We start from the raw sequence: 222,566 nt of genomic DNA on the forward strand, positions 1-222,566 counted from the left end.
CAGATGGTGACTGCAGCCATGAAATTAAAAGACGCTTACTTCTTGGAAGAAAAGTTATGACCAACCTAGATAGCATATTGAAAAGCATAGACATTACTTTTCCAACAAATGTCCGTCTAGTCAAGGCTATGGTTTTTCCAGTGGTCATGTATGGATGTGAGAGTTGAACTGGGAAGAAAGTTGAGCGCCGAAGAATTAATGCTTTTGAACTGTGGTGTTGGAGAAGACTCTTGAGAGTCGCCTGGATTGCAAGGAGATCAACCAGTCCATTCTGAAGGAGATCAGCCCTGGGATTTCTTTGGAAGGAATGATGCTGAAGCTGAAACTCCAGTACTTTTGCCACCTCATGCGAAGAGTTGACTCATTGGAAAAGACTCTGATGCTGGGAGGGATTAGGGGCAGGAGGAGAAGGGGACGACAGAGGATGAGATGGCTGGATGGCATCACTGACTCGATGGACGTGAGTCTGAGTGAACTCCGGGAGATGGTGATAGATAGGAAGGCCTGGTGTGCGGAGATTCATGGGGTCGTAGAGTCGGACACGACTGAGCGACTGGACTGAACTGAACTGAACTGAAGTAGGGTAAAATACTGTATTGGTATGAGAAAAACATCAGTATCAGTATGAGTATCCTATACAGGATAAACAGATTTTTGAACACAGGCTGCTTTGGAAATTTTCTTCAAAGAGAAAATACTTACATAAGCAGAAGACTAGCAACTGCATTTCCAAAGAGCTAACACTAGAGGGCGTGTGGAGTTAGAGTACAGCATGACCCCCATTGGCCAGTACAGGTGCACTAAGAAGAGATGTTATTGCCCAAGGATTTAAGTAGGAGTTTTGGTTTGTGTATTTTTTCATATTTTAAATTTCAAAAATCAAATGATGAAATGAATTGGAGCTTGCTTGTCTGTAATGTTATTTTACTATGAAATTCAGACTTCAAGGGTGTGATACTTGGGTATTTTGGAGTCTCTGTTCTCACAGGCATTTTATTCTTATGCAGAATCCTACCCAAACTTGTTCAGTATTCTACAGATTTTTTTTTTCCACTTCTTCCCTCAAAACCAACAAGTCTGACTCCCTCTTCCTGGGTGAGGCCTGGTAAGTGGAAGGTTTGTTATTCTGACAATTTAATTTGAGATAAAGTGTTGATGGCTGACAATGCCTTACTATTAACCATGCCTGCAGGCTTCCCAGGTGGTGCCAGTGGTAAAGAACCCACCTGCCAGTGCAGGAGACTAAGAGACATGGGTTCAGTACCTGGGTCAGGAAGCTCCCCTGGAGGAGGGCATGGCAACCCGCTCTAGTATTCTTGCCTGGGAAATGCTATGGACTGAGGAGCCTGGTGGGCTACAGTCCATGTGGTCTCAGACACTCAGACATGACTGAAGTGACTTAGCATGCATGCAACCATACCTACCTGTCCAGATAGAATTATGTTTTTATCTAAAAATGTATTTGTTTAATCTAAAGGGGACTACAGAAGTAAGTATGAAAGTTGCTTCATCGTAGAGGGCCTTCCAAGCTTGAGTGTCATATGATCTTCTTGAATGTATCCATGAGCCTAAATTCACAGCAATTCATCCATCACCCAAGACGGTAGTTCTGTCAGTGGAATTGTGACTCATATGGCAAGTTGAATACTATAAATATTTTGTAGAATTTTGTTATTCAGATCCCTAGTTGAGGATAAAGCATCTGGAGTTTTGGTATGTTACATGCTATTTTTGTGCTTGTTTAAATTTTGGAAATAGTGATGGGAATTGATACAGGGTTAAAATGCATTTGATAATCTTCAAACATTCCTCAGTCAACAACCACAACCTTCTCCCTTTCATGAAAAGTATAGGATAAATGAAAGAACTCAGATTTTGGAGTCAAGTAAATCTAGATTTAGACTCAGGCTACCACATTATCCTGAATTTTCAGTTCCTCAACTGTAAAATTAAATTATCATTTTAGTGCAAATTAAAATAGATGTCAATTTCACCGACATTTCAGGGATTTGGGGGAAGCTTTATGTCATATGAAAAGTACCTGGAATACTGTAAGATGATGCTAACTTGATCTTTTTCATCATTTTTTGTCAGATATATCAATTATGAACAAAATTAATTTACTTAAATTGCATTTCTATTATGTAGAATTGAAATGGCATTTTTTATTAATACTGGTAAAGTGAAGCAGCTGATGGAGAGTACTAATGGTGAGATGACCAAGGGTGGCAGAGCAGACTTGGGATTGGTTTTAGCAAACCAGAGAGCAGTCAGTGTTGTGACATCATCAGTCCACCGTGTGAGTTCCTAGCATTCTAGTTCTCAGTGGGGACATTCTGGCTGGCAGTCTCCAGCCTCTCACCTAAACTTTCATCCCCATCACAACTCTCTTTTTATTCACATGATTCTAGATAATCAGGAAATGAAAACCTAGAATAGCATAGACAATATAGTTAAGATCCTTGTGTTGCTTGAACATGATCTAGGGTTTTTTTCTTTCTAAGTCTTAACTGAATTTGTTACAATATTGCTTCTGTTTTCTGTTTTGGTTTTTAGGCCATGGGGCATGTAGGACCCTAGCTCCCCAACCAGTGATGGAACCTGCACCCACTTCTTGGAAGGTGAAGTCTTAACCACTGGACTGCCAAGGAAGTCCCTAGGGTTCATTTGTTGAATTAATCTTTTCAACAGAATGACAAACTAAAGAAATATTCCGTTCTGAGGGTAATTCTCAGCTCATCTATTACTTTAGCTTCTGCCAAAATAATTTTATATACCTGGTGACATTCAATTATTTTAAGCTGTCATTTTCAAAACAACTGTGTAACATATTATTTTTTAATCAATTAGAATGTTTCCAAAATCAATTACAAAGCAATATACATAGGAAGAAAAATTTCTTCTATAAGTGCCTGTTCTAAAATGTGCCTTGTAGAAGGTTCTTTATCTGGGTGATTACTGAACATCAGCAATTCTAATACTGATCTAGACCACTCTTATCTGCAGAGTGAATACAAAGGGAAATGTAAAATTCTATGAAATCCCTGATTATCTATGCCTAATTTCCATTGAGTCAGAGCTTGTTCTTTGACATTCTTTGCTACAGATCTTTCATGTTTTAATTCATTTCCTGGAGTCTGAAATGACTGGACTGGGTGGCATTCTCTCCATAGTTTCCGTCCTGTGTCTCAAAATCATTCTAGGGAAGAAGAATCAGTTTAGTTTCATCACCCTTTCTTTAGAGGGACAAGTAACTCCAGTCAAAGTATTAATTTCCATGATCGTTCTATTGCAACATCTTGTTTGAACCAGGCACAGTGGTCAAAACTGATTAAAATACAATTAATGTGCACTCTCTTGGGTTTCACTGTAAAATATAATTTTGTGCACTTCAAATTTAGTTAATCAAGTTTTTATAGCTAAATTTTCTGATCCTTTTTTTTTTTGTTACTTGTATCATTTTGAATCATGCATATATTATTAAAGTTTAAGAAAGCTATTTCAGACAGGACTCCACCCTATTTTTCTAGTCTGACATTCTTCTCAATTTCACTGAGGAACCAGAAGACTGATGAATCACCTCTACCCTAAGGACAGACTTCTTGGACTTTGTTCTGAGTTGTCATTGCTTTCTCTTCCCTTCCCCATCTCCTCTTACCCACACCTCCTGAGCAGAAGAATTGATGCTTTTGAACTGTGGTATTCAGTCCATCCCAAAGGAAATCAGTTCTGAATATTCTTTGGAAGGGCTGATGCTGAAGCTGAAATTCCAATACTTTGGCCACCTGATGCAAAGAACTGACTCATTTGAAAAGACCATGATGCTGGGAAAGATTGAAGGCTGGAGGAGAAGGGGATGACAGAGGATGAGATGGCTGGATAGCATCACTGACTCAATGGACATGAATTTGAGTAAACTCCGGGAGTTTGGATGGACAGGGAGGGCTGGTGTGCTACAGTCCATGGGGTCACAAAGTCAGACATGACTGAGTGACTGAACTGAACTGAACTGAACTTGTCCTTTTAACCCAGGAAGATCAGCAGAAACTTCATGAGAACCTTAGTTATTCTGAGCATAGGAAATGGATAAGCGGTACCATATGAAGAACAAGGGGGAGAACTTTGGAGAAATAGGATGCAATTGTAAGGATGAGAAAATAGGACAGAACAGTGGTATAGACCAGAAGTAGGGCCAGGACAACAACCAAGGAGAAATAAGTACACTGGGGAAATAGAAGATGAAAAGCAAGCTTCACTCACGACTGAAAGTCACCAGGCACAGACCGAGAACAGGACACAGTGTGGTTGAGACTGAGGTGAGCCAATGGCAGAAAACATTCTTGGGACAGCAGTTGGTTCTGTCATCACTGAAAGATGAGAATAAGATCATTACTGTTGATGGGACTGATTGTGAAATACTTGGACTCTCTCAAGATGGCAGGGTTTATATCTTCCCCCTCATGTAGTCTTCTCAATATCAAAGTCCACTTGGATATATTTTAGTAGGTGGAGTCAGGGCTCTCTGAACCGGGAATTTACTGCTCTGCCTTTGAGCAAGAGATCAGAGGAAGGAGGGGATGGAGAGTGTCAGGTGCTAATTGATGAGACTCAAGGATTGGCTGGAATGCTGGGCATATTGACCTACCAAAGTGAAAACACTAAGCAAATCCCAGAAGTACACTGGGTAGACCCCAGGGGCCAGGTGTAGGAGGATGGGGGGTTAGTATTTAATGGGGACAGAGTTGCCCTTTAGGCAGGTGAGAAATTTGGGAGATGGATGATGGTGGGAGGGGCACAACAATATGAGTGGACTTAGTGCCACTGAGCTGCACAACTCAATATGGTGAAAACAGTGTGTTTCATAGTATGTGACTTTTACCACAATAAAAAAAAATTAAAGAAAAAAAGGTGAAAGCACTAAAGTGAAAGAGAGGAGAAACTTGTCAAGAGGTCAGTGGAGGGAGAAATCCCCATTGATGGCAGGCATCAGTATCTCTTTCCCCATAAAACAAAAAGCAAGGTCATCTATAAGAAAAGGGGGAAGAAGGGGAGAGGGAAGAGCTGGCTTGAGTCCACTAACGACCATTTATAATTATTAATGTTGTCCATCAATTAAAATCTAAAACATATTTTAAATTTATAATGTAAATATCAAGCCTTTAATTTATACTGGCTCTATGAATTAATCGGACTTCCCAGGTGGTGCTAGTGGTAAAGAACCTCCTGCCAATGCCAGGATATATAAGAGGTGTGGGTTCTATCCCTGGTTTGGGAGGATACCCTGGAGGAGGGCATGTCAACCCACTCCAGTATTCTTGCCTGGAAAATCCCATGGACAGAGGAGCATGGGGGGCTGCAGTTGATGGGGTCTCTAAGAGTCGGACACGACTGAGCGACTTCACTTTCACTTTTCACTTTCATGCATTGGAGAAGGAAATGGCAACCCACTCCAGTGTTCTTGCCTGGAGAATCCCAGGGATGGGGGAGCCTGGTGGGCTGCCGTCTATGGGGTTGCACAGAGTCGGAGACGCCTGAAGTGACTTAGCAGCAGCAGCAGCTAGAGGAAATAAAATCAACATATGAATAATTATCACAAAAAAGAGAAAAGAGAGAGAAAAGAAGAAATAAAAGTACTGACATTTCAGGAAAGACAAATGGGGTTAAAATTACAACCAAATGAATTGATTGTATTTTTTTGTTTGTTTGCATTTTTTTGACCATTTAACTCTGCACAGTACGTATCTATGGGGCTTCCCTGGTGGCTCAGCCTTAAAGAGTCTGCCTGCCAATGCAGGAGACTCAGGTTCAATCTCCAGGACAGGAGATCCTCTGGAGATGGAAATGGCAACCTGCTCCAGTATTCTTGCCTGGGAAATCCCATGGACAGAGAAGCCTGGCAGGCTACAGTCCATAGGGTCACAAAGAGTTGGACATGACTTAGCAACTAAGCAAAAGCAACAATATATATCTATATCATATAATCTAGTTATAGTAAGACAAGTGAAACAGTATATCAATATTTACCAAAATCAGACCAAAAAAGAAAAGAAACGTGATACTGAGATGATATATACTTGTAGAAAATGCATATTTGCTATTTTACTTTTTGGGCTTCCCTGGTGGCTCAGAGGTTAAAGCGTCTGCCTCTAATACGGGAGACCTGGGTTTGATCCCTGGGTTGGGAAGATCCCCTGGAGAAGGAAATGCAATCCACTCCAGTACTCTTGTCTAGAGAATCCCATGGACGGAGGAACCTGGTGGGCTACAGTCCATGGGGTCGCAAAGAGTTGGACATGACTGAGTGACTTAACTAACTTAGTTTAAACTTCTTGATTAGGTTAACCCATGTGCAAATTTGCTCTGATTCTGTACCTCCTTGAAATCCACACAAAGCTCATGGTCACTCTGGGTCTGGGTCAGAATCTTTCAGCTCACAGTGGCCAGGATGAAACCGCTGCTGGAAATAAGTGGACTGAGTTTCAGATCTGTCAGTTCAGTCACTCAGTCCTGTCCAACTCTTTGTGACCCCATGGACTGCAGCAAACTAGGCTTCCCTGTCCATCACCAACTCCCAGAGCTTGCCCAAACTCATGTCCATCGAGCTGGTGATGCCATCCAACCATCTTACCCTGTGTTGTCCCCTTCTCCCCCTGCCTTAAATCTTTCCCAGCATCAGGGTCTTTTCCAATGAGTCAGTTTCCCATCAGGTGGCCAAAGTATTGCAGTTTCAGCTTCAGCATCAGCTGTTCAAATGAATATTCAGGACTGATTTTCTTTAGGATGGACTGGTTGGATCTCCTTGCAGTCCAAGGGACTCTCAAGAGTCTTCTCCAACACCACGGTTCAAAAGCATCAATTCTTTGGAGCTCAGCTTTCTTTATAGTCCAACTCTCACATCCATACATGGCCAGTGGAAAAACCATAGCCTTGACTAGATGGATCTTTGTTGACAAAGTAATGTCTCTGCTTTTTAATATGCTGTCTAGGTTGGTCATAACTTTCTTTCCAAGGAGTAAGCATCTTTTAATTTCATGGCGGCAATCACCATCTGCAGTGATTTTGGAGCCCAGTAAAATAAAGTCTGGCACCATTTCTATTGTTTCCCCATCTATTAGCCATGAAGTGATGGGACCAGGTGCCATGATCTTCGTTTTCTGAATGTTGAGCTTTAAGCAAACCTTTTCACTCTCCACTTTCACTTTTATCAAGAGGCTTTTAGTTCTTCTTCACTTTCTGCCATAAGGGTGGTGTTATCTGCATATCTGAGGTTATTGATATTTCTCCTGGCAATCTTGATTCCAGGTTGTGCTTCTTCCAGCCTAGCGTTTCTCATGATGTACTCTGCATAGAAGTTAAATAAGCAGGGTGACAATATACAGCCTTGATGTACTCCTTTTCCTATTTGGAACCAGTCTGTTGTTCCATGCCCAGTTCTAACTGTTGCTTCCTGATCTGCATATAGGTTTCTCAAGAGGCAGGTTAGGTAGTCTGGTATTCCCATCTCTTTCAGAATTTTCCACAGTTGATTGTGATCCACACAGTCAAAGGCTTTGGCATAGTCAATAAAGCAGAAATAGATGTTTTTCTGGAACTCTCTTGCTTTTTCCATGATCCAGCGGATGTTGGCAATTTGATCTCTGGTTCCTCTGCCTTTTCTAAAACCAGCTTGAACATCTGGAAGTTCGTGGTTCATGTATTGCTGAAGCCTGACTTGGAGAATTTAAAGCATCACTTTACAGCTTTTTTTATACTCCAACTTTCATGTCCACACACGACTACTGGAAACACCATAGCTTTGACTAGATGGACCTTTGTCAGCAAAGTAACATCTATGCTTTTTAATATGCTTTCTAGGCTGGTCATAGCTTTTCTTCCAAGGAGCAAGCATTTTTTAATTTCATGGCTTCAGTCATCATCTGCAGTGAGTTTGAAACTCAAGAAAATAAAGTCTCCCACTGTTTCCATTGTTTCCCCATCTATTTGCCATGAAGTGATGCGACCGGATGACATGATCTTCATTTTTTGAATGCTGAGTTTTAAGCCAGCTTTTTCACTGTCCTCTTTCACTTTCATCAAGAGACTCTTTAGTTCTTCACTTTCTGCCATAAGGATGGTGTCATCTGTGTATCTGAGGTTATTGATATTTCTCCCAGCAATCTTGATTCCAGCTTGTGCTTCATTCAGCCCAGAATTTCTCATGATGTAGTCTGCATATAAGTTAAATAAGCAAGATGACAATATACAGCCTTGATGTACTCTTTTCCCAATTTGGAACCAATCTGTTGTTCCATGTCCAGTTCTAACTTCTTGACCTGCATACAGAATTCTCAGTAGGCAGGTAAGGGGTCTGGTATTCCCATCTCTGGAAGAATTTTCCACAGTTTGTTGTGGTCTACACAGTCAAAGGCTTTGGTGTAACCAATGAAGCAAGTGTTTTTCTGGAACTCTCTTGTTCTTTTGATGATCCAATGGATGTTGGTAATTTTATCTCTGGTTCCTCTGCCTTTTCTAAATCCAGCTTGAACATCTGGAAGTTCACAGTTCATGTACTGCTGAAATCTGGTGTGGAGAAATTTGAGCATTACTTTGCTAGCTTGTGAGATGAGTGCAATTGTGTGGTAGTTTGAACATTCTTTGTCCTTGCCTTTCTTTGGGATTGGAATGAAAACTGACCTTTTCCAGTCCCGTGGCCACTGCTGCGTTTTCCCACTTTGCTGGCATATTGAGTATAGCACTTTCACAGCATCATCTTTCAGGATTTGAAATAGCTCAACTGGAATTCCATCACCTCCATTAGCTTTGTTTGTAGTGATGCTTCCTAAGGCCCACTTGACTTCACATTCCAGGATGTCTGGCTCTAGGTGAGTGATCACACCATTGTGGTTATCTGGGTCATGAAGATCTTTTTTGTACAGTTCTTCTGTGTATTCTTGCCACCTCCTCTTAATATCTTCTGCTTCTGTTAGGTCCATACCATTTCTGTCCTTTATTATGCCCATCTTTAGATGAAATGTTTCCTGGGTATCTCTAATTTTCTTGAAGAGATTTCTAGTCTTTCCCATTCTATTGCTTTCCCATTCAATTGTTTCAGATCGAAATGTAGGATATTCTTGTCTAGGATATTCCACAAAGTGAGAACCTTTGATTGCTTTTACTACCCTCCAGAAGTGGAGCTTGTTCTCTGAGAGTGAAAGCTTCCTGTCACTCCCACACATCAGTATCTTTCTGAGGTCCTGTCTGCACCTTTAGCATCACTCACCATGATGCTTTAGGCTGTGGGCAAATGGCTCTGCTGTCTATGGTTTTGTAGAAGGACAATTCCTTTGTCTTAGCGTTCAAGATTCAACTCTCCAATAATAATTCTGAAGACTGCCCTAATTAGCTTCACTGTTCTTTGACTGTTTGTCTCTAGGGCTGGAGTTCCTCTGGGTCTAACTTCCCTGGACAGCATGTTTGATGTGCTAAAATGGCCTCCCATTACATTTTCCTGTAGACAGGATCCTGACTGCTGAATATCAAAGATTCTTCAAATTTTCTCTTGACCAGACTCTTCTTGTTTTCCCATGCTACTGTGGATTTTTTTTTCTTTTTAATATAAGGAGAATGGTTGGGACTGAGGGACTGCATATGTCCGCAGTCTACATTTTTGAGACATTCTCATTTCTCTGTAGCCCCCTTCATATTCTGTGGATGAGTCATACTCATCTAATAACCCTATAGGTACACATTTTTTTGCTTTTCTTCCTTCAAGTCTTTCCTATTCTAGTGCTTTTTTTCGCTACACATCTCTTTGCTCTCCTTGAGAACTTTCTATTCTTTGAACACTTCCTCTCGTCCTCAAGTCCAAATTCAATATTCTCCTCCAGTGAATCGTTACGGCCTTTAATTTGAATCACTGTTGTGACTATGTTATAACCTAAAGCAGAATACATTATCTTTGGACTTATTCCTTCACAACCACACACACTGTCTTTCTTATCTTTGTATTACTGTTACACATCATAGGGCCTTCCACATAGTAGGGACACACATCTGTGACTGCAATTAAATTAATTTGAATTTGTGGCCAATTCCCACCAATAAGAGAAAATTCATCTTTATGCTATGCTTGGGTTGACAGTTTTAATAACTAGGTTTTTAAAAATTAGTTTATTTTATAAAGTTTCTTAGTATGGCATTTGTTGAGAAGCACAATAAAATAAACTATGCTTGTGATTAACTTTTGTCCTCAAAATTGAATTACTGTCTTTTTCACACCTTACATTTTTATATTAAGAATCTCAAAGAGAATATTCAAATATTTCTGGTTTGCTCAGCACTTATAGACATTAGCTGATATAATATGTTCTTAAACAATGCTATCTACACAGCACATACACCCTTAATCTCTTGCAAAGGGTAACCACACTGCCACGTATGATCATTTATTACAACACTCCCCTTAATCATTCATGCTGCTCAACCTCATCAGACATCCTTCCATCAAAGTGTGTCTCCATGGTAACGTAAGCCAGATTTGGCCATTTTGCCTCTGTTTGGAACACAAAGGTCACTTGAGTGTTTATGACATTTGGATTTTGGACTGTATTTCCAAAACTACAAAGTCTGCATGATTTTGACATTTGGATACACTCTTCATTAATAGTATTGTCCCTTGGTGTACACATATGTTTCAATTTGAAATTATATTTGCTTATTGGAAATGAAAGCAGCCAACGTAACCAATTTTAATGACATTCATTTTTGTTTCTTCATTACATTTCTTTCCAGAGAACAATACTTTGTGTTTTAAAAGAGTGCTCTGTAGGAACATCATTGTAAAATGTAAATCACTGAGATTGCTAAATAAAAATCTCAAACTAACAAAACTGGAAAAATGTTTATTGATTATTTTGTAATGTTCTCTTTTTCTCAAAATATAATTACATCTTGAATTTTTGTTGAAATGAGATAATTATTCAAGTTGTCAGCGTATTGTTACCTTTCATTGACAGAAGGTATTGAATTTTAGGATGAAAATAATCAAGTGCATGGTTGTTTCTGGATAATAAGACTCAGTATCACAGGATCAATACTTTCCAAGTATATCTATTTAAAATAATGATAGCTAACACTCACTAAACATTTTCTACATGCCTGATTCTGATCTAAATGATTTAGATGTATTAATCTATTTCATTCTCATAGCAGCCCTAAGAAGCTGATGCTATACTCTCCCCATTTTTACCAATGAGAAACTAATACCCAGATAGAGTAAATAACTTGCCCAAGGTATACAGCTACTAAGTGGCTTAATCAGGATTCAAAGTCAGGCAGTCTGGTTCCACATCCTAAGTCAGACTGCCTCCACCTTTTAAATTATGGAGATTCCAAACAAGATCATTTCTCCAGAATTAAAAAAAAACAACGTATACTTCATCTGAAGGAATAAGCACCTTAAAATAGTTATTAGAAAGTCTTCAACTTATCAGATATTTAAGTATTGAAAAACCCAGAAAGCTAGTCTAAACAGTGGGTGCTGGGAGCCAGCGTGAGGAATTCCACCCGTGACAAGGTCATGCGGCAAGAGCTCTGATGGCAAGGCTAATCAGACCTCAGGTTTTCCCCCTGGAATTTCCTGAGCATCCGCCCCCCAAAAATAAGAATCTGCCGGCTTTGGTGCTCTGCTTTTCCACTTTTCTAATACTCTCTGGAAAAAGTAAACTCAGGGCTTTAGTCTTCTGCATTTGAAAGGGATGTTTCAGTTAACCCCCTCTGATTGTCCTCTAGCTTGCCTAACAGGTTCCCCAGACCTCTTACAGCTTGTGAATTGCTCACAACCTCCCAACCGCGAGAGGCACAAAGCTTAAAAGCATCTTAAAGATAGAGAACCTTTTCTAAAGAGTTAAAAATTATATTGGTAGAGGGTTTTCACTGTTGACTCAATGACTGCTGCCAGACCTCCATATTCTTTCTCTTTTAGGCACCTGGAAGGATGTTACTCAATGTAAGCAGGATGTAGAAAAAGATACATAGTAGTTTTGATGTTAGCAACACTAGACTTTTGAGTTAATTGCTTCTCTTTTGCTGTAAATCACTATATCCCTCTACTTGTTATAAGTTGCTGTATCTTTGCTGTGTAAGAATGTAACTTTATTTAGTGCTTTCTGAGAGTGGCACCAGACCTTGGGAAGATCAACACCAATAAGTCTTCTGGTTGACAAACCCTTATCAGAAAAAAGGCTGTAAAATCTTAATTGGCCCTTTTGGCTGGAAGATGATGTAAATTACCTAAGACTTGTGTATACAATTATGTATGCAGAGAGAAAAGCCTGGTTTTGATAAGAGTCTGGACTGCTAACGCTGCATAACTTTGTGTTACCCATTGATCTCCATGTTTTATCAAAAGTATAAAAGGCCTTCTGAACAATAGAGGACAGAGCCAGTCGCTGGACTGGTTTCCCCGTGTGTGTGTGTGTCTCTCTCTCTCCTTTTCTCACTTTTTCTCACTCTGCTCTTCACTCTAATTTCAGGCTGAATTTCCACCTGGGTCGCAGAGGCTCGCCAAGTCTGCTTACTTGCCCTGGCTGTTAAGACCCGCGGGAAAGGGAGCCTAAGGCGAGGCACCCTTAGATATTCAAGCGAGCGGCCCAACGTAGATGGTGCAAATTCCTTGTCTGGAATTTTATTGGTCTTCCTCGTAATCCAAGCTATTCAGCCCTCTTCCTCCACTTAATTCTCCTACTACACTGTTTCTTCCTAATCTAATCTTATATTTCTTATATCAATCAATAAATAAGTTTTTCTCACGCCAACGCCGTCCACCCTTCGAATTCCCTGGATCCACCGGGGCTGGACCCCGGCAAGTGGGTTTTTTTAAAAACTAATTTTATTTATTTATTTATTGGCTGTGCTGAGTCTTCATTGCGGCACAAGCTTGTCTCTAGTTGCAGTGAGCAGAGGCTTCTCTCGAGTTGCCGGTGCAGGCTTCTCATTATGGTGGCTTCTCTTCTTGTGGAGTATGGGGTCTAGGGCATGCGCGCTTCAGTAGGTCATGGGCATGTGGCTCCCCAGCTTCAGAGCACAGGCTCAGTAGTTGCAGCACATGGGCTTAGCAGCTCCTCAGCATGTGGGACCTTCCTGGAGCAGTGATCAAATCTGTGTCTCCTGCAGAGGATTCTTCACCATTGAGCCACCAGGGAAGCCCTAGGGTGTTTTTTTAATTAATTAATTAAGTTTTTTGACTGCTCTGAGTCTTTATTGCTGCACATGGGTTTTCTCTAGTTGTAGCGAGAGGGGCTACTCTCTAGTTGCAATGCTTGGGCCTCTAATTGTGATGGCTTCTTTTTCTCACTCTGGCTGTTGGGACACAACTGTTTGGAAAGGTTTTCTTTACAGCTTCCTGGTAGAGCTTTGCTCTGCTTCATGGAGTCTCACGCTAAAGAGATTTTTCTGTGTAGCTCCCTCTTCTCTCTGCTATTCATGGAAGTTTAGCAGCTTCAGCCTTCATGAACCCCAGTATCTGACAGCTCAGGTCAGGAGGATACCTGTATCCTGTTTGGGTTCCCCCCTCTCATGACATAGTTGTGAAGGACTTCCTGATGGAAACCTGGGGGAATTGAGTGCTCATATAACTTCTTTCCTGTGTCGGGTATCACAGCCCTGTGCTGTCTGCCAACTGGTAATGGAGTAGGACCCTAGGGGGCCTTCCCGGGACGACCCCATGCCCATGTCCTCTGTTGTGGCTCCTCTCTGAAATACCTGGATAACAGTATCTGATGCTCTTTTCCTGAGTTACTTTACAGATGCTAAAACCACCGCCAAATGGACATTAGCTGGTTGATGAGCATGAGGTCCTAGACCTACAGATACCTGAGGACTGATAATGTTAACAGCCCACCCTGCACTTGGCCTTTAGAAATCCTTTGCTGAAACACCTGGGGCAGTTTGGGGCTTTAGAGTGCAAGCCATCCCTTCTCCTTTCATTGGCGCTTTTAAAATACATGGCTACACTCTCCTTCATCACAACTAATGTCAGTAGATTGGCATTACTGCTCAGGGGCCAGTGGACCCAAGTTTGGTTGGGTAACAAACCAGTACTTAAAAACACTTTGTCCAGTCCCCTAGTGGTTTTCAGTGGGCGGGCAGGTTGAGTACCAGTTACTCCATCGTGGAGAAAGCAGAATTCTTTTATCCTTTTTGTTGTGTAGGTCATGCTATATGACACTAACAATGAAGCCATTTCCCTCCAGTGAGTCATACAGAAAGTGAAAAATGAAAGTGTTAGTCACTCAGTCATGTCCGATTCTTTGTGACCCCGTGGACTGTAGGCTGCCAGGCTCCTTTATCCATGGGATTCCCCAGGCAAGAATGCTGGAGTGGGTAGCCATTCCCTTCTCAAGGTTATCTTCCTGACCCAGGGATTGAACCTGGGTCTTTTGCATTGTAGGCGGAATCTTTACCATCTGAGCCACCAGGGAAGCCTGAGTCATATAGAACTCGTCCTTTATTAATCGGTTGCTGGGAAAATAAAATACTTTTCTCATAGAAACCTCATTATGTATTTTCAAATTTAACAAAGATGTGTGTTCCAGGGCCTAGGATTGTAATCACAAATTATGATAGTGAGTTGGTAGGAAAATGCCTGAAGAAGTTAAAATAACTTCCAAATATAACAGGTGACCTACATGCTATTAATCCTCTGCTATAACAGAGGCCCTGCTTCTAAAAGCAGAGCCCAATCATTCCTCTGGAAATGATAATTACTACTTTAAAGTTATGATTACATAAATCTGTCATGGTTCATGATAAATTTACTCTTGCAAATTTGTTTTTGACATTAAGGAAAGTTTAGGTTGCCATTTTAAAGAGCTTTAGAGATAATTTTACTATAGGCCTTAAGATGGATGCTGTCCAATTAGATCCACAAATCCTGTGCTAAGTAAAACTATTTCATGCCAGCTATACTGCAGAGTCTTTTATAATTATATTGAAGATATAATATATTAATATAATAACATTTAATTATGGAAATTTAAGGTATGTTAGAATTCAACATGGAGTTTTTGTTGGGTTTTGTTTTGTTTACTATTCAAAGTGCTTTTAAACAGCTGTTTATGCCTTACTCAAGGAATGGAAAGTGTTGGCTCTTATGTACAAGAAACAACTGTGTAGAATGTTTAGATAAGTAGCAAAAAGGTTGGCCTTTTGGTCTCTCCTCTACTTTTCTTATCTTGGGATGACAGCTCAGAAAAATCCATTGGGTAAATGTACACTGGACGGTGCTGTTTCTAGACACAATTTCTTGGATTGGCCAAGCCCTATAAAAACAGGCTTGAGAAGAAAAAGGGAGGCCAGCCAGTAGAAAGAGTTGGGCATCCAAAGCCTAAGGGAACAGGCACTCTGTGCCACTGACATGGTGGCGAGGAGGGTGATTCTACACAGGTGAGTAGAAAAGCAGCATAGGCAATTCCAAAGCAGAGGGCACTGAGAACTGGGCGAGCAGGGAGAAGCAGCCTTGAGGGAAATCTCTCAGAGCATCAGGGGAACCCAGCCAGCCAGTCTCTCGGAGCAAGATTAGAAAGAGAAATACAAGCCTTACTTCTGGAAGGACAATGGTACTAGAATGGGAGGGAACTAAGGTATGAGTTGGCCACAAAAGGAAAATTCGGAGTCTCAGAGTTTCAGGCAAGAGCTCTCCAGACCATTCAGTCTCATATGTAGGTATCTTTGCAGCTTTTTATGAAGCTGAGCCCAAAGGAGGCAGTCATGGGGCAGAGCTGTGCGGGTGGGAGCAGACACAGGGAGCAGACACTGGCAGGACCAGACATCCACAGCCTGCCTGCCGTGTGCTTAAATGTCTCATCTTCAGAAACAGTTTCTTTTTAAAAAGGCAGTTTTGAGAGCAGTGGTCCATCCCCAACCTTTTTGACACCAGGGACCAGTTTCATGGAAGATAATTTTTCCATGAATGAAGGGTCGAGGGTGCGGAGGATGATTTCAGGATTATTCAAGTGTACTGCATTTATTGTGCACTTTATTTCTGTTATTATTACATCAGCTCCATTTCAGATCATCAGGCACTAGATTCCAGACATTGGGGACCTCTGTTTAAGAGGATCTCTTAGAATAAAATATATTACTAGAGAGGTAACACTTTAAATCCCTAAGAGACTGGTCCATAGCATGTATTAATTCATTAATTCACTGTTAGCTTCAAACAGAGAGAGTAAGGTCTTGAGAGAAAGAAATTCAGACAAGAGACTTAGAGGATAGCTGAAGGAAATAGAGTTCCAGAGTAGGTAATGTGACACGTATTGCTGATGAGCGGGAAATTTGTGCTTCATGGCTCTCATTTCAGATTTGCCCTGTAACCAATGCACACTGAGAATTCACTATGTGCCCTGCACTTCTAAATCCCTTTATGTATATTATTTCTTTTGATTTTCTACCATATGGGTATGTTTACCATTTTCATTTTAGAAATAGAAAAACTGAGGCTCAAAACATTTCCCACGATCACACAGCTAGTAAATTTCAAAATGGGGATTCACACTCATCTATGTCTGGTGACCCAAACAGTCCTACAGGAGAGTCTTTTAAAGGTTCAGGTGAGAGGTTTTGATGGTTTCACCAGGAAAAGTGTCATTGGAAATGTGGGATAGGAACTGGGTTTCAAAGTGGAAGAAATTTTTCTCTACCCATTAGGATCTTCTAGTTGGTCTAAGAATTAAATGGGCATAGATAAACAGGAGAAATTAAGATAAAAAGTTGAATAATATGTATACACAAGAGAGATGCAGAAAAACTGAGCAACTCACCGAAGTGGCTAAAACCCTTGCCTTAATTATCATCATCAGCTAAGACAAAAGAGGATGTTGAGTGTAGTGACTCGGTTCTTCAAAGGGGAGGAAAAGCAACTGACATGGAGACAGAAAAGCAAAAGTTTGGTAAATAAATGTTTGTTGGGCCAAACAGACAATGGGACACAGAGAGGAATTTTAACCAACATTCTTTGCTGGGCTCTTCACTGTCTCCACACCTTGTTCATACTATAATGCTCCATGGTGACAGCTCCCTACCTGGCATAGGTTTTCTGTTAAAATTTTTTTTGGCAGCTAGTTCAGTTCAGTTCAGTTCAGTCGCTCAGTCGTGTCTGACTCTTTGCGACCCCATGAATCACAGCACGCCAGGCCTCTCTGTCCATCACCAACTCCCGGAGTTCACTCAGACTCACGCCCATTGAGTCAGTGATGCCATCCAGACATCTCATCCTCTGTCGTCCCCTTTTCCTCCTGCCCCCAATCCCTCCCAGCATCAGAGTCTTTTCCAATGAGTCAACTCTTCACATGAGGTGGCCAAAGTACTGGAGTTTCAGCTTTAGCATCATTCCTTCCAAAGAAATCCGAGGGCTGATCTAAGGGGGAGGTAAAAAGAAAGACTTCCTATGTCTTCTGTTTCTTAAAGATAATCAACCTAAATTAATGCTCATGTGGATAAAACACATTTTATGGTGGCAAATTTTACTCCCATACAGGGGTAAAAAATAAACATCAGAGAGAACAAATCAATAGTTAGCCTCTATTTGTGGAATGCCACCATTGTCATAGACGGTACCAGGAATACTGTCATGAGAAACCAGACATGACTCAGACTTCATGGGGCTGATAACCTAGCAGGGAAAAGATGTTCAATCAACAGTGATGAATAACTGTAAATAAGTATCAGCTCCATAAAGGGTTGAAAATAGAGGTACCAGGTGGTGGCTGCCATCAACAAAAATGGACACTCCTGTTTTGGTAACCAGAATTTAAGCAAAAAGAGGGGATGAAAAATGATTCTTAAGGTGAGAGAGGATGGACATAGGAAAATCAGGAAGAAGAATAGTCCAGTTGGAAATTAATGACAAGATGGGTTTGCAACATGATGAGTGTAAGGTGAACTTGAGACACCCAGGAATTGTCCACCAAACAACTGGAGATAAGGTTTGTGCCAGAAGCAAGGGCAAGAGACCTTGTCATGAGCCCCAGGGAAATGCTTTGTACACAACCAAGCTGGACACCATGAAGGAAGAGGTTCAAGCGTCTCTGGGGTGTGATCTTCACTCCATATCCATGCCTAGACCTGCCCTGTGGCAGAGGAGGGGAGGGATCAGTCAGGATGGGTAAACAAAGCTGGTAGCTGCAGGTCTCTGAACTTTGCAAGCATCTCTTTAAAAGCCATAGTCTCTCTTCTAAGTAATGATAGCTAACAGCACTTCCTGCTCATTCTGCGCCTGGATGGCCCTTAATTTAGTCTTGCTAACAGGAAGAAAGGACTGTTATTATTAAACCCCTGTAAACACTGAGAAAATTGAGGCCCAGGGAGGGTAAGTAACTTCCTGAGCTCCACCACTCTGAAGGCTTTATCCTAGATTCAAACTCAGGCTGGGCTTTTAACCACAACAACAGACCCAGTGGACAAGGAACAAAAGAACTTTTGCTTCCTTTAAGTCCTGGTGTAAAGAGGAGAGAACGAAGTTCCTTATTTCCCCTTGCAAAAACAAAATGTATATAATTTTATAGCCCAATGCTATTAGCAGGGAACTGATACTAGCCTATATCTCTAGGTCCTAAGTGTTTTAAATCTATTTCATCAGGTTCTGAATTTTGTCTCCTTGTGTCACAGCTGATGTTTTCACAGGATCAAGATAACAGATGCTCCATCCATTAGTTATACTAACCTCCTCTTTGTGACTGCTCTCATAACAGCTTTGAAGATGGGGAGGAAGGAGATGAGAATGCCAAAGTAAGCATCAGAGGATATCTAATACTGGAAAAATTGTCTTATCAAGAAACTTCCAAAAGAGTCTCTAAAGCCTATGGGAAGTTGAGCCAGGATAACCAAATACAGCAAGAAGAATTGTCTTTCTCCTTAGCTCTTGCTAAAAATGAAAAGCAACCATGGGAAAATTTCCTGAACTCTGTAACCTCTATTCCCTCATCTGTTTAATAAAGCTAATTTGAAGGTCCCTCTGTGTCTCCCTTGTGCAGATTTAATGAGATAACACTTATATGCTCTCTGCACAGTATATGATGCTGAGCAAGGACTCAATAAATGTTTGCCTTAAAAAAAATGAGACACTATATATGAAAGTACTTTATAAGCTCAAGCACTATATGACTGTGATATTTCTTAGATGCAGCAAAAGAGAAAATTGACTCAGTAGTATATTGTGAATACATACGCACCTCAGTTCAGTTCAGTTGCCAAGTCATGTCCAACTCTTTTCGACCCCATGAACTGCAGCACTCCAGGCCTCCCTGTCCATTACCAACACCTGGAGCTTGCTCACACTTATGTCCATCGAGTTGGTGATGCCATCCAACCACCTCATTCTCTATCATCCCCTTCTCTTTCTGCCTTCAATCTTTCCCAGCATCAGGGTTTTTCCAATGAGTCAGTTCTTCATATCAAGTGGCCAAAGTATTGGATCTTCAGCTTCAGCATCAGTCCTACCAATGAATATTCAGGATTGATTTCCTTTAGGATTGACTGGTTTGATCTCCTTGCAATCCAAGGGACTCTCAAGAATTTTCTCCAATACCACAGTTCAAAATCATCAATTGTTTTGATATAGGCATCTATGAAGATCCATTTCAAACTGAAATATTGATTACTGTTTTGCTTTAAGGATCTTATTTGCTATGCTTAACATAACATTATCTAAAAGTTATTAAGTATTTTCTGAGCAACCAAATAATACGAGTTGCACCTTTTCAGAGCTGAATAATAAAAGTTGTACCTTTGAAAACAATATGAAACATTTAAGCACCAATGACCTAGTGTTCTCATCTGGCTTTGTGACTTGTTATCTTCCAACATCAATGTTTCCATTGTCACTCTGCTGTTTCAGGTAACAATGCTTTCTGGACACTTGCCTGATAGCCATTTAAGAGATTAGGGGCTTTTTTTTCTTCTTCTTGGTCTACCACGGTGTTGATTCCCAGCTATACAGTTACCATTTATAAATCAGTGGAGCAAGAAATTAAGGACAAACTGGCAGCCCTGCCGGTGGAATACCAACATCAGTAAAGGTACAGGATGGCTTAGCTTATTGCCAGCTATACATCTGATTAAAACACTCTTCCTCCTCAAAAAAAGCACAATTACCTTAATCATCAGGAATAAACAAGACACAGTAATAACTAGACTAGGAAATGATTAAATAAATTTCTCAGATTTTATAATATAAAAATGAAGACCTGGGACTTCCCTGGTGGTCCACTGATTAAGACTCTGAGTTCTCAATGCAAGGGGCACAAGTTTCACTCCTGACTGGGGAGCTAAGATTCCATACACTGCATAGCATGGCCAAAAATATAAAAGCAAATACATTCTAATAAAAATTAACTTAAAAACAAAGACTTGATTTTAATGCTTTGCATTCATCTTTTTTATTCTTACACAAACATAAAATTTAACTTCCACACTATCCACGGTTGTTCCCTAGGTTTGCTTGGAAGTGCAAATGGTTTTGTGTCAGTCAGTTTAGTTGCTCAATCGTGTCTGACTCTTCGTGACCCCATGGACTGCAGTATGCCAGGCTTCCCTGTCCATCATCAACTCCAGAGCTTGCTCAAATTCATGTCCAGAGTCGGTGATGTCATCCAACCATCTCATCCTATGTCGTTCCCTTCTCAGCCTGCCTTCTATCTTTCCCAGCATCCCAGTCTTTTCCAGTGAGTCAGTTCTTCCCATCAGTTGGCCAAGACAGGTTCAGAACCCTCAAGAGTCTTTAACACCACAGTTCAAAAGCATCAATTCTTCAGTGCTCAGCTTTCTTTATAGTCTCACAACCATACATGACTATGGAAAAACTATAGCTTTGACTAGACAGACTTTGTCAGCAAAGTAATGTCTCTGCTTTTTAATATGCTGTCTAGGTTTGTGCCAATAATACTTCATAAATAGGAAGTAAAAGAAGGAAGTAGACAATTGATGGATATTACTGTAACTGAGTGAGGTGTCTTTGCCTTTGTGTGGAAGGATCAAAACCCACCTTCCCTGTTACATTTCCATTTCCCTGTAGATGCTCTGGTGGATTGTCTGGTTAGGAAGGAGCTGCCAGCGTGCCTGAATTCTGCCACTGTGTTGCAGTCGGTGCCTGTGGTCTCCTCTCAAGAATCTAGGGCAAGCAAAGGAAATCGCACATGTTTAACAAAATCTGGAATATGTCAGAGTCTTCAAACTCCAGATAGTTCCTTCAGTCATTCCACAGTACTTCCTGGAAGCCACAAAATATTAGTCTGCGGGCATGCAAGGCTCCTGGTGTAGAGAAATTTACCTTAACAGACATTAAAATATAATACATCAACATGAATCTGCCACGGGTATACATGTTGATGTATGGCAAAACCAATACAATATTGTAAAGTAATTAGCCTCCAATTAAAATAAATAAATTTATAAAAAATATATATATAATACTATGATACAGTAGCGAAAATTGAATGACTGGGACAAAAGAACCAGCAGAACAGAATGGACATCCCTGAAGCCCTAATATAAAAAGTGTGAAAATTTATATTTGAAAATAGAATAGTACATATGAGGAAAATGAAAGTGAAAGTAGCTCAAGCATGTTCAACTCTTTGTGATCTCATGGGCTATACAGTCTGAATTCTCCAGGCCGGAATATTGAAGTGGGTAGTGTTTCCCTTCTCCAGGGGATCTTCCCAACCCAGGGGTTGAACCCAAGTCCCCTGCATTGCAGGCAGATTCTTTACCAGCTGAGCCACTGTATTATTTCATGAATTAGGCTGGAGATTGATTAATTACTTCAAACCAGAAACAGGCAAGACCTTCAGTTTATATTCCAAATAAATTCCAATTGAGGAGCTAAACATAAGAAAGAAATCCATTAGAAAGCCAGAAGAAGGTGCAAATAAATAATAGTTTGATGGGCAAGGATTTCATGACATAAAAATAATAGAAGACAGTATACATTTTTAAATAATGTTATTAGACTGCATACAAATATAAAAACTCTGATGTCTTCAATATTAAGAAGTATAAAAATAAATGTTGATGTGAATGTATCAATATTTGTATATGTAATTTCCTTCCTCTGGTTTTGTTTACTAGGAGGTCCTGGGAGCAGTGATACCACAAATGCAATGTACACACCTGGTAAGCAGACTTGATTTCTAAGTTCCAAACTTTGATTAAAAAAACCAGGACTCTTTAGAGAAATGGCTGGTTCCAGGGCCGGGGTGGGAAAGTACAAAATGGACCTAGATCAGTTTATTGTGCCAGAAACTAAGGAAATACTCAAAGAATATTGGGATTAAATTTAAAAAAAAAAAGGAGCTCCTTCTAACCAAATCTGCAGTGATTTGAGCATTATAATACATGATAGCAATATTTAGTTTATAACCCAACATATAAAATAGGAACCCATGAGTCTATATTGATTTAAATTAATAGTGAATCAACTGAAAGCCTGAGGTGAAAAATTCTTTTCCTCAAAATTACTTATTACTGACAAAGGGAGAAGGAGTAATTTTACAGAGAAGAATCCTGACTGATACCACCTTAATCAAGTATTTAAAGTGAACATGACCAATATGGGGATAAATGTAAGCAGCATTCCATCTGATAAGATGTAATAAGAACACAGTATCTCCTCTGTGATATTCCTGATAAAGCTGTATAACCGGAATCTAATCATAAGGAAAGATCAGCAATGCCACAAGATGTACAGCATGATAAATATGATTAACACTGCTGTAGGTTATCTATGAAAGTTACTAGGAGTAATTTCTAAGAGTTCTCATCACAAGGAAAATTTTTTCCTATTTCTTTAATTTTGTATCTATATGAGATGAGGGATGTTCAGTAAACTTAAACTGTGGTCATAATTTCATGATGTATATAAATCAGTCATTAGGCTGCACACCTTGAACTTATACAGTGCTATGTGTCAATTATATCTCAATAAAACTGGAAAGAAAAAAATTTAAAAACAAACTCACGAGGGACATTCCACAAAATAATTGACCTGTAATTGGGGCTCAATGATAAAGAATCCATTGCCAATGTAGGAGACACAGGTTCAGTCCCTGGGTCAGGAGGATTCCCTGGTGAAGGAAATGGCAACCTGTTGCAATATTCTTGCCTGGGAAATCCCATGGATGGAAGAGCCTGGCAGGGGTCCATGAAGTCGCAAAGAGTCAGACACGAGTCAGCAACTAAACAACAACGCTGCTGTTCTATATTTAAGGAGACTAAAGTGAAGTCACTCAGTCGTGTCCAACCCTCTGTGACCCCATGGACTGTAGCCTACTAGGCTCCTCTGTCCATGGGATATTCCAGGCAATAGTACTGAAGTGGATTGCCATATCCTTCCCCAGGGGATCTTCCCGACCCAGGGATCGAACCCGGGTCTCCCACATTGTAGACAGACGCTTTACAGGCTGAGCCACCAGTGACCTGGAAACTAATGAATTATGACTCTAGATTAGATCCTTTCATATAAAGACGTTATTGGGACAATTGTTGAAAACTGAAATGGGGTATGAAGATGAGGTGGTAGTCCTGTATCAAGGTAAGTTTCCTGAATTTGATGGTAGTAGGTAATTAAGTAGCAAAATATCCTTGCTTGTAGGAAATTCACCAAAACGTTCAGAGATGATGAGTTATCATGCAAGAAACTTAGTCTCAAATGGTTCATGAATATAGAAAAGATTCTAGCAACTTTTTTTGTAAGTTTGAGATTCTTTCAAAATAACAAGTGTATCTCTTTTAAACTCTGCTTTGTCTTTAGACAATTGGATACATGTAAACATCACGTTGCTGCTGCTGCTGTTGCTAAGTCGCTTCAGTCCAGTCCGACTCTGTGCGACCCCAGAGACGGCAGCCCACCAGGCTCTGCCGTCCCTGGGATTCTCCAGGCAAGAACACTGGAGTGGGTTGCCATTTCCTTCTCCAATGCATGAAAGTGAAAAGTGAAGTTAATCTCATATATTTTTGGTCTATCAGTCACAGCATTTTCTCTTATACAAATTTATTATTGATTTTTTTAAAGACTTTTTTTTTTTTTTTTTGCTGTTCAGTTCAGTTCAGTTCAGTCGCTCAGTCGTGTCCGACTCTTTGCGACCCCATTAATTGCAGCACGCCAGACCTCCGTGTCCATCACCAACTCCCGGAGTTCACTCAGACTCACGTCCATTGAGTCAATGATGCCATCCAGCCATCTCATCCTCTGTCATCCCCTTCTCCTCCTGCCCCAAATCCCTCCCAGCACCAGAGTCTTTTCCAATGAGCCAACTCTTCGCATGAGGTGGCCAAAGTACTGGAGTGTCAGCTTCAGCATCATTCCCTCCTAAGAAATCCCAGGGCTGATCTCCTTCAGAATGGACTGGTTGGATCTCCTTGCAGTCCAAGGGACTCTCAAGAGTCTTCTCCAACACCACAGTTCAAAAGCATCAATTCTTCAGTGCTCAGCTTTCTTCACAGTCCAACTCTCACATCCATACATGACCACAGGAAAAACCATAGCCTTGACTAGACAGACCTTTGTTGGCAAAGTAATGTCTCTGCTTTTGAATATGCTATCTAGGTTGGTCATAACTTTTCTTCCAAGGAGTAAGTGTCTTTTAATTTCATGGCTGCAGTCACCATCTGCAGTGATTTGGGAGCCCCCAAAAATAAAGTCTGACACTGTGTCCACTGTTTCCCCTTCTATTTCCCATGAAGTGATGGGACCAGATGCCGTGATCTTCATTTTCTGAATGTTGAGCTTTAAGCCAACTTTTTCACTCTCCTCTTTCACTTTTATCAAGAGGCTTTTTAGCTCCTCTTCACTTTCTGCCATAAGGGTGGTGTCATCTGCATATCTGAGATTACTGATATTTCTCCCGGCAATCTTGATCCCACCTTGTGTTTCTTCCAGTCCAGCGTTTCTCATGATGTACTCTGCATAGAAGTTAAATAAGCAGGGGTGACAATATACAGCCTTGACGTACTCCTTTTCCTATTTGGAACCAGTCTGTTGTTCCATGTCCAATTCTAACTGTTGCTTCCTGACCTGCATACAGATTTCTCAAGAGGCAGGTCAGGTGGTCTGGTATTACCATCTCTCTCAGAACTGTCCACAGTTTATTGTGATCCACATAGTCAAAGGCTTTGGCATAATCAATAAAGCAGAAGTAGATATCTTTACGGAATTCTCTTGCTTTTTCCATGATCCAGCAGATGTTGGCAATTTGACCTCTGTCTTTTCTAAAACCAGCTTGAACATCAGGAAGTTCACGGCTCACGTATTGCTGAAGCCTGGCTTGGAGAATTTTGAGCATTATTTTAGTAGCATGTGAGATGAGTGCAATTGTGTGGTAGTTTAAGCATTCTTTGGCATTGCCTTTCTTTGGGATTGGAATAAAAACTGACCTTTTCCAGCCCCGTGGGACTATCTTTAATGTTTTATTGAATGTGTTACAGCATTGCTTCTGTTTTATGTTTTGTTTTTTTTGGTCAAGAGGCATATGGGACTTTAGCTCCACAACCAGGGATCGAACCTGCACCCTCTACATTGGAAGGTGAAGTCTTAACCATTGGACCACCAGGGAAGTCCCCCTTATACAAATTTTAAGTGTCAAACATCAGGGGGGTTATTAGGATATAACTGTATCCTTTGTGTGTGTGCTAAGTTGCTTCAGTCATGTTTGACTCTGCGACGCTATGGACTCTAGCCCATCTGGCTCCTCTGTCCATGGGATTCTCCAGGCAAGAATACTGGAGTGGGTTGCCATGCCCTCCTCCAGGGGATCTTCCAGACCCAGAGATCAAACCCACATCTCCATCCCTATAGGCACATTCTTTACCACTGAACCACCAGGGAAGCCCAACTATATCCTAGAACAATATGATTATTTTTAAATGTTTTTATTTTGACAAGTAAATCAAAATACATGAATGTTATGTTGTTTTAAAGTAAGTTTAAAGTACTACATACAAAATTAATATGATTCTGCATATACATTTATGACTTGAAGGAATTATAACATTTCAACCATGGTTATGTCTGGGTAGTCTAAACATGGGCAATTTGTGTTTATTTTTATTTTGGCATAGAGTCTTAATTTCCTACAATGGCCATTCATTTTTAGTAGTAAATACTGGAAGTATAAAAGTAATTAATATGGAGTGATATGAAGGAACAAGAAGTAGTTTGATAAAAGAGGAAATAGATGGGGACATGAAACCCTGTTATATATGTTATAGAAGCTATAGTTCTAAAGAAAGAATTAAGTAAGACAAGAGACCAATCATTTTGCTCAAAGAGCATATTCTTGGTTGTGATTTTGTTCCTATTTCTGTGGCTTTGCTAAAGTATAGCTTAAATTCTTGAGTGCCCTAAAGGTGAGTGCCAGAAGAAAGATGAGGGCTGTTAGGGCAGCTGCTGGCTGTTGGCCTGGGTTTGTTTCTCTGTTGTTTGGTATGGAAGTCAGAGACAGTGTGTATGAAGCCCCCAGTAGGGTGACCGGCACACAGTTTCAGGGGCTCCTGCCAGGGTCACCCCTCTGTTGGTGCAGGGAAACCCGGGCAGCTCCAGGTACTCAGAGCATCTTCTGTAAGAAGCTTGTCACCAACCACCCCTGTTCATGCAAACAATAGACCCCTTTCCTTCCCACCCCGGATGGTCAGGGGTGCACAGCAGAGCTTAGCCTGCAATAAAGAAGGGTTAATAGGCATTGTCAGTAATCCCCAAATCCAAATATTCAGTCTCCTGGCAGGCACAGAATCATTCTTGTTCTCAAATCAAAAGGACTTGTCTGATATCAGAGGAAATGAATGTGTTTAACTACCTTTAACATTAATAGAAACACCCTGCAGAAATTCTCTAGAGAAACATCAGACATCATGGATTTGACAGTTCGTCATGCTCTTTATTCTAGGCTTGCTTTCAGCATATTTGAAATCAGCTAGGAGGCTTCTGTTGATACAAAATATTTGCAGACTTGGATATTCTGATGCTAAATGGATCATATGACAGATGGTGAGGAAGTATTAGCTGAAACTACCACAAAATGAAATGAAGGGAATGTTTCTCTGCAGAGAAGTCCTGGAAAGTGTCATATAAACTCCAAAAATCAACATCTCAAAAGGTTTAAATTCAGGATGATTTTCTAGAAAAAGCTGTGTTAGGGTTGAAGTCAGGCTTCTTGAGTTCAAATACCAATAGGTTGACAATAACCAGATAGGTGACTTTGAGCAGGTGACAAACTCTGTAGACTTTGGTTTCCTCATGTGATAAATGGATAAATGGAATAGTCTTCTGGGATCACAGTGAGGATTAATGAGATGATGGGATATATACAACAATTTTATATGGAAAGCACTATAACAGTTAATGTCATCACTATTATTTTAATATTATTAATGCATCTGTTGTAAGTAAAATAATTAATACCTATGTGCTGAAAAGGCATGTGAAGGCATGCAGGCGGAGAAGGCGAGAAAAAGGATGAAGAGAAAGAAGCAGAAGATAAATAGAAATTTATTCCTTGACCCCTAACATTTAGCTCTTTATTCTGTTTCTAGTCCTCTCTATCTCAGTAAATGGAATCACCATCCACTCAGTTGCTTGAACTAAGTATTTCCCAGTCTCCCTTGATGAGACCCTTTCCCTTATGGATTGGCCCCACCCATTCTCCATGCAATCCCAATTATTCTAATCCCACCATCATCCCTCCCTAGTTTTTGGTAACAGCTTCCTAACTCTTCTTCCTGCTTTTTCTGGAAGCCCCCTCTGGCCCACTCTCCATGAAAAACCAGCACCATCTTACTATAATACAAATCAGATATCTCTTTTGCCAACTAGAAATCCTTTAGTGTTTTCCTATTGTACTTCAAATAAAATCTAAACAATTCCAAGATCTTGCCTGATCTGCACCCTAAAATGTGCCCCCAACTACTTCCTGTTCCTCTGTCTCTCCTGATAAGCCAACCCCCCCACTATTTCATCCTTCCCCACCTCACTGCCTTTGCATATTCTTCTCTCTGTGGGGACACTCTTTTTTGCACAATTGTCTGATTTCTTCCTGCTCTTCAACTCAGAGCTTCAAGGCCACCACTTTAGAGGGACCCTCTCAGTACTCCAACTAAAGCAGCCAACCTCTTTCCCTCAGTTATTCTTTAGATCAGTGCACTGTCTTCTTGATGGCACATGAGACAGTTTGTAATGATTTTATTTAGTTGTTAAAAAATTTTTTTTGTCAGTATCTTCCTGAGACTGCAAATAAATTGAAGGCTGGGGTTGTATCTGTCTTTTTCATTAAAAAAAATTAATTGAAGGATAATTGCTTTACAATATTGTGTTAGTTTCTGCTGTACAACAACATGAACTGGCTCCATAAGTATACATATATCCCCTCCCCAACATTAGAAATCAACTGTACTTCAGAGGGGTGTCTGCAGGAAGGCTCCAGAACATCTCCAGTTGTCTGGACTCTTCATCCCTCTCCCAGATTTCTCTGTCCCATTTTTGTTTCTGTCTTTTTATTTCTACCTGATATGGGCACGTCAAATTAACTAGGAGGTCTTAGGGTATTTCCTCCAGCCCCAAACTTTCACTCCTATAAGCAGGAGTTTTTGTTTGCTTTGAGGTTATTTGCTTATTTGTTCTGATGCTATTGTTTGGCTGATTCCTTATTCTGGACCCTGAACTGAGCTTCCAGGAAGCTATCCTGGCCAGGTTTCCTCTAATCCAATCTTTCTGCAGTGAACAATGGGTTGGACACGACCAGAGTTACACAGAGCTCAGAGATCCCAAGTTACTAACTGCGGATTATTCACAGTGATTTCACCCTGAGTCCCCACCTAGAAACTTAGGCATTAGATCTTGGGCTTCCCTGGTGGCTCAGACGGTAAAGCGTCTGCCTACAATGTGGGAGACCCAGGTTTGATTCCTGGGTCGGGAAGATCCCCTGGAGAAGGAAATGGCAATCCACTCTAGCACTCTTGCCTGGAAAATCCCATGGACTGTAGCCTATCAGGCTCCTCTGTCTATGGGGTCACAAAGAGTCAGACACACATTATAATGATCTTAAGGACAGCCTAATGTTTCCTAGATATCAGGTATTTTATTTTCTTAATTTCATTTATTTGTTTATTTTTGGCTTTGCTGGGTGTTTGTTGCTGCTCAGGTATTAAAATATTTCATTTGAGGAGAAAACGATTAACAAATGTATATCCCAGAAGAGAACATCATTATAAGTGACAATTCTCATCCCAGGGAGTCCTGTATCTGACACTTGAGTGCCTCCTCCAGGCAATCCAATCGATGAAATCCTCCATTTCATCTCAGATGACGGCCTCCCTCCCAGCACTATCATGCTTCTGTCATCTCACACCTGAACCACCACACATGACTAGGAATCCCCGAGAGGCCTGGACTCTGAGGTCTATGGCAGAATGGGCACCTCAGTGTCTTTATAGAAATGATGCCTATTAAGCGCCACATTTGTGCTGCCCACATGGAAACTCTCAGCTTCCAGTGTAACTTGCTTCACTTACAGCTTCCATCCTTGCCCTTGGCCTCAGTCAAGGTCCATGCACGTGGCTGAGTGACAGCTTCTGCTCTGTGCACCCCTCTGATGACTAACGCTGTGTTTCTGGGTCAGGTTTGTCACGACTCCTTTCTCCCTCAGGGTAAGTGCTTTCCTAGTTCACTCCTCCACCCCTTGTACAAGCAGACTTCTGCGAAGCTGTCCTGCTGGCTCTCTCAGGATGCCCGAGGACTAGCATTAGGACACCCCAGGGACTTCTCGTCTCCAGAAAGAAGGCAGCACCCCCGTCCCGCGCCATAAACCCCTTCACTTATGTCTATAGGGAAAGAGCTACAGATGAAAAATAAAGAAAACACAGTTGCTCCTGTAGGGAGAGTTGAAGCATCGGCTGTTTCCTCCTTTGGATATTGTTACTTTTGTTCCTGTTGTCTGGTTTGAGAGAGGATTCCCAGCTTTTAGGTTATTATCCTCACAGATGATTCTATTGCTTCTACTTGTGAGATTGGCTGTGATACAACCTAGTTCTGTCTCCTAAGAGCCCTGGTTCTCTACATTTCCTGTCAGCTGAGTTATACTTGAAGAATCAGCACTGTTCTGTTTTGTTCTGGTTGGTTCCTGAGTTCCCTCAATGCACCTTGATCATGCAAGGAATCTGAGAGCTTTTTGGTGATGATAGTTTTCTTCTGCTTAGAGCCCAGATGAAAACTGAACACTCTAGAGTGTTTTAGTTAAAAACTTCACGTCTGATTTGATGTGGAAATCAACTGAATCAAAATATGTTACATAAGATGACATTACATTTTGGCCTGAAGACAGAGTCATCTACCCAATTTGCCTTTCTTTACTTTTCTGCAGGTGCTGACCCCAGCAGCACTCCCAATATTTTTTTTGGATCTGGCTGCTAAAGCAAACAAAAGCAAAAGTAAACAAATGGGAAGTAATTAAGCTTAAAAGCTTTTGCCCATCAAAGGAAACCATCAACAAAACAAAAAGAGAACCTGCTGAAAGGGAGGAGATATTTACAAATAATATAAGCAGCAAGGGGTGAATATCCAAATACACAAACTGCTCATGCATCTCAACAGCAAAAAGCCAAATAACCTGATTTAAAAAACAAGCATAAGACCTGAATATATTTCCAAAGAAGACATACAAATGGCCGTCAAGCACACGAAAAGATGCTCAACCTTGTTAATCATCAGAAAAATGCAAATCAAAACTGTAATGAGATATCACCTTACATCTGTCAGAATGGCCATCATCAAAACAACCTCAAAATAGCAAATGGGGCAAATAACTCTTGTACACTGTTGGTGGAAGTGTAAATTGGTACGGCCACTGCGGAAAACAGTATGGAGTTTTCTTAAAAAACTAAAGTAGAAATATATGACCCAACAGTTCCACTCCTGGGTATATATTCAGAAAAACCCAAACATTAATTAGAAAAGATACATGTACCTCTCAGTGTTATAGCAGCATTATTTATAATAGCCAGGATATAGAAGCACCCCAAGTGTCCATGAATAGATGAATGGGTAAGGAAGATACGGTACATATATACAATGGAATACTACTCAGTCATAAAAAAGAATGAAATTTGCCATTTGCAAAAACATGGGCAGACTTGGAGGTATGCTAAGTGAAATAAGTCAGACAGAGAAAGATAAAAACTGTATAATATCACTTATATGTGGAATCTAAAAGATACAAACTAGTAAATAAAGCAAAAAGAGAAATGGACTCACAGATGCAGAGAACAAACCAATGGTAAACCGGTGGGGAGAGTGAGAACAGGGGCAAAATAGAGATAGGGGATTAAGAAGTACAAGTCGCTATGTATAAAAGACATAAGCTACAAAGATATGTTGTACAGCTCAGGGAATATCACCAGTATTTTATAATAACTATAAATGGAGTATAACTTTTAAAAGTGTGAATCACTATGTTGTACACCTGAAATACATGTAATATTCTACATTAACTATAACCTCAGTATAAATAAATAAATAGATACCTAAATCAATAAAAGGAAATACTTTGCAAGATTATAGAGTCTTTCAGCCACTCCACAGCATCCTTTTGCTATAGTTTTAAAATCTCTCTCTCTCTCTTTGAGTTTGTTAAGCTTGTGACTTACAAATCTATCACTTATGGAAATTTAGAATTGAGAATACTTTTCTTCCTAAACATTTCTATTATGTGTTGTAGTATGTGTGTGATGTGTATGCATTACACATACAGCGATGTGTATGTTATATGTAATGTGTTTTGTGCCCATGCCGTATTAGCAGAAAGCAATCATACCTAGTGTCAGGCAAGCGTCCTGTTTCTGGCATGAGTCTCAGAGAAGAAAACTTGGTTCATTTCTGTTCCAGGACCGAAGACCAAGAAAACGGTTCAAAAGTCTCCTGGGAGAGTGTTTATCAAGTTTCCATTTAATTCCTTGGTTCTAAAGAAATCTTCAGTTACCTCTGAAGTTTTCTCTTCAGGAAAACCATGGCATATACTAATGTTTCACATTTTGATTGTGACTTTGAGAATGGTTTCATAAATGCTGTTTTATTGGGTCTTCACAAATCTCTTGCAAAAATCCATTATGACTGGCCTTACCATCCTCATTTTATAGATAAAGAAACTGGGTCTGTGTGTCCATGTTTAACAGCCCTTGAGTAATAAATCCAGAGTAGAACAAGAGTCTTGAAATTGCATCAACTTAAAAAATATATATAGCTATATTATGTGTATATATACATATATAAATGTACTATATATACAAACTTATATGTGTATATGTAATATTAATATACTATGTAAAATAAAATATATTTATAAATAAAATAATATGTATATGTATATATATACACACACATGAATACATGCAGACAGGCTGACCAATGGTACATTATTAAGATTAAACAACTGCATTTGAATAATGCTTTCATCAAAGGCTCCCCATAGAATTGTTAGAAGAAAAGAAATGAGACTGTGTGAGAAGCATTTAGGTGTAAATCACCACGAAAGTGAAAGTAAAAGTCACTCAGTCATGTCTGATTTTTTGTGACCCCATAGACTGTATCCATGGAATTCTCCAGGCCAGAATACTGGAGTGGGTAGCCTTTCCCTTCTCCAAGGGATCTTCCCAACCCAGGGATCAAACCCAGGTCTCCCGCATTGCAGGCAGATTCTTTACCAGCTGAGTCACAAGGGAAGCCCAAGAACACTGGAGTGGGTTGCCTATCCCTTCTCCAGTGGATCTTCCTGACCTAGAAATTGAACTGGGGTCTCCTGCATTGCAGGCAGATTCTTTACCAACTGAGCTATGAGGGAAGCCTGTAAATCACCATAAATAGCAGCAATTAAGTTTTTCTCTCCTGCTGTTCAATGTGACAGATAAATATTAACCATTTGAAGATAGGAGCCATTTCATTGACTTTTCTATTCATCAGGGACCCTAACACAGTGTTAAGCCCATATGGGTAATATTGATAGGAGATGAATAAATAACTCCTCATTGATAACACAGCATTAATAAAGTGACAAAACCTCTTAAAAACAGATAAAAATTAAAGGAGAGGAAAAAACAAACGGGACACTGAGGGTTATACAGGATGGATTGCTGATGGAAAATGACCTCCGACAGGCTTCACTTTGCCTTTCTCAGTTGTTCATTTGCTCCCAGTAATGATATCAATCATCTTGGACCCTGGGAAGCTGGAGTAAAATGATTTTGAAAAAAATGGGCAGTGGTAACCTGGATCAAAATGTCAAATATTGTTGTTTGTTTTATTTACTTTCAGAAATACTCAGATGATCAGATGCTAAAAACTCAGTGTGTTTCACAGGCAGGAAGATGGTTCACCATCACAGAGGAAGAAGCGATATGTCCTTGGATAAGCATGTATAACCTATCAGTGTTCATATACGGGAGGCATCATGTTGGACCAGCATGCCCTACAGTGCCTTCTCTGATTGAGTCAGCAAGATAAACGGGCACTTGACATTAGCTAGTGGGAACAGTAATAGATTTAGCTCAGCAGCCTTATGTGAACTTTGTTTGTTATGTTCTTCTGTGTCATGCACCCAAAGCAAAAGCCAGAAATGTCTTCCTTGTAGGGTTTTTGTAATTTCCAAGAAAGGAAACTTGAGGATCCCGGATCAGTCGTGAGAGGGGATGATGATTTGATGACTGAAGTAGAGCTTGGACACACACATTCTGCGAGTCTGCCTCCCTCAAGTCTGTGGTTTGAACTGACTCCTCGGGATGAAACACCTCTGGAAAATTAGCCTAGTATTTGAGGAGGCTCTAGATGCTTCTAGAAAAGGGCCCAACTGGGTGCTTCTAGTCTTGGCTTATCAGGAAAAAAAAAAAAAAGAACCAATCAGAAAAGACAGAAAGTGGAAGGAAATCTGGGGCCTCTCTGATAGATTTTCTTACCTCCAGTCTCCCAAGACTAGACTCTCCAGCCTGGTGTCCACCCTGTATGTTTGTTACCACCCAACAATTGCTTCTTTCCTTGACTATCTGCAGCTTTTTCCTTGCCAATTCCCGTTCTTGAATTTCCAACTATGGTGGGAAAAAAAGATTTCAACTCCAGTGATTGAGGTTACTTCAGCTCCTTCCCGTCACACTTCCTCATGGGTACTCAGCAAGGTCTTTACTCTTCCCTCATAGTTTCTGATGATAAAATCCTTGTCTTCTCCAGGAGACCCAGCCTCCACCTACACACCTGCATACACACACTCTCATTTACTGTCCTGACCAGCTCGGCAATGCACTGCCCACTTTCACTGAGTGTTCATATCGCTATTACAAAAGCTTTCTGTGTTTCCTCTCTAGGTCTTCTTTCACATACATTTCTAAAGACTAACATCACCTTTCTAGGGTTGGGATGCCGATGCGTTCCTTTGCCTTCTCCTGGATTCACTCCATTTCTTCCCACCTCTTTCCCCTATCTTTTCATCCAGTCATTTAGTCAACTGCCAAACACAGCTCCCACTCTGTGAGAAGGCATCAAGGACAAAGAAATGAATAAAAGATGATTTCTGCCTTCGAGGAGATATATAAACAGAAATCCTAATGCAATGTGCTCAGAGTGGTTTTAAAGGTACTATGGGAGAAAATAGGGTTCATGCTTCAGGGTTGTTTGGAGGAAACTTATGGAAAGTCATTTGCACGGGGGAAGACATATGTGCTTAACATCTGCTATATATTTTTTTCCAAGATTGGAACGTGCTCTTCAGTTGCTCTTTTATTGGCTTCTTTCTCTAATCTCAACTAATCTAAAAAAGTCTTTCCGACACTGCCGTCCCTCTTTCTTTTCCTTTAGCACCTGACTTCTTATTAGAGCCTCCACTGGCTAATTTTTCTTCTTTGCTACCCATTTATTCTAAAAATATTTGTGACCTAGAGTGAGATAGGAATCATCCCAGCATATTACATGCACGCACGTGCATGTGTGTGTGCGTGCGCACACACACACACACACACACACACACTGTGCAGTTCATTTTATAAACAAAACCTTTTGGATTACCTATAGTTATGTGTGTGTGTGTATAAATGATTTTAGAAATATTTTCTGAGGACAGTGGTAAAGCATTCCCTAGGACTTCTCTGAGCTGCTTTGCAGAAATACTTTAATTAAACTACTTTCTTTTAGGATCTTTATCAAGTATACTTTTAAAGATGCCAAACTCCCCAGGGTTGCCTTATCCAGTCAGTCCCTTGGAGATCAAAGTTCATATCTTAATTTCCAGATCTGTTCCAGAATTGGATCTCTCGCTGGGAGCCAGCAAATCAAATAACATTTGAGGTAGCACTTGTCTAGGTGAGTATAATGGGCCATGGAAATCATCTTTCATATCATACTCACCTAACTTCAAAGGCTTTTAAGTTAGGCTCCATTCTAGATATTCTATATCACCCCCTTCACAATCTTTTCTGGAGCAAATGTGCATCATCTCATTGGTGATATACTATCCCTGAAGATACAGCACAGCCCTGTGTGTGCTGTTATGTCTGATTCTTTGTGGCCCCATGGACTGTAGCCTGCCAGGTTCCTTTGCCCATGGAGTTTTCCAGGCAAGATTACTGGAAAGTGAAAGTGAAAGTCACTCAGTCATGTCCAACTCTTTGTGACCCCACAGACTATACAGTCCATGGAATTCTCCAGGCCAGGATACTGGAGTGGGTAGCCTTCCCCTTCTCCAGGAGATCTTCCCTACCCAAGGATCAAACCCAGGTCTCCCGCATGCAGGAGGATTCTTTACCAGCTGAGCAAGGGAAGCCCAAGAATACTGGAGCAGGTAGCCTATCCCTTCTCCACTGGGTCTTCCCAACCCAGGAATCAAACTGGGATCTCCTGCATTGCAGGCAGATTCTTTACCAACTGAGCTATGAGGGAAGAATACTGGAGTGGGGGTCCCATTTCCTCCTCCAGAGGATTGAACCCAAGGCTCTTGTGTCTCCTGCATTGGCTGGAGGATTCTTTACCACTAGTGCCACCTGCGAAGCCCCAACCCAAGTAAACTTATACCTAGCAGCCATATTGAACATGTGAATTACAGTCACCACTGGCACACTTTGATGTAAACTGAGAAATATTTTGAAATGGGAAAAGCACTATTAGGACATGATTTTTATTAGGGAAACCTGGTTAATATTAGACTAGTCTCAAGCTTACTTCCGCATCTTTTCTACATTTTTCCTGTTTATTCATATTTCTAATTTTGTCCCATTTATGAATTCAATGTATTACTGTTCCATTCTCCCAAATTATTGAATGAGTAAAGTTGGTGGATTACTAAATGGTTGTCCACATTTTAAAGTTCTTATTGTTAATTGATCAGATAGATAGTGAACAAATGAATAGGGTTGTAATGCGTGAGCTCTTCATTTCTTACTTTCTTGTTTATCTCAAAACACTGGTCTTGCAGTATTTTTTCAGATTGCATTATTAGAATGTCCAACATTATTACAGGTTAATTTTTTAAGTGAGTGGGGTCCATAGTCATTCTAGAACTGTAATACAGCAAATTCTGAAAAAGAGTTTAACACTTTCACATACAGTGTTTCATATTAAAATTCAAGTTCTATGTTGAACAGAGAAAGAATGTTTATCTTTGTCATTTTTCAGAGTTAAATAAAACACAGTAAACATTTTTCTCTGAGAAGCTTAGAAAATTACAGAGTTAAATATTTTGGTTTATCCTATAAAAAAAATTGTGATCTCCATTTTTCCAGTGGAAAATTGAGATGGATAAACGATCTTACTCAGTGAATCTGCATGTGTCAGCAATAAATCCCACTCTTTGCAAAACAATGAGACCGGTTATGACCATATTTAATTTTCCTCATTTTCTGCCTCAATGTTCTTTTCTTTGGAAAGCTTCCCAACTTCCAGATCCTGTGAAACATTATGGTCCTTGCCCACACCCCTCATCTCCTCAGCCTTCCTTCTGTTTGTGGAAAAAACTTTAGCCAAAGAATAACTTTAATCAGAGAAGTAAGAAAATGCAGAAACGAAATCAAAGGAGACCAAAAAATAATAGTTTACTTATTAGGCAAAGACAAGGCCCTTTAGTTCCTTCTCAAGGGTCATAGTTAATTTTCTGAGCCATAGCCTGTGAGCTGCTTTCTAGATACTGAAACCTTCACCAGGTGGAAGAAGTTAATTACAGAATGACGAAACTTCAGCCATGACATCAGTTCAGTTCACTTCAGTTGCTCAGTCGTGTCCAACTCTTTGCGACCCCATGAATCGCAGCACGCCAGGCCTCCCTGTCCATCACCAACTCCCGGAGTTCACTCAGACTCATGTCCATCGAGTCAGTGATGCCATCCAGCCATCTCATCCTTGGTCGTCCCCTTCTCCTTCTGCCCCCAATCCCTGCCAGCATCAAAGTCTTCTCCAATGAGTCAACTCTTTGCATGAGGTGGCCATAGTACTGGAGTTTCAGCCATGACATAAACTACCACAATTCCAAGAGCTGGCCTCAAGAAAATAGGAACAAACTGATCTTGGAACTGAAGAGTAACTGCACTTAAAATAATCTGTTAAACAACCAATGACCAGTTTCAAGATGATTAAACCACTAATGACCAATTTCAAGGTGGTTATCAGAGGTGACTGTGCTGTTTCTGCATGTAGCCCCCCTCCCTCAATATATAAAGCTCTTACCCACTGACTGTCAGTGGTGGGAGCAAGATGGGGGTGGGGGTTGCGGGTGGGGTGGGGTGAGTGGGGAGGATTGTCCTTTGGATAGAAATCTGCTCCCCTCCCCTCCAACCCCCAGTTGCTGGCATCTGAAATAAAGCAAACTTTCCTTTCCACCAACCTGGCCTCTTTAACGGCTTTTGAGTGGCAAGCACCCAGATCCCACTTGCAGTTACACTGGGATCCTTCACTTGAATTTAGTCTCATGACAAGCTCTAGATTTTTCCACCCTTTTTTACTACCAGGCACACCATCAAATATTAGCAGTGCCTTGTCCCACACCCTCTCAGTTTCTGTTCTCTGCTGGTTTAGTTTGCTAAGTTGTGTCTGACTCTTGCGACCCATGGACTGTATAGCCCGCCAGGCTCCTCTGTCCATGGGATTCTTCTGGCAAGAATACTGGAGTGGGTTGCCATTTCCTTCTCCAGGGGATTTTTCCCACTCAGGGATCGAACCTGGGTCTCCCACTTTGGGGCAGATTCTTTACTAATCGATCCAATAAGTTTTAATCAATGATAATATCTTTCTCTTTAACACCCTTCCTGACTCTCCAGCCTCCAGCAACATGGAACTATGCAGGGTTTGGAGTCAGAGGATCTAAGCTGGAATCTCCCGGCTCTTGAATAACCCAGACCTCATGTTACACATAAGGATAATATTGACCTTGTGGAAAGCTTAGAAGAATATGTGAAATGAATTACATAACATTTGTTTACCATTAATAACTAACATGCATTTTATCGACAGCTTTGAATGACTCACACATTGCAAAGAATTTCTGATCCATTTACAAGTCAGTAGGAAAATTATCTGGGGGGTATCTTGGAAGTTTCCTACCTTTCTATGCAAAAGCAAGCCTATGCATTAAAAGGCAAACCACCTCATCTCCTATCCATGAGGATGGCTACTCAAAAACAAAACAAAACAGAATTTAACAAATGCAGGGAAGGATGTGAAGAAACGGGAACTCTTGTGCGCTATTGGTTGGAATGTAAAATGGTATAGCCTCTGTGGAAAGTAGTATGGTTGTTCTTCAAATAATTAATAATAGAATTACCACTTGCTCCAGCAATTCCTCTCTTGGATATATACCCAAAAGAAATGAAAGCAGAGACTTGAGGTGTTTGTATAAATATATTCATGCTCATGGCAGCATTATTTACAACAGCCAAAAGGTGGAAGCAAGGTCCATCAATGGATGAATGAATAAAATGTGGCATACACATACAATAGAATATTATTCAGTCTTAAAGGAAATTATGACTTATGCTACAACACGGATGAACCTTGAGGACATGATGCTAAATAAAATAAGCCAGTCACAAAAGGACAAACGCCATGTGATTCTACTTATCTGAAGTAACTGAAGTATCTGAAGTCAATTCATAGAGACAGAAAGCAGAATGGTGATTGCCATGGGTGGGGTGGGGAGGGGTATGGTAGTCCAGTGGGCACAGTTTCAGTGTTACAGGATGATAAGAGTTCTGTGAATGGATGGTGGCGATGGTAGCATAACAATATGAATGTACTTTAAACAACTGAGCTATGCACTTAAAACTAGTTAAGGCAGGAGTTTTTAATGTATTATGTATTTCACTAACTGTTTTTTTCTTTAAAAAAAGGACAGTTAACCCATCTGATATGTCAGAGTCCCTCATTTCTTATCTGAACAATAGTTTATCAACAAAGTGTCTAAAAACAAATAGATGCCATAAGAATTTTTTAGGCAACTTTTAACAAGGCACATCAGCTACACACCCCATGCTCTCTATACATGGTCAACTACTTATACAGTTGCTTCTCATTACCTGGGTACACCGCTTATAAACAGTGCAACCTTGGGTTACTTAACTTCTTTTGGTCTTAGTTTCCTTTTTTTGTAAAGTGAAAATGCTGATTTATTTATGGTTGGGTTCTTGTGAGGATTCAATGAAATGGTGAATGGGAAGGACCTGGTAGGCATATGGCACAGGGAGTGCTTAGTATGTTCATTTCCTTTTATAGATAAATTCAATGAAGTGAGAATTAATTGTGCCCTAATGTTCACAATTTTTAAAGATCAGGACAGATGTACAAAAAAGGGAGTGAAAAATCACACATTTGGTGGGTTTGGAGAGAGAAATATGTTGGAGGATTTGCAAACATTTTTAAACGTGTTTCCAAAGGTGAATTTCGTTCTTTGTTTATTGTTATTTCTCTTGTTTGACATTTACTTTGCTGGTTTTCCTGCTTCCAAAGCTATCTTGCACAGAATCTACTGCCCCCATTACACTAATTGGCAGTGTAAATATTTTAACAAACTCTGTGGGGTTATTTTACCTTAGCTTTAGGCAAATGTATAATTTAACACTACCAAGACAACCTGCTTCACCTCAGCATTTGAGGCTTCTCAGCCTTGAGTTAATTACATGATGAAGAATTCTGCCATGTTCTGAAATCAGAAATTGGTTTATAACACAAAAGAGAAGGCTATTCTATGTTTCAGCTTCAGGAGCTCTTGGGGGAAAAAAAAGTACATTGGGATTTTTATTAATGTTGCTAAAATGGATGGGAACAAAATTCTTCCATAGATGTTCATGTTCTGAACTCTTGGCCCATTCATTAATTGTTGTAATTATAGGAAAGTGTGATTAGATCACTAATCAGAAAACATTTACCCTGAACCATCTTTGCCTAAAAACTCTGTTGATTTTAAAACTATTCACAATCTAAAAGTAGAGAGTTACGTTTTGTTCAGTGGGAATTTTTAGGACTTCAAGTCTAGGAGACAGCATTTCAAGGAACCTCGAGAGAACTTCTCTGAGGAGGGGAGGGGTGGAGCCAGTTTTGCAACAAAGAGAAGGTAGTCTGAACATCAAAAGATTACTGTTAATTAAAGAACACCAGATATCTGACATTAAGGAATTTAGCACTTTCCTATGTATGGGAAGATGCAAGACTCTGGATTCACTGAAATCATCTTTTTGATATACACCTTACTTATCTGGGGCCAGTTTTCTGTGTTTTCATATCTAGAGTTTCCTCAGGGCTCACTGTAGGGAGTGGCTGCAATCTGATGGCAGGTATTCTTTCTTTTCTGAGTTCCCTCAGGGCTCACCAGCTCACTATCCATGGTGTCTGCAATTGCTGATGACTGTGACATCCTTTGTTTACTGATATAGCAGAAAATGAATTCGTATTTCATCATCATTAAAGAGTTAGTAATCTTAGTAACCCATCCCCCACCCCCTACCCCCGCCTTGGCATTTAAAAGAGAGCTGTTTGCGAAACCTGTGGACCATTTGCTATATGCTCCTGAGAGGGTGACCACACGGGTATGCTGTCAATGTTAGGCGTCATCCTCCAAAGTGAAAGTGAAGGTTGCTCAGTCGTGTTTGACTCTTTGTGACCCCATGAACTATATAGTTCATGAAATTCTCCAGGCCAGAATACTGGAGTGGGTAGCTGTTCCCTTCTCCAGGGAATCTTCCCAACCCAGGAGTCGAACCCAGGTCTCCCTGCATTGCAGGAGGATTTTTTATCAGCTGAGCAACAAGGGAAGCGTGGAGGAATGCAGCCCATGATTTAACTTACTGTAAAGTTGTGATGGCAAAGCCAAGGTGAAAGTCAGGTAAAAGATGGAATACCACGGAGAGTGAAAATCTAAAAGAAGGGAACACCATTGTGATTGAGATAAGGCTTCATTTGAGAACTAGTTTCATTGGGCTGCATTATTTATTTATTTATTTATTGATGTAGATCATTTCTTTTTTAAGTCTTTTTGAATTTGCCACAACATTACCTCTGCCTTATGCTTTGGCTTTTTTATTTGGTTGGAAGGCTTGTGGGATCCAACTCCCTCCCCTCAGGGAATGAAACAGCACCCCCTGGATTGGAAGGCAAAGTTCTAACCACTGGACCACCAGGAAAGTCCCTGGCCTGCAGTTCTTGCACAAATATTTCAGGGAGGAGTTTTTAAGACTCACAGTGTCAGAAGTAACATTGACTGAAACACCCCCCCCCCCCAAAACTGGCCAGGCACCATAGATTTGCATGGTATTTTATTGCAGGAGGTCCTGGTAAGGAACATAGAACTGTTCTAACTGGAAGAATTTGGGAAAGGTCAAAAGGAGATGCCAGGTGTCCTACCACCTCCTAGAATCCTCTCTGGCATCCATCTTGGCTGAGCAGCATGTGCACCACCAGCAAGGACCCTGAGTCAACTGATTGACCAGGGACAACCTGGAAACTAAGCCCATCACCATAAAACCTGAGACCCATGGCAGAGTAGTCCTCCTGGGTTCTCTTACCCTGCTGCTCTCTGCCCAGACTCCTTTTCTCAATAAAATCTCTTGGTTTGTCAATACATGTGTCTCCTTGGACAATTAATTTACAAGTGTTAGATAAGAGCCCACTCTGAGGCCCTGGAAGGGGTCCTCCTTCCTGCAACAAAAGCAAGGATGAACCCTGCTCCTTCTCTAGTTTGCTCTCCTGAATCTCTGTACCAGCTGTGCTGGGTTCACTTACAGGGTGCTGTTGGCTTACAAGGTGGGGTCAGCTTCCTGTAAGTCCATTCAGTTCCTGCTTTCCTTTGCCCAGCACCAGACAGGTGGGTTAAAACTGGAATCAGAGAGAAGAGGTGGTTTCATTTTTTAATCCCCACCTCCTGCTTTTTCCTCTCTAGTTCATGTTTATTAGCCTGCATAGCCTCTTTTGAGAGTAATAAAGACGACAGTATACCCTGAGCCACAGCTCTTTGTATCTTGTTTCTAACTGGTTAGAAATAAACTCTCCTAAACCTCTGGCAGAGAGGATGAGCATCTCCTGGATAAACTGGGGAAAATACAGGTAAAAATAACCGTATAGAAAATATTGTGAGATGGCAGAATATGAAAGCAGTAAAAAGAGCTTTTGAGCAGAACAAAGTAACACAGGAAGCATAGGGCAAGTAAACTCTGCACTTTCTGGAGCTAAAGTGAACATGAACCTATTCTAAAAGGAGAGCTCTGAACATTCTAAAAAAGCTGTAACTTATGCCTAACAATTACTTACACGTTAGACACACTACATGAAATTTAGAATTCATTGTTTCTATCCCAAATCCACACCTCCTTCTGTATTTCTGTTCTGTTTCTGGGACCACAGTTCTCTAGCTAGTAGATGACCAGTACGTGAGTCACCTTGAGGCTAGACTTCATACTTCCTCTTATCTCCATCGCACACCATCCCTCCTGTGGTTTTACTGAAGGCTTCCTAACAGAGACAGAAATGGTTCTATTCTTTCACCCTCTAGCAAAACGTAATCAAATGGCTCCGGGATCTCTTAGTTCTTTCCCTAGAGTCTTTTCCCAAACATTTCAATTCTACTCTGCCAAAACAAAACCCTTAATTGGCCAAATTCAATTTTCCTAGAAAATAATTATGCAACCAGTTCTTATCACAAAAACACACTCATGGAGTTGGGGAGGGGAGGAGTAGTGGTGTGCCTGTCCATGCTGATTGGCTTAGACACACTCTTCTATTCTTGTGTTAGTGCCACATTCTTAATTATAGTTCAATAATATGTTTCTTTCATTGTTATCAGACAGTTCTCAAATTTTTTGTGGCTTTGAACTCTCCTTTACACTCTTGAAAATTATTGAGAATTCCAGAGGTTTTGTGTTATATTCACTGATATATACCATATCAGAAATTAAAACTAAGAAAATAAATATTTGTTTCTAAATAAATTTTAAAACACTAGGAAACTCATTATATGTTAACATAAATAACATTTTTAATGAAAAATAATTATATTTTCCAAACCAAAGGAAATTTAGTAGGAGAAATAACACTGTTTTACCTTCATGTAAATTCCTTTAATGTTTTGCGTGATAGACATTTCTGCTTCTGCATTCAATCTGTTGTGATATCACATATTATGCAACCACTGGAAGATTTCATTGTATATGTATTTAAGAATGGGAGTAAAAAAGAGTTAAAAACAAGTCTCAATATTGTTTTGAAAACAACTTAAATTCTGTGACCCCTTGAAAGGGTTTCTGGGACCCTAGATGCTCTCAGACTATAGTCTGAGGACTACTGGTCTTAGCTATTCTAATAGTAGACTACTGGTCTACTATTCTAGCTTGTAGTTTCTCAGATGTATTTCAGAATATTTTGTCTCAGTTTGGGAGGTATGACTTCCCTGGTGGCTCAGACAGTAAAATGTCTGTCTACAACGCGGGAGACTCAGGTTCGATCCCTGGGTCAGGAAGATCCCCTGGAGAAGGAAATGGCTATCCATTCCAGTACTATTGCTTGGAAAATCCCATGGACAGAGGAATTTGGTAGGCTACAGTCCATGGGGTTGCAGAGTCGGACACGACTGAGCGACTTCACTAATTATGTATTTAAAATACTGTCTTCTCACTTAAGGATATCCTATGTCTCTTCAATTAATAAAATAACTTATACATGATTCCTCCAAGGTGATAGTCCTGCATTTTCCTTTCTCAGATCTCCCCCATTTCTCACTTTTTATCATTCCCAGTTATTTTATGGTCTTTGTTGCTATTGTGAACAAGATTCACTTTTCCATTGTATTTTAATTGGTCATTGTTGGCCTCTTACAATTTTGTACATGGCCATTTGCTTACTCCTTATTAATTCTTAAGTTAAATAATATATTTGGTATAATATATTCTTTTAAAGAAATAACTTGAAAATGTGAATCTTTTTATATAATGTTAGTATTGATATGATATTCTCAATATTCCAAGATACTACATATCAGATGAGATATATGATATTCTGAGAAAAACCCACTGTTTAAGTTTTGGATTTCAAAGATATTTTATGAGGAAGGATCTTGAAAATGCTGAATGCCTTTTTGACATCTACTCAAAAATCATATTTTTTTCTTAACACAAATGCATTGATTTAGGACTAGGTGACCTCTTCTAGATGGCTGGATGGCATCACCGACTCGATGGACATGACTTTGACTGAACTCCTGGAGTTGGTGATGGACAGGGAGGCCTGGCATGCGATTCATGGGGTCGCAAAGAGTCGGACACGACTGAGCAACTGAACTGAACTGAACTGTCCTCTTCAAGAATTCTTATTAGGCATCACAAATGATAGACCAATTTAGATTATTAACACAATTAAATGACATTTTGATTGAGGGTCTCACTTTTTGAAGGGGAGGAAGGCATAACCACGCCCAAAATGTCACCTGAGGCTGTTCAGGGAACCTGGCCATACAGGTGTCAGGGATGACCAGTTAGAGGACTGGTGGTTAACGACTTCACTTTGGCAGGCCGCTAAAGTGAACTGGTATCCGCGGGGATATCTCAGTACCTACTTTTCTTCTCACTTTCCGGATGAGAGCCCGCTGGCCTAGAGATGACATCCTGTGAGCCCCACGGAGTTTGGGGGAAGACACCGCGCATTGAGAGGAGAAATTGCTTCAGGAAAGTGGGCCTGTCCGAGCGGGGTGTTCCAGGGTCTGGCGGGTCCCCTCCGTTGCCCCCGGGCTACAGACCAGGGAGGCGTGACCGAATTCCAGGCTTGACCGCCAGCCTTGGGCCCTGCGAGGTGCGCGGGGCGGACAGAGAGGCCTGTTTCCCGGCGGGCAGCGAGGGCGGCGGCACGCCGGGGTGGGAGGAGGAACAGCACTTGAGAACCTGGAGAGGGGCCGCCCCCTCGAGTGCCCCGCCCCGTGGCCCCGCCCCTCGAATGCCCCGCCCCTCGAGTGCCCCGTCCCGTGGCCCCGCCCCCTTTAGCGCCCCCGCCCCGCCCAGGCGCGCCCCAACCTGAGCCCCCGAGGGGAGGATGGAGACGCTCGCCTCCGTCCTAGGTAGGGGTCCTGGGCTTCAGCTGCGCGGAGCCCCGGGTCAGGCGGCATCACTTCCCTGGCTACAGGTGGCGTGGGGTGCGCGCCGGGGATCGGACCGGGAACGCGAGAGGGACTCGCTGGGACCGCGCGCCTAGTCCCGGCGGTTTCGGGGCACCTGTGGCCCGCGCCGCGCCTGGTCCACTCGAGGGACCCTGCTCAGGAATGATTTATCTGGAGCAGGTCGGTGGAGCTGGGGTCCATTCCCCGCCAGACGCATCTGTAAAGTTTCCTTTTTAAGGAGAAAGGGCAGACAAGAAAGAACACTGGGGTCATTACTAAGAAGTAGAGCAATCCTCCCAGCAACGATGTCGTTTCGATTTGTTCACCAACAGCTCTGTTCTGTAATAGTTTCTATTTGAACCTTGCCAGAATTTTTCTGTGAGAAATTAAAAAAAAATAATATTTTACTATTATTGGGATGATAGTTGGATGTAAGCTTTGAAATAGACGTTGTAATGGCACTAAAAATATTTTTTGTTGTTGGTTTAAACTGGAAAACCCCAAGAATCCTCACGGATTTGAGTTTTCTTGGTGGTTGAATGGGTTTTCTTAAAGCCTGTTACTTTTTTTTTGTTTGGATTTCTCATTGCTCCAATAACTTCAGAGTTATTTTATGCCTGCACAGGATGTGTGGTGTTCCCTCTTAGTCGCTTAAAAAATATTAAACCTGAGTAATAAATTGCTGTCCTATTATACTACCTCGATGTTTCTACCTTTAGCTTCTAAACACTTTTCCCAGAGGCTTGATGCTTAAACCTGTAACACTGAGTTTGTTGTATGTTACAGACCCAGGAACATAGCTGCAGCCTGGACATTTACTCTTTGTCATGATATCTGAACGAGTTATTTTCAAGCTGTGCTAAAGGTAAGTGATAAAGTTGACCAGTCTTCTGGATTTGCACTAGCCTTAGTGCTAAATTTTGACAGATAAATGACAGTGCATGTTATTCATGCCATACTGATTTTTATTACACTTAGTGAAGATAATTGTTTTCAAATGGGAAAATTTAGAGATGAGATTTCAAAGATAAGTTGTTTTTTATGTGTCTATTCATGTGATGTCTAGCGTGTGAAAAATTACTCTCATTTGTCTTAGTCTTTTTTTATTATTGTTGAGAACAAAAAAGTGCACATTAAAAGATTCAATGTGGTGATCTTTATTACCAGACTATATCTGTTTGAAAATATTTTGGTCAGTCATATAAGGAGTACTACTGTCCTAAACTTCCTTTTTAAAATTTTCTCTCTACAGCCTAATATTTTTTGTGCAAATATTCTTTGAAAAATAACTTTTGCCTGTCAAATCCAAACTATTTGAAGGTCCATTAGTTACTACTAATAGGGTGATAAATATTTGAAAGTGCAAATATACTTTAGACTATATAGATACAAATTCTGTAAAGTTTTGCTGTAAAAATGTTTTATCACGTTAATAATTTCTGCAGTGTCAGCGCTCTAAATTATTTACTCCCTCCCCCCCTTGTTTTTTCTTGATTAGTTTTTTCCCTGGAATGATAGTTTGAAAGATTAACTCAATTATCCATTATAGGGACTTCCCTGGTGGTCCAGTGGCTAAGACTGCCTTCCTAGGTTTGATCTCTGGTCAGGGACACGGCTGAAGTGACTTAGCAGCAGCAGCAGCAGCAGAGAACTAGATCCCACCTGCCATAACTGAGTCTATGCCGCAAGTGAAGATCCCATGTGCTGCAACTAAGACCTAGTGCAGCAATATAAATAAATAAAAAAATTTTTAAAAAGTTATCCATTAGAAGGTAAACAGATTTCCATTACACTTTAAAACTAAGTGTAAAGACCCCATACCACTTTAAGGACACATAGGGATTTAGGAACCTCCAATTGGGAAGCATTACTCTTTAGAACTGAAATCATCTACCACTGAACATCAAATTTCTACCATGGACCTTGTCCTGGTTTGTTTGTTTCTTGACTGCCATTTACCAGCATTATGACCTTAAAAAGTCTAACCCTCAGTCTTCTTTTCTGAAAATGGAGACACAGTAATAATGCCTTTCTGAAGGGCTTCTCATAAGTGTTAAAGTTAAATGACGTAATACCTGTAAAAGTAGAATCCCAGTAGGTACTTGGCACTGATAAACAGTCGGAAAAATGCTTGCCACTGTTATAATCTAGTTTTCCTGATGTCTCAGGGTGATTATACCAGGTGGAGAGGTTCTTGTTGGTTGGTCGTTTTTAACAAAGAACACAAAACAAACCTCATGTAGAAGTTATAGGCTGATAGCCTAAAGGCTGAATTTGATATATTTATTTGGATCAGCTTTGTATTTTAAAATAATGAATACTTTACAACTATTACCAAATAGTTTAAATTTTGTAAATTTTAAGTAAATTCCCAGAGTCTTCACTTCTGTTGAAAAACAAGGGGACCAGGCAAGGCAGGGCTTGTGTCTGCCAGCCCTGCAGCTGGGATGTAGCTGTGCAGTTTGGATGGGAAACACTGCCCTCAAGTTTGCCACACTAAACTCCTTGCATTTATTTCATCCAGATGTGCTTCACTCATGCATTTTACCTCCTTTGTCCCTGCAGACACCTCAGTTTGTGATTTCTGACTCAGAAACTATCCCTTACTAATTGGAACAGGCAGTTGTGTGGCCAAAACTATAACCCACCTTGCATCCTTGACAAAGGAGGCGAGTTGTCCTGTATCACAATTTACAAAGCATCATTTCCTCATACAGCTTATTTGATACTTAGGTCAACTCTTAGAGTTAGTTCAGACATGCATGCTGCTAAGTCACTTCAGTTGTGTCCAACTCTGTGCGACCCCATAGACGGCAGCCCACCAGGCTCCCCTGTCCCTGGGATTCTCCAGGCAAGAATACTGGAGTGGATTGCCATTTCCTTCTCCAATGCATGAAAGTGAAAAGTGAAAGTAAAGTCGCTCAGTTGTGTCTGACTCTTAGCGACCCTATGGGCTGCAGCCTACCAGGCTCCTCCGTCCATGAGATTTTCCAGGCAAGAGTACTGGAGTGGAGTGCCATTGCTTTCTCCGCAGACATGCGTGATTATTCCATTTTACAGCTGTGGATGCTGACGTTTATAGGTTTATGCTAAAACTTAAAATAATGTTTTGAGTTTCTAGGAAATGATAGCCTTTTTTTTTTTTTTTTGGTTCCAGCATGTAAGCACATGCTTTTATCACAGTAATTACAGAATGAGAAAATGAGTGGTGGAAAGCAGAATACATAAATAGAAGTACATAAGTAGACCTTTTCCCCCTTCTCTACAAAACATTTTTATGCAAATTGAAGGGAACAAAACACTAATTACGGTTTATTCAAAGCAGACCATACGTATCACTGGACAAGGTCTGTTTTAAACCAAACTTTATTGCCTGCGTTAGTGAAAAGCTGGAGGGACGTGTGACCAGTTCATCTGGTCTGTAGTGAACTGAGACCAGAGGTTTCTGTTCACTTTGTGTTTTAAAGTTCTTTGAGAAAGCAGGTAGTTAGAACTTGTCTAGTGCTTCAGCCTGGTGTCTCTGAAAGGTGGTTTTATGTGGAAGATTCACTTTTCTGTAGGCTACTTTTAACCAGCAAGGCTTTATGACTTTCATAATCATTCCAGGAGAATATTCTCTACGACAAATTCAAATCAGGAACAGTGTTGTTCTAAGACTTGTCAGAAGGCAGCTGAGGCTGTGGTCGGTGTGATAGGTGAAGAAGAAAGTAGATGAGTTTAGAGGGGTCAGAAAGGATCTGGAGGACACAGTAACAATGTGGATTTTGAAGGACTTTTAATGGGAAAATAATGTCGTCTGGCTTATCTGTTGAGATCTCTCTGGGATGCTCCATGGAGACACATATGTTCTGCCCCACTGGCATTCCAGGATTCTCCTTCAATCAAAGGCAGGAGCTACTTTTGAATCTCATGTAAACCATATGCATGCAGTGGAGTTTAAACAGCTTGGCAGAAGGGAGTGTATAAAGGGAAGAATCTTTCCATAACATTCTGCAGAAAATACATGATATGTGTTTTGAAAAGCGAGAATCACAGTATTAAAATATCGCTCAATTTTGAGTAAAACCATCTGCTACTTTCTTAGTGTGTTTTATATCATGGGCAAATGGCATTTTCATTGCATTGAGAAATGGTGTTCTCTGCCTATCTTTTGGAAAAGTTAACAGTTAGGTTGATTATTTTTTGTGTTATATGGGGAAAGGAAACGTGCTTATGTTCACTTATGAAGCACTTATCCTTTAACTGAGTTTCTAGCCCCTTCTGCTGATAAATTTGGTCATTACCTCTGAAGTATTAAAAAATACTTAGAGTGATTTTCTGGTACTTAAGAACTTAACATAGTCCCCTTAGTGATTATATGAGTAAAGAATTGAGTATTAGGAGTTATAGTATGAAAGCACATTAATGCAAACATTCCAAAAAACTAACTTTTATTTTTCTGTTTTTTTTCCCCTCTAATATTAGTCTAATTAGTCTAAATTAGTCCACTTAGTCTAATTTTTAAGTTTCTTGATAAAAAATTTATCATTTTATGATCTTTTTAGTCTCTGCTATAATTTGCTAGTCTTTTCAACCTCAGTATTGCTCATCTGTATCTTCTGTTTTGTGTGTTTGTTTTATTGATCAGTCTTAATAAGGGCTTATCTATTTAAAAAATTCTCTTTGAAGAACTGTTGTATTTATCATTCTCTAATCTGTCTTATTCTTTTTCTGTAATGTCTTTAATTTCAACTCTTCCTTTTTTCTACAATCTTTGCTTTTATTTTGTTTTTTTTTGTTTGTTTTTGTTTTTAAAAAAATTTTTTTTTATTTTTTAAATTTTAAAATCTTTAATTCTTACGTAATTACATAATTTTTAGCCTTTCTTCCATTCTAAGATAAAATTTTAGGCTATATGTTTTCCTCTGTATACTGCTTTAGCTGTATCCAATAAATTTTCATGAGTAGTATTTTCATTATTATTCAGTTTTAAGTCTATTTTTAAAAAGTCATTTCATTTTTTCTTTGGCCCTTGAGCTGTTTAGTAGTTACTTTTAAAGTATTTGATACTATCGGTTTTTAAAAAGTTATCTAGTAGTTGTCTTCTTACTTAATTACATGGCAGTCGTGTATGTTCAGGCTTCCCTGGTGGCTCAGACAGTAAAGAATCTGCCAGCAATGCAGGAGACCTGGATTCGATCCCTGGGTCAGGAAGATCCCCTGGAGAAGGGAATGGCTACCCACTCTAGAATTCTTACCTGAAGAATTCCATGAACAGAGTAGCCTGCTGGACTATAGTCCATAGGGTTACAAAGAGTCAGACATGACTGAGCAACTAGCACTTTGACTTTCCTGTACACTCGGGAAGGTTATTTGTTGTTAGATACAGGATTTCATGTGTATTTCAAGATATCCATTTAGTACAAACAGATGACATAAATGGGAGAATATGATATTTTTGAATTGGAAGAATCAATACTGTGAAATGACTTTACTCCCCAAAGCAATCTATAGATTCAGTGCAATTCTTATCAAATTACCAATGGCATTTTTCACAGAATTAAAAGAGAAAGTTTATAACTTGTATGGAAACACAAAAGACACCAAATGGCCATAGCAATCTTGAGAAAGACAAACAGAGCTGGAGGAATCAGGCGACTTGACTTCAGACTATATTACAGAGCTATAGAAATCAAGATAGTATGCTACTTGCACAAAACTAAAAATATAGAACAATGGATCAGGATAAAAAAGCCCAGAAATAAACCCACACACCTGTGGTCACCTAACCTATGACAAAGGAGGCAAAAATATACAATGGAGAAAAGATAGTCTCTTCAATAAGTGGTGCTGGGAAAACTGGACAGCTACATGTAAAAGAACGAAATTAGAACACTCCCTGACACCATACACAAAAATAAGCTCAAAACGGATTAGAGTTGTTTAAATCTTACTTATTCTTAAGAACTTTTTTCTTTACTTGAACAACAACAACAAATCACTGACAAATTGTGTTAAAATCTCCCACTAAAATTGTGACTTTTCCCCTTTTTCTCTGTATTTCTTTGTTATTTCATAGATTCTAGGCTTCTGTTTTGAACTTTTATATTTTCTTGTTTTTTTCTTTCATCTTTTCTTAATCAAATTAAGGCTTTGATTATTATGTAGTAACCCTCTTTACCTCTAGTAAATAATTTTCCCTTGAGTACTTTGTGCCTGATGTGAATCTTGTCACATCACTGTCTTTTGTTGAATGGTACATGGTACCATTATTTTATTTACAGTCTATCTGTGTCTATAGTTTATGTGAATCTCTTGCAAACAGCTGTGAGCTACCAGTTTCTGTCTTTTCATGGTAAGTTTGGTCCATTTACAATTACTGTGATTATTGGCATATTCATATTTCTTTTCTCAGGGTATTTTATGCTTTCTATTTCTTCTTTTTTAAAGGCTTCCTTTATTCTCCTTTCCAGAGTTTTTTGACTGAGTTTGTTAACATCAGTTTTTCTCTTTTAATATTTTGAAAGTTATGCATGATATTTTTAGGGTCTAATGTTTAAGTGTTTGACATGGATCTCTTAAAGCCTAAATTTATAATTAATATTTTTAACTGCCTCTTTATATGAGGAACTTGAGAACATTTTAAATTCTAGCATTCTACTTTTGATTATTATTATCTATTTTTGTCTATTATTGTGTCTTACAGTCAGTGTTAGTTTAGATTTACACACATGTTTAACTATTTACTGTTTTTGGTAATTTAGACCTTCCTTGTACTTTGCTGACTAAGATCCGTCTAGGCAAGGCTATGGTTTTTCCAGTGGTCATGTACGGATGTGAGAGTTGGACTGTGAAGAAGGCAGAGTGCTGAAGAATTGATGCTTTCAAACTGTGGTGTTGGAGAAGACTCTTGAGAGTCCAAGGAGATCCAACCAGTCCATTCTGAAGGAGATCAGCCCTGGGATTTCTTTGGAGGAATGATGCTAAAGCTGAAACTCCAGGGCTTTGGCCACCTCATGTGAAGAGTTGACTCATTGGACAGACTCTGATACTGGGAGGGATTGGGGGCAGGAGGAGAAGGGGACGATCGAGGATGAGATGGCTGGATGGCATCACCGACTCGATGGATGTGAGTCTGAGTGAACTCTGGGAATTGGTGATGGACAGGGAGGCCTGGCGTGCTGCGATTCATGGAGTCGCAAAGAGTCGGACATGACTGAGTGACTGAACTGAACTGACCTGAACTGTCATTTTTCAAAGACATCCTTTAGAAGTTCTCTTTCTGAGGGGCCATTGTTGTTAAACTGAATTTTTTGAGGTGAAAAATATCTTTAATTTGCCTTTGACCTTGCAGGATCCTTTTGTTTGTTTTAGATGAGCAGTTATTTCAGCATTCTGAATACATCATACTGTTGTTTTCTATTGAAATATCAGTAGTCATTCTAATTGTTTCCCTTTATATGTGATACATCTTTTCTATCTGGTTGGTGTCAAGAGCCTCTCATTGTCTTTGGTGTTCTCTAGATTCACTGCCGTGTATCCAACTGTGAATCTTTTAAAGAAATGTACTGAACTTCCTAAATTTGAGTGTTCATACCTTTTGCCTGTTTGGGAGAACTTTCACCCATTATCTGTTGACTTTTCTCCAATCTCTCCTCCACAGACTGATTAGATGTATGTTAGACTGAATCAGGGAGAAGGCAATGGCAACCCACTCCAGTGCTCTAGCTTGGAAAATCCCATGGATGGAGGAGCCTGGAAGGCTGCAGTCCATGGGGTCGCTGAGGGTCAGACACGACTGAGAGACTACACTTTCACTTTTCACTTTCATGCATTGCATTGGAGAAGGAAATGGCAACCCACTCCAGTGTTCTTGCCTGGAGAATCCCAGGGACGGGGGAGCCTGGTGGGCTGCCATCTATGGGGTCGCACAGAGTCGGATACGACTAAAGTGACTTAGCAGCAGCATCAGCAGACTGAATCAGTCAGGAAAATAGAATTAATACCAAGTAGTTCAACAGAGGGAATTTAATATGGTGCCATGGTCTGAATATTTGTATTCTCCCCAAATTCATATGTTGAAACCCTAACCACCAGGGTACTGGTGTTGGGAGGTGAGGCCTTGGGGGCAGTGATTAGGTCAGGAAGACAGAGCCTCATGAAGGGATTCAGTTCAGTTCAGTTCAGTCACTCAGTCATGTCCTGCTCTTTGAGACCCCATGAATCGCAGCACACCAGGCGTCCCTGTCCATCACCAACTCCTGGAGTTTGCTCAAACTCATGTCCATCGAGTCGGTGATGCCATCCAGCCGTCTCATCCTCTGTTGTCCCCTTCTCGTCCTGCCCCTGATCCCTCCCAGCATCAGAGTCTTTCCAAGTGAGTCAATTCTTCACATGAGGTGGCCAAAGGATTGGAGTTTCAGCTTTAGCATCAGACCTTCCAGTGAACACCCAGGACTGATCTCCTTTAGGATGGACTGGTTGGACCTCCTTGCAGTCCAAGGGACTCTCAAGAGTCTTCTCCAATACCACAGTTCAAAAGTATCAATTCTTTGGAGCTCAGCTTTCTTCACAGTCCAACTCTCACATCCATACATGACCACTGGAAAAACCATAGCCTTGACTAGACAGACCTTTGTTGGCAAAGTAATGTCTCTGCTTTTTAACATGCTGTCTAGGTTGGTCATAACTTTCCTTCCAAGGAGTAAGTGTCTTTAATTTCATGGCTGCAATCACCATCTGCAGTGATTTTGGAGCCCCCCAAAATAAAGTCTGACACTGTTTCCACTGTTTCCCCATCTGTTTCCCATGAAGTGATGGGGACTAGCATCTTATAAAAGAGACCCCAGGGAGGTAGCTTCTCCCTTCCACCGCATGGGGTTACAGCAGAAACACCACGCCGTCTAGGAAGTGGATCCACATCTAATGCCAGATCTATCAGCAACATGATCTTGGACTTCCCAGCCCCTGGAACTGTGAGAAATAAATGCTTCTTGTTTCCAATCCACCCAGTTTATGTTATTTTTGTTCAAGCAGCTTGAACAGACTAAGGCATAAGGGGATTTCGTTATAAATGTTTTAGGATATTCGAAAGCCCAGCAGAAGGTAATGAGGTGATCTCAGAGTTAGAATCATAATCTTAAAAACTATGATTACTCCTTGTACTGTACAGTAACATCAAGGAGATGATCATACCAAAATGCAAATGCTGAGGCCGTCTAGAACCATTTCTACCCTCCAGAAGGTCTACCCTCCAGAAACAGGGACCTTCAGGGAGATGGAGCCACATGGACATACCACAAAGCCAAAGAAAGCAGAGGAGAAAGATCCTCCTCCCATCCAGTCTCCTGCCTGGCCCACCCACTGACGGAATCCAACAGCGGAGGACACCAGTGGGACAGGGAGCTTGGGGAATACAGTTTTGAGATGTCAACCCCTGAGATTCAGGACACGGAAGGTCACGCATGGATCTGAGAGCAAGCAGACAGTTGTGGTCTCCCTTCCATATCTCTCAGTTTGGGTCTCCTGTTTTTCATTACTTTGTTTCCCTATACTGTGTCCAGAGTAGCATTTTTTCTGTGGTAAAATATGCGTTACATACAATTTACCCTTTAACCACTTAAAAACTATATTCACTTCAGTGGCTACATTCACAGCATTGTACAATGCTTACCACCATCCATCGCCATAACTTTTTTTTACCTTCTCAGACTGAAACACTAGCTGTTAAATAATCTTTCCCACTTCCCTTCCCCAAGCTCCTAGAAACCACAATTACAGTTTTTGTCCCTGAATTTGACTGTTCTGGGTACTGTGTCCTAGTCATGGTTTATTATGTTCATTAACATTGCCAGTGAAAAGGCACTCTTCCATAAAATGAATGTTTTTCCTGGTTGAAAACTTCTATTTGAGGCATTTAATAAGATTTAATTTTTTTTTTGTTTGGTTTAACATTTACATTATATAGATGGCATAAAGGCTTATTTGCATGAGTCAAGTAGATAGATGTAGAAAGTAGTTATCTTGTCACTGATTATGAAATCACTGAATTGGATGATTATTACTGATTACCTCCTACTTGTTTTTTTTGCATTTTGGATCAAAGGCACAAATTTCATAAAGATTAAGTTTTCTAAGAACTATTCCTGTTTTTTTTTATGTAGTGATGTAATTTTCAGTAGGCATTCATAGCCATTTACTGAATGATGTCCCCTTAAATATAATGAATATGATCATTATTCTGTTTAGATTTTCGGATTCTCTTTAGCTCTTTCTAATCCTTATTTCTCTCATTCTTTTTTTTTTTTTTTTTGTAAGAATATTGATTCACTCATTCAGCAGCTACATATTTAACATCTACTTTATGCCAGACACAGAGTTAGGCATTATAAGATTTGTAAGTGAACTGAGAGGTAAGATTTCTGTCAAATTAACAGATAAACAAGTAAACATTTGCCCATTTAGCCTGCATTTACTAGTTATCTGCCATGTGTTAGGTGTTGTTCTGGGAACTGTGGATACAGAGGTAAAAATAACAAAGTCTGTACCTCTGTAGCTTACATTCTGAAGAAGGAATAAAATATGCAGGGGAGATCTTTTTTAAAATGTGATATTTGAGCTGAAATATGATGGATGAGGTGGAACAAATGAAAAAGACTGAGGCCAGACAGCAGTTATGGACGATAAATAGAATGAACCCCTTCTGTTTGATGCACATTGGCTTGTGGTTTTTGAGATGGGAAGATTAAGGAGTTTATTGTTGCTTCCATTTTGTCACTTAATTATTAAATGAAGGCATTAGCTGGGAAGTTTGGTGGGAGAGGATGTACAGCAACGAGGGAACAATCTGAGGAGAGAGAAATGTGAGGACGGAGATCACTCACCAGAGAGAAGTGAATACACCAAGCAGGGAAGTGCAGTAGGATTGCGGGGCATCATTGAGGGTCTACTTGTAAGGTTTTGATCCTGAATTTTAAGTGAAATGGTTCAACCCAGTTGTGTGGTCTTCTCTAGCTGCAGACACAGGTGTGAAGAAGATGTAAGGTTTAACTAGGGTTGGTTTTTTTAACCCCAGGGGACTGGTGGTGAAGAAAGAGAGAAACAAGAATGTTTAGGACATTTGCAAGGAAGTTATAATAATTCCAGCTGTAGGATTCATGCTGTTGTGCTGTGTGCTGTGCTTAGTCGCTCAGTCGTGTCCAACTCTGTGACCCCATGGACTGTAGCCCACCAGACTCCTCTGTCCATGGGGAGTCTCCAGGCAAGAATACTGGAGTGGGTTGCCATGCCCTCCTCCATGGGATCTTCCCAACCCAGGGATTGAACCCAGGTCTCCTGCCTTGTAGGGTGGATTCTTTACTGAGCCACCAGGGAAGCCCAGTTTATGCTGGGGAAGGAGAAAATGAAGTGGAAATGAAGATGGAAGAGAGTTGATGGATATAAAGAAAGTGAATCAATGGATTGGTGGATTAGATGAGGTTGAAAGTTGTAGTCAGATGAATTTCATGGGCTGATATTAGTATGTGATATTAACACATTCATTAATAGACCTGTTTCTATGTATATGTATACACATCCAGGAACAATTGCAGTCAACTTTATAGCATTGAAAAGAGTGAGGTTTTGCATGGTTAACCAAAAAATTCAGAGGACCACCACAGATGTTCTGGTTGGTCTTACTGTTCATTTTTTTTCCTTTAAATTTATACAAAGGATTGAATGCAATTTAAGGGCAACATGAAAGGTTAGTAGCACTACTTGGAAGATCTTATCTCAGCTTATGTGTGAAATCTTTTTTAAAATCACTTGGCCTCATTGGCCATGTTCTCCTAATTGAGCACTGTGCCAACTGCTGGGTGTGCAGGAATATCAGGCCACGGTGGGTTCAGAGGGCTCATGGAACACAGAGGTGGGCACACAACTCAGATGGGGTGGAGAATGGATAGGTTTGGAGGACATGACATCTCAGCAAATATGTGAAAAGATAAGTAGGAATTAGAGCTTAACAAAGAAACCACAGACCCAAGTGGGAGCAAAGACTGTGTATGAAGATCGTCAAGCAAGAAGGGGATGACCTGATGGATCCCAAGTGGGTTGGTTTGTAGGGTCTCAGGGAAGATGTAATGAGACATGAGGCTAGGAAATTAAGCAAGGGCCATATTTTAAAGGATGTGGTAGGTTATATGAAAGAAATTTCATACTAAAAGCAATAGGGGACTGGTGGCAATGGCAACCCACTCTAGTACTCTTGCCTGGAGAATCCCATGGGCAGAGGAGCCTGGTAGGCTGCAGTCCATGGGGTCGCTAAGGGTCAGACATGACTAAACGACTTCACTTTCACTTTTCACTTTCATGCATTGGAGAAGGAAACGGCAACCCACTCCAGTGTTCTTGCCTGTAGAATCCCAGGGATGGGGGAGCCTGGTGGGCTGCTGTCTATGGGGTCACACAGAGTCGGCCACAACTGAAGTAACTTAGCAGCAGCAGAAGCAGCAGCAGTAATATAAAGCACAATCACTTAAAAATGCTGGAGAGGATGTGAAGAAAAGGGAACAACCCTCCTACTGATATAGCCATTATGGAGAACAGTAAGGAGAGTCCTTAAAAAACTATGAATAATCCTATCCTATGACCAAGGGATCCCACAACTGGGCGTATACTCTGAGAAAACTACAATTCAAAAAGAACCCATGTACTCTGGTGTTGATTGCAGTGCTATTTAGAATAGCCAGGACATGGAAGCAGCCTCGATGTCCATTGACAGATGAATGGATGAAGCAGAGATTCAATATTCAATGGAATATTACTCAGCTATAAAAAAGAACGAATTTGACTCAATTGTGCTCAGGTAGATAAACCTAGAACCTGTTATACAGAGTGAAGTAAGTTAGAAAGAGACAAACAAATGCTGTATATTAATGCATATATTTGGAATCTAGAAAAATGGTACTGATGAACCTATTTGCAAGGCAGTATTGGAGACGCAGATGAGGAGACATATATACACTATCATGTGTAAAACAGATAGCTGGTGGGAAGCTGCAGTATAACACAGGGATCTTAGCCTGGCACTCTGTGATGGCCTAAATGGATGGGATGAGGAGAAGGGGAGTGAGGCTCAACAGGGATAAGATATATGTATACTTATGACTGGTTCTCGAAGGATGTGATCCAGGAGAAACCAACACAGTATTGTAAAGCAATTTTCCTTCAATTAAAAAATAAATAAAAAAACACAGTCATTTTAAAGTGTGGGATTTGCTTTGCTGAAGAAGTTGGATTTTTATCATTGCTAAGGTTTATTCTAAAATTCTTTCATTCATGAGTATAAAGCAGTAAATCAAAATGATTTAAATGTGTGCCTCTAATCTGAAAATAATTACTAACAGTAGCAATTAATATGGGACAGTATTAAACATAGAAATCCCTGCTTACAAAACATTATTAAACTTGTATTCATCTGTTTGCATAAAGAATTGAAATTAAAAATTTCTTTGACTCTGAGTACATTTGGTTACTGCTGTGTATTTTCCATCATATCAGTGAAAATATTAGATAATTTCCCATGAGTTTGTGTGTGCTGTTTAATATTACCAATCAAATGTCAATGAAGCTCTGTACTTTTTCTCTCCAGTGATTTAAACTTTTGAGATGCTTCCATTAATTGGAAAATCAATCATCTTTGATAACTTTCCTGACCCTTCTGATACTTGGGAAATCACTGAAACGATTGGGAAAGGAACATATGGAAAAGTTTTTAAAGTGTTGAATAAGAAAAATGGTCAAAAAGCAGCAGTCAAAATTCTGGATCCCATTCATGTACGTCATTTTTTTTTTCTTGTTTGCTAATTAACTTAAAAAAAATCTGTGTTAAACAGTTAAAAAGTCCATTGGTATCTTATCTTGATTCATTTATCACAATGTCAGTTGCAATTTGAAGGAAATGTTTGTTTAAAAATATCTTGTTAGATTTTCCTCATTAAATGTTTAACATATATTAGAAGGTCCAATAAATACTTGATAAATAAATAAATATATAGTAAAGAGAAGTATGGGGGCTTCCCAGGTGGCACTAGTGGTAAAGAACCTGCCTGCCAGTGCTGGAGGCATAAGAGAAACAGGTTCGAACCCTGAGTCCAGAAGATCTCCTGGAGGAGGGTGTGGAAACCCACTCCAATATTCTTGCCTAGAGAAGCCCAGGGACAGAGGAGCCTGGAGGGCCCCAGTCCATAGAGTCACACAGTCAGATATGACTGAAGCGACTTAGCATGTACGCACACAAACATATCTGTATAGAAGTTTATCTTCTCTCAAGCAGCTCAGTGGTTTGATTTAATATTTTTAGATTTCAGAGTGTTGTCAGCATATAGACTCACGGGTCTAGAATTAACCCTAAAATTGTCTAATGTCGTCTTGGCCAAATTTCGTTTTCCTCCTGTGTTTATTTAGGCTTCAGGCAGAATTCCTCTTATGCCAAACAAGAAATATATTTTAAAATTTCTTTCAAAAAAGGGAAATTAATTTTCAGGTTTACCTAAGTGTTTCCAAACAGAAATGGCATTCCTTTACAGGTGTGGTTCCTTGTGAAGAATTCAATGTCGTGGTCAGTCCAAATGGCCACTTTTCCAGCAGTGCCAATGGTGCTTTTTTGGGGAATAGCAGCTGTGATCAGGGAAACTCATCTTGCTTTGCCTGTAAGAGCATGAGATTTGCCTGTTAGAGACAAGATTCTTTTTTCCAGGAGTCAGAGGCTGGATGTTTGGGCGCATTTTCAGGTACTAGGACATATGTAGGTCTCCCCTAGCACGTGGGGGAGCCAGAATAAACTCAGTGATTCCATAATCCCCAAACCTCTCCTGAGAGCAACTCCTCTAATTACTCAGCTCATGGAGAAGGAAATGGCAACCCACTCCAGTACTCTTGCCTGGAAATTCCCATGGACGGAGGAGCCTGGTAGGCTACAGTCCATGGGGTGGCAAAGAGTCGGACACGACTGAGCGACTTCACTTTGACTTTCACTTTGTGCATGTGATGGGGGTGTGGCTTGATGGAAATGATGAGATGTGTGTGGGGTAGGCCTCGGAGTTCTTGGCCTTGTCACAGCTCTGACACTCACAAAGCCTGCAAAAGGACTCTGCAAAAAGTCTCTGGCCCTCTGTTCATCTTGGGGTTGCTCTTTCTTTTTTGATAGTTTATTTTTACTAGATCTGTTATTACTACATTGCTTCATTTTCCTTTGAGCAGAGGAGAGAGAGGGTGGGGGTTTCTTTTCAAGAAGTAAGTTAGATAAGTGCATGCCTACTCAATCCCAAAGTTATATCTGATTCTTTGTGACCCCATCTACTGTAGCTCGCTGGCTCCTCTTTTGTCATGGGATTTCTCAGGCAAGAATACTGGAGTGGATTGCCATTTCCTTCTCCAGGGGAACTTCCCAACCCAGGGATCGAACCCATGTCTTCTGCATTGGCAGGCGGATTCTTTACCACTGGCCGCCAGAGAAGCCCACTGGAGGAAAAAAAATGAGAAGCACTGTGCTGCATGTCTTCATATTCTGTTGAAAAGTTCTTACTGTTAAAACTGAGGGAAGAGAGACACCATTTAAGCTGTACCAGAGTAACTGCACCACTTGGCTTTGCAATACAAGTCTGCCCTTTGAACTTTGCTGTTAAGGATTGGGGTTCATGGTGGCGAGAGAAGGGGCTCCAGGCTGATCCCAATGTGTGGCCGCACAATCAGACTCTCTCTCCCATTCCTCTGCTTCTTAGTGAACAAGAGCAAATGACTTCTGAATACATTGACAGCTGTCCTTTCATAATTTATCACATTTGCTATACAGCCTACCTTACAAATCAGGTTTTGATCTCTCGCTTTAATGAAACATATAGGTTCATAACTGTAGTATGAAATGTGTTCTTTTGCTGCTTTTATTCTTGTCAGAGTACATGTATATTTTCCTAAGAAGTCTTTATTTACTCTTCATTCATCATGCCACAAGTCAAATAAAGAAAGATTTATAACCAGGAGATTGTAATCTTAATAAAATAAATTTAAATGCACCCAAGCATTTTTCAGAGTGGCTATTTTTTTTTTTATTAAAAAGGTCTTATGGATTTTGAACTCATAATCTCCTCTCCAAGATGGGGATGAAATGAGCAGGACTAGAAGGTAGTAGACAAAAGACTACTGGATCACACACTAACGGGTTTTGTGACTCTAACTGCCTTGAGCTAGTTTCTTTTTAGAAAAAAATTGATTTTCTTAGCTTTAGTTTCTTCCTCTGAGACTAGTGTTCTGGTCTAAAATTCTTTCCAGCTTGTGATTCCATGATTCTGTCTTAAAACAATGTGAACATTAAATGTTACCATAAAATATTAGAAGTCTTTTATTTATGACAGTGAATTATTTTATGTATATGTGGTTTTCTAGATACATGACTTAGTGCGTAGTCTTGTTTGCATTTTTATTGACTGGGTTACAACCTATTCTACTTCTGGTGAATGAGTCTTTAGCTAACTAAAGGCTGTATGCCATCTTATATAACTTAACCCTTTCACATTTTTGGAAAGGTAGGAGTTGATTGCATGTATGATTGGTTTTTGATAGCCTTTAAATATCCTATACTTCAAAGAAACAAAAGGAACCAGCTAAAAGTTTTCATGTCAAAACAATAATTTTACCATTGAAATAAAGTTAACACTACAAAGAAAGGAAGATCACCTTAAGCAGTTCTCCATATATATTTTTTCCCTAGATTTTGTGATTAGAATTCTTTATTTTTATTTTTTAACTTAAAAAATTTAATTTAATTTGGCTGCATCAGGTCTTAGTCGCTCATGGGCTTAGTAGTTTAGGTGCCTGGGCTTAGTTGCCCAGCGGCATGAGGGATCTTAGTTCCCAGACCAGGGATCAAACCCACGTCCCCTGCATTGGAAGGCACTGGACCACCAGGGAAGTCCCTATATGTTTCTTTCTAACTGCACATAAAAATAGCCTTTTATTTATTTCTTTTCAATGAAATGAACATAATTAGAGATATTTTCGATTAACAGGAAAATCATGATCTCTCCCCTTAAGCAGTGTAATGAGAAATGTCAATACATTGTATTGAGCACAGTAGAAACTATTCTGACCTTGCTTTAACAAAATAAAATTCTACGTTCGCTAGTCTAACTTATCTTTTTTTGACTTCATTCATGTTTTTCTCACTGCTCTCTCCCCATGACTTTTTTGAAACTAGGATATTGACGAAGAGATTGAAGCAGAGTACAGCATCCTAAAAGCACTTTCTGACCACCCTAATGTGGTCAGATTCTATGGCATGTACTTTAAGAAGGATAAAATAAATGGAGATAAGCTATGGCTGGTTCTTGAGGTAAGTGTTTAGAATTTTTCCCTATGTGGTAATTTGCAGTGTGGTCTTGGAATGATGTGTTTAGTAACATCACCCCCATAAACCAGTTCATCTGATATGTTCCATTCTATATCCTTTGTTGAATCTTGTTCCCAGTTCTGGTCTTGCCATCTTTAGAAACATCAGTAAATGAAAGAAAATTAATTAAAGATTAAAAGAAAATGTTTCCATAATAAAAGACTAAAGAAACTAGGATATTTTCCTGGCAGAAGAGCATACTAAAAAGGGACTTCATTATAATTTTTATTGATTTATCTGTGTTTGGTGCCACACGTGACTGAGGCTCAGTGCCAGGTGCTATGATATGAGATAAAATTAATGTTGCTGAGGCTTCATTAGGCAAAAATGGTGAGTTGCTAATTTCTTCTGACTTCACTGAATACTAATGACATAAACTGCAGAGCCAGGTACTGTCAGTCCCCCATATCTGTGGGTTCCACATGGTCAGATTCAAACAGCTGTGATCCGTGAGGATCAACTGTACTTGCATTTATGGGGGGAGGAACCTCACTAGAAGTGGGGTGGAACACTGAATAAGTTGCCAAAGGGGTACTGCAGAGTCTGGCTTTTCAATTCCTGAGAATAGCTTGGGACTGTTCTCTCCAATGCAAGAGTATTAGAAGGTGCACCACTCAGGTTACTGCCAGCCCTAGAAGAATGTGTTTTTTTCTGATTTTCACTGGGTGTTTTTATTTAAGTTGAACTAATCATTAATTACAATAAAATCTATAAAAATTTCTTAAAGCTTCTTTTATCAAACCCAGGGCTAGTAAAACCTTTATTTGATTACCCTAACAGCATCTATTTATTGTATTTACATTATTTTACTTTTTAGAACATTAGTTTCTGGTGTAAAGTGAAGTGATTCAGTTATATATATTTACATGCTAGGCTGTATGTGTGCTCAGTAATGTCCGACCCATGGTGACCGCATGGACTATAGCCTGCCAGGCTCCTCTGTCCATGAGATTTTTCAAGCAATAATACCGGAGGGGGTTGCCATTTCGTCTTCCAGGGGATCTTCCCAACCCAGGGATAGAACCCAAGTCTCCTACGTCTCTTGCTTTGGCAGGTGGATTCTTTATCTCTGAGTCATCTGGGAAGCCCATATATTTATATGTATTGACATAATTATACATATGGTTTATCACAGGATATTAAGTATTCCTTGTGCTCTACAGCTGGATCTTATTGTATATCCATTCTGTTAATATATGTAATACTTTGCATTTGCTAACCCCAAACTCCCAATCCATCTCTCCTCCACCTCCTCTTCCTGTTGACAACCACAAGTCTGTGCTCTGTGTCTTGTATTCATGTTATTTTATTAGCATTTGATTATTTTCTTTTTTTTTTTTGGAATGTACCACTGATTTTCCTGTACAGTAATAATTTGCGCATTGTCTCCATACTTCATATTTTTTCTATGGTGGTTTTTAAATGAATATGCAAGTAGTGATTATTGTAGAGAATACTTGAAACTATAAAAAGAACCACTCTTAATTTTGAATATATTTTATTCATCTATTTTTGTATGTTTAAAATGATTGACAATATCACTTATCCATTTAGCCTATTTTCCAGTTCATATAATTTCAGATAGACTTAATCATTTTTATCTTTAAAAAAAAATACATTCACTTGATTAATTTTTTGTTGTTCAGTTACTAAGTCAAGTCTAACTCTTTTCAATCCCCTGGACAGCAGCACGCCAGGCTCCTGTCCTTCACTATCTCCCAGAGTTTGCTCATATTTATGTTCATTGAGTTGGTGATGCTATCTAACCATCTCATCCTCTGCTGCCTGCTTCTCTCTTTGCCTTCAGTCTTTTGTACCATCAGGGTCTTCTCCAGTGAGTTGGTTCTTCACATCAGGTGTCCAAGGTACTGGAGCTTCAGCTTCAGCATCCATCCTTTCAATGAATATTCAGGGTTGATTTCCTTTAGGATTGACTGGTTTGATCTCCTTACTGTCCAAGGGACTCTCAAGAGTCTTCCCCAGCACCACAGTTCAAAAGCATTGATTCTTTGGTGCTCAGCCTTCTCTGTGGTCCAACTCTCACATCTGTACATGACTACTGGAAAAACCATAGCTTTGACCATAGGGACTTTTGTTGGCAAAGTAATGCCTCTACTTTTTAATACACTGTCTAGGTTTATCATAGCTTTTCTTCCAAGGAGCAAACACCTTTGAATTTCATAGAAAGCAGTAATACAGGACAGTATTACTGTAGATCCAGGTTAGTGGTACCACCTTTTCCTGAGCAGGTAGGTATGTGTTTTTCCTGAGTTGGTTGTTGAACCTGGAAACAGATGGTTCAGTTTCTCTACTCTTTCATTTTCTAACCCATGTTCTGAATGTTGGCACGATTATTGATTGCCCCTCTGGAATCCTACATCCTCCTGTTCCATCCTGGAGGTCTGCCAGGTGCCTGACCCCTGCTGCCTCTCTGGGTGGAATCCACTTTCCTGGATTCCTTGGCCTCTTCTTTCCAAGGTTACTTCTCTGTTTTGCACATCAGGAATTCTGTGTGTTCCTCCTGTTATTCACTGTACTGATGTCACCAAATATGGAGTCCCTTCAGTTAGTTTCTCTAGGGAGCAAAACCTCCAGTCTGTGCGTTTGTGTGTGTGTGTGTGTGTGTGTGTGTGTGTGTGTGTGTGTGTGTGTGTGTGTGTGTGAAGTAGCTCTGGCCGGCTTCTGGATGTGGATATTTTGAATGTGGGGTAAGAAAGCATCAAGTCTTTTGAAGAGAGACCTGCAAAGGAAGCCTTGTGTTCTGCCCCTCCCCTCCAACCTCCTCCACTTTCACTATTATCTTGCCCTCTCTGGGTTAATCAGCTCAGGTGACCTCAGCATAGCTCCCCCACCTAGCTCTTTGGTTTGTGGCTTTCTCTATGTTGCTGGATCAGTTAACTACTCAGTTACCTGCATTCCATGTTGAAAAATTTTGTTGCAATCTCTTCACTTCTCTCCCATTTTGTTCTTTTTTCTCTAGTGGTTTTATGTTTTTATATTTTTTTATTCCTTTACTGGCATTTTCATGGAGATTCATGAGTAAGAGGAAATAAATGTATATATTTAATCTGAGACTTTTGATTGAATCACAGTCTTTCAAAATTATAATAGAATTTTTAAGAACCTTTTCAGAATCTGAAACTATTACTTTATAGAAGTTAAAAAAAATGTTTTAAGAGCCAGGCGTGTTCTTTGATGATAGGCAACTTATTATGATTTCAGAATTATTTTGTATTTCTCAATTCAAGATAGCTTTATATTTTTAGTTAAATCACACAAAAAACAAAGCAAAACTTTTGCTTCTCTCAATACACTTACCCAAGTAACAGAATATAAATTATGAACTTAAGCCATTTTGTCTTAAATTAATAGATAATTTACTTATTTATGTTTGTGTATTTGAGATGTGATGCTCTGCAAATCCTTGATGGAGTCCTGAATAAAAATTTTGTATATTTATATCTTTCAGAACATTTTCAATAATGCATCTTTTATTTTTTTCCATGTAAAATAACTGGAAAATTAGCATTTGAAGATTCAGTTTTTCTGCTTATTATAGGCCTAAATGGGCAAGGGAAGAAGTATAAATCTTTCCCAGAATTTAAACTATTGAATAAGATCAGTTCAGTTCAGTTCAGTTGCTCAGTCATGTCCAACTCTTTGCGACCCCATGAATCACAGCACGCCAGGCTTCCCTGTCCATCACCAACTCCCGGAGTTCACCCAAACTCATGTCCATCGAGTCAGTGATGCCATCCAGCCATCTCATCCTCTGTCATCCCCTTCTCCTCCTGCCTCCAGTCCCTCCCAGCATCAGAGTCTTTTCCAATGAGTCAACTCTTCGCATGAGCTGGCCAAAGTACGAGAGTTCCAGCTTCAGCATCATTGCTTCCAAAGAAACCCCAGGGCTGATCTCCTTCAGAATGGACTGGTTGGATCTCTTTGCAGTCCAAGGGACTCTCAAGAGTCTTCTCCAACACCACAGTTCAAAAGCATCAATTCTTCGGTGCTCAGCCTTCTTCACAGTCCAACTCTCACATCCATACATGACTGCTGGAAAAACCATAGCTTTGACTAGACGGACCTTTGTTGGCAAAGTAATGTCTCTGCTTTTGAATATGCTATCTAGGTCGGACATAACTTTCCTTCCAAGGAGTAAGCGTCTTTTAATTTTATGGCTGCAGTCACCATCTGCAGTGATTTTGGAGCCCCCCAAAATAAAGTCCGACACTGTTTCCACTGTTTCCCCATTTTTTTGCCATGAAGTAATGGGACCAGATGCCATGATCTTAGTTTTCTGAATGTTGAGCTTTAAGCCAACTTTTCCACTCTCCTTTTTCACTTTCATCAAGAGACTTTTTAGTTCTTCTTCACTTTCTGCCATAAGGGTGGTGTCATCTGCATATCTGAGGTTATTGATATTTCTCCCGGCAATCTTGATTCCAGCTTGTGTTTCTTCCAGCCCAGTGTTTCTCATGATGTACTCTGCATATAAGTTAAATAAGCAGGGTGACAATATACAGCCTTGACGTACTCCTTTTCCAGACTGTTTGGAACCAGTCTGTTGTTCCATGTCCAGTTCTAACTGTTGCTTCCTGACCTGCATACAAATTTCTCAAGAAGTAGGTCAGGTGGTCTGGTATTCCCATCTCTTTCAGAATTGCCCACAGTTTATTGTGAATAAGATCAGCTGATGTCTTTTATGCCTAACAAATTCCTATTCTAATTATATTGTCATTTCTTAATATTATCATTCAGGGGTAGGTGGGAGTTGAAGATTCCAGATTATAGTTAAGTGTTCTTCTGAGAGAGCAGAAAAGATTGATTAAAAAGGTCTTGAAACATCCAGTACAAGCAAAGTGGCATCCTGATGCAATGAATCAGCAGAGACTTAGCTTCTTTGAACTTTGTACATATATTTTTTAAATTTTTTTTTAATTGGAGAATAATTGCGTTACAATGTTATGTTGGCTTCTGCCATAGAACAGCATGAATTAGCCATGAGTATACATATATCTCCTCCCTCCTGAACCTTCCTTCTACCCCGCCCCCCATCCCATCCCTCTGCATTGTCACAGAGCACCTGTTAAGCTCCCTGCGTTATACAGCAACTTCCCACTAGCTATTTTACATATTGTCTTTATAATTGTATTTATTATTAGATGTAAGAGTTGGAAATATCCCTTAACGGCTTGAGAAAAAAGAATAAACAGTAGTTTATTAAAATAGTATTTCAGAAATCTGATCTATTTGAAATTCAGAGCTGGGAGAAAACATGGAAAAAGCAAAGAGCTGGCAAACTGTATGTAAGACAATTGATTTACATATGCAGGTTAGACTGATTATATATACACATAAGTGGTACAATTACCTGATTTATAAACATGAATGGTGCAGGTGCTGCTTTAAAGGCACTTTCAGAAAATTGGCTTGTGGCATCAATACTTTATTCTACAAAATGACTGCTAATTATACCTCTTATCATAATAAAGCTTCAATAAATTATTTTGCTGGCTTCCCTGGTGGCTCAGCGGTAAAGAATCTGCCTGCAGTGCAGGAGACACAGGAGATGTGGGTTCGATCCCCTGGGTCAAGAACATCCTCTGGAGGAGGGCATGGCAACCCACTCCAGTCTTCTTGCTTGGAGAGTCCCCTGGACAGAGGAGCCTGGTGGGCTACAGTCCATGGGTCACAAAGAGTCGGACATGACTGAAACAACTGTGCACGCAGCAGGCGCACAAATTATTTTGCATGAGGGTACCCAAAGGATGGCCAAATAGGAACTTTGGTAGTACCCAGAAAGTCATGCTAATAGTGCTAGACTTCTGACATGAATCTGCATAAAGACAGTGCTTCTTGGAGGGTCTGAGTAGCATCCTTGTTATCAGCCTGGCATATGTGGGGGGTGGGTGGACTGTACCAGCTTGGACAAACTCTCACCCAGAGATTTTTCATCTTGAAAAATCATTGTATTTATATTGCAATCCAGAATTGAAATTCCAAGAAAAGAATTACTTGCTCAGATTTTACTGGGCCAGCTATTTTCTCTATTATTAATTTGTGAGTTTTGAATTACTGCTTTCACTTTGATACAATTTTTCTTCTTCTTGTATTTTTCTTAAATTTTGTTATACTATAATTTCTTGAGCATGAATAATATACAAGGCTCTGTTTAGAAATTATTTCCTTCTAAATTCTCTGTATGTTCATTTTCAGAACATACAGAAGAGCACTAGTTACTAGTCCTCCTACATTCCAGTTACACACTTGTAATGAAACTACAAAAGAAGAGAAGGGGTAGAATATTTTCTCCTGTGGGAACTGATATATCTATATCTATATATATATTTTTTTTGCAAAATGTTTATGGGAATTTTTATTGTCACTTAGTATTTAGGTTTTCCTAATGATGTCAGCATAAAGGGAGAGCTAGTTTTTTTTTTAATTATACCTTTTGAAATACCATACTTATATTTAATATTAATTTTTGCTTGTTGCTATTACATATCTCTTGACTGACTTGCTTTGTAAAATATAGATATCTCTTTTTTAAATTTAAAAAATATTTATTTATATTTATCTATGTATTTGGCTGTGTTGGTGTTAGTTGTGGTACTCAGGATCTTTGGTTTGGACATTTGGAATTCGCTGACCAGGGATCAAACCCAGGGCCCCTCCATTGGGAGCTCTGATTCTTAGCCACTTGTCCAACAGGGAAATCCCTGTAGATTTTGCTTTTGCTTAGTGTTTCTTTTCACTCCTAGTGTCTACCGTGGAGGGTCAGGAGCAGGATGGATGGGGACCTTGGGAGGTGGGAGGTGGTTCGTTTCTGCATATTCTTACCACCAAACCAGGAGATGAGATGAAAAAACAGGGTTGAAATTGGATTAAGTTGGTCTGGTGCTAGGCATCTACTGCAGATGATCACAGAGGGCAAAACTGAGATTTAACTATAATTTCCCCCTTCTTAGTTGGATGAACAGCAACACCTTAAGTACAGAAGGAATATAGTCTTCTGTCTCAGCATCTGTTTGTTTAGTGTATCCTCAGCCATAAGGGAACCAAAATCCAGTTAGGACATCTTTTTGTTCAAAGGTCTTTTCCTTCATAATCCAGTCTTGGCTGTAATTGCTCCTTTCACGGCAGTACTGCAGGCTGAATTCTATTATTTATCTGAATTAGTCCTGATTTGTTCATTCTTAATAGTGACACTGCTTTCTCTCTTTGCTTTCTAATTATAGCAATTTTTTCTCTTTGAAATTATATCCTTTTCAAGAGATCAAAGGCTGGAAATTACAGGTGGCGTTTGGAAGCACAAAAGTTCAGTAAATAGTCCTAAAGCCTCACAAATGCGCATTTCTGGTAACGAAAGTGATTTTCATGGACCTGAATACTAACTTTCGTGCATTATTGGTTATTCTGTGTTTATACTTACATCTAATAAGTAAGATACAGTCCATCATGAGAAAAGGAAACTATAGGATGACAGAAAGAAAATGAGTTAGAATGAATGAATGGTTTCTGTTTGCTCAGTTATTAGCTCTTTAATGTTGCTGCCCAGGAGAGAACATGTACATGGAAGGGGACAGGGAACTCCTGCAGGCTTGTATATGTGCCAGGGGGCAGGCAAGCAGGACAGGGCTGCAAACCTGGGCTTCTGAAGCACTCTGATGGCACAGCACTGGTTCTCCCTTTCATTAGCTGTGCACAGTGGCAGTGGAGTAGACGAATGCCGATTCTTTTCATGCTCTTAGGGCTGGGACAACCATTCCCAGCTCTCATATAAAAGGCTGTTATTTGGTGTACTCACCGCAGAACAAGACAGACAATTACCTAGAGTTGTCTCATTTTTTTGTTTAAAGGGCAGGATGGAAAAACAAGTATGCATGTACTCCTTTATATTCTTATAACCCTGAAAATACATAAAAACATATATAATGCTGGTATATCTTTTTTCCCTAGTAGTACTTTGATGCTTGCAGATACATCTGCTCTCTGATTAGGAGTGCAAGTTTATAATATTAACCACAGAGGGAAAAATGTGAGATGTTTTGCCATTTGGTAAATCAATATATTTTGACTGTGTGCTAAGTTGCTTCAGTTGTGTCCAACTCTTTGCAACCCCATAGATTGTAGCCCACCAGGCTCCTCTGTCCATAGGATTCTCCAGGCAATAATATTTGAGTGGGTTGCCATGCCTTTCTCGAGGGGGTCTTCCCAATCCAGGGATCAAATCTATGTCTCCTGTAGCTCCTGCATTACAAGCAGATTCTTCAATGCTGAGCCACCAGGGAAAACCATATTTTGACCAGGCAGATTAAAAGATTTCTTCTACATTTTCTTGTTTATCAAAGATATCTTGTTGCTCACATTACCAGTGTTTGATGGTGTTTTCCTAAGAATTTTGAAATGCTTTAGGATGAGGGATGCTGTTTAATATCTTGATTTAGTGGTTACAGGATTGTACACAATTACCAAAATACATCAAAGTGCATCCTTCAGTGAGTCAATTAGAATGTGTGTCTGTAATAGCTTAAACATACTACTTCTAGTTTACAAGTTAGAAAAGTAATGTGAAAATTGTACATATTACAGTATTACACGTTAGGAAACATTATTAGGTGATGGTGTCACTCTTATTAATCTTTTATCAGTCTTTCATTGGAATGCAGAATTTGCTACATCAGTATATGTATTTTATTGATATTGAGTCATACATTTCATACTTTGAAGAGGCACCTTCCATTTCATATAAAAAGATGGCCTTCTGTCATTATATGTGTGTACATGCATAAGTGTCCAGGACTAAAGTATATTCATCCAGTCACTTACTAATTCCATAAATATCTATTACTTTGGGCCAAGCATTTTGGTAGGTTCTGGATATTCAGTAGAGAATGAGACTAGCTGTCATCCTGGTGCTTAGAGTCTAATAGTGCAGAAAGATAATTTAAAGCTTAATAGACAAATTAATTAAATAATTATACATAGTTATTGATACTATAGGCTTCCCTGGTGGCTCAGTGGAAAAGAATCTGCCTGCAATGCAGAAGATCCAGGTTTGATTCCTGGATTGGGAAGATCTTCTGAAGGAGGGCGTGGCAACGCACTCCAGTACTCTTGCCTGGAGAATCCCATGGACAGAGGAGCCTGGCCGGCTGCATACAGTTCATAGGGTTGCACAGAGTTGGACATGACTAAAGCGACTAAGCAGCAGTAGCGTTGATACTATGAATAGAAATGGAGTGCTAATAAAGAATGAAAAAGACCTTATGTGAAGAGAGAAGTCAAGGAAGGCCTAGATGAGTGGGTAACACGTAAGCTTCCACCTAAAAAAAAAAGAAACAAACCGAGGATCCTGTTAGTACCTTTGTTCTTTAATATACATTCCAGACACTCTGGTAAGACTCAGCCCCATCTCAAACCCACGGAAGCAGAAACTCCGAGAAGGAGGGCTCAGAAACTTATTTTTTAAACAAGTCCTAAGGTGATTCTTATCAAAGGGAAGTTTGGAAAATCCTGCCAGAGGTCCTTGGATTTCAGGGTGCGTTAGAAATAGTCTGGGACTTCTGCTTCTGGCCGTCACAGTAAATTGTGTCACATTGCACAGTTGTACTGTAAATACCTAAAATATTACATAGAATATATTTTTAAAAACATAACAGTTTTCCAACACTGTGAAAGAGACAGCTTAGGCTTGTGACATTGAGAAAAGGAAATTTAGAGGAACACTACAATCATTGCATCTTTATTCTGGGAGACAGTTTTCAGACCACGGGCATAAGGAGGACGTTCTCAAGGAGATCACAGCAATCTTGCTGAACTGAAAAGACTGTTAAGACAGAAGTGACTGGAATTTTCAAACAGAGAGTTAAGCAGAAAAAACACTCCAGAAATCTGCATAGGGGTTCTCTTGAGTCTTTGGAAACCAAGCTGGAGATGTATAGGGCAAGATTCTAGGCAGTTGGGCAACGAACAATAATAAGGGTAAGAATTACTGAAAAGCAGTAATATGAACAACTACTGGAGTTTGTGCAAGCTGGAGAGATACTTGAGTTCTGACCAGTCAAATTGAGGAATTTTTGTTGAACATCTAAGACACTTAGTAGAGACCCTGCTGACAGGTTACGTGTTAAAGGAAGGGTTAGCCTCACCCTAGAATAAGAACTACCCTTGGCCTCCTATAAAAATTTCAAAAACAGAGCTTGAAATGTTCACGTCAGTCCACAAGTAGATGAACTGCCTAACAGAACAAAATTCAACATTCATTAAGAGAAGACAGCAAAATCTGAACATTTAAATGTGAAATTAGTTATGGCCATCATTTAATAAAAATTAATAAATAATAGGTAAAAAAGCAGGAAAAGGTAACCCATTGTCAGAAGAAAAATCAGTCAAATGAAACAGACCTAGAACTAATCAGGATGATGGAATTAGCAGATAAAGACTTTAAAATAGCTATTATAATAGTGTTCTTGAATGAAACTTCAAGAAGAGTTAGGTTAAAATGAAAAAAAGGAAAGGAGAGGGCAATTCAGATTAAAATCACAATGAAACTACTAGTACGCACTCCCTAAAATGACTAAAATTTAAAAGACTGATAATTCCCAGTGTTGGTGAGGTTGTGAAGCAAACTGAACATTTTTAGATTATTTAGGCAGTGTGAAATGGTGCAGTCACTCTGCAGGCAATATAGCTAATGTCTTATTACATCTATAGTTACCTTATGATCTAAAAGTGTCGCTTGTAGGCATTTGCTAAAAGTTGGTTTCTATAAAAAGAATCAAACACTTTTATAAAATGAGCAAAGTAAAACCTAGATGAGTGTCAGAAAATGAGTTTTGGCTTTTGTGGTCTCACATGGGATATTGTCACACTAAGTGAGGGTCTTAGAGCATTCAGTATAAACAAAAAACAATGAAAGAGCAAAAGTCAGAAATGCCAACTGCAGAAATCAGTAGTCCTTTTCCACAAATTTGAGTAAAAATCTCATATCCTATCCTTACCTAGTAAAGACAGAATGCATTTTGAAAGCTTATAAAAGCTGTCTTTGGAAGTGAGTTGTAACGATCTGTTTAGAGATTTAGTTTTTTTTTTCTTTAATGTTTGACTACAGCCTGAGTACGGAATTCACTTTTAGGGCTGCTCTGTTCTTTCATCAGTGTAGCTCTGGTTTAAGAAAATTATACTTCAATTTTGTTTGATGAGAGAACATGGAGGCCCTATAATAGCACTGTCACAAAGCGACACTTATGGGTTTTTTGGTCCCCTGCTACAAATCTCTTTTTAGTCTGTCTTGGTGATTTAAGAATTGCATAGGGTTAATATGACACAGTTCATTTCCCCGGATGCAGTTCTTTCTAAGTGGAAACATATGGTCATTTTCAATTTTTATGATCTATTGCTTAATTTAAGAACATTTTCATTTCCTTTAATAGATTTTAATCCTTCACATTCATTTAAAAACAAACATGCTTCAGTTAATGTTTAAAAAATATGTCTTCATACTTGAAAGGCATTTTATGCTAGTTGAACAAAAGTAGATTTCATTAAAGATGATATTTGAAATTTTGAATGAGGATTTAGAAAATTCATGGTATTGTCTTGAGCATCTTTAGAAAAAGATCAGCCCCAAATTAACTTGTGGCTTATTGACATTTGGTCCCTGTGGTCTGTTTAATAAATCCCATGTTTGTTGTATGTGTCCTCTCCTTTTCTCTTTTCATTTTAACATATATTTTTTATATTTATAAAATGGCATTTTATATAACAGTAAATATTAGTGACAGCTTCATCAATCAACATGAATGAACTTTAGAAGTATATTCTTGGTTAAAGGAGAAAGCAAATCCAGGTAGGATACTATCTGTATAAAGCACAAAGCAAAGCAAAACTGAACCACATATTTTATTTTATTTTATTTTTTTTAAAATTTTTATTTATTTTTTTATTTTTTAAATTTTAAAATCTTTAATTCTTACATGCGTTCCCAAACATGAACCCCCCTCCCACCTCCCTCCCCACAACATCCCTCTGGGTCATCCCCGTGCACCAGCTCCAAGCATGCTGTATCCTGCATCAGACATAGACTGGCGATTCAATTCTTACATGATAGTATACATGTTAGAATGTCATTCTCCCAAATCATCCCACCCTCTCCCTCCCTCTGAGTCCAAAAGTCCATTATACACATCTGTGTCTCTTTCCCCGTCTTGCATACAGGGTCGTCATTGCCATCTTCCTAAATTCCATATATATGTGTTAGTATACTGTATTGGTGTTTTTCTTTCTGGCTTACTTCACTCTGTATAATCGGCTCCAGTTTCGTCCATCTCATCAGAACTGATTCAAATGAATTCTTTTTTATGGCTGAGTAATACTCCATTGTGTATATGTACCACAGCTTTCTTATCCATTCATCTGCTGATGAACCACATATTTTAGAAGAAATGTATTTATAATGAAGAAAGAAGTTTTAAAGCAGGAATGATAAACACAAAATTTAGGATAGTGGTTATTTCTCATGGGGAGAAGCAGAAGGATGGCACAACACAACAGTAGGAAAGAAGAACCCTTAACTTGACTCGTCTTGAAGTTTAATTCAAAAGATCCTTTTCCATTCTTAAAAATTAAACCGCAGTTCCTGCTTAGGTAGCAGCCAGGTAGTAGAATAATTATTAATGGTTTCTAAGCTTTATTTTTGGGGGCTCCAAAACCGCTGCAGATGGTGATTGCAGCCATGAAATTAAAAGACGCTAACTCCTTGAAAGGAAAGTTATGACCAACCTAGATAGCATATTCAAAAGCAGAGACATTACTTTGCCAACAAAGGTCCATCTAGTCAAGGCTATGGTTTTTCCAGTGGTCATGTATGCATGTGAGAGTTGGACGGTGAAGAAAGCTGAGCACCGAAGAATTGATGCTTTTGAACTGTGGTGTTGGAGAAGTCTCTTGAGAGTTCCTTGGACTGCAAGGAGATCCAGCTAGTCCCTCCTAAAGGAGATCAGTCCTGGGTGTTCATTGGAGGGACTGATGTTGAAGCTGAAACTCCAATGCTTTGGCCACCTCATGCGAAGAGTTGACTCACTGGAAAAGACTCTGATGCTGGGAGGGATTGGGGGCAGGAGGAGAAGGGGACGATAGAGGATGAGATGGATGGGATGGCATTAGCTACTCGATGGACGTGAGTTTGAGTGAACTCTAGGAGTTGGTGATGGACAGGGAGTTCTGGAGTGCTGCAATTCATGGGGTCACAAAGAGTTGGACACGACTGAGCGACTGAACTGAACTGAACTGAAGCTAACACTATGGGGCATCTGTCATAACTTGGATTAATTTTGCATGCCCTTTCATTATTAGTTGAGGACTTTTTTGAATATACTTGATGTTGGCAGCTAGATTTTAAAAAATTAATAGATTTTGTTTTTTGAACAGGTTCAGGTTTGTGGAAAAATTGAGTGGTAAGTTCAGAGAGTTCCCATATCCTCCTGCCCAAGTTTTCTTCATTATTAACATCTTGCATTGGCATGGCACATTTGTTATGGTTGGTAAGACAGTAATGACACATTATTGTTAACTCAGGGCTTCCCTGGTGACTCCGAAAATAAAGAAATGAAATGCAGGAGACTTGGGTTCAATCCCTGGGTTGGGAAGGTGCCCTGGAAAAGAACATGGCAACCCACCCCAGTGTTCTTGCCTGGAGATTCCATGGACAGAGGAGCCTGGCGGGCTACAGTCCATGGAGTTGCAAAGAGTCGGACACAACTGAAGTGATTAATATGCATGCATTATTAACTAAAGTCCATTGTTTACATTAGGGTTAATTCTTTGCACTGTACATTTTACAGATATTTTAAAGACTTTATTTTTTGGAGTAGTTTTATTAGCATCACAGAAGTATTGAGAGGTAGGCATAGAGTTTTCTCATATGTCCCCAGCCCTCACACATGCTCTACAATGAGTTTTGAAAATTTTAAAAATGGCCCTAAAACTTAGTTCCTTTAAATAAGTGCTGTGCAGTTTAAGGGCTTTGAATTTCATTTCCGTCAGTTTTGAATAATTTTGTGACCCCATCATGCTGGGCCACACTGGAGGCAGCGTGACCCTGTATTCTGCTGCCAGAATACTCTTCTGCTTATCCCATTAAAAGGTGTTCCCTTTCCTACAGAAGAAAATGTCCCTTTTGGAATGCCAGGTCTGCCCCTGCTCCTATAGAAGATGAAAGCTTTGTTTAATGTAAAAAGACACCAGTTATAAATGGAGTTGCATCTAAATGCTCATTTGTGAGTTCGTGTTTAGATTTTAAATACACTTATTGAAACAATATTATAAAAGAGGGCTTCCCTGAAGGTCCAATGGTTAAGACTTCACTGTCCAATGCAGGGATTGTAGATTCGCTTCCTAGTGGAGGAGCTATGACCCCACATGTCTTGTGGCCGAAAAAGCAAAATGTAAAGCAGAAGCAGCATTGTAACAAATTCAATAAAGACTTTAACAATGGTCTGCATCAAAAGAATCTTTAAAAAAAACAACTTTGATATCACACATGATGTCTAGATCGACCTGCCAGCCCAGACAACCTGTTGGGGGATCATGATGTATCATGATTAAATGTAAGGCTGGACTCTAAAGTCAGGCTGTCCAAGTTCCTGACTTAGCTCTGTCACTACAATGTGATCGTTCCCGAGTTACCTTACCATTTTGTGCCTCACTTTCCCAATCTTTAGTATGGAGATGATAATAATACCTACTTTACAGAGTGGTGAGACTTATGGATAATGCATATAAATGGGTTAGGAACATGCTAGCATAAAGTCTGTGAGCAATACAACTGTTATTGTATAATTCATAATGTATCAGAAGTGCTCAGGCATCCAATAAAATCTAATTACCATGTTAGAAGAAAGTTTGAGAGAAAATATGTTCAGTATTTCAGACAAGGATGCTACGAACGCACTTTCTTTCTCCTTTCTCTACTGCGTTTAGGTCAGTAGAGTCGAGGAAATGACAACTCTTAGTTCTCAGGCACTGAGGTGACAGAGGAGACCCCAGAGGTCAGGGTAAGAGCAAGGAGCCCTGCGAGGAGAGACAGAGCTGACAGCAAAGACTGAAGGATCCCAGGTTGGGGACCAAGTGTTCCTGGGGTCAGAGCTTTGCTGGGGCCTTTTAGCTGGTTATGTCCCCACTCATGTTCCACTGTTGATGTCACTGTTTCTCTTCTCTGCAAATAGGCTCGTGCTTATCATGCTCACTTGCTCAGTCGGGTCTAACTCTTTGTGACCCCATGGACTGTAGCCCGCCAGGCTTCTCTGTCCAGGGAATTCTCCAGTCAAGAATAATAGAGTAGATTGCCATTTCCTTCTTCATGGAATCTTCCTTACCCTGGAATCGAACCTGTGTCTCCTGCATTGGCAAGCAGATTCTGTAACATCTGAGCCACATATAGCTCCTTGTAATGTTTGCCGTGGGACTTCATGTTACCTATCTTGGAAGAAAGCTGGATGTGAAAAATTCCCCCATCATGTTCTTCCCTCTTGTTTTTCTTTTTAGATTCCTCTGCTCTTGGGAGATGCAAAGGGAGAAAGTTAGGAAATGTGACGTTTAAAATAGTTTTCTAAATACTATCTGTAATCCTTATTTCAGTGCACTCTGAGATTTTACCAGAGAGGAAGTATGTTTTCAAATTAATGCACAAATGAGGCAATATATAGCCATGGACTGAGGTAATACTGTACTGTTAATTAAACTATCAGGAATCACGTCTTTTTGCCTTTTCATACTGTGAAGAGCTGACTCGTTGGAAAAGACCCTGATGCTGGGAAAGATTGAGGACAGGAGAAGGGGGCAACAGAGGATGAGACGGCTGGATAGCATCATTGACTCAGTGGACATGAGACTGAGCAAACTCTGGGAGATGGTGAAGGACAGGGAAGCTGGTGTGCTGCAGCCCATGGGGTTACAAAGAGTCAGACACGACTAAGCGACTGAACAGCAATAGCATCAGGAATCAAGAGTAGTTTTAAGAGCTCTCTCCTGCATTGCAGGCGGATTCTTTACCGACTGAGCTATCAGGGAAGTCCTTTTAAGAGCTCTAGGTCCTAAAATTTGAAACTAATTTGTAGAATCATAATTCTTATCCTTGAATTTAAAAATCAAGCCCAGTGCTTCTCCAGATTCTCTTCTAAAATTAATTCATATGGAAACTGTGTTCCAATAATTGATTGTATACAAGTTTATATGTTCATTTATAAAATCATAACAATGATGGGAATAATCATTTGAAACAAGAAATTGGAACAGGTTTTTTAAATGTTTTGAGAAAACCTTTTATAGCAAGTACTTAAAATGTCACATCCATTTTAATATCTAAAAATATTCTTTTTTTGAAATATTCTTTTGTAGCTGTGCAATGGAGGATCAGTGACAGATCTTGTGAAAGGATTTCTGAAGGAGGGCAAAAGAATGAGTGAGCCCATAATTGCCTATATTTTACGTGAAGCACTGTTGGTAAGGCAGTTTAAATTATTCGTGCATTAATTATGAGGCAGTTCTAGTTAAATAAAAAATGTGTATCCTATTTTTAGAAAAAACACTTCATTAGTATTGATTGATGCAAGAGTAAGATGCAAAATCTGAAATATTTAGCATAACTAATTCCTCTTTTCCACTAAAAATCTACCCTCCTGTGTCTACAGAATCCTGAGTTTTGATCTCGTAGGTATATTTCTGAAATCAATGATGATGAAGGTAGATACTGTATATTTTTACAAATAGGTTTTTATTTGCCATTATTTATTTATTTTTAACAGCCATTATTTAGAATAAGTATTTAGAATTTTTCTTCTATTGAGATTAGCACATTCTAAATAAAATATTTCCTAAAGGCCAGGAGTTTGCCCTGGTTTTTCAAAATTTTTTTCAGTCCAAAGTGGACATGATGTACTTTGATTCGACTGACTCAATGTGAAACATTTACAAAGGTTTGAGTGTTAATTTTAACGTGTTCACTATTGATTTTGTATAAATGCATCCTTCTGAAATAAAATGTGTTTTTATTTGGTATTTCCTTCAAAAGTCACCATGTTTATTTTCCTCTTCCAGGGACTTCAGCATCTGCATAACAACAAAACTATCCACCGTGATATAAAAGGGAATAACATCCTGTTAACCACTGAAGGCGGAGTTAAACTCGTCGATTTTGGTAAATTTTGTTTGAAGTGCATGAATTAGAGCTGCAAAATGAGTAGTATGATTTGATCAGTTTCCATCAGCCTTACTTTCTAGGCATTGACAGTAGAGAAAAAAGAAAACTATCTAATTGAGGTAAGAAAGTTGTAGAGATTTTTAAAACTTTGGCAAATGAGAGATTCTTAGAAGAAAGGATGAGTTCTTTCAAGTCAGCCAGAGTGTGTCTGTAATGCCCCTGGAGCAGTATGTGGTCGATTCTCTAAAACAGACGGGCTCCAAATGATGACACTGAGTCGAAGTGGTAGCACACGGCCCTTACTGTTGATTGCTTTACTGATGGGCAGGTGCCCAAAGCCAGGGTTTTGAGACAGGAGAGGAAATCTTCAAATGTCTCTGGGGTATCTTCCCTTCTAAGAAAGAAGCTCAAGTCAAGATGGTCTCTTTCTTCCTTGGGGCCTTCTGTGTTTTACTGTGATGCCTGCAACCACCTGGTTCTATCCTGAGATGTTCCATCCCAAGCCCTGAGAGATGAGAAGAAGGGTCCTTGGTGGCACAGCCCAGCCTCTAAATCAGCTCTGAACCTCCCCTCTCTCTGGACCTTTTGTCAGATGAGATAATACATTTCCACACTGACTGAGCCAGTTGAAAGTGTCTGTATTGGAGCCAGGGGCACCATAGCTGACACCTTTGCTCCTCCTCTTCCAGTCATGACAGAGCTCCTTCCCCCTCTTCTCGCTGGATCCCCAGTAACACTAGACACCAGAGAGAGTGGGCGACATTATTCTGGGACGTGTTGGTATCGTTGTCATCCTCCCCTTCCTGCACTCAAGCTGGGGAAGGTATCTCTCCTCTGTATATTTCTGTATTTCTTTGCTTATCACATAGGATGATAATGGTCTTTTTGGTCTTTATATGTAGGTAAAGATACTTAAGCACATATTAGTAGATAGTCAGGGTCATTAAGAAGTGGGACTATGTCTTCTATTTTGTAGACTTAATACTTTGGGAAGAGTAGTTCAGTGAGTAATCATTGAATGAGTGAATCTTTCTTCACTTTGAATACTGGGAAATGAAGCTTAGGGAAAGTAATCAAGTCACTTTAGAAATGAATCGTTTTAATATCCAAGTATGTGGGTCTCTAGTGATCTGGCTTCACCTAGGAATGAACTTCAGAGCATCTAGACAGGAAGAGCTGAATAGCATATCTTTCAAATGACCACAGTTCAGTTCAGTTCAGTTCAGTCACTCAGTCGTGTCCGACTCTTTGCGACCCCATGAATCACAGCACACCAGGCCTCCCTGTCCATCACCATCTCCCGGAGTTCACTCAGACTCGCGTCCATCGAGTCAGTGATGCCATCCAGCCATCCCATCCTCAGTCGTCCCCTTCTCCTCCTGCCCCCAATCCCTCCCAGCATCAGAGTCTTTTCCAATGAGTCAGCTCTTCGTATGAGGTGGCCAAAGTACCGGAGTTTCAGCTTCAGCATCATTCCTGCCAAAGAAATCCCAGGGTTGATCTCCTTCAGAATGGACTGGTTGGATCTCCTTGCGGTCCAAGGGACTCTCAAGAGTCATCTCCAACACCACAGTTCAAAAGCATCAATTCTTCGGCACTCAGCCTTTTTCACAGTCCAATTCTCACATCCATACATGACCACAGGAAAAACCATAGCCCTGACTAGACAGACCTTAGTCGGCAGAGTAATGTCTCTGCTTTTGAATATGCCGCCTAGGTTGCTCATAACTTTTCTTCCAAGGAGTAAGCGTCTTTTAATTTCATGGCTGCAGTCACCATCTACAGTGATTTTGGAGCCCCCCAAAATAAAGTCTGACACTGTTTCCACTGTTTCTCCATCTATTTCCCATGGAGTGATAGGACCGGATGCCATGATCTTCGTTTTCTGAATGTTGAGCTTTAAGCCAACTTTTTCACTCTCCTCTTTCACTTTCATCAAGAGGCTTTTTAGTTCCTCTTCACTTTCTGCCATAAGGGTGATGTCATCTGCATATCTGAGGTTATTGATATTTCTCCCGGCAATCTTTATTCCAGCTTGTGTTTCTTCCAGACGTGTGCTTTTTTTCCCTCAGCTGAGCATTTGAAAACCAAGGAGCAGCTTGACAGCGAATGCAGCTAGCGTGTGTTATTAGTTGAGTTTAGAGCGGTGCGTTTGAACAATCTGGCTGAGTTAGGCTACTAATAAGAACTTGTGCCTGAAATTATAAAAAACAACAATAAAAAACACTCTTCACTGCACTGTGGACAGAGCCATGACTCTCCTCAGAATAATTTTGGCTCCACCCTTAAAGGACCCAAACGGAGAACTTAGTATTTAACTTGAGCTCTTATAATTTCCTTGCTCTAAAATATGGCTACCATATACATGAGCTCAGTCACTTCAGTTGTGCCCAACTTTTTGCGACCCCATGGACTGTAGCTCACCAGGCTCGTCTGTCCATAGGATTCTCCAGGCAAGAATACTGGAGTAGGTAGCCATGCCCTTCTCCAGGGGATGTTCCCAACCTAGGAATAGAATCTGCGTCTCTTGTGTCTCCTGCACTATAGGCAGTCTTTACCTGCTGAGCTAGGCTTGGCGGAAATTGTTAAAACAAGTGTAAATAAACATCTTCTTTAGTAACACACACCCCCCCAAAAAAAACTTTGATAAACCAGTCACTCTGAGAAAAGCAACTTTCTGGAACACCCTCCAGAGTAGTTCAGAGTAAAAATATACACCTGAATAATAAATAAAGTGGCCTTCATTACGATATCTTTAGAAAGTTGTCATAAGTTGGAAAGCTGACAAAATGAGAACTTTGGTTTTATACTAATTGATTTAAAGACTTTGCTGTCAGCACCGATTAGGAAAGAGCCTATGATATGTGCTCCTAGTGTCTGATACCAAAATGCTATTATTTGCATATAAAACAATGCTTATATCTGTATTCTCCATCATAAAAGGACATGGATTCAACTCACCTAAAATGGTTTAAGGTTTTCATATGGATTAAAACTTGAGGATGGGGGTGCATGCAGAGTAAAATTTCTCAAGGGCAGAAGAAATAAGATGTGTTAAGCCCCAAACTGCCGAATCAAACTGAAAATCAATGTCCTCATTTTATGTTTAAATCAGATTTTCAGCGAAGGCCACAGCTGGGAGTAAAGGGGTTTAGAGTACATTTTTATTTTAATTTCTCACCTCATAAAGTGTGTGGTATGCTCATTATCGGATATTGAAGATCTGTACTTGGATGGCTGCCAGTCCTCCAAGTGTTCAGAATGGAACTCCACCACCTCATCCATCCCTGGAAATCTGTTTCATATCAAGAGTTTCTTGTCTTAGAAAAAGTCTTAGTATCTGTTTTGTTGCTCAATCCAGAAATGTCAGAAATCTCTGATTCTTGAGCTACCCATTATTTTCACCTCCTGCATCTACAGTGAGTCACAAGCTTCTCTCTCTCTATTATAAATCCCCAGACCATGTCTTTATCACCCTTCCCTGGTCCTCGCCGTTATCTCTGACCTGGGCTCCTGCAGCTACACCTTACCAGCATCCCTGCATCCAGCCTCGTTCCTTTCCTTCCAGACCATTGTCCACACTCCATCTGCAGCCAGAAAGCTCAGCTGACCCGGCCCCTCTCTTGTTCCATGTTCTGTTCAGTGGTTTCCTGTAGACATCACAGTCCTCTCGGCTGCCCTGGAGTAAGCACTTAGTCATTAACACCTGTTTTACCCCTTGGTGCTCGTGAGGGACTCCCTCTTCCTGTGACCTATGGGCCAGGTCAACTTCTTTCAGTCCCTTAAAAGTACCCACCCTCTTTCTCAGTTAGGGCTCTTATATATGTGCTGGAGGAAGTACTTCAAAATTGGTTAACATGCTTTTCTCTTGTTTATGCAAGAATGTGATCTTCAACCATCTGCCAGAGGCATCTCTTTCTCTGGGGGGAGGTTAAGATTTGTTTCAGAAAGAATGCAGTAAGATGGCTGAGGTTAATAATAAAAAATAGGAGTGTATAGCAAGACCCAGTTTGTCTCCCTAGGAAGGTCTGTCTAAATTGCATTATCTTCTCTTTAAAATATGGAGGGGGAAATTCCAAGAATCCATCATAGGGTTTCCCTTAAGAGTGAACAGAAAGAAGATGGAAACTCTTTCTGGTTCTTGGGTAATTGTGAAAAGGTGAAGCAGAGAAGGAGGTGGGACAGCGAAATGAGCTTTTGAAAAGTGAAGGTGACAAGATGGCAGAAGGGAGCTCTTAACCTCACCCTTTCCACCACCGTCACTCCACACCCCAGAGAAGGGCCCTGCAGAGTCTGTGCCGGTCCAGACGGCAGTGACCGTGTGGTCCTGACCTGGAGGTGGAGACTGATTAGGTAGAGGGAGCACTTAGGCATGCCAAAGTTCTCTAGACCCTTATCCTCTGTTCCCATTAACCCAACAGTAACTCGAATCTGGCTGGGGAGTTTCTAGAGGGGGTTGCTCAGGATGGGCAGTGAGGCACAGAGCAGATCACCTAGGCTAGGTCTGACTAGGAATCACAGCCAGGCCTTAGACCCTTGCCTGCCTCAGCTGAGTCTTCATGTGCCAGGAAGGTCGGCAGGAAGGCCTGCCTGCAGGAGAACAGGCCACAGGCTCGCCAGATGCAGACTGTGGCATGAGAGGCCGGGGGAAAGACACATGGCCCCAGAGATCGGAGACCCACCACACCCCAGGACCCTCCCCCTTCTCCTCTCCACAAGGTCTTATAAGCCACACAAGGTCTTATAAGCCATCCCTCATCCTGTACAGACAGTAACATCTTCAGGAGGGAAGAAGGGTTGCCGTCTGAGAGATGGAGTGAAGGCAGAGATGGAGCAAGGGCTTTCATCCAAGAGAGAATGAATTCTTTCTCAAAGGACTTAGGATTTGGGTCTAAGCTTTACTTCTCCCAGCCAGTGGATAGAGGCATGCTTTGTCAGTCACTCAGGCATGTCTGATTCTTTGCGACTCCGTGGACTGTAGCCCACCCTGCTCCTCTGTCAGGGGACTTTTCAGGCCAGAACACTGTAGTGGGTTGCCGTTTCCCCTTCAGCGGATCATCCTGACCCAGGGATTGAACCCGTGTCTTCCTGTATCTTCTGCATTGGCAGGTGGATTCTTTACCACTGAGCTACCTGGCAAACCCCTGGGTAGGTGCATAGGAGAGGCCATAATAGTGAGAGCCCAAATGAAGAAATCACAGTTACATTCTTGCTATGTATCTAAGTATAATGTCATTGAATTTTGTGACCAGTTACAGACACAATGCTTTCCCTGCATAGAAGCCTCCCCTCGTTGCTGTACCCAGGTGACTTCTGTCTGCCTGGCTGAGAACCTCTCCAGCACTCTATTCTTTCTTTTTTGTTTTAATTTTTATTTTATATTGGAGTATAGTTAATTAACAATGTTGTGTTAGTTTTAGGTATACAGCTAAGTGATTCAGTTATATATATATATATATATATATATATATAAAATCTGTCTTTTTTCAAATTCTTTCCCCATTTAGGTTGTTACAGAATATTGAGCAGAGTTCCCTGTGCTGTACAGTAGGTCCCTGTTGGTGATCTTTTTTAAATACAGCAGTGTGTACATGTCAATTCCAAACTCCTGGCCTATCCTTCCCCATCCCACCCTTCCCTCTGGTAACCATTAATTCGTTCTTGAAGTCTGTGGATGTGTTTCTGTTTTGTAAATAAGTTCATTTGTATAATTTCTTTTAGATTCCACCTATAAGGAATATCATAGGATATTTGACATTGTCTTTCTGACTTACTTCACTTAGTATGATTATCTCCAGGTCCATGTTGCTGCAAATGGCATTATTTCATTCTTTTTAATGACTGAGTAATATTCCATTGTATACATGCATCGTATCCTTTCTTCAGCCAGCCATTTGTCACACTCTATTGTAATCATGTGTTTAACTTGGCTGCTCTCCCTGCTAAAGTGTGAGGTTCAGGATGGCAAGCTGTTTGGTCTGTCACTCTGTCCCCAGAACCAAGTTTGACACTGGCATATTGGAAGTGCTCAGTAAATACTCTTAAATGAAGGAGTGAATGGGAAGTAGGACTTTCCATATAATTCTGTGACCCTGAGAAGGTCACTTAAAATCTCCAGGGACAACAATAAGAAAAACAGTGTCTATCTCCTATGGTTGATCATTGTGGAAAGTAAATGGGATAATACAGGTGAACTGCTTAGTATAATTATTGACACTTTATAATTTTAAAAACCTGCACTATTAACATTATTGTAAAACAATACTGCCACCTCACCCCTAGCTCAGTATTGTACATATAGTAGGTACTTGAAAAATGATAAGCAAATACTTTAGTTAAATAGTTGCTAAATAATAAAAAATCTGGTGCACCAAAATTGGTGCCTCTTTCTGTTTTTTTTTAATAGCCCTTTGCTAGAGTCGATTGGGTATTAACTTTAAATATCAAGCTATTTAATTACACTAATAGTAAGATTCAGTTTGCTAGTGCTGGTTATAAATGCAGCCTTTAAGAAAATCTTTTGTTTTCTTCTTAAGTGGGCTAGACTTTCACCAGCTGCCTCAGGGAATAAAAAGACAAGTGAGCTTGCAGACATTATTAATGAAATACATTAACAGTCACTGGTATACAATCAATCAATAAATAACATGACTTCCCAGGAGAGAAACCCCTTTAGGCAAGTCAACTAAGGTCTAAAAAAGCAGTCCTCATTTGGAATAGAAAATGCAGGGGAGACCAAGGCAGTACTCAGTTCTCATTTCTACAGATTTCTCCCTGGGGACCTTCATTTCCAATGGAATAGTTAACATTTCAATACAAAAGTACAAAATGTACTTCTTGTGATTTATTTAGACATCGTTCTTATGACAGAGTATTTTATGGCTTTCAATCTCTTAGTACCCACGTGCCCAATTTTAGGCCAAATCCCCAATAAGTAATGTAGGTCAAAGAGAAGTTGTGACTTATTCATTAATAACCCGTTTCTGTAGCATCACGTGACGCAGGTCCACCTGAACTTAAAAACTATGAAGTTCCCTCCATTCCTTCCTTTTTTCTGGAATCACTTAAAAGCTGTTCAGTGGGGCCGAGTAATCATGGGAGTCGGGGTGCAGCTTAGCATGAGGTTTGGGCCTGAAAGGGGTGAGAGGGGTGTCCTTGGCTTGGGACGTTGAGTCCCAGAGGGGACAAAGAGAGTGTTTCTCTAGGGGGATGGTGGTGGCCCCAGTCAAGTTGTCAGAGCCTGAACTGGGTAAGAAGGGGATCCGTGTGGCTGGGATTCTACATGGAGACAAGGGACAGGTTACATAAAGGAGGCTCGATACTATGAGGAAATATACTGAGACCAGTGGGAGTCAGATTTTTTACTGTTGGAGATGAGAATTATGAATATGGAAAGAGAACTGAACCCTATGATTCTGGATTGCATTGGAAGTGTCTCTGTGAACTCAGGGTTTTCGATATACAGAGAGGTATATAAAAATAAATTTAATGTGTGTGTGTGTCCTGGTTACCTGGCTATGTCCACTAAAAGGACACGCATGCTTGATGCCCCAAGAGCAAGCACATCAAGTACCTAGCTCTTAGTTTTGAAACACAATTCTCAACTAATAGGAAGCAAGGATTTGTGGGAAAAGACTGATTTTTTTTAAGGCTGAACAAGCTGAGCCTGGAACTTGATGTGCCAAGAAGTAAAGAAAAGCTCAAAGAATGATGGAGACAATGTCAAAAGGACATAGAAGCCACATTGAAGTGATTCTCACTCACCAAATCTGGGACAATTTGAACTTCACAGTAATGATAATAATGAAGTGACAATGGTATCTGCTGAATAAAGTAGAAATCCATAAATTAATACTTGCATACTTACAGACATCAACAGATGAATGGAAAAAATCAAAAGCTTTTCTTTACAGAAGAATGCCAACTTAATGAATGCAGAAGAAATAGTGAAATTTTTGAAATTATCTTTTGGCACCCATCATCGTAATAATTGGAGAAGGAAACGGCAACTCACTCCAGTATTCTTGCCTGGAAAATCCCAGGGACGGAGGAGCCTGGCAGGCTACAATCCATGAAGTCACAAAGAGTTGGATACGACTGAAGCAACTTAGCACATAGTAATAATTAATCCATCCAAAAACTTCAGTGGATGCTAAACTAGTGAGTTAAGTTTTTATTAAAAATAGGATATTTAGCCTCTAAATACCTCTGCATAAGATACTTAGGTACAAAACAGAAAGAGAAAACTTTACAGGCTAGAAGCCTGGCAGACACAGACTTAACCAAGTATAGAAAGTGAATACAACCATGTGACAAGTGGAAATCACATACCACCCAATAGGAGACAATGAGACTTCCCTTCCATGATGGTCCTGCCAAAAATATTAATCACGAGGGAGTATCTGACAGGTCCAAGTTCAAGAACATTCCACAAAATAACTAGCCTGAAATCCTACAAAGTACCAAGGTCGTGAAGTTCAAGGGAAGCCTAAGGAACTCCTTTAGATTGAAGGAGAGCAAAGAGACAGGACAGCTAAATGCAGCATGTGATCCTGGATTAGATCTTTTCATTGGAAGGACATATTTTGTTGTAAGGGTACTTGGGACAATTGATGAAATATGAATGAAGTCTATAGGCTAGATGGTAGAAAGGGATCAGTGTTAAATTTCCTGGTTTTATTAGTTGTATTGCCGGTATGTAGGGGAACATCCTTGTTTGTAGCAATCATACATTAAAGTATTTGGAGGTGAAAAGGCATCAAGCAGCCCACTTACATTCTGTGGTTTACATACTTACATACTTATATGGTTGAGGAAAGAATATTATTTGTACTTCTCTTGCCAGCTTTTCACTAAGGTCGAGATTATGTCAAAAAATGTAAACTATGGAGAAAATTTGGAGACAATACAGATGTCTAAAGATGTTTATGTACATGTTTAAAGATTATGTAATAAGTACAAATACATATTTACCAAATGTGTGTATTTGTTGTTTGAATGTTATGCATCTTGAAAACTGGAGAACTAGTGTTTTATATAATGAAATGATATATTGAAAAAAAAAGAAACTAGAGGAAAGAACTATTTTTAAAAGCTTGAGAATTTTCATACCTATACAAAAAGTCAATATTTTCCTCAGCTCGAATTTATTTTTGTACTTCAGAGAGGTGACCTTTATTTTATTTGAAAGGAAAAGCGTTTATAAATTCTTTCATTTTGTAAAGCAAAACCATGCATAAATGGGCTCTTTATTTAGACCTTGTGGTTCGAGCTGAAGCTGTGGTCTCCAGTGTTTCAGACTGAATATTTTCTCAAGTTGAACTAAGCAGTTTTACGTTACAGATAGAGTTATATGTCTTGGTCAATGGTCTTTCAGTTGTAAGGATAGGAACCGCAAACTAGCTCCAGAAGTGAGTAAGATTCACAAGGCAGTCTCCTGGGTAAGAAGAACAGGACGAAAGGGACTAGAATGGACAGAAGAACAGAAGGCAGGAACCAGGACAGCTTGCTGCCTCTTCCTCTCTCACTGGAGAAACCCGATCTTTCCTCTCTGCCCCACTTTTTACATTTTTAAATTTATTTTTTAAATTTTGGCTGCTCTGTGTCTTTGTTTTGGTGCATGGGCACTTCTCTAGTTGCAGCACAGAGGCTTAGCTGCCCTATGGTATGAGGGGTCTTAGGTCTTAAATGATAGACCCTCCTCTTAGCACTGTGGTCATCCTAAGTCTTTGCATCCGTTCCTCTAGAGTGAACCAGTTTTGGTATTTCAAGTTCATTTACTGGAGGCCACTTTTTGATCCATGTCTGAGTCAACCAGCCAAACTTGTTAGATGCAATGTTAGGGGTAAGCTGTCTGCTTAGTGGGCTCATATCAGTCACTTTAGCCTGATTCAAGTTTTATGTTTTTCCTTCCACCATATACCACATCCTTAATATCCACTCCCACACATATTCTCTGAATTTCTATCTACGTAAAGTTTAAAAAATCAAGTAGCTCTTTGTGCCACACCTGTAGGGTTCTTGTGGGACTAGAGTCTGATTATAGGTTTAGGAGCAAAGAGAGGTAATTGTGGTGGATGTATATTAGAGGAGACCATTAAGGTAGTTTCCTTGGGCAAAGGCAAGGTTAATCTCCTCACATGGGCTACCTCTACTGACAGAGAAGATTAATCAGAATTTAGGGGTTCAGAGCCCACCTTCAATAGGATCTTCTCACACACCTGCATTCCAGTTTTCGGGATCCCATTGCTTCCCAGTCAGTGCCTTGATTTTAATGGTAGACACCCTTTGAAGTTGGGGGAATTCAGTTTGCATCTTAATCCAGCCACTTGCAGGATGAGATTCTGGGTTTGGTTTCCATCAGTCTCAAATCTGGCTGCAGGAGAGAAGGGTCTCTTTTGGGGGCAGACATGGAAGCTCTTGGGTCATTCATGCAGCGCTTACTGGGAACTTGAATCCCTGAGCTCACCCTTTTCTTTCCTCATTTTGTCCGGCAAGATTAAAAGCAACAAGCCAGTCTCAATACACTTATTCACTTGACCAAAATGTTCAGAGATATCGTATACATGGTCACACTGATCTGTTCCTCTAGTGAGTGTTTAATTATACGTGTTCAATGATGGTATTTTGTGTATCTCTATTGCCATATCATGGCATGGATTGTTGGTACTCTCTTGACTCCTGGAAATGGAGCCGTTAATGTCTTTGAATCTAATCAGATTTAAGCGTCAATTTCAGAAACCCCAGGACCAGTTCAGAAAACTCATCTTTAAGATTCTGTGCCTCTGGCACCACTCTGAGCACTGATATCTGCATCTGTCAGAGTTCTCCAGAGACACAGCTCAAACAGGATGTGTACTGTGTGTATATAGAGAAACTTATTTTAAGAAAATGGCTCCTGTGACTGTGGAGGCCCGATGACTTCAAAATATGATGGGGGGCTGGTGGGCTGAAGACCCAGGAAAAAATGCAGGTTGAGTCCAAAGGCTGTCAGCTGGCAGAAGTCCTCATCTGGGGGAGATCACTATCACGGTCTCTCACTGCACGAGGCTCATCCACATTAAGGACAATAGTCAGTCTTACCCAAAGTCCGCTGATATAAATGCTAATTCTCATCTGAAAACCACCTTCCTTGAAGTATCCATAAGGACATTTGACTAAATATCTGGGCACCAGGGCCCGCCAAATTGACACACAAAATTAATCATCACAGTGTCCTAACCTCACCAACAAAATGAGGGTATTAGATGGTATAGTAAATTTTATGGTCCCAGTTCTCATCCCTGCAGTGTTTTGCTCTTAACAACAAAACCCCAAGCTCTTCCCTTTGCTCCCTTGAGATGTCAAGGGTCTTGTCCTGTGGTTATAGCAAATCAAGTTCCCTGAAGTCATCTGGTCTTTTTGAACCACCTTGGAAACCACATATCTGATGTTTCTTCTCACTCTCAGACCTGAGTCCTAACCACAAATATAAATCCTGCACATTTCCCCCATCCTGGAAACAGGACATCAGCCATAGAGGACAGGGTGGCTGCCCAGCCATCAAACAGTACAGGAAACCTTATTAGAAGGACTTAATAATTCCCGAGCAATGTAATCAAAGCAAAATGCTGAAGAATTGTTGACACAAACCTCCTTAATGTTCCTGTGGCTTTGACTTTTAAAGGCTTATTGCCCTCTCTTCTAATCTGTTTTCCATTCAGCCCGATCTCTTGTTGGCTTCTGTTCCTTTTAATATCTTCTCTGTATCCCAACTTTCTGCCTGGAATTTTCCATCTCCGGCCTCTTCTCCTTTGACGTGCTTATATAACTGTTTACTTTGGTGACTTGTTCCCTTAGCTCCTCTCTGTACAAGTTGATTTTCCTAAACTTATTTACTTCCTGCAGGTCCTGAACTCATAATTTGGATTCTTGTTGCCTTTTAAAGTAATTATGTCAATCATTTTAAACTGAATTTTGCATTTTTATACCTTATTAGCTAATTTTCTTGTGGGAATTTATGTTAAGTAAAAATGCTGTTTGTCCTCAGGAAACTCGCTTTTTTGTCCAGCTGAAGTTTACTAACCTGAAAATGATCATGTTAGATGTTTTAACCATTAAGCTGCCTTCTATCTCTGAAGTTGGTTCTGTTGGAAAGATGATCTTGGGGTTAACAGTTATTGCAGAAACGTTCAACAAACATGCGTCCTCTGTCACGCTTTCATAGGTGTGTGTATTGTGTTTGACTTGAGAATCATCTAATATTTTCAGACTCAAGGATTTCTTATTCTACTTACTTGCATTTTTCCTTTTTCACTTATTTTGAGACTTTTTTGTTTTTCCTGCTTCACATTCCAGGCTAAATTTTTCTTGTTTCTATACAGTTTACAGAGACCAGGTGTAAAACATCCTTTCTGCAGGATCCCAAAAACTCTTAATATATGACACTCCACTAGCATTGTGGGCTTCCCTCATAGCTCAGTTGGTAAAGAATCTACCTGCAATGCAGGAGACCCCGGTTTGATTCCTGGGTTGGGAAGATCTGCTGGAGAAGGGATAGACTACCCATTCCAGTATTCTTGGGCTTCCCTTGTAGCTCAGCTGGTAAAGAATCTGTCTGCAATGCAGGGGACCTGGGTTCGATCCCTGGGTTGGGAAGATCCCCTGGAAAAGCAAAGACTACCCACTACAGTATTCTGCCTGAACACAGTCCATGGGGTCACAACGAGTCAGACACTACGGAGTGATTTTCACTTTCACTTGCACCACTAGCATCGTAACTCATTATCCCGGATATACCATTGGAGTGAAGAAATAGCCAACTTAATTATGAAATATTCATAATAGTTATATTTTAATACCATCCTTTAAAATTATCTTTGTATGTTTCATAATGTATATATAAATATATCTGGAAACATATGGAAAGTAGTCTATGTCTGTATTAGGTATGCTTGCTCAGAAGTTCCTTGTTGTTTGGAATAGTGTGATCAAGGAGTTTGGAGGCCAGATGTTTGCTTTAAAAAATTCTAAATTTATATTAATATAGATAAAAGTAATATACTTTCATATTAATATAAAACCTAATGATCTTAGGCTTTGTAAACTCATTATTATTGGCCATTACCCTTGTTAATCTTCTCCTTTATTTGTAAAATCTTTCTTGTTCTTGTATTAGAGTTCTGATTGTAGGCAGCAGAAACTTAACTCTGACCCACTTAGGCAATAATACTGAAAATAGCACTGAGTGACGTGCAAAGTCAAGGGAGAGACTGGGCGATCTGGCCTCCTAGGAAAGGGCTGTGGCGTCCCTGGACCTCCAGAACAGCATCACCTGGAGCAGCATCACTTGGGCTAATCCTTAGAGCCCCGACTTTGGATGACTTGCTCTAGTCACCTCCCTGCCTGACTGTCTCCACTCAAGATTCACATTTCCAACAGAAAATCTGAATGGTCTGTCTTGGGTCCCATAATACATCCTAATGAACTTCTCAGCATCTTTCTCCATATATTTCCTGTGGAATGTGGAGGGATGCCCCTTTCCTGTCATCCATATCTGTAAATTCAAACACCAGGGCATGACTGCTTGCTGAAAAATGCCAATTTAAGTGACATCATCTTTTCTTTATCTCCAGAAAGAAGAAATAACTATCAAATGATTAGTCTGTCACTTTCTTGCCAGAAGCAGAACTTTAGATATTTTACTGAATCATGTTTATTTTCTACCCCTTTTACATTTTGCTTAAATGACATTTGAATTCTTACAGAATCTTTATGAAGTTGAAACAGAAATGTTTACTGAGGGAAAAATAAAATTTTTGACTTTTCATAAATCATTAGAAACTGTTAGAATAAATTTTAATAGATTTATAATCAATTTTAAATTGAATTTCTTTAAAATCTATTTACTCTTCCTACTTACAGAAATAAATGACTGTACTCAGATACTGTCATAAAAGTCAAGCTTAGTTATTTATGCCTTTAGTTCATAGAAAAAGATAAGATGAAATGTTTAGATTAACATTTAATGTTTTTGGAAGCTGAAATACTTGGGGAGAGATGCGCATTTTGGGGAAACGTGTGTTAAGTGTTTATTCCCTTTCTTCAGATCATCTTTTAGAGATATTCAAGAGAACCTTCAATCTCAGATTAGTTCATCTTCTCAATTTCAAAAACAATTTCATGAGGATATTTTTTCTGTCAAATAATAAAATGTTTAAAGGCAAAATTTGAAGGCTCAGATACAGATCCCATTTAGGCCAAGATCCCACTTACTACATCAGTGGAGGAAGTCCTTGAGGGAAAGAATTAATGTAGAACCAAAACATACCACTCAGCCCTCAGCTCAAGTATATTTCCACCAGTGAAAGGCTTTTGACTGAATATGACCTTTGAATTTTCATGACCTTTAAATTTGATACCTCATCTTGGAGGTATCAGATATATCCAGTTTTAAACCTTAATTAGTGTCTTTGTTCTACTTGACTTATAAGGCAAACAGCCAGAGCCTAAAACAAATGTGACACCCAGGAGGTACTTTTCAAAGCAAGGATGTCAGGGAGTTAAAGTTCACAATTTGGAACTAACAGAAGCAGAAGAGAGAGACAGGTTGAGATGGTTGGATGGCGTCACTGATTCAATGGACATGAGTTTCAGCAAACTCCAGGAAATAGTGAAGGACAGGAAGCCTGGCGTGCTGCAGTCCCTGGGGTCACAAAGTGTCGGACATGACTTAGCAACTGAAAAACATGAAGTCCAGAGTGAGGTCAAGGGAAGAAGCATCGTGCAGCCAGAGGAGCAGAAGTATGAGCCGTGAGGAGGGAAGACTATACTCCGGATTTTCTAAAGAGCCAGTTATGATTGTATCTAACCAGGTAGAATTAATGGGATGAAAAGATTGAAACATTTCATTAAATCTCATTGTAATCTTTCTGTATATAGTCTCTCTAAAGGAAAATAACTGATCCTATTGATGTTGGTTTAAATATTAATAGATGTGATGGACTGGCCAAAAGTTCATTCAGGTTTTCTTATAACAGCTTATGAAAAAACCTGAGTGAACTTTTTGGCCAACCCCAATAATTTATTTGAAACTTCCCATCAGGTGTGATTTGTCCCAAGATGATAGATGGAAAATAATTTTATTTGCATTCACAAGTCACCTTCTATGTGTATGCCACCATATGAAACAATCCAGTTCACTAGAATTTAGTAGTGGGCTGCAGCTGATGCTAAGTCGCTTCAGTCGTGTCTGACTCTGTGTGACCCCATGGACAGGCAGCCCACCAGGCTTCTCTGTCCACGGGATTCTCTAGGCAAGAATAATGGAGTAGGTTGCCATTTCCTTCTGCATTAGTAATGAGAGGAAGGAGCAAAGGGAGCCTACCATTCAGATCACAACCATGTGCAAAAATATGGAATACAGACAAATAGTTTAAAATCTAGAAAGTCAAGGCTGTAGAGATTAGTATAATCTGGAGCAGATGAAGTCAGCATGGGGGAATTTAAGCTTGACATAGGGCTTTAAGTTTGAATAGGTTTGGATACGAGAAATAGAAAATAGGAGGACCATTGTATGTCTTGGCTATGCAGACATCCTGAGTTCGGGTGCCTTAAGTTGAAGTTCAAGTCCAGTGACAGCTGTAAGAGAATCATATTTGTAAGCAGATTTGTTGCAGTTGAAATCTCCTTAACCTAAGTAATGAATGCAAGAAAGTAAGTCTGGTCTCTTCCTTCCAGGTGTGTCTGCTCAACTCACCAGCACCTGGCACCGTCGGAACACATCTGTAGGAACGCCGTTTTGGATGGCTCCTGAGGTCGGATGGAGTTTTTTTGAGGGAGACACATGGGATGTTTGATTCTTTCTGAGTTTTGTTTTCATGCATGCTGTAGCTCCATATGTGTGTTACAATCTACTGGAAGAAAATGTCAGTTGTGTTGTCTTTATGTGAGATATTTGCATGTGTGAGGAGTGACCTGGGAGATGATAAATGGGCTGTGAGTGAATATATGAATACATGAAAGACTGAATGAATAAGTCAGACGAGGTAGAGAGAAACTACAGTGGAATGGTGCAGGTTTGAATTGCAGGTCCCCTTACCTGCAAATTTTTGTCAATAAATATAGTACCTGTATTTTCATTTTATAGTTTTTCTTTTTTATTGAAGTATAGGTGATACACAATGTTGTGTTTCTGCTGTACAGCAAAGTGATTCAGTTATACATATATATATATTCTTTTTCACTATAGGTTATTACAAGATATTGAGTATAATTCCCTGTTCTGTACAGTCAGAGAAGGCAATGGCACCCCACTCCAGTATTCTTGCCTGGTAAATCCCATGGATGGAGGGGCCTGGTGGGCTGCAGTCCATGGGGTCACTAAGAGTCAGGCACGACTGAGGGGCTTCACTTTCACTTTTCACTTTCATGCATTGGAGAAGGAGATGGCAACCCACTCCAGTGTTCTTGCCTGGAGAATCCCAGGGACAGGGGAGCCTGGTGGGATCGCACAGAGTCGGACATGACTGAAGCGACTTAGCAGCAGCAGCAGTACAGTAGAATCTTGTGGTTTATTCCTTTTATACATAGTAGTTTGTATCTACTAATCCCCAATCTCATTTTACAGATCTTTAAAGTTTGTATTTAATCAGAGCTCACAATATGTGGATTCAAAAGAACCAGGGTTTGAGTTCTGGTTCTAGCCAAACTGTTTCAGCTTCCTGCCCTTGGGTGTGTCATATATCAGTTTCTCTGTTTTTGAGGCAGAGATAGCAGTACGTGGATTTTAAGCTGTCAGGAGATTGGAACCCTTAACCCATGTGTTGCTCGGGGGTGAGCTGTACTCACAACCTTACGTTTTCATTAAATACACTTTCTATTGGAATATAATTGCATTATAATGCTGTGCTTCTGCTGTACAATGAAGTGAATTCACTTACAGCTAATATAGCTATATATATACAGCTAATACATACATATATATATACACATACACACACACACATATACCTCCCGCTTGAGCCTCCCTCCAATCCCTGCTTCCCCATCCCAACCCTCTAGGTCATCACAGAGTGCCCCGCTGAGCTCCCTGTACTATACGATAGGTTCTCATTAGTTATTTATTTTGTACCTAGTAGTGTACATGTCAATCCCAAGCTCCCAGTTCATCCCACCTTACATTTCCCCCGCTGTGTCCACATGTACCTTCTCTAAGTCTGCATCTCTATTCTTGCCCTGAAAATAGGTTCATCTGTACCACTTTTCTAGATTCTACATATATGCATTAATACCTTTCTGACTTACTTCACTCTGTGTGACAGACCCTAGGTCTATCACATCTCTACAGATGACCCAACTTTGTTCTTTTTAATGGCTAATATTCCATTGTATGGGCTTCTCCGGTATCTCAGTAGTAAAGAATCTGCCTACAGTGCAGGAGAGGCATGAGACCTGGGTTCAGTCCCTGGGTCCAGAAGATCCCCTGGAGGAGGGCATGGCAACCCACTCAAGTATTCTTGCCTGGAGATTCCCATGGACACAGGTGCCTGGCGGTCATGGTCCATGGGGTCGCAAAGAGTTGGACGTGACTGAGTGACTGAACACATAGTACATAGCATGCTGCTGCTAAGTCGCTTCAGTCGTGTCCGACTCTGTGCGACCCCATAGACAGCAGCCCACCAGGCTCTGCCGTCCCTGGGATTCTCCAGGCAAGAACACTGGAGTGGGTTGCCATCTCCTACTCCAATGCATGAAAGTGAAAAGTGAAAGTGAATTTGCTCAGTCATGTCTGACTCTTAGCGACCCCATGGACTGCAGCCCACCAGGCTCCTCTGTCCATGGGAATTTTCAGGCAAGAGTACTGGAGTGGGTTGCCATTGTCTTCTCCGAGTACATAGCATATTCCATATTAAAAAGCAGAGACATTACTTTGCCAACAAAGGTCTGTCTAGTCAAGGCTGTGGTTTTTCCAGTGCTCATGTATGGATGTGAGAGTTGGACTGTGAAGAAAGCTGAGCACCGAAGAATTGATGCTTTTGAACTGTGGTGTCGGAGAAGACTCTTGAGAGTCTCTTGGACTGCAAGGAGATCCAACCAGTCCCTCCTAAAGGAGATCAGTCCTGGGTGTTCATTGGAGGGACTGATGTTGAAGCTGAAACTCCAATGCTTTGGCTACCTCATGCGAAGAGTTGACTCATTGGAAAAGACCCTGATGCTGGGAGGGATTGGGGGCAGGAGGAGAAGGGGACAACAGAGGATGAGATGGCTGGATGGCATTACCTACTCGATGGACATAAGTTTGAGTGAACTCCGGGAGTTGGTGATGGACAGGGAGGCCTGGTGTGCTGTGATTCATCGGCTCTCAAAGAGTCGGACACGGCTGAGCGACTGAACTGAACTGAACTGACCTCATCTTTATTCATTCTTCTGTCAGTGGACATCTAGGTTGCACAGATCTCTGTTAATGATATTTAGATTTTGTTTTTAAGTTGGATAGAAATATAAAAGTGCCTTTTTTGTTGTTCAGTTGCTCAGTCTTGTCTGACTCTTTGTGACCCCATGGACTACAACATGCCAGGCTCATCTGCTCTTTACCATCTCCCAGAGTCTGCTTAAACTCATGTCCATTGAGTCAGTGATATCATCCAACCATCTCATCCTCTGTCATCCCGTTCTCCTTCTGCCTTCAGTCTTTCCCAGCATCAGGGTCTTTTCCAGTGATGTGGCTCTTCACATTAGGTGGCCAAAGTATTGGAGTTTCAACTTCAGCTTCAGCTTCAGTCCTTTCATGAATATTCAGGGTTGATTTCCTTTAGGATTGACTGGTTTGATTTCCTTGCTGTCCAAGGGACTCTCAAGAGTCTTCTCTAGCACCGCAGTTCAAAAGCATCAATTCTTTGGTGCTTAGCCTTTTTTATTGTCCATTTCTCACACTCATACATGACTACTGGAAAAACCATAGCCTTGAGTATATGGACCTTTGTTGGCAAAATAATCATCTCTGCTTTTTAATACACTGTCTAGGTCTGTCATTGTTTTTCTTCCAAGGAGCAGGCGTCTTTTAATTTCATGGTTGTAGTCACCATCTGCAGTGATTTTGGAGCCCAAGAAAATAAAGTCTTTTACTGTTTTCGATTGTTTCCCCATCTATTTGCTGTGAAGTGGTGGGACCAGATGCTGTGATCTTCGTATTTTGAATGTTGAGTTTTCAGCCAGCTTTTTCACTCTCCTCTTTCACTTTCATCAAGAGGCTCTTTAAATTCCTCTTTTCTTTCTGCCATAAGGGTCATGTCATCTGCATATCTGAGGTTATTGATATTTCTCCCCGCAATCTTGATTCCAGCTTGTACTTCATTCAGCACAGCATTTCACATGATGTAGTCTGCATATAAGTTAAATAAGCAGGATGACAATATACAGCCTTGACTTTATTTAAAATCGGATGCAGGCTTTTAACCAATATTTATAGTAGGTCCTATGTTGAGTGTCTCTGCTTAGGGCCACATCACATCCTGGAAGATTCTTTTGAGCATCACCTGTGGGAAGATGTAGAAAAACTGCTAAAATAGTTGAGGAGAAGTTTTCTAGAGTTACATCTTTTCTCCACAGTCACTTTAATGTTAATGCTTTTAATCCTTTTAGTTATATTTATCAGTAAAAAATATTTATGTTTGAAAACTTTGCCATCTTTGGGAAAAGCTCTGCTATTTGCCTACATCTTTCTAGGGAGTGACAGGAAGAGAACTAATTTAAATACTGCATTAATATTGCAAAATCATAGAATTAAATTTGCTGGAAGATTAAGTCCTGGTGTGCTGTTCCTATTTTGATACTAATTCAATTACTACTTGCAAAAAAAGGTAAAATATAAATGTAATGTAAAATATGGAGAAAGGATAAATTATCTTAAGAAACTTTTAAAATAAAATATGTGTAGACTGTATAGTCATATAAGCAAAAACAAAATTGAATAAAAGAATTTCAAATGTGGGTTTTTTCTTCAATTCTGATATATTACTAGTGTTTTAAAACCTTGTGAAAAGTTTAAAAATGAGAAGTTAATAACATCTACCTGTAATACCAAGCTGTACATCTTATCTGCATATATGAATAATTACTATAATAAATACTATAATATAACTATATGATTTCTATTAAATAATTAATAGTCTAGTTTTATATTTTAGTATACTAATTTATAGTAACAAAGCTATTATTATATTTTAAGTTTGTCATTTAGTAAAAACAATTTTGATTAGTGGATCTTAGAAGCACTCTATGAGTAAAGTTAATATTTTTATCTAAAATATAACTATTAGAATAATACATGAGTTAATAATTAAAATTAATACTCCTTCAGTTCAGTTCAGTTCAGTCGCTCAGTCGTGTCTGACTCTTTGCCACCCCATGAATCGCAGCACGCCAGGCCTCCCTGTCCATCACCAACTCCCGGAGTTCACTCAGACTCACGTCCATCGAGTCAGTGATGCCATGCAGCCATCTCATCCTCCATCGTCCCCTTCTCTTCCTGCCCCTAATCCCTCCCAGCATCAGAGTCTTTTCCAATGAGTCAGCCCTTTGCATGAGTTGGCCAAAGTACTGGAGCTTCAGCTTTAGCATCATTGCTTCCAAAGAACACCCAGGGTTGATCTCCTTCAGAATGGACTGGTTGGATCTCCTTGCAGTCCAAGGGACTCTCAAGAGTCTTTTCCAACACCACAGTTCAAAAGCATCAATTCTTCGGCGCTCAACCTTCTTCACAGTCCAATTCTCACATCCATACATGACCACAGGAAAAACCGTAGCCTTGACTAGACGGGCCTTAGTCGGCAAAGTAATGTCTCTGCTTTTGAATATACTATCTAGGTTGGTCATAACTTTCCTTCCAAGGAGTAAGCGTCTTTTAATTTCATGGCTGCAATCACCATCTGCAGTGATTTTGGAGCCCCCCAAAATAAAGTCTGACACTGTTTCTACTGTTTCCCCATCTATTTCCCATGAAGTGATGAGACCAGATGCCATGATCTTAGTTTTCTGAATGTTGAGCTTTAAGCCAACTTTTTCACTCTCCTCTTTCACTTTCATCAAGAGGCTTTTTAGCTCCTCTTCACTTTCTGCCATAAGGGTGGTGTCATCTGCATATCTGAGGTTATTAATATTTTTCCCGGCAATCTTGATTCCAGCTTGTGTTTCTTCCAGTCCAGCGTTTCTCATGATGTACTCTGCATAGAAGGTAAATAAGCAGGGTGACAATATACAGCCTTGACGTATTCCTTTTCCTATTTGGAAGCAGTCTGTTGTTCCATGTCCAGTTCTAACTGTTGCTTCCTGACCTGCATACAGGTTTCTTAAGAGGTTGGTTAGGTGGTCTGGTATTCCCATCTCTTTCAGAATTTTCCACAGTTGATTGTGATCCACACAGTCAAAGGCTTTGGCATAATCAATAAAGCAGAAATAGATGTTTTTCTGGAACTCTCTTGCTTTTTCCATGATCCATCGGATGTTGGCAATTTGATCTCTGGTTCCTCTGCCTTTTCTAAAACCAGCTTGAACATCAGGGAGTTTACGGTTCATGTATTGCTGAAGCCTGGCTTGGAGAATTTTGAGCATTACTTTACTAGCATGTGAGATGAGTGCAATTGTGCAGTAGTTTGAGCATTCTTTGGCATTGCCTTTCTTTGGAATTGGAAAGAAAACTGACCTTTTCCAGTCCTGTGGCCACTGCTGAGTTTTCCAAATTTGCTGGCATATTGAGTGCAGCACTTTCACAGCATCATCTTTCAGGATTTGAAACAGCTCATCTGGAATTCCATCACCTCCACTAGCTTTGTTCGTAGTGATGCTTTCTAAGGCCCACTTGACTGCACATTCCAAGATGTCTGGCTCAAGATTAGTGATCACATCATCATGATTATCTGGGTGGTGAAGATCTTTTTTGTACAGTTCTTCCGTGTATTCTTGCCACTTCTTCTTAGTATCTTCTGCTTCTGTTAGGTCCAGACCATTTCTGTCCTTTATTGAGCCTATCTTTGCATGAAATGTTCCCTTGGTATCTCTAATTTTCTTGAAGAGATCTCTAGTCTTTCCCATTCTGTTCTTTTCCTCTGTTTCTTTGCATTGATCACTGAAGAAGGCTTTCTTATCTCTTCTTGCTATTCTTTGGGACTCTGCATTCAGATGCTTATATCTTTCTTTTTCTCCTTTGCTTTTCGCTTCTCTTCTTTTCACAGCTATTTGTAAGGCCTCCACAGACAGCCATTTCGCTTTTTTGCATTCCTTTTCCATGGGGATGGTCTTGATCCCTGTCTCCTGTACAATGTCACGAACCTCTTTCCATAGATCAGCAGGCACTCTATCTATCAGATCTAGGCCCTTAAATCTATTTCTCACTTCCACTGTATAATCATAAGGGATTTGATTTAGGTCATACCTGAATGGTCTAGTGGTTTTCTCTACTTTCTTCAATTTGAGTCTGAATTTGGTAATAAGGAGTTCGTGATCTGAGCCACAGTCAGCACCTGGTCTCGTTTTTGTTGACTATATAGAGCTTCTCCATCTTTGGCTGCAAAGAATATAATCAATCTGATTTTGGTGTTGATCATCTGGTGATGTCCATGTGTAGAGTCTTCTTTTGTGTTGTTGGAAGAGAATGTTTGCTATGACCAGTGCATTTTCTTGGCAAAACTCTATTAGTCTTTGCCCTGCTTCATTCTGCATTCCAAGGCCAAATTTGCCTGTTACTCCAGGTGTTTTCTTGACTTCCTACTTTTGCATTCCAGTCCCCTATAATGAAAAGGACATCTTTTTAGGGTGTTAGTTCTAAAAGGTCTTGTAGGTCTTCATAAAACCATTCAGCTTCAGTTTCTTCAGTGTTACTGGTTGGGGCATAGACTTGGATAACTGATAGTGAATGGTTTGCCTTGGAGACGAACAGAGATCATTCTGTCATTTTTGAGATTGCATCCAAGTACTGCATTTCAGACTCTTTTGTTGACCATGATGACTACTCCATTTCTTCTGAGGGATTCCTGCCCACAGTAGTAGATATAATGGTCATCTGAGTTAAATTCACCCATTCCAGTCCGTTTTAGTTCGCTGATTCCTAGAATGTCGACGTTCAGACAGTCGTTTTACTGATAAGTTGTTAATAAGCCTACTGTATTACAAACATGGTTTGAAAATGCTTTCCTGCTCAGCCAACCAATAATATATAAAAGAGAAAGGTTCATTGTGGTCTTTTCAAATTATCCTATAAATATATGTTTAACATTTTGTGCATATTATATTCATTTCTCTGTAATAAGCATTTGCCAACTTTTGAATGATTGGCAATACTTCAGTAAATTTCCACTTACCTAGAATTATTGAAGAATGTGTTTTGAATAATCAACTATCTAGTTAATGAAGACATCACATAAATACCAGCTCTATGTTATTAGGTCTAATTTCTAAGAATTAGAAAACAGAAAGGTAAACAAGGTTGTTTTAATCAATTATTAATTGAAAAGTGGCATTCTTGATTTGACATCCTTTTCAATTAAATTCTAGACCAAAGGTAGCATGTGTTGATTATGTAAAGCCATCCTTCCCAGAGTATGTGTGTTTCATGGTGAAGGGGAGACAGTGGCTGTGATAGGTGACCATGTAACTTATTGTACAAGCCAGGACAATTTGGAGAGTGAACCGGGAAGGTATTTATAATGAGTCTAGGAAAGTGAGCATAAACTAAGAGTGTCATGGGTACATTGGAACATAAATTCACCCACTGTGCCAACATAAGGATGTTTTAATGTGTTAAATTTGATGTTAAGTGGAGTCAGAAAGGTGAAACGCTATTCCAGACAGGATCTTAGATTTCTTTCACTTTGCATCTCATTTCATATTACTGTAGTTAAATGATAAGAAGTCTAACCTGCTATCATCCCCAGATTATGTTTTATTTATCTTATGAGTTGGCATTCACAACATGTAAAAATTTTTTTCTTGTTGTTCAATGACATCCTGTGACTAGTGGAATTTAAAAAAAACCTGATCATAGCTTAACAGAGACATCACTTTGCCGACAAAGGTCAGTATAGTCAAAGCTATGGTTTTTCCAGTAGTCATGTATGGATGTGAGAACTGGACCATAAAGAAGGCTGAGTGCCGAAGAATCGATGCTTTTGAACTGTGGTGCTGGAGAAGACTCTTGAGAGTCCCTTGGACAGTAAGGAGATCAAACCAGTCAATCTTAAAGGAAATCAACCCTGGCTATTCATTGGAAGGACTGAAGCTGAAGCTGAAACTCCAATACTTTGGCCACCTGATGTGAAGAGCCACTTCATTGGAAAAGAATGCTGGGAGAGATTGAAGGCAGGAGGAGAAGGGAGAGACAGAGGATGAGATGGTTAGACAGCACCACCAACTCAATGAACATGAGTTTAAGCAAACTCCGGGAGATAGTATAAGGACAGGAACCCTGGTATGCTGTAGTCCATGGGGTCACAAAGAGTCAGACACAACTGAGCGACTAAACAACAACAGGATTTACTATCTAGTGTGCTCCCAGATAACTGCTAACATCTTATCAATGTTTATTTTTATCCAGTTATTTTTCTCTTGTTGATGGCATAAGCCTTTTTTTATTTCTCCACACGTGTCCCATTTCTGCCTTCAAGTTGTCAAAAAAGATGGAGGCCATATACATAGGCTTCCTACAAGCTTATTTTTCTTTGTATCCTTCAATTTTGTTAAAGATGTGTTCTTTATCTTTGCCAAGATGAATGACTCCATTTACTAATCAAATGTTTATCAGATGACTATCATTGCACAAGTTTAAGCTATATGTTTGATCCCATCCCTTCCCATTAGGTACACTTTTTCATTCCCCTCTGTTTTGCATTTTCAAAAATACTTTTTTTTTTCATAGACTTCTTCCCTTATTGTTTTCAATCCTGCTAAGATATTCTACATTCTTAGAATAAAACTACCACTACTAATTATAATTTGAGGTTTTACTTCCCCATGTTACTGCCTTGGCTGGGTGCTCTCAAAGCTCATTAGTTTGAACACTTACACATCATTCTAAGCATTTTCCTATGTGCTTATTGAAGTTGTAAGCTTCCTTTTTCTTTCATTTTCTGCTAGGTGATTGCGTGTGAACAGCAACTGGATACAACTTACGATGCCAGATGTGACACGTGGTCCCTGGGAATCACGGCCATTGAGCTGGGGGATGGAGACCCTCCACTAGCTGACCTGCATCCCATGAGAGCACTCTTCAAAATACCCAGGTCAGAGGGCTCTCACGTGGGTCCAGTACCTGCCAATTTTCTCTGTTCCTCCAGCCACCAAATCCTTGTCAAGCTCTTCATGGAAATATCCAGATTTATTTCCACAGGTTGGGAGCAGAGTGGCCTGGAATATCATTCTGCTTCTTTCAAGACACTCTTTTTGTACCATAGTTTTATTTCCCCTGGTCTAAGAACAAGAGGTTTCTTTTGGTATTGTGTGTGTGTGTGTTTTTTTTTTTCTTTAGCAAGGATTTGAGCTTGGCAAACAGTACTTCCTGTCACTCTTGATTCACTCCCAGATTTGTCAGTGAGGCTCCCTGGTCCACAGTCCGTGTAACAGTAATGTGCTCCGTTCCACCCTTATCAATCTAATAATTTTTTATTACTTGCTAAGACTTCCCTTTGTTTAGAGCTTTAAAATGATAGTATTAAGAAAGTTAGATGTAGAATTTTTGATAAAATGATAATGATTTTAAATGTGTTAGTGTTTTGAATATGTTAATATAAAACATTAAGCTTAGAAAAATAATCTCTTTGGAGCCAGGAAGGCACTTTCCTGCGTAGACACCTCCCCTTTTATGTGTGTTGTCAGATTTTCCCTCTTGCTTATCACTAATTAAACACTGTAAATGTTTTGGTTAGTTCCTAGATATTTCAGAAAACTGACATGAAAAGACTGCCTATTTTTATTATACATGTATTGTCTTTGAAGGACTTTCTTTTCAAAATATTATTTATTATTTATTTTTGGTTGCATTGGATCTTCATTGCTGTGCATGGACTTTCTCTAATTGCAGAAAACAGGGGCTAGTCTCTAGTTGTGGTGCTCAGGTTTCTCATTGTGGTGCCTTCTCTTATTGAGGAACATGGACTCAAGGGCACGTGGGTGTCAGTAGTTGCAGCTCCAGGACTCAGTAGCTGGGGCGCATGCATTAGTTGCTCTGCAGCATGTGGAATCTTCCTGGAGCAGGGATGAAACGCATGTCCCTTGCATTGGCAGGTGGATTCTTATCCACTATATGACCAGGAAAATCCTAAAGACTTTCTTATGGATTTTGCCTGCTATCTTAATTTTAATGAAATGCACAGAGAGGGCCTATGGGAACATGGGTCCAGGGTAGAGAGATGAGGTATGCTAAAATTTGTTCCCACACTCTCCATTAAATAAATTGTGGGATCCTAATGCCTGTAGAACATTGAATCATATGTAAAAGCCCTGGTTGGGGGTGGTTCCAGTCTGAAAGAAATAATGCCAATATGACCTATTCATTTCCAAATAGATCTATTTGGAATATTTGGCATGGAATTAAATTAGTGTAAAGCACTCAAATTTGTTTTTAACTTTACCTTGTAATTTTCTCTCCTGCCTGTATTTACTGAGTTATAATACCTTAAATATATATCATCCTTTCCATAACAATCTCAATGTATCTCTCAGGTCTTACTGTTTGTAAACTATATTGCTTATTAATAAGTGGGGCTTCCCAGGTAGCACTAGTAGTAAAGAGCCTGCCTACCAATGCAGGATATAAGAGATGCAGGTTCAATATCTGAGTCAGAAGATCTCTGTATGAGGGCATGGCAACCCACTCCAGTATTCTTGCCTGGAGAATCCCATAGACAGAGGAGCCTGGCAGGCTACAGTCCATAGGGTCACACGGAGTCAGACACGACTGAAGCGACTTAGCACACACAGTAAGTGGGGAAATGAGATTACAGAAAAAGAGCAGAAAACCTGCTCTGTATCAGGTCTAAGGCATTTCATTAAATTGGAGGAAAACCAACAGAATCTGTATATCCTAATTCCTGTTGTCATTCTGTATGTGAGATGAAGCACTGTTTTTCCTGAGCTATTTAAATTATGGTTTAAATGAACATAGCCTAGGGTTTTTACTGTTAATGATGATGCCACATGAAAGAGGAATGCTATATGGTACCTGTGAGCAAGGTACCTCTGGAAACTGTACCCTCTCAGTTGTTTCTTATTCCTTGTACCGCCAGTATATCTTTAAAATAGAGTTCTAAGAATACTGACTGAAGAAATAATTAGGAAAAAAGGGGATCTGTAAAGTTACCTGGTTCTGAATGTTCTAAAATCATCAAAATCTTGGTCTACTTGAAGCAAACCAGTAAATCTCTTAAAAGAGAATTTTTCAGGAGAACAAGAAGCCAAGCAAAATTATTGGAGAAAAGAATTACTTCTTTTAATGTGCAAACCAGCAATCTTCAAATAGTCCTAAGGATTGTAAAATGAGCTTTCAGTGTGACCTAGTGGATGAGTAGCTGCACTTTTCTTTAATGAGCCTGTACAGAGTGTACATTAATTTCATTTTAAGCTATTTAAGGAGTAATGCAGAGCTGAAGACAAAGTATTTCCATTCCACTAATGAAAACAAAGAGCTGTTGGAATTAACATAAAGTGGTGCTTCAGGGCATCCAACTATCATGGTTATCGTGGTTGATCAGTGTTGCTTGATTACAGTCAGAGATCAGCCTCATTTGCAGATGATGTTCCTTTGTGTTCATGAACATCACAAAAAAGAAAAGATTTGTTCAGCTTAAAATGAAAGGAATTAATAACAGAATCTTGCAGTGGCATCCAGAGCTTTATTGCCAGTCATATTTTCCAGTTCCTTACTTTTGTAATCTTGTTTCTGGCCATCTACCCAAGTAACAACAGAACAAGTCATAAAGGCACTCTTCTATAAAGGCCTCTCTGCTAAGGTTTTTGCATATTCTGACTAATCCTCCTTTCGGGTCACCTTTGTGTCTCCTGAATATCCATCAGAGATTTTTGTAGGACTCAAAAAATCTTTTCCCCAGGAGCCACTGTTTCTAATCAGCTAAGTATTTATGTTTTCCTCTAGGGCTCTCAGTTCAAAGCAAGAAGTTTCTTTCAAAGAAAAAAAGAAAGATCAGCTGGGAAAAAAAATGGGTATTTTATGTGCTTTCAGAGAAACAAGAGACCTGTCATTCCATATAAAGAATGATTAATAACTAATTATCTGTCTTTGAATTGGAAAATGATGGTAATACTTGATCATACCTGGCAGGGTTTGAATGCAGTGGTACGTTACTCTGTCCAGTCCTGCCTGTTAATTTTGTCCCTGCCTGGCCAATGTGTACTGTCCAACCTTGTATCTTATTTTTCTAGGAATCCACCCCCAAAACTGAGGCAACCTGAGATATGGTCAGCAGAATTCAATGACTTCATCAGCAAGTGAGTAACAATAGAATCTTTTCTTTTTATTATGTTTTTTTTTTTTTTTTTTAATTTTGATGTGGGCTATCCCAGGTGGCACTAGTAGTAAAGAACCCACCTGCCAATGCAGGAGACTTAAGAGACCCAGGTTTGATCCCAGAGTCAGGAAGATTCCCTGAAGGGTATGGCAACCCACTCCAGTATTCTTGCCTGGAAATCCCATGGACAGAGAAACCTAGCAAGCTACAGTGCAGAGAGTCGCACAGAGTCAGACACGACTGAAGTGAGTTAGCAGGCACACATTTTTAATGTCCTTATTGAACTTATTACAATATTGCTTCTGTTCTGTGTTTTGGTTTCTTTTTGGCCAGGAAGCATGTGGGGTTCTTAGCTTCTCGACCAGGGATCGAACCCACACCCCCTGCATTTGAAGACAAAGTTTAACCATTGGACCACCAGGAGAGTCCTTAGAGTCTTTTAGAGGAGTCAAAGAAATTCCATCTTGCTATATGACTTTGAGATGGGCCTTTTATAATCATTCCTCCAAGCTTCTGACTCTCCTCTTTATCTATTAAATAACCCTGGAGGTTCCCATGATCTTCGTCAAAACAAGCATTTGTAGTGTCTTCTGAATGTTCAGTGAACTTATTATTGTTTTGATAATGATCTCAGGGTCACATTCATTCTATTGACTGTGTTTCTGCAGATGTTGCATCACCCTTGAATGGTTTCTTCTGTCCACTTGCCTTTTGCAGTCTTGCCCTTAGCATCTCCCACCTTCTTACCAATCATATAGTCAGTCAGTTATTTAGCCCTTCAGTTATCTGCATCACTAATTCTCATCACAGCCCGGGAATTTTCATTGCACTTGATAAGTCAGATAATCATACAGATAAAATCTTAGATATTTGAAATTCACTTTTAATTTGACAGATATCTAGTATAAATTCAGTGCCTCCAGACAACCAAGCAGAAGCTATGCATCAGCTATTTCTAAATCTGTCCATGAAACTTTTTTCATGGTCTTTCTCATGACTTCGCCTTGAAAATATAAGGGAAGGAATGACTGAAGGTTTTAAATGGGAGAGAAGGGGTCATTAAGCATGAATGTGTCAAACTTCACTCAGAAAATGTAAAAAGGGCAAAACAGTAGAGGGACTAATCATCTTTGTCTATATTGAAATCACTGGTTTTCATACCAAGAATATCTGCTTGTTTCTATAAAGGTAAGAGGCTGATTTAAGGGTTATACAAACACAAGAAATATTGGCAATGTTTTTTCTTTTAGTTTTCACTTAACTAATCATTGCTACATATGTACTACACACTGCATAATATTTAATGAACTGCAGCTGAATTCCATAGACCTCATAGGAGAATCGTTAGTAACTTTGAAGTGTTCCCCACGACTTGTAGTCATGACTCATGTGGGCAGATCCTTCCATGTGGATCCGTTAACGCAGCTCGATGACTTTGACATATTCCATACAGTTTCACCTCTGAGAAGCATTTCCTTGTGTCCTTCAGGTAGTTAGGTCTCTGCCCAGGAAGCTCTCCCTGTCCTTGGTTCCTCTTCCTCTAATACCATATCTTCTTTATTTCACTCCCTGTTTAGAGATCTTGCTCCCTAAATAGACAGTAAACAACTCCAGGGTACCAAATATGCCTTATTTTTCATTCTAAGTTCAGTGGCTGGCACACAGCAGTTTAACTGTTAAGGTTTTATGTGAATAATATAATATCCAATGTGACTAATCTCAGTACGTAGATACAAGTGTTGCAGGTGGTAGAAATTGACACATCGTGCTAAACTAAATGAAAACTAAAAGCACATCTTATTTTGAGATGTTGTCATCCTTACTCCTTAGCATCTTTTAGCATCCCTGGGTAGTGTCTCTTTGTGTTTGTAAGCTAAGTTGCTAGTGTCTGACTGTTTGCAACCCTCTGGGCTGTAGCCCATTAGGCTTCTCTGTCCATGGTGATTCTCCAGGCAAGAATACTGCAGTGGGTTGCCATGCCCTCCTCCAAGGGATCTTCCCGACCCAGGGATCAAACCCTTGTCTCAGGCATCTCCTGTATTAGCATGTGGGTTCTTTACCGCTAGCACCATCTTGGAAGCCAGTATCTGTTTAGTTAATTCCAGTAGAATAAATTGCCAAATTCTCATACCAGAAGGATTAACAATACAGATAAGAAGTGGCATGGCTCAGGTCAGGCTTGGGTTCCTTTTTGTTTTTTTCTATCCTCAAATGACAGACCCACCCTGACCAGTTTCCTCATAACCGTAGATCCTCAAAATCTCAGGACTGAGAGAGTATGCAGAGCATGCGTTCTTCTTGAACATGGTGCACTGAGAAGCCAACCAGTAATCCCCTGATAATAATACTCTTACTTCCCAATGCTGCCCATTCCATCTTCTGTCAAAAAGTTTGCTCTTATATGGACCAGAAATCTATTTCTCTTTTAATTCTACCCATCGATCCTAGGTTTTTTGTTTCCTTGCCCTGAAAACTAGTCTAACTCCTCTTTCCAATATCTGAAGGCAGCTGATTAAACATCCGATGTTTGTTCCAGGGTTCCTCCTGTGATGCTGTTTCAGGTGCTCTCACCTGGTTGATCCTATCAAGAGGTGTGATACACATTAGTACGTGTACTGTAGGACCTCAAAACCCATCCACTGACATGGGATTTAAACATCCTTAGTGCATAAGCCAGAGAAGGCAGTGGTAAACCCAATCACGTACTCTTGCCTGGAAAATCCCATGGATGGAGGAGCCTGGTAGGCTGCAGTCCGTGGGGTTGCGAAGAGTCAGACACGACTGAGCGACTTCACTTTCACTTTTCACTTTCATGCATTGGGAAAGGAAATGGCAACCCACTCCAGGGTTCTTGCCTGGAGAATCCCAGGAACGGCGGGGCCTGGTGGGCTGCCATCTATGGGGTCGCACAGAGTCGGACACGACTGAAGCGACTTAGCAGCAGCAGCAGTGCATAAGCCCTTGCACATGGCTTAGTAGTTTTACCACGTAGAAAGAAACAGATCAATTGAAAAACCTTTAAAAGCGTTAGTGAAGGGAGACTGGAAAGTTTGTTGTAATTTAAGATAAGCATTAAAACTGTAATGACTTCATTGTTGTTTATCTTTCGCTAAAAGAGACTTGGCAGTGGAGACGGAGTTCAATTAGCACTCTGCAGTAATGCTTGCTAGGAGGCAAGGAAAGTAGAATTTAGTTGAAAGTTGGTTTCACGACAGCATAATCGCCCACAGATGTGTGCACTTTCACAGACATTAATTCCTCAGATTTCAGTTTTAACATTTTTTTGAGATATGTTTCTTGGGCTGAGAATCAATGAAGAACATCATTCCTTTGTGTTAGAGTAGTTTTTAGGACTGTGAATAATAAATTCAAAACTCTAACTTATCTAATAATTGCATGTTCCTTTCTGCCAGTGCAGGTGTTTGACTAAGGATTATGAAAAGCGTCCAACGGTGTCAGATCTTTTACAGCATACATTCATTACTCAAGTTGAAGGCAAAGATGCGATGTTACAAAAGCAACTCACAGAATTCATTGGCATTTATCAGTGCACAGGAGGCACAGAAAAGGCCAGGTAATCAAATAATCAAAAGTCCAAAGATCATCTAAAGAGTCTGACAGCTTTATAATGCAATGGTTGTTAAGGAGAGAAAAGAACTTCATGGTTTAATTATTTCAGGTCCCTGGTTGTGGTTTGGAGATAAGGTTGTATTTGCATGAAGAGTGAATGTCTCAAGTTGAGTTGCATCCTGATATTGGTAATATTACTGGCAGCATTTTTTTAAACAACTTCTTCATAACAAAGAATATAAACTTCAATAGATGATTAGAATTGGCTTATATTTTCTTGTATTTTTCTCCTCTTCTGTGAAGAAAGGTACCTTAGATTTAAGATTTAAAAATGAACATAACACTTGAAATATTTTTTGACACTATTATTTTTGATATCATTTTCCCTGGTTGAATTATGTTCAAAAATCATTTTTAATGATCTATTATGTACAGTTTTCATAATATTGACTATTTTTACTGCTTATAGATAGTATATATGTTTATTTTAGGGAGTTTAGAAGATACATAGAAGTATACAACATAAAATCAATTATAAAATTTAAATCTATACCTTCTAGTATCTTATTATTGGAAATACATTTAAAAACAAAATTGAAATATATATGTCCTGGAGCTTACCTTCTTTCACTGACTAGTGAAAAAATATTCATATCTTTAAATATCCTTCTACCACAAATTAAAATTTTTTAAATTTTATATTGGAGTATAGTTGATTAGCAATGATGTTTTAGTTTCAAGTATACAGGAAGGTGATTCAGTTATACACATACGTGTATCTGTTCTTTTTCAAGTTCTTTTCGCATTCAGGTTATTACACAATATTGGAGAGTTCCCTGTGCTATTCAGTAGATCCTTGTTATCTATTTTAAATATAGCAATGTGTACATGTCAATCCCAAACTGCTCTAATCATCCCACTTGTCCCAACATATGTGATTTTTAAACCACAGTATAAGGCAAATTTGAGACACATTTCAAAGGATTAACAAATGAAAGATGAATTTTAAAAATTGTCCAGACTTTTAGTGCTACTAGTGCCTGGTTCAAGCTGTCAATTATTTATCTAAGTGTGGGACTTTATGTAATGTACATTCACTAGAATGGGATTTTGATTTTACCAAAAGAAAAGAAAAGAAGGAAGCAGAAAAATCAATAGGAAATAATAACAGGGTTCTTTCACTGCAATACAATACGTCGCTCAATTTTACTTTCTATTTTCTGGGCAAGATAATTTTCCTCTAAAGTCTCTGACAATGTCATGGTGAGAATTACTCACCCTTAATACACAGGACTTCTAAAATGCTATCCTGACTGCTCTCATAATAACTCCTTTTCATTCCCTTCTCCACATGTGTATTTCAAAGAAACTTGCTTCAAACTCAGCCAGTCCAACATGGAGCCTGTGCTGTCCCACTGCAAATTAGTGCTTTGTTCCCTTTATTTATAGTGGCACCACCACTCACCCCATAACCACCAGAAATCTCAGGATTATCTTGACGTATTTTTCTGTCCTACTTAACGTAACAAGGCTAAATTTCTTACGGCCCCACTCAACCCATTATCAACTGTGATGCAGTCCTTGCCACCATAGGAATGATGTACTGAGACAGCACTTGTGTTGTGTCCGTATTGACCGAGGCCAGCTCAGTCTGGACGAGGTGCTCCACATGGCTCTGACAGCTAACGCAGCTGTGGACTCCGTGCTCTTTTCTCTCTGTCTTGGTCAGACTCTGCCACCAGCTCATACCTTGATGAGACCTTCTCTCCTGGATTCCACACAGATAATTCCTTTGCCTCTTGTTTCGACCAAAATAAGATACTGAAAAGGGTCTTCCTTTTAAACTGAAAAACAGCATGTATATAACCATTATATAGAGTGGGAAGCTTCAATCCCTAAAAGGAATAAAAATAATGTCCTGTGAGAGTTTGAAAGAAGCCAGCAGTACCTCCACTGGCAGTGACACCAGGGTTTATCCAGGAAGCAGTCTTTAATCCACACCCAAGAGAGAAGCCAGACTTAATCCTGTGAAAATAGAGTTACTGCTAGATGAACATTATTGCTCTAAGGATCAGCTTGATCAAAATCATGAAAGCAAGGAGAAATACATTTAATCAGAATTGTAAGAAGGAAAATTTAGAAATAGGATTGGAGAGACACGCAGAGACGAGACTACAGAGAGCACTGAAAGTCAGGTTGAGTGAGCGGTTTGACCTGGGTCCCTGAGAGCCCCGATAGGGTGGGTCCCGAGGCCCCTGTGTCCTGCTGGGCACCCTCCTGCCATTGGTTCCAAAAGGTAAACTACAGACACACCAAGACAGATTGGGGCAGTAATCTTGAATACCTTTTGCTTTTCCTCCATGTTTCTTCCTAACTTTAAACTATTGTTATTTTTCCAAAAGTGGGAAATTGGTCTTATTATGTTTAATTATCAAAGCATTTAGTGGCTGTTGTTGGATATTTTGAAATGAAGAGCCTATTGACATATACACTTATTTCTATATTTTTGTGGGATGTTTTAATTGGTGTGTGTGTGAGAGTGTGCATGCATGCATGTGCATGGCTCTAAGTATATTTGATTTTGAAAAATTCAAATCTCATTTTGGCCAAAATAAGGGGTTGAACAAATTTTCCTTAGAAGATCTAGGAGAAAAGGTCTCATCAAGGCATGAGCTGATGGCAGTGTCCATCCAAGATTAATAACCTGGAAAGAGACTGATGAAACCCTGGGAATGTTGTAAGCTCCCTAGGACCAGGAAATTTAGAAAAGAAATGATCACTTCTCCTTCCCCACCTGAGATATCTTTTTATGCCTTTCTTCACCAGTTCCCCTTCTGGAAAAGCTCCCAAATAAGGGCTGAATAGCTTTTAAACATGGTCTCCAGGAACTTTATAAGGAATAGATGATTGAATCAGCACTCCCTGGAAGACCATTATGAGCATTTTTGTTCCTAAGGAGTAATAAATAAATTCAAATAAACAGGAATAGGCAGTTGCTCACGAGCTTTTCTATTTTACAACTCAACATTCAAAAAACTAAGATCATGGCATCCAGTCCCATCACTTCACGGCAAATAGATGGGGAGACAATGGAAACAGTGCCAGACTTTATTTTCTTGGGCTCCAAAATCACTGCAGATGGTGACTGCTGCCATAAAATTAAAAGATGCTTGCTCCTTGGAAGAAAAGCTATGACAAACCTAGACAACATGTTTAAAAGCAGGGACATTACTTTGCTGACAAAGGTCCATCTAGTCAAAACTATGGTTTTTCCAGTAGTCATGTATGGATGTGAGAGTTGGACCATAAAGCTCAGTGCTGAAGAATTGATGCTTTTGATTTGTGGTGTTGGAGAAGACTCATGAGAGTCCCTTGGACTGCAAGGAGATCCACCAGTCAATCCTAAATTTCCCTAAATTCAGGAAATCAGTCCTGAATATTCGTTGGAAGGACTGATGTTGAAGCTGAAGCTCTGCCACCTGATGCAAAGAAGTGATTCATTGGAAAAGACCTTGATGCTGGGAAAGATTGAAGGCAGAGGGGAGAAGGGGAGGACAGAGGATGAGATGGTTGGATGGCATCACTGACTTGATGGACATGAGTTTGAGCAAGCTCCGGGAGTTGGTGATGAACAGGGAAGCCTGGTGTGCTGCAGTTCATGACGTCACAAAGAGTTGGGCACAACTGAGTGACTGAAGTGATCTTCTCCTTTCCTGAGTTCTTTCATTATTCTCTTAGGTAGATAAATTGCATCATCTCATGGTAATTTTCAGAAAGCCTCAAACCCTAGCTTCTTGCCTCTTGAACTTGAAGCCTAGTTTAGCTAGGTAAAATATGCTTAGATTAGTGTTTCTTTTCCTGGGAGTATTACATACATTGTTCCACTGTCTCTTAGGCAATGTGTATTGCTGTTGAAAGAACCAAGGCAATGACATTCCTCCCTTTGCTCCTGATTGGCTGCTTCTGCAGAGTGCCCGTAAGGTTTTCATAATTTTGCTCAGCTGTGTCTTCTTGTCAGTCTTTCCATATCAATTTTGCCTATACCCTGTCGTGTGTAGGAGCCCGCACCTCTGGCTTATGAGAGCCAATTGGGTCTTTGTTCTCTTCTCATGTTTTGTGTGCGCAGACCATATGCTTATCACATCTGTGACCTCAGTCATGTATATTCTGCATTTTGTTGCTTTTCTTTCCTGATTTTCCTCCATTTCTTTTCTGAATCGAGCTGATTCAGTTTTTCTTTTGCCTACCTATCTCTTCATTAAAGTTTTGTGCCCCCTCGTAAAGATTTTTCTCTTTTAATGAGACATCATCTAAGAAATGTCTATGAGGGATGGAGAACTTTTTGTCTGAATTTTTCCTATGATTCTTTCATATGGCATATACTCTTCTTCTGTCTTTTGCTTATCACTCTTCTTCCTCCTTTTTTAAAAATTACAAATATGTGGTGAGAATCTCACCTCAAGTGGGACTGGGAACAGCTGTGTTCTAGCCAAAAAAGAAGTGGGCATGACGGACAGGTGAGTTGGCAAGTCTTTAGTTTGAATTAGGTTGTTTCTCTTGAGCATCCTCTCACCACGTCTGTATTTTCTCTCTCTTGACACATCTCCCCTCAATTTTGAACCTTGAAGAGGTCAGAGTACAGGGCCATTAGTTGGAATGAGCCCAAGTAGCACCATTGTATTCTTTATGGCCCATGACACAAACCCATCATGACCATCTTTTTATATCATCATATAGCAACTGCCTCTTTTCCCTCCCCCTGGCCACTGGCCGCCCCTCTCTTGGACAACTATGTGATCACTGTTCCCTGGTCTTCTGCACCTCCTCACCCTCTTGCTCTTTGGCATGTTGATCTGGTCTTATTAAGACTTTCACATTTCCAGCATGGCCCAACCGTGCTCTGGGAACTGATAGCTCCAAGCAAGGCTCATTAGGTAGACCTATCAGGATGTGTGCTTTTTTATTTTTTTCTCTATAGATATTGGTTGAGCGCTAAAGAATTGCATGTTGGTTCTCAGCTTCTCTCATTTCAACACAGGGTTCACAGGATTTGGTAACTGTGCTTTATAGACTGTGGTTTGGGACTGCGGCCATTTCTGTTTCTCATAAAGGAGATTTCTCTCTACTTGCTATTCTTTTTGTTATTTAGCAAGTCTTAAGGGAAGGGAATGAGCTTCCCTGGTGGCTCGGTGGTAGAAAATCCATCTGCAGTGCAGGAGGTGCAGGAAATGTGATTTTGATTCCTGGGTCAGGAAGATCCCCTGGGAGGAAATGGCAACCCACTCCAGTATTCTTGCTGGGAAAATCCTGTGGACAGAAGAGCCTGGTGGGCTACAGTCCATAGGGTGACAAAGAGTTGGACATGACTGAGTGACTGAGCGTGCAAGGAAAGAGGTTGATTGCTCTATGATCTTAACTTGAACTAACTGTCTCTTCTTAGTAAAGTAGGATGGGTTATGATGGATTAGATACGGTCACAATTTTTTGTACAATTCTTGCATTAAGAGTGGGATTCTGTGTTGTTTACCCTTGAACCTGACATTTTCTGTGACTTCCTTGGTTAATATAATAGAAGAAGTAGTCCTATGATATTTTTGAGCCTAGCCTTGCTGAAAGCACTGAGCAATGCCCAGCCTGGCTAGAAAGGACTTCATGTGCTGAGGGACCAGCAGGGGTTATCAAAGTGACTAGCAGAGTATCAACTATTGGCACCCAGCTGAGCAAGAGCTGAGTCACAGGTGTGTCTGGCTGAAGCCAGCTTGTCTGTGAGCAATTTTGAGGCATACTTATGGGGACTCCCTAAGGCCACAAGAGTCCTACACTAGCATGTGCAGGCAAAGAGCAAGAAGAATTTGATTACTAGTATTATGACCCTTTTTTACACTTTTTCACTTTCACTTTCATTATGACACTTTGCTGTACCTGTAAGAGCTTCTCTGGTGCCTCAGATGGTAAAGAATATGCCTGCAGTACAGGAGACCTGAGTTTGATTCCTGGGTCAGGAAGATCCCCTGGAGAAGGGAATAGCTACCCACTCCAGTATTCTTGCTTGGAGAATTTCATGGACAGAGGAGCCTGGCAGGCTGTAGCCCATGGGGTTGCAAAGAGTTGGACATGACTGAGCTGTACCCATAAGTGGTGTGGGACAGCCCACACCACCTGTGCCACTCCAGGAGACACTGTTCATTGCATATTTCACCTGAATGCTCTCATGCCCAAGCACAAAGACATGCCATGAATGGTGCCCCCCGGAGTTACACCTTGCAGATTGTGGATGAGGAGCCTGAGAAGATTCTGAATACACTTGTACAACACAAAATAGAGTCCCATCTGTCATGCTAGCTATGTATATGCAACGTAAGCACAAATAAAGGATTGGATAGAGTAAAAAGCTGACCCTGGCTCATTGTTTATCATTTTGGTCCTAATTTAGTTTGAAAAATTTTGTCCTCCTGAGGACTTTCACATAAAAATGCTTTCAGCAAATCTGTATGAGGATGGAAACCTGTGATGTTTCTTTAAGTTCATGTAGGCAGATTTATTGGTCATTTTCTTAATCTTTCTAACCTCATTCAATGAAAGATTGTTTTACATTAGCATTTAGTATTGCAATATGCTGGTTCATTAGAGGGAAACCTAAATTTTATTAGATGTTAGGGCCACTTTACAAATTCTGAAAGCTTATATCAGCTTCCCAAATTCCTGTAATATTCGTGTTTCCCCTGATGTTCTAGAAGTCATTATTTTAATCATGGCATTATCCATTTTTAGCTGTTTAATTTGACTCAAATCCTTACTTGTTCTTAAAATATTTTTTCCTATAGTTTTATAATTATTTTATCTAAAGAGGCTCCTGAAATTGATCACATTTAATTTCATGACATAAAAATGCAATGAATACAACAAATGTATGCACTTAATTAGAGCAAAATATAACACAATTTTTAAAAAGAACAAAATTTCCCGGAAAATTCTGAATGTGTATCTTTTGGCCTTTCCCTTAGAGGCATTAGTCTTTTTTAAAAAAATTTAATCTAGAGAGAAAAAAAAAAAAACAAAACCCTAAGGGATTATCAAGAGGCTTGACCTACTTATGAAGGTTGCAAGAAATACTGCAGTATTGCCTCCCTGTGTCTTTTCTTTCAAATTAGCAATAGCCTAGGATTTGACTGCATCCATTTTGGGGATTATTGCTATAAGGAAAAGACACATTTGCATGAGATTATTTCCTATTGAATTCTGCAGTGCCTCATAGGAGCCAGGACACTGAATATAGACACTCCTAATGTTTTTGCAGGAAAGAGAAGTGAAAGAATTGAGTGGAGGGCAGGCAACCATCTTCCCCAAGTGCCTTCACATTTGTAGTCCTCTAAATACATATAGCTGCCCTTGTGGCTCAGCTGGTAAAGAATCCGCCTGTAATGTGGGAGACCTGGGTTTGATCCCTGAGTTGGGAAGATCCCCTGGAGAAGGGAAAGGCTACCTAATCCTTTACAGTCCATGGGTTCACAAAGAGTTGGACGCGACTGAGCCACTTGCACTGCCCTGCAAATATATTTTTGCTCTCATATTAGAGGCCTTAGTAATAAGTATATTGAGAGTAAGTCCCAGAGCAATTTGTACTTTAAAGTAGGGAAATCTGTTAACCATCTTTTTGCTGCGAAAGAGGAGAGAAATATTTTTTTAAAAAGATAGTAGTTAAGGTTTAGAGCAGAAGATTTCAGCCTTTAAGTAGAATTCAGAATGACATGACTCTCATCCCTTCCTGCCAGGCACGTAAAGCTTTATCTCTGGCTGCTCAGCTGTCCTAATCTTGTTTGCTTCCCCGTTTAGTTTTGTAATCTCTGCCAAAAAAAAAAGTGCTGTATTTAACAGAATTTTTAGTTTTGGAAGATTATGATTCACTTTGAAGTTAGATTTTTATACATTTATATAAATACAGCTGGGTTTTTTTTTTTTTTTTTCTGAGTGAAAGATCTGACATCACAATCCCCAGTGTTTTGTCAAAAAGGAGGAAAGGAAGGAAGATAAATAGCTAACTATGGCGATTCCAGTCTTGGGAATAGACATTGCAATAGAATACTATGACTTCATGGTTGTTTCTTCTATAGATTTGATTGTCCTACAAGATCCCCTCAAAAACAGTAGGTGTCTATTAACTATATAAGTAAATATTTTATATATACTTATAAAATACAAATATATAAAATTGAAATACATTACCTGGACAGTCCAGCCTAAAATGTGGGTGTTGTTCCCTGTCCATGGATGAAAATGCAGCTCTCCTGTGTTTAGTAAAATCCTGTAGAGGGTGGTCATCATTTCTTTTTGGGACAAGTTAAATTTGATATGCCAATTAAACATGAAAGTACAGTTATCCAGTAGGGAGTGGATATAGGAGTCTGGGCTTTAGGGGAGAAGCCCATGTTGGAGATAGTCATTGTCATTTGCTTATAAAGGTATTTAGTAGTGTGACACAAATGAGGTCACTGAATGTGAGGATTTAGGAATTTAGCAGGGATAGAGGAGCCAGGAAAGGTAATTGAAGGATTGTGGCCCTTTAGGGAGGAAGAGCAGGGGAACATGGTTGGTTGAGAACCACATAAACCCAGTGTTTCGAGGAGGGAACAGTTCTGCCAAAGAGTGCTGACATTTTAAAAAACTGGAGTAATAATGAGTTTGGACACACAAGTTCTTCAGTGACCTCAGCCAGATCCTCTCAGCAGAGTGGGGTGGAGGACAGCCCCAGTTAAGAGAATTCTCGTTAAGGAGAGGAATGAGGTGAGGGAGAGACACTGAATATGAACTACTCTTTAAGACGCTCAGCTGTAAAAGGGAAGAGACAGGGCAGTGATGGTCAAAGGAGAGTTTTTTTTTAAAGATAAGAGATACTAGAGCACTTTGTACACTGATAGAGGGAGAGGCTGATGCCACCGAAGAGACGAGAGCATCACGGCAGTGATCCTAGAGCAAGCAGGTGTTCCAGCAAAACAGCTGGCCTTTGCCCAGAGCAGGGACATGCATCCTTGGCACCAGAGAGCAGGCTGTGAGGGGAAGAGGACACCAAGGTGAGATCCTGTCGAGTTGTTTAAGAATTATGAGCACGTGAAAAAGAATGAAAGGCGATATCAAAATGTCACCAGTGGTTATCTCTTGGGGATACAGTTATAGGTGATTTATTTTTTTATACATTTTTTGGTATATTTCAGTTTTTTTTAAAAGAATATTTTATATACTTGTAAAAATGAATGTGATAAAGCTAATCGTACACTCTCCCTGGCCATTCATGTTATCATTCCTTGGAAAGTCAGACTTAAACATAACTCATCAGCTGTGTTTGTTCTTGTTTTTTTAAAGCTTTTATTTATTAATATTTATTTGGCTGTTCCAGGTCTTAGTTGCTGCACTTAAACTCTTGGTTACAGCATGTAGAACCTAGTTCCCCAACAAGGGATTGAACCCAGGTCTCCTGCATTGGGGGCATGGAATCTTAGCCTCTAGACCACCAGGGAAGTCCCTGTGTTTGTTGGAACCAGATCACTTTGCTGTACTGATGTTTGTCATACAACTACTTAACTCTACACATTAAAGCAATTGTGCTACCCCATGTTTACAACAAGATCCTACTTACAGAAACCATCTCTGCTCTTGGTTGTCTGTAAGCTAAGCGTGAGGAGAAGAAAGCTGTCAGGAACTCTTAGCAGATGGGGGAATCACCAAGCATTCTTGGCAAACACAGATGTCAGTTTGATGTCAACATCTAAAACCAGGTCACTCTAAAATAATGGCAGAAGAGTCACATTCACAGCAGAAACAGACACGACTTCCCAGTGAGAACATTTTTCTTCAGCCTCCAGATAATCATGTACAAAAGAGCAAGGGCTGTGTGAAGGGACAGGGCCATCGAAAGTGTCCTGGAGCTGGGTGCTGATGACATCTGTCACTCCAGTCATCGCCAAAGCTGATCTGCTCTTCTGGCTGGTCCAGCTGGGGTGTACTTCTTTCTCAGCATCACTTCAAAACTGCACAGTTGGCCAAAAGGGTCAAACTGAAGATTGATAAAAACTAGTCTTCCAGGGCACACTGGTGAGAGCCTGTATGCCCATGGGTGTTACCAGTTGTGACTTTGTTAGTGGAGTTTAAAGATATCTAAGGACATTAAAACAAAAGCATTGAGTAGATTTCTGTTTAACAAAGGATTTCTGTACTATCCCAGTGGCTCCTGAATCACCTTAGAAGATAGAGCTTGATATTTACAAGAGAATATTTAACCAAAGTAAAAGCAAATAAAGCTGTGGCATTACAATAGTACAACTGAATAGTAAGGATAAAAATTTAACATGCAGCAGCAAGAGTTGTTTCTTTTTTTCAGTGTGTAGAACTGAAATACAAGTGAAGCTATACTAACCACCCCTGAGGGTATTTCTGACCTTTTGACAACATAGAAAGGAAATATTTGTAGTTTGAAGCTATGTCTCCCCAGTCATACAGAGTAAATGAGAAATATAATCTGGTTAACAAGCTGTACTTTTCACAAGAAGACAAAAATCTTATTGGAAGAATGCTCTTTTCACAAGAGGACAAAAGTCTTATTGGAAGGATGCTGACTTTGCCTTCTCCAAGTCTTACAGAAATTAAATCTTTAATAAAGTAACAAGAATGCAAATTAATTCTATAAAATGAAGGCAAAAGGAAAATGTAAAAAGTGTAGAAGTATCTTGAAAGATAGGGTGATGAAGATTAGGCAGTTTCCTTTGGCAAATAATTATCATTCATTTATTCACCCTGCACATATATTGAGTACTTACTATGTTCCAGCTACTGTTTTAGGTGTTCAGAATGTGTGTTCTATATGAGTACAGACTTTTGTCTGTCTTCATAGCTTTATCCCAGCTCTGAACAGTGCCTGAAACATAACAGATGCTCTAGAAATTTAAATATTTTGTTGAATAAATGCAGTAGTAGATGTTGAAATGTACAGGCTCCATATTTTGTGTTTATGTATGTGTGTTTGGGTTGGGGGAAAGTCTGACAAATCAGAACAGGCAGGGAGATCTCATACTGATCCCTTGCTGACCTCCCTTCTCACAATTCTTAAAATTAAAGGGGGGATTTCCTAGGTGGCCCAGTGGTTAAAACTAGGTGCTTCCCACACAGGGGATGCAAGTTTGATCCCTGGTTGGGGAGCTAGGATCCCACATGCAGTAAGGTATGGCCAAAAAATAAAAATAAAATAAAAATAAGAATAGTAAAACAATTTTTAAAGAAATACTTAAAAAGTGAAAGAGAATTGGACTGAATATAATTTAGTGTCTTTTCTCAGTTTCACACCCTATGATGTGGTCCATTGTGTAACTTTTGAAATATTAAGATAATATTGTTGATTCAACTAATGCTGCCACTTGAGAGAGTATAAGTGTGAGTCCTTCACTTGTGCTGCTTTGTTGTGACAGCTATAAACTGCCGGTTTTTTGGCCCCATTGTCTCTGTTATGTTTAGGACCCAACCAGGTGACTGGCAGCAGTGCTGACTGTGCTTTCTGGAGCAGGCCACAGTGATGGCTGTGTCCAGCGGTCACTGGTGGTGCAGATGTACAGGCATGGGAGAAATATAAATAGGCAGTCCCAGTGGCCGGGAGGCTTCTGTAGTTAAGCTGCCCTCAGTGAGAGCAGTGCCAAACCTCCAAGCAGTGGGAGATGGGGTTGGAGGTGGTGGTGGGTGGAGTATGCTGGGGTTTGCAGACACCGAGGTGTGCCTTTCCACCACCTTCCTCCAGCACCTGTTACTGTTATAGTCTGAGCACTGCAGTGACCCAGGGTGAGAAACGAAGGAAGAGGTGTTTGCTGATATAATGCATAATTCCTGTGAGATACTACCATCAGGGTTATGTAGGATTTAATTGTTAATGCGATAGAGTCCTTCAGAAGCAATGATGTTCCGGAATCCTCCATCAGCAAGGCCTGGGGCCACATTTTCTCACTCTCTACTCAGTTCATGCTGATTTTAGTATTGTGTTTTTACCATTCATGTTTGGAAAGGGTAGAGGGTCACCTCTGGGACAAAAAGAGTGAAGACAACAAAATACGAAACAAGTAGAAATAGAAATTAAATATAACTTAAATTAGAAGTTATAGTTCAATATAACTTAGAAGCAAATATTAAATATAAAATAAAGGAAAATAATATTAAACATAAAGACAGTGAGGGCTCAGACTATGACCACAAATGGAAAAGTAAAATAATTAAAATTTATTAACCAAAGCAGGTACTGTATGAATCACTTTACATGTATTCTATCATTTAATCTTTTAATATCTATATGAAATAAGTCATTATTATTTCCATTTTATTTCTGAAAAAGCAGAGTAAGTTCCTTGCCCAGTGCCACATGGCCAATAAGTGGTAGGGCCACAGTTGGAATAATAATAGCAATTATATATAAAGCATTTCCATATGCCCATTCTAAATGAAAGTTTCATAAGACATAATCCATTTTGTTTATCCTCACATTCTTTTGTTATTTGATCTGAGCATTCAGATTCTAGAGCCCAGCCTCTTAACTGTAACATTGGTATCATTAATACTATGATGTAAACAAAGGAAAGGATTTATATAGCTTCACAAATACCTTTTGATTATATAACCACCTCAGAATTCAGTTCAGTGTTAACAGTTTATCAGTCAGGCTCTGTTCCTCCCTGGCTTTCCGGCTATTATTGCTACCTGGTTGGCCATGCCTCATGTACCTTGGCTCCTCTACCCTTTAACTGGAAAAAATATAAATAAAGGAGTTATGCTCTAGAATAGGGCCAAGCCATCTTTCAGCTCTCCCAGTGAAGTCTTTACAAATGGTAAAAACCTAGATTTTCAAAGTCATGAACATGGCTTTGTATATTCTCTTCAGAATGAAGCAGTCAGCCATATGCTCCATAGTATGCCTATCGATTCACCAACTTCATTCGATAGAGAATTCCAGGCCTGGAAGGCATCAAAGATTATGTGATTCAGCTATTTTTGTTTTTAAAATTTAAAAACATTTTCTGTTGTGGACCATTTCTTAAAAGTCTTTATTGAATTTGTTACAGTATTGCTTCCGTTTTATGTTTTGGTGTTTTGGCCGCAAGGCAAGTGGGATCTTAGCTTCCCAGGTGTGCATGCTCAGTCACTTTAGTTGTGTCAAACTGTTTGTGATACTATGGACTGTAGCCTGCAAGAATACTGGAGTGGGTTGCTATGTCCTCCTCCAGGGGCTCTTCTTGACCCAGGAATCAAACCCGTGTCTCCTGCATTGCATGGCTCTTTCACTGAGGGATCCCCACCAGGGATCAAACTCATAGCCCCTGCATTGAAAGGTGAAGTCTTAACCACTGGGCCACCTGGGAGGTCCCTTATTCAGTTATTTTAATATTACTGGACTAGGTAAGGTTATTAGCTTCTAACATTTTCTGGTGATAATATCTTTTTAGAAAGTGATGATAATGATAAATTTATCTTCCCAAATTAAAGTAAATAAGCCTAAAATGTGTCTGTTCAGTACAAGATCACTCTTCTAATGTCTCATGGTATCTCATATTCAGTGTTTGTTCTTTGAGTTTTAAGAGTTCTTGATATATTAGATTTATTAATTCTTTGTCCATTCTACATATTGCAAATCTTTTCCCCAATTTTTAAATTTTTAAGTTTTTATTATACTCGTAAAATTATCTTCTCAAATCTCTTCCATTTTTAATTCTCTTTTTTTGTCTTTTCATACTTAAAAATTCCATTCTTACTGCATTATTACACAACTGTTCCTTTGCATCTTCTCCTAGAACTTTTATGATGACATTTTAAATCTGTAAGTTTAAATCCATCTGGTATTAATTTTTGCTTAAAGTAAATACATGATTCCAAAAATTTTAACCAGCTGTTCCAGCATAATTTCTTGAATTTTTTTCTTTCTCTACTAATTTGAAATGCCACATTTATCATATAATAAGTTCTTAGAATAGATGACTCTACATTATATTCACTACTAGAATTTTAACTTTTCTTAGCTTTTTTTTAACCTAGTGATAATGTTTATTTCTGAAGTATAGTTAAATGATTTTTTTACTTTACGAAAACATGCTGCTCCACCCTATTATTTCCATACTCTGCCCTTTGATTAAAATATTCCACTGGCTTCCTGTGGTGCCTGGAGTCCTGCCTCATCCTGGACCACTCTCTCCCTCTGTTTCAGCTGCAGGGCCTATCCCTGAGTCCAGGTCTCAGGCATGCCTTTCCCTCTTTCCCCACCAGACATCAGCCTGCCAGCCTCCCCACTCTCAGGTAAAAGTTTCCATTCAAACTGAATCACCATGTCAAATTTTGTGAATACCGTGTGCATTGGGGCAAGAGGTGAGAAAGGTGGTGCCTAAGCTGACTTTACTGTTCAGCAGCTTCTCAGAATTGGGATATGAATCAACAGGGAAGGATGTAGGACTGGTCACTAAGTGATACTATTATTTGCACACCCGCCGGTTCGATGGGGCTCAACATTGCAACTCAAGCCACCAAATGTATGTATACACTTTCGTATTCTTGATGCAATACTTGGTTTCTGCCCACAAGTTTCTCCCAGTCTGGCAGGAAGGGGAATGTACCTAATTCTTCGCAGTGATGCATTTTCACTGGAAAATCCTACAACAGCTTCACAGCAACGGTGATATTTGAGCCTGACTTTGCATGATAAATAGAATTTTGCCAGATATGGAAGGAAATTCATTCCAGGCAGAGGAAACAAAATAAACGAAGAACAGGATCTTGAAAATATGGGGCATCTTAGGGAATATTGTATATGGTCATGAAGAGTGCTGGAAAGGTTGCAACAAGCCTCTGAAGGTCCATGAATTCCATACGAAGGAATTTTTAAGTTATACTACAGAAGATTCCCCTGGAGAAGGAAATGGCAACCCACTCCAATATTCTTGCCTGGAAAATTCCATGGACAGAGGAGCCTGGCAGGCTATAGTCCATGGGGTCATGAAAGAGTTGGATATGATATAGTGGCTAAACAACAACAACAAGAAGAGTGAAAGAGGACCCATTGACAGTGATGACTTTGAGTGAGTGAGAAGAGATGGAATCTAGTGCACAGAATGGGCATCTGGCCATAGATAGAGGGGGGACCATTATTAATAATGGCTTAATTCTCTGGTGGTGGTGGTGGTTTAGTTGCTAAGTCCTATCTGACTCTTGTGACCCTGTGGGCTGTAGCTTGCCAGGCTCCTCTGCCCATGGGATTCTCCAGGCAAGAATACTGGAGTGGGTTGCCATTTCCTTCTCCAGGCGATCTTCCTGACCCAGGAATTGAACCCAGGTCCCTGCATTGCAGGCAGATTCTTTACCAACTGAACTATAAGGGAAGCTCTAATTCTCTGAGAAACCATTATAGTTTGGTGAAGAAATGGTATGGTTCTTACTGTCCTTCATGATCTACATATTCCTTCCCCTTTTACTGTTAAGCAAATTCAAATGCTTAACAATCTGTCCAAAAATACTGAAAATATAGTTCCACTCTAAATAAGTGAATGATGCTTTCATGTCTAGAAAAATCAAAAGAGACCCATGTGTTTACCTCAGCAATGTCTCCAGTTCAGTTCAGTTCAGTTCATTTCAGTCGCTCAGTCGTGACCGACTCTTTGCGACCCCATGAATCGTAGCACACCAGGCCTCCCTGTCCATCACCATCTCCCGGAGTTCACTCAGACTCATGTCCATTGAGTCCGTGATGCCATCCAGCCACCTCATCCTCTGTCATCCCCTTCTCCTCCTGCCCCCAATCCCTCCCAGCATCAGAGTCTTTTCCAATGAGTCAACTCTCTGCATGAGGTGGCCAAAGTACTAGAGTTTCAGCTTTAGCATCAGTCCTTCCAAAGAAATCCCAGGGCTGATCTCCTTCAGAATGGACTGGTTGGATCTCCTTGCAGTCCAAGGAACTCTCAAGAGTCTTCTCCAACACCATACTTCAAAAGCATCAATTCTTCGGTGCTCAGCCTTCTTCACAGTCCAACTCTCACATCCACACATGACCACTGGAAAAACCATAGCCTTGACTAGACGGATCTTAGTTGGCAAAGTAATGTCTCTGCTTTTGAATATGCTGTCTAGGTTGGTCATAACTTTCCTTCCAAGGAGTAAGAGTCCTTTAATTTCATGGCTGCAGTCACCATCTGCAGTGATTTTGGAGCCCCCCAAAATAAAGTCTGACACTGTGTCCACTGTTTCCCCATCTATTTCCCATGAAGTGATGGGACCAGATGCCATGATCTTCGTTTTCTGAATGTTGAGCTTTAAGCCTACTTTTTCACTCACCACTTTTACTTTCATCAGAGACTTTTTAGTTCCTCTTCACTTTCTGCCATAAGGGTGGTGTCATCTGCATATCTGAGGTTATTGATATTTCTTCCGGCAATCTTGATTCCAGCTTGTGTTTCTGCCAGTTTCCAGACCTCATGTCAAATCCAGATCTTTATGCCGTTATCAAAATTGCTGAAATATTTCACTTCGAAAATAGACTTCCTCGTACCTGAACTCAATCTTCTATATATATGCATTTTACCTTTTGAAAGTGTGCAGTATGGCTTATTTTGTATTTCCCTTAAATTCTGCTGAGCAATAATTTTTCAAATTATCATTTCGTGACCACCAGTGACCTAACACTACCTCAGACAAAACTGCAAATCTAATGAATGCAAATCTCCCGAACTCATCACTTTGTAACAGATTAAATCATGCATTGGAATTTAGAGGAAACGTTAAAGAATATTACATGTAGGATAGGGACTTACCTGGATGTCCAGCGGTTAAGATAATGCTTCCAATGTGGGAGGCGCAGATTTGATCCCTGGTCAGGGAACTAAGATCCCATGTGCTGTGCAATGCAGCCAATAAAGAAAATAAATAAAAATATATAGGATAGCTCTTGATGGAAATAATGAACTCCTCTGATCATCCATGAAGTGAGTTTGACGTGTTGCATTTTCCAAGTGGAGAGAAGAAAACATAAAATACATGAGGCTGTTTTCTGGTAAGTTGTTACTGTCAAATTTAAGTAAATAAGCTTTATAGAGGTTTTTCAGTCTCGTAGTATCTAAATTTGACTTTAGTGTGATCAGTAATAAGTTCTCAAATCAGAAAGGGTTTCCTTTTCATTGTTCCTCAGACATGAACGTCTTTACACCAAGAAAAGTAACTTCAGCAAACCTTTAATTTCCAGTCTCAAGGATGTAGATGATTTAGCAACCCTGGAAGTTCTGGATGAGGTAAGAAACTCAATTTAATTAAGCCTCCTATCTATTTTTAAACATTTATAGAAGTGATTTGAGCAGGAGGTTCTTTGAATGGCATCTGTAGGTTTCATGCTTTCTTTATCTCTTAGTTTCCTGAGCATCTCTCCTGTCCTCAGTTTTTCTGTGCATAACTCACATTTCCAGATCACCCCAGCCCGGTGTCAACTTTTTCTTGTGTTTTATACTCAAATCACAAAGATGCTAGTTCCCACAAGCTTGAGTTGCTTAGATCACAGTCCTGTTCTTCCCGTGAGGTTTCTTTGGGAGTCTCAAAAGAATGATTTACTGTAGTCAGAAAACCATTTGCCTTTTTCCCCACCATCTGACTTCTCTGATGGCTCAGATGGTAAAGAATCCGCCTGCAATGCAGGAGATCCGAGTTCAGTCCCTGAAGGGAATGACTACCCACTCCAGTATTCAGCCTGGAAAATTCCATGGACAGAGGAGTGGGCTACAGTCCATGAGGTCACATAGAATTGGATACAACTGAGTGACTTTCACTTTTTTTTTTTCTTTCCATCATCTGGCATAATCCCTCCTTTCTCTCTTCTGTTTCACACTGAATGGCAGGACCCAAAGCCTCTTAGATACCTCAAGAACCCATCTTTACCATGGTCTGTGGACCCCTCATGAGATCACAGAGTCCACCTTTTAGGAAATGAATTCTACTTTAAACTCCTTGTCCCAATGAGCTCAGAAATGTTTCACACATCTCTTGTGAAGGTGCAAGTCCAAACCAGTAACTCATGGTCTCAGCCTTTTTTTCCTCATCTCCTTTCATTTCATGTAATCACATCATTAGAAAAATAAGACTCCTTTTCAGTAAAAGGTTGGATTCACTATCCTGCCTGAGCCACAGATTTTTATTTTTTAATACTTTGAGGCATACCTGAGCATTTTGCTTAAAAATGCAAGAAATCAGGAGGCATTTTCTGAACAGAAGTTCAGTTCAGTTCAGTTGCTCAGTCTTGTCCGACTTTTTGCGACCCCATGAACCGCTAGCATGCCGGGCCTCCCTGTCCATCACCAACTCTCGGAGTCTACCCAAACCCATGTCCATCGAGTCGATGATGCCATCTAACCATCTCATCCTCTGTCATCCCCTTCTCCCCCTGCCCTCAATCTTTCCCAGCATCACGGTCTTTTCAAGTGAGTCAGCTCTTCGCATCAGGTGGCCAAAGTATTGGAGTTTCAGCTTCAACATCAGTCCTTCCAATGGACACCCAGGACTAATCTCCTTTAGGATGGACTGGTTGGATCTCCTTGTAGTCCAGGGGACTCTCAAGAATCTTCTCCAACACCACAGTTCAAAAGCATCAATTCATCGGTGCTCAGCTTTCTTTATAGTCCAACTCTCACATTCATAGTCGTTTGGTAAATTTAGGCTTGCATAAACAACTCAAGAACTTCATCAGAATAACCTCTCTTCAGAACATAAAATATCTCATAATCAAATAGGATTTGCAAGTCAGAGATTTGACAACACCTTTATGAATCTATGTGTATCACATTTTCCAGTGATGTGAATTCCTAGGCTTGTGGGTTATAAAGAAGACTTTGTTAATCATATGGCCAGCCTACATATTGAACACTGGGTTTGTTTCTATTAACTGCATTTTTGTGTGTGTGTCTCTTTTTTAACCGAAGTATGTAAGAGCTTTTGTTTTTGTGTCATATACTATAAATGATGATTCCTGGCACTATTAAAATTGATTCCATATACTCATATGATTTATCAACTGTGGAAGTTACTTCTCTATACTTTTACTCTGTCTCAAAGCCAAATATTTTAGTGAAGGACCAAGACATTCTGCAGAGCCCTTGACTAACCTTGGTTTGGAATCAAATCGCATTCACTGTATCTCCCCTTCCCTATTGTAGTGTTCTTTCTCTTTACTTCATCTACTGCATCGACTTATTTCCTTGAAAGCATTCTGTATATGTAATCCCTGTAACTTACTGTGTTCTATGGAAAACATAGGTTGCAGTGACATTCCTCTATGGCTTTTGAAAGAAAAGAAAATACTCATCAAAGGATAAGATAGTTGATGACCTGAGGTTATACTTACTCTCAATAGATCTGTTTCTTTCTGATCCTGTTCCAGATTCCAGATGTTTTATTTATTTGTCATCATTTATTTTAAAAATGATCATTGACCATCAATGATTTTTTAAGAGAAAGAAATTATTTTTATTTCATTATAGAATACAGTTGCAGAGCAACTTGAGAAGTGTTACTCCAGAGATCAGATCTACATGTATGTGGGAGACATACTCATTGCTCTTAACCCATTTCAGAGTCTGGATATTTATTCGGCAGAGGTATGTGGTGTGACTTGTGTTTTCTTACTTTGTACAAAAATTATGTTCTTTAGATATTTAAATTAATTTAAATGACGGACAAGGAAATGGCAGCCCATTCTAGTATTCTTGCCTGGAAAACCCCATGCACAGAGGATCCTGGCAGGCTATAGCCCATGGGGTTGCAGGAGTCAGAGATGACAGCGACTAAACCACCACCAAATGATGCTGAATAAAATTTTATCTAGTCCTTTGAATAAACAATTAAGGGATTTCCCTGGTGGTCAGTGGTTAAGACTTTGCATTTCCCCTGCAGGGAGCATGGGTTTGATCCCTGAGTTCAGTTCAGTTCAGTTCAGTTCAGTCGCTCAGTCATGTCTGACTCTTTGCGACCCCATGAATCGCAGCACACCAGGCCACCCTGTCCATCACCAACTCCCGGAGTTCACTCAGACTCACGTCCATCGAGTCCGTGATGCCATCTAGCCATCTCATCCTCTGTCGTCCCCTTCTCCTCCTGCCCCCAATCCCTCCCAGCATCAGAGTCTTTTCCAATGAGTCAACTCTCTGCATGAGGTGGCCAAAGTACTAGAGTTTCAGCTTTAGCATCAGTCCTTCCAAAGAAATCCCAGGGCTGATCTCCTTCAGAATGGATTGGTTGGATCTCCTTGCAGTCCAAGGGACTCTCAAGAGTCTTCTCCAACACCACAGTTCAAAAGCATCAATTCTTTGGCGCTCTGCCTTCTTCACAGTCCAACTCTCACATCCATACATGTCCCTGAGTAGGCAACTAATATCCCACATGTTTGTGCTGGGTAGCCAAAGAAATCATTGATCACAACAATGACCAAAATAGCTGCAGGTTCAAATTTCAAAAACTTTTTAGAACCTTTGAGTAGTGGCCACATACACATGGTTCTGGGCAGAAAATAGCTTTCAGCAGCCCCTGCAGCACCGATAAATAAATAATAGTTAAATGTGCTGTGCTAAGTCGCTTCAGTCTTGTCTGACTCTTAGCCACCCCATGAACTGTAGCCCACCAGGCTCCTCTGTCCATAGGATTCTCTAGGGAGGAACACTGGAGTGGGTTGTCGTTTCCTGCTCCAGGGAATCTTCCTGCTCCAGGGATCAAACCCAGGTCTCTTAAGTCTCCTGCACTGGCAAGCAGGTTCTTTACCACCAGTGCCACCCGGGAAGCTCAGGTCAGTTCAGTCGCTCAGTCATGTCCACCTGTTTGTGACCCCATGGACCGCAGCACGCCAGGCTTCCCTGTCCATCACCAACTCCTGGAGCTTGCTCAAACTCATGTCCATTGAGTTGGTGTTGCCACTCAACCCCCACATCCTCTGTCATCCCCTTCTCCTGCCTTCAATCTTTCCCAGCATCAGGGTCTTTTCCAATGAGTCAGTTCTTCACACAAGGTGGCCAAATCAGTTGGGAAGCCCAGTAGTTAAATAATTATTTTTAAAATATAGAATTAGAGAAGACAAATATATCTGGGTGCAGTTTGTGGTCTTTGTGCGAGATATGTTATTTCCTTTCAGTTATTGGTAATTGGTAACTGGTTCACACTAAGTATCATAGCAATAAACAGATGCCTAAAATGTGTAGATTTAATGTCTATCAAGTATGAGAGAATCAAAAGTAAAATTACACTGTATATATAAGTACTATATACTTAGTGGCTGTAAACTCAGCATTATGAGTTTAAAAATTCCTTTTGACATATGGGTTGATTTTTTAAAATTAATTTATTTTTTAATTGAAGGTCAATTGCTTTACAGAATTTTGTTTTCTGCCCAATATCAACACGAATCAGCCATAATGCCCCCTCCCTCTTGAACCTCTCTCCCATCTCCCTCACCATCCCACCCCCCTAGGCTGTTACAGAGCCCCTATTTGAGTTCCTTGAGACGTATGGAAAATTCCCATTGGCTGTCTATGTTACATATGGTAACGTAATTTCATGTTACTCTCTCCATACATCTCACCTTCCTTTCCCCCTCCCTATAAGTCTGATAAGTCCTCCCTTAAGACTTATAAATCCGTAAGTCCATAAGTCTGTTCTCTGTGTCTCTTTCTCCATTGCTGCCCTGCAGATAAATTCATCAGTACCATCTTTCTGGATTCCATATATCTGTGTTAGGATATGATATTTATCTTTCTCCTTCTGACTTACTTTATTCTGTATAATAAGCTCTAGGTTCTTCCACCTCATTAGAACTGATTCAAATGCACTCCTTTCTATGGCTGAGTAATATTCCACTGTATATTTGTATCACAGCTTCTTTATCCATTTATCTGCCAGTGGACATCTAGGTTGCTTCAATATTCTAGCTATTGTAAGTAGTGCTGCAGTGAACATTGGGGTACATTGATGGGGTACATCAATCTTTGGTTTTTAATATCAGGTGATATATTTTATGAATTTAAGTATATATTTATCTAATATTCAACCCCTAATGTTTAAATATAGATTAATATTCTGGAGTTAAGCTAGGCTTTTTATTATTTATTTTGTGTGTGTGTTGTATTTTTAGTTGGGTCCATACTCTTCTAGTTATTTGTGTAGTACTCTAGAATATTATTTTTATACTGTGCTTAATATACTTTTTTGTGTGAAAATATATAATTCTCTCAGTCTCTACCATTTTAAGAGTTAGAAGAATAATGCATATTGAACACTGACAAAAGTTTTAGAAGATTTGGGCTTGCATACATAATCTGCTGTAAATTAACTATGGAATCTTGGGCAAATCAAATGAAAAAGTGTATGTTATTAATAAATGATATGAAAGGAAAAAAGTAGTACTTGTATGTCAGACATTATTATATCTAAGAAATAGTTAACAGACTGATACCTAATTGTCTTATTTATAAATTGCTTATTTAAAGAATAGGGACTTCCTTGGTGGTACAATGGTTGAGACTCTGTACTTCCAGTGCAGGGAGCAAAGATTTGATCACTGGTAGGGTAACTAAGATACCACATGCCCCATGGCCAAAAGAAAAGTTTAAAAATAGATAAATAAAATAAATTATAGCATTTGGAAACCTTAAGTTCTACTTTGGAAGTGGTATTCACTTTCAAAAGAGTCTTCATTTAAATACCACTGACCACATTATGTCATATTATATCATGTCATTTTTCCCTGTTGTTTTATATCAAACTTTTATTTTACATAATTGTGCATGATTTGTGCGTGTATGTGTATATGTAATATGTATTAATGTTTTGGTGGTTTAGTAATGCTTTGCAGGTATTTGATGCACCTGTTGCTTTAAAAATTAGTGCTTTATCTGTAAAATAGGATTTAAACAGAAACCAAAGCCCTACAACACATGTCCTTTTTAACTTCTAGCATTCCAAGTTGTATATTGGAGCAAAGAGAACTGCCAATCCTCCTCACATTTTTGCCATGGCTGACTTAGGATACCAGTCTATGGTAACATACAGTTCAGATCAGGTAAGGAGAAGCTCACATTCTTAGAAATTCTCCTCTTGTTTCTCATGTGTCCATTGAATATTGTGAGGATGAAGTGTTCTTACCGGTCCCTTTTCTCACTGCACAGTGCATTGTTATTTCTGGAGAAAGTGGTGCTGGAAAAACTGAAAGTGCTCATCTCTTAGTTCAGCAGCTGACAGTGCTTGGAAAGGTATAATTTACTTTCTTTCTCTATCCTAACAGAGATATTTGTTATATTTCAGAATTAAATTTAATTGATGAAGTTAATATCCATGAATTTAATAATGCCACATTTAATAATGCCCAGAAATTATAATACATTTGTTGTTCTTTGTGAGTGTAAAATATAACAAAAAGTATAAGAAGCATATGCTTTTGTTTTGAGCAAATTCTAACTTTTCTCACTCTTAGTAGACAAGGCTTTATAAATGTAATTTTCTCTCTTTATGGCCCTAATATATTCACTGAATACTTTATTTCCTCTTCTTTTGTTACTAGCAAGTTGAAGGGGAGTCAGTATACAGAAATTAATTATACATACCAAAACTGATCAGTTATAAATTTAAATATATAAATTTAAATTTATATTAGCACCATAAAAGCATGAACTATTTAAATCTATATCTTACAAACCGTGTGCAAGATTTGTATGCTGAAAAATATAAAAAGTTGATAAAAGAAATCAAAGAAGACCAGATCTAAATGTAAGACCAGAAACTATAAAACTCCTAGAGGAGAACATAGGCAAAACACTCTCCAGCATACATCACAGCAGGATCCTGTATGACCCACCTCCCAGAATATTGGAAATAAAAGCAAAAATGAACAAATGGGACCTAATTAAACTTAAAAGCTTCTGCACAACAAAGGAAACTATAAGCAAGGTGAAAAGACAGCCTTCAGAATGGGAGAAAATAATAGCAAATGAAGCAACTGACAAACAATAATCTCAAAAATAGACAAGCAACTCCTGCAGCTCAATTCCAGAAAAATGAACGACCCAATCAAAAAATGGGCCTAAGAACTAAACAGACATTTCTCCAAAGAAGACATACAGATGGCTAACAAACACACGAAAAGATGCTCAACATCACTCATTATCAGAGAAATGCAAATCAAAACCACAATGAGGTACCATTTCACGCCAGTCAGAATGGCTGCTATCCAAAATTCTACAAGCAGTAAATGCTGGAGAGGGTGTGGAGAAAAGGGAACCCTCCTACACTGTTGGTGGGAATACAAACTAGTACAGCCACTATGGAGAACAGTGTGGAGATTCCTTAAAAAAACTGGAAATAGAATTGCCTTTTGACCCAGCAATCCCACTACTGGTCATACACACTGAGGAAACCAGAATTGAAAGAGACACATGTACCCCAATGTTCATCACAGCACTGTTTATAATAGTCAGGACATGGAAGAAACATAGATGTCCATCAGCAGATGAATGGATAAGAAAGCTGTGGTACATATACGCAATGGAGTATTGCTCAGCCATTAAAAAGAATACATTTGAATCAGTTCTAATGAGGTGGATGAAACTGGAGCCTATTATACAGAGTGAAGTAAGCCAGAAAGAAAAACACCAATACAGTATACTAACACATATATATAGAATTTAGAAAGATGGTAACGATAACCCTGTATTCGAGACAGCAAAAGAGACACAGATGTATAGAACAGTCTTTTGGACTCTGTGGGAGAGGGAGAGGGTGGGATGATTTGGGAGAATGGCATTGAAACATGTATAATATCATATATGAAACGAGTCACCAGTCCAGGTTCGATGCATGATACTGGATGCTTGGGACTGGTGCACTGAGACGACCCAGAGGGATGGTATGGGGAGGGAGGAGGGAGGGGGTTTAGGATGGGGAACACGTGTATACCTGTGGCAGATTCATGTTGATGTATGCAAAACCAATACAATATTGTAAAGTAATTAGCCTCCAATTAAAATAAATAAATTTATATTTTAAAAAAATAATAAAAAATAAAATTTCCAAAGTAAGAGATCAAATAACAAAAAAGGAACAAAAAAATGACTAGCCATTTTACCAAAGATATATGTAAATGGCCAAAAGCAAATGAAAATAGGATGTTCAACCCAGTAGTCAATTCAGTTCAGCTCTGTTCAGTCGCTCAGTCATGTCAGACTCTTTGCAACCCCAATCGCAGCACATCAGGCCTCCCTGTCCATCACCAACTCACGGAGTTCATGCAAACTTATGTCCATCAAGTTGGTGATGCCATCCAGCCATCTCATCACTTTCTGCCATAAGGGTGGTGTCATCTGCATATCGGAGGTTATTGATATTTCTCCCGGCAGTCTTGATTCCAGCTTGTGCTTCTTCCATCCCAGCGTTTCTCATGATGTACTCTGCATAGAAATTAAATGAGCAGGGTGACAATATACAGCCTTCACGTACTCCTTTTCCTATTTGGAAGCAGTCTGTTGTTCCATGTCCAGTTCTAACTGTTGCTTCCTGACCTGCACACAGATTTCTCAAGAGGCAGGTTAGGTGGTCTGGCATTCCCATCTCTTTCAGAATTTTCCACAGTTTATTGTGATCCACACAGTCAAAGGCTTTGGTATAGTCAATAAAGCAGAAATAGATGTTTTTCTGGAATTCTCTTCCTTTTTCCATGATCCAGCGGATGTTGGCAATTTGATCTCTGGTTCCTTTGCTTTTTCTAAAACCAGCTTGAACATCAGGGAGTTCACGGTTCACGTATTGCTGAAGCCTGGCTTGGAGAATTTTGAGCATTACATTAGTAGTGATTAGGGAAATGCAAATTTTAACCACCATGAAATTCCATCAAAATGACTAAAATAGTTTTTAAAAGTCTGATAAGGATGCTAAGTGCTGATAAGGATGTAGAGGAACTGAATGAAAGTCTTTTACGTTGCTGATGAGAATGCAAAATGGTATAGCCACTTCGGAAAACAGCACAGAAGCTTCTTAGAAAGTCTAACCATACTCATTATACAACTCAACAATTCTACTGCTAGGCATTTATCCTAGTGAAATAAAAACCCATGTTGATACAAAAAACTATAGATAATTTATGGCAGCTTTATTCATAATCTCCAAGAAGAGGAAACAAAGGAACTAGGAAATGAATAAAGAAACAATGGTATATATCCGTTCAATGGAATATTACTCAGCAACAAAAAGGAACGAGCCCTGATACAAAGCAATAAAGCTCGCTGGGTGAGGTTTGGATAAATCTCAAATTCCCTAGGCTAAGTCAGAGAAACCAGATTAAGAACATTACATACCATATGGTTCACTTTCTGTGTCATTCTCGCAAATTTAAAACTGTAGGCACAGAAACATGTCAGTGATTGTTGGGGGCTGAGGGTGGAGGGAAGGATTGACTGCAGAGTAATGAGACAAGTTTGGAGGTTATTGGATTGTTCTGTATGTGAATCATAGTGGGATTCATATGATTGCATATGTTTGGAGAAACTTTCAGAACTATACTCTATAAAGGGTGAATCTCACTCTATGTAATTTTACCTTAAATTTTTAAAATGGGGTTGTAACATCTGGCAACAAACCAAGAATATGTTCTTGTATGTTTACATCTACATAAAGTGCTTACCAAAGAGACTTTTCATTTCATACAAAAATAAAATTTTTCTTTTTTTTTACATCTTGACATTTTCTGTAGGCTAATAACAAAACCCTGCAAGAGAAGATTTTACAAGTGAACAATTTGGTGGAAGCATTTGGCAATGCCTGCACTATTATAAATGACAATTCCAGCCGATTTGGAAAATACTTGGAAATGAAATTTACCCCTTCTGGAACTGTTGTGGGAGTGCAGATCTCTGAATACCTGCTGGAGAAATCCCGAGTTATCCATCAAGCTAGGTAAGTTCACCTATTTCCTATTATCTGGGAAACATAAGCCAAGATGATGCTTTTGTTTTAATAATAAAGTGTCTTCCTCATGTAACAAAAGTTCAACAGAAGTTTGTTCATCATCTACTGTGTATGAGGCATTGCCTATTGGAAACAGAGATCCCTCAGCACTATCTTACTCTCTTTTAGGTTATATCCAGTAGAGGAGTTAGTTGTTGTTTTAGTCATTAAATTGTTTCTGAGTCTTTGTGACCCCATGGGTGGTAGCCCTCCAGGTTCCTCTGTCCATGGGATTCCCCAGGTAAGAATACTGGTGTGGATTGCCATTTCCTTCCCCAGGGGATCTTCCAATCTGGGGATCAAACTCACATCTCTTGCATTGGAAGGCAGATTCTTTACCACTGAGCCACCAGAGAAGCCCTAAAAAGAGTTAGTAAGTAACCTAAATTTATGAAAACAGAGAGAAAGCCTAAGCCCATCATAGAAGTACTAACAGGATAGATTAGAGTGATTTCTTAAGTAGAAGAGAATATACTTCTCTACACAAAACAAATGTGAAATTTAATTAGAAATAACTAATTTTTTGCTTTTAAATGCTGGTATACATAAATAGATCTTTGTATTGATTATATTCTCCCCAGTGTTTATACACAAGGGACCTCTCCCCATCCCCACCCCCCAGAAAAGACGGATTCAGGAAGGGATTTTATTGTTGTGTTCTTTTCTTTGTCTTCTGATTAAGCCACCAACATGATGTTCTGGTATGTTCAGGTTGAGCAAGTTCCTTTAGGCAGTTTGTAGCGATGACAAAATTTCTCTTCTGTCTTCATGATCCCAAACCATCTTTGTTTGTTATTCTAATGAAAAAAACTATAATAACAGCTTTGAATTTGTACCCTGGTATTTTTAAAAAGTTGTGGCAATTTAGAGTCTTCTATTTTTCTCTTCTTTTTTTGATAAGATCTCATGGATTTTATCTTTTACTTTTTAAATTAATTTATTTTTAATTGGAATATAAGTCCTTTACAATATTGTATTTGTTTCTGGTAATACAACAGAAACTGATTCTGATTCACAATGAAGTGAATCAGCTTTATGTATACATATATCCCCTGCCTCCTGAGTCTCCTTTCCACCCCCCATCCCACCCCTCTAGGTCATCAGAGAGCACTGAACTCAGCTCCCTGCCCTCTACAGCAGCTCCCCACCAGCTATCTACATCACACGTGGCAGTGCACGTTGGTTTCATGCTGAATTATCTACGTTGTTGTAGTTATGTGTTGTATGTTAAATTCCCAGGAATTTAGGTACAATGGAATGTGATATAAATGCCTTTAATATAAGTATTTGGGCTTCCCTGGTGGCTCAGACAATAAAGAATCTACCTGCAAAACAGGAGACCCAGGTAGATTTCTGGGTCTGGAAGATCCCCTGGAGAAGGGAATGGCAACCTACTCCAGTATTCTTGCCTGGAGAATCCCATGAACGGAGCAGCCTGGAGGGCTACAGTCCATGGGGTCGCAGAAAGTCTGACATGACTGAGTGACTAAGCAGGCACGCAATATAAGTATTTAATATAAATACTTTCAAATTTGCTCTCATAAAAATAATGTCATTCATGTTTATTGGACTATTGCACCATATAGTCTAGAAAACAGCACAGTTAGGATCATATTTTAGGCATACTATGAAGAAAGTAAGCTTATTTTCAGCTGGCCTAAATGACTTTAGTTTTACATTGTTTATTGGGAAAAGTATTCCAGGTCGAAATACATCTCAGTTATAATTCGAGAACATTTGCCTTATAATTTTTCCATTTTCCAGGTTTTTTACATCTATTTTTTTCTTTTACTTAATTTGAATTTCATTTTTAAATACTAGAGAAGCTTTTTTATGATGTTTAAAAGTGAAAGTATCAGAGATGTAATAGAAGAATTCTTAGTAAGTCCTTTTAAAGATGATACACCCTGTCATTCAGGAACTGAAAGGAAAGAACCAGTTCTAAGGGTCTAACTGTATGTACTGAGTCTTACAATAAGGTAAGCTAGAGGAAAGAAAATGTTATTAAGAAAACTAGAAGGAAGAGAAAATATATTGAAAGTACTGTACTGTATCTACTGATGCCGTGAAGTTCATGTTGTCTCTTTACAAGATGAATCATCTCTTAGTACCTATGTCAGTATTGTCTTAGATGATACTTTCAATGTTGGCCTAACACTGGCCATCAAAAAGGAAAAGATAATGTGAAAAATAAATTCATATTTACTAATTGCTTCACAGTAGCCTAGCTGATATACTAATGAATGAATCTTATTCTTTTTAAGAATCTTATAAATATTAGGGCAGATAGTATTACAGTCATATTTGTCATACATTGTTGGAAACATTGGTACATTAAAAAAAAAAAACCACCACTTGGTGACGATAGGCTGATATGCAGTTTCTCCAATTACGAGAGAGAGGCATGCTGCCTGGTCATGTAATGCTGTGAGAGCAGTGATAAAATAGTAAGAAAAGTAACGCAGGGTTAGTTTTATGTTAACTGTCACCACCCCCTGTATGCCTGGGTAAAAGAGTTCTCCACTTCATCTTGCACAAGAAGATCTACACACATTTTTTTTATATTGGAAAAATTTGCATATAATTTCCATAATTCATATAATCCATGTAAATAGACCCACGAAATTCAAACCTCCATTGTTCAAGCTGCCTTACTTGGTGATTTGCTGAGCCTGAGGTTTGCCCCCAGGCTGTTCTGACCTGGGTATCACTAATCATATGAGCTCTCCCTTCTTGATGTAGTTAAGGCAGGACATGAGATTAGGTAATCTTTGGAGGTACCCCCCTGAGATGGGTAATCTTTTTTTTCCTGTTTCTTTAATTCTCTAATGGTTTATCTACTGAAGGTCAGTATATTTCCTATATCATCTCCTGGTCTTATCAAATTACAGTCCTCAGTAAATGTAAACTGATAATTAACAAGAACACCACCAATTGTGTGTGTCTACACTTATGAGTCACTCTGCTAATTGTGCACCGCATCATCTAAGTGTTAAAGGTATGACACATAGAGCAATCAATGTAATTTCATTAGAACAAAGCAAACTAAATTATATGCTGTGCCTGTCCTAGAGGAGTTTTGTTATTTTGTGGTAAGAAGAGACCAGAAGTGAGCTTTCAGTTTTGTTCCAAGCTTGCTCGTGTACAACACTCTTGTTCATCAAAGTGTTACTGGTGACTGCCACAAATGATGGCTGGAGGCGTAGAAGGTATGAACACAGTCAGCTCTAAAGGGTGCGGCCATCCTCATGTCAGCATCTGAGCCTGTGGACGCCCCTTTTCCTGAAACGCTCACCTGTCTTTGCTTTCATGACTGAACTCACCTCTGAGTTTTTCCTCTCTGACTTAGATTCATCCATCCATTCCCCAAATGTGTACCTATCAAAAGTTTGTTCTTGGAGTGTTTTTTTCTCTGAATATTCTCAGGCTTAGCAATTTCTTCTGACATCATGGTCAATGGATAGCTCTATGTGATTGACAGCAGAAAATGTGTGTCTTGCTGTGTCCCAAGTTCATATTTTTCATTTCCAACAACCTGCTTTCATCTCAAATTCAATTGAATACAGGCATACTTCGGACATATTTGTGGCTTTGGTTCCAGCCCACTGCAATAAGGTGAATATCACAGAAAAGCAAGTCACATGAATTTTTCAGTCTCTTGGTGCATACAAAAGTTATGTTTACAATATGTTGTAGTTTATTATGTGTGCAGTAGCATTATGTCTAAAAAATATACACATATCTTAATTTAAAATGTTTTATTGCCAAAACATGCTAGCCATCACCTGACCCTTCAGTTCAGTCATTCAGTCCTGTCTGATTCTTTGCCACCCCCGTGGACTATGGCACGCCAGACTTCCCTGTTCATCACCAACTCCTGAAGCTTGCTCAAACTCATGTCCATTGAGTCGGTGATGCCATCCAACCATCTCATCCTCTGTTGACCCTTCTCCCCCTGCCTTCAATCTTTCTCGACATTCGTTGGTTGTTTTCCAATGAATCAGTTCTTCTCATCAGCTGGCCAAAGTATTGGAGCTTCAGCATCAGTCCTTCCAGTGAATATTCAGGGCTGATTTCCTTTAGCAAGTTACAATTTTTTGTCAGGTGGAGGATCTTCCCTCCATATTGATAGCTGCTGATGGATCAAGTTGGTGGCTGCTGAAGATCGAGGTGTCTGTGGCAGCTTATTACCAATGAAGTTTGCCTTTTTGGTTGACTATTCCTTTCATGAACAATTCCTCTGTGGCCTGTGATGCTGTTTGATAGCATTTTGCCCACAGTGGAACTTCTTTCAACACTGGAGTCAGTCCCCTGAAACCCCGTTGCTGCTTTATCAACTCCCTTTATGTCATATTCTAAATCTTTTGTTGTCATTTCAACTATTTTCACAGCATCTTCACCAGTAGATTCCATCTTAAGAAACCGCTTTATTTGCTCATCCATAAGAAGCAACTCTCTAGCCATTCCAGTTTTATCATGAGACTGTAACAATTCCATCACATCTCCAGGCTCCACTTCTCATTCTCGTTCTCTTGCTATTTCCACCACATCTGCAGTTACTCCCTCCACTGAAGTCTGGAACCCCTCAATCATCCATGAGGGTCAGAATCAACTTCTTCCAAATTCATGCTAATTTTGATATTTGGCTTCTTCCCATGAGTCATGAATGTTCCTAATGAAATCTAGAATGGTGAGTCCTTTCCAGAAGGTTTTCAATTGACTTTACCCAGATCCATCAAAGGAATCACCATCTATGGCAGGCATAACCTTACAAGATATATTTCTTAAATAATAAGGCTTGAAAGTCAACATTCCTTCTTGATCCATGGGCTGCAGAGTGGATGCTGTGTTAGCAGATATGAAAACACCATTAATCTCATTGTACATCTCCATCAGAGCTTTTGGGTGACCAGGTGCCTTGTCCATGAGCTCTCATAGTTTGGAAGAAATTTTTTTTTTTCTGAGCAGTAGGTCTTCAATACCTCATTGTAACATTTCTTAATTGTGTGTGTAACATTTCTTAATAGAGAGGTGGTTAGTGACATGGGCTTTGGAATCAAACAGCCCTGGTGAAATCCAATTTGGCCATCCACTCTGTGACCTGAGGGGAGGTTAGTGTCCCCTCTAAGCGTCAGTTTCTTTGTATGTGAAATGAGGGGGTTAAGGCAGGTGACTAAGATCGTGTAGCACTCACCACCACCTGGCATGCTCTATTCATTATTACGTTGTTCCCACTGGCATGTAAACTTTAAGAAGTCAGGGCATTTTGACTATTTGCTCCTGCTGTATCCCCAGTGCCTAGAAAATGCCTGGTGGGCCCACAAATATGTACTGAGTGATTCATACAAAGCGCTTAGCAGAGTCTGTAATTCAATGACAGTTGTAGTTGAAAATACTGAAGACAGTCACAACCACAGAAAGCCAAAATCCAGTATTCCAGGAAACCCTCTGTGGACTCACAGTTGTTCTGATAATTATATCACCAAGAAACTTTAGCAATTAATAAGTGTTCTTACGAACCACCATCCTGAAAATGTCTTATCTTTTCAGTGGAGAAAAAAACTTCCATATTTTTTATTACATCTATACTGGTTTAGCTGAAAAGAAGAAATTAGCCCATTATAAATTGCCAGAAGACAAGCCTCCCAGGTAACCCAGCAGCTTGAACTTTTATAAATAATACTTCTACCTTTCACTAAATTTTAGATTCTCACCTATCCTTTGGGATTCCGCCCTCCACCCCCAGATACCTGCAGAATGACCACATCAGAACAATACAAGACATGATGAATAATAGTTTCTATAAATCCCAATATGAAGTAATTGAGCAGTGTTTCAAAGTCATCGGTTTTACAATGGAGGTGAGTATGGAAGACATTTAAACCTTTAAGCGTTTTTTTTGTCATCACTCATGGTAAGAGTTAGCATTTATAGAGTGGTCCACATGCCAGACATTGTGCTCAGTGCGTTATATGGATAATTTTTTAAATTACTGAAATGACCTTATGAAATAACGATTGTCATTTTTATCTCATACTTGAGGAAACTGTGGCCTTGAGATATAATTGAACTTAGTTTTGTTCTTAATCTTTTATTTTATATACATTTACCTCTCCCGCATATATATAAAATTTTATGTAAATACATAAATGTGATCACATCACACTGTTTTTAGTGCAGTGTTTTCTTCTTACAGCTTTGCTGCTAAGTCGCTTCAGTTGTGTCCGACTCTGTGCGACCCCATAGACGGCAGCCCACCAGGCTCCCCCGTCCCTGGGATTCTCCAGGCAAGAACACTGGAGTGGGTTGCCATTTCCTTCTCCAATGCATGAAAGTGAAAAGTGAAAGTAAAGTCGCTCAGTCGTGCCTGACTCTTAGCGACCCCATGGACTGCAGCTTACCAGGCTCCTTTGTCCATGGGATTTTCCAGGCAAGAGTACTGGAGTGGGGTGCCATTGCCTTCTCCGTCTTACAGCTTTACAAAGATGTTATTCACATGTCTTACAAGTCAGCCATTTAAAACTGTACATTTTAATGACTCAATACAGCCACAGAGGTGTGCATCCTTCTCTATAATCACTTTGAGAATATTTTCATGTTCTAAATTTTTACCCCAAGGAGACCTGCTCGTGCCTGGCAGTTCCTCCTCGTTCCCACCCACCTCTGCTTCTGTCACCCTCGATCTGCTTATTCTGCACATTTCACACGACTCGAGTGATGCGTTATGTCACCCTTTGTGATCAGCTTCTCTCGTTGACATGATGTCCGCAAGGCCCATCCGTGTTGTAGCGTGTGTCAGTATTTCACTGCCTTTCACTGAGGTGTGCCGTTGCATTGTGTTTATACGCCTCCTGTGATTTATCCATTCGTGACGTGATGGGCGTTTGGGTCAGTGCCATTTTTCGGCTATGGTGAATCATGCTGCTGTGATCATCCATGTCCAAGTTTTTATGTGACATGAGCTTTTGCTTCTCTTTGGTGTATACCAAGGAACGGAAGAGCCAGGTTACAGAGCAACACTATTTTTAACCTTTTGAGGAACTTACCAGAATGTAAGCAGCTGCACTATTTTTCAATTCAGTAGGTAGATTTGGACTTTTCTGCATCCTCCCCAGCACTTACTATTATCTGGTCCTAGCCACTCTCGTGGGTGTGATATGGTATGCCATTGTGGGCTTGATTTACATTTCCCTAAAGGCTTATGATGCTGAGGTTCTATTTCATGCACTTGTTGGTCATTTGTCTTTTATATATCTTCTTTAAAGAGGCATCTGTTCACATTCTTTGCTGATTTTTTAATTAAGTTCTTTTTATCATTGAGTTGTAAGAAGTATTTATATTGTAGATACAAGTGTCTTACATGATTTGCAAAAATTTTCTCTTTTGTTGTCTTTTATTTTCTTGATGGCACCTTTTGAAGCACATTATTTGTATTATTGATTTTATTTTAAAATGTTTTTTATTAATGTATGAATTTGGTTTCTTATTTTCTTTTTTTAATGAGAATGCTTAGTTTCTCTATTCACTTTCCTTATTTAATAATGAAAGCATTTAAGGCTATGAATTTATCCTTGAGTAATAAAGATTTCTTACTGTGTCCTAGACTGTATGTTTAAAATTTTTATAACAAAGTATCTTATTTAATAAGGACTCCCTGAAGGCTTTTAGAGAAGCTTTCAGACTCTGCCCTTAGCAGCTTACTGTTTGTGCTGATTCAGCTCTGTGATAAGAAGAATACTTCACTATGAATGCGAATCAGGCTTTTAGATGAACTCTTGTAAGAAAGTAGTGTGCAATTTGTTGGATTTTAATTTCATTTTCATAAATGACACCCCTACAACTTGAAACTGTTCATGTGTCTGCTTAGGAAGTTTACTGAAATGTCTTGGGTTATGAAATCTCTACTAAGAGCCTGAGCTAAAAATAATACCTAATTCTTTTCCAAAAATTTGGAAAGTTTTATCAGCAGGATATAAAATGTAGAGATGCTGATGGAAGTGAAACGTGATGAGAATCATTCAAATTATGTGCAGTGATATTATTGAATCTAATTTTGTAGCATGTTTGTCAAGAACTGCTGACTCCCTTCTAAAATAGAAGGCTGTCAACAGTAGGCTTTCATCCATTTGATACATTTGCTCACCCCCAAATAATTATTTCAGAGCCGTACCTGGGGATTTCCCTGGCCACCCAGTAGTTAAGACCTCACCTTCTAATGCAAAGGGTGTGGGTTCCATCCCTCACTGGGAATCTAAGCTCTTACATGCCTTGAGGCCAAAGAACCAAAAGATAAAACAGAAACAATATTGTAACAAATTAAATAAAGACTTTTAAAATGGCCCACATCAAAAAACTCTAAACAAACGAAAAAAACCCCTGCTGTACCTGTTCTTTGCATAGGGCAAAGTTTGCTGCTAAGTGTGTTTTCTCAAATGCAGAGTCTCTCCTGTTGGCAGCTCTGATGACAGATAGTTTCCCAGTCTTGACTTCTTTTGGAAAGTCTTTGACTCCACCTTGAGTATCCTAGCTGTAGGCCTGAGGAGAAGTATTTTTAAGAACCTTGACCTTAGGGAATAGAGTGTGATCTCTGCCAACTTGATGAGGTTGGAGAAGGACACATGAATGGCTTTTCTTTTCCTAATTTGAAATTAGGGCCTTCTCTTCAGAAGAGGTTTAGGTAAACCAAGATAATCCTTCTGCATCAGGAAATGTTTCATCTTTTAGAGTTAATTTTTCTGGTGTGGCCTTTCTCCATAACCAAGAGGAATTCAGATGTGATGTGGGGGGTGGGGAGGACTCCCTACCAGGCTGCTTTCACAGCCCCAGAATTTAGAGTCCCCCTTGAGTTCTGAAATACTTTGCTTCTGTGTTTCTAGGTGAATGAGCCTGTTGTGGGAAGGAGTGGGTGAGAGCTGTAGGAGCCTTAGGGGACCTGGAAGGCTGTTTTCAGGATCAGCCAAGGAGAAATGGCTCCTCTGGGGATCAGAGAAGAATCGTTACCATGACTTTCCCAAAGAGTTTTCAGTTTTTGCCAGAAGATTAAGAGCTAAATGGACAAGAGGAAAACATACTGTAGACTCATTGACAAGCTCGAGTTGAATGCATCCTTAGGTAAATACTTTACTTACCTTGGCTGAAGTTGATAACTTTTTGGTTTGGAAGTAGAGGCTCCAGCTCAGCCATATTTATTTTGGATAATTCATTCTTTCCAAAGATTCATGGACCTTGCCTGGAACTTTGACTGTCCACTCTATAAACTGCAGCGCAAATCAGGAAACAGTGGTTCTGTGGTCTATAGGCAGAAAGGATATGATTGGAGACTTTCTCTCTGTTGATGCATTCAATAGCTTTTAGGCTTTGAAATGGAAAAAAGAATTCATTTTTAAGATTTCTGAGGGTGTTTAGGGAAGCTTGCTGACTTTGCTCTTAGCTGTAACGTGTTAAAATGAAGAACTTTCTACGGGTGCAACAGATGCATGGTAAAGGACCAGTGCATAAGTCTCATTCTTCTACTGTACCCTTATGAAAGAAAGTAAAAGAAGGAGGAAGGGTGGAGGAGGAGAATAAGCAGAAGGAGCAGCCAAGGTTAACATAGCGATTAGATTGATATATAAGGACAGGACAGTTTGCTTGATCGATCACAGCCTTTGCTGGAGATTTGGGACAAAAATGAGGACAGAATGGAGTTGAACCATTGAGAGAGTACTGAGATGATAGAACTCACTGTGGATATCTCATGTGAAGAATGGTGTGGTTTGTGCCCTTTTGTAGCCATGAGGTCTGGGTAGTGGACATCATGTGACACTAAAAACTGTGCTGTCAACCTCACCTGACTACCTTTTGGGAACCATACTAATCTGGCCTGAACATTTGGAGTTAGGGATGATCCTGATGAACACGTTTCCTAATAAAATAGACATTTTTATTACTAGTGAAATTAGTGTGTTTATAGGTAGTTCAGGTCTGGGAGAGAAAGTCCCCGACTGGGAAGGCATGAGTTTCAGCCATTTTCCAAGTGACATATGGCTGCCACCCAGAGATTTCAGACAAGCCCCGAGAGACATTCCAGGTGATTCCACATGCCCACCCTGTTCCAGGCTTAGTCCACTTCTTTGTGACCCCATGGACTGTAGCCTGTCAGGCTCCTCTATCCATGGGATTCTTCAGGCAAGAATACTGAAGTGGGTTACCATTTCTTCCTTCAAGAGATCTGATTCTTCACTCAGGGATCGAACCTGCATCTCTTGTGTTTCCTGAATTGGCAGTCAGGTTCTTTACCACTAGCTCCACCTGGGATGCCCCTTCCCTCTCCCTAACCTCCCCAGAACTGTGCCATTACCCACAGCTTGTAGGTATGGAGACAAGTCAATTTAAGCACTAGGGGGTATCCTGGCTCTTAAAACAGAAGAGGATGCAGTGAATAAAGAAAAAAAAGCAGTGTCTACTCTTGTCTCCAATCGTTGGTCATATTATGAATGTAGCAAGTGGTCGATGCCCCTTGGAACTGTGGTCTGGCTCTGTTGGTTGCCTGGTTAGGGGGAAACAGAAGAGGTTAACTGGATCTCAGCGCATCCTCCAGACTGGAAGCACATTGTCCACCCAGCAAGCAGCTTCTGCCGCCAACCCAGAACTGGGCTTCTTTATAGCTCCCTTTCCTGCTTTGCATCATCAGAGGAACTTATCTTTTTACCAGTTCCTTCCCCCAGAGGTTGCTATCTTAGAAGCAGGGTATCAGTTTTAATTGGTTTGTTGGTTTGTTTACTTCCAAGTCCGAGTCGTTAGAGGAAATGGTTCAGTTCTATTTGCCTCAACTGCTTCCCGTTGCCTGGCAAAGCAACATTTAGTCACAATACAAGGAAACGAGTCTGGCAGTCAGAGTCTAGTGACAAATGTAATTCATTTATGTAAAACTGCAGGTTTCAGCTTAAACATAGTCAGTGTTTATTGAATATCCAAACACACAGCTTAGGAGGAAAGAAAATATAACATCTGTTTCTGGAGCTGAAGCACAATTACTGCTAAATATTTTTGAAGATTTTTAGTCCAGTTCAAGGTGACCCTCCTAGAAGGTACTGGTCTCCCACCTAGAAGCAGAGGCTCCAAGAGTTAACAAGACAGACTGTCCTGGATGGGACAGAGTGGAATTAAATTGAGTGGGTGTTCACTTCCTTTTTATCCCACTCCTGATTTTTTTTATGTCATCTCTCTGGCTTCTTTGGATGCGTCCTTTGTCCATAGTTGCTTCAACTTCATCTTGAAAAGAGGCAACTTGCAAGATAAAGTTAAATGGCTTGATTTTCATATCCTGTAAGCACAGCTTGCTGCCTTTCACAATTTTGGTGACTCTCCAATAGAGAGAATGTTTCTCTCTCTCTCTCCCTGTTTCTTTCTCTGTCCTTGTCTTTCTCTGATTGGTGTTGACAGCACCCATGGTGTGTGTGTCCCTTTAAATATCCCTGGGATTTAGTTTTCTTGTACATTTGTGATTCAGCACACGCCATGCAAATTGACAGGCAAGTCAAAATAAAATATTCTCTAAAAATAGCACAAATTAGAGAACTCTAAAACTTTTAAAAACACATGATTCCCTAAGCCGTTTTCTTGCCATAGCTTTAAAATAAATGATTAGTAGTTTTATGAGTCAACTCATTTAGAGGCAATTTTTATCATGTCATGACAGGAATTTTATTTGTCTCCCTTTGCACAGAGTCATATGTCTTTTGTCGAAGATGAGAATGTCTTTTTTCCCCCAGCTTTAAGTTTCCTTATATTTTCTATGACAGTCTAAATTCACAATATAGTACATTTTCTTTGGATTGTCAGTTGTGGCTTCCACTGTGACCAAATAATATTTGTGAAGTAAGTTTTAAAATATTTTAAAGCATCACACAAAGTGGTGAATTTCTATGAAACATTTTATTTTAAAAAATTGGTTTTAGTCAGAATGGGAGGGGCATAAAAGTCCCTTTTAGTTAGTCATTTCATAATAATTTGAAAACAGTAATTTGGTACCTAGTTGTCCTCATTCAACATTGTAAAAAGTTACAGTTCTTGAAGATCGCATTTCAGCCAGCACTGATGATTTGAGTAGAATGAGAGGACCAGGGAGGCCAGTTGGCTTCTCTTAGTTCGGCATCGTCGCCCGTGGGATGACCTTGTTATGCTGGAGCCTGGATTCTTTCCTGGTCCGTCTGCAGCCACAGTCACTGCTTTGCTGTTCTCAAGGTGAGAGAGCTGCTAACCTTTCCATGCTGTATTTCAGCAACTTGGAAGTATATACAGTATACTGGCTGCAATCTTGAACGTTGGAAACATTGAATTTTCTTCTGTGGCAACTGAACACCAGATTGACAAGAGCCACATTTCGAATCATGCAGCTCTGGAGAACTGTGAGTTTTATTATCTTCCATTCAAAACTGAACTCCTAAAAAACATCTGATGACATGGTGAGAGTGTCACATCGGGGCAGTTGTACAAGTTTATGGAACCCTAAAAAAGAATAGTCAAATTCAATTTGCATCAAGTGAAGTTTCCAGGGTCCACTGTTTAAAACAGATATTTGTGTCTATAAATTAGCTAATTACTATAGGAAACATTTCTAAAGACTAGGCTTTCGTGACTATTTTAGGAGCTATTTGCATTTCAGTGTAAAAGTACAGAAAACATAATTAAGATTTAGCAAACTGATCTGAAAAAGAGTTGAAGTTGTTATTGTGTAAATTTGTCATCTCTGTCATTTATAAGTAATGAAGATCTGAATATTTATTTTTGTACTGAATGGAGTTTTATACGTATTCATCTTGGGTTGGTTCATTTTGGAGTCATTTTCTATGCAAGTAAAGTACATCATGGTATTTGCTTCAAATCAACTTATATTGACTGAGTTTAATGAATTATTTCAGTAATTTAAAGTTTCTCACGATACCATCCTGTGGCAAACTTTTTTTAGAATATACCCTATTTTTATTTTTAATATTGGCTTATGCCCCACAATTCCAGATCTGTTAAAGTTTCATTTGTAACCTGGGAAATATGATATAAAATTTAATTTATAGTAAGTCCCCTACATATGAGCAAGTTCCGTTCCAAGAGTGCATTTGTAAGTGCATTCTCTTCATAAGTCCATCAGAGTTAGCTTAGGCACTTAATTAACACAGTTAGCTATATAGTTCTGTACTGTAATAGATTTGTAAAACTTTTTACACAAATAGTACATCAGTTCAGTTCAGTTCAGTCGTTCAGTCGTGTCCGACTCTTTGCGACCCCATGAACTGCAGCACGCCAGGCCTCCCTGTCCATCACCAACTCCCGGAGTTCACCCAAACTCATGTCCATCGAGTCCGTGATGCCATCCAGCCATCTCATCCTCTGTCCTCCCCTTCTCCTCCTGCCCCCAATCCCTCCCAGCATCAGAGTCTTTTCCAATGAGTCAACTCTTCACATGAGGTGGCCAAAGTACTGGAGTTTCAGCTTTCGCATCAGTCCTTCCAAAGAACACCCAGGACTGATCTCCTTTAGAATGGACTGGTTGGATCTCCTTGCAGTCCAAGGGACTCTCAAGAGTCTTCTCCAACACCACAGTTCGAAAGCATCAATTCTTCGGTGCTCAGCCTTCTTCACAGTCCAACTCTCACATCCATACATGACCACTGGAAAAACCAGATGGACCTTTGTTGACAAAGTAATGTCTCTGCTTTTGAATATGCTATCTAGGTTGGTCATAACTTTCCTTCCAAAGAGTAAGCGTCTTTTAATTTCATGGCTGCAATCACCATACAGTACATTAAAGCAAGCAAAAAGTAAAACATTTTAAATCTTACAGTGTGGTATCTTGAAAAATACAGCAGTACAGTACAGGAGGCATGCATGGGTTGGCATTAAGGGAACAGGCAAGTAGAGTTACTGACTGGAGGAGGGAGACGAGGTGGGAGGCGGTAGAGAAAAAGGATCATCAGCAATAGGAGACGGAGGGCAAGCTGCAATTTCACTCATGCCTGACGTTGACGGCACAGGTTCTGGTTCCTTGCTGGAATCAGATGCAAGCTCCCATCTTTGAAAGCTTGTAACTTGAAGGTTCATATGTAGGGGACTTACTGTATATATATTTTTCTGATTTATACTCACTTATGAACAGAATGAGATGTTTTAAGGTGATTTCAGAGAGCCAAATGCCAAACCATCCTGGTCTGAACCTATCCACAGATCTCTATCACCTTCATCCTACTGAGTATCTGGAACCAGCTGAGTAACACAGCAGATGTGTCTGAGGTTGGCATGTAACCTGTTTGTCTTTTCCTATATAAAGAAAACTTAATTGGCTCATACAATATTAGGTTATCAGAAGTGGAAGGAGTAGCCAGAAAATACCATGATAAAATTCAAACCTCACAGTCTGATCATATTTAGATGACTTATCAGCACCAACAGAATGAGCTGCAATAAAGCTATGATGTAGATATAAGTACATGAATTACCACCAAACTGAACAATGATTTTAATGATTGACAACCTATTTTTGTATAGCAGGAGATAGTCATATGGGTCACAAAATGTTAATATTGATATAGTTGAAATTAATTAAACCACTTTCTGAAACAACCACTCATGGGAAACAGAAATTTTGCTAATTTACATGAAAATGATTTATAGTTAAAGATACAAGGAATTATCTGCAAATGAAGGCTGTGGCTCTGGATGGTTTTACAGGTGCATGGTTTCAATCAGGCACCAGTTTTGTCCTTTCCTGTAACTCTCTCACAAATATGGCCTCTTCTTTTTATCTCCATCATCATTATTCTCATCCAAGACATAGCGCCTCTCACCTGAACTGAATGACCTCCCAGTGGTTCATTCCACCGTAATTCTTGAACTTTTCCAGGCTGTCCTTCACAGTTCATTTAGGAATCACTTACCACATGTATCCATGGGATCTCAGTCTCCCTCTCGCTCCTTGCCCCTCTCCTTTTCCACACCCTGCCTCTATCTTCCCACTTGTACTTGATTAGCCTCTCATTTCCTCTGGATGATGACCATCAAGATGAGAACTTTGCCTTCCAAGGTGTTCTACTTAGCAGTATATCCCCAGGTAAAATGCCTGGCATGCAGTAGATGCTCAGTAGATAAACATGTCAAATGAATGAATAATGGGGGAATAGAAATAGACGTACCAGTCAAAACAGGAGACATTAATCAGAAACAGAGCTAAGTAGAATTACCAGAAAAGGCATTACAAATCATGAGGGAATCAGTGTTTTAGGGACAGGCAACTGGCTGACCATATGAAGGACAAGGGGTTTGAATCCTTCTCATACACCACATACAAAGGGAATTCCAAATGTGTATCAATATAAATGCAAATAAGTAAATATATAAGTGTACAGGACAAAATGCATTTATATACTCCTGAGATGAGAAAAGACTTAAAGGACTTCATGTGAGAAGATCACATATAAGTTTTAAGTAGATATTTGACTACATAAAAATTAAAAGTTTTACCCTAAAAGCAGGAAAATAAATTGCAATGCAGATGAAAAATGAGGAAAAGTACTTGCAATGTATATATCAAAGCATTTTCTCTTTAAACTTATAAATTGGTTAGGAAGAGATGAATATATCAATGAAAAAAGAGGCAGTGTACAAAATAAGAACAAGTCACTAATAAAAATATGAAAAGAAGAAAGTATTCAGCTTTTCTAGGAACCAAACACAAATTGAAAGAAGAAAACATTATTTTTAAAAATAATAATCCCTGAAGTCTGTGATCTTGTATTGAAATTATTTATCTTTCATTTAACTGATGGGAGTATAGTTGGTTTAGAGTTTTTGAAGAGCAATAGTGTATCTCAACACTATATATATGTTGATACATATATATACTCTGAACAAACTGCTAAATTTAGGCAATTTATGCTAAGAAAATAATACAAGACAGGAATACAGATTCGTGCCCCAAATATTTATCCTCACATTCTTTACAATTGTGACCATATGGAAGCAACCTAAGCATCCAACAATTTAAAAATGGATACATTAAGATATATGTCAGAATATTATGCATCAAAATAAAATGATACTAACAAATACTATTCAACAAAATTGGACATGCTTAAGATATTAAAATAAAATGTCTGTGCAGAATAGTAGCAATAAACATAGCCCAAAGGAAAGAAACACAGAATGTTTTCTTTGAAGGTAGGGATTTCTGCATTGAGCCAGTATTACTTATACAATGTGAAAAAAATATTTTGTTTAAATAAGGCTCAACAATTTTAGCCACGTAGTCAAGAAATATCTTTTCCCAAGTGCTAAAAGTAAATTTAAAATATTCAAAATATTTTAAAAGGAGAACAACTGATTGGAGAAATTAGCCTGTCATGTAATAGTTTGGTTAAGTGTGTTTATTATATTAAAAATGAGTTTTGTTCACTGAACTTAAGTATTATTCATTTAAAAGTTCTCTGATATTTAATTATCAGTAAGTATTAAATATTCAGGCAGCACGTTTTAACAAACTTTAGTGATTCACATATATAACTGATAAGTAGTATGATAAAAATGTTAAGATATTTTATTCTCCTTTGTTTCTATATTGTAAATGTTATTTAAAAGACATTTGTTTGCATATATCCCTTAAGTCTAGGTAACCTGACAATTAATTTCTGTATTTTCAAAGTGTGTCTGTATAATCACAATCAAATGATACAGAAGTTTTCATTGTCTTTAAATTGTTTAACATAAACTAGTGAAATTATGTTTGACATAACCTAAACAACCACTGGCTTGTGCAGTTGGGTGCTCTGTCAGTCAGTTTGGTTTGGGTCTTGCTATGTTATACAACAGCCTGCAGCCAACCAGTCAAGGTAAGTGGAGAAAGATAATCAAGAAGAGACATAGAATTCTTATGGAATAGGAGCTTCTTTTTATATTATAAAACACTCATATGCTTATTTCATGTCATTTAAAGAAGGTGAATTAAGACATTTTCATTCTCTGTGGACTGACTTCATTGTCATAAAGTCTTCTAACAACACCTCTGTTTATTTATTTGTTTATTTTTAGCTGCTGCTTTGCTTTGCATTCAAGTAGATGAGCTGCAAGAAGCTCTCACCTCCCACTGTGTGGTCACTAGAGGAGAAACCATCATACGACCCAACACTGTAGAGAAGGCTACTGACGTCAGAGACGCAATGGCTAAAACTTTATATGGACGCTTATTTAGTTGGATAGTCAACCGCATTAATAGCTTACTGAAGCATGAGGCATCACCCAGGTAAAAAGCTTCATTGAACATGCTCCCCAAATGTCAAGTGATGTAAATCTGCTTTCTAATTTACTGATTTTTCTATGAGTTCCTTTGAAGATATTTCTAACTAGTATCATTTGATTTTTAAAGTTATATTTCTAGTAGATCTGCTTTGTTTCCTAATGATACCACTTCACTGCCCCATGTGGCTGTAAAACTCTTAGAACTGCTGGAACAAAAACTGTAGCAATGCGAATAAACATAATAGAAAGTGATTTTTTTAGTGTGACTTCCCACTATCATTTTACATGTTCTTTTAATTAGAAGGTGTACTGTGAAGCGTATATACCATTTTATACTTGCAGAGAATGTCTGTTCAGCAGTTCTTTGTGTTGAGGGGTTGAATTAAATCTTCAAGGCAAAAGAAAGCTTTCTTTTCTTTTTTATTTATTATATTATCTTATTTATTTATTTTTTGGCTGCACTGCATGGCATGTGGGAGCTTTGTTGCCCAACCAGAGATTGAACCTGAGTGCCCCCTGCACTGGAAGTGCAGAGTCTTAACCAGTAGATTACCAGGAAAGTCCTGGAAAACTTCTATTCATACTTTAACCTAACAAGGGTACATATGACCTCCAATGAGATTTGGTTCAGAAATGCTCTAGATAAACTCATAAGTGGCAAGGTACAAGCAGTAGTATTATGTGACCATAACCGATGTAAAATATAAGGTAAGTCTATGGCCTGTCTATACACCAGGGATTATGCAGAGATATATCTTCACACTTACATCCACAGCTTTATTCTGTAAATCATACAATCTTTAGAAATTGGTATGTGAAGAACAAGATGGATTTCTACCTTAAGGTCATCTCATTCGCACGTGCTTACTATGCATAAAAGACCATTTTATACATATTTCAGGCCTGCAATTCATTGTTATTTTTCCATTACAATACACACTACGCCATATCATTCAAACTGTTCAAGGGACTTAAGAACGTGGAGGAATAACATTCTTGACTATCTGTCCCTCAAAATCAATGAGCAGAGACAACCTTTGTGAAGGAGCGGGGCAAAGAACGCATCCGGAATAGTGAATTGTAAAATAGTGTTTAATTGTATTTTAAAGTATTACATTATAAAATAAATTAATATGTATTTATAACTTTCTCCAGGTTACTGTGTGTTCTGTATTAAAAATGACAAGTGAATAATTCAAAAACAAATAACTGTTCTTTAAGTAAAATATTTTTAGCGGGACATTTTAATTGTTCTAAAATGAGAGACAAAATGCTCTTTCACAGAGTTTTTGCTTTTCTGGTATGGCTTTTATGGAACATAGTCATGCTGTATTCTGAGTGCTTGGTAGGTTTTCCCTGTGATTCATGACTCACTCGGGGCTGTGATTTTTTTGTTTATAAACCTATAGGGCAAAAAGGTTATTTTGTTTAAGTATTCAAGATAGTATGGAAATAGTTTCTGAAGTACAGGGAAAATATTGTACTGTCTACATCTTAAAATGAATGCTACCTACTTTATGTTCTATGGAGGGAAACTTTTTCAATTAAGAAAAATTTCACTCTGTGTTCTAATAATATATAGTTTCTTAGCTAAATCACAAAAGTGACTCAGAGATACCCTGCTTTCAATTACCTCCTAAGAAAGTAAATAAAAGCTCAAAATAATACCTCTTTAATTTTCCAGTGGCAATGGTGATGAACTAAGCATTGGCATTCTGGATATATTTGGCTTTGAAAATTTCAAAAAAAATTCCTTTGAGCAGCTGTGCATTAACATTGCAAATGAACAAATTCAGTTTTATTTCAACCAACACATATTCGCCTGGGAACAGGTGAGTTGAGATGCTTTGTTACATATAGTTTAGTCACTCAGTCAAGTCCGACTCTTTGCGACCCCATGAACTGTAGCCCACCAGGCTCCTCCGTCCACGGGATTTTCCAGGCAAGAGTACTGGAGTCGGGTGCCATTTACTTCTCCAGAGAATCTTCCCTCTCGACCCAGGGATCAAACCCAGGCCTCCCACATTGTAGGCAGATGCTTGAGCCACCAGGGAAGTTATATATAGTATACACACATGCAGTGTGTGTTCTGTGGAGAATTGTACTATGAAGTGGGATCTAAATCATAGATTTAATGCCTGAAACATTTAGTAAAGACTACAAAAAGATTTCCTTTGCTCCATGCTCCTAGTAAAAATAAAAACAAGCTAAAAAGCTGGTATGCATTTAGTATGTCTTGATAACTGATGTTGAATGTGCTCCACCAAAAATCGCTGGACTCTTCGAACTTAACATATCTGAGCCCTTGCAAACAAAGGAAATTTGGAAACTTAAGTAAGCAGATGTGTCTAGGGATTTCTTTCTGTAGACTGCAAAGCTGAAATTCTGTTTGGAATTTAAATACCCACGTAAAATGCATTAAACTTCAAAATTCCGGTTGCTAAGCAACAGAACACAAGATAATGGATTTGATGTAAACGCCATGAGATGGTAATTTTGTCAGAGTACAATAAGTAATTTATGATTCAGCTTCAAAAATCAGAGTGTTACTTGAACTGCATTTGGCAAAAATGTAGTATTAAAATTATTTAGTTAATCAAGCCTAAAAGAAATAGTCATATTTTATATCATTTAGCATATCATTTTTCCTGTAAGTAATATTATACTGTTGTGTGTTTACTGTTATATGGTTGTGTGTTCAACTTAAAATTGAAGTTTTTGTTTAAATTTGAAATAAACTAGAGGTACATGGATTTTTTTTTTTATTCAAAATACTTAGCTTTATTGCAAATTTACTTTGAAATCACATTTTGAAAACAGTGGTTGCACAAAAAATGTTTAGATTGTGACGTTTCTTGGGGCTGAATTTCTCTACTGTTTACCTGAAACTGTCCTAACATTGTTAATCGGCTCTACCCCAATACAAAATAAAAGTTATTTTTAATAAAAAGGGCAAGATTTTAAGATTTTATCTGTATTTACACAGCTCTCATCCACCCCAGATTCTTGTTTCTCTCACCCTCTCCATGCCTCTCCATTAGTGCCATCCTTTAGCTTAGTTATACAATGAAATCTTTTCAAGTCTTTAGAAACAAAACCCTTCCTCAGCCTGCTTATGTCTGTAGCCATGGCCCTCTCTCTTCCCTTCACAATCAAGGTCCATGAAAACATATTCAACATTCACTTGTAATATATTGATTTCTTCCCCACCTGGGTACATTGAGTCTATAGCATCTGACTACTGTATAGGAATGGCCCTTCTTAATCTCATCAGTCACTAAAATCAGAAACATTTCAGTCTCTATATTGGTCTTTCTGTATCTTCAACCCTGTTGATGGATTCCTATTTCTGGAAAACCCCGTGTTGGGCATCCCTAACACACTTTCTGTTTCTCTTCCTCTTTGATGATTTCCTTTTTTCACTCTTCCTGCACCAACCCATACATCAGTGGTTCTTAACCCTGGCAGCACATTAGAATCACTTGGGTAAAATTCCAGTGCCCAGATCCTGTCCCAGTCTATTTAAGTCAGATGTCTCGGTATGAGACTGCTGCTGCTGCTGCTAAGTCGCTTTAGTCGTGTCTGACTCTGTGCGACCCCATAGATGGCAGCCCACCAGGCTCCACCATCCCTAGGATTCTCCAGGCAAGAACACTGGAGTGGGTTGCCATTTCCTTCTCCAATGCATGAAAGTGAAAAGTGAAAGTGAAGTTGCTCAGTCGTGTCCGACTCTTAGCGACCCCATGGACTGCAGCCTACCAGGCTCCTCTGTCCATGGGATTTTCCAGGCAAGAGTACTGGAGTGGGGTGCCATTGAGGTTCCAGTCTAGTCCAACTGAATATAGCCAAGGTTGAGAATTACTGCCCTAAATGCTAGCTCCCAAAGAGTTCTATCCTTGATATCTTCTCATATTCACTAGGCAAGAATCTATTTCTAATATTTCAGCTACTCCCTATGTGCTAGAGATGCTGCACTCCTCATCTGTAATCCCATGCCTCTCTGATCCTCCTCCTGTAAGGACAACTTCCAGAACTTGATCCAGAATTGAATTCATCTTTTCCTCCCACTTATATTCTTTCTCATAGAATGGCATCTCTAACCACTAGCTTACTCAAAAAAAAAAAACAAAAAACAAAAAACAGTGAGACATATTCTTTTTTAAATATTTATTTGACTGAGCCAAGTCTTAGTTGCAGCAGGATCTTTATTTCAGTTGTGGCACTCAAGACTTTAGTTGTGATATGCAGACGCTCAGTGGCAACATGTGGGATCTAGTTCCCTGATCAGGGGGTGGAATCCTACACTGGGAGTGTGGAGTCTTAGCCACTGAACCTCCAGGGAAGTCCCCATTGAGACTTTTCTTATTCCTTCCTCCTTTATGCTCCAGTAAAAACATGTGACATTTGACAACACAATATTTGGTTTTCATTTTTGCTCTCTTTCACGAGGCTGAAAGCTCCTTGAGCGATTATATATTAATTCTTTTTCTATCTTCAGAGCCTGACATAGAGCAAATGCTCAATGAGTATTTATTAAATCAATATCATCTTGCTTTAGTTATTCACAGTGTCCACAGCATCAATGCTAATCAGAAATTGAAACAAGTAAACTTGAGGCAACAGAGGGTGGTTTGGACTTTTTGATAGGAATCTATGCCGGTTACCTGCTTCATGGGATCTGGTACATCTTGATGCATTTCCTGTCTGCTTAATTAATCAATAATGTGTCTTGCTAGGCTTCTGTTAGTCTTCTTTTTGAGGGATTAAGCTTAGAACCTGGTGTTATTGGAACTAGCCTTTAACCCAATGTACATCTTTCAACAATTATTTACTTTTTACTTTTAATAGAATGTTAGTTTATGGTTCACTTTGACTGACAGCCTTGAATTTCATTTATCATTCTAATGCTTTTAGTTCTTTTGTGTTTGGGCTTGCTACAAGTGAAACTCCTCTAATATGACTTTAAAAAAAATATCCTTGAGAGTTTTTCAAGACAAAATCAACGCAAAATTGCTCCAGCAAATTACAAATGCGACTAAAATCCAGGATTATGCAAAGCATTTTGAGGAATTAAGGCCATTTCCAATCCTTTCAAGTGCCTTCATGGGGTAAGGACCAGAGAATCCCTACTTCATGATCTTATGGACCAAACATTGGCAGCTGAGTGACCAGGTCAATGAATCTGTGATCTAGTGGACACAGGAATGGTCATGGATTCTGTTGATTTTAACATGCGGGTGCACCTGATTTTTTTTTTTCTTTTCCTTTCATTCTGTCACTTCCCTGTGAAGGCAAGATTTATATGTAACTGAGAAATGCTTATGTAGCTGTGTATTAGCTACCACAGATAAAGAGAGCATTTCTACTAAGGGAGGCAGCTTTTCGTAATAGCCCTCACAGTGAGTCTCCATGGTAATCTGTAGCCAAGATTTTGCTTCTTGGGGGTTTGTTTTTGCTTATTTTCTGATTTTCTTCCATGTGGAAGGGAGCTCAACCTTAGGCAAAGAGTGATAGAAAGCTTGACGTTCTCTTCAAGTCAGAGTCAGACTGGTGTGTAGTGATGGGTTTTGTCCGTTTAATCGTGCACTGTGGTGTAATCATTGTGGTGCAGACCAGAAGAAATGATGTCTGTTTCCTAGAAGTTTACAATTCAAATTAAAGAGAATGAATATCAACCATGGATTAGTCCCCCACGGGCATGAGTTTGGATTGGAATAAATACCATTGTTCCTTAGACTCAGAATTCTTGTGTGATGCCCCAGAGCATTGTTCTAGAATCCTGAAGATCCACTCTATTTCCTTGTGTGCCTATTGATGAGGATAAGCTTTCTGATCCATTAGCACATTTTTCTATTAACCAAACTAGAGTTGGTTTTTAAAGTGAGCTATTAATAGTTGTTTCTCTAAAGGATAGGATTATATATATAATATGCATAGGTGATTCATATATGTACCCGTGGGTTTAAAATTAAAAGTCAGAAGTCATTTTATAAGCAGGAAGCTATTTACAGCACATAATGGAAGCGATAAATGCAATAAGTGACCTATCTCAGAATGTGATGTGTATGAATTTTATCTCCAGCTGTTCATATTCTAAAGTTTAAAGCTTTTGAGGACTTGGACGTGGGCTCCAACACATAATTTGTGGCAATTGCAAAGAACAAAAATTCATTCAATTTTATAGTATCTACACTTTCCACTTTTTTAGCATCATAAAGTAAAAAGAATCAATCATCTGATAAAAAATAAACCCCTTATACGTTTCAAATTGTTTTGCTTGCAAGTGTGAATTTTTATTTTATATCCAGCTTTTTCCCCTGTTGCACCATGTGTGTGCAGTGGTAGTGGCATTTGTGTTCTGTGTGCTCTCCAAGGGGTAAAGGCCATTTCATAGGCATTTGCCTTATCAGCATTGACAGACTGTACATTGAAGAAACCCTTGGTATACAACAAATCTTCCTTTATAAATGGTTGGCCAAATTTTCAGCTACTGTTTGAGATCATACCAGATGTTCCTTAAACTTCTCACCTATTGAGTATGGAACACACATGCACACATGCACGCGCACACACACACACACACACACACACACACACACACACACATCACTCAGTCTTGTCTAACTCTTTGCTACCCCGTAGACTGTAGCCCACCAGGCTCCTCTGTCCATGGAGTTCTCTGGGCAAGAATACTGGGGTGGGTTGCCTTTCCCTTCTCCAGGGGATCTTCCCGACTGAGGGATCAACCCCAGGTCTCCTGCATGGCAGGAAGATTCCTTACCGTCTGAGCCACTAGGGAAGCCCTAAGTATGGAAGCTGGTACCTAAATGAGTAGATGCACGTGGCGCATCCCTGAAGCCTCTCCTGGCTGTGAGCAAAATGCGTTTTCCCTCTGGCTCTCACAGGCTGCCTTCTGGACTCCTGGTCCTTCCCGCCCCTCACTCACCACTCACGACGCACACTGTTCCTCTTCCATCAAGGAAGTGGGTCAGCGCTCTGCATGGGATGTGGGTATGTGTGGTACTTATTTTTATAATTTGATAATATTTTTAAAACATTTTAATTATGAATAAAAATAATGTTGAATGAGATATACAGTTAGGAGCATAGATCTGTATACAGCTACTATGGTTTTCTACATGTGAGGGTAGAGGACAGTATCGACAAACCAGGAAAGTTTTTGGTGAAGAGTGAAACAGGACAGTAAAGGGGAACTAGTTTAAGGTGAAGGAGATCCTGGTGTAAAGAAAATTACATGTCTGGATTCCAGTGCAATGTCTCCTTATCCTAAATCAGCGTCAGTGGAGTATAAATTTGTTAAATCCTTTATGGCTTTTAAACACTTTTCAAGGTACCATGTACAAAAAGTGACTAGGTGAGACTTACCATTTCAAAATATATTGTACAGCTCTTTTTTCAGGAAAAAAAAAAAGGAGCCATTCTATGGAACATCAATTAAATCTCCTTTCTACAAAATTCATTGTGTGTGTGTTAGTCTCTCAGCCATGTCTGACTCTTAGCAACCCCATACACTATAGCCTGGCTCCTCTGTCCATGGAATTTTACAGGCAGGAATACTGGAGTGATATGCCATTCCCTTCTCTAGGGGATCTTTTGACCCAGGGATCAAACCCTGGCCTCCTGCATTGCAGGCAGATTCTTTACTGTCCAACCTACCAGGGAAATATATGTAAAATGTAATATATATATATTTACTTATTAGGAATTATCCAAAATACTGCCTCATTAGGTTACTTGTCAAATTCTGGATTAAAGACCTATGTCATCTCAAATTGATGATCAATATTCCCTTTGGCTTGCTATAAACATTAATGTAAAAATGAGCAGGACCATTGATATCAGCTTTGAATAGAAAACACCGAAAGAAATATATTTCCAATCATAAATTTTATTTAGGTTTTTACAGCATGCATATTTGCCACTTTGCTTTCTTCATTTTTAGTTTTTTAAAAAGTTATTTCAGTAAAATATTATTACTAAAAATAATATGTATATATAGAAAGAGAGCAAATGATAAAGCAAATGTAATAAAAGGCTAGGAAAGGATAAAAGGCGAGAAGTCCTCTGTACCATTCTTGCCACTTTTCTGTTAGTTTGAAATTAGTTCAGCATAAAAAGTGGCAAAATTTCTTTTTTCACTGTAATAAATGTATAATTCACCTCGAGTATTGATAACACACAAAATCACAGATTTTCAGCCTATAAAGGTTTTCATTCTCTCTTCGAATGAATAACTTCTCAATGATTTCTTTCCACATGGGCAACATTTTCATGAATATGTACACTCATGAGCAGTTGGTGAGTAAGAATTCTTTTACTAAAAGACAGATGTCAGGGAATAAATGTATATGTGTGGCCTCTTTCCCCCTGCAAATGTTCTGTCAACAACACATTCATTTATCTATTAAGTTTTACAACACATTCAGGTAGTGTCAGCATTTTGAAATGTTAAAACCAGAAGAAACCTAAGTAGATCATTTATACAGTTCATAGATAACTTGCCCAATGTTACAGGCTGATTAAACAAAGCCAGGACGGAATCCAGGTGTCTGATACCCATCCGAGCATCTTCTCATTAACAAATAAAGTTGAAAAGAACCAGGAACCGAACAAAGTATTCTCTCATACAGAAGAAAACAGGCTCCATCTCATTGAAAGAAATGAAGAAGGAAGGAGGGAGAGAGGAAGGAAGGGAGGAAAAAGAGAGAAAGAGAAAGGCCAAGGAGTATCAACCTAAATCGGGAAGGAAGGAAAGTGAAGAGCATGGTAGCACTGGCGCAGGTGGCAGCCGCAGTGACAGAGACTGTGACAGCGGGACAGCGTAGACACTCCCGAACGGGAAGGCTATAGACCTCGTAGATGCAACAACTGGAAAAGAGAATAGAGACAAAACAAGGGAGCCCGAGGAGGTAACTTAAAGGTTGAAATGGAAAGGCAGAGGGCATTCTTCCTGTGCTCTGAGGGCCTGGATGGCTCAGTGGTAGAGCATCCTGCAGTGAAGGAGCCGCAGGAGACGTGGGTTCAATCCTTGGGTCAGGAAGATCCCCTGGAGGAGGACACAGCTACCCACTCCATGTCTCTTTTCTTGCCTGGAGAATCCCATGGACAGAGGAGCCTGGCAGGCTACAGTCCATAGGGTCGCGAAGAGTCGGACACAACTGAAGCGACCTAGCGCTCATGCAGAGGACAGGAACTCTGCCTTTTTCATCTTTATTTCTACCTGCCCTGGTCCCACCTAACCCTAAATATCCATGGCTCTATCTGTTGATGGTAGCTACCCTTCTATGCTGCTGTGTGAGTCTGAGGACAGTGTAGTAATCTTGAATCTCTCCTGGGGTGACATTTTGACCCAAAATATGTAAGCTTGTGGTGTAGGCCGTAGCTGTGGATGCATCTTCCATAGCCTTTCTTTCTACTCTGTCCACACCAAACACTCAAAATTCATTGCAAAACAAAGAAATCTTATCTCAGGCATGAAGTTTTCTAACAAACACAACTTCTCACTTCCTTTCTCCTTGATATATATTTAAAATGATCCCTTTTTCAGAAAGAATTTGGGACACCTGAACAGAGCAGGGATTTCATATGCTGAACAGCTCAGCTTTACTGCAGATAATAACTCCACTGGGGACTTCCCTGGTGGTCCAGTAGCTAAGACTCTGTCCTCTCTGTCTAGGGGACCTAGGTTCAATACCTATTTGGGGAACTAGATCCCACATGCCACAATTAAGACCCAGCACAACTGGGATGACCCAGAGGGATGATACGGGGAGGGAGGTGGGAGAGGTGTTCAGGATGGGGAACGTGTGTATACCCGTGGTGGGTTCATGTTGACATATGGCAAAACCAACACAATATTATAAAGTAAAAAATAAATAAAAATGCAAAAAAAGAAAAGACCCAGCACAGCCAAATAAATAAATAAACATTAAAAAAAAACCTCTACTCATCCTCTTTGAAGGTATTTTTAATGTACAGGACATAACAGAGGACTTTCTGAGTAGTTATATGGGCTACATATTTCCACATATACTTAAAAACAACAATGTTTTGAGATCATAACAGCTATAAGAATACATAATATGTTGTTTCAGGCATAACCATTTTACTAAGAGTGCTTTGTAAATCCTAACAGCATTTATTTTCTCGATCAATTTGCCTAGAGATACTAATCAGTGTCTTAAAAGTCTAAGTCCATTGTTTTCCAGGTTCCTCATCTCTGCTCTGTGTAACCTGCCACCAAAGCAGTCAGTGGATTTAGACACAGGCAAATAGAAGTGAAAAATGCATTGGTTTAGACCTTAACCTTGCACACTTTCCATAGAAAACATACAAAGCCTCTTTGAACTTTGTAGTTGCCATTTAAGCTATAATCTGCTGTCAGCATAATGTGTCTGACAGCCAAGTAATTCTAGGTCTGTGTACATCTCTCAAGGTTACCTTCCAATGAAAAAGCTGTGAAACTTCATTTCGCAGTTCCCATTTTATGTAAGTTTCCATTTTTTCATACTGGGTAAACTGGACGTCTTTCAGGTGATCTACCCTTTCAGAGCAGTGGGTTCTGCCTCATTTTTATGTATTAAGATTTTGTTGTATTTAAAAATACATGTTTATTTTTTTCCTGGTGACACTCGAACTGTGATTTGAATTTCACAAGGCTCTAAAAGCAGTGGTTAAAAGATTTGCATATTAAATCCCCACCTGCCATGGACTAAATTCTTCCACCAAGATCCCAGATAAATTCTCTTTCTCAGAACCCCTTGTAGTACACTGTACATCGGTTCAGTTCAGTTCAGTCGCTCAGTTGTGTCCGACCATTTGCACGCCAGGCCTCCCTGTCCATCACCAACTCCCGGAGTTCACCCAAACTCACGTCCATTGAGTCGGTGATGCCATCCAGCCATCTCATCCTCTGTCGTCCCCTTCTTCTCCTGCCCCCAATCCCTCCCAGCATCAGGGTCTTTTCCAATGAGTCAACTCTTCGCATGAGGTGGCCAAAGTACTGGAGTTTCAGCTTTAGCATCAGTCCTTCCAATGAATACCCAGGACTGATCTCCTTGCAGTCCAAGGGACTCTCAAGAGTCTTCTCCAACACCACAGTTCAAAAACATCAATTCTTCGGAGCTGAGCTTTCTTCACCGTCCAACTCTCACATCCATACATGAGCACTGGAAAAACCATAGCCTTGACTAGACGGACCTTTGTTGGAAAAGTAATGTCTCTGCTTTTCAATATGCTATCTAGGTTGGTCATAACTTTCCTTCCAAGGAGTAAGCGTGTTTTAATTTCATGGCTGCAATCACAATCTGCAGTGATTTTGGAGCCCCAAAAAACAAAGTCTGACACTGTTTCCAGTTTCCCCATCTATTTCCCATGAAGGGATGGGACCAGATGCCATGATCTTCATTTTCTGAATGTTGAGCTTTAAGCCAACTTTTTCACTCTGTACATACCACTTATCTAACCTGTGTTACCTTGCATTTTAGGTATTTATTTACTAATCACTCAGTTTATCTTAAATCCACTGAGGACAGGGACTTCATTTTAAACATCTCTTTATCATCCATCACAGTGATTTATTATAAAGTGTTCAATGAAAATATTTATATTCAAGAATATATTATTGGGTAATATATTCAATGTATTATTGAATATATTGAATAAATATATACATATATTGAAGAATATATTAAAATAGTAATGAAAATAGCCTGTGACTTGAGTTTGTGAATGGAGGAGAACGCTCTGCTCCAGACAGTGATTATCTGTTATACTTGCCCAGCAATAGCTGCTTTAGAACCTGAGACCTGCTGTATACCTTCCATGTAAGTGTGTCTAAGGGTTGGAGGTCAGAGGTCATCTATGTCCTCTCTTATAGACTGCAGCACTAGGGGTTGGGGAGGACGCAGAGTGAAGGCAAAAGTCAGGAGCAAAGCTGCAGCATGATTCTTCCCATCCCTTTCGTAAAATAGATCATCAGTATCTATGTTGTGCTGGTACTGCCATCTTCCAGAAATTATTGTTTATTGTTTTTATTTTATGCATTTGACATTACAGTATACTCAACCACAGATGGTTACTAGCGTACCAGGTATTTTTACTTTGTTAGATGGAGATTGTTACTTCCATTTAGTAGATGAGAAAATGGATGTCTAAGAGGAAGAAAGTTCCAAAGGACAGGTGGCTAGTTAAGTGGCAGAGCCCCAATGGGAACCTGCATGTTCTTGGTTCTTCATCCATCAGTGGCTCCTGTGACCCACAGTTGTTCATCCCAAATAACGTAAATGTCATCATGATTGAAAAGTGATGTTCTTGAGATATTCAGCATCTGAAGTTAGATAAAGGCTGAAATTGGGGGAAATGTGACCCTAAGATATACCTAATTAATATTCTGTCAATTCTTGAGGACTTCCCTGGTGGTCCAGTATTTGGGACTTTGCCTTCCAATGCAGGAGGTGCCAGTTCCATTCCTGATCAGGGAGCCAAGATCCCATGTGCCTCACAGCCAAAAAACCAAAACATAAAAAGCAAGCAATATTGTAGCAAATTCAATAAAGACTCTAAGAAACAGTTCACATCAAAGAGATCATTAACAAAAGAAATTATGTAACGTGATTTCATTACAGGTCACTAACAACATAGTCCCCCATTTCTGGAAAGCTTGAGATTCTAATAGAGGGAATTCTAATACAGGGAATAGAAACTTTTTATTGCTAGCCTGAATATCAGCAGTGCTGACTTTAATGAACTAGCACATCTGGAGAGAGAGAAATAAAATGATACCCTCAGTTTAAGGGCAGGGTCATAGGGAGCAATTTTTTATGTGAAAAGCAGAATTTCAGGTAATTTCTGCCAGTTTACATATTGTTTACAAAATTTTAAGTATTTCTATGCCTGTCATGTCCCATTATAGAATGAATACCTAAATGAAGATATTGATGCTAGAGTTATTGAATATGAAGATAACCGGCCTCTCCTAGACATGTGTCTGCAGAAGCCAATGGGTTTACTGTCCCTCCTTGATGAAGAAAGTAGATTTCCCAAGGCCACCGACCAAACTCTTGTAGGTGAGTTTTAAATTCAGTACGTCTACATAGTTTTCATGTAATGCAGTCATGCGATTATGAATTTTTTGTAATTTTTAAAGTTACTTAGTAGAATGTTGCTGTGACAAAGACTGGATATCTAACTTTAAAGAAGAGGCTTTTGGTCTAATACCTGGACCAGTGAATGTTTATAATAGGGTGAAATAAATTTCCATATTAAACTTCACCTTATATTATGGTAGAGCCCTCACCATAGGATTTTATGTTAGAAATGACCTTAGAGATCATCCAGCCCAAAATTAGAAATGGAAGGGCAGGGAAAAAGGACAGCTCTCAGAATGGAAAAGAGATAGATGGAAAAGAAAATAACCCCAAAGTTGTGGGGAAATCATTTCATACTAGTCACTTGATTTTGATGTTAAAATGTACCTTCCGTGACATGAAATAACAGAGATCTTGTGTTGGTAAAATTATTGTAGAACTTCCTTTATGATCCTATTGTGTTTCCTATGTAATCAGTAATAACCTATAGCTCCTCTTAGAGAAAAGAGAGACAAGATACCAAATGTCTAGGCTCATGGTTTCACATCCAGTTGTGTTTCACAAAGCTCTCTGGACAATCTCAAGTACTTGGTTTTTTCTTTCGTCTGTTCTTAGAATGTGGTCTCTAGACCAGGGACATCAGCATCCCCCTTGGGAACTTGCTAGAAATGTTAATTCTGGGATCCCATTCCAAGACCTATTGAGTCAGAAGCTCTGGAGGTGGGACCCAGCAGTTTAACAAACCCTCCAGGTGATTCTGATGCTTGGCAAGGTTTGAGTACTGCTGCTGTGCAGTAGTACCATTCCATTACTACAATTGTAATGGAATGGTGAAATTGATGATCTCGAGTTTTACCTTACCATTTATAATTATATTACAAATTTACATGCAGTAGCTATATAAAATTTTCCGTTTTTTCACTGCACATTTTCCATTTTATTGTGAAAGAGAAGATTCTGTCAATCAGTATTTTTTGAGACATTCTAACATGCTTAATCTTAGAGTTAAATTTTTTTCTACAGAAAAATTTGAAGGTAATCTGAAATCACAGTACTTCTGGAGACCTAAAAGAATGGAGCTTAGTTTTGGAATTCACCATTATGCAGGAAAGGTAAGAACTCTGAAGCACTATAACTGAGGTTCTCTTTAGTCTTTTGTTGAATAATAAAGCTATGGAAATTATGGCCCCAAATATTTACACATAGTTATAATGGGATAAAGAGTCCATCTTTCTGATCCTAAGATCTGGCTTGGGCTGCAGTTGGCTGGCAGTTTTCCCTTCTTTTAATGATAACGGGGAAACTTTTGTATAAACTGCCTTCTTCAGACTTGAGATGCTTCTCTGTCCACTGCAGCCTTTGTCTCTCCTCCTTCCCAACAAGAGAAGGTACCAGGCAGGAGGTATGTCCAGATAACTGAGCTGATTAATTAGATAGGATTAGCTTATGGACTGGCATGCAGTTAGAGGAAGCAATGTTTATGCACTGATGGATATACTTTCCTATACCAGAGCAAACCTCAGATATGTTGTCCTGCGCCCAGAAGACGGCTTCTGTTCCTTCTGTAGAGAATAACAGATCTTTCACTCACAATGACATTATAAATATTGGAGGACTAAGAAGATATTCAAATCAAGAAGGGGAATTCATAGAAATACATAAACAGAATAACGGCTAGAACCCTAAGAATTCTAGTCTAATAGAACTTCTGTGTCAGTCAACATTCCAGACTTTTGTCATTGAAAGCAAAATCTACCTTAAATATTTTAGTTACAGCCTTTCTTATGATTTTCAGCACACGATTTTATCAGTAAGTCTCATTTAAAACAATCATTAAGAATTTCCTATGATCATTTTATTCAGTTATTTTTAACTATATTAGTCTTCTGGGCTGCCATAACAAAAATACCTCTGGCTGGGTGTCCTAAACAATGGAAATTGTATTTCCTCACAGTTCTGGAGACTAGAAGTCCCAGATCAAGGGGCCAGCAGATCTGGTATCTTGTGAGGCCTCTCTTCCTGGTTTGCAGGTGGCTGCCTTCTCTCTCTGTTTTCAGATAGCCTTTCCTCTATGTACATGTAAGGAAGAGAAAGAGATCTCCTGTATATCTTCCTCTTATTATAAGAACCACCAGTCCTGTGGGCTTAGAGCATCATCCTTAAACCTCTTTTAACCCTCATTACCTTCTAAAGACCTTGTATCCAAATAGTCATATTGGGGGTTAGATTTGCAACATACCTAATTTTGGAGGGATGAAATTCACCCCCAAAAAGCAACCACATTGAACCACCCTATTGAAATCTTGGGGTTACATTGATCTTTAAAAATCTTAAAATTATTTAGAAGTTCCAGAAACACAAAATACCCACAGTATATCTAGACCCCGCTGCTGTGGAGCAAATTCTATAAAGGCCTTTTCACTGCAGGTAAACCAATTATCATAGAAATGAGAATACCTTTCTGGCCCCAATCCTCCAAATAGAGGTGGGAAACACACAACATTTCCGCTATAATAAATGGGAGGAATCAACACTTTTTGATCGTTTCCACCCAAATAAAATCAGTGGGGCACAAATTTGTCTCTGAAAAGAGTTAGTGTAAACCTGAAGAGGTTCACATTTCTAGCCAAGTTGTAATGGATTACCATTATAAATCTTTGTGTAGCTGCCACTCAGCACTGAGTAAGCTGTCTATATGTATCTATTAATGTGGGCTTCCCTAGTGGCTCAGATGGTAAAGAGTCCACCTGCAATGCAGGAGACCCGAGTTTAGTCCCTGGGTTGGGAAGATCCCCTGGAGAAGGGAATGGCAACCCACTCCAGTATTCTTGCCTGGAGAATCCCATGGACAGAGGAGCCTGGCAGGCTACAGTCCATGCAGTCACAAAAAGTCGGACACAACTTGAGTGACTAACACTTCAACACTTTCACATGTATCTATTGATAATGATGATGATGGTAGTGAGGACCAGGGTGATGACATTGATTGTGACAGTGTTGGTAATGTACTTTATCAACAGGTCATCTATAATGCAAGTGGGTTCTTAGCTAAAAATAGAGACACTCTTCCCACTGATATTGTGCTCCTTTTGAGGTCATCAGAAAACAGTGTAATTCGACAGCTAGTCAACCATCCTCTGACAAGAACAGGTAAGCTGAGGCAATATCCCTCCACTTTTCTGTATGTGTGAGCTGGTTTTTAGTTTTGTAAAGAAGCTAGGTTTCCAGTAAAGTGTTTGAAGTACTCACCAGAAAGTTTGATGGTGTTCGAGCTTCTCATTAGAAGAGTACAGTCACCCTCAGAGAGTTTAGAATTATCTGCTGTGTCAGGAGTGGGCAGCATGGGATGATGCTTCGAGATTCTACAAGTTTAGCGAGTCTGCCTTATTGATTAAAAAGTCACATGCCTTTGTTCCAACCAACTACATAATCTTTGCATTTGCTTTTAAGCACAAAAAGTGTAATTTGGTTTGCTTTTCTTTATTGGAGTTTAACGTTATTTTCTGCACTTCATTTTTTATAGTTTGAGTTATAGTTGAGATATAATTCAACTATAGTTTATAGTTGAGGCATAGCTGACATAGAATAAGCAGCACATACTTAGACAGTAAAATTTGATGAGGCCTTGACGTACATAGACTCCTGTAAAACCATCACCACAGGTAATAGTGAACAAGTTCATTATCCCCAAATGGTGTTTCCTCTTGAGTCTTTATTGTTCTTCATTCCAGTCCTTCATGCCCCTCTCCAATTGTTTCAGCATCATTTGTTAAAAAGAGTATTCTTTTCCCTAATGCATTGCTTGGGCATCCTTGGAGAGATAGAGAAGGAGAGAGAGCCTGTTTATTTCTGGGCTGTATTGTGTATCACTGATATTTGTCTGTCTTTATGCCAGTAATACACTTCTTGATTGCTGTAGCTTTATTAAAAATTTTGAAATCAGGTAATATACGTCACCCAGCTTTGTTCTTCTTTTCCAGAGTTGTCCAGGTATGATTATAATTCCTTTGCCTTTCCATGTAAATTTTTTTTATATATTTATTTTTTTAAATTTTAAAATCTTTAATTCTTACATGCGTTCCCAAACATGAACCCCCCTCCCACCTCCCTCCCCATAACATCTCTCTGGGTCATCCCCATGCACCAGCTCCAAGCATGCTGTATCCTGTGTCAGACATAGACTGGCGATTCAATTCTTACATGATAGTATACATGTTAGAATGCCATTCTCCCAAACCATCCCACCCTCTCCCTCTCCCTCTGAGTCCAAAAGTCCGTTATATACATCTGTGTCTTTTTTCCTGTCTTGCATACAGGGTCGTCATTGCCATCTTCCTAAATTCCATATATATGTGTTAGTATACTGTATTGGTGTTTTTCTTTCTGGCTTACTTCACTCTGTATAATCGGCTCCAGTTTCATCCATCTCATCAGAACTGATTCAAATGAATTCTTTTTAACGGCTGAGTAATACTCCATTGTGTATATGTACCACAGCTTTCTTATCCATTCATCTACTGATGGACATCTAGGTTGTTTCCATGTCCTGGCTATTATAAACAGTGCTGCAATGAACATTGGGGTACATGTGTCTCTTTCAGTTCTGGTTTCCTCGGTGTGTATGCCCAGCAGTGGGATTGCTGGGTCATAAGGTAGTTCTATTTGCAATTTTTTAAGGAATCTCCAGACTGTTCTCCATAGTGGCTGTACTAGTTTGCATTCCCACCAACAGTGTAGGAGGGTTCCCTTTAAATTTGTCAATTTCTACCCAAAATGCTGGTGAAACTTTGATTGGGTTGCCCTGAAGCTATAGATTAGTTTGGGGATATCTGCTATCTTCATAATATCGAGTCCTCCAATCAGGGAGCACAATATGCTTATTTCTCAAGTCTTCCTTTATTTCTGTCAGCAACATTTTGTAGTTGTCAGTGTACAAGTCTTGCATGTTTTCTGTCAAATTATCTACTATTATATCACATTCTATGCTCTAATAAACGGTGCTTTTTAGTTCAAAGTTTGTATGTTCCTAGTATATGGAAATCCAGTTGATTTTTGTGTATTGATATTTTGCCCTGCAATGTTACTAAACTCATGTTAGAGTAGCTTCTTTTGTAAATTTTATAGGTTTTCTACATAGATGGTGGTGTCATCTGGGACTAAAGTGTCATCTGGGACTAAAGTGTTTGCCCCTTCTTTTTCATTCTTTTTATGTGGTGTTTCTTCATATCGCCTGGTTGCACTGCCCAGAATCACAGATGCAATGTTGAATACAAATGGTGAAAGTGAACATTCTTGGCTTATTCTTGATCTTGGAGGAAGCCGTCAGATTTTCCCCATTAACTATGATATGTTAGCTATAGGTTTTTCATAAATGTCCTTAATCAGGAGGAAGTTGCTTTCTGTTTCTAGTTTGCTAAGTTTTTATCAAGCATGCATGTTTGAATTTTGTCAAATGCATTTTCTGCACATACTGAGATGATTATTTGTTTTTACTTTGTTTTGTTTTAAAATCTATAAAAATGGTGAGTTGCATGTATTGGGTTTTGAACATTATACTAACTTTAGTTCCTGGGAAAATCTTGACATGGTCATGATGCATTTGACTATGTATTGCCAGATTCAATTTGCTAACCTTTTGTTAAGAATTTTTGCATCTGTGTTCATGAACAATATTGGACTGTAGTTTTCTTATAATTTTTTTTTTCTGATTTTGGAATCAGAGTAATGCTGGTCTCATAGAATGAATTGAGAAATAATGCTTCCTCTTCAATTTTTAGGAAAAATTAGTGAGTCACTCAGTTGTGTCTGACTCTTTGCAACCCCATGGACTGTATAGGAATGGGATTTATGGGAATTCTCCAGGCCAGCATACTGGACTGGGTAGCCTTTCCCTTCTGCAGGACATCTTCCCAACCCAGGAATCAAACCCTGGTCTCTCACATTGCAGGCAGATTCTTTACCATCTGAGCCACAAGGGAAGCCCAAGAATACTGGAGTGGGTAGCCTATCCCTTCTCCAGTGGATCTTCCCAACCCAGGAATCAAACCGGGTCTCCTGCATTGCAGGCAGAAGATTTACCAACTGAGCTATGAGGGAAAGCCCCCAGGGTGAATATTATTTGTTTCTAAATGACTTTGTAAAATTCACCAGGGATGTCATCTGAACCCAAAGGGTTTTTGTGTGTATGTGCGTGACAAGGCTTTTTTTTTTTTTTCCGTGACAAGGCTTTTAACTACAGATTCAACTCTTTGATAAATACAAAGCTATTCAAGTTATTTTAATTTTGAATTAGCTTTAGAGTAGTTTTATCTTTTAAGAAAAATTTCTGTTTAATCTGTGCTGTCAAGTTTATTGACATAAAGTTGATAATAATCTTTTATTGTCCCTTTGATATTTGTAGATCATGAGGTTATATCTGTTCTCTCATTCCTGATATAAATAACTTGTGTCCTCTCTCATTTTATTTTTGATAGATTTTCTAGAGATTTACCAATTTTATTGATATTCTTGAAGAACCAACTTATAGTTTCATTGATTTTACCTATTGAATTTTTCATTTTATTTTATTGATTTCTTTTCTTTTTTTTTTTGCTTTTGTCTTATTGTTTTCTTCTTTTTCCTTTGGGGTTTATTATGTTTTCTAACTTCTAATGTGAAAACTTAAGTCATTGATTTAAGAAAATTTCTTCTTTTCGAATATAGGGCTTAAAAATTAATTTATTTATTTTAATTGGAGGCTAATTACAATATTGTAGTGGTTTTTGTGATACATTAACATGAATCAGCCATGGGTGTACGTGTGTCCCCCATCGTGAAACCCCCTCAAATATAGATTTTTAAAAGCAATGAGTCTATCCTAATTAATGTGCTTTTCTCACTTTGTATATTCATCATGCTTCCAAGAAATCTGAGTCGGTGGTCATTTTTTCCCCAAGTAAATTTTTTTTTCCCAAAACTTTCCCTGGTAATCGTAAACAGAAAAAAACCCAAAAAACCCACTAAGCATAATTCCTGAAGCTGCCCCTCTGACAATGCTTGGTGACCATCTCTGTCCACTCACCTGTGTCCAAAAGAGTCTCATTTCAAGAGGCACCTGTGCAGAGGCAGTTTCAGCCCAGCAGAAAAGCCATGCTCTCACCCCAGAGCTTTTCCTGAAGTGATGAGGGGAGGGGAATGAGACCAGAGCAGTGGCATGCCAGTCACAGCCCAGGCAGGGTTCCTTCCTGCACCCTTAGGTCAGAGCCAACCTTCTGCAGCCACCAAAAGACAAAAAAAAAAAAAAGTGAAAGATTTGCCAAAACACATAGCCTTTACTTATTGCCTAAAAGGACAAAAGAAAACTGTCTTCCTGAAGTGACACTGAATTCTGGAGACATTTCAGTCACTTCTCCTAGGATGATAAACTCATGGATTGTAGGTTGGTTGGTGTACTGTGGTTGGTGTGGGAGGTGGGAAGGGTGCGCAAGGAGTGAAAAATAGCTAACATTTCCAGGCACCTACCTCACGCCAGACCTACTGTCATGCCATCAAAATCCTGTGAGGTGGGCTTTATCATCCCGATTTTATGGACTCACACTGTGGCTCGGAGACCAAGTAAATAATCCACAATTTAAGAACTACAGCTGGTATGTAAACCCAGGTCTTCCTGGCTTCAAAGGACATAATATTTTCACTACACCACAAGTTTTTATAACCTCAACTGTGTACAGTTATACAGACCAGCACCAGGCACATATTTCTGAATGTTAGGTTGAAAATGTCCTTTGATCTCAACCATGTTTGATTTGCATATAATTACTTCATGTGAATTAATGATCCATATGATTTTTAAGGCCCATTGTAAAGCTGATGTTTGCATTAAGGAAAAGTTCAGGGAATTTGTCTAGCAGTCCAGTGGTTAAGACTTCGCCTCCCAAAGCAGGGGCTGCAGGTTTGATCCCTGATCTGGGAGCTAAGATCCCAGGTCCCTCGTGTCAAAGAAACCAAAACGTAAAATAGAAGCAATATTGTAACAGATTCAATAAAGACTTTCCACATCAAATAAAAAATCTTAAAAAAAAGAAAATCTCAGCTGCTATTTAAAACATGCACACAAAGAAGCAGATTGCTCCCTTTGTCCTAATCACCCCATATCTTGTAGCAGGTAAAAGGAAATCTAACTCTTACCTCAACTTTTTCTGTTTTTTAAGCTGGAAGTTTTACTTTTTTCTGAATTTAACACTAGTTATAGATTTTTGAGTAATATTACTTTATTTCTAAGTGTCTCAATGACTAGTTAACCAAGTATTCATATTGTGGGACCAGCAATTCTTATTTTAACTTTCAGGTGGAGGAAACCTTGTAGCCATTAAAGATTCTAAAAGGTGTATGAATTTTCTCTACATTCCCATAGGTAATCTGCCACATTCTCAAACAAAAAACATAATAAACTATCAAATGAGGACTTCAGAAAAATCGATCAACCTGACAAAGGTAAGAAAAGGTTTTTCACGGCAGTAAGTCTAAGAACCTAGCCTCCTCATACAATGGCAGTATTTGTATGAGAAGGCTAAACAGCCTTTCCCTTCATTTTCTCTTTTTGATCTTTCTTTTCTACTTCAACAGATATTGTTATATTCATATTACTGCTTGTCACTTAAATAATCATGCATTTCTGATATAGTCCAAACTCCTCTTTTGTAATTAGTTTAAATGTTACTCCAAGACCAACTAAATATGTATTAGCTAAAGTCAGAGAAATGCTGGGCTGGAAGAAGCACAAGGTGGAATCAAGATTGCTGGGAGAAATATCAGTAACCTCAGATATGCAGATGACACCACCCTTATGGCAGAAAGTGAAGAGGAACTAAAAAACCTCTTGATGAAAGTGAAAGAGGAGAGTAAAAAAGTTGGCTTAAAGCTCAACATTCAGAAAACTAAGATCATGGCATCTGGTCCCATCACTTCATGGGAAATAGATAGGGAAACAGTAGAAACAGTGTCAGACTTTATTTTGAGGGGCTCCAAAATCACTGCAGATGGTGACTGCAGCCATGAAATTAAAAGATGCTTACTCCTTGGAAGGAAAGTTATGACCAACCTAGATAGCATATTCAAAAGCAAAGACATTACTTTGCCAGCAAAGGTCCATCTAGTCAAGGCTATGGTTTTTCCAGTGGTCATGTATGGATGTGAGAGTTGGACTGTGAAGAAAGCTAAGCTCCGAAGAATTGATGCTTTTGAACTGTGGTGTTGGAGAAGACTCTTGAGAGTCCCTTGGACTGCAAGGAGATCCAACCAGTCCATTCTAAAGGAGATCAGTCCTGGGTGTTCTTTGGAAGGACTGATGCGAAAGCTGAAACTCCAGTACTTTGGCCACCTCATGCGACCAGTTGACTCATTGGAAAGGACTCTGAAGCTGGGAGGGATTGAGGGTAGGAAGAGAAGGGGATGACAGAGGATGAGATGGCTGGATGGCATCACCAACTCGATGGACATGGGTTTGAGTGAACTCTGGGAGTTGGTAATGGACAGGGAGGCCTGGAGTGCTGCGATTCATGGGGTTGAGAGGAGTTGAACAGTACTAACTGAGCGACTGAACTGAACTGAAAGTCAGAGATACTCACATCCCATGGAAAACTGATTAAAGTCCCAATGAGAATGACAATCTCAAAGTAAACAATTACTTTAAAGTAAAAATTCAGCATTTTGTCATTTTATGTATGTGAAAGGGTAGACTAAGGAAGGTTCCACATGCTCCCTGTAGATCGTAAAGTACAACAGATGCTGAAGCATCACTGTCTTTCTTGGTCTTAGGGTGAAACTGGAGAAGCCACTCGTCACGCCAGAGAGACGACCAACATGAAAACACAAACAGTTGCATCCTATTTTAGAGTAAGATGTGACATTATGATGTGTTGTGCTTAAGCATGTTATTTATTCTAAATGAAAGTTGCCGGTTAAAAGTAAGTAACAAATATCAGAATGCTATTAGCAAAGAAGAATTTTTGTTGTATTTCATTTACTATCTGTTAGATATAGGATATATTAGGTATTGTCAAAAACCTATGGATTGGTTTACTTTGGCATTTTATTGATAAAATTATTGTATACTAGATCAGTCTTAAGGGAGGTCCATAGCTTGGTTACAATTTTTCCATAGAACCAAGCACGTTTTCACTAGAATAAAGCCTAAAAAGGTTTATCATTCAATGATATGATATTCATCAATCTTTCTTCAAGCCCTGGATGATCTTAGGGTGGACAGACAGATGGAACAGGGTCAAGCATTCATCTCCATCAATACCTCCCTTTGCCTGGACAAGCTGAAAACCTCAAGAGAAAAATAGAACCAGTATAGACATGGGGCAAAGAGCAGGGCCACCAGGGAAACACAGTAACGTGCCAAGGAAGTGATTCACTGTGACCTCAGCGTGGAATCAGGGTGACTTTTCTTCCTGGGACAAGAAAGGAGATAGCAAAGTAAAGAAGCCCTTTGTTCTCTCTGTATGCTGGAGAACCTACCCTGTCTTCATTACTGGTTCCTGGTCTTGTTTATATCTTCTGATGAAATGGTAATTAACCAGGCAATGAAAATGAATAAGATACCACCTAAAACTTAGAAAATATTGATTCCATGTAACATGGAGGGAGAGGAGGAAATTGGGTTAAATTTACTCTGTGTTCAGTGAATAGATCCAGTTCTCAACAGAGTCATGAAATACTTTTTAAAAATAACTGGGTAGCTTTATTAAATATTTTTCAGGTCCTAAGCTTGTAGCAGACTGTGTGTGCTTAATCACCTTTGAGTATCACCTCATGCATTTATATGCTGAATGTCTCATTTGCTTCAGGTACATCCACCTTAGAGCAGGCTCCAGCACAGCTGAATGAGAGTATTTACAGCCAGATTATTTCTTTTGTTTTAAGTGAGTTATGCAAGACTGTTACCATATCACTGTTGTTGACATTAAACACTGTGTGTATGTTAAACCATTCATTCATAAAGTTGTTTTGTACCTCAGGCTGCAGTGAAAATGGATATATTCCATATAGTATGTAATATATTTTAAGTATGTAACATATGTATCTGTTCCACACAGTATGTAACATATTTTCAGTTATTTTTCATTCTGCAGAGAATGAGCATAATGTAGCACTCTGCCTTGGTCCCTAAGAAACTCCGTTGCCAGAGTTTCAGGGAGCTCTTGCTCAGAATGCCAGCAGACACGTCCATCAAACTTGTATCTCTAGTGCCTGAAAGATGTGGGACTAAAGTGATCATGACTCACTTTAGAGAGTGAGTCACTTGCATTACTCACTTTCATTACAAAGAAATGTAATGAAAAGGCCCCCATAGTGTCAGAGCCCAGCTGTTTGAAGAAGCTCACAATTGGGTCTCAGTGCCCATGAGGAAGCCATGCAAATCCAGTGCTTTGTCAGTTGCCCAGTTCTAGGATTTAGTTTGCACTGACTTCATCACCCAGGCTTGAAATGTCTATCAGTAAGGGAGATTCAGCTAGCAACAGCTGTCTCTGTCCGTATATTCAACAGTTGTGATCCTGGTCTTTGACATACTGGAGTTGACTTTAAAAATATTCACAACCTAAAAGTTGAGAGTTATGCTTTATTCAATGGGAATTTTTAGGACGTCAAGCCTGAGAGAACTGCTCTGAAGAGACGAGGAGAGAGCCAGGGTATATAGAAGTTTTCCAACAAAGGGCAGGTAGTCTGAACATCAAAAGATTATTGTTAAATAAAGAACACTGGATATCTGAAGTTGAGGAATTTAGCGCTTTTCTGTGTATAGGAAGATGCGAGAGTCTGGGTTCACTGAAATTATTCCTTTGATATGCACTTCACCTATCTGGGGCCAATATTCTGTATATTCACATCTTGAATGTTCTCATGACTTACTGTAGGGAGTGGCTGCAGTCTGAAGGCTGCTAAATGGCAGGTGTTTTTTCCTTCCTGAGTTCCTCAGGGCTCACCAGCTCACCAGCTCACCATCAGTGGTGGCTGCAATTGCTAATGACTGTGACATCCTTTGTTTACTGGTATGGCAGGAAATATTCCATTTCTCACTAGTTTTCTGAGATTCCACTTTTATTTGAACCATGATTATCCTACTGTGTTGCTGGCTATCCAGCAATTGGCTGCTGTTTTAATAAAGTATTGCTGCAGAAGACAGTTTTCATATCTGTCTGATTAAAATATTTCTAAAATAAGAAAATCATCAAACCAGAGCAGATTAGAGTACCTGAGTACCTAATGAATTTTCATAACTGTGTCTTCCCTGGGGAAGGGCATGGCAACCAACTCCAGTATTCTTGCCTGGAGAATCCTTTGGACAGAGGAGCCTGGTGGGTTACAGTCCATGGGATCTCAAAGAGTCAGACATGGCTGAAGTGACTTAGCACACACACTCATAACTGTGTGTGTGTGATTTAGCACACACATACATAACTGTGTCTTATACATTAAAGTGCATTAACTTCTCAGTCCTTGATAACTAACAAGGACTTTGTACTTTCTTAGGAAAAAAAAAAAAAGAGCTAGACAAGGAAATTAATAGTATAAGGAGGAAACCAAATTGTGTGCCTAAATATTGAAATTTGTCAAGTTTCCCTGAGAGGATATAATTACTTCCAAACACACTATATCAAAAATAATATTCAGGGCCTTTCCAGTCCCAAGCACCAGCCTGAAATTAATATGTAACATTTTCATGTTAATTAAGCCTATTAATAAAAGTTGTGGTAAGAGAAAACAATATTATCTATTAATTAAAGTTGCCTTAAGAATTTACAGGAAACCTTTTAATATGTACATTCCTAGCTATTGCTTCTGCATTTTTAATAGTAAATATCATAAATATAGTATGTTTTAAAATATATACTATAAATACAATTTTTATTAACGCATATGTTAATTATATGCATTAATAAAAATTATATATTACTGTATAACACTCAATTTTCAGATTTTATTATAATTAAAAGAAAGATGTGCAGGCTGCTAAGTGTCTATATGCTATGCTGGGAATTTTATTTTTGTTGCAAATTACAGTATTCTCTGATGGATTTGTTATCTAAAATGGTGGTCGGCCAACCTCACTTTGTCCGCTGCATCAAGCCAAACAATGAACGTCAGGCAAGAAAATATGACAAAGAAAAGGTTGTGCTCCAGCTTCGCTACACGGGCATTCTGGAAACAGCAAGAATCCGAAGGCTGGGATATTCACATCGGATACTTTTTGCCAACTTTATAAAACGGTGTGTGAACTTCTTTTTAAGCTTCCTTGGACATTTTATATAAAAATTCTTGAGGAGAATGATAGGAAACAGAAAGAGAATGACTCAGATGTTCTAGAAAGAAGGCACGAAAGTGATTGTGTATCCAAAGAGAAGGTAACTCTTAGTAGGGGCTGGAACTGTCTGTTGTCAGCTGGGAGACCCAGGTAATATGGGGAAATTCTCCATTCTGTACACGAAAGCAGGTAACCCACATGTTCTTGAGTTTCAAATTGCAAATTAAAATTTGACCTTATCATCACACTTTTCATTTTTCTAAAGAGTTCATCTTTAACTTGCTCAACTATCAATATAAATAACATTAATATAATCTTGAGAGAAGTACCCTTAAACTTCAGTGACTATTTTTATACACAAGGCATTATGCTAAATACTATGGAAGACAGTGAATTTTTTTTCTTTATTGTATTGTAAGCACATAACCGACCTTTAGTATATTAGAAATCAAAAGGAAGTTGTGATTATCTGTACTTTTTTTAAGACTCAAGAGACCTTAAATGTGGCTTATAGATTTTTAAAGATGAAGTTCAACAGCTAAAAGAGCAATTATGTACTTGGAATATACTGGAATTGACTTAATTTAGATTAATATTTTAAAAATAATTTTAAGTCCATTTTTTTCTTTTTGTACGGTACCTACAAGGTTATTTGTGATGTTAAATGAGACAGCATATTTATTTACTTTTTAGCTATGTGCCATGGAGGATCTTAGTTCCCCGACTAGAGACTGAATCCACGCCCCCTGCAGTGTAGGCATTGAGTCCTAACCACTGGACTGCCAAGGAATCCCCATTTTTCATTTCTCTACTTGTATCTAGTCTCGTGGCCCAGACAGTAAAGAATCTGCCTGCAATGCAGGAGACCCACGTTTGATCCCTGTTTGGGAAGATCCCCTGGAGAAGGCAATGGCTATCCCCACTCCAGTATTCCTAGAGGAGCCCCCAGGCTGCAGTCCATGGAGTCGCAAAGAGTCAAACACGACTAAGCGACTAACACTTTCACTTTCACATCTAGTCTGGAAGACAGTGAATTGTAACACTTACTTGGTCCTCAAGAATGAACAATCCAGTTAGGATTCTCAGAGCCATAGACGTGGAAAGTTAGTAAACAGTGCAGGGTAATAAATACCAAGATCCAAAGAGATGGTTTGTAGTGTGAGAGTTTAGTAAAGTGAAGGATGATCTCCATGAAGGCTGATAAGAGAGAATATCAAGAAAAAGCGCTGCACTGAGATCTGGTGGGGGGCATGGTTTGTGGAGAAGACAGGAAGGGGCCATCTCTGTGTACAGGTTGGTGCTCCAAAAACCAGAGGGACGTGGGTGAGACTGGTTCAGCAGTGTGTGTTAGTGAAGTGACAGGAGTGATAAAGATGGGATCAAATGGGAAAACTGATCAGGTTAATGTTATGAGGAGAGAGCCCTGAATGCTAGACTAAACCAACAGTTTCAAAACTATCCATGGTTTTACAACACGGACTCTCGAAGAGCTGAACCTATTTTCTTGATGATTTTGTAGTTGATGTATTGTATTACTTATTTTGGAGATGGAAATGGCAACCCACTCCAGTATTCTTGCCTGAAGAATCCTATGGACAGAATAACCTGGTGGGCTACAGTTCATGGAGTTGCAAAGAGTTGGACATGACTGAGCGATTAAGCATTACTTATTTGGAAGGTCAGAAGTGAGAATAAGTTTTTAAATATGTTTCCAATCCCATGCTGTTATAGAATAGCAAACTACTACATGATAAGTGAATAAGGGAAAAAACTAAATTTCTGGAGAACATGTGAATAGTTGTTCTGAATCTAGAAAGCTCCAGAAATAAAGGCTAATAAACCTTTTCTCTGTCACAAGTTTGAAAACTGTCATCTGAATTGGCATAGACTCTTAGGAAGGCAGGACAGTTTGCAAAGGCCCTGTGGAGGTGTAAATAGGACTAAATAACCCTCCCTGTCCAGCCTTATCCTTTGATTAACCCGCCTTGTAAGATGTAAAATCATCAGACCCTTTGTCTGTTCTGTTATGGATAAAGTCTTCTGTTGTGTGACAAAGAGATAATCCTAAAGGAAGATACACAACATTAACTTACTTTGCACAAGACACTGGGGTTTTACTGTAGTTATTTCTAATGAGCCCTTATATTATACTAAAAAGCTACTGAAGTTGGATCTATTTTTCCACCAGTCACCGATGCACAATTGTTTGGCTTTCAGAGCTCTAACACAAATAGAATTTAGCGAAGGGAGAAGTGTGCATGCCTTAAAGTGAGAAAATCCAGATTTGAATCCCAGTGCTGCCACTTATACTAAACGTGTGACCTTGTTCAGCATCACTTGAGTAACATTCGGGCTTCAGTCTTCCCATCTGCGGATAAGGGTGATGATGTTAGTTAACATCTACTGTATAGGTGGTTATGAGCACTGAATGATGCAGTATTCAGGAAGACTACAGATAGAACCAAATGTGGACAGTACATTTCAGCTATGACTATCTTCATTATTATTTTTGCTTCAGTCCCAAACTCCCCAAATTACTTAATACCGCCTGTGCTCTGGTCTCAAATGCCACCATATAAACCTTGAAGTGAACTCATAAAAACAAAGTAGAGTCAGTATGTTGGCTTTAAATCAAGAAGCACAACAGAGCACAAGCTGGTTGGATACAGTGAGTGAAGAATAGGGGAGAATCTAGGATGACGCGCATATTCCTAGTTTTAGAGCCTTTTTAAGAAGGGTAAAGAATCCACCTGCAATACAGGAGACCTGGGTTCAATCCCTGGGTTGGGAAGATCCCCTGGAGAAGGGAAAGGCTAGCCACTCCAGTATTCTGGCCTGGAGAATTCCATGGACTGTATGGTCCATGGGGTCGCAAAGAGTCAGACACGACTGAGCAACTTTCATTTTTAAGAAGGGTTGACATCATTCGCAGAGATAGGCACTAGCAGAAGAAAGAAAATGTGATGCATTTTGCTGAGTCTAAAGTGTCTGTGGGATAAGCAGGTGGGGGTGTCTAGCAGGCAGCCAGGAGTAATGTGTTTCCTGTTTATGAAAACAGGGCTGAGGATGTATGTATAGGAATCATCACATATAGGGAACAGTCAGAGCTGTGCATGTAGATGAGACACATATGGACAGAGCTTAGAAAGAAACAGAACTCAGAAAAATCTAACATTTAAGCAGCAAGTCTCAACATGAGGCCTGCTGAAGAGACCGAGAGGGAGAAGGAAAAATGGGAGGCCAGGGTGGGATGGGAATGTTGGGGACACAAGGAAAGAACACTTAGGATTAGGATGGAAAAAAAACGGCAAAGGCTTATCACTGAAAGATCATACGTTGAAAAGGAATCACTGAAGTGAAAAACACAAACTACACAAGTAGTCGGTCTGGAATTCAGTTTACTAAAGAATTGTTCTAAGAAGCCTGAAGGACCCACTAGGCTCCTGAGACTCTGAACTTTTATGAAATACTAACTAGCCCTTTCTCCCTTTCAAAGGTACCAGATTCTCTGCTACAAGTGGTGTGAACAGCCTCCGTTGAGCCCTGACACGTGTGCCGCCATTTTGGAAAAAGCTGGTCTTGATAACTGGGCTCTTGGAAAAACCAAAGTAATGTTTTCATGTAATTTTCAAGGAAAAAAAGTAATACTTATAGTGGATGTATGGAAAATTACATATTGCAATGATAGAAAATATCATGGCTTTTCATGTTATAGAATCTCTAGCTTGTAATAGGGAAAGAAAATTGATAAATTCATAAAGGTTTCTTTCTTCAGCAGAATTAAATATTTTGCTCTCATACAGATTTCTTTTAATAAATTCAAGAAAAATATATCTTGAAGATTTATCCCCGAAAGGCTGGAACGTACAAGTCTAGAAAATTTTTTATTTTCTCTGTTTTATTACCACCAAATATAGTCAGAAAGCTGTTGAAAATCATAATGAATTCAGTAGGATTCTGTTTTTCTTTTTTCCCTAATTCTCAAATCTGTTTCTGTTGTAAACTTGAAATTTATCTGGAGTGAAATGTTATTACTAGACTCACTATAGGATTTGGATACTGGAATGTTTATGGATCAAATTTGGGAGCCTATGAGATCTTAGCTTATTTAATCCCTTAAAGAATGAAGTACAAAATCATAATCCATTTTGAATATGGAAGTAAGACAGATGGGTTCTTGGAAAAAGGATGCATTTGCTTCTCAGATATCCTCAGAGCATTACAAACAAGATGGAGATAAGGAGATAAAACATGGTGCCGGTCCTGGGAGGACACTAAATGTATCACTGGGGAGGATGGAGAAAGAGCCAAGCTAAGGCAGATGTACTCAGATTGACCACTCAAGAGTAACTGCTATCAGCCACACCATAGATGTGGACTGAAACTCCACATTTTCCAAGAAATTTGTATTAGCTGCAGGAGGTGTGGGACAGGATTTTCATAATGTTCAGATGAAGAGGTAGGATTTTCATAATGTTCAGATGAGAAAATTTAGGCCTGTTAGTTATCTGTTTTACACATAGTAGTATCTGTTTGTCAATCCCAGTCTCCTAATTTATCCCCCACTCATTTCCTCCTTAATAACTATTAGTTTTCTACATCTGTGACTCTATTTCTGTTTTGTGAATAAGTTCATTTGTACTATATTTTTAAAATTCCACATATAAGCAATATCATATGATGTTTGTCTTTCTTGTAACTGATTCACTTTGCTGTACAGCAGGAACTAATACAACATTGTAAATCAACTGTACTCCCATAAAAATTAATTTTAAAAAAGACAAGTTAGTCCTGTAAAAACTTAGGGAATTTTTAAGTGTTTTGTCTTCTACTGAGTGTTCTCCATATTCAGTGATGTGAAAGTTGCTCAGTCATGTCCAACTCTTTGTGACCCCATGGACTAAGCAGTCTAAGGAATTCTCCAGGCCAGCATACTGGAGTGAGTAGCCTTTCCCGTCCCCAGGGGATCTTCCCAACCCAGGGATCGAACCCAGGTCTCCCGCATTACGGGCAGATTCTTTACCAACTGAGCCACAGGGGACGCCCAGGAATATTGGAGTGGGTAGCCTATCCCTTCTCTCGCGGATCTTCCCGCTGGAATTGAACCAGGGTCTCCCACATTGCAGGTGGATTCTTTACCAACTGAGCTATCAAGGAAGCCCATATTCCATAGTCAGGAGTCTATATTTACCTTAGTATTTAGTGAGGGTAATTTCTGAGCATTAGAAAGATATTTTTTAATCTGTATTTTTCTCACACCATGTTCTTTCAGATTCTCACAAAGATGAATTTTTCTGGCTGAAATCTCATGATTTATGGTCTGAAACACATGCCTAACTTCAAATGGAGTTTTAACTTGTAAAATGGCCTTTGCAGTTCAAGTTTTTCATGATATTTAAGTAGCATTTTAAAGCTATTTGTATTTTTCCACTTCACCTTTTCCAACTCATTAGGATGGATACAATATAAGAACATTTCTAATGTTATGCAAAAAAAAAAATGACCTTTTTAGATAGATTGAATTTTAAATGAATTGTCAACAGTAGAATGGACTAAATATATTAAGGTCTAGAGTCTTGTAGAAATTAAAACTAAATTCAGTCAAGACCTGTAATGTTAAACTGTTGGCCCTTGGTGCCAAGCTTCAAAGTACTGGGAGAGTTCTATAGTCAGGGTCACCAGGTCTCATGACTCAGCTCTTAAATTTGAATTTAAGTGACTTTCTTAGTGGATTCAATCAACTCTCTTTGAGGTGATTTTCATTAATACACTCAACCATTAAAAGAAAAAATATACCTTCCTGTTTCCTGGGGGAGGCTAAAAGCTCTTAGCTGAGAACAACTCCAAGTCTTCAGGTTCCCCTGTTGCTTCCATTCATTTTGATTTTAGAATCATTGAAAATCAGCCCTCCGGTCTTTACAGTGGCCACTGGGTCCAGGGAGAAAGTTGTTCATTCTCCATGGGACGCTCTCTCTGCCTTAGTCTCTCCACTGACAACTCCATGAGCCCCTGAGGGCAATGCCCCTGGTATCCTTGCAGAAAGTGCCCCTGGTATCCTTGCAGAAAAGTATATAGCATAGATCTCAGTAAGCAACTGGTGAATGAGCTCCTATAACTATAATTGTCCTCTCTCTTACAAACAGGTTTGTAAGAATTTTTAAGTTTGGGGAGTTTAATTGTTTCCTTTCAAAATAGCATAAAAATTAGCTTTGTCCAGAGTATCTATTGCTAAAACTTTGATGAAACAGTTTGATATCTTCCACTCATACTGGGCCATCCAACAAAAGCTGGATACCTATTGCAAAGAAACAGTATGATTGTTAAACTATGTGACAGTGAAAGTGTTGGTCGTTCAGTCGTGTCAGACTCTTTGCGACCTCAAAGAGGGACTGTCTTCAAACATAAAAATCTATAAGGTGATAGCAACATCCAGGCCAAAGAAGCAACGGATAGTGATTTCCAAAGTCAAAAAAATATTTTGAACATAATCTGGTCTTCTGAGCACCACATGACTGTTTCATACCTGCATGCCATAGTTTTATTTGCATTTTATTTTAATTCTTTTAAGGTGTTCCTTAAGTATTATCATGTGGAACAGTTAAATTTAATGCGAAAGGAAGCCATTGACAAGCTGATTTTGATTCAAGCCTGTGTCAGAGGATTCTTGGGTTCAAGAAGATACCAAAAATTACAGGAGAAAAGGAAAGAGAGCGCTATAATAATACAATCAGGTAACCACTCAGAGCACCTCACTGTGTAACAAAATATAACGCTATGTTTAGATGTAGGCATGAAATCAAATCTTACTTACAAACCTGCAGTCTTATGTAGGTTTTGTGTTTAATTTCAATTGATATTTTCTCTGTGTTAAATCTGAATGGTTGTTTTAGAGATTGACACTTTTAATATCTGAATAAATGTTTTGTTTTAAACAGAATAATTTTTAAATTTGCTGTCACAATGAAACGCAATTGACCTATTGTGCAAGATACTGAATTAATTGTACAGTTCAAGAATCATATTATTATAACCCATTGGACAATATCATTTTCCCTATTTTATTCCAAAGGTTACACTTGCCATACTTTTTGACAAATTAATGAAATCTCATTTTGTTAAAGGGCATCCATTTCTTTGTATTAGCCATAGGGAAAGAATATTTATAGTCGTATTTCACAAGTTTTTATTAAACATATTAATAGAGTTTGGATTTCACTTTCTGTTTTTCTATAAGAAGCAAAATTTAGAATCCAGCATGGCTTGATTCAGTATCTTTTAAAGACTTTCGACTAAATATCCATAAGAAGAAGTGTATTTTCCTCTGTAACCCAATATGCATACTATGCACAATGCACTCTGATAGTTTTCTATTCTGATTTATTCCATTTCATTTCTAGATGCTAGATTTGGCCCAGTAAATCGATTTTATGATCCACCATTTATTTGCAACCTACATTCTGAAGAACACTACCATGGTGGGCAGAGCAGCTGACTAACATTCAAGAGATTCGAGGTCCACTTCTGTCAATCTGTAAAAGCTCATCAGCTTTTAAGCCCTTTTGATGACTCACTGGGTCATCAAAAATGAAAACCCTGTAACTGAGATTTAATTCTTTATCCTCAATTCCAAACTTCATAAAACACTGAGAAAAGAGATTTTTCATAACTCAGTTGAAAGTGAAACATGACCTAATATTCATAGGCCTTTATTCATCCCAGTTAGTAACAATTATGTGTTTTTCTGGCAAAATAATGTGTTTGATTACGGAATGCTGAATCACCATGGGGAATGTTACCGAATATATGTTAATTTGTCCTGAATTACTTTTCTAAAATTTTTTTTGAAACTTTAAATCTGAATTTTGAAATATATCTGGCTCTAAAGATAATTGGCCAAAAGTTCCAAGCCATGTACTTAGATAATAGGGGTTTTCTCCCATGAATAGTTTGAACATGGCAAAAATGAAAGGAACATAAACATCAGCAGATTTTAAATAAATGAGTGAGTCCATTTTGTCTTTTTCATCAACTGAGGTCATCTCTATCATTTTAGTTTCATATTAATACTCCCCTTAACATGAAAGGTACTTTAATTATTTTCTTGCTAAAGCTTGTCATCTGGAACAGTCTTGTTAATGAGTCCCATATTTTTAACGAACCTATTCTATTTGTAGTCTTTAATTTCATTTTCCTCTTTGACATTGATGGTCAAAACTCATTTGTTTCTACCCATTGAAGTAATATTTATTATGTATTATAATTAACATTACTCTGGGCTTCGTATGTTTCAGCGGCAAGAGGCCATCTAGCCAGGAAACAAAGGAAGGAAATTGTTAACACAAAAAACACAGCAGTAAAAACCATTCAGGCTCAAGACCAGGAATGTGACTACAAGAAAAACTTTGCAAATAAAAGGTAAAATAATATTCATTCTTATACTGTCTTGACATTATAGATTTTTCACACTGGAAAGTCATGAAATAAAGCCCACAGTCTTTCTCATACCTAACCGGGTTCCTAACAGTGAGGCATCAAATGTCAGTGGACACCCCGTGACCACTTCTGTGTCCTTTATTCTATTTGAGGGTTTGTTGGCATTTCATTCCAACGACCACACTTTCCTTCTTAAAAAGGATCTTATTTTCAAGATAAGGGAAAATCGTTCCAAGGATCCTTTGGAAAGGATATTAATAAAGGCACAGCTGTGAAATTTTGGCCAGCATATTACAAGATCATGAACTGTAGCAGGAACACTGCTTTTCCTTTAATTTTGTAAGATACTTTCTGTGATCCGTAGATGTAGAGGTTATCAAAGTACAGCATGCCAGCCTAATGAACATCCCCAATACTGGTCTCAAATCTAGATATAGTTTCTACACTATATAGTTTATGCACTTCTCACTGTAGGTACTTTGAAAAAAGACATACCTCTTTATTTTTAATTGGGATGGAGTTGCTTTACAATGTTGCATTTGTTTCTGCTCCACAATGAAGTGAATCAGCTGTATGTATACACATATCTCCTCCTCCTTGGATCTTCTTCATATCCCCTCCATTCTACTCATCTAGGTCATCGTAGAGCCCTGAACTGAGCTCCGTGTGCTATACCGCAAGTTCCCATTGGCTATTTATTTTACACAGGGCAGTCCAAATACATTAGTTCCATTCTCTTCATTACATCCCCTTTCAGCCCATGTCCTGTCCATTCTCTACATCTGCATCTCTGTTCCTGCCTGCAAATAAGTTCATCTATACCATGTTTCTGGAGAAGGCAATGGCACCCCACTCCAGTACTCTTGCCTGGGAAATCCCATGGATGGAGGAGCCTGGTAGCCTGCAGTCCAAGGGGTTGCACAGGGTCGGACACGACTGAAGCAACTCAGCAGCAATAGCAGCAGCATACCATGTTTCTAGGTTTCATGTGTGTGTATTAATATGCGATATTGGTTTTTCTCTTTGAAGTGATTAAATTCCTAGAATTTTGATACCTCAGCAAGTGAAATTATGCTAGGTTATTTCTCACTCTTAAGTTGATACTGGTTTTCTCATTATCTGAGTAGCCATCACAGTTGTCCATAGAGAGGACAGTTTGGGGAAACACTTGATTATTGTGACATGATAAGTTTTAAATTTTGAGGGTTTTTTGCCTCTTTTGCTTTTCTCCCAACATGACAAGGTAATAAACTGAAGAAGGTAATAAACTCTGGTTTAGTATCATATATTCTGATGCAATATACTTTACACAGGGAATCTTTTGTGAAGAAACAGACAGAGAATTCAGTCTCTGCTAATGAAACCGTCATTCCAGCCCCAAATATTAATAATAAAGGGAATACATCTGTGGTGAAGATTTGTACTTTCAAAGCTGAGGGGGAAGCCACGAATGCTATGGAAAGTAACAACAGAGGATATCAGACTCAGAAAAAAATGAACAACACGTATGAGGAAGAGGCTAAGCAAGAACTATATCTGGTGCAGGATGCTTGGGCAGAAGCAAACACCAGTAACAAGTGTATGAAAGACTTGGAAGGAAATAGTGAGATAAGGAAAACAGGAAAGGAGGACACAGTGGTCCAGAATTTTTATCAGAAGTACACAGAGGAAAGGAATTTCGAGGACTTGAAAGCAGCATGTCTAGAACAGAAGGCCCTATCAGAAAGGCCAAGTTACCCAGGACTTTGGTCAGCAGACAGGGAGACTCCAGGTCCTAACAAGCCTTCTTGCAAAAAGACGATAGACCCTTGTCTCAGCCAGAGGTCGGTTTGTCAAAATGAGAATAGCAAGGACAAAGAAAACAAGACATCTGTGATCACCCAGAATGCACCTGTATGCAGCCGTCAGAGGAGCCATCTGAGCCACGGGGCGGCCCAGGAGAGGCAGGTGAAACCAGCCGTGCAAGCCCAGGAAGAAGACAGAGCCGCGGTGTTCATTCAGAGCAAATACCGGGGCTACAAGAGGAGGCAGCAGTTACGGAAGGACAGGATGTCTTCTTTTAGAAATCAAAAGGTCGTTGCAACACCGGCAGAAGTAGCAAGAAATACTCACAATTTGTATTCCTACCCCACAAAATTTGAGGACTCCTGTAACATTGGGATGAAGAGTTATAAAGACGCAAAAGCAGTTTCAGAAAAAGAAGCGTGTGATTTGGCAATTTTTTCAAAACAGGTATGTAAACGAACAGATGTGTTTACTAGTACAGATCTCTAGGAACTCCACAATAACTGAGTTAAACAAACAATTGGTAACTGTTTCATCTGTTTTGATGGGACTGCAAACCTTTCAATAAAATATTTCAGAGGCTGTGCTATTCAAATAGCCATATATTTTAAAACAATTTTCTATGATAAAAACAGTATAAAATATGGCAGAAATCTAGTATAGTAAAGAGACTAGTCATTGAGTGATACAGCCTGCTAAAATGCTGGCATTTGACAGTGCAACTTTCCATGTTTCTGAGATCTCCCATTATAGTGTTAGAAAAGTTTTCAAAATCTTCTAAAGTCTCTGCTTTCTCTACCCCCATATTTTAAGAAGATATAATTATGCACCAGAATCAGGTGAGTACCATTACTGAACACGTGTGCAGTGAAGATGGACATCTGCATGTGCTATCATAACAACAATGAGGAACCATAAAGAAGAATCACAAAGGAAAATTCCCTCTTGAAGAATATCTCATGCTGTTCGTAGGTGTGTTTCAGCTGTTTGTAAAAGGGGCAATAGAACTTGTGAGGGTACAGTAAGTCCCCCAGATACAAAGGAGTTCCATTCCAAGTGTGTGTTCGTAAGTCCAGTTTGTTCCTAAGTTCAACAGAGTTAGCCTAAGTACCCAACTAATGCAATCAGCTATATATATTGTAATGTCACAGGTTTACAATACTTTTCACACAAATAATATATAAAACAAACAAAAAATAAAAACATTTTTAATCTTACAGTACAGTACCTTGAAAAGTAGAGTAGTACCATACAACAGCTGGCCTGCAGGGGCTGGCATCGAGTGAACCGGCAATAAAGAAAGATAACTGCAGTAGAGGACTCTACACAATGCTGTACAGTAAAGTACACAAAAGCAGAGCTGCTTGTAGAGGGTGCACGCACGTGACAATGTATGCCAGACATGTGACCTTATGTGATTGGACATGTGAAAGCACGTTTGCATCTTTGAAAGTTCACAACTTGAAGGTACATGGAACTCTGATAAATTAGTGCTACAGAGAGATCACGGGGACGGCCTTGTCCCTGCCCCCTTCAGGCTCTCTCTCTTTCTAGGTATTTGACCTTGAGAAGATCCCTTTAGGTGTCAGCACCCTTATATTCTCCTGTGTAAAGTGAAGGAGTGTCACTAGATGACCTCTAAAATGCATATTGTAAATGAATATGTACTACCAGGGAAGTCAATAGTGTATGAAATCATAGAAGAAATAGCATAATGGGTTAGAAATGTCATAATTGGTTGTCACCTGTTACTCTTGAGTCCCTGATCTCTACTTATTGTCTGATGGTGGCTGAGCCCACAAGAAACACAGTGACTGCCTGTGGACGCCCCCAGACTGCTATAGATGCGCCCTGAACATCTCCAGTCTCTAGCTATTCATAGACCAGTCATTGATAAATTCATCCTCTTCCTGTCCTTTTTGGTTTAAGCACATGGAAATAATGAGTTTAATATACATGCAGCCTTTCCTTTCCTGTGATTAACATGCTCACTCTAAAGACCAAAGCAGAGATTAGGGCCCTGACCTGCTCTGGGACTGAGACATTCAGGAGATGTATAGTAGTAGCTGGGCATCTATCTAGAGCTGCCTAATAATACCATGGAGATGGACAGTGCTCTTGGGAGCAGCGGTAGAGACAGAAAAATAGGAGCCTCACTTCAACCTAGCAGGTTGTGTTATCAGACAGGGTAGAGAGAGGGGCCCAGATGGAACAAGGAAAAAAGTAGCCCTATCGTATGACATCCCTTATATGTGGAATCAAAAAATAAATGATGCAAATGAACTCACAAATCAGAAACAGACTCACAGACTTAGAGAACGAACTTATGATTGCTGGGGGAAGCATGGGCGGAAGGGATAGTCAGGGAGTTTGGGATGGACATGTACTCGCTGGGATACTTTAAATGGATAACCAACAAGGGCGTTCTGTGCAGCACAGGGAGCAGCCTGGGTGGGAGGGGAGTTTGGGGGAAAATGGATACATGTACATGGATGGCTGAGTCCCCTCGCTGGTCACCTGAAACGGTCACAACAACGTTAATCAGCTATACCCCAACACAAAGTAAAAAGTTTTTTTAAAAATTAAAAAATAAAGCCAAGTGAAGAAGCCTGGACAGGAAAGGAGGGAGTTAATACACTCTAAGTCAGCAGACGGGTTCCTCGGGGGAAAAAAAAGCCAGGGCAGTAGAATGGTTAAGGAGGGAAGACAGAGCTCAGAGATTCCAGGATGGAGTTACCAGCAGAGAACGCTTCTGGAGGGTGATGTGTTTGGCAGTTTGGATTGGAAAATGTGAGATGGTGTACAGAACAGGAGGTTTCATCGAGTGAGCACTCTGTCTGACCTGCTGCAGGGTCAGGGTGAGTCCCGGAGAAGGACATGAGAACCCCACAGGGAGCCAATCAGAGATTGATCAGATCCCCAGGGTGTCTGTGGAGATGGCTGAAGTCCTTTCCTTGATTTAACTGGACACCTGACCTCCTTTTTTAGGTCTCAAAGCTATCTGAAGAATATTTCATTCTGCAGAAAAAACTGAATGAAATGATCTTGTCAGAGCAACTGAAGCCTCTTTATTTTGGAGTCTATCCTCATAAGCCAATTACTAGACGAGTTTCTTCTCATCAGTGCATCTCAGGTAAAAATGGGTAGAGTTGGAACTTCCAGAAGGGACAGGCAAAGCCAGACGCTTGATTTGTTAGTTAGTTGCCTACCTTTATTCTGTGGAAGATTTGAGGTGACTGTGTTCGATCTTCGCAGGAACCTTCATTTCAGTTCATTTTTTTATATGTTGATACACACTTTTCCAGAATATTCCATATATCTCCTACCTTTTCTGATTTCATTCTTTTTGTTTTTTTCTTTTTCCCTCCTTTATATACACTTTAACTAGAATTTGGCTTAGGACATCGGGAGGAAATAGAAAGGGATGAAGTTGAGGGTGGGAGGCAGAGAGCAAGGTACAATTTTGATGAGGGAACAAACAAGTGAAATATATCTATTTCTTCTGTTGAAATCTGTACATTAAGTAGAAGGTATGAATCTAGAAGGTTCAGATTCACAGACCTAGATGCACTATTAAAATTTCTTCTCATTAACCTAAGTCACACTCTTCCCCCATTCCCTAAACCAGTAAATAATGTCCAAATGAAAACTGAGGAACTAAGTATAAACTAAGTATGAAGTTTAAAAATAAAATAGTCAACCAACTGCTTGTTTTATGTCTGTGTTTTAATAAAATTGTTATACATTGAATTTGATAGGACCTAACTGCACCTGCGTTTTCCTTGAGAGAAATATGGTACAGGATTTATATAATTGGAGAATGGCCATTTGATCACAGAGTCTATGATGTTGTATTCAGAAGTGTACAATGACATCGCACTATTTCTTTGAATAATGTGCAGAGTTGCTCTTTTTTCGGGGGGAGATGTTTTTCTTCTTAATTACGGTGAACCTGGCAATTTGTGTTGACCATTGTGAAGAGAAGAAAAAGATTAATTGTAGGAAAAATATACCCTGGTAACACAAAAGCATATTTTCTTTCTCTCTTTTCACAAAGAGGCTATGACTGTCCAACAGGCTATAATTTTTTAATGGGCTGCAAGGTTAACAAATACGGGCACTACCGTAATCCCCATGCTTCACTGCATAATACCATCCGTAAATTCAGCTCTGCATCATGGCAGCCCCTTGCCATGCCTACACAGAGCAGATAGAATGAAAATACTTTTGTGTTGCTTCTGTTTATTTCTAAGTTTTTATGGCATCTAGATTCATGTAGTAGTCCTAATATTTTCAGGTGTTATGGTGCAGATTTTGTATTTTTTTAGGTATGCCTAGCATTTTAAATGCTGGCCCCTAGAAATGCATTTTGCAAACTATCCAAGAATATATCTTTACATGTATCTGTAAATATATTTACATTCATATGAAGGCCAAGTAGCTCAAATAATGTTGGTTCATATATTTTATAGGCATATTTTAAATTAAGAGTAGAAAGTAAAGAGATCAGAAGTTATATTGCTTCACACCCAACATACTCCAGTGAACACTTGTCTTCCTAAACTTATTTGCTACTATTCTGCCTTCATTAGAAATAATACTAGGACTTCAGTCCTAGTATTATCTTAATCACTTCCAGTGATTAAGACTTCGCCTTGCAATCCAGGGGGTGTCAGTTCGATCCCTGGTTGCAAAGCTAAGATCCCACATGCCTTGCAGCTGAAACACCAAAACGTAAAACAGAAGCAATATTGAAACAAATTCAAAAAGGACTTTAAAAATGGTCTACATTAAAAAATCTTTTAAAAAAAGGAAATAATACTAATTCCCCCCAAATCTTTCATAACAACAACCTTCAGTATCCAAAAACAAATGATTTTATTTACAACCTTACAATTCAGTGAGTATCATTTATGTTTATCATTTTAATTATATTAAATGCTAACATAAAAGATCAATTTGCCTAACATAGGTTTACACTGGGTTATTGATTTTTGGTGAGTTAATGGATTTAATTCTGGCAAAACAGTTGACTTAGAAGCTTTAAATGGAAACAGCTAAATTTTTTGCACCCAAATTATGTCTTCTCATTCTATAATTTTTATCTGTTCTAAACTACAGAAGACATGGAGCTTCCATGGAAGCAGCAAGCAATGAACAGTATATTTCTCTCTAACTTCCTGTTAAATTTCATACTTAAAAATGCATGAAAAAAAAAGACTAAGCATGTCTGCAGCACTGAAAATAGTTTTTTTTTAACATATTTTGACACCATATTACTTAGCGACATGAGATCAATTCAAAGGGAAATTACATAGCATATTTGATAAAATAATATAGTCAACAAAGTAAATTTACATAGTTTATTTATAATTTCATACCACATAGAGAAAATACCTTCTTAAATATCTAGTATATTTTAAAAAATTTCTTATAACTAGACATACTGGGCTAGTACATAAACTCCCAAATACCAGAATTGAACCAAATTACATTTTCTGATAATGCTTAAATTTTTCTGATTTGAGGAGGATAAATAAAAGTCTTACCTTATACAGAATACCCCAATATTAACAGACATATTAATGATTTAAATGTTAATGATTTAAATGTGAGAAATAAATTAAGAGAAACCAAATAACATGAACTGACTATTTCACAGTCTCTGCTTAGGAGCCAACAAAGCATGAGAAGAAGTAGTAAGAGGAATTACAGAGAAAAATAGTGGTCGATTTAGACTGTGTAAATGTTAAAACCTTCTAGAGATTAGAAAGCATTGTTTCAAGTTAAAGAGCTACAGACTATCTGGATGAAATATTTAGAACAAGTGGAAAAACAGTTGCCATATGTGATGTAGAATGACCTCATAAATTGTTAAGAAAAACACTAACTCAATGGAAAAATGGACACAAGACATTGATTTATTTATAGAAGAACATATGCAAATGGAAAGCAAGCATATACAGAATCATTCTAGAAATTAAAAATATAAATTAAAACAAATTACTGTTTTTTACTCATCACGATGGCAGAGATGAAAAAATATATGACAGTGATGAGAATGGGCTAGTTTAATTATCCTCAAACACTAATGGTGAGTCTAAAGACTCAACATTTCAGAAAGCGATTTAGCAATATGTAAAGAAAAGCTTTGAAATAGTTTCTATCATTCTCCCAGTAAACCCACTTATAAGAACATAGCCTAAGGAGCTAATCAGAGCTGAAAGAGAAAAATTATGTACATGGCCAAAAATAAAATTAGGCAATAAGAAAATGATTAATAAGTAATGACACATTCATATATGGAATATAAACAGCCCTTAAAAATCATTTTTCAAAGAACCTTGGCAAACTGCTAGCTAATCTAGCTACGGGATACAAGACTGCAGAATTGGAATGAGAATCCTGTAAATAAGTCACTTAATCTTCCCCCGTGTCGAGTGGTTCACTAACAAGAGCATCCAATACAGAGCTCTAGAGCAGGGGTCCCCAGCTTCCAGAATCTAATGCCTGATGATCTGAGGTGGAGTTGATATAATAATAGAAATAAAGTGCACAATAAATGTAATGCACTTGAATCATCCTGAAACCATTCATCTCTCCCCACCATCCATGGAAAAATCATCTTCCACAAAACTGGTCCCTGCTGCCCAAATGTTTGGGGACCCCTGCATGAAGCCAGGAGACCAAGGTGGAGGGGGGACAAGTGCTTGCTCCACAGTAGGGTGGATGCCCTACTGAGTAACATTTCTGAAGCCTGCACAGGGCTTCCCCTCCAGGTGGGAGAACACTAGAATGCCATCTCCAATGGGTCATCTTTGCTGCCAGACTGTCTTATGTCACAAAAAGCTTGCTTGCCATCTCCTAAGGTCATGCCTGTGACCAGACATGCCCTCAGAAGGAATAATGGGGTTTTAAAAATATTGATGTGTTTCACCTTACCTTGAGAGGAACCACCTATTGTTACAAAGTATGAGCAGGGTGGGGAGGTGGGGAAAACCAGAAAGGCTAAATGTTGCTTGTTTAAAACCAGATAGTATTCTTCTGTTCTGTGTTTTGCCTTTGACTGTGTGGATCACAATAAACTGTTTAAAATTCTGAAAGAGATGGGAATACCAGACCACCTGACCTGCCTCTTGAAAAAACCTATATGCAGGTCAGGAAGCAACAGTTAGAACTGGACATGGAACAACAGACTGGTTCCAAATAAGAAAAGGAGTACGTCAAGGCTGTATATTGTCACCCTGCTTATTTAACTTCTATGCAGAGTACATCATGAGAAACGCTGGGCTGGAGGAAGCACAAGCTGGAATCAGATTGCCGGGAGAAGTATCAATAACCTCAGATATGCAGATGACACCACCCTTATGGCAGAATGTGAAGAAGAACTAAAGAGCCTCTTGATGAAAGTGAAAGAGGAGAGTTGAAAAAGTTGGCTTAAAGCTCAACATTCAGAAAATGAAGATCATGGCATCTGATCCCATCCCTTCGTGGGAAATAGATGGGGAAACAGTGGAAATAGTGGCTGACTTTATTTTTCTGGGCTCCAAAATCACTGCAGATGGTGATTGCAGCCATGAAATTAAAAGATGCTTACTCTTTGGAAGGAAAGTTATGACCAACCTAGGCAGTATATTTGGAGAAGGCAATGGCAACCCACTCCAGTACTCTTGCTTAGAAAGTCCCATGGACAAAGGAGCCTGGTGGGCTGCAGTCCATGGGGTCTCAGAGAGTGGGACATGAGTGACTTCACTTTCACTTTTCACTTTCATGCATTGGAGAAGGAAATGGCAACCCACTCCAGTGTTCTTGCCTGGAGAATCTCAGGGATGTGGGAGCCTGGTGGGGTGCCATCTATGGAGTTGCACAGAGTCAGCCATGACTGAAGTAACTTAGCAGCAGCAGCAGCAGGCAGCATATTAAAAAGCAGAGACATTACTTTGTCAACAAAGGTCTGTCTACTCAAGGCTATGGTTTTTCCAGTGGTTACGTATGGATATGAGAGTTGGACTATAAAGAGAGCTGAGCACGGAAGAATTGATGCTTTTGAACTGTGGTGTTGGAGAAGACTCTTGAGAGTCCCTTGGACTGCAAGGAGATCCAACCAGTCCCTCCTAAAGGAGATCAGTTCTGGGTGTTCATTGGAGGGACTGATGTTGAAGCTGAAACTCCAATACTTTGGCCACCTCATGGGAAGAGCTGACTCATTTGAAAAGACCCTGATGCTAGGAAAGATTGAGGGCCAGAGGAGAAGGGAACAACAGAGGATGAGATGGTTGGATGGCATCACTGACTCAATAGACATGGGTTTGGGTGGATTCCGGGAGTTGGTGATGAACAGGGAGGCCTGGTGTGCTGGTGGTTCATGGGGTTGCAAAGAGTTGGACACGACTGAGCGACTGAACTGAACTAAATTCTGTGTTTTTTAAGAGGCCGATTGGAGAAAATGACTAACAGTCAATAAATAATTTTCTAAAATTTGGCTCTTATAAAAAAAATTAATGTAGGTTTTCACCTCAGGCTATATACTCAAATATTTTTTTCTGGTAGATTAAGACCAATATGATCTTGAAAAAAAAAACCAAGAGGTTATTGGGGGTCTTTTAAATGCCACCCCTGAGTTTTCCTTATTCTTCAGCCAAGTAAGCATGTATTTTTGTTATGTGACTATCTTCTTAGTCCCATGGATGGTCATACACAGGACACGTGCTCACGGCTCAGCGTGAGACTCAGCACAGGCGGCACTCTTCAGCCACCATCAGCATCATTGTGTGCGTTCCCCCTGTGTTTCTGGTGGGGTGTGCTCCTGTATGTATGCAGGATGGCTGGGAGTGAGGGAGAAGCTAACTCCATGGACCAGAACAAAACTAACTAGCCTCTGGGGATTCTAATCCATGACCTCTGCCCAACAAAGGAGATGGGAGTAAATGACAGATAGGTAGTGAGCACTTCCAAGAGACAGATGGTGGTCCAGAGGGGACGTCTGTGGGTCTCACCACACAAGCAAAGCTGCTTCATTCTCCCCTGTTTCTCCTGTGACCTTAATTTAGAAGAGAATGTGAGGGGCAGGCTGGGAGCACCTCTTCCCCAAACCTAAGACTGTAACTGAAAAGCTAAATGCTCACTTTACGAGATCCTGATGCAAAGTTCTCAAATCTGAGGGGACAGAGAGCTCAAAGCCCATGAGCTGTAAGAGGACAGATCTGACTTGGCTCTAGGGCATCGGTGGTCAGCTGGTGGAAAAAAGAGCCAAAGGGGGACTTCTCTGGCAGTCCAGTGGTTAAGGCTTTGCCTCCCCATGCAGAGGGTGGCAAATTCGATCCCTGGTCGGGGGGTTAAGATCTCATATGCCTTGTGGCCAAAACACCAAAACATAAAGCAGGAACAATATTGTAACAAATTCAGAAGACTTTTTAAAGGGTCCACATCAAAGGGGGAAAAAAGGAAAAAGGAAAGGAAGAGCCAAAGTAATTGTTGAGCAGGTTCAAATGGGGGTGGGGCTGGCAGCTGCCTTCTGAGGAGGTCACAGGAAGCCTGGAGACAGATCCAGTGAACACTAAGGCACGCCTGAAGTGCTCTGGATACTCTGAGCAGAGGCACCTGCCCTTGTAACGCATCACCTCAGGAAAACTCCAAAGAAGGAAGGAAGGAAAACAAGTGGTCGGATCTGGAACGAGCAAGAGAAGTGAAAGTATCTCTGGGAACTCAGAGCATGAGGCAGTGCAAGGCAGCAAGGAGCACAGAGGGACTGAATCATCTACACGAGCGCGAAATCGGCATGCAGTTCTCTCCAAGCGCGCCTAGCCAGCTGAAGGGCAGACAAGGTGAAAGGCAGAGAGAGCAGCTTCCCGAAGCAGGTTGCAATCCAAACTATGGTGAATCCTGCCTTTAACACATAGCCATGAGCATTCCTCCCTTCTAAGATTTCCTCTGGGTCCTTATATTGCTTCAAGTTCACAGACTGTCCATTTGTGAATAGAAATTTACCAGAACTGAAAAACAGATTTCTTAAGGAAGAAGCAGTAACACCAATGCATTTCTATGCTGCTAATATCTGATTTAGACATGTGATACTTCGGCAAATTATATTCTGCATGTTTACTTAAGTAAAATAGTATAATTATCATGAAATGAGAATAATGCTGAAATTAATTTTCTAGAGCAAATATTGGCAATGAGTTTTAAGTCTGTCTTCTGCCTTCTGAATGCAAAATGTTGAGATTTGTCCTTTCATTATTTTTTAAATGCGCCTTCCTGACAGACTCAAACACTTAATGAAATTATTAGCGGAACTACAATATAAATAAGTGTTTTACCTTCTGGCTATTTAATATAGCAACAACCTTTAAGAGCTAATATGTATCATGCACGTCACCCAGAATGGTCACAAACCTAATTGTTCTACTGCCAACATTGATGTGTTGCTGGTAATTTGTGATTATAAATGTTTATGTCACTTTTATAATTAAGGAGTTAGGATGATGTTGGCAGGCAATGTTTGTACACCCCCAAAGGAACAAAAATTTAGAAGGCAAAATAAACTTGTGCCTTTCTGAAATATTTGTATGCTGATAACCTCAAGGGCAAAAAAATACTAAATATTCTGGGGAGGTTTAATCTGAATGATCATACTCTATTGAGTACATTCCTCAATAATTTTCACCTACTGGCTGCCCGCATTATATGGTCATAGCTGAAGGAAAGACACCTCTTAAGATAATTCAGCCCAAGCTTCACATTATCTTGGTGAAGAAAAAAGTTAATTCTGCAAGATATAAGAATTAATCAGAAATTCTGAAAATTCAACACCTTTTGAGATTATATCTGTAATATGCACATTCCCTCATGCGTGTTTATAATTTTATATATATGTGGCCATCCCATACATTCCAGGATTCTTTTGAATTCATTACTTTAAAAATTTTCTCTCTGGCATCTATAAATGTGATCTCATGTATCAAGATCTCATTTTCTTTTGTTTTATTCCAAAAATAACAGTAATGAATGATTGTCCTGCTTTTCTCTGGTCCACGTGGTTCCACACCTTCCCCATGATGACATACTCCCAACTAGCTGATCTTTGTCATCCAGCAATTTCCCATACATTTAAAAATGAATGAGGTGGATAACATTAGGATGTGAGTGCTCTTGTGATAAGTTTATTCACACAGTGGGCTGTGGCTGGGACTAGGAAGTTAGCCGTCTGTGAGTCTCCATCCTGGTTAGAGTTGTTTTATGCTGGCAGTCATGGCTGCTTACACATATAAGTATGAGATATTCTTTGATTTGATTAGATTTGACTTGATTTGATTAGAAAGATTTGGAACAATTCCGTTTCTCTGTGTATTTCTACCTCTGAGGATTAGGAATTATTGTTGCCCCATTATTATATGCAGTAATGAGCTAGTGATACCCTTAAAGTCCCACTAGAAAATGTGTGCTCAGATATCTGTTGAATATAGGCCATTCCCCACTAAGCACCTACACCCTACTCCTTGCCCAACTTTAAAATATTTTTCGTGCAGACATTCCTGCACAGATGCGCTCAGGGATGGAGATCAAGAATCATGAAATATAGAGAGAAATTCTTTGTAAGAGTCCTATTGTTAGTCACTCAGTCCTATCCAACTCTTTGCGACCCCATGGACTGTAGCCTGCCAGGCTCCTCTGTCCATGGGATTCTCCAGGCAAGAATACTGGGGTGGGTAGCCATTCTCTTCTGTAGGGGATCTTCCCGACCCAGGGATCAAACCCAAGCCTTCCACGTTACAGGCAGATTTCTTTACTGTCTGAGCCACCAGGGAAGCCCCAAGAGACCTGTTAGTTCTGTGCATAAAAAGCCATTTGTAAGGAGCACTGACTGCCAAGTGTGAAGACCATCAGGAGCTCTGATGATGTTGCTACAGATTTGAGAACTTGGCTCTGTGGAAGAGTAAGGGAAGGAGGACAAACTTAATTCTTTCTTTCCCAGCATTTTTAAAGTCCAGTCTGAACATCCTAATAGTTTGAGATTCTAAATATTGATGAAAGACTAGATTAGACTTTTAGAAAAGAGGCCCGCCTGCAGACTAGCAGTCCCTTGATTTGGGCCATAATATGAGGTGGTGCTTTAGACTGAGGATCATGCCGTGTGTGGATGGATGGATGGGTGGATGAGTAGATGAATGGATAGATAGGTGGGTCATTGTTTAAGGCCAGCAACAGGGGATTCTGTGAGCGTTATCCTCCTTTCCTAAGATTTTATGGCAGTTTTTCTCCTTGCCCACCCCACTCATCCTCTGAGCTGCTATTCCATGTTACCAAACTGTGCAATTCTTCTCTTCCTTTTCCCCTTACTTCTCAAAGTCCTAGACCATCCGACAATTGGAAGGAAGCATGTGGTGAGGATTATGATAAGGGTTGGTGGGAGCAACAAAGGAATTTCTTCTATCAGTTTTAGCCCCAGTTGTATATATATAATTTGTTCTTTAACCTTAAAGGAAAACATTGCTTAATAATACTTTGATAATGGAGTCCTTATTTATGATCACCTTTCTTGTAGGTATCTCAAAAGGAGAGGAGCCAAAAATATTGAGACCCCCAAGGCGGCCCCGAAAACCCAAAACACTAAATAACTCTGAAGACTCCACATACTATTCTCTGCTTCATGTAAGTGTGTGTGTTAGGTGCTTAGTTGTTCATGTCCATCTCTTTGCAAGCTCATGGACTGCAGCCCACCAGGCTCCTTTGTCCTTGGAATTCTCCATGCAAGAAAACTGGAGCGGGTAGCCATTCCCTTCTCCAGAGCATCTTCCCCACCCAGGGATTGAACCTGCGTCTCCTGCATTACAGGCAGATTCTTAACCTTCTGAGCCACCACTGGCTCAATCTTATTATCAGATGGGAGCTGTAGTGTCTCCTCTAATGGCCAGTAAGGAAACTGACCACACAGTCCTGTCAAGAGGGAGGGCTCTTTGAGGGAGACACTCGTTGGCTTCTCCTTCCTGGCCCCTCCCTGGCTGACGAGCTGGACACTTGCCTGTCCTCTAGCCTCTCTTCCTCAGGGTCCACCCCTCCCCCACAGGCCTGTGGCCTCCTAGGAATTTTCTCTGCTAGTCCTTGAATCTGAACCGATATGCAAAGATCAACTCAGATAGAGAAGAGCATCACAGCAGGAGCTCTCCAGAAAGGGACCTTAGTGTGAAAGGGTGAGTCTCCAAGGAAGGGATGGGGAGAAGGAGATACTTATTGAGGACCTTTTAAATTCTAGGTTCAGAGTGATGTGTATTCACAAGCATTGTGAGATCGAATTCTAGAAAGAGCCTGAAGGGTCGCATCCCCATCTCCCAGATCAGGATTCTGAGACATGGATGAGGCACTTCTGAGCTCTGAGGGCCATTCCCTGTACTCAGGTCTTCTGATTCCACATCTGTTGAGTCATAGTGAGCAGTCTGGGAGCTCTTGGCATCACCCCCACCGGCCTGTCCTTCCTCTCAGGTTCCTGTTCTTCCATTAGTCCACCATCCACCTGGTTACCTACGCCACGAAACTGGGGGGCAGCCTGAGTCTTGCCTGCTGTCTCAAACCCAACATCGGATCAGTCACTCGAAAGCGTGTCTTCTCCCCACAAAGGCTGGCTCTGATTCATCCTCCTCTGGCTACCTTGGCAACTACTTTATTCCAGACTATCTCATTCCTCACCTGGATAGTTCAGACCCCACCTAATTGCTTCTAATCTCAGCCTCTGTAGTCCGTCTCGCCCTGCATAGCGCCTTTAATACCCTGGCCACTCCTGCATGAAATCCAGATGCCTTCCTTGTTGGACCAGGGACAGCTCTTCCTCCCAGCCCCACTGACCAGAGTTACCTACTGGCATCTCTGCCATTGCACAGCCTCCCATGCCCCCGAGTCTTTTGCTCCTGTTTGTCCTTCTATTTGGAATACTTATTCCCTTCCCCTTCCCCCTGCATGGTTGAGAGAGCAACAATTCTCCATGTCCCAAAGAACCCAGCGAAGGTTTCCTGTGAATTGGAATTGTCTATCTCCCCGGTATCAAATGAAGCTTAACCTCCAGATCAGCCCTCTCCTAGTCCTCTTCCTTCTCTCTGGTGGTTTCTCTCCAGTTTCTTTGGAAGGGTCCTGTTCTCCTTGGTGTTGCCTGGGATTCAATCTTAGATTCTCTTCTCATCCCATTATCTTCAGACATTCTCATCAGCTGCCATGACCTCAGTTTCTACCAATTCCTGAATCCTGGTCTCTGGCTCAGACCTCCCCCTCTCTCCAAACTCAAATATCAAAATGCCTAGTGTTCATTTTATATATTCTATGTGATGGACAAAGGCACCCATACATGTATATGTGTGTGTGTGTGCATATGCACACCTACATACTATGGATACACATATACACACAGAGAGAGACCTATATACTATAGGTCCAGACACACACACGCATATGCAGGCACAGAGTTTTTATTGAGATGTAAGTCACATGCCATATAATTTATCCATCTAAAGTATACAGTTAAATGTTTTTCAGTGTAAAAACAGAGTTGTACAACCATCACCACAATTTTACTTTATTTTTCCATTTATTTTCAAAATATAACTTTTAATTGAAATATAGTTGATTTACAATGTTGTAAATCAGTATATATATTAAATATATATAGCTGACTCACAAGTGAGTCCCAAATCCCAAGAAGATTACTTTGTCATCATACTGTTATTTTTTTAATCAATATAAAGTATTTTCATACATCTTAAATTATCAGTGACTGGAATCTGTTTTATAGCCCTGACTCTTGAAATCTGTGGCTGCAATGAAACATAAAACATAGAATACTAGTATATTATTATAAGTAAAAACACACCATGGGCTCATGTTTAGCTGGATTTGGGGAGGTTACACATTAAGTGAAATTTAAGCTGTGATGGAGCCCCATCCCCTTTAAACATTAAAACATATTCTGTACTTTTAAATGGTTTTCATGAACATCATTCTAAAATATGCTGCATATTTTAGGCCTTCTCTTCATGACCCAGGCCACTGTAGTCAGCAAAAATGTTTGTACTTTATTCACATCTGTGCTTATCAAAGAAGCTGCCTGACAGTCGTATCTGAAGCAGCACCTGCTTCTGTATTTGCCTGGCCCAGCTTCATATTTCTTCCTAGCAGGTATAAATATGTATCTGTGTGTTTCCTGTCTGACTCTCCCCTGTGGACTAAAAGCTCCAGGAAGACAGAGACTTTGCTTCTTCTTATAGCCCCATTGTTGCTCATCATGAGCCTATTTGCTAAAAAAAGACAGGACATATTTAGAGAAGATTCTCGGTGCTGCCAGACTGTGGGCGTGACACCCCTCATGCTTGCCTGACATGAGCAGCTGTGCTGACAGGTGTCTCACCTGTTGATACAGCTTTTGTTTCTCCTTGGACATCACCATTGACTGTGATCATTCCAGCTGCCTTCACACCAATACCAGCTCTCTTCTGTGATGGGATTCTCTTAACCTCCTACATCTAGGAACTGTTGCTGTTGAGTTGTGGCTTTGAGGAGAGAATGTTAGCTGAATACTTCACTCTGTTGTCACGGGGTGTGGTGTCTGCTCTAACTTCCAGAAATTGTGCGGCCATCAGCAAAATGACTCAGGGCCAACAGCTTCCTCAAAAAATGAGTGATGGACACAGTCCCATCACAAGCCCCTTCTGGTCCCATTATTTTTCTGGCGTCTTCCCCGAACCATAGCAGTGGGTGGTTTGATCACTCCCAGGTCCCTTTTTTAAATGTCTGCATTTTGGCTACTGTCTTAATCCTTGTGAAGACCTCTGAATACATAATGCATTCATGTATTTCCAAAAGGAAAGTAAGAGTGTGTCCATCATGTTGTAATGGAGGTGAATTTTCAAGTTTTACCATAAAGCAAATTTCTTTATGTCACATGGGAAGGAGAAGGTGTAAAATGCAGTGACCAAGGAAGGGTTTCTTCAGAGTCTGCTGAACTCAGACCTCTGTTCTTTCAAAAGCTTCCTCAGAATACATCCTCACCAGATCTCATTCTTAGTCATCTCTGTTTCCTTGTCTTTCTTCTTTACTCTGGTTTGGCAAGAACCTGCCACAGGACGTTTGGTTCTTTATTTGCATTTTAAATTTCAGGTTTGCAGTTTGTCATATCAAAACTTTAATTGAGGAGTTCCCCGTGGTCCAGCAGTTAACATGCCATACTTGTAATGCAGGGAGCATGGGTTCAATCTGTGGTCAGCGAATTAAGATACTGCGGGTCATGCAGTGTGGCCAATATATAAATAAATAAAAATTAAAATATAATTTTAAAAGCCTAATTCAAGACATCATTGGTCTTAGCAATTCAAACATGCCTCATTTTATTGTGCTTCACAGGTACTGTTTTTTTGTTTTTTACAAGTTGAAGTTTTGTGGAAACCATTCAGAAAGTCTATTGGCACTGTTTCCCCAACACAATTTGCTCACTTCCTGTCTCTGTGTCCCATTTTGGTAATTTTTGAAATATTTCAGACCCTCTACCAGCATTTTAAAGGCATTTTTAGCAATAAAATATGTTTAAATTTTTAAATTAAGGAATGCATTTTTAGGCATAATGCTATTGTGCACTTTATAATAGACTATAGTGTAGTATAAACTGGGCTTCCCTGGTGGTGCTAGTGGTAAAGAACCCTCCTGCCAGTGCAAGAGAGATGTGGGTTCGATCCCTGGGTTGAGAAGATCCCTTGGAATGGGAGATAGCAACCCACTCCAGTATCTCGCCTGGAGAATCCCCATGGACAGAGGAGCCTGGAAGACTACAGTTCGTAGGGTTGCAGAGTCGGGCACGACTGAAGCGACTTAGCACTCACGCACACAGCATAAACCGGCCATACCACACAGCACGTGGGATCTCAGTTCCCCAACCAGGGGTCTAACTCACATCTCTTGCATTGAAAGTGCAGAGTCTTAACCACTGTACTGCCAGGGAAGTCCCATGTAAATGTAACTTTTATGCACCAGGAAACCAAAATAAAATTGTGTGGCATGCTTTATTATACTCACTTTATTGCCGTGGCCTGGAACCAAACCTGCAATATCTCTGAGATGAGTATGTAAGTGCTCCTAATATAAAGGCCCCCAGTGATAAAATGCATATTAAATCCTCTTCTAGGTGGTACAGTATCCTTCTTCATGGTGAAGAATGCCATCACATACATCCCTAACTTTAGCCCTAGAGCCTAGGAAACTAAGAGACAATTAAATGTAAAGCTTTGTCTTGAAGTTCAGATTTATCTCTCTTTGTTCCTTATTTACAGCTCCTATTTTATCTCTTTGACTACATAATTGCTTCTATTATAAGCCATTTTAAATAATTTTGGGAAAAATATGCCACAGAATTACATTTCATAAGAGTACTCTAGCACAGATGAGAGCGAAAAAAAAAAAAAATGCAGGCAATATTTCTTCCTTTAAGAATTCAGTAACTGAGAACCAACTTGTACATAGCATCTCCCAGACAGAAATACTGATCCAGAAGAAAATGTGGTCCTTGCCAGAGCAGAGCAGTATTTGATTCTTGGCTGTAGAAAGAGGATCTCTGATACTCAGCATCATTCAGCATCTCTTCAGATTATAGAAAATTGCTGTCGAGAACAAGAGAGACATTTTTTCAGATAATGGATCAAGGAGGCAGGACCTCTCAGATTAAAGCAGGAACAACCACAGCAAACACCACCCTGGTCCCAGGGGACCATTAGCTGAAGTGCAGAGGGCCATTGTACCTCTGCTGGTACGTCCCTGTTTGTAAGCACCTCCTAGCCTAGGGCTCTGGGTCAGGAATGTGAAGTTAAAAGGAAATGTTAAGGAGAACAGGAATGTCTTTGGTGTCCTGCCCCTTACATTGTTATTTCCAGAATGATCGACTCCCAGACTTGATGCAGGTAAGCATTCACTTCTACCTCATCCACTGGCTACAATACCAACCAATAAGAAGAAAGCAAACTATGAACTTTTTGACTCATCTAACGTTTTAGGGTATTAAAATGATAAACGATGAGAAAAAAGTGATTTGGTGTATCTATAAAGATAACTTGGGAAAACCCTTCCTATTGACAAACCATTATTATTAATATTTGCCATTTTTATTATCTTGCATTTTTAAGGTGTCAATCAAATTGATGCTTGCATTAGTGTTTCCACAATTATAATATCTTCAGCTTGTTTGCAGTATTTGTTTCCTTAGCCTAAAAGACATATATACTCTTTTCAACATGTAAATATAGAAGTTCAAATATCTTGAGCTAGAACCCAGTGAAATATAATTTTATATGTTAATACTATAGTAATATATCCATTAATTATATTAAGATCATAATATTATATAGATTATTTTTAATTATTCTATTCCCTTTAGAAATCAATCCAAGAAGAAAAACGAAGACCAAGGAAAGATAGGTAATTATTATTTTTAAATTTTAATAACTCATCAAACCAAAATATAAATCTATCTGTTCAAATTATGTTTAAAGGCTACCTATTTTATATGCATAGATTTGGAAAGTGTTGTGCTGTCAATAAATCTTAAAATATGGAGTTTATATGTAATCTATAAGATCTTGCCTATTGGAAATACATATTGAGCTAAACCCAGAGCAGTAGGTGGCTCAGTGGTAAAGAATCCATCTGCCAATGCAAGAGGCGCAGATCTGATCCCTGGGTTGGGAAAGACCTCCCTGGAGAAGGGCATGGCAACCCACTCCAGTATTCTTACCTGGGAAATCCCATGGACAGAGGGGCCTGGCGGACTACAGTCCACGGGGTCCCAAAGACTCAGACGCGACTTAGGGACTGAGCGCAAGCAGAAACGCAGTGCGTGGTACATATACTGCGGACTCAGGACAGTTTTGAATAAATTGTACCATCCAATACAGAATTGTCCTTTCTTGTCCCATTACTGTGGTTTTGATTGAGCTATTTGAACATGCTCATGTTCATGAGCTTTCTTTCCCCAAACTCCTTTGTACTTTTTTGTTCTTCAACACGAGCTAAATCTTACATTTTATTAATATAATGGTTATGGATTTGTCAGGAAGATGAGGTTTCTAACACCTGTGTATGTGGCCTACTTCAATTCAAACTATTTCCCTTTCCCTGTAACATTTCAGTCCATGCTTTTAATATCATCCCACTATTTCAATCAACTAATTTCCAGACAGTGCTCAAAACAATTGAGAGTTCTTCTGAGAAGCATGAGTGGACACAGAGTCCCCTATTTATGAATTGGTGGCATTCTGAAAATGTGTTTGCAAATTGGTTATCTGAACTTGAAAGAGCTTTTCCCCAAAGGACTGTAACACCTGGTAGTTTTCCAGACCTTTACCTCTTGACCTCGGATGAAGTCCCGTCAGATTATAGAGTACTCAGGAACCAGAAGCATAGCTTGAGTAGATCCACGAATGAAAATGGTTGGGGACACACCCCTGCATGTGTGTCATGTGCAGGAATGAAAATCTAGTGCAGAAGTTAATCCCCCAAAGACCAGGAGATAGGGAAGGACAGGGGTTGCCTGTGAAGGAAGTCAGGTAAGATCATGACGCCCTGTGTGCATCTATAGGCTGATGGATAAATCTGGGAAATGGTTATGCTGGGACATAAAGGTCAACTTTCCTCATAGTGGCCCAAGGGTCAGTTGTGAGCTGTGGCCAAATGAGTATTTGTAATCACTAACTATCTAGTAGCTGCTAGTTTTGTGCCAAGTTGGATGTGGTAGAAGTTGGAAAAGCATTTCCAGCAGCTAGATACTCTCTTAAAGGTAAGAGGTGAGTGGTTTTTCTTTTTAACTATGGTATGTACTATTTTTTGCACATTGCAAGACTTCTCTCATTCCTATTAGCATGCATGTGTGACTCAATTACTGTAAATATTAATACTTTAAATGAAGAAACTGAGTATCTGATAAGTTTCGGTGAGTGGACAGCCTGATTCTGTGGTGTGTTTGGTCATTTGCAGTCAGGGGAAATTATTAGATCTGGAGGATTTCTATTATAAGGAGTTTTTGCCCAGTTATCCTGGACCAAAGGACCAAAACCCTAGTTTAAGAGAACGAAGACAACAGCAAGAACTCCAGAACCGATGTTTCAAAGCTGATGAAAGGTAATAAATATATGTTAAAAGTACAGCATTTTGAATGTTATACTCACCATTCCATTTCTAGAGCACTTTCATTTATGTATGGACTAATCAGGCTACAGTCCATGCGGTCACAAAGAGTTGAATATGACTGAAGTGATTAAGCTTGCTAGCTTAATGACAAAGTGTTCTTACTGAATATTGCATCTTGTGATTGACACATTGCTTAGAAGTAAAATCAAGGATTATGGAGGTAATCAGATATCGCAGTTTTTCTACCACAATCTCAGTGTTTACTTGTTTTCTTGGTGTAATCATCAATAGAATCTCCTTTTAAAATACCTCGGTTTTGATGATAATGATATGGTCATACTGCTGCTGCTAAGTCGCTTCAGTCGTGTCCGACTCTGTGCGACCCCAAAGACGGCAGCCCATCAGGCTCCACCATCCCTGGGATTCTCCAGGCAACAACGCTGGAGTGGGTTGCCATTTCCCTCTCCAATGCATGAAAGTGAAAAGTGAAAGTGAAGTTGCTCAGTCGTGTCCGACTCTTAGCGACCCCATGGACTGCAGCCTATCAGGCTCCTCCGTCCATGGGATTTTCCAGGCAAGAGTACTGGAGTGGGGTGCCATTGCCTTCTCCAATGGTCATACTAACTGTAAGCAATACCTGTCTTCAATAGTATCCACAACCTGTGTTTAGGCTCTAAACAATGTAATTTTATTTACTTACTGGTTTCTTGATGATGCTATGTAATTTCTCAGAATTGATGATGTCAGACCAAAAAAAAAATATTTGGGAGAAAATTTCGTATAGAAATGTGTGTTTTGGATATGATTTTCATTTTGCCACCAGCTTTGATATTCAACTTAAACCATTTGTAGCTCACTTAGAATTTGGGGAATCTTTTTTTCTTTCCCCCAAAAATTCTTGGTAAAGTTTTGAAACTGAGGGCACATAATAAGGTGGACATGTGGTATATGAAAAATGGGAGTAACACCAGGCAATATAAAGCTGGTTTCCCAACATTCTAAGTGAACATCCTGTGGCCCAGAGCACTCAGATGCCTCACCCACCTCTTTGACAGTGTGACGTGTGTTAAGAGAAGAGGCTTTAGAGTCTTAGATTTGGTTCCCGATTCTGCTGCTTAGTTACTGAGTAACCTTGCTCATTTTACTGGGCCTCTCTAAGCTTCTGTTTCCACATCTGCAAAAGGATTTACTAATTGCTTCTCCCTGTTGTTGGAGAGATGAAATGAAATGATGAATTCAGATGTGATTAATGCCAGACATGGTGCCAGGGAGTTGTTCCATAAATGGTGGCCGTCATTCTCTTTGTTGGCTTGTTCAGAACCAACCTGAACAATGATTTCTGCCCCTTGTCTCCAAAAGAAGATGTATTCTTCCATCTCAGAGCCAAGAACTGTTAACAGGTTGGAGCTTAGAGATGCTCTGGTCCAACAACAGAGCTCTATGTGGGAGCACACCAAGTGCCCAAGAGATTAAAGGATGTGCCCAAAGTCCCACATTGTGTGCATGAACTGACATCCAAGAGCTTTCAATCCTGGCTCACTTGGCTTCTCACTGACTTAGTTGCTTCCAATTTTGACAAGCCAGTCTGAATCCTCTCCAGTGTGTTCTCCCCTCCCCCAGCAGCAGACACACATCTGCTGTGAACCTGTTCTATCCTGACATTCCAGTGGCATCTAAGGATGTGAAGTCAGCATTCACTAGACTAGGAGCTGGAAGCCCGCATCAGTGGAGTGCTCGGTTGTGCTCTGATCTTGTCTTTAATCTCATTTACTCTTTCTAGGAGCTGGGGCTCGCGGGGGTGTGGGTGGGGGAGTTACTCTCACCGTCCTTTTTTATAGATGAGGAGGCTAAGCCTGCCAAGTTTCATACTGCATATAGTCACCTAGATAATAAGTAATGGAAGTAAAATTTGAGCACTGGCCTTTGTGCGTTTGGAGTTGATGACTTTAGGCACCCACACTGGGTGCTAGAAGAAGGAGAGATGCAACGAATGCAGGGGTGTGTAAGGATCACAGATAGAAGATCCTTATGTCCATATCTGAGGAGCTGGGCTCTAGAGAGAGAGTATACTGATTTAACCATGCTGACAGGCAACTCCGAGGTGCCATATTTCTAAACTAAGGAAGATTAAAGGGATAAACCACCAAGTGCAGCAGATCAACCTTGATAGGATCTTGGCTTTAAAATAAAAAAACAAAACAGAAAAACAGCTCTAAAGGATCTTTGGGGACAGTTAGAGAAGCTTCAGGCCAAACTATCTGTTGGAGTATTTTATATATCTTACATATCTTAAATTATTGTTTTATAAACAAATATATTCTTTCTTCAAACATTTTCTTCACTGCCCTCCAGGACCGTAAGTACTTCTCTTGGTTTGCACACTCCCTCACTGGCTGCCCCTTCTCATTCCCCTTGACTGATTTCTTTTCATTTGCCTGACCTCTCAAAACTGGAGAGTCTCATCCTTTGTATTATCAACGTATACTCTCATGATCTTAAATATCATCTACTTACCTAAAACTCTCAAACTGAGAATATCCTGAGATCAGGGCTTATATATCCAACTGCCTATTCAGTGTCTCCTCTTGAATATCTACTATCCAAAACTTACCACAATTTAAACCTAAATCTTTTAACTCCCCCGACCCCAAATATACTCCTTCAGCAGCCTTCCCCGTCTCATTAAGTGGCAACCTCATTTTTATTGTTGTTTTAGGTAAAAACCTTGGAGACATTCTTAACTCCTTTCTTTTACACCCCACATCCATTCAGTAGACTCTTCCAGATCGACCTACCAAAATGACCAGAACCTGACCAGTTCTCAGCTACTCAGGCTTGCTGAGACTGCTGCCCAGTCTTCTCACAGGCCTGTTTACTTCCACTGAATCACTCCGCTACTCAGAAACCTCCAGTGTCTCTCTTGTTCAGGTCCCTGCCATGGTCTCAAAGCTCCACACTGTCTGTCACTCTGTCCCCTCCTTCCTCCTGCTCTCATCCCTTGCTTTTCTCCCCCTTGCTTGCTCCACTCCAGCCACAACAGCCTCCTTGCTGTGCCATGAATACAGTATACACACTGTCATCTTAGGACCATAATGGGGATCTCCTGTCATCCTGGAATGACTGCCCTTCCCTGCGAGATCTGCCTGGCTCCCTCCTCCCCTTCTTCAGGTCTCCCATCAGATGTCACCTTATCAGAGAGTCCTTTCCTGATCACCCTCTATGAAATTGCTTACACTCACACACATATTCCCCCATCCATCTACATCTTCTTTGTAGAAGGTTTCCCAGCCTCCAGGGCTTCCCTGGTGGCTCAGAGGTTAAAATGTATGCCTGCAATGCAGGAGACCTGAGTTCGATCCCTGGGTTGGGAAGATGCCCTGGAGAAGGAAATGGCAACCCACTCCAGTATTTTTGCCTGGAGAATCCCATGGAGGGAGGAGCCTGGTGGGCTACAGTCCATGGGGTCCCAAAGAGTTGGACACGACTTCACTTTCACTTTCCCAGCCTGCAACTCTCACCGCCTAGAGTACTGGAGCTGTCCATGGTCCTCTCCCCTTCTAGACTGTAAATCCTGGTAGAGTAGGGACTTGTGTACACCCATCACCTACACCGGTAGCTGATACTTAGTAGGTGCTCCATGAATAAATGGACTGATGAATAATGCTGCATTTTAGGGAGCTCCCTGCTTCCCCCAGGCAAGCTGCAGAGCCTAAAGGTAGTTGTTGGCAGAGTTTCCCAGCAGTGGCTTCAGGAAGGTGGCCCAACAGCCTCACTGAAGATGTTGAAACATTGGAAAAGCTAACTGAGTGATTGGTCCGATTTGGGGGAAGCATTTAGGTGGCTCAGCCGGTAAAGAATCTGCCTGCAATGCAGAAAACCCCGGTTCGATCCCTGGGTTGGGAAGATCCCACGGAGAAGGGGATGGCAACCCACTCCAGTATTCTTGCCTGGAGAATTCCATGGACAGAGGAGCCTGGGGGTGACGGGGGGTAGGGTGATGCTACAGTCCATGGGTCACAAAGAGTCGGACACGCCTGAGTGACTAACACACTTCCTTTAAAACAAAGAACTGAGCGTTTGCAAAGTGATTGTCTATAGAGGCACCTTGAGTTTCCTGTTTAAGGAGAAGGGACTGAAGTATTTATTGGTTGTGAATTATTTCAAGCCAAACCAAGCTCACCTTTCTGATGTTTTACTTAGCTGTCATTCAAACAACTAGGCTTCACCAGGTTCCACCAACCCGTCTGCTCCTCGCTCAGGAGTTTTGCAAACCTGCTGAGGAAATACCGCAAATCCGTTAGGTCACTGCTCTGCTGTTTTGAACGTGCGGTTCTTAAACGCCCACTGAAGGTGGGAGGTGTGGGAGAAGGACCCGCCTGACTCGGGGTGGGCGGGGAAGCCGCGGTGCGCGCTGGCGCCGCTGACGCTCGGCCCCCGGTCTCGCTCGCAGGTGCTGGGCGGCGGAGGACGGCGTGGAGGAGGAGAATGGGCCCGCCGCCAACCCCTACGACTACAGGAGGCTCCTGCGCAAAACCTCCCAGCGCCGGCGCCTCGTTCAGCAGGTGTAGCCCCGCTGCTCCGCGGCAAGCGCCGACGGGATGTGCCCGAGACTGCGGGGCTTGCCGGGGCCAAAGCGGGGGACCCTCGGGCGCTGCGCCCACAGGCACGGTGGCTGCGGCTCTGACCTTCGTAGGGGTTGCCCGCTGTGCTGGCCCCTCGATTGCCCGGGCCAGCCGCTGGTGCTCAGAGGACAGACAACTGAGAGCCCTTCAGCCGCGGCGTCTCCGCGCTCCGGCGTCCTCCTCTCCCACCAGCCAGCCAGGCTGGGCGTCCCTGGCCCCGGCCCCCAGTGTGTCTCTGTTCACTTCTGCAACACCTCTTGTGGACTCGACTGCGCCTGAGCACTCGCCGACCCCTTCTCTCTCCTTCTGAGTGATTTCAAAGATTTCGTCTTTCCTGGAAACGGCTTTGCCAGGCCCGCAGGGTCCTCGCTGACGGGTTGAGTCCGTGAGAAGCGAACAAAGCCCCGGGGGTTGGGGACGGGGCCGACTTTGAAGATGAACTTCATCCCAAACTCGCGCTTTCCCTTGCTTTGGTTTTTAAAGCTATCAAATAAAGGAAACGCCTTGGAAAGGACGTGGTCCACCGGATTCCTCTTAGGGCCCAGGTTCCTGCTGCCCAGCTGTGCGTGCGGGTGGCAAGGCCCAGGGAGGGGAGGAGGTGCCTTCTGTCTTTCATCAACGAATAACTTCGCTCCCTACCCCCATCCCAAAGGAACATACTGTCTAACTTAAAAAGCCCCAGTAATGTAGACACAAATGTGGGCTCTAGACAAGACTTCAAATCCTGCAACACACAGCGCCCACACGCACAGAGCCCCAACTTATCACACACACACACACACACACACACACACACACACACACACACACACACACACACACACACACAGTCTTCCCAACCAAGGTGGCTTCCTTACAGAGGAGGAGACGGGTGGATGGCATCACCGACTCAATGGACTTGAGTTTGAGCAAACTCTGGCAGATGGTGAAGGACAGAGAAACCTGGGGTGCTGCAGTCCATGGGGGTCACAAAGAGTCAAACACTATTCAGTGAATGAACAACATAAAAATTCTGGTCCCACCACTGAGCTGAGCGGTCCAATTTTGAAGGTTCTCCTAGTCTGAGTTTTGGTGTATTTAAGATGGAAGGGATGGTGGTGGGTAGGCAACCTGTTTGCCTTCCTCAGTTGACTGCATTTTATTTAAAAACTCAGGTTAAGCTCTTCTGTGGCTGTGATGCCCTCCAAGTCTGCGCAGCCTGGAACAGGAGAGGGGAGAACATGCAGTGGTTTCCTGGATGACAGCGTTGGCTGGAAGGGTTCTATCTCTTCTGCCAGAGTCCCCAGCTCCTGCACCCACGGCCCTGGGCTGGGGATCTTGGGGAAAGTATTCGAGGAGGGAGTGAGAGCACACGTGCAGCTGGCTAACAGCATGCATTGCGGTGCTGTCCGATGCGTGGTAAGGTTCTCTCTAACCCAAGCAGTTGGCACTGAGAGGTCCCCAGTGATGATGCCAGCAACCTCTTCCTTTTACAAAGGGCACCCTCTAGAGGGGAAGCCTCCCACTGAGGCTCCAAGGCCAAGTGCACTCAGGCCCTGCTCCTTAACCTGGGTTCCTGCCTGGGTCTCCATGGGGGTTGGGACCTGGAAGGAGGAGCCACCTTTGTGGTGTGGACTGACTGCCTTGCTGTGGTTGGGGTATGGGCTGGGCCTGGTCCAGGCACCCAGGAGACCAGCCCTGCAGGGTACTGTCAGGGAGGAGAATGAAGGGCATCTCTAACCCAAGGTGTCGGCCCCCTCTGCTGCTACTCATCTATCCACCCACCACCAGGAGGCCTTAGAGGGATAAAAGCAGCTCTGCTTCTTTGCCAGTCCTCTTTAATCAAAGCGTCCAGAGTGGCCCCACAGACCAGAGCCCTGGCAGCCTGGCCCATTGCTGGAGACAGAGGCAATTGGGCCCCTCCCTTAGGTCCACACCACCCCCCTTTTGAAGTGGGACCAGAACAGAGAGCAGCAAAAATGCGATGAAAGGTTGCAATGTTGTTTTCCTTTCTTCTTTCGAATTCTTCATTTTTCTCTCCGTTCCCTTCTCTCTTTCCATCTCTTCTTTGTCTTCTGACACTTAAGGGAGGACTCCAGGGAAAATTCATACCAGACATTCTTCTTTGGCAGGCCTGCAAGGCAATCTCTGGGTAAACCACTGACAAGAAATAGGTCAGCCAAGGAAACTGACCCTGGCCAGCGGCCCTAGGAGCGTGAGTCTCTTCCCTTATTCGAGAAAGGACCTTCGAAAGCTCTTCCCCAGCACTGGCCCGCCTCCCCTCCCCATCCAGTGGCTGCCTCCTTTGTGAACTAATGACTGTAATTATTACCTCCCAGAGCTCTTTTGTTATCTCCAACCCAAGCCCAAATGAGAGGGGAGCGGGCTCTTTTTTGAAATGAAAGTCTTTATAAAGCAAATTGCCTGTCTTGGGAGGGAAGGCATTAAGGAAAGACAAATCAGATACTGTGTGCATCTGAAGTGGGTGTGTTAGATAAAAAATGTAAATATCACCGTTAGATTCAAAACACTCTGGAGTTTCTGATTTAATGCAGTTTATTTAAAGAGAAGAAGTTTAAGTCCTTGCTTTTTTAAAAAATCTATTAAATTCGGTGTTGTGATTTCTACCTTTCTTGTATTTTAATCTGTTTCCTTCTTCGAGGCTTTGTGTGCATGTGTTTTAAACATCTATTCTAAAGAATATTTGCGTTTTTGACCACTCATCCATAGTAGAAAAATTCTGCAACTCCAGCCTGCTGATTTGAAGTGAAACATGTGCAGGATCTGGAGTGGATTTAAGTGAAGAATGGGTCTCTTCTCCAGCTTCTCTCTTCACTGAGGAGCAGGAGCTGCAGAGCCACCTGCCAGTGGTGCCAACGGCCAACCCATGAAATCTTTACACCCCTGGAGTTGGATCCACTCCTGTAGTAGATCCACTGGAGTGTTGGAACTGGGAGCTCGGGAAAGAGTGTGGAATGCAAGCCTGTGTTCCTGCTAACCTGGTGGCCGCAACCTGGTGCAGGCTTCTCAGCACAGCAGGCTCTGAGCCAAGCCAAAGGCCAAGGGGCCAGCACCCTTCCCCGCACCCACTCCCAGGCTCAGATCTGGCGGCCATAGTGCCGATCCTGTGGCTCCTCCAGGCTCGTGGGAAGAAGACAAAGCTTTGTGGAGAGAATTGACCAGCCACTGCGTGCCATGGGGCACAGGATTTGCATTAGGCCACCCCGGGTCCTGTGACATCCTTCCTAAGCCAGGGTCAAGGGATGATAGACTGAGGGTCCACTGGTCTCTGCTTTAGCAGCAGTTTTGGTAACTTGGTTCAGAGATCAGAGAAAGAATGGCCTGTGCACACAGTGGAAATGAAAAACGCCTGCCCCAGGGGAGCAGCACCCAGGAGAGTGTGGCCTTGGGAGGCTGGATACAGCTGGGTCATCCTCACCCTCTCTTCCAGCTCCTGGGAGCTGCAGGGTGTACTTGACACTGATTTCTACTGCCAAGGGAACGCAGCGTGAACTCAACGAGCCTTACATTCTCAAGGCACCCCCCACCAACCTTTGTTTAATAGCTGTTGAGAAAGAAAATGTAAGAGCGGAGAGATTATGATCTCGTGCACGTGTGCTAAATTGCTTCAGTCGTGTCTGACTCTTTGTAACCCTACGGACTGTAGCCCACCAGGCTCCTCTGTCCATGGGATTCTCCAGGCAAGAATACTGGAGTGGGTTGCCCTGCCCTCCTCCAGGGGATCTCCCGGACCCGGGGATCGAAGCCGCGACTCCTGGGTCTCCTGTATTCAGGCAGATTCTTTCCCTGGAAAAGAGAAACCCCTCCCCACCAAGTACCAGAAATAGTGACTCTCCCGTCTGGCCCCGCCCCACCCCACGACATCGCGACGGTTCCCTTAGGGGAAGAGGTGGTCATTGATTTGAGGCTCGATAAAACCAGGGCCCAGGGAGGCCATACTTTCTTTCAGCTTTTGGAAGGCTCAGATTGCTTGTTTATTGGAGACTCTGTGCAGGCTTCTCACGCATACAACGATTCCCCTGACGTGTAAGCAGCGGTCCTTCCGCGCCTTCGCCGATCAAGGTCACCGAATGACTCGGCCGCATCCCCCATCAGCCATCAGCCGTCAATCCTGCTGGCTCTAGTTGTTCTTCCTTGCCGCCTTCCAAGAAGTTTCCATTCATATTATTTCTCTGCCCAGCCTGAGGTTCTTGGTGATAGATTTCAGCGTAAATTTTAATTGCCTCAATCAGCAGTCTTTCTCCCAAGCCGTCAGTCAGAACTTGAGCAGTGGGCTCGGCGACCAAGCGCTCTGAAGCGCAGGAATGGTTCCCAGCCCCCACCTCGGGGAGACTACGCGGCTCAGTGGGCAGGAGTTAGGCTCTACTAAGGAGCAGGACTGAGCCCATCAGTGCCTAGGTGCCCTTCCCGCACAGTCCCCTTCCCAGGCTCGCGAACCGCTCCAGATTCCCCCAGCCGCCGGGACTCCGGGGGGTCACAGCGACCTCAGCACTCTCTCGCAGGAAGGTGGCGCGGACTTAGCGCCTCCTTCTCCGCAGTCGGAACCAGACCTCAAACAATACACCAATCGTCGCAAATAAAAGGCTGTCTCCTCCGCCTTTCCCGCCTAGCCAAGGTCTCTGTGGTCTCCCCGCG

The 222,566-nt window shown here is 39.9% G+C and overlaps 1 protein-coding gene across 1 annotated transcript; it reads left to right on the forward strand.

Moving 5' to 3' along the window:
• MYO3A (myosin IIIA) lies at positions 59,227–218,445 on the forward strand. The gene is made up of 33 exons (XM_018057111.1): positions 59,227–59,402; positions 62,821–62,955; positions 79,414–79,518; positions 80,113–80,212; positions 95,933–96,009; positions 105,320–105,465; positions 108,620–108,685; positions 112,124–112,279; positions 129,461–129,560; positions 131,793–131,909; positions 135,251–135,355; positions 135,462–135,545; positions 139,034–139,236; positions 144,838–144,936; positions 145,034–145,148; positions 151,550–151,676; positions 156,346–156,556; positions 158,237–158,384; positions 169,487–169,640; positions 170,685–170,773; positions 172,682–172,811; positions 178,054–178,133; positions 179,457–179,534; positions 182,709–182,914; positions 186,446–186,557; positions 189,518–189,680; positions 191,241–191,364; positions 192,696–193,614; positions 196,156–196,300; positions 205,709–205,815; positions 211,562–211,602; positions 213,157–213,300; positions 217,760–218,445. Exons 1-33 carry the CDS (start codon positions 59,235–59,237, stop codon positions 217,875–217,877), a joined length of 4,872 nt encoding a protein of 1,623 aa, XP_017912600.1. The 5' UTR covers positions 59,227–59,234; the 3' UTR covers positions 217,878–218,445.

The sequence above is a fragment of the Capra hircus genome, chromosome 13 (assembly GCF_001704415.2).
Source record: "Capra hircus breed San Clemente chromosome 13, ASM170441v1, whole genome shotgun sequence".
NCBI classification, from domain to species: Eukaryota; Metazoa; Chordata; class Mammalia; order Artiodactyla; family Bovidae; genus Capra; species Capra hircus.

What these genes read in the sequence shown, in the direction of transcription:
- MYO3A (XM_018057111.1), top strand. Translation starts at nt 59,235, where the DNA reads ATGCTTCCATTAATTGGAAAATCAATCATCTTTGATAACTTTCCTGAC. An exon ending in CGAGTTATCCATCAAGCTAG is followed by an intron (nt 139,237 to 144,837) that starts GTAAGTTCACCT and finishes TTATCTTTTCAG; the next exon opens with TGGAGAAAAAAACTTCCATA. An exon ending in TGTTTCAAAGCTGATGAAAG is followed by an intron (nt 213,301 to 217,759) that starts GTAATAAATATA and finishes TCTCGCTCGCAG; the next exon opens with GTGCTGGGCGGCGGAGGACG.